At 45.9% G+C, this 214,446-nt stretch overlaps 4 protein-coding genes, 1 long non-coding RNA gene and 1 pseudogene across 15 annotated transcripts; 3 read left to right on the forward strand and 3 right to left on the reverse strand.

The window, feature by feature from the left end:
* The first annotated feature begins 233 nt into the window (after nt 1–233).
* ZMYM2 (zinc finger MYM-type containing 2) lies at nt 234–64,625 on the forward strand. 8 transcript variants are annotated; one of them, XM_025262799.2, is made up of 26 exons: nt 1,205–1,332; nt 2,387–2,455; nt 20,764–21,265; nt 21,527–21,620; nt 25,350–25,635; nt 26,959–27,124; nt 27,874–28,086; nt 30,373–30,444; nt 35,776–35,926; nt 36,384–36,499; nt 39,463–39,579; nt 41,567–41,717; nt 43,899–44,071; nt 50,009–50,174; nt 51,252–51,286; nt 53,784–53,913; nt 54,624–54,739; nt 55,530–55,716; nt 56,771–56,896; nt 57,694–57,788; nt 58,955–59,123; nt 59,290–59,441; nt 61,685–61,799; nt 62,421–62,672; nt 62,960–63,080; nt 63,960–64,625. In XM_025262799.2, the coding sequence occupies exons 3-26, from the start codon at nt 20,774–20,776 to the stop codon at nt 64,150–64,152; spliced, it is 3,888 nt and encodes a 1,295-aa protein (XP_025118584.1). In that variant the 5' UTR covers nt 1,205–1,332; nt 2,387–2,455; nt 20,764–20,773; the 3' UTR covers nt 64,153–64,625. The 8 variants fall into 8 exon arrangements, with proteins under 8 accessions (XP_025118580.1, XP_025118586.1, XP_025118584.1 ...); XM_025262800.2 differs by having other exon boundaries at nt 1,207–1,332; nt 55,530–55,695; XM_025262795.3 differs by lacking the exon at nt 1,205–1,332 and adding an exon at nt 234–507 and having other exon boundaries at nt 20,764–21,620.
* Nucleotides 64,626–81,531: 16,906 nt separating this feature from the next.
* On the reverse strand, nt 81,532–83,173 carry GJA3 (gap junction protein alpha 3). The gene has a single exon (XM_006073245.4). It carries the CDS (start codon nt 82,928–82,930, stop codon nt 81,707–81,709), a length of 1,224 nt encoding a protein of 407 aa, XP_006073307.1. The 5' UTR covers nt 82,931–83,173; the 3' UTR covers nt 81,532–81,706.
* A 34,055-nt stretch (nt 83,174–117,228) lies between these two features.
* On the reverse strand, nt 117,229–121,984 carry GJB2 (gap junction protein beta 2). The gene is made up of 2 exons (XM_006073244.4): nt 121,821–121,984; nt 117,229–119,032 (listed from the first exon to the last, which is right to left on the reverse strand). The coding sequence occupies exon 2, from the start codon at nt 119,008–119,010 to the stop codon at nt 118,330–118,332; it is 681 nt and encodes a 226-aa protein (XP_006073306.1). The 5' UTR covers nt 119,011–119,032; nt 121,821–121,984; the 3' UTR covers nt 117,229–118,329.
* Nucleotides 119,064–134,060, forward strand: LOC123328982. The gene is made up of 3 exons (XR_006544050.2): nt 119,064–121,560; nt 130,505–130,901; nt 131,951–134,060. It is a non-coding gene; the product is annotated as an uncharacterized LOC123328982 (long non-coding RNA).
* A 5,084-nt stretch (nt 134,061–139,144) lies between these two features.
* On the reverse strand, nt 139,145–147,157 carry GJB6 (gap junction protein beta 6). Of its 4 annotated transcripts, XM_006073241.4 has the most exons (3): nt 146,306–146,832; nt 145,440–145,484; nt 139,145–140,201 (listed from the first exon to the last, which is right to left on the reverse strand). In XM_006073241.4, the coding sequence occupies exon 3, from the start codon at nt 140,185–140,187 to the stop codon at nt 139,402–139,404; it is 786 nt and encodes a 261-aa protein (XP_006073303.1). In that variant the 5' UTR covers nt 140,188–140,201; nt 145,440–145,484; nt 146,306–146,832; the 3' UTR covers nt 139,145–139,401. The 4 variants fall into 4 exon arrangements, with proteins under 4 accessions (XP_006073303.1, XP_006073304.1, XP_006073305.1 ...); XM_006073242.4 differs by lacking the exons at nt 145,440–145,484; nt 146,306–146,832 and adding an exon at nt 146,878–147,157; XM_006073243.4 differs by lacking the exons at nt 145,440–145,484; nt 146,306–146,832 and adding an exon at nt 146,945–147,077.
* Nucleotides 147,158–179,808: 32,651 nt separating this feature from the next.
* LOC102407621 lies at nt 179,809–181,912 on the forward strand (annotated as a pseudogene).
* The last annotated feature ends 32,534 nt before the right edge of the window (nt 181,913–214,446 follow it).

Raw genomic sequence — 214,446 nt, forward strand, 5'->3', positions numbered from 1 at the left:
TCATTAGAAAGTTCATGTTGTCCACCATCGTGTTGAATTTTAAAGTTGAACATCACGCGTCTGTTTACACTAGCAGGCGGCGTGTGAAATTAGGTCCACTGTATCCATCCATTTACGCCCCAACGGCGCCGGCTGCAGTCCCACCGACAGCCGCCAGGGCGGCCTCCCCGCCCGCCTCCTACGTGGAACCTCCGGACCCGCACAGCCCGTGACGCGCGCCCGGGACGTAGGTGTAGACGGCGAACAAAAGCCGAGCCCTGCGGCCCAGGTGGCTCCTCAGTAGGAGCTCGCCCGGTCCCGCCCGGCAGGCCTCGCACCTGCGCACCCTCCTGCCCCGCGGCCTTCTTCGCCGCGAAGCCGACGAACGCGGAGGCCGGGGCACGGCGGGCCCGGCCCAGCCCTTCCGACAGGCGGGCGCCGGGATCGGGGACCCGCAGTCGCCTCCATCTTGACCGGCGGAGCGGGAGTGGCGTCCGGGCCGGACCCCGTCGCGTCGGCTGGGCCCAGGTTCGCAGCCGGCAGCGGGCGCCGTCTCCACCGCGGGGTCCAGCCCCGGCTTCCTGGGACTAGTCGGAGTTGCCCCCAGTTCCCCCCCACGGCCCCGACAAGATGGAGGACGTCGTCTCCTCCCTCAGCCATGACGGGAGCGAGGGACGCCTCCCCACGGGGCTGAGGAGAGGGGAAGCGCCTCCAACCCTAGGAGCGCGTGGGGCCCCCCGCCGGCCTTCCAGATCCCGGCTCCCGCCCCCTTCGCCGAAGCCCCTGCTCTTCCAGCCCTCACGGGGCTCCCAGACACTGGACAGGGAGGGCTTGGGGGACATCGAGGCCGCGGCGCTCCTGAGGAGGCGGCGCTCGTAGCCGTTGCGAGGGCAGGTGGCCCGGATCAGGTCTTCGGGCCGCCGGGGCTCGACAGCGCCCAGCCCCAGGGGCCGAGCCGCGGCCGGTGCTGCGGGAACCGGAGTCGGCGGCCCGACCCTGACGGGCCGGGCCACGGTGGGGGCGGGGCAGGGGGGGGGGGAATGGAATGGAGGCGCGGGGGTGTGGCCTGCGGCTGACGGACAGAACATCGGACCACCCCCTCAACGGGGGGTCCTGAAGGAAGGCGGACGCAGCCAATGGGCGTCCCCGAGGCGCCCAGCCCGCCCTCCCCGGCCGCCAGTGAGGGCGCAGGGGGCGGGGCCTGCCGGGTCGGGCCGCGCCGCCGCGGCCACCGCCTCCGCCTCCTCACCAGCGCTAAAGCCGGGACTGGACCGAGCGGAGTTGCGCGTGTTGCCGAAGGGGGGTGGGCCGGGGGCGGGGAGGTTCGTTCCGCGGAGCCGCAGCCAGAACCGGGTGAGGCTTGTCCCCGCCGTGTCTCCAGTCCAGGGCCGCCGACAGTGGGGGTGGCCGGGAGCGGCGCAGCCTCCGGAGGCGGAGGCGCCGGGAGGCGGAGATGGGTGAGGGCGGCCTCCGAAGCCTCCCACCGACCCGGGACGAGCGCCCCGCGGCGCGGCCGCCGTCGCCGCTGCCGCTTCGGGGCCTCTGGCTGCCGGCGGCTCCGCTGATGTCCCAGGCGCGTTGGCGGGCGGCCCGCGGGCTGCGGGAGTGCGGGCGCGGCTGCGAGGGCGGAGTGAGGCAGCCGCCGGTGGCGGGGGTCGCCCGGGGCCGCCCGGGGCGGGGGCCGGCTGTGGGGGTCGCGCGGTGTGGGGGTGGGGTGGGTGGGGGAGGGGCGCCTCCGTGGGGGCTCGGGGTCCCGATAGCGCTCTCCCAGCGACGGCGCGAGGTCCCCGAGTTTGGGGGCGAGGGAGCGGGCCCCCCGCGCCGGTCCCCTCCTCGGCCGCCCCGGCCCCGGCGCGCGCGCGGCTCGGCTCCGCACGTATTGTTTGGCTGGGTCTCTAATGGCGGACGGGGAGGCAGCGCTGCCGGTCGCCGACTGCGGGGGGGCAAGTCTCGAGCCCCGGGCAAGAGCCGGGGGCACAGGCGGGGGGTTTCCGCCCCGCGGAGACGCGGGCTCTCCCCAGCCCGGCGTGGGTGCGGGCGCGGCGGAGACGGCGCTGGGCGGGCCGATCCGGGGGATCGGAGTCGCTGCTGGCGTCGAGGCTGCGCTCGCCCTTCCCTTACCCCTCCCCCCTCCCCCCCCCCACCGGAGCAGGCCTGAAGCCCTCCGCCTCCTCCCCCCAGGGTTTGCCTTTCACGTGGGTTTTGGTCCCAAATAAAAATTTTATGCCGTTTTGCTCTACTTTACGTTGGAGGGGATTGTTGGTGCCTGGCTAGGGAGCAATAATCGAAGGTCCGAACCTCCTTGACCTCTTATTCCGTTCTCTGCCTCCTTCTGGTGGAAAAGGTTTGGTTCTCCCACCTGGTTAGATGTTGTTGATCCATTTTTTCATTTTTTCTCTTATCCCAGGACCAGGAGTTGAATTCATCCTTACCTGGTGCATCTTTGGCTGAGCGTGAGGAGGACAACACCCCGATTGTGAGTCTTTTGCCCCTAATTTGATGCTCCTAGAAGACGTTGGCAGGTTAATGTAGGGCCTCGGCCTGGGGACCGGTGCGTCCCCGTTGTTTTGAGGGGGAGGAGCTTCCCCCTGGGTGGCACTGCCCCCGGGGCGCAGCCTGGATAATGGCTGGTGAGGCAGCTGGGAGTGGGCGCTGCTGTTTGCACCGCTGCAGAGAGCGCTCCTGCTGCAATACCAACCTCAGCAACCAGACGACGGGCTCCTGCAGCTGCTCACGTTACCCGGGAGGAGGGGTGGAGGAAGGAGGGCATATTGCTGGCGCCCTCTAGAGTTCCAGGGTGGGAATTGAAGTCGTTTCGTTTGACGCCTGGTCTGCAACCATCTTTTAACACTTTCTCTTCCTTTTCAATGGAGAATTGATTGAAGGGGTTGGAGAAGCAAAAAGACGGATTTAGCTGTGAGTGTGTGATGTAAAACACAAATTTTGACTCTTAGGGTTCATGAGTTGGTGGATGTCTTTGAAGTGTTTGCTTAGGAAAGGCATGAGGCCCCCTCCTCCTGTTGTCGTACTTTATCACCTAGTTCCCTGCTCTGGTTACTCTTAGCCCCAAATCTTTTGTGATGCTTAGTGTTCCCTTGAGTTATTCCTGACGTGTTACCTGAGAGTTATCGTTTAATGCTTGCCATTTATCGGTTTTAAAGTAGCCTCGTAATGTGCTAGACAGTAAGATAAACATAACGGGTCATTTTCCATCCGTTGTAATGAGTTACAAAATATCAGTGAAGTTACTGTTAAGGACACATTATATCTCTGGAGCCCACCGATAGTTAACTTGCAGATCTCTGTCAAAGGTGAGTCATGAGTATGGTCGCTTATGCTTAAATATTAAGTCTCAAATGGGTCAAAAAATAATAGACAATGAACACAAACTGAATACTGATTGTGAAGGATGATGTGAGGATGGCAACTTGTATTAAGCAAATACCACTTTAGGCAGGTCCCCGGTGCTTTCATGTATTATTTCCTTTAAGGAAATCTTGGCAAATGGCCTGCAGGGTCATAAAAATAGCATGTATTGAGCCTGTATTGTATGCTAGCATAAGTTTTTTTTCTTTAAAGTTACTATGACAACTATCAACTTTATGAGGGAGAATAGTATATTGAACCTCTGTGTACCTATCATTTACATTCTACAATTATCAACACATGTCCAGACTAATTTTTAACATATTAAATAGTTTAATCTTTATAAAAACTTAGTGTTTTTATTCCTAATTCTTAGAGGAGGAAACAGGCATAAGCAGATAACCCAGGTAGTAGTATTTGTTTAAACAGGATTTGAACTTAACCAGTTTTGGTTACAGGCCTGAGTTCAGCAGCTGTGGTGTCCTGTTTTATTTGTAAATTTTCATTTTTTAAATTTATTTATTTTTAAATCTTTGGGCCACACTAAGGCCTGTAGGATCTTAGTTCTGTGATCAGGGATCAAACCTGTGCCCTCTGCATTGGCAGTGTGGAGTTCTAGCCACTGGATTTCTAGGGAAGTCCTTTGTGTTGTCCTGTTTTAAAGTATATAATATGCTTGTTTCACAGATTTAGAAATTGAAATTGAAAAAACTGGAAGTTACAGTCTTTTCAGCCTGTATTCTTTTCCTGAAGAGTGGGTAAACAAATATGGAATGTTAAATCTTACTGAGTATCTTTAAGAAAAAATAGTAGTACCACAGTTATCAATTAGATAACTATTAGATAATTATTTGACTGGTTTTAAACTAATAGGGTCTATTTGAATCAGAAATAATATATTCTTCTTTCAGTGTGTATGTGTGCAATTTAGTATCTACTTCTTAAATACTGTAACTTAAAATGAATATAACTTCTTTAATAAGTTTAAAGGTCTTTTCAGGCATTAAATCATTCAGATATAGTGGATCAGGGATTAAATCTTTCAACTATCAATAGATGGGTAAAGCTTATATTATCACCACATATTTTCCCAGAAGATTTACCATTCTAAAATTTTTCTTTGTATTTATTTGTGATGTCGGTGGAGGAAGGTTAATTGGTTATGTTAAGTACACATTTGAAGATGAGGGCATACAAAATGTATAATCTGGCCTTTCCTGTAATGTCAACATATGTATACTAATGAAAGCTAAGATTCTTTCAAATACAGTTGACCCTTGAACTACATGGATTTGAATTGTGGGTCCACTTATGCCTGGATTTTTTTTTTAATAGTGCTGCAGGCAGTTGGATCTGCTGATATGAAGAAACTCAGTAAAAGGGAGGCCCAACTATAATTTGTACACGGATGTACTTTTTTCTGACTGCACTGTGCAGCATGTGTGATCTTAGTTCCCAAACCAGGTATTGAACTTGTGACCCTTGTAGTGGAAGCTCGGAGTCCTAACCACTCACATCAGGGAAGTCTCAGTTTTTGAAGGGATGTGGTTCTTGTTTTCCTTAACGATTTAGCTCAGAATTAAAAATTCTTTTACTTAAAAGCATCAACTAATGGTGCTTTAATGCACCAGGCAAAAAGATAACCTGACAATTTTAAATTCACTTTGATTAAATCAGAGTTCTTTATTAATGTAAATTTATCGTACACTTAATGTGAGTTAGGTACCTTTAGTTGTACTTATGAAGTATTTTGATATTTAAAAATACTTCACATGTTTATGGTACCTTCTTTAGTGCATCCTTAATAGTATGTGTTCCTCCTTCTGTCCTTTGTCACACAGTTGAGGGAAAGGGAGAGTGGCCCTGCTTTTCTGAATTCTCCTCTAGGTTCTCTTGCGCTGGACTCTTGTACCCCATGTGGGGGGACAACTCTGAGTACTCAGATGTCACACCGATGCTGACAGTGAACATTTTAGAGCTTTCTGTGGGTATGGAGCTTGATATACCATCTTCGTACAACACTGTTCCTATTTTTAGAAGTTTTATTGTATGTTGCCCTTGTTTGAGGTGCATAGTGCCTTACTAATGCATTTGAGGCAAAGTGAATCCTTACCTTTAGTCAGATGCTGTGTTGTAACTGTTATGTAAAGAATATGTATGCATGCTAGAACTCTATTGTTGTCAAAAGGTGTGGTATAATTAGAAATTTTGTATCTTTTTCTAGGCATTCATATCTGTCTACTGGTAATATTCATACATATATTATGTTGAATAACACTTACTATAAGGGGACGTTGACATATTCACCTTGCATGTTTTATTTAAGCAATGCAAGATGAGCCTAAACCCAAGTGCTTTTTCCCGTTGGATTAACAGTATTTTATGTAGGGCATTTTAAGTTAGGAAGCAAGTATGCTGAGACAGTGTGTTGATTCCATGTATTTTCCGTTTTTGATTTCAGTTGGTTAATTTTTTTCTATTCCTGTCAGAGCACAAATTGGGATTTTAGAATTGAACAGAACTTTTAAGATATTCTCTGGTGGCTGAGATGGTAAATAATCTGCCTGAAATTCTGGGGACCTGGGTTTGATCCCTGGCTTGGGAATATGCCCTGGAGAAGAGAACGGCTACCCACTCCAGTAGTCTATCCCAGAGAATTCCATGGACAGAGGAGCCTGGCAGGCTACATACAGTCCATGGGGTCACAAAGAGTCAGACGGGACCAAGCCACTTTGACTTTCACTTTAAGATATTCAAATCTCAAAGTTCTTATGGACAGCTCCAATATGTGAAAACTATAAATTTTCATTGAGAAAGTTACTGTTGCTGATAAGTCACTTCAGTCGTGTCCGACTCTGCACGACCCCATAGACGGCAGCCCACTAGGCTCCCCCGTCCCTGGGATTCTCCAGGCAAGAACACTGGAGTGGGTTGCCATTTCCTTCTCCAATGCATGCAAGTGAAAAGTGAAAGTGAAGTCGCTCAGTCGTGTCCGACTCTTAGCGACCCTGTGGACTGCAGCCCACCAGGCTCCTCCATCCATGGGATTTTCCAGGCACGAGTACTGGAGTGGGGTGCCATTGCCTTCTCCGAAGTTACTGTCGTGTAAATAATTTTCAACTATGAGGCTCTGGGTAACAATTGTAATTTTTAATTTTTTATTTTGATTGTTTACCTGCAAAAAAAATTGTTTTACATAATCAGAATTGCAAATTTTCATATGTTCAGCTTATTTTTTAAACAAGTCCGTTTATAATCTTAGGTTTCTGTTACTAAAATAGTATTGAGAAGAGAATTTTGAAGGCCAGCACCAAACACTTAACTTGGGGTAACAAGATAAGTTGGTGATCTTAAAAAGTGTGTTAAAAGTTGGATTACAACACATTTGAGCATATCTCTTGTTTTATTGCATATTTTAAGATGTATTTTTTGGATCAAGTTTTATACAACACTTGAAGGACTTTGTAACTGCAAAATAAATTTTTGTGTACTATTGAAGTCTAGGGGCTTCCCTAGTGGCTCAGAGGGTAAAGTGTCTGCCTGCAATGCAGGAGACCTGGGTTTGATTCCTGGCTTGGGAAGATCCCCTGGAGAAGGAAATGGCAACCCACTTCAGTACTGCTGCTGCTGCTGCTGCTTAGTCGCTTCAGTAGTGTCCGACTCTGTGTGAACCCATAGACAGCAGCCCACCAGGCTCCCCTGTCCTTGGGATTCTCCAGGCAAGAACACTGGAGTGGGTTGCCATTTCATTCTCCAGTGCATGAAAGGGAAAAGTGAAAGTGAAGTTGCTCAGTCATGTCCGACTCTTAGCGACCCCATGGACTGCAGCCTACCAGGCTCCTCTGTCTATGGATTTTCCAGGCAAGAATACTGGAGTGGGTTGCCATTGGCTTCTCCGCACTCTAGTACCCTTGCCTGGAAAATCCCATGGACGGAGAAGCTGGTAGGTTACAGTCCATGGGGTCACAAAGAGTCAGACACGACCGAGCGACTTCACTTTCTTTATTGAAGTCTAGAGTTGTAATGTGTAGCAGTTGTTGTTCAGTCTCTTAAGTCATGTCCGACTCTTTGCAAGCCTGTGGATGGCAGCACACTAGGCTCCTCTGTCCTCCAGCATCACCCAGATTTTGCTCAAATTCATATGCATTGAGTGGGTAACACTATCTAACCATCTCGTCCTCTGCCACCCCCTTCTCCTTTTGGCTTCAGTCTTTCACAGTGTTAGTGTCTTTTTCAGTAAGTCAGGTCTTCACATCAGGTATCCAAAGTATTGGAGGTTCAGCATCAGTCCTTCCAATGAATACTCAGGGTTGATTTTATTTAGGGTTGACTGGTTTGACTCTCAGGAGTCTTCTCCAGCACCATAGTTCGAAAGCATTAGTTCTTTGGCATTCAGCTTTCTTTGTGGTTCAGCTCTCACATCCATACATGACTATTAGAAAAACCATAGCTTTGACTGTATGGACCTTTGTTGGCAAAGCGAAGCCTCCACTTTTAAATATGCTGTCTAGGTTTGTCATAGCTTTTCTTCCAAGGAGCAAGCATCTTAATTTCATGGCTGTAGTCACTGTCCACGGTGATTTTGGAGCCCAAGAAAGTAAAATCTGTCTCTGCTTCCACTTTTTCCTTCTATTTTGCCATGAAGTGATGGGACCAGATGCCATGCATGACCTTAGTTTTTTGAATGTTGAATTTTTAGGCAGCTTTTTCACTCTCCTCTTTCACTTTCATCAAGCGGCTCTCTAGTTCCTCTTCACTTTCTGCTATTAGAATGGTATCATCTGAATATCTGAGGTTGTTGATATTTCTCCCAGCAGTCTTGATTCCAGCATGTGATTCATCCAGCCTAGCATTTCACACGATATACTCTGCATGTAAGTTAAATAAACAAGGCAACAGAATACAGCCTTGTCATACTCCTTTCCCAATTTGGAACTGATCAATTGTTTCATGTCCGGTTCTAATTGTTGCTTCTTGACCTGCATACAGGTTTCTTAGGAGACAGGTAGGGTGGTCTGATACTCCCATCTCTTTAAGAACTTTTTCACACTGTGATCCACACAGTCAAAGCTTTGGCATAGTCAGTGAAGCAGGTGTTGAGGTTTTTAAGTTAAGTATTTTAAGTAAGATTGTGATGCACAGCTAGAGGTTTCAGACAGAAAAAAGTTTATGAGGTCCCTCAAGATTTGGATTTTTAAAATAACATTATGATTTTTTTCATTCTCAGCATACTAGTCATTTTGCATATATACTATTATCAACAGCTGACATTTTGGGAACTTCTTTTGTGGTCCAATGGCTAAGACTCCAAGCTCCTAATGCAGGGGCTCAGTTTGATCCCTGGTCAGGGAACTAGATTCCACATGCTGCAACTAAGACCCAATGCAGCCAAATAAATACATAAATAAGCAATTGACATTTTTGATAATCCCTTTCCTTATGTTGCCAAGGTCTTCAGCAGATTAATGTGTGAATTGTACTGACCAGTGTGTTAGGCTGGTCCACAAGCCTCAGTTCTGTGTGGTGGTGGTAGCGCAAGTTCAGCAGAAGTATGAGGAGCCTGTTGTCAGCAGGGTGAGGTCAGGAGGAGCCTTAGAGTGTCAGGTCCAGGGCACATACGCAGACAACCATGTGTGCTCCGTCCTCAGTCCTGTCTGACTCTCTGCCACCTTCGTGGACTGTACCCGCCAGTCTCCTCTGTCCATGGATAGGGATTCTCCAGGCAAGATACTAGAGTGGGTTGCCACGCCCTTCTCCAAGAGATCTTCCCAGCCCAGGGACTGAACCCAAGTCTCCTGCTTGACAGTCGGGTTCTTTTCCACTGAGCCACCTGGGAAGCTAGATACATTAACTTCCCCCAAATGGCAAAGATTGGAGGAGGGGTAGATAAACGGTGAAAGGAAATTCAGATGACTTGGAGTTGGGAGTAGGTGATTTGGGGCTTTGAGACACCTCGACTGAGACGAGTTAATCAGTCTGGGCATTGAGGTTTTATTTAAAATCGGGAGTGGATGAGATCCCCAGAGAAAGTTAAAATTATTTGAAATTATCTTGCAGTTAAAGTTTGACCCTATGGAAAAGAAGAGATTATTCTTTAACTTGGAAATTCTACACTCTAGAGGTAACTTGAATCAATTAATTGATTTATTCATTTATTTACTAAATCAAAAGAGATTAGTTTTTAGATGCTGGCATAGCCCTTGAATGGATTTTTAGTATGTTAATTAAATAATTCCTATCAGCTTCTAAAACCAGAGTAGCATTGTCCCATATCTGATAAAGATATTAAAAGAGATTTTCTTAAAAGGGATTTTGTGGCTAGATGGTAAGCAACATGAAGTCATAATCTGTGTTCATCTATCATCGATCTCCTGGCTCCTTTCCTCACTTGCCCAGAGATTAGTAGTAGTACCAATTTAGTGTGTATTACTCTAAATCCTTCCTGGGCATATATTAACATGTACCTGTAATAATAAATTAAACTTATATGTGCATGTTGAAAACATGTGTGCTATATGCCATATTTTGGCCACCTGATGCAAAGAGCCAACTCATGGGGAAAGACCCTGATGCTGGGAAAGATTGAGGGCAAAAGGAGAAAGGAACAGCAGAGGATGAGATGGTTAGATAGCATCACCAACTTCAATGGACATGAATCTGAGCAAAGTCTGGAGATACTGGAGGACAGAGGAGCCCGGTATACCACAGGTACTGTCAATGGTGCCTCAAAGGTTCAGACACAGACATGACTTAGTGAGTGAACAACAATAAACAACTATATACATCTTCCTGCATCTTGGTTTTTTCACTTTGTAGTATGTCTTAAACATTTTTCTGAGTTAGTATGTAAGGATTTCTTTTTAAAATGCTGTGTGGCACTTCATGACATGCAATTTTTTAGCAGTTCAGATATTCTATTGGTGGACATTTAATCTATTTGGGTTTTTTTGTTATTTACAGTGCTGCATGAAATATATGTGAAGTAGTTTCTTTGGGTTCATGTGTGTTTTCTCTGGGGGAGATTCTGGAGAACCAGTCAGCATGTGGCTCCATGGTAAAGAACCTGCCTGCTAATACAGGAGACAGGGGTTCTATCCCTGGGTCAGCAAGATCTCCCGGAGGAGGAAATAGCAACCCACTCCAGTACTCTTGCCTGGAAAATCCCAGGACAGTTGAGCCTGATTGGCGATAGTCCATGTGGTCCCAAAGACTTGGACATAACCTAGCGACTGAGCATGCACATGTGTATATTACCTGTTTTTATAGACACTGCCAGATTGCTTTCCACTGGACCACAAAACTCACTGCCCTTTCTACTAGTTTTTCCATGTTCTTGCCAACACTGAATGTTATCAAATAGTTAAAGTTTTGTCAGTTTAATTTGTCTTCTTTCTAAAGTATGGAAATCAGTTCTTGTTATTTCAATTACAAGTATATATACATTATATAGCATGTATCTTTTTCATATTTTTGCACCTTATTTATAGTGTTTCTTTGCTATGTAAACATTTTATGATGTAATGGGAAAAATCCATTTCACTATTGCAAGCAATGGGAACAACTATAACAAATATACAAGAATTTTATGAAGGGAATTGTAAAATAATACAGTAAGACATGCAAGAAAACCAGAATGGACAGATTTACATATATCTGAATGGGAAGACTTGAATAATGTAAAAGATTAATTTTTTTGTCTTCAAATATGTCTAAATTCAATGAAATGCTGACTAAATCCCTTAATATTTATAGATACATATGGTACATACAACGATGATTAACTATAGAGAAAATATTTGGATATAGTATACCTAGAGTGGGACTGCTGAATTTTATGGTAATTCCATTTTTCAATTTTTTGAATAACCTCCATTCTGTTGTGAATAGTGGTGGCACCTTTTTACATTCCCAATAGCAGTGCACAAGGAATCACCCTTTCTTCAATCAGCTAACCAATTTCCCTTCACTAATATTGTTACTTTTTGTTTATTTTGATAGTAGCCATCCTGATGGATGTGATAGCTTTCCTGGTTTGATTTGCATATCCCTAATGACTGATTATGTTGAACATCATTAGAAAGAATTTGAGAAAGAACAGTGTTAATTCTTCTTTAAATGTCTGGTAGACTTCACCTGGTGAATTTCTTTATTGGGAGTTTTTTGATTACTTATTCAGTCTCTTTGCATGTTATAATTCAGATTTTGTGTTTCTTCTTGAGTCAGTTTTTGTAGTTTGTGTTAAAAATTTACCCGTTTTTAAAATTTTTTTATTTTGGGTTGTCCAGTTTTTTGGCATATAATTGCGAAATTATATTCAGTCATTTCTATAAAGTCAGTAGTGATACCTTATTAATATTTCTGATTTTTTTTAAAAAAAATTATATTTGTTATGCTAGTCACATGTCAATTTCTTTCTCTTTTGGTTGCACTGCTTGGTTTGTGCGATCTTAGTTCTTGGACCAGGGATCTAACGTGGGCCCTGGCAGTGAAAGGGTCAAGTCCTAACCACCGGACCACCAGAGAATTCTCTTTGTTTCTGATTTTAATAACTTTAGAGAATTTTTTCCTTGTCAGTCTAGCTAAAGGTTTGTTAATTTTTTCAAGGAGCCACATGTTTGTAATTTTGTGTTTCCTCTATTTTTTCTTTTATTAAAACATTTTTTTTCACTCTTTTTTTCCCCCCTTTTTATTTTGTACTGGATTGTGTGTGTGTGTGTGTGTGTGTGAAGTTGCCTCAGTCGTGTCCAACTCTTTGTGACCCTATGGACTGTACAGGCTCTGTCCATGGGATTCTCCAGGCAAGAATATTGGTGTGGGTTGCCATGCCCTCCTTCAGGGCATCTACCGGACCCAGCAATCAAACCCATGTCTCTTATGTCTCCTGCATTGGCAGGCAGATTCTTTGCTTCTAGCGCCACCTGGGAAGCCCTTCCTTTATTTTTCTGTTCTTTGTTTTGTGTATCTGTGCACTGATCTTTATTACTGCATTCTTTCTGCTAGTTTTAGTTTATTTAGCTCTTTTTCTGATTTCTTAAGGTGTAAAGTTTATTGGTTTGAGATTTTTAATGTAGGTGTTAATAGCAGTAAGTTTTCTGCTGAATAAAACTTTCACTGCATCCCTTAAGTTTCAATTTGTTGTGTTTTTGTCTTCTTTTGTCTCATGAGTATTTTCTCATTTCCCAAGTTTCTCTTTTTAATCAGGGCTTTAAAAATTATTTATTTATTTTTGCCTGTGCTGGCTCTTTGTTGCTCTGTGGGCTACTCTCTAGATGTGGTGCTCGGGCCTTCTCTTGTTGTGAAGCACAGGCTTTAGGGTGTGCGGGCCTCGGTAGTTGCAGTTCCCAGGCTCTAGAGCTAGGCTCAGTAGTTGTAGCTCAAGTGCTTAGTTGCTTTGTGTCATGTGGGATCTTCTTGGATCAGGGATTGAACCTGTGTCCCCTGTATTTACAGATGGATTCTTTACCATTGGGCCACTGGGGAAGCCCTCTTGTTAGCTTTTTTGACTTAAAGTTTATTTTGTCCAATATCTACACATCCACTAACTGCATTTCTGTTTTGGGTATTATATGCATGGGGTATCTTTTCTATCCTACTTTCAATCTCCTTGTATTTTTTTTTATCTAAGATGAGTCTCTTCTAGATAGAATATAGATGGATCATGTGTGTCTTTTTATCCAGCCTAAACTCTTTCAGTAATTTAGTCTATTTACATTTAAAGTAATTGTTCGAAAGGAGTAAGGAGAAGTTTACCTCCACCATTTTGTGACTTGTTTTCTGTTTGTCTTAAATCCGCAACCCCCCCATTTCTTTTATTATCACCTTCTCTTGTGTTTAATTTTTTCTAGTGTACCATTTTGATTCCTTTCTTTCCTGATTAGTTTATAATTATTTTTATAATGGTTACTTTGAGGATTAAAACAAGAATCTTAGTATTACAACAGCTTACTAGGAATGATACTCTTCATTTGAACAATCTGTGAATGCTCTGCCTGTTACACATCTCTGTCCTTCCCTTTAAATTAGGTTTGTTGCCAATAACATCTTTATATGTGTGTGTTCATTAACGTTGATAATTATTGTTGTATGCTTTTGCCTTTTAAATCATAGGGCGATAAGTAGTTATAAACCAAAGGTACATTAATACTGGCTTCCTGTTGCTTTTTTTAAATGTATTCATTTGTGTTCTGTATTTCTTAGAGCTTCAACTTACTCTGTAGTTTGTATTTTTGCTTGAAGAATTCCCTTTAGCATTTCATATTGGGTAGGTCTGCAGGTAATAAATTCACCTTTGTTTTTCTGGGGAATGTCTTAATTTCTCATGTTTGTTGGAGGAATATTTTGTTGGATATAGAATTTTTGGTTGACAGATTTTTTCCCCACCATTTTAAATATCATGCCATAGCTTTTCACATCCATGATTTTGGATGAGAAATCTGGTGATGAGGATCCATTGCATATGATGAGTCACTTCTCTCTTACTTCAAAATTCTCTTTTACTGTTGGGTCCACAGTTTGATTATTACTGGTCTTGGTATGGCCATCTTGGAATTGAGCTTCTTGGGTGTATGTGTTTATCCTCGTTATATTCATCATATTTGGGTAGTTTATAGCCATTATTTCTTCAAATATGTTTTTTGTTCTTTTCTGTCTCTTTTTGTTACATATATTGGTGCACATAGTGGTGTTTCACAGATTCTTAGGCTCTATTCATTTTTCTTCATTCTTGTTTTCTTGCTCTTCAGACTGGATAATTTTAATTATTCTGCCTTTCATTTTACTGATTCTTCTGCTTGCTTAGATCTGCTGTTAATCCCCTCTAGTGACTTTTTTCATTTCTGCTATTAAAGTTTTCATCTCCAGGATTTTTTTTTTTTTTTTTTTTTTAATTGAAGTAAAATTGATTTACAGTGTTGTATTAGTTTCAGGTATACAGTGAAGTGATTTTAGTTTTATATATATATTCTTATTTGTATTCTTTTCTATTATAAGTTATTGTAAGATATTGACTGTAGTTCCCTGTGCTTTACAGTGGGTCCTTGTTTATTTTATATATAGTGTGTATCTATGTGGTTTTTTTTTTAAAGACTTTTTTTTCCCCCCTGTGTACCATTTTTAAAGTCTTTACTAGATTTGTTACAGTGTTGCTTCTGTTTTAATATTTTGGTTTTTTGGCCAGGAGACGGTATGAGATCTTAGCTGCTTAGATTCCTTATCAGGATTGAACCCACTGCATTGGAAGTTGAAGTCTTAAACCACTGGACTGCCAGAGAAGTCCCAATACTGTGTATTTGTTAATTCCAAACTAACTTATCCACCTCCATCCCCCTTTCCCTTTTGGTAACCATAAGTTTATCTTGTGTCTATGAGTCTAAATTTGTATCATTTTTTAGATTCTACAAGTGATGTCATATGACATTTGTCTTTATCTGACTTCCCTCATTTAGTATGATAATCTCTAGGTCCGTCTGTGTTGATGTGAATTCTTTCTTCTGACTGAGTAATATTTTACTGTGTATATATCCACCATATCTGTATTCATTTCCCTGTCAGTAGACACTTAGATTGCTTCCATATCTTGGCTCTTGTGAATAGTGCTACTATGAGCATTGAGGTGCATACATGTCTTCTCTAGTTTGAGTTTTCATCTTTTCCAGATGTGTGCTCAGAAGTAGGATTGCTGGATCATATGATAGCTCTATTTTTAGTTTTTTTTTAAGGAACCTCTATACTGTTTTCTATAGTGGCAGCACTAGTCTGTATTCCCACCAACAGTGTAGGCGGGTTCCCTTTTGTCCACACCCTCTCCAGTTGTTTGTTTACTTTTTTGGGGGTTGCACCACAGGGCCTGCAGGATCTCAGTTCCCTAACCAGAGATTAAACTCATGCCCCCTGCATTGGAAGCACAGGGTTAGATAGTGGCAGTGGTTAGGTGTAAAGTCCTAACCACTGGACCACCAGGGAATTCCCAGGGATTTTTATTTTAAAAAAGTTTAATTTGTCATACTGCCTCAGAACTATTATAGGTGCCATAAACACATGTTGAATAATAGCCTTTACTGTAGAGACAAATTTGCCTTAGCTTTCTTTGCACCTCCTTTGGTACCTAGAAAGCTTGGGCTCATCAGTGAGAAAATGATGAATGAATATTTTTCTTGAATCATTTGAAATGCTTTCTTTGTGATTTTCATTGAAAGTTAACCAGATTTTCTTAGCTACTACTAATACTTTATTGTAATGAGTGTCAACATTTTATTTATTGGCCATGCCATGTGGCATGTGGGATCTTAGTTCCCTGACCAGGGATAGAACTAATGCCCCCTGAATTGGAAACACAGAATCTTAACCAACTGGACCATCAGGGAAATCCCAAACATTTTATTTTTTAACTACCTTTTCTTTTTTTCACGAGAACATCAAGTATTGGGGTTAATTGATTCTCATGGAATCAAAGACCAAGTAAAGCTGTGAAAGCATTTATAATTTATGACGATTGTCTCAGTCTACTTGGGCTGGTATAACAGAAGTACCAGAGACAATAGACCTTCATGTCTCAAAGTTCTGGAGGCTGGAAAGTCCATGGTTGGGGCTTCTGCAGACCAGGTGCTGGTGAGGGCTTGCTTCCTGTTCACAGACAGGCTTCCCTCTTTGTGCTGTGTCCTCATGTGGTGGGAGAGGGAGCTTTCTGGTGTCTTTTATAAAACAGTCACTCATCTCACTCAGGAGGGCCCCCCCACCTTCCTGACTTAATCTCCTTGTAGAGGCCTCGCCTCCTTATACCATCTCATGAATTTGAAGGGGGAACACAAGCATGTGGTCCATAACAGTGAAGCAGTATCACAAGGAAGCCTAAAAATGAATTAGAAACTTAACCAAAATCTTGAGGTACAGACAAAACTGCCTGGTGATTGTTAGGAGTTAACAATGTGTTAATTGATTTTCACATTCAGTTATCTTTTTAAATTCTAAGAAAAACCGTAAAATAAATGCCATTTATTTTAGGGAAAATTGAAGCCCAGAAAACTGAAGTTATTTACTTGGTGTTAAATAGATAATTAGAATTGATTTAGTATAGAAAAGTGGCTGAAGGGAATAGATTTTATTTGGAGAAGGTAGAAGTGACCAACTTGAATTAGATTGTCTTTTCTTTATAGGGCTCAGTGAGTGGTAGTTGAAGCATATTCTCTGTGGCGTATAGAAGTGACCACATTTATAGTCTAGGATTTGGAAAGAACTGTTATGTGTGAGTAATTACTCTGTTTTGAAGCGTGGATTACTGCAGAGAACTGTGCAGCAAGGGAAGTCTCCTCTCCCCACGGTTACACTGGGAGGAGACATGAGGGGATACCTCACGGCCACCAGAGGGCACTGTCTTAAGCCCCAGAAATTGTCATCTTGTTTTAGGTATGCTGAAATATAGAAAAGATCCAAAAAACTCATACTTTAAAAGCCTTTGCATTTCTTAAGTTCAGTGGATTTACACCACATTCTTCTGAAAATTGTTATGTTGATGAAGATCCTTCCTTCCTTCTGACAGATAGATGTTAACTACAAGTCCGTTCCATTTGTGTTACATCTCATCTTGCCCTGGCACTTTGGGCTTGATATTTCTTCCTTTTGATACTTGTATTTTTCACATACTGATTTGGTTACTTTTTTATTGAATGGTGTGGTCTTTTTTTTTTTAATTAATAAGAGTTGTGCTATATTATTTTATTGTTTAATACTTAATAACGTATTATATAGTAATTACGAATATTCAGATCCTGACCTCTCCCATTTTCTCACCGTGGTCTTGGCAGCTTACTTTAAGTTGTTTTTGTCTGTGGTATGTGGGATCTTAGTTCCCTGACCAGGGTCAAACCCTTGCCTCCTTCAGTGGTGTCTCTTAACCACTTGACCACCAGGGAAGTCCTGGGCAGTTTACTTTAGATGATTGCATTTTAAAAAAAATCTGTATAAGGGAGATAATGATTTTACTTTTCATTGGGTTGCTTAAATGTTTAATCGTCATGAATATTTGGCACATAATAAGTATTAAATACATGTTAACTATTACTGGATGAATGTACTTGTATTTTAAGAGAACCTAATTGAATCAGTTATTAAATTTTTGAATCAAATGTTATTCAACTTATTTCAGCATTTAAGACTTCCTGTAGCGAGGTTAAAATTTTTTATGTTTACTTAAAGTTAAGTGAAGGCCTTGTATGAAGGTTTCTCCCAGCACATGCTGTTGTTTTACCATAAACAAGTCTTCCTTATTAGGTTAATATAGTATATATTTTAATATTTGAAAGTGTATTTAAAGTGTCTTAGGGAAATTCCCTGGTAGTCCAGTGGTTAGGATTCTGCACTCTCACTGCCAAGGGCCTGGGTTCAGTCACTGGTTAGGGAACTAAGATCCTGAATGCTGCATGGTGCAGCTAAAAAAAAAAATAATAACACTTAAAGTGTCTTAGAGCTTAGAATGATAATTTTTAGGTCTTTGAGTAAGGCAAAATAGTCACCCCTTAAATTTTTAAATGAAATTATCTATTTTCCTTAAAGCAGATATAAATGTGTCTTTTCTCATTTTCCAATATTATATCTTCCATCCTGAAACAAACAGCTTAACAAGAAGAATGAAGAGAGTTGTAGGATCAAGCTTTTTTAAAAAAATAAAAGATTTATTTATTTTTGGCTGTGCTGGGTCTTCATTGCTGTGTGGGCTTTCTCTGTTTGTGGTGTGTGGGCTTCTCATGGTGGTGGCTTCTCTTATAGTGGAGCACATGCTCTATAGTGTGGACTTCAGTCGTTGTGGCTTGTGGGCTCTGTGGTGCTGGCTCAGTAGTTGCGGAGCATGGGTGCAGAATCTCCACTGAACATGGGATCTTCCCGGACCAGGGGCCGAACCTGTGTCCCCTGCATTGGCCGGTGGATCCTAGCCACTAGAGCACCAGGGAAGCCTTGGAGCCAAGCTTTGTGCAGTGTGTGAAGTCCTGACGTTGTCTTGGAACCTTGGGCACTTTTGATTTATATATCTGAGCTACTGCTTTTTCTTAATTGAAGTATTGATTTATGATATTCTGAAAGTTTGAAGTGTACAACATAGTGATTCACAGGTTTTTGTTTTTTTTTTTCTGGCCTGTGGAATTTTAGAATAGTTCCGAGTGGTTGTTTGAGTCCAGGCCTCGGCAGTGAAAGCCTGGGGTCCTAACCACTAGACCATCAAGTGACTCCCAGGTTCATGATTTCTCATGGAAGGGGTGTTGACCTGTTTGGTTTATTGATTTTTCTCAATGCCTCAGACTGTGTCTTGTATATACTGGGTGCTCCATAAATCTTTGTTGAATGCAACTGTTAACCTGACTTGCTGACTTTGGTGAGTTCTTTGCTTGTTTTGTATCTCCTCTCATCCTGTTGCCTTCCATGGACCTGGACCTTGTTCCAGCCATGTTTGGCCTTCACCCTAGTGCTGGAAGTGTCAGCCTTGTTCCCGTTGGGCTTCTTTGGGAGCTGCCCTCACTCCAGTTTCCCAGTTAGCTCTTGCTCATCATTCCAGGTCTCAGTGAAGTGTCACCTGCTCACAGAGGTCTTTGGTCTTTTTTCTTCATCCTGTTACCCATTGTTTTTTCTAAAATTTAAATTTTAACTTAATAAGTGAGAAGTCATGCTCACAAATTCAGAAAATGCACCAAAACACACACTGAATAGTTTCTTCATGCCTGTCAGCCGTCTGTCAGTATGATAATTATTTATTTTAGGGTGATCGTCTTCCGTCCAGAGGCTTTTGTCGCAGTGTAAGCAAATGGCTGTATAGATGAAGCAGTGTTTGTTTGTAAGCTTCTGTGTTATCAGACTGGGTTGAGTGGCCTTATGAGAGAAGAAGGGTTACCAGGCAGTTCACAGTTGGCACTGGGCCCTTAGACCAGGTTTCCACACCTGCACAGCTGCAGTCTTGTCTCCTGTAAAGGTGTAGGGTACAAACCACTTCACGGTCCTGTCTTTCTGCAAATTGACCTGCAGTCTGTACTCACCCTGCATTTTCCCTTCTTGTTTTTTTCCAGTTTAGCCTCTGAGATGAAGGTGATCCATGTTCAGGACTGGGTCTGCTACTATCCGTGCCCATCACCTCATCGTCTATCTGCTCAGTAATTTATTTTTCTCCTTTCTGACTGTTTTACTGTTAACTTGCTGCTATCTCTTTGGCTTCGGCACAGCTCTGCCTGTGTAGTAAGTGCTCAGGAATACGAGTCGACTGTGGCAGAGTCATGAGGAGTTTGGACTGTTGCGGTGAAAACCTGGGGATGCATTCTAGCTGTGTGACTTAGTTAGTTAGCGTCTCTAAGCCACAATTTCTAAGTCATGAACATGGACAAATATTACAGCTGTATCAGGGTTATTTTAAAGATGTAAACAAGGGGCAGATAATATTTTCCTAGGACTATTGTAACAAATTACCACAAACTTAGCAGTTTAAAACTGGAAGTCACAAGTCAGAAATTGGTGGCCTGGGGCTCAAGCCAAGGTGTCACCAGAGCTAAGCTTGCCCGGAGGCTCTGGGGAGGGCTCGCTCCTCACCTACTGTAGGTTTTGGTGCTGTGACATGCTGGGCTGTGTCGTTCCCTCTCCGCAGCCGCCTCTGGTCTCAGTGCCTGTCGTCTCTTCCACCTCTTGATGGGGTACAAGAGGTGTGTGCAGGGCCCACCCAGCCAAGCCCATTTTGAAGTCTTTTCTCATCATCATCTCTGCACAGACCCCCTTTCCTTGTGAGGTAACAGTTACAGGTTCCAGGGCTTAGTATCTGATGTCGTCAGGACTGTTATGCAGCCCGATAGATGGACATGAAGGGCAGGGCAGTGGGCATTTATGCTTTGTGGATGTGATTGGCAAAGATTTCAGATTCTCAGAAGGATTTAATCACGCAGCTACATGGGAGCCAGGGAATGTGAGAACAGTGGATTTAAAAAAAAAAAAGGTAAGCAAAGTTGGAGATTAAATTATGTCATTTTATTCAATACAGTGAATAAGTAGGATAAATATCAAGAGATTGTCGTGATCAGATTTTAGTTATTTTTTTGTTCACATGTGTGTGGAACGATTTATGTATGTTTTCAGTGTTAGAATTTATAGGGTAGGCAGTGGTAGAGAAGAGAAGGTTGCAAATATACTGCATATTCTTATTGAAAATTGTATAATTACCTGTATTTTTATATCGCATGTTATTTTTATATCACATAAACTATATGAAATGATTAGTGAATGAGGGAAGATCACAAAATGGATATCAAGTTTTTCCTGGATCATCGATAAGAATCGTTGTCACTTAGAGTAAGAAAGAAAATAAAAGTACCTTCAAAAAATTCTTTGAATTTGAGTCGCATCAAAAGCCATATACTGACAATTGTAACGTGTGTCTTTTTTCTGTCTCCTTAACAGGGTCTTTGGCATGGACACAGGTTCAGCAGGAGGATTGGAAGTGACTGATCAGACTCCTGTTCTGTTGGGGAGGACGGCCATGGCAGCTAGTCTCACGGATGTAGGAAATTCGTTTAGTGGGCCACCTAATCCTTTAGTGAATAGATCTAATAAATTTCAGAGCTCATCAGTGGAAGACGATGATGATGTTGTGTTTATTGAACCAGTACAACCACCTCCTCCTTGTGCACCAGTGGTGGCTGATCAAAGAACCATAACATTTACATCATCAAAAAATGAAGAGCTGCCAGGAAATGATTCCAAAATTCTTCCTTCCTCAAAAGAATTGGCTTCTCAGAAGGGGAGTGTAAGTGAGACGATTGTCATTGATGATGAGGAGGATATGGAAACAAATCAAGGGCAAGAGAAAAATTCCTCCAATTTTATTGAACGGAGACCATCTGAGTCTAAAAACAGAACCAATGATGTGGATTTCTCCCCTTCCAGTTTTTCAAGAAGTAAGGTAAATGCAGGAATGGGTAATAGTGGTATCACCACAGAACCAGACTCTGAGATTCAGATCGCTAACGTTACGACCTTAGAAACAGGCGTCGGCTCTGTGAGTGATGGCCAGTTAGAACACACTGACGGGAGAGACATGAACCTGATGATCACACACGTAACATCCCTGCAGAATGCCAGCTTGGGAGATGTCTCTAATGGACTGCAGTCAAGTAATTTTGGTGTTAATATGCAAACATACACCCCGTCTTTAACTTCACAGACCAAGACTGCAGTAGGACCTTTCAATCCTGGTAGAATGAATGTGGCAGGAGACGCATTTCAGAACGGAGAGTCTGCAGCTCATCACAACCCTGGTAAGCAGTGAGGGTCCTCTCCCGCTCCCCCTTTAGGGGTTGTTCACAGGCAGATTCTTCTTTCATTGTCCTAATTGGTGCTACTTTGGTTAGTTTACTCATGTAAGATATGTTAATTCTATTGACTTTCAAGTTTCAAATTTTAACTAATAAGAGATGTAAACTATGTATGTAATATTTCTCTGTAGAGTATTGGAAAATTAATCAGAACAAAATACTCTTTATAGTCACCATACTCTAATAATTTGGCATCCTGTTTGTCATGTACTCATTTTATGCTCGTGTGTTTTTAATGGTATGGTTTTAATGTGCAAATAGAGAACGAAAAGATATTTAGTACATGTGAGGAGCAATATAATGTTGTGTAATTGCATTTAGATTTGTGTTTTAATTTTGATTGCCTGTCTGATTTTAATTTGTACTTATTAGCAGTAATTTTTTTTTAATATGTAAAGATTGGTAAATTTCTTGACTATTTGAAAATGCTTTCTGCAGGCAGCTTTATTCTGTGGAAACTGTGAGAAGAGTTCTGTGGCTTTTCCCGACCACGTGCGGCCTGCCTGTCTCTCGTGTACCTTCTCTTCTTAGGCTTCATCATTTTAAGCTTGTTAGCAACTTTATCAGCCTAGGATTGTGGGGAATAATAAGAAATGACTGAAACCGAAGCTGTGTAGAATGTTTTGTGAAATGCTAGTTGTTTTTCTTACTTATTCTTTTCGGTTATGATAGTGATGTCTAATTACTGAAGAATATTTGGAAAATCCATAATTAAAAAATGGGGGGGAGAAACCCTTATAGGTGATTAACTGAAGGTTACCTACCACTGTTGATAATGGTTTGAGTGGCTGGTTGTCATTCTTTCTCCTTTGTATTTCTTAACTTGCTTGAGTGAAGTTCTTCATAATGTTCCTTCTTGTTTTCCCTCCACTTAATGTGGCTCTGTATTTTTTCATACCACTAAAATTGTTTATACATGGAAGTTGTAATGACTGCACAGTGGGTTTCATTATACCAGTTGCCATATTTGGCTTTTACACCATTTTCCTTTTTTGCTGTTGTTGGTATATGATGAACTTTTTTCCCCTCAAATTTCTGATGATTTCTTAGCATTTACTCCTAGAAATAAAGTTACTGGGTCAGAGTGTGTCACTGCTTCTATCTGTCCAAAGATCATTGGTTATAAAAATGTTCTGGTTTATAATGATTTTGAAAAAAGTATGTTTCTTAATACTCAGTTTTGAAAAATTCTAATGTCACCCAAGACCATTTCCCCTTGTATGTATTTACATATATTTGTTGGTAGGTCATTGATGTGCATATGTGTATGTGAATTTGTGAGAGCATTTTTAAGTTGTGGAAATAGTTTATCATGCTGCCTTCTGGAAAGGTTTTACAATTTAAACTGCTATCAGCTGTATATTAGAATATCTTTCCTTCTGGCTCACTTTTTATAAAAGTTTAAGACATGATAATAGTCAAATTAGTTTCAAAACAGCTGTTTTGTCTCATAATTTTAAATATATTAAAAATGTATGAAAAAGAACATAGTGTGCAGTCTTTACTATTGAGGATGGTACATTTAATTGTAACCTGAGATTGCAGGATAGGTCTAGCTTTGCACACTTTCCCTTCCTCCTGCCCCTTTAAATAAACAGTAGATCTTTAACTTTTGACCATATCAAGAGTATATGTTTGAATTTGATAATTCTCTATTTAGTTCAATTCCAGTTTTTAGTATTTAAATAACTCTTAAGAATATTCTTATCCATGTGTCTTGGGACCCCTAGTACTTGAGGATTGTTGCTGAGTCAGGGAATGTCAAGTGTGCATCAGAAAGCCAGACAGATACACCTCTTGCTCCTGAGTTTACGGATTAGCTCTTGTGTGTACCTGCGGTCTTTGTTTGTAATGGAGAATTACAACATCCTAGCTGTTTATGCTGGCTCTTAGACTAATGATGACTTTGGCAAATTAACCTGTATTCCTTGATGTCCCTTGTGTAAAACAGAGGTCTCAGACAGAATGCTTAAGTTCCTTCCATTCCTAAAAGTGTGTTGATGTTGAAGGAGGTGAAAATTTAAAAGTAGGGGAAATGTAAGAGGTAAAGTATAGATAAAAGGAGCTACTGTGTATTTAGTTTACAGGGCCTAAAACTAAACTGAAAAAAAAATTGCCATTTTTCCAAGTCAAGTTAATAGATGATTTTAGGTTTAAATAGGTTCCTTTAAGTATATATTCAAATGAGAAGCCTACAGAGTTGAAAATTCTAAGGATCCACTTTATGTTGTAAAAGCTATTCCAACATATATTCAAATAAAATTTTTGTTGGACGGCCCTTCATGAGATGGAACTGCCATTTCAGTGATTTGCATTTTTCGTGTTCTTTAGTATTTTTACCTCTTCATTAAAACCGGCCCTCATGGTATCAGGATGACAGGATTCCAGAATGCACTTTGTTTACTCTCTGTATAAAGTATGGGTTTATTTGGAAGGGTTTGTGGATTAGGTAAAATTTGACTAGCAGTATATGTAGCACCTGGAAACCATTAGGTCAATGAATGGACTGGTCAGAACCAGGAACTTGCCCTCTTTAAGGTTTTGATAGTAAAGAAATGTCCTCATACTCTAGATATTTTTGTACTTTGTTTTTCTTATAAAAGGACATCTTTTTTGTATGGAAGTTCAAATTTCACAAGGAGCTTGAAAGGAAAAATATTACAAGAGGACAAAGTAGTAGAAGTTAGAAGCAATAGCATGAAAAGTTTCAAAATGTAAAACATTAGCAGTATTGGTATTGCTACAGTCTATGGGGTTGCAAAAGAGCTGGACACAACTGAGCAATGGAGCACGCGCGCACACATTGGTGTTGCATCGGGAGGCTGTGGAGCGGTGACCAGTGGTGGGCTGGAAACTCACTGCTCATCCCACTGAAGCGGTCTGTGAAGGAGAGAGGGGTGGACCTCTGCTCCCCAGCATTGGGCTCCCAGCTGTCAGTGCCATGCCTGGTAGGCTGTGCTGCTGGCAGGGGCAGCACCCCTGGGTGATGGTGCGTTGGTCCCCACGTCTGTTTAACACTCTGGTTTCTTTGATAGTATGTGATGTACTTGGAGGCCATGGAATGAAACATATATATGGAAAAGCTGTTCTCAGAAAGATTTATTTTAAACTTTTTATTATTTAAAAAATTTTTTGGCTGTGCCATGTGGCATCTTAGTTCTCTGACCAAGGATCAAACCCATGCCCCCTTGCACTGGAAGCATGGAGTCTTAGCACTGGACTGCAAGAGAAGTTCCTAGAAAGATGTTTTGAGTATAATCATTTGTAAACTTTATCCAACCTATGTTATATTTGTCAAAGGTTCTGGTTGGTCGAGATTTTATTATACTTTTATGTTGATATATGTGTTCCTTGCTTAAAGTCATATTCTGTAAGTTCTTCCTGTTTAATAACTAATGGCTAATACTTTTTAGTGCTTCCTATATGTCAGTCACTGGTTTTTAAACCATGTATTATCTCGTTTAAAGTTTCTGTTTGCAGTTGAGAGACGAGTTAGGCGCCACATGAGTAACTTCCCGGGCTGGTAGGTAATGAAGCCTGCATGTCAGCCATGCTGACTCCAAAGTCTGTGCCTTTGACCGTCCACTGTACTGTGCCTTCCTGATGTCTGAAACGTGTACAGAATGTTTCTCTGATACAAATTTCAATGTATGTGTGTGTGTTTTTTTTTAGATTCTTGGATCTCCCAGTCAGCATCCTTTCCCCGTAATCAGAAACAGCCAGGGGTGGATTCTTTATCACCAGTGGCCTCGCTTCCTAAACAGATTTTCCAGCCTTCTGCCCAACAGCAACCCACTAAACCAGTTAAAGTCACTTGTGCAAACTGCAAAAAACCTCTGCAGAAGGGACAGACAGCTTATCAGCGAAAAGGATCAGCTCACCTCTTCTGTTCTACCACCTGCCTTTCTTCCTTCTCTCACAAGCCTGCTCCAAAGAAACTTTGTGTTATGTGTAAAAAGTAAGGTTTACCTTTCAGCATATTTCCATGTGGTTGAATATTCGTGATATAAAATTTGAGAAAAATTGTTTTAGAGGTGAATCACCGTGTTTTGAAAATGCATAAGCTAAGCCAGACTAAAATTTGTAGAGCATTAGAGTGTTCTCTGTCAAGCTGAGGTGGTTTAGGAATAAGAGCCTCCTACTTGGATGGGCTTTGGGGTTGATTTACATCCTCGATCCCTGTAATTAATTTTATCTGTGATCTCCATTGGACTTCTTGAGTTTGTAAAAAATACATACATGCTTATTTACATTACTAATTATAAGAATTTAGTTCTAGCCCGAAAAAATTCTTAAGCAATTTATGTGTGACTAGTTTTGTATTAAAATAGGTCAAAATTTAGAGTACTTTCATGTTAAGATCGTTTAAAATTGGCAGAACTTTGGTTATTGTATGCATTTATTTATGTTTGTCTTAAATGTTAGGTCATTTTTTAATACTTACCTTTTGATGACTCAGGTACCAATTTTTTGACAGCCTTGTAGTGAATCCTCTCCTGCTGTTTCTACGTCTGGCCTCACTAGTTAAAAATGAGATGAATATGGCATATTCTGTACAAGGTCAAGCAGGTGGATTTTCTGTACCATCTCTTGAGCAGCCCATGTTTGTGAAGATGTTTTAGATCTTAGAAATTTGAAAAGGGCTGAGTGCTCTGTGTAAGTTTAGTAAATTCAAATATTGGTGCAATTGTTATACATTTTTTGGTTGCTTTACAGTAATAGGCTTGCATGCAGTAGTGTAAGACCTGAAAATTCAGAATTAAAGGAAAATTTCGAAAGTCATCAATGTGGTTGTTTCTTAACATTTTTAGTTGTAGTTGAGAGCTGTACAGAATGAATGGTCAGTTGGGTTGTTCTGGGTTATGGGATGTATTTAAATTCACTTTTGCTCTCTAAAAGGATGTTGTATTCCTGTGACCTAGATATCTCATGCTTTCTGCTTACCTGGAGAGGAAAATTGCATAGGTATCATAATTTATACCTCAGTAAATTAGGCCTTGACATTAAACTCCACATTTATAAAAAAACTTTTTTTTTAAAGTGTTTCCAGTGTCTGAAAGCCTTGTTAAGGAGCTTGAAGATGAATTGAGTGGTGGCTGGGGTTTAATAGTACTACTTCTCAAGCTTCTGTGTTCATATTTTTATGAACCAAGAGTTTTTACATAGTAAAGGTGATGTAATGAATCTAAAAATGGTTCCAATTTATGGAAGTTAAAAATGTCACTTACTTTTTTTGTATTTGATTTATTTTTAAGTGGAGCTTGACTTTGCTGCTTTTCAGAGATATAACTACAATGAAAGGAACCATTGTTGCTCAAGTGGACTCAAGTGAATCCTTCCAGGAGTTCTGTAGCACATCTTGTCTGTCTCTCTATGAAGACAAACAGAATCCTACTAAAGGAGCTCTGAATAAATCAAGATGTACAATTTGTGGTAAACTAACAGAGGTTTGTATTTCTGTGCTTTATCACTTAGTTCTGATTAATAGGAATATTTATGACTTTAACTGTTAATGATACATCATCAGTGTGTGTTTCCTTAAAAGTGAGGGTATATGAAATCTGTCTTATAACTATCCCTTTATGCAGTTATAAAAAAATTGAAATATAGCATCAGTTGACTTTTTCCTTGATGTTGGGAGCACTCACAGACAAAACCATAGTGTTTAAATGGTGCTAAGCTTCAAACAAGAGGCAACAATCTTGTCTAAGCAGTGAAATAAGTGGTGGGGATATTTTGGAGGATTTCATTAAAAATATATTATGGTTTTGGCATTTTATGAAATAAAAAGAAATCTGTGTATCCATCCTTATTTGGATTATTTATAATAGTTCTCCCTATTTTGTATAGCAATGTACTTTATTTATATTTCCGTTTGGATTTAGCTAAAGATTTCCAATCTGTTTTAGAAGTTTTATATTACCTAGACTGGGTTGCTTCCTATCACTTATAGAGACCTCTAGAGAAGCTTGTATTATGATCCTGGTGGTCCTCCCTGCTTCCTGCCATATGTGTATTCCGTGTGTTTATTAAAAAAAAGTTTAAAAATGAAATGCACTTTGTTTTGCCCTTTTCTTAAACAAGCCTTACATAGAAAAATAGAGGCATTTTCTTTTTGTTGGAGCACCTTGTGACTTAAGCTACATGTTGTGTATTAATTTGTGTTTTAAAATTTTGCTTGTTGTTTTTCTTTTAGATTCGCCATGAAGTTAGCTTTAAAAACATGACTCATAAGCTGTGCAGTGACCATTGCTTTAACAGATACAGGATGGCTAATGGCCTTATAATGAACTGCTGTGAGCAGTGCGGCGAGTACCTGCCCAGCAAAGGAGCTGGGAACAATGTCCTGGTCGTTGATGGTCAGCAGAAGAGGTTTTGCTGTCAGAGTTGTGTCAGTGAATACAAGCAGGTAACACCACTGGTTTGAGTGTGTTTTTAAATTGCTGTAATAGTTTTACTCTTAACAGCATTTAGTAGCCAGATTTATCTTGGGATCTCATTTAGTTCCATTATTGTCTTAACATCTTAGAGATAACCTTATCTCAGATAAATGTGGAAATATATGTAGATGGTTGGAAATAAGGTTGTGATTTTACCATAGGTAAATGCTTACCACAGTGATTCTTGTTTTGAATTTTTTTTTGGGTGGAGAGGGGTCACAAATACGATTTTTCAGATTGTTAATGCTTAGGAATGATTATCTTATTTGTAATATTAATTTGAAATTTAAGATGTTTTTGATCTAGTTTATTTTTTAATGATTTCAAAAGTCAGAAGTTGGCCCCATTTCTTTCTTCTGTTGGTTCCTACTTACTCTTTATACATATAAATTTTTAATAGTATTTTCTTTTCTGTTCTTTCTGAAAAATTAAGGAAATAATTTGTTCTTAGTTTCTCTTTTTTCCCTGTACAAAAGGGAGCATACGGTTATGTGCTTTTACTAGTACATTTGTATCTTGGACGCATCCCCTGTCAATATATTCCTTATTCTTCTTTTTTTCATGGCTTAGTTTTTAGGTATTTTGTGAGCTGGTTGTTAACCCATTGTTAAAAATTAAGTTTGAGAAACTTATAAATTCCATTTGTATTAATCTGCTAGGACTGCCATAACAAAATACTGAGGGGTTCAGACAGCCAAGAATTTTCTTTCTCACAGTTCTGGAGGCTTAAAGATCAAGGTGCCCTTCCAGGGTGACTTTGGTGAGGCCACTCTGCCAGACTTGTAGGGAGCCTTCTCTCTGTGTCCTCATGTGGTCTTTCCTCTGTGCTCAGGAGAAAGAGTGTCCTGTAGGACTTGGTTTAGTCTTGACTGCCTCCCTAAAGCCCCTGCTCCAGATACAGTCTCATTGGGAGTAAGGGCTTAAAGATAATGTATTTGGGGTGGAGGGAGACACAGAGTATTGAAAACAAAGAAAATAAATACTTAAAACTTAGAAATTCCTAATTATTTTATTATATTTTAATGTTATCTGTGCTCTTGAAGTTATTTCCATGACTGTATTTGTGTGGTGGCAATATCTTACTTAATGGAGTGCATCCATGTCTCCCTTGCTGACTTCATGTTCATTTTATGCTGGTGCTGTGTGGATTATGGTGTTTCCTCTCACCTCCCAAGAGCCAGTGGTCACTAGTATACAAGACAATTACTTTGCTGTGGATGGTATTGCGTTATCTCCATTGTTTTGCTGCTACAGATAACCAATGGTGAATAACCTGGCACAGGCACAGCTCAGAGATGTTTGGGTTCAGTTCCAGACCACTGCAGTAGATTGATTGACTGACTGAAAGTTGCTCAGTAGTGTCCGATTCTTTGTGAACCCAGGGACTGTATAGTTCATAGAATTCTTCAGGCCACAATACTGGAGTGGGTAGCTTCTCCCTTCTCCAGGGGTTTTCCCAACCCAGGGATCGAACCCAGATCTCCCATGTGGCAGGCAGCAGAACGAATATTAAAGTGAGGCTTAGACTACTAAGTGTGCAAATAGCATCAATGTCTAAAATAATATACATACCTTAGTTAAAAATACTGACCATCATCTGAGCCTTATTTTTCTATAGGATCATTAAAGTTATGTAATAATTATTCTGTAAGCTGGGCGTTGGCACTAGGACAGAGCAGACAGGCATTTGTAAAGTTGGATGAGGTTGTTTTAAGTCACGAAATAGGTAATTAAGAATCAGCTTTTTCAGGTTGCTTGTTGACCTTTCAGTCTGGGAGCCTTTCTTTATATCTTTTTATATGGACCTAGAATCTATTAGACAGAGTGAAGTGAGTCAGAAAGAAAGATAAATATTGTATTCTAATGCACATATATGGAATCTAGAAAAATGGTTCTGAAGAATTTATTTGCAGGGCAGCCTTGGAGAAACAGACATAGAGAATAGACTTACGGACATGGGGAGAAGGAAGGAGATGGTGAGATGTGTGGAAAGAGTAACATGGAAGCTTACATTACCATATGGAAAATAGATGGCCAATGGGAATTTGCTGTATGGCTCAGGAAACTCAAACAGGGGCTCTGTATCAACCTAGAGGGGTGGGATGGGGAGGGAAATGGGAGGGAGGTTCAAAAGGGAGGGGATGTATATATACCTATGGTTGATTCATGTTGAGGTTTGACAGAAAACAACAAAATTCTGTAAAGCAATTATCCTTCAAAAAAAAAAAATAAAGCCTTTTAAAATCTTCTTTTAGGTAGGTAGCCATCCAGGCTTCCTGAAGGAGGTTCGAGATCACACACCAGACTCTTTCCTCACGCAGCCTGAGGTAAGTGGGAGTGTGGCCTGGCCATGGCCTCCACATGACACATGCTGCTACTGCCTTATTGTGTGTCTGAGAATCATGTCCATTTGGAAGCATATTAACATTTCTGAACTTAAAATCTGTTATGATGATGATCATTTTATCTCTTCAGACAAACAAACTTTGATTTCACTAAATATTATGTGTGTTTTCTTGTGATGTATTCTATTGATTTTAGGTATTTATGTTATTAAAAATTAGTTTAAGATACAGATTTTTAACTCATAGTCCTTGACCACAGTGAGCATTTAAATGTAGAATATAAAAGTCCTTCTCTTGGACCTACCTGAAAGAGGGGGAAAAACCCCTTTCTTTCAAAAACTGTTTCCAAATCTATATTTGTTAAACTGCATGAGTAAATTAGTATTTGAATAATAAATGTATACAATTAACAGTAATTAAGATTGTAGTACAGCGATCAAAATAAGACATTTTTAATACTGCTGTTTGGTTCATCTATAGACTTTATTCAAAATTTGTTCATTAATGTCTGTTATAACAAATTGGAAAAAAGATTTATATAACATCTAATCCAGAGTCATAAGCCATTATTTAAAGAAACCTTTTTTTCAGTTTCTCCCTCTCTCCTCCTGAGACCCTAGTTCCAGGTGTGCTAGACTTCCTGCTCCTGCCCCTGGTCGCAGTGGCTCATTCATTATTTATTGAGGTTTTTTAAGTCTTGTTTTCCTTCTTGCTTCCTACTAGAGACTTTCTATTGTATCTTTGGTTTTACTGGTTTTACTCAGTTGTTTCTAACCAACTGTTAGTTCCGTGTGGTGTAGATTTTGGCTTGGCCTTTGTGTCATCTCTAGAGGTTCTGTCTGGGTCTTTTTTATGTCCTCTATTTCTGACCTCATTATGTTCATGTTCCTCCATGGGTTTCTTGAGTATATCAGCATATTTATCATAGTGGCTCTTGTAATAGCTTTGGCTACTTATTTCATATGTCCTTTTTATATAAAATTTCTATGTTTTACAGAGTTATACAGTTGGCCCTTTATATCCACAGGTTCTGCATCTAATGGATTCAATTGACTGAAAATGTGTTGGGGGTAGGGGTGTGGCAAAAAATTCCAGGAACTTCCGAAAATCACAAGTTAAATTTGCTGCACACTGTAAGCTGTTTACATAGCATTTACATTGTTTTAGTTATTATACGTAATTGAGGGAGATGTGCATACTATACCATTTTATATAAGGGACTTCTGAACTGGTCCCTGGTCTGTCTGGTCCCAAGGTCTTTTGTGACCTTGATATTTCTGAGTGCTGCACGACAGGTGGTGAAGTGCCCTTGAGTTAGGTTTGTCTGCTGTTTTCTCAGGATCACACTGAGGTGGTGCATGGTGGGCACGAATACCTAGGCAGCAGTACACATCCTTGTGCAGCGTCAAACCAGCAGGCACGTGATGTCTGCTGTCCGCTGTTGTGCATTGGCTTGGCTCACTCGGTCAAGGGGGTGCTGTCCCATTTCTCCAGGGCAGTTGCTGTTTTTCCCTCCATATATAAGTTATTTTGAGGGGATGTATTTTATACTATGGAAATACCATGTTGCTCAGCAAACTTCTCACTATTTTTAGCATCTGTTGTCAATTAGAAAAATTCTAAAAATTGCAAAACTAGTATATATGTATTGAAAGAAAAATTGTAAGCTATACAATAGTGAAGAAAAGTCAAGCATGATGGTGTGTAAATTTTTTAGATCTTTATTTTTCTGCACAAACATCTTTCAACATGAAGGAAGAATTTCAGGGTTTTTTTTGAATGAATGAAGTACAAGGTTTGTTTGAATTTATCTCTTAATCTTCACTTAATATAGAAATTAGTATAATATCATGTCATTGTTGACAGTTTACCACTGCCTCTCCTCCACAGATTTAGTTCTTCACTATTCTTATGCTTTGGACTCCTTTGGTAACACGGTTAGATGGATTCTCAGAATGCTGTTAGATGCATAAAATATCTATGATTACAAATAGGACCAGTTATTCAAAATATAGTTTTAAAAGTATTAAATGAAATGTGATTTATGCACGTGGTATTAATGCATTAAGTAGTAAGGTGTAGTGTTTAATAACTATAATGTTTTTTGAGGTTGACATCTGTGATACATTGATACACCTGCCAATATAGATAAAAAGTTGGGAATTTTTATTTTTGACAAAGTCACATGTTCTGCTAACTAGTGTGGTTTATTGCCTCTAATGGAAATAAAAAACAGAGCTGCATGTCGGTCAGTTGGATGTTAATGAATTTGAAGGGGTATGTTTTTCCATGTGGTGTTGTGGACAGAAGTTAGCTTTCAGTTGTTTCTGGACGTGGCCAGGAGTTGGTTTTGTGCAGCCACACACATGCCCATTTCCTGGGTTAGATTCGCAGTTACAAGTCCATCCAACCTTTATTGCTTGAGCACCTACCACTGCTGTCCACTCGCTTGGTTAAAAAAGTAATAAATGAGATATTTTGCTTACATAGTAAAGGAAAAAATAGGGGAAAGTTTTGGAATCATGTGATGGATTTTTATATTCATGTGGAGTTGGTTAATAAGGCACTTTTTTTCAGTGAGTAGACTGGAAATGAGTCCATTTGCCACAAATAGCCCATTGTTTTTATCTTTTACACCAGTGCTGTTTCAATCAGATCTTCTTCATACTTTTTTTTTTTTATTTTTACTGAATTTATAAGTAGGTTTCCCCCATGCCTGAATGGGGAGTGTAATAATTGTGAATTTGTTTCACTTAATTTTGTTCCTTAAACCACTCAGTGCATATTTATAGAAGCATGAAGTTTAAATATGATTATGTTGCTTGTTTACATAGGAAGCAGAGAAAACGCGGCATGGCAGTGTATGTCTTTTTTGATAATACTCTCCCGTTGCTGCTGCTGCTAAGTTGCTTCAGTCATGTCCTACTGTGTGCGACCCCATAGACGGCAGCCCACCAGGCTCCCCCGTCCCTGGGACTCTCCAGGCAAGAACACTGGAGTGGGTTGCCATTTCCTTCTCCAATGCATGCAAGTGAAAAGTGAAAGTGAAGTCGCTCAGTCGTGTCCGACTCTTTGCGACCCCATGGACTGCAGCCTACCAGGCTCCTCCATCCATGGAATTTTCCAGGCAAGAGTACTGGAGTGGGGTGCCATTACCTTCTCCACTCTCCCATTAGGTGGGCCCTTTCAGGGTTGAAATAGTGGCAAATGTAAAGGTGGCTGTTACAGTGTTCTCAGTATTGATGATTCTGTCTTTCTCAGTGTCTTCACATAAAACTGTTTCTTAGTGGGGACCAGTTGCTTAGCTTCTTGTTTACTTGACCCAAGTTAATTGATCTACTTTTTTTTGGTATGTCTTAAAAGTTACTAATGATTGATATTTAGCCATTCTGACAGTGAACTCATTGTCAACTTGAAGGATATTTCTGATAAGTTAAAACATGTAATGTAGGTTAGAGTGGATGATTGAGCCTTGGTTATGTTGGTAAGACAGTTCTTCCTAGGAGCTGCCTTGTGGAGGTCTCATGTCCACTGCTGAGAGCCACTTTGCTTTTCTCTGTGTAGATCTGTGACACAATGGCAGGTGTCTGATATTTTTAGTATTCCCTATATGTGCTGTGGTGCCACATTTTAAACATTCTTTTCTTTTTTCTTTGTCTTACTGATTTTTTTTTCTTCCTATATAAAATATAAATTATTAGGCTCCAGGAAAACATATTTCGTTCCAAACAAAAAACCAGCCTTTTCCTTTGTTGTCCTGTAACCTTGGGAGAATCATAATTAGACTTAACAGTTATTAAGCAGTTATTAACAGACTTAGCAGTTATTCTTACTTTTTTTCCATGTTAGCATTCTTTTGCTGTTGATAAGTTTTTCGGTTTTTTGTTTTTTTGTTTGTTTTTTTTTTGAGCCTTTCAGAGATTGAATAAGGAGATGAGTTGGTTTCCACTTTGAGAAGTAATGTTTATGGCTTCCTTTAGGTGTTGTTTGAGTAAATAAGGAACCAATATGAATATGACATGCATTCCTGGAATGTAAATAGCTGTTTTCTCATAACTTTTCCATTTGTTGTATGCTGAGGAAGTTTTTCTTTTTTTATCAGTGTGGTTGTTTTTGCCTAATGTTTTTACCTTCAGTTTATTATTTTGTTTTCTCAAATCCTGTGGCATTTGTGAAATTTATCCATGCAGTTTGCTCATTTTTTGTTACTTTTGGCCTGATTGTCGTTTTCCCCTGACATCTCTTATTCATTTGTCCATGCAATGTCCTGAGGCCTTCTTACATCATCATATTGTACTGTGTGGTGTTGGGTGCGAAGATAAGGGAAACAATCTAAACATCATGTGGAAGGACGGATGCTCAAGTCCCTTCCATGCGATGAGCTTGTGTCTGCAAATGCAGAGGACTGAAAAGATGATTACTTTGCGTTGTGAAATGTGACGTTTGATGGAACTGATTATGATAATTCTGTTACCACTCAGAAAAAAAACATCAAATAAAAGTTGCACTTAAAGGTTTGCCTTTAGTTTTGTTTGACTTCAGGGTGATTCTTGTATACAGACACACCAGCCTCTGGGTGTGTTGTTGGAGACTGTGCAGTGATGCTGCTTTTGTCCAGTAGATTCCAGAGTGGGCCTCCTGTGCCTTCCCTTGAACTTCACTGTCTCCTTGTTCTCTCAGCTATACAGGGTTGGCAGTATTTATGTTTGGCACAATTGACTTTATTATTACCTATCGACTTAATTATTAACTTTAATAACCAAAAATAATTTTGAATGAAGTTTTTAATTAAAAAATGTAAATGTTTCTGTGTTTTATGTTGGTTGAATGAGGTTTTAAATGTAGTAGAAGCGTGGTAAATCAGTTTTAAGGGAAGTATCAGAGTGCTTGAAATAGCAGCAGCTCAATGGAAAAAGTATTTAACATCTTCAAATTATTCCTTTGAAGGACTGTAGTTGTTTGATTATTAGGATTCATTAATTTCTTCTACCATAAGACGAGGAAGTATGTCGTCATGGTGAACAGATAAACCTTAGATTTTTTGCCTTAGATTTTCAGTTTCTGTTTACTTACGTGTAATGATTTGGTTTAACTTAATAGGGAAAACCACTATTTTTGAAGGAGACTTAGCTTAGATCATACTTTTGTTTGACCCTAATATAGCTGCATTGCAGTAAACTCAGCCTCAGATGAAGACTTTTGACCCACTAAGCCTGATTAGAGATGAACAAAATTGTTTTACAGAGAGAAAAAGTATAATGAAAAATACTTTTCTAGTTAAATTCTTAATTTTCTTTTTGTTTCAAATTTTAGAAATATGGAAAACTGACCACTTGTACTGGTTGCCGAACACAGTGCAGGTTTTTTGATATGACTCAGTGTATAGGTCCTAATGGGTATATGGAGCCATATTGTTCAACTGCTTGCATGAACAGTCACAAGACAAAATATGCAAAATCACAAAGTAAGTTTCAGGTATTTGGAAAGTTTAAGAACTTTAATAACATTAATAATTTCTTAACTATTTCTTCTCTTTTTATGCTCATTTTAAACCACATAAATGGTTTATTTTTATCATCACACTAAACTTTGTTAATGTAAAAAATTTTTAATGGTTTTGATAATTTAGTTTTTAAATTATTGGTGGAGTTTGTCCATGCCTGTGTTCTTAGTTAAAATTGTTTTTCCATTTAAACATTATCTAAAACTGAGATTGTTTCATGTATCTGTGTTTGTTTTGGAGACATGGTATCAGACTCTTTTATGACAGTATTTTTTTAAGGTTCAATTAATCTCTAATTAATAAAATAATAATATATAGAAAGTTTCATTAGTAGACTAGTCTGAGAGGTCAGTTAAGATTTTTAGGAAAAACCTTGGCTATTTCATAAAAAATCTGATATATACTTTTTCTCTCTTAGGTTTGGGAATTATTTGCCATTTTTGTAAGCGGAACTCTTTACCTCAGTATCAAGCCACAATGCCTGATGGAAAGTTGTATAACTTTTGCAATTCCAGTTGTGTGGCTAAATTCCAGGTTTGTTTTTTATTTTGCTTAATGCTTCTGATAAAATATAGGTAGAAAATGAACACTGTGACATGACTTCATCTGTATTTAACATGCTAAGTTTTACATGATATTGTTGACGGTCAGATTGGAGGGTGGAGATTCTGGGCTAGAGCAGGTGTGACTTTACCAGTGATCTACTTAGTGTGGGTACTCAAATTGGCTTCTTAACTGTTATTTGTCATACTGATCTTGAAGGAAAATATATTTTAGTTATCAACCTTTAAAACAAAAGGGTAGGTGGTCTAGCCAGCAAAATCGAGTTCATTTGGGAATAGCCAATCAGGAGGCACCACAGACAAGTCTGGAGAACAAAGGAGGGTTAGGGTTGCCTTGGGGGTGGTTTTGAGCCCAAGTTACCTAGAGGCTGGAGAAGGCAATGGCACCCCACTCCAGTACTCTTGCTTGGAAAATCCCATGGGCGGAAGAGCCTGGTAGGCTGTAGTCCATGGGGTCGCTAAGAGTCAGACACGACTGAGCGACTTCACTTTCACTTTTCACTTTCATGCATTGGAGAAGGAAATGGCAACCCACTCCAGTGTTCTTGCCTGGAGAATCCCAGGGACGGGGGAGCCTGGTGGGCTGCCGTCTGTGGGGTCACACAGAGTCGGACACGACTGAAGTGACTTAGCCATACCTGGAGGCTGGTGAGAATCTGAGTTGTTGCTGGCCATGGAGACAGTCTCCCTCCTGTTGGGGTCTGTGGGGTGAGCTGACCAGGCTTCTTGGCTCTGTTTTTCAGTGAGATTTTTCTTGATTCACTTTCACACAGTTTCATTGTGCTCAGTGCCTGCTGTGCAGTGTGTTCTTAATAGGATGGTTTGAGTAACATCTGACTCTTAAGGGGAAGGTTCTATTTTGTTCTAAGTGGATGGAAAAGTAGGATGTGAAGAGGTACCTGGAATAACACTCAAGTTTGGCCTTGGAGTACAAAACAAAGACTAATAGAGTTTTATCTAGAGAATATGCTGATCATAGCAAACACCCCTTTTCCAAAAACCCAAGAGTTGCCTGTACACATGGACATCACCAGATGGTCAGTACTGAAATTAGATTGATTATATTCATTGCAGCTTAAGATAGAGAAGCTCTATACAGTCAGCAAAAACAAGATCTGGAGCTGACTGGAGCTCAGATCATGAGCTCCTTATTGCAAAATTCAGGCTCAGATTGAAGAAAGTAGGGAAAACCACTAGACCATTCAGGCATGGCCTAAATTAAATCCCTTATGATTATACAGTTTAAGTGACAAATAGACTGAAGGGATTAGATCTGATGGAGTGCCTGAAGAACTATGGATGGAGGTTTGTAACATTGTACAGTCAGGCACTGTACATTCAAAAGAAAAATAAATGTAAGAAGGTAAAGTTGTCTGAGGAAGCCTTATACAAATAGCTGATGAAAGAAGAGAAGAGAAAGGTATATCTTTCTGAACTCGAGTTCCAAAGAATAGCGAGGAGAAATTAGAAGGCCTTCTTAAGTGAACATGCAAAGAAATAGAGGAAAACAATAGAATGGGAAAGACTAAAATCTCTCCAAGAAAATTGGTGACATCAAGGGAATGTTCCATGCAAAGATGGGCATGATAAATGACAGGAAGAGTAAAGACCTAACAGAAGCAAAAGAGATTAAGAAGAGTTGGCAAGGATACACAGAACTATACAAAAAAGGTCTTAATGACCTGGATAACCATGATGTGTAACTCACCTTGAGTCAGACATCCTGGAGTTTGAAGTCAAGTGGGCCTTAGGAAGCGTCACTGCGAACAAAGCTAGTGGAGGTGATGGAATTCCAGGTGAGCTATTTCAAATCCTAAAATATGATGCTGTTCAAGTGCTGCACTCAGTATGCCAGCAAATCTGGAAAACTCAGCAGTGACCACAGGACTGGAAGGGGTAAATTTTCATGTCAGTCTCAAAGAAAGGCAATGCCAAAGGATATTCAAACTACCATACAGTTGTGCTCATCTCACATGCTACCAAAGTAATGCTCAAAATTCTCTAAGCCAGGTTTCAACAGTACGTGAACCGTGAACTTCCAGATGTTCAAGCTGGATTTAGAAAAGGCAGAGGAACCAGGGATCAAATTGCCAACATCCACTAGATCATAGAAAAAGAAGGGAGTTAAAAGAAAAACTTACTTCTGCTTCATTGACTATGTTAAAGCCTTTGACTGTGTGGATCACAACAAACTGTAGAAAATTCTTAAAGACATGGGACACTCATATTTGCTTATCTCACTTCAACCTGTAAATCCTTTTAACTTTTTAAAGTGTAATGAAACTGAAATTCCTGGTTATCCATTCATTGTTGTTCAGTCACTCAGTCATGTCCGACTCTTTGTGACCCCATGGACTGCAGCACGCTAGGCTTCCCTGTCCTTCACCATCTCACAGTTTGCTGAAACTCATGTCCATTGAGTCAGTGATGCCAGCGAACCATCCTGTCCTCTGTTGTCCCCTTCTACAAATCTTTTCCTCCCCAACATTGCATGTAAAAAACATCGAGAAAAATTATGAAAAGACTATTTTCACGGATGCACTTGGAATGAAAATGATTGCAGTATCAGCTGTTACAGGCAGAGTTGGGAATTACGTTCTTCTGTATTTTGTTACTGGTTCAGGACTTGGAGCGACCTCACTATTTATTATTTGTTTATATTTTCTTAAAGAAAAAATCACAGTTGAACTTTATATTTTTTTCTTTTTTCATCTTTAATAGAAATTGTGTGGTAAAAAATGAAATTCAGTTTCATCAAACTAAACTTAGTATACTAGTATTTTTAAAGACAAAATTCAAAAATGTCATTTTATATGTTGAGATAAGAACTTAAAGATGTGCATTATTTTCTGGATGTAGTTGGTACTCGATGGTTGTCATAAATAAAACTTGTAAAACCACCTCAGACTTGGTGTCTCTTGTGCTCTGTTTTAGGCTCTCAGCATGCAGTCGTCTCCCAACGGCCAGTTTGTAGCACCAAGTGATATTCAATTGAAGTGCAACTATTGCAAAAACTCTTTCTGTTCAAAGCCAGAAATCTTGGAATGGGAGGCAAGTCATGTTTTATTATGCATGCTGTCTTCTGCTACAGTAAAAGTCTAGTATAGTAATCATGGCATTTTCATTTGAGCAACTATTTCCTAGTGAATAAAGATTCATTTTCAGATTTAGCGAAGATTGGATTATTTGCCTTTTTTTTTTTTTTAATGTGGAAATAGCACCAGGAAAGGACCTGTTTCTTTTTAAGTCAAAGAGCACACTGAAGTCATACTCCACATTGTGTTCATGGTAGTGTAAGGAGTCTTTGCTTGGCCACATACCTACAGCGTCTTCTGTGTGGAGTGTTCCTTTTCCCACCTTTCTCCCCACCCTGTGTTTATAAGCATTGTCTGTGAACTGTAGGATCTTATACTGCCTTAGGTTTATGTTGTCATGTAACATTTTATAGTTGTGTTTTATCAAAGAATCCAAATATGAATTTTTTTTCCCTTTCTTAACCACCCTTGTCTTCACCGGTGTATTAATTTACTTTGCCATATCTTTTCGCCAAAGCAGAAACTCTGAGCATTAATGTTTGTTTTGGAAAGGGGCAGTAAGGAGTGGATGGAGGGAGGCAGAGTGGGAGGGACAGGGTGGCCCGGGCTAGACGCAGCTTCTTGAGCTGTGTTCACCTGCGGTCATTCTTTCATGTTTTCGAGGGCATGGAGTGTGTGATAAGATGGTCACAAGATGTAGTGCTAAGAGCCACTGACCTTGAGCCAGACCTTACTAGTGGCTCTTGGCTTGTCCCCGGTGTCTTAGTCTCAGGCAGAAGGTGGTCCCCAGAATGGGACCACGTGATTTCTGAAGTACTTTGGAAATCCGAGGTTGCATTATTTAGCCCCTAAAATTTTTTTTGTTTTGCTATTTTGTTTGATGCTGTCTTAAGGGCATTTAAATTGGTCATTCTTTGAGACTGTTATTGGCACCAGTGATGGTTTTCAGTGACTGTTCCCCTCTTTAAATCACAGCAGGAAGGATATTAGGCCTGTAGGAGGGAGTGAAGGGGTGCTGAAGAAGGAGGGGAGGGTGCATAGCATAGCACACACAGGAGCCAAGGGCCCTGCACACACGGGGCCTGGCGACCTGGGTGAGCAGGGTCCCCACAGCAGCCCCAGGCTAGTGCTGCCCACTCTGTGTTCCCAGCTGTGGGTCTTTATACAAGGCTGAGTGAGCCTGTCCTACAGGCCTCTTGCTTCTTGTCCCACGGTTGACAGTGAGGCTTCTGGGAGGGCTTATCCCCTGTGGGGCAGCTCGTCTCACTCCTGGGGTGTTTCTAAAACCTTGGCCTTTGTCCCCTTGGTCTTCATATAGTGCTGTGAGTGTCAGGCAGATGGTTTGGACCTCGTCTCTGTGCTCTGTAGTAAGAGAGGGAAGGCTGCCGCCCTGGACATGTTACCTTACCCCTGCTCAGCTGGCTACTTGTGAAGTCACTCTGGCTCTGGTGGGTTTGGGGACAGGAGACACAACTCTGTGATTATTAACCTGCTCCACTCAAGGGAACCAGCTTAGACTGGGCACATACCGTGCAGTGGCCCCTACTAGGGCTGTTACTGTTAATGCTGTGGCAGGAATGTGACTGAGCCTACTTGACTGTACTCCACAAAGAGTACTTCTTTTTGAGTGAAAATCATATTATTGTCCTAGTTCTTATGTTTTTGTAGCTTACCCATGTTGTACCTTCCTTTGTTTTCCCATTTCTCCAGCTCTGTTAGCAACACTGGACTGCCACCTTTTCTTAGTGATACTTGCACTTTTATTCTTTGAGTAATTTTAGGGTAGTTAATGGTATTGAATTTTGTGGAGCTATGTCTAAATACAGCAGTGAATTAGTTAAAGTAGGTGTCTGTGGCCTATTACAGGAAATGTATCACTAAGGATTGTAACATTAAGTAGGTAATGATTTAACTTTGTTTCTGTAAAAGTGGCTTGTTTATTTCTTAAACTTGTTCTTGAGGTGGTTGTCATATACTTACCAAGGTTCCCATTGTGCATTTAGAACAAAGTTCATCAATTCTGCAGCAAAACTTGTTCAGATGACTATAAGAAGCTGCATTGCATAGTTACATATTGCGAATACTGTCAAGAGGAGAAGACTCTTCATGAAACAGTAAATTTCTCTGGCGTTAAGAGACCTTTCTGTAGTGAAGGCAAGTGTATATACAGTGTTGTTCATAACTTTCATTAATATTTAATGTTAATTTTTTGCCAAAATATTTTTGAACTTTATCACTAAATATGTTCAGAGTAGTGGTATAATTTTAGTATAGCTGAACAAAAAAATTGTTTGCTTTTCTACTGTTACTAATACTATAGATAGATAGATTGCTCGATCTCTGGGCCTCACAGTATTTGATCTCTAAGAATTTGATAACATGTTTTTCCATTACAAGGAAGCTTTGAGGGTGAAAGAAAAGAAAAGCATTGCCACACCAGGTCATTTCTAAACAGGCAAATAGTGATCTGAAAGTTGATTTTCCAGGTGGATTAGTTACTGTCCACTGGCTCCATTCCCTGCCCAGTTGACTGCTGGTTTGCAGAGGTACTCCCTGTATCAGTGCGGGCATCACCATAGCTGGAAAAGACCTCCAGGTTTTCAGTCTGGGAGGCCAGGGAGATGCTGGCCCTGGTTACAGTACATCCGGAAATCCTCTTTCAATGTATAGTTTTTGCTGCTCTGGTGCCAGGCGGCAGGTTATAGAGATGAACTCCGTTTCTCATTCTGATTCTCCAGAGATAGGAATCAGGATTGTAGCTATGGGCTTTGGACTCTTTATTTATTATATGTGGCTCTCCCTTCAATTCTTTGGCCCCAGGCACTGGACTCTGCTTTTCTACCTGCTGTCCTCATCTGTTATTTCCCAGTTTTTTTTTTCCCCTTCTTCCTGGATCCTCTTTTTCTATCGATATCTTCTGCTGGTTAGAGGCGAGAGCAAGGTTGGGAGATCCTAAATGCAGTAGAGTGACAGCAGTATCAGAAGACTCTTAGTCCATCATCAGGCATCTTCAACACAGGAGGCCATGACTCCAGGCGGCGCTGCCTACAGCAGGCATTCCTGCACATTTGGGTCCAGCCCCCTGGAGAAGAGCAGTCACGATTACTGTGAAGATTGTAGCTTAATGAAAAGTAACATATGCTTCATTGAAAAGAATGACTAAATTAATTTAGCTCTTCTACCTGAATTTTTGTGCAGTGGCAGTCTCAGTGATTCACAAGTCGGAACATGTCCTTGTCAAGGGCTTGCACACACATTAATGGTCTTGTACCATTTGGATTATGTAGATTTTATGGAAATGACGGACAATTAGCAACAAATAGATAACTGACATTGAAGAACATAATTTTCAGTTAGAGGAACTTATAGCTTTGGGCAATAAAAGGTTAAAGGGGATGTGTATTTTTTTCTGTTTAATAATATATTTTGTGCTTTCTCTTAACTACACCTAGTTCTCTGCTGGAACCTGTCAGAAATAACAAAACATGTAATACCTGGTACTACCATCAAAAGCTAGTTAGAAAGATAAAGCTAATAAAGGTAAAATATTAAACATGTTTTAAAATATTGTTCACAGTAATAGAAAAGAAGTCTTAAGGATGGTTCATAAGTAATGGCCTAGTAAATTACATAGTAAACAGCTGCCATTCTTATTAAAGAGTGGGTAGGATTTCATAAATACAACAGCAGAAGTTTTCATTCTTAGGTGCACATCATGAGTAGAAGTGTGAAGGTTATTTAATCCTTATAAAGATACAGGGAGTAAATAAGATTTAAATATAAGTTAAAATAATGCATTTATATAGTAGGTAAAGGAAGTGTTTTAATAAAAGAATACAGTAACACTGCTCTTTTGGGCAAGTCATTAAACCAGTTTTACTTCCCTGAAGGTCCTTTAGGGTGACAGACACTTCTAAGGTTAGAGACTTGAGCTAAAATGCCTATTGAGTTGAATGTCTGCTCAGTGCCTCTCAACAGTCTCCATGTTTCAGTTCTCTAAATGCCCATTTGTGCTGTGTTGATAACACTCAAGCAGGATTATATTTGCACAGAGCAGGTATAACAGTTCTGAGTCATTACCAGATTTGAAAGCCTTACTACATTAATTATTTGAACCTGCATGATATTCTAAATCTAATATTCCATGCTCTGTTCCACTGTTCACAGGCTGGTGTTGATCACACTAGATTTCGCAGTTCTGATCAGGAGAAAAAGAGGACTTTATGTGTGAATTTATAAACACTTTTCTAAAGCCAGTGATCTATTTGACATGTCAACTCTTTCTTACCTTAAAAATCAGTTTTTGTTTTAATACTAAAACCTTATATTTTTCAGGCTGCAAACTGTTGTACAAACAGGACTTTGCAAGGCGTTTAGGACTGAGGTGCGTGACTTGCAATTACTGCTCTCAGCTGTGTAAGAAGGGGGCGACAAGGGAGCTGGATGGTGTGGTGAGGGACTTCTGCAGCGAGGAGTGCTGCCGCCGCTTCCAGGACTGGTACTACAAGGCAAGTACCCCTGCCGGCCTCACTCCAGGCCTTGAGGCATCACTCCCTCAGCAGGGTGTCTTTGCAGTAGGGTCGTTTAACAACATTGTTTTAGATACTCAGGATGTGTTTTAAAATATTACTCTCCCCCTCCTCCCTTCCCCTTTAATTATGAATCTTTGAAGAATTTCAAGTGGAAAGGACGCTATGGATGAATAGAGACTAGAAACATTTATCTTGAAATTGTGAATACATATGTAAATGTCTTAGAAATATCTACTTTTAAAAAAGTAGAAGAGAAGCCCCTTTTGGTCCATTGCTTTGATTTCTTTTTCAGTAAGAAAATGAGTATAAATTTGGGCTTTATTTAGTCAAATAAAAACTTTTATTACCTAATGAAAACCATGTTAGTGCTAAAGCTTTGCTTTGAATACAGTTCTAAAGCACTTAAGGCCAGATGTCATTGTAACCTCAGATTTGTGAAATACTGCTAAAGAAACCAACAATAAAATTGTTGAAACATGTACAGTAATTTAGTCTCTTAATGAAAGCTACTAGTGGTAAAGTGACAGTACTTAAGAGAATTGTAGGAATTCTCCATGTAGGTCTTGAATATATAGCTTGACATAGTAACAAGCATCTGTTAAATAGAAAGAGAAAAGTTATACTTTACAAGTTGTCATAGGCGAAGATTTTGTTGCAGTTTTAAAGTTAGTCACTATTTTACTGTTGTTTCTATTTTTTAAGCCTTAGAATTAAGGTTCAGATTTTAGAAACACACAGGATAAGTACTAACTCACTTGAACACACATGCCTTTCCGTCTGAAGCAGCACCTTGTTACGGATGAGACGTCACTCAGAAGATGTTACTTCAGTGACTTTAAATGCTCAGTTTCAGTTTAGCACACACAAGTACACCTTTTCTTACATCATGTAGAGGTTTTAAAAATCAGTTTTTGATCATTTGAAAACAGTGAAGGTGTTTAATGGCACAAATGTGGAAACTCCATTTTATTCTTACTGTCACCTTTTTCATCATCTGTTTTATTGTTTGAGACAGAAGTTCCCATGTGGTACTAAGTATTTCCCTGTCATTATTTTATTATACAGATTTCTGCTGAATTGTGTAATTGTGAATTCAAAACTTCGATTTTAAAAAATATGTTAGAGGATATTGCTTTCTCTTCAGAGCACATGAACTGTATTTCTCTGTGGCTTCTTTCTTTGATTTGATTCTTTCTGTTCTCTTTTATATTATCTATAATTAAAATATAGAAATCCTTTGGTTTCCTTTTTTCTTTTTTGGGAAGCAAAGAAGTATTCTTTGACAGAAGACCAAGTTATTCTAGATGTCGTCTATTTAAAGGATAATTGTAGCTCATGTTTTTATGTGCTTAATAATGAAATTTCAGTGAGGCAGTACATTTCAGAAAGTTGAATAATTAATTAGTGACAATTATGTTTAATGTCAGTATTCTATACATTAAACATTTTAATTATTTCTTGCTTTTTTCCAGCATATCTTTGTATTTCTTGCTTTTTTCCAGCATATCTTTGTATAATGTATGACATAGCATTATTATAAACTGTGCTAATTGGAGGAGTAAAAGTACTTGATAAAAGTTTGTGAGGCATGCAGCAGTGATGATTTTAATGTAATCAGTAGGATTACAACCTACCAGATGAGGAGACTGTTGCCCCTCCTGATGAATCATTGTGCCCCTGTGGAGGCAGCCGGTACTGATTCAGAGTCGCTGCCTGTGAGTTTTCCCTCAGCCATCTATGTTTTCTGCACTTACCATGAGTCCGTTTTATTCACTGTTACTGTCATGTGGTCTTGGAAAATGTGTTAAATTGAGTCCCAACCAAATTACATTTTCTTGAACCTCTCTCCCTTTCCACTTTTTAAATTTAAGAACTCAAAATTTTAGATTTTAGTTCATTAAACAATGTGACCAATAATCCATAAAAAGTGCCTCATTAGGGAGTGTTTACTAACGAGAGCAGGTAGCCCGGCAGAGCGCACACACCTAGTTTCCACCTTTTCTCATCTTCCTTCTTTGGTTTGGGAGATGACCTAGAATGTAAATGGCTTTACATTTTTGTCTAAGTATTTGATACTATATTTAAAATTTTTCTGCCTATGTTTGTTTAGCTAGACAAGACATTTTGAATAATCTGTGCAGGTCTAAGTACTGTCTCATCTAAATTAGAATACAAAGACCATTGAAATCATGCAGCCAGGAAATGGTAAGAGTAAAATTAATGTTTCTTCTTCTCCCAGATAACTCTTTAGAAGGAAGTAGGTTTTACTTTTCCTCAAAGTTATTGTTTCCAGGCATAATGTGAAACCAGGTGAGAGGATAGTTCTTTTCATTCCTGTAAGTTTTACATTTTTTTGGAGAAAAAGGATTTAGTATTGTAATAAAATGATAGCTAGGTAGGTGTTTGATATACAGCGAAGATAACTCAAAAGGCCCATGGTTTCCCAAGAATGCTTTCCTAGTACTCTCTTTAATAGAACTAAGGAGCTTTTCTGAAACTTTCTTCAAATTACAGGTTTTTAGTACAGGTTTTGATTTGTTTTAAAAACCAGTAGGGAAGGGTGACAGTGTTAAATTCTTTAGCAAATGCCCTAATGGTTGAGTAGTGGAACTTTGAGCTGTAGTCAGATTAATACTTAGATTTTAATAAGCCTTAGTTACGAAAGGATGACTGAATGAAGAATATTTCGGGTTTCTGTGTTTTTCTTTTTTATCTATAAACTGCTAAAAATATTGATTTTAAAAATTACTCATTTTTTGACATTAGATTTAGAAAGGAAGTGCCTAATATTCTTGCTTTTAATGTGCCTTTGGGTATAACTGACGAATTCTTAACACTTTAATGCTTTGCATAGTACCCGGTGCCCAGTCTTTTATTTCTGCATTCTTTTTTAAAATAAATGACTATAAAATCCTCTATTTCCGTTCCATTCATGGTTCCCCCTTAGAAAATCAGGTGTGGTTGGTGAAGTAGGGAACAAGAGGGTGGAAGGTTTCAAGGATGTGGGTGCATCAGTCCAAACTGTCCACGACAGGTCACGGGCTTTGTGAGTGTAGTATCTGTCCAGTGGCCTTCCCTGGCTTACTGAAGAGGGGCTCTTAGATTAGTTTCGAGGGTGGATTAACATTTTTGAATTAATAATTTAGTTTCTGCCTATTATTTAGATGGCTTGAAACAGTAACTTTTTTTTCCCCTAAAAGTAATACACAATCCTTGATTTTCTACAGTGACGGGCAAGCCATGAAGTGAATGATGATGCAATATTTGTTAAAGCAGAAACATGTCATACTTCAGTTCTTATGCTGTAGACATGTTAAGCTTTCCTAAGAGTTCCATCTCATGAGTGGGAGGCAGTGGTGTTGGTGTTGGTAAGGAATGATGGTCTTTCACAAGGTTTTCTATTGATGCGGATTCCACACAGTTCGGAGAAGGCAATGGCACCCGACTCCAGTACTCTTGCCTGGAAAATCCCATGGACAGAGGAGCCTGGTAGGCAGCAGTCCATGGGGTCACGAAGAGTCAGACACGACTGAGCGACTTCACTTTCACTTTTCACCTTCATGCATTGGAGAAGGAAATGGCAACCCACTCCGATATTCTTGCCTGGAGAATCCCAGGGACAGGGGAGCCTGGTGGGCTGCCGTCTAATGGGGTCGCACAGAGTCAGACACGACTGAAGTGACTTAGCAGTAGTAGCCACACAGTTTACCAGGAGTTTGTTTGAGTGACTGAGTAAGGGAGAAACAGCCCAAAGCAAGAGGCTCATAACCTCTAAAATTGTGATGTTGATATTAACTTCATATTAGTATTGACTTCTGTTATTACCCTTTATCCCGAAAAAAATACATAAATATTTTGTTTCCTTTTCAGAATTAGCATTAATCTTACTCCTTTTTGGGGGGAAGTGGGGTAGAAATGTTCTAAATTTGTTTTTAATTTTCTGGGAAGAAGGAGCTTAAGGTGATGTTAGGACAAAATTCCAAATGTCTGTAATTATAAAATAATGAAGTGAGTTTATTGTTCAGATTCTTTGGGTGGAATGTGCTTGGTTGTTGGCACTGGGCCTACAGAATTACTGTATAACTGGAAATATTACCATGTACAAGAAGTCAGTACTATGTGTGCAAGTACAAATTAATGTGGGTTTTAGGTGTTACTGAGAACTGTCAAGCATTTCACATCTGTTAGGATTTGTGTTTCTGGTTGACCATAGTAACTCACTTGGATTTTTCATTGTCTTTGTAATGGGATGCCCTACAGAGAGCCTTCATTCGGACTTGTGTCTGCTTGGACCCTGCATTTACTTCAACATTGGGCCCTAGAAAGTCACTCACTGTGCTGTGAGTGGAGGGGGCAGTCAGGCCCTTGTTTCAGGTCCTTATCTTCACTTTTGCTGTGTTCTTGACATATAGCTGGTGCTTTGGCTTTTCTTTGAGTATGAAGCATAAAAGGGAAAAACCCCGGAAACCTGGAGCATGTCAGTGGTTAAAGAACAATCTCTGCTGGTGAGAGTTTTATGTAGGGACTTTATTATCAAGTAAACCAAGACCTGGTTGATAGTGCTAATGTTACTGAGGTTACCATGTAATATTACCAGGAGTATAGCATTTAAGCTCACAAGTTTGTGGACGAGAGATGTGATATTGGCATCACTTAGTAGTCATAACTTATACTGTACATCTTCATTCATTTAACATGTATTCAGTAGGAGAAAGACCTGGAGAAATAAAGAACCCATGTTCTAACTTGGGGTATGTTTGTTATATAAGACCTGTTTACCCACACAGTGCTTTGTTCATGTGCCAGCTAGAATTTGTCGTGTTTATGTGTGGGACTCCCGTGGAGGCAGGGAAAGGCTGACTCAGAGTAGTGAGGGAAGCTTCCTTGGGCCCGTTACCCACCACCAAGTACTTGGCATTTATTGCTTTGTCAAAACTTATAAGTTGATGGCTAAACTAAAGGGTGATTTCTTAAATTACAGTAACTTATTTCTCCTGTAATTAGATAAGAACTAAATTATGAAAACTATTATCTTTAAAATTAATTATTTATACCTTTTGGTCTACTCATTGATTAGGGTATTAAGAAACAGTGAAAATGGGCAAAATCTAGGCAGAATGGACTCTCCAAAAATTCTGTCCCTAGGTTAATTGATTGACCATCAAAAAGGACAACTTGTTTATGTATGAATTCTAGTTTTATTTTACATATTAAGTTATAGACTAGTTAGGACTGATTGTTTTCCTGGATGTAGTTCAAATTTGTGGTCTGAAAATTTAATTGGTTTTTAATTAATTAAACGAGTGTTTTAAAACAAAAAGTTGAAGTTCTAGCTGTTAAAACAGTATATTTATGAAAGCCCTTCAAATTTATTAAACTATTGAAACAAAACACTTCAAAATAACATCTATTATTTTTCTTAGCATAAGTGCTGGCTTCAAAATTATTCTGGCCTGTACAGTTGTATAAATTGGTCTATTATAAGTTAGTTGATCCTGGGGAGTCTATTCAGCAATCAGAGATTTCTAGTGTAGTGTGACTGGGAGACTTGGACCTGTGTGTATCAGTGTGGCTCTCAGTTATCTCGTAATGTTAAATCTCAGTGAACCAGCCTGGTCTACCATTTTGCACTTGTTTTGGTTATCCTATCTTTGTAATGCTGGTCTTTGACTTCAGGTAAGTATAGAAAGGGATTTTGACAATTAGCTAAACTACTACTTTTAAAATTTTTGTGGATTTTACTCTTGCAATTTATAGTACAGTTTTATTTTTTCTTTGTCAGACATTGTTTTATCACATTTGGCATTAATCACTGAAGTGCTAGAACTCTTATAAAACTCATGTCTTGTAAAACATGTCTGGCTTTGTAAACCTTCTCCTGGGAGATGCTGACCCCTTCCTTGCTTCATTAAGGCTGCCAGGTGTGACTGCTGTAAGTCTCAAGGAGCCCTTCGGGAGAGGGTGCAGTGGCGTGGCGAGATGAAGCACTTCTGTGACCAGCACTGCCTGTTACGCTTCTACTGCCAGCAGAGCGAGCCCAACATGACGACCCAGAGGGGACCTGAGAACTTACACTACGGTAAGGGTCCCTTCAGGTAGTGACCTGAAAAGCCCACTGAGCAGACCTGGATTCAGGGTGGTGGTAATGAACAGTTGATTTCAGGGTTAGTTTAACATCAGCTTCTGTGGTTTCTCCAGGTGGAAGTGCCTGCAGTGACGTTTTGCAATTTGTTTTTTTACTCTCTTAAAAATTTAATGGTAGTTGATAAAAATAGAGTCTAGTTGGGGTAGAGAGAATCTAAACAGAATTATAACGAAAATTGTTTTAAAAAATTTTCATCTGCCTTGAATAGATAAAGAAGTTTTGGTACATATGTGCAATAGAATATTACTCATCCATAAAAAGGAATGCATTTGAGTCAGTTCTAGAGAAGTGGATGAACCTAGAGCCTGTTATACAGAGTCAAGTAAGTCAGAAAGAGAAAAACAAATATCGTATAATAATACATATATATGGGATCAAAAAATAAGGTACTGGTGAACCTGTTTGCAGGGCAGGAATAGAGATGTAGACACAGAGAACAGACTCTGCACACAGCGTAGGAGGGAGAGGGTGCGACAAATCGCAAGAATAGCATCGAAAACGTGACCATGTGTAAGATAGACAGCTAGTAGAAGTTGCTGTCTAGCACAAGGAGTTCACCCAGCTTCTCTGTAACAACCTAGAGGTTCAGGAGAGAGGGCATGTATTGCTGATGTATGGTAGAAACCAACACAACATTGTAAAGCAGTTATCCTCCAATTAAAAAAAATTTGCCTATTCACTTGCAATTTAAATGAAAACATTTTTCAGCAAATTGTATGTGCTCCAGGGTCGATAGGACAAACAGCAAAACCCTTTAGATGATGTGATTTATTTAAGAGTTAAATCTAAGAAAATAGTATTGCTCCCAAAGCAGTATATACTTTCTAATGGAACAAAAGGGGGAAAGAGTTAATTCCACAACTTAGCTCTGTATTTCAGCTCTCAGAAGAATATGAAATATTTCCATCAGTGACTATTTCAAAAAAATCCATAAAAATTAATGAGAAATATGGATTTAGAAAATCCTGAAGAAAGTGATATTTGTCTTATTTTAAATTTGTTTGTTTTTAGATCAGGGTTGTCAGACGTCCCGAACCAAAATGACAGTAAGTATTGCTTAAGTAAAGTGCTAAATACTGACTTTTATAGTGTGGGCATAAAAAGTAATTAGTCCATTTTAATCTGATTATAATAATAAAAGATTTTTTTTTTTTACTTACCTGTTGAGATGGTTGAAGTATTCATATTCTGTTGAATTACCCAAAATAAAAACAGGTCTTTTTCTGCCTGCTGAGGGACACAAAGGTGGATTAGTTGTGGCCCTCACCCACGTCGGGCGAGATGACACATGAATACTCGTGTCCCTGGGCAAGAGTAGTGGAGCGTTTGCAGTGGGCGAGCGTGTGTGGTCCGACGGCTGTGACAGAGCTTCTGAACAGCCAAGCAGAAGGTTGCCAGTGGACGACGATGAGCCGGAGGAATGTGGTGTGCAGAGGTGTGCACGTTTGTCCAGACCGCTCCCTGAGGCTGAGCTCGGAGGGGCCTGAGGTGGAGTTCTGGGGAGCCGGGGCAGGGTGGGCCAGCCAGCGCCCCTCAGACAGGATGGGGTCTGTGCTGGGGGCCAGGACAGCATAGTCAGTGAAATCGTCCCATGCTCACCAGCCACTTGGTCCACGCTGAGGAGTGTAAAGATGGTTGCTTCCTGTTGGTCCTCTTCGTGCAGCCATAAGGCAACTCCCAAACTTGTTTCCAAGCTTTTGACCAAGGTTTCAAGACACCCCTTCACCTGCACCGAGGCGAATGAATACTTGTCTCTTCCAACAGCCCCGAGACCTTCTCACGGGAAGATGGGAGGACAGAGGGGGTGTGACCTGGGGGGAGCTGAGCCTTGCAGCGTCACGCTCTGCCGTCCGGAGTCCTCCCCACTTAGTCCTGTGAGTTCTGGGAGCCTTAGTTCCCTGCTGAGGAGTGTCAGAGGATGAGAGTCAGCTGTATAGTTGGGGGCAAGTCACTTCTTGGTTCTCTGTGTGACTTTACCCTCGTTTGTAAGTGGGGCTTTGTTCCTTGTGGTGGAACCTCCTCAGGATCATTACAAAGAGCGCTGAGACAGAGGCCTGCATCAGGGAACTGCTGGGGCCCTGACTTCAGAACTCTTCACTCTGTCACCTCTCCCAGCCGTGCATCGTCTGAGCCTCAGTTCCCTCATCTGTAAAACGGGAGGAGAAAACACCTGCTGCCCATGTGGTGCTGAGAGGGTTAGAGGGCTCATGTCATAAGGTGCTGCAAGGGTGCTGTGCATGGAGTCCCGCCCATGGGAGCTGTTGTATATAACAGAAGCTGCAGCCAGAAGCTGTGCCTGCCAACAACAGCACGTGTTTTCTCAGAGTTCTGGGGCTTCCAGCAGACCCAGGGCCTAGCGAGGGCCTCTTCCTGCTTCCTCTTCCCGTCTTGCCATGTGTCCTTATGGGAGGGGAGGGGCTGTGGGGGCCCTTCTGTGAGGGCCCCAAGCCCATTCATGACCTTATCGCCTTCCAAAGGCCATGCCTTCAGGTGCCATCCATTTGGGGTTCCATCTCAGTGTGAAGTTTAGGGGACACAGACACCCAGCCCTGTAGCAGACACTCAGGAGGTGTGGTGGCTGTCGTCATTGTAGTCTTCATTATTGGGGGTCCTTCAGCATTCGTTTTCAATAGGTATAGACCTTGCCTGTTGACTAGCAGGAAAGGAAGGAACTTTTACCAGGTGACCAAGTTTAGTTGACATGGTGCCCTGTTTGTAGAGTGACAGGAGTGGAGCACGGGTGACCAGGACGTCTTGACTTGGACCCTTGGTTCATAAGGGGCTTTGAGAGCATTTCTCTGTTCAGACCCAACTTGCCTGGGTTTGGTGCCCACATTTTTTCTGTCGCTCTCCCCATAGCACCTTTGTTTCTGCCTTTAGGGACAGGGCTTCAGCTTCCTTTACAGAGTGTGTGCGTGTGTGCGCATGTGTGTGCATGTGTGTGTGATGTGAACAGGCTGAAGCATCTGATAGACTATTGATATATGTTTCTAAAATTACCCTGAAACACAAAGCTTAAGGTTTAATAGCATTTATGGTAATTCTTTTCATCAATTTTCTTTTCAGAGTTAGTACCACATTAACCGTTTATGCAGTAGAAAAAGCCAGAGTATCAGAAAGCCATAATAATTTCAATAATTTTTTTCTTTCTCAAAAAGAGCCTAATTATTTTAAAATACTGGGTTAACAACCTTGCTTTTTCACTCAGGAGTGAGACTTGTCTCTTATATTTTTAAAAATTTTGCTGTGGGGACTTACTGGCAGTCCACTGGTTAAGACCCCACACTTCCCAATGGGGTGGGTGCAGGTTCACACCCTGGTGGAGAGCTAAGACCCCACATGCTGCAGGACCAGACAGTGTGCTGTGGTGTCTTGACGAGCAGATCTGTAGAGGGGTAATTACCGCTCTTTGCCGATAGTTGGGGTAGGTTCACATTGGTTCCATGTGTGTTCCCTCCACTGGAACACATTAGATATTTTTTAATAGCAAAAGCAGTAAAAATTCGAGGCAGAAATAAAATGTCTCTCTTTGTTTCTCTGTAGGGTTCAGCACCACCCCCTTCTCCAACCCCCAACAAGGAGATGAAGAACAAGGCAGTTCTGTGCAAACCTTTGACTATGACCAAGGCGACCTACTGCAAACCCCACATGCAGAGCAAGTCCTGTCAGACAGGTGACCCAGGCCCTGCCCTTGAGTGACATCCATAATCTTTTCAGCAGTGGCTTCAGAGTAGACGTGTTGGGTTGTTTTGTCACTTTCTGTTGATTTTGCTTCTCTGGTTCTAGACATGCCTTCAGAATACAGCATATCATTTACAGTCATTAATAAAGATCAGTCTCTACAAAGGCGTGCAAGTTATGTCACCAGTGATCTGGTTTCCTTGGGGGCCAGGGCTCACTGAAGTTAAGTGAGCTCCTCTGAGAATACCATCTCTTTGAGTGTGATCTGTAACCATAACTATTCTGTTTCCTTGTCAGAGTGAGTTGAAATCATTCAAACCTGTATTTTCACCAAATTTAAATGTTAGCTGTATTCTGTTGTTTAAGTAAACCTTTTTGAGGGGAGTGTGAGGGGAGTGTGCCGGGGTGTCTGGAACCATATTATATTTCAAAAAATGTTTTCTTTCTTGTTAAAAAACAAGTCTAGGGACTTCCCTGTGGTCCAGGGGTTAGGACTCCCCACTTCCACTGCAGAAGCTAAGATTCCCACATGCAGTGCTTTCTATAAGTTAGAATGGCTACTGCATTCAGTTTTGTTGTTTTTAACTTAACTAATTTTGTGAAAACTGAGCATTTTTTTAAATGGGTACTCAGGGCACCCTGAGCAGCTGGGTGGGTGGCGGTTGAGGCTGGTTGCTCCCTGACTGCCTTCTGTGTCCCCAGATGGCGACTGGAGGACGGAGTACGTGCCTGTGCCCATCCCTGTGCCCGTGTACGTCCCAGTGCCCATGCACATGTACAGCCAGAGCATCCCTGTGCCCACCACCGTGCCTGTGCCCGTAAGTCACACTGCATGGGCTCCCCCCCACCAAACGTGTGGGCTCAGTGGGCAAGCATGAGGCGTGGCTGCTTCTGACCTTCACTTGGATCTGGTGGAGGCTCTGCCAAGGGTTGCTGCTGCTGCTAAGTCACTTCAGTCATATCCGACTCTGTGCAACCCCATAGACGGCAGCCCAACCGGCTCCCCCATCCCTGGGATTCTCCAGGCAAGAACACTGGAGTGGGTTGCCATTTCCTTCTCCAATGCATGAAAGTGAAAAGTGAAACTGAAGTCGCTCAGTCATGTCCGACTCTTCGTGACCCCATGGACTGCAGCCTACAGGCTCCACCATCCATGGGATTTTCCAGGCAAGAGTACTGGAGTGGGGTGCCATCGCCTTCTCCTTGCCAAGGGTTACTCTGTGTTTAATTAGGTATTAGGTAAATAGTTCCAACTGATGTCTGCTTTGCATATACTATGTTTTGTATTCGTGTTTGTTTTAGAAGAAAGTAAGATTTGTGAGCCAGAAGGTTCACACATGGTATGGAGCCACATAAAGATGTTGTCACGTGCACTGCTGGGTCCCTGTGCAGGGTGTGGCTGCTGGAGGCCTCTGGTGATGGCAGTAACCTCAGAAATTAATTTTTACTTCAAAAAGTAGCTGCCTGTATTTGGGGCTTTCCTTGTGACTTTCCAAAGCTTCTAAGAAATCCAGTATTATGAAGTAGATCACATGTCAGAGTAATTTTTAATTTAGAAAAATACCTTATAAGTGAGTGAGCCTGATAGTAGGTCCTCTGTTCCCTTAGGTGCCAGTCCCTGTGTTTCTCCCTGCCCCCCTGGACAGTGGTGAGAAGACTGCTGTGCCCGAAGAGCTGAAAAGCACAGGTTCTTCAGATGCCCTGGGCACAGAGCTGCTGACCATGACGGACATGACTGAGGACGAGGGGAAGGCGGAAGGCGCCGACCTCCACAGTGAGCTCCCCACTGCCCAGGGTGTGCAGAGCGGGTGGGGGTCTGGGCTGGCCCCTCACTGAACTTCAGCCTGGGGGGGTGTGGGGGATGCACTGCTGCAGAGGTGATTGCAGGTTGAGACCCACGTCAGATCTGCAGTTGCTCTGTGATGCCAAGCCCACGTTCAAGCCCAGCAATTTATAACCTATTTCAAACAGTCTCTTTTAATGGTTGACAAGATTTGGTTTTTAAAATCAAATCTAAATTAATGCTTGTTTCAGTGGGTGAGCTCAGACACAAAACTGACTTTATAGTAGGTTTTATAAATATCCAAACTGTTATTTTATGATGGTTATCCCCAGTTTTGTTTTATTCATTTATACTAAGAAAGTAAGTTGGATTATTTAAACCAGGGCTTGTGTTAGGGCAGTGCTGGCCAGATGGGGTAGCTGGATACGTGTGTGCTGGATGCTTCTGTGTCTGAGCACGTTTCTCCATGTTCGTCCTCCCGTTCCCCTCACCCAGAGTGCCGCGCTGTGTCAGCATGAATCCCTCCTAGAAAGGCTGTTATTTTGTACAACTTTTGTTTCCAGTGTGCGCCATGTCTGTTTCCCACCGCACCCTGAATTCAGTAAGATGCCGTTCTCAGTGGGTTTCAGTACAAAAGTGTTTAAAACAACTATTCAAAACATTAGAAGGCAATTGTAAATAAGCATGTATTGAATGATGTAGAAAACCTAGGTCACAATTCAGAAAGAATGTTGAAAATTCCAGTTGTCTGTGCTCATAAGTTTATTTTTGACCAGAGATTGCTCTTAGAAATACTCTATAGAGTTGTTTACTCTTAAAACATGCTTTTTCTCTTTGTAGAGGCACAGTGAAAACTTACAGGATTGAAAGTTTTTGTGTATTCATGATTATCTAATTTAAAGCTTATAGTAGCTTACATTTGAAGGTAGATGCATGCTCTTTCCTTTTGTGATAAATTAAAGATTCTTATTTTGCATTTATAATTAAGTAGCTTTTCCCAGATTAAATATCAGTATTGTTGCAGTTTTCTGTTTTGTTTTCTGATGATACTATGGCTTGATTACAGATGTCATTATTGAAACGGACATAATTGGTTCTGACCTCTTGAAGAGTGCTGAGCCGGAGACCCAGTCCAGCATGCCCGATGTGCCATATGAGCCAGACTTGGATATTGAAATAGACTTTCCCAGAGGTACTGAGCATGCAGTTTTGCTCTTGGAGTATGAAGTGTGTTTCTAGACTTTAGCTATGGTGTCATCATTGTGGTTATGAAACAATCTCGTGTTCGTGTCATTGCCTGTACTGTTATTTGTCTTTTTCATGCAAATAAAACTCAACAGTTTTCTTCCAAAAGGAAGCACATGTTGAATTGTAGGAGCGTAATTAACAGGATTTCCCAGAGCCTTAAAAACCTTAAAACTATTTCATTATAGGAACTTTTAGAGATAAAGAATAAAGAAGTGTTTGGCGTCTTTTTAAAAATTTAAATAAAATATTGATAGTATTTTTCTTAAAACCTTTTTGAAAATTGAGTTAACCTTCACAGGGAATAAAGATGTTTTTAGGTCTTTTGTTGTAAAAGAAGTGTGTTCTGTTTTTCATTATTTTCTTAATCTACTTAAGGCCAGTGAGTGTACTGAATAGGATGTAAAGCGTTTAACTTTGGAAAAGATGTAATAGCTTGAAATAGATTTGTGCTGAGATCATGTAGATATTGTAATTGAATTTCAGGTTTTAGTAATTTTTCTATCACACATTCTGTGAAATTCCATGTTGATGTGCATTATACGTGTGTTTTAAGAGTCTAAACAGATGTTATCAGATCTCATAGATCAGGTTAGGTAGAGAAATGGTTCTTCAGCCAGCACAGGCTGCCCTGTGCGTGGTATTGTGCAGAGTCAGGGATTGGTCCTTTTGTTGGTTGAGTTTATGTGATGCAAGCCTGTGCTATTATGTTTGGAGTGAAAGTTCTTCTGATTTGATTGTCAGCTGCTGAGGAGCTTGACATGGAAAATGAGTTTTTATTACCACCCGTTTTTGGAGAAGAATATGAGGAACAGCCTAGACCTCGATCTAAAAAAAAGGTATGAATCGTGATGGTGTTCTTGTACTCACATCACATCTGTGTGAGTAGTGAGTTTCAGTTGTACACCAGAATATGGGAAGATACTTCCTTTTCCAGGATTAAAATGGCTTAAAGGTAAAATTATTATTACTTCATTTCTAAGTAAGGGATCTTCTGTTCGAGTTGTACCTTCAAAGAAGAGTGAGTATCATTGCAACTGAGCTTTTATTTTTAATTTTTATCTTGATTAAAGGCTGACATACTTTATACAAAAGTAAATTCACTACTTTTACAGCAGTTGATACTGTTTTTCCCCCCTGTGACTTTTGGTGAGGTTGAAGTTCACAGTTGGTTATGTTTGGTCTCTGTGAAGCCGTCTAGCACATAGGAAGATGTGCTGGAGAATTCAGTCATTCAGGGCTCTCAGACCTAAACAAACGAACAGGTATCATTGTTCTGAAAGTTTTATTAACAACTTGCTGTATTTCTGGTTTCCAGCATAAAGCAAGATCTAAATAAAAGAAAAAGATGACTTTCAAAAATTTATCTTTACATAAAGAAAGGAAAAATTGAAAGAGGAATGAGACTTGTGGTAGAATGAAATGGGACTTTTACTTGACACCACACACAGAAATGAACTCAGAGTGAGTCAGAGACCTGGATGTAAGAACTAGAACTCTGGGAAGAAACAGAGGCCTAAATCTTGTTTAACTGTGTCAGGCATAGTTTCTTAGATCTGACACCAAAAGCTCAGGAACAAGAGGGAAAATAGGAGAATTGGATTATATCCAAATTTCAAGTTTTTGTGTGGCAAACAGTACATCAGGGAAGCAGGAGGAACTGAGTTATTCCCTAAGGTGGAGCCTGGGAGAAGTTCTTTAGTTCTCTCTTACATAAATATTTGGAATCCTCTTACTTCAGATCTTTAGTTTATTATTTGTGTCTTTATTATCTCATCATCAGTCACTCTCACAGCAAAAGTTAATATGATTTTGTTATACAAAGTAATTTATGCAGAAATACAGCATTCTTGGAGAGAGATTTCATATTGTAGGTAGCTGTTCTCAAATCAGAAGTTCCAGTCAGCTCTCTGTAATATGCATTTGTTGAGAGATGGTTTACTTAAAGTCGTGAGATAAATAGGCTTAAGGAAGAGAAGATGTGACTATGGTGTTTCATGACCAGGGCACCAAGAGGAAGGCGGTGTCAGGGTACCAGTCTCACGATGACAGCTCTGACAATTCCGAGTGCAGCTTCCCTTTCAAGTACGCGTATGGGGTCAATGCTTGGAGACACTGGGTCCGGACGAGGCGGCTCGAGGAAGACCTTCTGGTGTTAGACGGGCTGACACCTCGTAAGTACTCTGGTTCTGTCTTCACTGGTTCCTGTTTAAGATCAAGCTTTTTGTTATCCACCACCTTTGAATAGGATGACTGGAACTTAAAATACATTTGAATTCTTATAGAATAAAGATTTCAGGAGGTTTCTTAATCTTCAGACAGTAAAATTTCTTTTCTTAGCTAAGTCAGTGAAGTTGAAAGAGGATCTGCTCTCTCACACCACGGCTGAGCTGGACTACGGCCTGGCCCACTTTGTCAATGAGATCCGAAGGCCCAATGGGGAGAGCTACGCACCCGATAGCATCTACTATCTCTGCCTTGGAATTCAGGAGGTCAGTAATTCCACAGCTCTGAAATACAATGTTGTTAAGGAAGGTTGTTATGGCAGTGCTTCTAGAGAAAAATGTTTTCTTCTAAGATATTATGTAACGTAAGGATTTATTGGCTTACCAAGCAAGGCAAAGATAATTTACTTAAAATAGGGTTTTTGTTGTTCAGTTGCTAAGTTGTGTTATACTCTTTTCAACCCTGTGGACTACAGCACACCAGGGTCCCTTGTCCTTCAGGATCTCTAGGAGTTTTCTCAAATTCATGTCCATTGAGTCAGTGTTGCTATCTAACCATCTCATCCTCTGCCATCCTCTTCTCCTTTTGCCTTCAGTGTCTGCCAACATCAGGGTCTTTTCCAGTGAGTTGGCTCTTGCATCAGGTGACCAAAGTATTGGAGCTTCAGCATCAGCCCTTCCAGTGAATATTCAGGGTTGATTTCCTTTAGGATTGACTGGTTTGATCTCCTTGCAGTCCATGGGACTCTCAAGAGTCTTCTCCAGCACAATTCCAAAGCATCAGTTCTTCAGCATTCAGCCTTCTTTATGGTCCGACTCGCATATCCGTACATGACTACTAGAAAAACCATAGCTTTTTTGGCAAAGTGATGTCTCTGCATTTTAATAGGCTGTCTAGGTTTGTTGTAGCTTTCCTTCTAAGAAGCAAGTGTCTTTTAATTTCATGGATGCAGTCACTGTCCATAGTAATTTTGGAGCCCAGGAAAATAAAATCTTGTCACTGCTTTCACTTTTTCCTTTTCTGTTTTGCCATGAGGTGATGGGACCAGATGCCATCATCTTAGTTTTTTTGTATGATGAGTTTCGAGACCGCTTTTTCACTCTCCTTTTTCACCCTCATTAAGAGGCTCTTTAGTTCCTCTTCACTTTCTGCCATTATAGTGGTATCATCTGCCTGTCTGAGGTTGTTGATATTTCTCCTGGCAATCTTTAATTCCAGCTTGTGATTTATCCAGCCTGGCATTTCGTATGATGTACTCTGCATATGATTTAAATAAGCAAGGTGACAATATATATAGCCTTGACGTACTCCTTCCCCAATTTTGAACCAGTCAATTGTTCCATGTCCAGTTCTAATTGTTGCTTCTTGACCCCCATACAGATTTCTTAGGAGACAAGTAAGGTAGTCTGGTATTCCCGTCTCTTTCAGAATTTTCCAGTTTGTTGTGATCCACATAATCAAAGGCTTTGGTGTAGTCAATGAAGCAGAAGTAGATGTTTTTCTGGAATTCCCTTGCTTTTTCTGTGATCTAATGAATGTTGGCAATTTGCTCTCTGGTTACTCTTGCCTCTTCGAAACCCACCTTGTACATCTGAAAGTTCTTGTTTCACATTCTATTGAAGCTTAGCTTGAAGGATTTTGAGCATAACCTTGCTAGCATGTGAAATGAGAGCAATTGTATGGTAGTTTGAACATTCTTTGGCATTGCCCTTCTTTGGGATTGGAATGAAAACTGACCTTTTTGAAAATACTAGGGAATTGTAAAGGATTTTCTTAGCTGCTCTGTGTATAGTTTTGTATAATTTACCTCCACCATTGGTTTATTTTTTATGCATCTTAGGTGATTACTAATGGATTTTCAACATGCATCTTCAGTGACTTATTATCGCCCTTCATATCTTCATGCCCCATTACACACATGACACTCTCATGCTGTGTATGGTCCTGGTTCCCACCTCCCAGGCTTTGTGCTCGTCCCATGTTTCCCTTATACTTTATTTTTACTCATTGGAGATGGACTTTGGTGTTTACATCATTCTTTAACAACTCTCACTGTTAAGGATTGTCATAGGAAGCGATAAGATTCATAAGTTTGCAGTGACTTGAGGAGAGTGGAGCATAGAGAGCCTCTCGGGCCGCTCAGCGAGGCCATCACAGGTGTGGGAAGCCAGCCCCCGCCCCAAGCCCCAACCTGCATCCCCTGGACCCTGTATGTAGTAGTGGAGCCACCTGCTGTGTTCTTACCTGACAGACTGACAGCTCTCATCCTTTTACATCCTGAGTTCTTAGGTGTATACCTCAGCTTGGAGTGTTTTCAGGAACAGATTAATTGGTAACTTAACGTTTCTTTCATTTTCTAAGTATATAGATAAAGATAATTTCTGATTTTATAAGTGTGCTAATAGACATATAAGGCGTTTATTTTTTTCTTAGGAAATAAAGAGTATAAGTGATATACAATTAGTTGATTCTCCTTCAAGGTGTGTTTTTTTTTTTTTTTCCTTTTCAGTACTTGTGTGGTAGTAATCGAAAAGACAACATATTTATTGATCCAGGATACCAGACATTTGAGCAAGAATTGAATAAGATACTCCGAAGTTGGCAACCAAGCATACTTCCAGACGGTAATGCTCCTTTAAATACAGTAGCAGTGACTTTCTGCTGGGATCTCCTTGTTTTTATAGAAAGTGTGGCTAAAATTAAGAAATAATTTAAATTAGAGAGTACTTATTTATGAATGTATCAGATCATCCTTTGTTGAATTAGAACTGAATGTGATTGATATCTAGTGTTTATGAAGAACTTTGTAATAAATGTGACTCAATTTCTCTAGAATAAGAAATAAACTGGATGTTTGTTTCTTAAGCCCTTTAGTAGAGATTGTGATATAAATTTCTCTTAGAAACCTGTTTTAGACGTATAAAGAAAACTTGTTTGCATGGAAATGACCTATTTTTTTTCAGGATTTCTACAGATTTAAATCCCCTTCTGACCACAGTCTGCTCGTCACCTGGAAGACCAGGAGCAGACCCCAGGCCTGGCCCCAGGGTCTAGTTGTGTAGTGTGTTATGGTTCTGGCTCTGTGTTGTTTCAGAGCCGTGTAGGGGATGCTGAAATTCATTCTAGTTGCCCTGGAGTGAATGGAGGATTGGATTAGGTTTGTTCTTGAATTAACTATCTGTTCCTAGACGGTTACAGGAAAACTGTTTATTGTAATTCTTTAAAAATATTTCTCTCTATTTAAGGGTCAATATTTTCTCGAGTTGAAGAAGATTATCTCTGGAGGATAAAACAGCTAGGATCACACTCTCCAGTAGCTCTTCTGAACACCCTGTTCTACTTTAACACTAAGTATTTTGGCCTGAAAACAGTGGAACAGCACTTACGGCTTTCCTTTGGCACTGTGTTTAGGCACTGGAAAAAAAACCCTTTAACCATGGAAAATAAAGCCTGTCTTCGGTACCAAGTGTCTTCCTTGTGCGGAACAGATAGTGAAGGTAGTGTAACCAGTCTCGTTTGGGATTGGCTGTGGCAGGGATAGCTGCTTCTTGCCTGACTAGAGGCCACATAGGTCCCTTGTTAAGAACTCAAGGACTGTCGCTTCCATAAGATAAGACAGCCCATGTCATGTTAAAATTAGGAATTACCAGAAGCCACAGCTTCTGACTCTGAGCACACCCGGTCCCATCCTTTGGTGTAAGAGCAGTGGGAATGAACACAGTGAGTCGGGTCACCTTTCTTGAAGGCTGGTCGTAGAGAGTTTATGTGATTTTTATTTCTTAAGATAAAATTACTACTGGAAAAAGAAAACATGAAGATGATGAGCCAGTATTTGAACAAATTGAAAATACAGCCAATCCTTCTAGATGTCCTGTGAAAATGTTTGAATGCTACTTGTCTAAGAGGTGAGTATTTATGATACTTGATTTTTTTAAATGGTAGCAACAGTTAGGTGCTGTGAATTTATCATTACCAAGAGGTGACTTTTTTTCATTGATCCTTTTTAAAATTTTTCTCTTTTCTTATTTCAATTATGTTTTTAGTCCTGTTATTATAAAGCACCCAGCTTGTATCTCCTAAGCATATGTTAAGAAATTGCTCTCTACTAAGGAAGTTATTGCTGTTGTAGAGGGTGAGACAGTAAACAGTGTAAAGTTTGGGGGCTGTGAGTCTCTCTTGCAGCCAGTGAAATTTTTAGAGATCACAAATTATTTTATGCTTGTTCATTATTTTATATATGTACCCTCTAATTTTTAAAAGGTAAACATGAACTCAGAATGTATTTTCTTAGGTAATCAGTTTTATAAACTGTCCCCAGGTTAGCTGTCAAGAACCATAAAAACAGTAATGTCACCTCTAGGATGATTATTTTTAATAATTAGTATTTCAGGTGGTTTTGGGTAGCCCTCTGTGGCTACACCAGTATTTGGATCTTCCAATCATATTTTATTCTGTCTCTGGAACTGGGATGAATCTTGAAGTATTATAATTGGCGGTGCTTTACTTGTTTAATGGCAGTATTAAAATAATGATTAAAAATAATGTTTCTATCGATGGTGTCTTGGTTTCAGTGAAATACAGAATTTAAATTATGGTGGGAAAATACTCTTATTATAGAAATTAACTTTCAGAATGTCTCAAGTGATAGAATATTTAATGTAGTTAATCATGCATGTGGTCTGCCCATATAATGTGGTAATGGTAGCAGAATTATTCTTAAAAAAATAAGTTGTGAGGAATTTTGTATACATACTGTGAAATTGACTTTCTTCTTTCTTCCAAAGTCCGCAGAATCTTAATCAGAGAATGGATGTTTTTTATTTGCAACCAGAATGCTCTAGCTCTGCAGACAGCTCTGTCTGGTACACATCCGCCTCACTGGACCGAAACACCTTGGAAAACATGCTTGTACGGGTTCTTTTAGTAAAAGATATTTATGATAAAGACAATTACGAACTGGATGAAGACACAGACTAAAAAAAGGAAGGATTCAGAAGCAGTCAGGATAACAGCATTAGGCAGTCATGCTGCTAGATCTTCATTATGGAAACATTTCAGGTTTACTCCTCCTGTTCTGGGTTTTGTAGCAGTGCACCCACACCGGGTACTACCATGTAAATAATCTGTGAGTGAAGTTGCCATTATTCTATGTAGTGGTTTTAGGATACTTACAAATACATTCAAATTCTTTTTTTTTTATTATTATTTATTTGATTAGGTATGTTTGTAACTTTTTACATTACAAAATATGAATGAGAATGTGCCATGTATAATTTTTTCTTGTAGTAAGAAACATCCATATTGCACCACTCTGCTGTTGCAAAGCTTCCTGGAAAGGGGGCTCTTCTGCTGGGTTTCTGACCAGATGGTTGTGTGTGGGGAGCACCTACTAAAAGTTTAGAACTTGCAGTGTCTTTCAGAATTTTTAAAATAAACTGTAAACTAATGGGCTGGGGTTTTTGTTTTGTTTTTCTGGGGGTTTTGTTTGTTTGATTTATGCTTTAGTTCCTAAAGCCTTACAAGCTTATGTAGAGAGATACCATCTTTTGTACCAAAAACAGATGAGGGAATGCTGTTGATCCTGGTGTGGATGCTGGTGAACTGTTACATGAGTCCATACTGCAGGCTGACCTCTCTGTTCCCCGTATTAAAACCTTGGTGTCCTTTCCTCACTGGTGGCTTTCTGTAGCATCCCAAGCAATAATAATTATATATACACACACACATACATATACATATACACACTTGTATATATATGTGTGTGGGTGTATGTGTGTACATTCATGTACACACACACACACACATATAAAAGATGATGTTAATATGTCCTAGAGACATTTTCTTTGTAAAAACATCTGATGAAAATATAAAATTCTGTTTTTTATGTCAACCCTAAGTACCCCTTCACTATATAGGCATTGGTTTTCCTCTGTCCTTGAGGACACAGATCACGTTTGGGTCCCTGGATAGGACTCTGTAGCTTTAAAACTTTATGAGGATTCTTGTACCTGCCCTCATGCTAGGTAAAATTATGTTCAGAAATGCCACTCCTGAGACCGTCATTATGGAAGAGAGTGAGTTGAAATAAGATAGGAGCCGTTTCACTCTGAGGATTAGCAGTACAATGACTCTGCCAGTTCAGGTGATTGGAGGGCAGAGAAGGAGACTGGATCAAGTGTATCTCGAAGGAAATCACGTTCCATGTTAGACTGTTTGGCTTTTACATCTTAATTACTTCTTATAGAAGATTGCATTAAAAAACTTTATACTGCCGCATGTTGATTTATCCATTCAGACCGTTTCTTTTAGAACAAGAAAGTTTACATAAAATCGTACTGTCTATACTGAGGAAGTGCCAACTGTGATTATCTTGAAGAAATCCTTTGGCTGACTTCATAGAGCTTGAGTATGATCAGATGGTCTTGTTTCCAGTTCCTGAGTCACTTCAGTGATGTTCATTATTAAAACTGTTTGGGGGAAATTGGGCTACTTTCCACAGTGGTTAAGCAGTGTCTACACATCCCTTAAACATTTCTCTCTTCCTTGGGATAAATGTTAGCATTCAGAAAAAAGTCTCCTCAGTCATGATTTGGGAAATTTCATGAGTGTATTCAGCTGTATATTTAAGCAATAATTAACAAATATTTTTGACATAGAAATTACTCTATAAGGTTCTAACTTGTTTTATAAGTTGGAATAACATTTCTGTCCCTTAACTGGTTTTATATTTGTGGATTTGATAGATTGACAGCAAATCTGATATTACTTAAATAGATATAGATTGCTCATTGTTTAATGAAGTAGGTAACATTTACAATAACACAAAAATTTTCTCATCCTCACCTTTTTAAGAACTACAGCTTTAAGCACTTTTCCTATAAACACATGTTGATTAAAGGTGATTAATCCTAACCATCTTTTGTTCTTTGAGCTGGTGCTGTATTCCACCCAGAGCAATAATGTTTTCCCTAAATGTCACCTCATGTGTGTTTTACCAAACGCCATACATCCTGCTGTGGCCCCACTATTCATAGTACCTTGTCTTGCTATTTTCTTTCTCTTTATTGTGAAAAAGGCTTCCCCCTTTTCTCAACAGAAATGTCTGCATAGTTCTGATGTGGATACGATTGAGGATTTAGAACTTCTGTCTTTGTCTTGACTGCAGTCCAAGGACTGGTTAACTTGACTCCCAGGAGCAAAAGAATAAAATAATCCTATTTTGTGAGGGCTGTTTGTTCTGTGAAACCACTTCATCTGGAGCACGTTTTGTTGCTTCCTGGACCTCCTTGGTTTGTGGTCCTACATGACCGTGATAAAGGGGCAATGAAATGATAGTTCATTTTGCTCCTCAGTGGTTCTGATGACAGTGCCCTATAACTACAACATGGTTGCCTTCAGATTGCTGTTGGAGATGCTCTGTTTTTCTGTTCTGAAGAAGATTTTGCCATTTAAAATGAATTAATGAAAAAAATTTTATTCATATTGAGAAAAGTGAATTTCCCATGCAAAATTGAATCTTCATTAACGCTTTTCTTTTTATTTAGACTTCTAACTGTATTGGGTAATGTAAGATATTAAAGAACTTTGCTAGGCAAGAAACTCAACTCTTCTTTTGGCCATAACAGTACATTATTTTAAATAGTACCTAATGTTTCTCTGCTGTGTGGAGCTGTTACCAGCGGATTACACACACTGAGACAGGGAGAGGAGGCTGTGAATTGTGTTGTGCGTCACACGTCTGTTAGTGCCTCCTAAATGGGGTCTCGTTCTGTCCTGGGCAACTGTGGCTTGCGGTTAGGTGGTTGTATGTGCACCATGTTAAGGGTCACAGTGATGGAGACGTGATAACATTGTACAGTTTTGGTTTGTACTACTCTTAATACCGGTCCATTTAACCTGAGATCTTAAATGTCTTGCAGTCTTAAATCACTATAAAAATTTACACTTTTATTTTTCCAGTTATTTCCAGAATGTACTATTACACACATATCACTTATGTTCCCACGTAAACACTGCCTGCACAGTCATCTTGTTTCCCTCAAGCAATATGGTCATGAAAGTGCGTGTGAAAATGTTTTTTAGAGAGTAAGTTTCTTTAATTAAATTATAATACAGTTGGATTTTCCCCCTCAGTAAGCCCCATACTCATTTTTAGAGCAGTTCTTTGGATTTCAGTTATTCCATTCTGCTATGTTCTTAGAAATAGACAGTTGTTAATAGTTTTTTCCCCCAATATTAAATACTTTTTTTTTTTTTTTTTTGCCATTCCTGAGAATAACTTATTTGAAAATGATACCACTATAACAAAATCTTACAGATTAGAATTTGATGTCCAGAACAGGTTAACTGTGTCAGTCTGAGTAGAAACACTTAAAATGGTGTCTCAGTTTGTACTTCCCCCCACCTCGTTACTTAGAAGCTAGATCTTAGAGAGGTACTGCAAGTAAATTGCTGTTACTACCTGAAAATGATACTGGACAAGAGAAAGTTCTTAATATCTGGACACATAATGTCCTAATTCATTACTGAGTTAAACAGTCCGTGAATTTAGGCCTTTTGAGAAAAAAAGAATGAAAGAGAAACCAAGATTTAATCTGTGAATAAAGTGTATATTAGGAATAGAACCAGAGGGGCCCACAGACCCTATGGGTATACCATTGGATGTCCCTGTTTTTGTTGAATGAAGCAGATGTAGATCCTGCCGGGGTCCAGGGGAAGAGCAGTCGGCTCCGGGAATAAATAAAGGACCAGGCCCTTTATTCTGTCTGGGTCTCAGTTTATTTGTAAAGTGACGGCTTTGCCTTGGGTTTCTGATTGTGGAATTTCAAATTAAGTATGGTTAATATTATACTTGAGACTTTGTATTAAATTTTTGCAGATTTATGTTTGCATCCATATGATTTATTTAGCAACATGTTTTTTTGGAGAGTGGAGCGATCTCTCCTAAAATAGCCTGAACACAAAGGGCATTAGACCTAGTTTTGTGAATCCTATTACTGTTAGATAATCCCTCACAGGTACACTTAGCACATGGAAATTCGTTATCACAAAACCTAAACCACAGATCTTCATTTCATATTTTCTCTGTGCCAGAGAGCTACTGCGAACTATGGTAGTTAGGAAGAGAAAGTAAAAGATGAAGTTAGGGTTCCAAAGGTTACAATTATGAGGGTGAACAAGATATACTTGTAAGGATATTGAATTCCTGAGGAGCACTAGGGAACGTATCCATGATAGTTTAAAGCAGAGATGGTGGATACTTGGAAATCGTCTGATAGTCTGTTAAGATCTAGTGTAGTCTTCATAGACGTCATAGACTTCAGCCACCACCTGTAGTTTATTTAGATTCCTGTAGTCTTGACATTGCTCATGACTCTGTAGCAAGTGGTCAGGAGCCATTACAGGTTAGTTTAATGGTTCCATTTTGGTGGCATCCCTGCTCACCTGTGGGTTCCAGACCAACTTGTAACAGTGCTTAGAGGGGCAGCTAGCGCTGGTGAGTCAGAGGCGATACCAGACCATGGAACCACATGCAACTAAGGTAACCGCTTCTAGGTTGTGTGATGTGCATGGAACACATAAGATCCAATATATTGCTTCAACCACTGAGCATTTATTTCATAGCAGTTGGTCACCAGTGTGCTGGTCATAGCCCTGTGTGAGAGATTCAAGTTTTCCATTTTGATTATGTCTGTGCTTCTAAGCTGCTGTCAGCAGGTGGCAGTAGTGTGCAGCCCCAGGCTTCAATTGCTCTTTTTTGTTTATACAACTGTAAATATACTGTACCTCTTTATCGGAAATTCTTGGGGATTTAGGATCCAGAATTTTCTTTAAAAAATGTGCCATGGGACTTGCCAGGAAGTCCAGTGGTTAGGACTCAACACTTCCAGTGCAGAGGGCACAGGTTTGATCGCTGCTCAGGGAACAAAGATCCTGCATGCAGGGCCGAAAGTACAAAAGACTTTTGGGGTCTCAGAGTTGCTGATGAGGGATTGCAGGTCTGTAATAAAAGTAATGGCAGATCTACTGTTTTCATTCAATGAAACATCTAGTATTTTTTTTCTCTTGTGTTGCTCAGTTGGATAGAGGTAACGGAAAGCTTTCTATAAAATTTGCCTATTGAAAATGGCAGGGAACAGGCATAAATACAGTGGGAGTTGTAGAACCATCATTGAATTCTGAAGCTTAAGAACAACTGCTTTTATTTTCCTTTTTCCTCAGAAATTGTAGCATGACTGTTCTGCTCAGAAGCCTTTTTTGAAAGGCTCATGTTATGTCCCAGAGCTGTTTATTCATCCAGCACACACACTCAAGTGACTATTATTCTCTCAGGTGCCCTAAGCAAGGTGCTGGGAACACAGTACCTCTCCTCAAAAGATGTCTACCTGGGGAGAAGGGAAAGTATGATGGAATACCAGAATAAGATGGAGCCATGGGCCTTACTGAACACAACCACCTGTATTAAACAATAAAATTTAATAGACAGGTCAAGTAATTTATACAGACTGCTCTTAGCTCAGCTTTCCGACCCTGACTGTAGGCCAGGCCAGGTCTCTACTGTGCTATTGGCTTCCCAGCTGCCTGCCACGGTCGTGGCCCCCCAGGTTCCCGAGGGAGCCGCGGGGCAGGAGCAGGTGTCTCACCAGAGATAAGGTCACAGGCAGGGGTGAGTGTGCATCCCGGCTCCACCCCCAGCACCTAGAAAAACCCTGCACAGGGAAGGTGTTCATAAACATTTGTTGAGTGAATTACTGATTGTAAGCACTTTTAAAGTCAAGCACCTAGAATGTGACCTGTGGGAAGCATGACCCACCATCCATGAAATAGCACCTGCTTTGGGTAAGTAGCACCTGCTTTGGGTTCACCTCTGAACACTGGTCTGCATCTCCAGGAGTCAGTCTGATTGGCCCTGTGTTCATTCTCTGGAGCTGCTGGTTGCCCGTGACCTTCTGTCTATGAGGGCTGAGGGAGTTGAGATGTAGGTCTTGGTGGTTCATAGTTATGTTCAAAATAGAAATACTTAGACGTCACTAGTGAAGCTTAAAAGGCAGATTTCTGATCTGTCTCCGGGAGGTTGATTTAGTAGATTCAGAGTGGGTCCCAGAGAGCTGCATTTTTTACACCTGGGTTCAAAACCCAAGACCTACAGTCAGAAGACCTCACTAACATTTCCTTTAGAAGAGATGAAAGAGAAGCCAATACAGGCATTTTTCTTATGAAAATTGTTTTGTACTTGTGTATTGGAACATATGCTTTTCAAAGTTTGAAAGCCTGCCTTTGGGAAACCAAGAGGAAGCCTATGTTTGTGGAAGGACTCGTTAACTGGAGTCTCCAGTTCACTTAGTCGAGCTCCAGAGAACTGTGAACTATTGCAGACACAGCTTTTACCTATTGCCGTAACCAAGGGGCATGTGGCTCATTTGAGATGGGCCTTTTCTCTGCATGTTTCCATAACTTTGAGGATATTGTTTCTCAAGAGTGGCCACGGGGATGAGCTGAATAGTCACTGGCCTCCTTTCTGTGGGAAAGCCCACAGAATGGTGTTCACACCAGCTCAGTAAGGGGTGCAGCTGGGCCCATTTAGGTCTTGTGGGCAGTGTGCACCTTCACCCCTGCTGGTCACTTCTGGTCTACCCCAGTCATCTGGGAGCTGCTGCTGTTGATAGAACAAGTATTTTGTGAGCAGATACCTGGGCAGGAGTAAAGACAGCTGCGGGACATTCTGGAAGGTAGGGAGACAGATGGGGCCACGAACAGCCCCACACCCCCCCAGAGCAGGTGCCTGCCCCTCCCCCCCCTGCTCTATCCACTCACTGTTTCCATTTCCAGACCTTTTCCTCTCACATCTCTAATACTTTCCCCCATTCTTAAACTCAGAGGTCAGCAAACCCATGTAAATAGGACCAGAGGGTCAATATCTCAGGCAATGTGGAGCATAGTGTGTAGGTACTTACAAGAAAATTTTCCACACATTTTTTACTGACAAAATTCAAAATATAATTGAGAACAAGGTTTCCTAACAGCTACAGTGAGGGGGATGGAAGGTTTTGGGGGAGTGCCCACCTTGCTTAGTTGGGTTTCAAAGTCAGTGGTTCACTATCATCAAAGTTGATTGCAAAATTCATCTGTTAGGTTTCATGTATTTTATTTTGGGGGTAAGTGCTCTTTAAAAAAAATCTGGCTGTGCTGGGTCATAGTTGTAGCATGTGGGATTCAGTTCCCCAACCAGGAGTTGAACCTGGGCCCCCGACATTGGAAATGTGGAGTCACAGCCACTGGACTTCCAGAAAAGTCCCCTAGGCTTTGTGAGCCTCTTAATAGTTTTGGTGCATGTTCTTTTTTTCAACCTTTTAAAAACGTAAAGCCATTCTTAGCCCACAGGGTATATAGACACAGGCTATGGACCAGATCCAGGCTGTGGGTTGCTTTATGGCCCTCTCTCTCAGCCACTGTAGGGTAGCTGTATTATTACTTCACTTTTCAGATGGAGAAGCTGATGAACAAAGGCCAAATAACTTAGCGAGCTCAGCACCCAGGAGGTGACAGAACCAGGGTTCCCATGGGCAGCTCCAGATACCACGTCACTGCACTGTGGTGTCCAGACGCTGAACCTATCCAACAGAGCTAGTGATTTACGCCCCAGCATCTCAGAGTTGGAGGAGCAAGATAGCCTGAAGATAGGGTGTAGGAGTGACCCCACAGACTTACAGCCCTCCAGGCTCCTCTGTCCATGGAATATCCCAGGCAGGGATACTGCAGTGGGTTGCCATTCCCTTCTCCAAGGGATCTTCCTGACCTGGGGATCGAACCCAGGTCACCAGCACTGTGGACAGATCCTTTACCATCTGAGCCACCAGGGATGCCCCGGTATGTGGTTTAAGAGTCTGTAAAAGAAGCCATTCCCCTGCAGTGCACTTTCCCCACACCCATGGGGTCTGGAGGTTTAGGGGAGGGTGAGACCCAAGGCCTCAGACACCATGTGTGACAGGTGGAGGCTGGAGGGAGACCTGGTCTGGTGCCCAGAAGGCTGGAGGGCAGGCTAGCCCAGGATGGGAGGCAGAGATATCCCAGTGTGCACCGTGAGCTGTCCCTGAACCTGGCAGGAGCCTCCACTTGTGTCTGCAGCCTGCTGTCAGGTGTCTTCTCATTCTAGAGCAAGGATGGAAGCTTTCAACAGGGAAGATGGACATCAGAATAAAAGGAAGGTGGAAGGAGAAACTGCAGTGGAAGATGAAGAAAACTGGAAGTGATATTCAAGGAAAGATAAACATACAGTAAACAGAGGCTATGGAAAAGGAATGTAAGACAAAAGAAAAATATTGGAAATATCAAGTAAATAACAAGTTTGAGAAGATCTTCATAAAGTCCTGTAAGAAGATGAAGAAAGGCAAAGGAAGAGAAGAAAACTCAAGGTTCAGGAGGTGCAACGTGAAACAGGCAGACTTCCAGAAAGAATAAAATGCAGGGGAGGAAGAAGGAGCAGGCCACCCCGGGTGAAAGGGCCCCCAGCCCACAGAGTGATTACTTCAGGGACTCAGACCAAGACACAATGCTGGGGAAAAAATCTGCATGTGAAGAAAAGATTCTAAAGGGTTCGCCAGAGGCAGAATTTAAAAAAAAACAAAAAACAAAAAACAAAAACACACAACCCAAACAAGCTAGGGAGTGCAAGTGTCATCAGGGTTTTTAACAGCAGTGCTGTGAGTTAGAAAACGATGCCCCAGTGCCTTTAAGATTCCAACAAAAAAATGATTATTCCAGTTTGGAATTCGTTATCTCAAACTACCAGGATGTGTTCAGATATAAAAGTTCTCAGAAAGTTTACCTCTTAGGTGCATTTGTCAAGGAGTGACTCTTCCCAAAGTGAGGTGTCCTTCAGTCACCTGTCAGTCCAGGGACAGGACGGGAGGGAGCATTGAATGGAGGTGGAGGATCAGGACCGGGTGGTCTCTGCCGGGAAAACTCGGACCCGCACCCTTCCCTTTGCGATATCGGTGTGGGGCCTGGCGGAGGGAGAGGAGGGAAGGGGCTGGCGCCTCTTAAATTTCAGGCTTCAGGCCGCCAGGGTTCTAGGAAACCTCAGTGTTGGCCCCTCACCCACCTCTGCCCCCAGCAGGCCACGGGCGCACCAGGTCCACCCGGGTGGGATGGGCAGTCTCCCTCCATCCTGGCGACAGCAGCTGGTCCCCACCACCCCCACTCCCCAGCATGGTTGCATACTTAAGAGTCATCTTTTATGGCATCCTACTCCAGTATTCCTGCCTGGAGAAGCCCATGGACAGAGGAGCCCGGCGGGCTAGTTTGTGGGGTCTCAAAAGAGTAGGACAGGAGTGAGCGACTCAGCACACATGCACTTGAGCCTCAGCTGGAGCGTGAATATTAATTCGCTGTTTTTTGTGCCAAGTCAAGGTGCGCCCCTTCCTCACCTGGGTCGTGATTTCGCCCCAGAGAGGAACCAGGTGTGTCCGGGGTTGCTCGTGGGTCCCAGCCGCCCGTCCCCCAACCAGGGCGCACCTGGGGCTGCGGGGGGCGGGGGTGGACAGCAGTCCTCGCGGAGTCCCCGCCGTCACACAGCATGGACTGCAGAGAGACGGATGGGGAAGGAGAGGGACGGGGGCGCGGGGCGAGTCTGCAGTCAGGGACTCCTGTCTCGTGCTCAGTGGGCGGGGGGAGGGGGTACGCCTTTCTCCCGCGGTTCCGCAGACCCCCGAGCCCTAGTGTGGCTAAGCGGTGGACAAAGCGCTGTGTTCGGGGCCCCTGGGGCCGAGGCTCCAACAGGCGTGATCCCGCGTAGAGTCACCATCTGGGAGGCGCTAGGCGGCCGGCGAGGGGGTGGTTTGCGCCGGGGGTGGGGCTGCTTTTGCGCCAAAGAGCCGGCGTGAGGTCCTCGGATGCTGGGGGTCCTGGATGCGCGGGGTGCCCGGATCCGCGGGTCCCTGGATGCTGGGGTCCCAGATGCGCGAGGGTCCTGGATACAACGAATGCTGGGGATCTCAAACGCTGGGGGTCCCGGATGCCCGGGGTCCTGGGTACGCGGAGCACCTTGCTCTGGTGTGGCCCGGATTGGCCACAGAGCTCACTGGTTCCTCAGAGCAGGCCGCGAGGGGCGGGCTGAGCGCGCTGCTGGCACGGTTTCCACACAATCTTTTAAAAACATCTGATTGCTCGTTTTTTAACGGGGTTGCTGACCCAGAAGTGGCAGCGACTCGAGAGGCCTGGATGGAGTACCAGCCACTCTGAGGTCCGCCGGGGAGGCCTTGGTTTGTACCCAGTCAGCAGACAGAGGATCCTCTAGAGGCCACAGGGCATCCGTGCCGTGTCGCTTCTCCCAGGGGCTTCCCACCAGATGGCTCAGGTCAGCCGCACCTGCTGCCCCTTCTGCAAAGTCCATCTTTCTCCGCCTGGTTCCGTTCTGGTCGTGTTTTGTGCCTGTAGACTGCGCCCCCGTCCCCATCACAGGCGGGCCGGCCCCCACCTCCCACCCCAGTACAGAGGAGGGGCTAGCCTTGCAGCCACGCTTGGGCACAGTGGGTGCTGAAGGGCGGCCCTTCTTACAAAATTTCAGTTGACAAGCTGCAGAAGGAAAATCATGCCCTTTCCCCAGAACTTGAAAGAAAAAAAAAAAAAATCTGTATTAAAGTACTAGCTGTTGTCTGGGGACCTGTCTGGGTACACTTAAGCTCACTCCTTTGGGTGAAAAAACTGTGTTCTGACAACCTGGTAGCTGGTGAAGCAGCTCCAGGCCCCACAGTTTGGAAGTCTTGTGTTTGTTGGTTGGGCACATTCACATACGTGCACACAAACACACGACCTGGTGTGCCAGAAGGGACCAGGTTTACCCGCTGGCAACATGGGGGACATTTCCAGTGACACGGGGGAGTATGAGTCAGGAAAGAAGCAGGTCGCCTTTGTAACTGAAGTCAGCTTTGTGGTAGATTATGTGGGTCCCTGCTAAGTTGTGTCCAACTCTTTGCGACCCCACGGACTGTAGCCCAGTAGGCTCTCTCCATGACATTTCCCAGGCAAGAATACTGGAGTGTGTTGCCATTTCCTTCTCCAGGGGTCTTCCTGACCCAGGGATAGAACCTGAGTCTTCTGCATTGGCAACTGGATTCTTTACTACTAGCATCACCAGGACAGATTATAGAAGCTCTCAAATCTAGATATTTGTGAAAAAGCAAACCTTCTGAAATAAGAGGTGTTTATTTAAATGCCCTTTTGTCTTTCTCCTTCTCCCCTAGCCTAGTGATGTGGCCCAGAACTCCACTTCGTTGAACTGAATCTCTGAAATAATCATGTGGTCAAACTTTCAGTCAGCATGCAACCGAAGGCCACAGCCACTCAGTGACCCTGTGGGGAGAGGCTGATGGATGCACACGGTAACACGCAGGAAACAGGGGAGGAGGCAAAGAAGATTCTAGAGAGCTTTTTAGAGGTGATAGAAAGTGACTACATTTTGGAATTAGGATGTGTAAGTAATGGCTTTCTGGACAATTCTCATTCTTTTTGGTTTAAATATCTTTCTGCTTTAGACTTGAAAAAATATTTTGGGCCAGATTATTTTGTGAAAAGAATAAAGAATACTAAATTTTCCCCATAAGGGGGAAACATCTTAATACAACAAATATATCTGAAAGTTCATCCTCTTGGAGTATTCACATTCTGCCCACCTGGTCCTTACCTGTATGCGCACATAACTGGTATATAAATACAATTACATTCATATTCCACTTTTGCACTGATAGAGCATAAGTATTTTTTACATAGTTCCTCTGAGTATTGTTGATTACATAAACTATTTCTGTAGTTTACTATGACTTCTTAAATTTTTTTAAGCATAAGGTCATTGGGAAAAGGCCTCCCTTGTACTTTACTCATTGCTGCTGATTATTTTAAGATTAAGACTCGCCTGTAAAATACGTGTCTGTGCCAGTCTTAAAAGAGAACAAAACAAAACCCCAGCCCCCAAACACAAAGGATCTTCTCCACAGGAATTGTAGAAACAGCACTATTCCCTCACCCACGCTTCTTCACATGGTCAGTATTGATTGGCATCAGCAGTGGACAAGACAACTCAGGGGACACATGGTCACAGAGCAGTCAGGGAGCCTGGATACCGGCAGGCGCACCTGCACCTTTGGGTGACACGTGACCCAGGGGATGAGAGGGCTGCAAACTCAGGGCTGTGGTGCAAGGAGGCTGAAGGAGCTGCCATCCACCTCGGTGGTGTGGGGAGATGTCTGGAGGGGTTGGACTTGAAATTGGGGTGGAGAATGGTTTGGGAAAGACAGAAGACATTCAACTCTCAGAGACTAAGAGGAGCAGTTCCTGAGGAAAGACCTGCACTGGGAGAACAGTGGGTACTGTGGGTGGTCTCCCTCAGTGCAGGTGCAGAGTCCACGCAGGGAATCGTGCCCCAAAAAGCCAGTAGCAGCTGGAGCTGGATCATGCAGCCTCGAAGCTTTATTTGTTTTTTTTTCGAAGCTTTATTTAAATGGGACTCACAGATGGTTTGTAAGTAGGTGTGTGACTTCAAAATGGAGCTTTAAAATATAAATCTGAGTGGTTTTGTTCCAGATGGGCTGAACAGGGCCCAGCCTGCAGGCAGAGAACACAGTCGAATGGCCAGCGAGCAGGTGGCAGAAACAAATGTGAGACTTGCCAGCAGAGAAATGGGCTGAAGAGGGGACATGATTTGGGATAGAGGGGAAGGGGTGGTGGTCGTTCTGAGGTTTTGAAGGAGGCCCATCAGGAGCAGCATCCAGCCCTGGCCAACCCTCTGTCAGCTTTGGCTGTGCTCTGTCTGGGATCCAGGTGGGGCCCTGAAGACCAGGGGCACGTCCTTGATCACAGATCAGACTAGGTGTGGACAGGCTATCAGAAAACTCTAAAGGGAGGAGAGAAAAGGACAGGGACTCTGGGAATGGCCACATGTAATGGGAAGAGAGAGAGGGACCAACAGGGCATGTCTAGGAGCTAGACCTCGGGGCTGCAGGGGTCCATCTCTGCCTATCAGCGGGATTTCCTTTGCCTCCACCCTCAAATCCCTACACCAGCTGACATGGGACAGCCTAACTCCAAATGTCGAATGCCAAGCCTAGTGACAGATTCAAAGAATCTCAGGGCTGGAGGGGACCCTGGAGGTGACAGTCAGATGAGGACCAGGGGAAGCTGCTGCCTGCCAGCCAGGTCATTCCCTGGATCTCTGGGGAACTGGGATGGTTTCTGGCGCTCAGGCCACAGGGGCTCAGAGTCTGCCTGCCTTCAAGCACTGGCGAAAGAACTGAGCAGTGCCACCAGAGACTGTCTGGCTTGAAACATCTAAAATATTAACTATCCATCCCTTCACAGGAGATTGGAGGAACCCTGGCAGATACAGCTGGCTACCTAGCTAGCTGTGCTCCTATTGTGAACAGTCAGAACTTTCTCTTTCGACCTGGGCAGATTGCGATGCTTTAAAAAAGCACCAGGAATGCTTTTTGGGAATCAGAGTTTTCCATCATGTGACTTGGCCAGATTCCAGGGAATTTATTCATCGACAGAGGAGTTGGATAGAGGACAAGCATAAACACAACCCTCAGACCTCACTTTTGTCCATGCTCATCTCTTGTGCTTTGAGCCAGCACAATGAAAGTGCTTCAATAAGCAGGGTCAAGTAGGATGGACCAGAGAGAATGTGAAAGCCAGATTATGGCTGTGATTAGAGGCTGAATGCCCTTGGTCACGCGGCGTGAACTAAGACCACCTTTATTATAAACAGCCGCCTGGCTCTTGGAGGCATAGAATAGATGACGACTGCATTTTAAACTGTTTTGTTCAAATGAATGAAGCACAGTCATTTTGGAAAACAGGGAGGCAAAATTTTGAAAGAGCTGAAAAGGTTTTCAAATGCTTGTTATTTTTAACATTCCTGAGGGACTTGGGTCACTTGCCTAGAGAATCCCATGGACAGAGGAGCCTGGTGGGCTATAGTCCACGGGGTCGCAAAGAGTCGGACACAACTGAGTGACTTCACTTTCTTTTCTTTCTTTCTGGGTCACTTTAGTCCCCACGAAGTATAGGAACTGATGCCCTTTTACTAGTTTAGAAGCATTGGGTTGTTTGGCTTTGAATCCATGTGTAAGTGAGAGTTGGTTCATTTGGGAAGTGTGTCCACCAAGCTATCTGGAATTCGCTGGAGTGACCTTGGGTGGGGAGGTGTCCTCCCGTGGGAGTGCTGGTCTCTTTGGGAAGCAGAGGGACAGATACATCACAAGTCTCAGTGCAGTTTGTGTCTTTTGATCAGTAATTCCACTTCTACAAATGTGTCCTAATGAAACAGGGATGTGGAAGAGATTTATGAACAACATACACTATTTAAAATAGTCAAAAACTGGAAATAATTTACATGTCCAACATATAGATTCTGCTTAAACAAATTATCATATATTTATATGGTAGAAAGTCAAGAAGCCTTTAAAATTATGAATTTGAAGAAAATGTATTAACCTGAAGAAATGTTCATAATATAGTAGGAAAAAATATCAGAATAAATATGATCACTTAGAAAATATCTATAAAAATAAAAATGTTAGCAAAGATTTATCTCTGGGTGGGATTTTAAATGTCCTGTACATTTTTCTTCCTGCTTTGGTCTTTGTACTTTCAGTATCACGTGTCTTGGTATAGATTTTTTTCCTTTGACTTGAGCTTTATTGGGCTTTTGAAGCTATGGGTTGGATCTTTGATTAATCCTGGCAAATTCTCAGCTGTGTCTTTTCAAATATTGTCTCTGCTCCTCTCTGTTCCCTGTCCTCCTGGTTACTGATTAGGCATACCTGGGACCCTCCGTCTCTGTCCTCATGACATGGAACCTCTTTTTCATGCTTCCCATTTCTGTGACTCTCTGAGCAGCATTCTAGTCATCCCTTCAACTGTACCTTTAGTATTTCTTCAGCTGTGTGTTAAATCTATTCATTGTCTTAAATTTCAACTATTATTTTTTAAAATTTCTAGATCTCCTATTTGGCCTTTAGTTTTATAATTTCTTGTTCTCTGCACTGACTATTAACCTTGCCTTTTAATTCTTTAGGCATAGTAGGCATAATTCAATTATTCTCTGATAAGTCTAGAATCTGAATTCCTTGTAAGTCTATTTCTGCTTTCTGTTGTTTCTGTTTAACCTCACTCATGGAGCCTCATTTCATTTCTTTTTTAAACTTTTATTTATTTATTTTTTTGCCACGCAGCTTGTGGGATCTTAGTTCCCTGACCAGGGATTGAACCTGCGTGCCCTGCTGTGGAAGTGTGGAGCCCTGGGGTGAGGACCTGAAGGAGAGGTGACCAGAGGGGCACAGGAGCCCATGGATGAGGAGTTTAGCCCCAGAGCTGGTGGCACTTTGACCCACTCAGGGGAAACTCGAAGTCTGTCTCAGTAGAGCTGGTTTTACAGAAGGAATCCCCTAGCCTGGCCAGGAGAGAGTGTCTCTGAAACCATACCATCCACTGCTCCAACCTGTGTCAGAGGAAGTTTAGACGGTTCGAGCAGAACCCAAGCTGGACCCAGCCCATTTGAAGTGCAGGGGCGGGGATGAGGGGGTGCCCCTTCCAGGTGGCCCTGCCTGTCCTGCCCATCCCTCAATCCATGGGGGACCTGGCAAGACAGAGGCTGGGCGGGACAGTCTCAGGGTGTCCATTCCTGGCCCTCGGGCCTCCTGCGGTCCCACTCCCCTCCATACAGAGGCCACGGATCACTTCTCATCAGGGATAGTGTCTCAAGGCAAAGCTTAGATGGTGAGTGGAGAAAATCTTGAGTCCTGGAACACAGGGGAACAGGGAAGGACTGTTCCAGCTTCAGCTAGGTTTGCCAAATGGGTCAACTCCAAAATGTGAGGGTTCCTGGTGGCTGTTTTGTGTCTCATCCAGACTAAATCATCTGAGTATGGAGGCGGTCTCGGAGACCTGGCTGTGCAGACATACCAGATGGAGATTCTCCTGTTGTGTTAATGGTTAAAGAGCTAGTTTCTTAACCATGCCTTCAGCGAGGCTGAGAAGGGATGTGCCTTCCAAGCAGGCACTACCAGCCAGCTCCACACAGTCATCCTTTCATCATGTCAGTGGGTCGCTGTTTATGATATAAAACACAGTCTGCCATGGAGTGTGGCCCCACATACATCATCAGGAAGGTAAAGTTATTCGTAAAAGATGAACCAGGTGGGACAAGGTACAGTTTTTGGGACAAGGACTGATGAGATGCAGGGGAGGTGCGAGGTGATGTGTGATAAGCACCAGGCTCAGCATCACCACTGTTCACTAGCTTGTAAATAAGGAGCCACTGGGACCCTGTGCTGTCGTCCAGCCACGGCTGCACAGAACCCGCCTCTGCAGTCAGTGTAGGAACAGTGTGGACATCTTAAGGCCCTGTCCCAACCAGTACCCATGTGTGCAACCACGACACTGTCACTCACACCTCCAAAAGCAAACAGGCTACCCACAAAGAATGGTTAGGAGACTTGAGGAGTTTTATTTTGTACTGTTAAAAAAATGTAGGTCATGGATTCATCTGTATAAATAAGTTTTCTGGCAACAGTAGTTAACTTTTAACCTCCCATTCAAAAACTTCACAACTTCAAGCATTTGAACTGCACTTAGAGATTTTCCAACGCTGGCTTCAGTTGTATATGGTACATTTTCACAGTAATTAACTGACTCATAAAGTCGAAGAATTTCTTTTAAAGTTCAAATCTTTACTAGTATGTAAAGGACAAATTTGCACTCTTTTGATCAGTATCCACTTTAATAGGACTATTTGCTTCATTTTTCCTGAAAGATAGTAAATGGGGAAAAATAGGCATATCTGTACAATTCATATCAAAGCACAAAATGCCATTTAAAAAATAAATACCTAAGGCATACTTGTCACACTTTTACTCAGTTTCCTTGGCCATTCAAACTTTTCTCAAGGGTCCGCCTCTTGCAGGCTCTCCTGCCTGCCTGCCACATCTCTGCCCCTGGAGGGTGGCTGCTCCTCAGTTGTCATGAAGGGTGTGGTTTGATGTCCTGGGCTTCAGAGACCTGTCAGAAACTCAGTGACTGTATGGAATCTTTTTTTAGTACTGTTTGGCAAATATCCCAAATGAAATTCAACTCTAAGTTAAAGTCTCAAACAGAGATAAGACTAAGAGCTTCTAGACTTGCTGGGCGGTCCAAAGCCTCGGGGGGCATAGGGCTGGAAAACCGTTGACCCCAACCTGAAGTGACACAGACCCTCTGCCTTCCCACAGCAGACACCACAGCCCACACCAGGCCGCAGCATCTCCGGGAAGGCCGCTGGGCTCTGGGCGCGCAGGCTGCTGGGAGAATCTTTGGAGGCCCCCGGCCCCTGTGCCCCCTCCCGTCTCGGATGCGCCCCTCACTACCTCACAGCGCTAGGAACAGCAAGCACTGACACACGGACCCGACCCTCGCTCGCCCCCTCCACCCGCTCCAGCCCCTCCCGCCTCCAGGCCGCCCCCCGCCGGTGAGCGCCCTGGGCCTGGACGCTGGGCCGCCGCTAGATGGCCAAGTCACCGGCCCTGGCCCGGCCGCCGCTGGACTTACTGGCCTTGCTGGACCGGCCAGGGTCTGCGGGGGGCTCTGGGGGCGCGTGCAGCTCCACGGCCGTCACCGCCCCCTCCCCGTCGCTGTCGCCCGAGCTCCCCGCCGCGCCCTCCGGAAGGGACTGCTGGGGGCCACCGCCGGGGCTCTCGGCTGCAGGCGGCGTCAGCGCGGGCGGAGAGGGCTTCCTAGCCGAAGTCTGCGGCTCGGCCTCACGGTTGGCCCAGTTCTGCGCCGGGGCGCGCAGGCCCTGGTTGCCGCCGCCACCGGGGGTGCCGGGGGTCCCGGGCAGGGCCGCGGGCGGGGGCGGCTCGGGGTAGCCTGGGGCAGACGCCTGCCCCAGGGAGGAGGCAGAGGGCGCGTAGTAGGGCGGGAACCCGATGGTGACGGCGGGCGGGGCGGAGTTGGGGGGCAGGAGGAGGGGGCTCCCCCCCACCGGCTTTACGGACCCCGCCCTGGAAACAGGGGTGTCCGGGCGGAAGGGGCTGGTCATCCCCTGTTTCAGCTTCTTCCAGCCCAGGTGGTAGATCTCCAGCACGTTGAGGAGCAGGGACACGCAGGCCACGGCCAGCATGAAGAGGATGAAGATGGTCTTCTCCGTGGGCCGTGAGATGAAGCAGTCCACCGTGTTGGGGCAGGGCCAGCGGTCGCAGCGGTATAGCGGCTTCAACTGGAAGCCGTACAGGAAGTACTGCCCGGCGATGAAGCCCACCTCGAACAGCGTCTTGAAGATGATGTTGAAGACGTAGGTGCGGAGCAGGGCGCCAGCGATGCGCACCTTGCCGCGGTCGTCGCGCACCGGGGCCGGGTCCTGGTGCCCCTCCGGGCCGGCGGCCTTTGGCGGCTCCTCCTCACGCTCCTTCCGCTTCTCTTCCATGCGCAACAGGTGCAGCACGTGGCCCAGGTAGATGAGCGTGGGCGTGGACACGAAAATGATCTGCAGCACCCAGAATCGCACATGCGAGATGGGGAAGGCGCGGTCGTAGCACACGTTCTCGCAGCCGGGCTGCTGCGTGTTGCAGGTGAAGTCCGACTGCTCGTCCCCCCACACCTCTTCGGCCGCGGCCCCCAGCACCAGAATCCTGAAGATGAACAGCACCGTCAGCCAGACCTTGCCGATGACAGTGGAGTGCTCCTGGGCGTTCTCTAGGAGTCTCCCCAGGAAGCTCCAGTCGCCCATCGCTTCAGACTGCTAACCTGCAGGAGAACAGGCTCGTTACTAGGCCTAGGCCGGCTAGGCGAGCCGAGGGCACGGCCCCCGGGCAGCCCTGGGCCACGATGTGCGTGGGATATGCTGTCATGGGGAGCTGTGCTCACCCTCCCCAGCCGGAACCCTCCAGGGAAGGTTGTGAGTGTCCATGCGGGTATGCAGGAGCAGGTGTGTATGTACATGCACAGGTGTGTGTACATGCCCAGCTGTGCATGTACATGAACACGTGTGTGTGCAGGCACAGGTGTGTGTATACATATACATGTGTGCATGTACAGCTGTGTGTGTGCATGCATACTTGCAAGAGCAGGTCTGTAAGTGCATGTACAGCTGTGTGTACATGCACAGGTGTGTGTGCATGTACAGCTGTGTGTGTACATGTACAGGTGTGTGTGTGTACATGTACAGGTGTGTATATGCACATGTGCAGGTACAGGTGTGTGTATGTGTGCAGCACAGGTGTGTTTGTATGTGCATGTCCAAGTGTGTGCACATGCACAGGTGTATGTTCATGCAAGGTGTTTGTACATGTACAGGTGTGCATGTGTGTATGTGTGCAGACACAGGTGTGTGTATACATGTACAGGTGTGTGTATGTACATGTGAAGTCACAGGTGTATGTATGTGCATATACATGTGTGTGCACACATGTATAGGTCTGTGTGTACATTATAGGGGTGTGTGTGCACATGTGCAGGCACAGGTGTGTGTGTACATGTATAGGTGTATGTGTATGTGTGCAGGCACAGGTGTGTTTGTATGTATATGTCCAGGTGTGTCTATGTATATGTATGGGTGCAAGTACAGGTGTGTGTGTGTGTGTGCACAGATGCAGGCACAGTTGTGAGCATGCCTGTGTCTTTTCCTGAGCAGGGTTTGGTAACTATCCCCAGCACCTGTGGCCCTGAGCAGAGGTCATGCTGCACAGGTGCCAGCAGGAGGGAGGCAACCGCAGGCCACGAGGAGGGCTGCCTGAGGGAAGCCCCCGCCCCCTCCGGTCCTCGTCGCTCTGCACACAGCTGGGCCGATTCCTAACCTGACAGCTGGTGTCGTTCAGAAAGAAGGGCCTCGTGAGGTCTCGGGTGACTGCCGAAGGCCCGAAGGCCGGCGGGTGATAGGAGGGTCGATGGGTTGGGGGGAGGACAGAAAGGAACACGTTGTGAAAATTAAACAGAGCAGGACTGGTGTGCGTGCAGACGCAGGGAGGACGGACCCTGGGCGCGGGGCCCTAGTCTGTCCTTCCCGAAGGAAGGGGCCTGTGTCCCGCGCCCGTGGGGCCGGACTGTGGGCTGCAGTGCTGGGGCAGGGCAGCCGCATGGCCCAGTGTCCTGCGGAAGGACGGGCTGGAGGGAGACCAGCTGGAGAGGTCTCCCAGCCGCTGGAGGGAGACCAGTTGGAGAGGTCTCCTAGCCGGGAGGGTAGTGGAGGGTCCAACTACGGGGGGAGGGCCAGGGCTGAGCCTGGACGAAGGCAGGGCCCTGGGTTGGGGCCGCGCGTGCTCCGGGGAGCGTATGCTCTGAAATCTTGTTTTATCTGTTATCTGTATTACTGTTTTCCCCTGAGTCTTCTGGGAAAAGTGACTTCTAGGAAATTCTAACCTTAGGGGTAGAGAGTCAAACAGCAACCCCAGCTTCCCCAGACCAGACCCCGTAGGGCAGCAGGTGCGGGGGGGCGGGCGGGGGGAGGGCGGCGCACCTGTGAGGGCCCCCCCAGAGGCCAGAGAATGGCCCGAGGGGCTGGACCCGCGGAGTTGGGGACGCCGGCGGGCTTCGGGGGAGCCGGTGACTAAGGCGTCCACTCGTCCACTCCGGGAGAAGAAGCAGAGAAGAGGCCCTTTGATCTCACGACAAGGAGGCCACGGACGCCCTTCCAGTGACCCGGCCGCGGGCCAGGCCCGGGGAGCACGTGGGGCGGGTTGGAGACCCGAGGGTGAGGGGGACCTGTCAACCTGGGCCCCGGAGGAGGATGGGCGGTGGGGGCTCCTGTCGCCCAGAGGAGGGAGGGGGCGGGGGCGATGGGGGAGGGGCGGGGCAGCTGCAGGGAGATGAGACTCCTCTCCCCAGTTAAGAGGGCGTCTTTCAGGCTAGGACAGGCCCTGAGCTGCAGAAGAAGAGTTTGGAATGTGGGAACAGAGCAGTCGAGCCGGGGTGCCCTGGAGAAGCCGGGAGCTGGGAGCTGGGGGTGGAGGAGGCGGGGCTTGAGGAGAACCCGGGCATAACAAGGCTCTCAGAAGGCAGCAAGCCTGCGGGGCTGGGCAAGTGAGGACTGAGCAGAGGAGACCCCAGTGGGGAGGGGGTGGGGGGGGTGGGAGGTAGAGGTGGGGAGGGGAGTGGGGGTCGGGAGGGGGGAGGGGGTGGAGGGTGGGGGTGAGACTGGGTGGAGCAGGTCAGAGATCTGGTTAACGGGAGGCAGGTGGACCACAATGGTCAGTGACCAGAACCTGGGCTCTGACTCCAGGTGAGTTGGGAAGATACTGGGTGGGGGGAGGGGGTTGAACAGCTGTGATACAATCCTACGTCTTTATGGGACCAGTGGTACTGGTGCTGAGAACTATCTCCAGGGCAAGGGTGAAAGCGGAGGGTCAGAGGGTGGAGGGTGCGGGGGGGGGGGGGGGGGGGGGAGGGGCGCAGAGGACGAACAGTTTTGTTTAGGAACGTTCAGCCTGAAATGTCTATTAGGCACGCATTAGAGGTCAAGTCATCATGGACCTCCTCAGTGCCCTGAGACAGCACTGAGGAGGTCTTCTAAGGACTGGGATGGGGACGGGGGCGGGGGTGGGGGTGGGGAGGGCAGCGCAGAGGGGCTGGAGATCAAGCCAGGTGCTCCAGCATCCAGAGGACCATAAGCTGCCCATCTGAAAATGCCAGTTTTAGTTGAGACTCTAGAACGAACAAGAGCAAAATGTACAATTTGCATTGCACTAGATTCCCTTTTGTAACAGACTGACACTAGAAACACTCCTATTTGGTTTATAAATTGGAGGCAATAGAATGACCAGGCATATTCATTCCGTGTTTTCTTGTGATTTCCTGGAACACCACAAGTAGGATCTGGATACTGACGTGCAGGCTAAACCAGAGAGTTCTATGTTTAACTAGTAACGTTTGCCAGGGTTTGCCAGGGTTTGGCATGGGCAGTGGTGGCCCTAATGCTATTTTTTTGCAATCCCTGACTTGGTACAAAGCTAAAAGGACTTGGTAGGCTGTGAAAAGTGGGTTTGGTATAGTGAAAAGTGGGCTTATCTGGTTATCTTTTTAGCCATTGGAAAGACTGTTTCTTTCGCTTTTTTTTTCATATTTTACATGCCTATTTCCAGCTCTCACACTTAAGACAGTAATTTCTAGATGCCAAGAGACCTAGACTATGGTATTACGTACCTACATGCATACTGACTCAATGGGCATCACCGACTCAATGGACTTGAGTTTAAGCAAACTCTGGGAGATGGTGAAGGACACGGAAGCTTGGGGGGCTGCAGTCCATGGGGTCACAAAGAGTCAGACATGACTGAGCAGCTGAACAACAATGCATGCTATGTCGCTTCAGTCGTGTCCAACTGTTTGTGACCCTATGGACCATCGCCTGCCGGGCTCCTGTGTCCATGGGATTCTCCAGGCAAGAACACTAGGGTGGGTTGCCATGCCCTCCTCCAGGGGATCTTCCCAACCCAGGACTGAGCTTGCGCCTCGTATGTCTCCTGCATTGGCAGGCGGGTTCTTTACCTCTCAGTTCAGTTCAGTTCAGTCGCTCAGTCGTGTAGGACTCTTTGCAACCCCATGAATCGCAGCACGCCAGGCCTCCCTGTGCATCACCAACTCACAGAGTTCACTCAGACTCATGTCCATCCAGTCAGTGATGCCATCCAGCCATCTCATCCTCTGTCGTCCCCTTCTCCTCCTGCCCTCAATCCCTCCCAGCATCAGAGTCTTTTCCAATGAGTCAACTCTTCGCATGAGGTGGCCAAAGTACTGGAGTTTCAGCTTCAGCATCATTTCTTCCCAAGAAATCCCAGGGCTGATCTCCTTCAGAATGGACTGGTTGGATCTCCTTGCAGTCCAAGGGACTCTCAAGAGTCTTCTCCAACACCACAGTTCAAAAGCATCAATTCTTCGGTGCTCAGCTTTCTTCACAGTCCAACTCTCACATCCATACATGACCACTGGAAAAACCATAGCCTTGACTAGACGGACCTTTGTTGGCAAAGTAATGTCTCTGCTTTTCAATATGCTATCTAGGTTGGTCATAACTTTTCTTCCAAGGAGTAAGTGTCTTTTAATTTCATGGCTGCAATCACCATCTGCAGTGATTTTGGAGCCCCCCAAAATAAAGTCTGACGCTATTTCCACTGTTTCCCCATCTATTTCCCAAGAAGTGATGGGACCAGATGCCATGATCTTAGTTTTCTGAATGTTGAACTTTAAGCCAACTTTTTTACTCTCCTCTTTCACTTCCATCAAGAGGCTTTTTAGGTCCTCCTAGCACCACCTTTATCATACTTATCACACCTTTTTATAATTCTAGTCTGACTCTTTAAAGAGGAAATAGAACTGAAAATAAGTTTCTTAAAATAACAAAAGATTCATTCTTCTTCTGCTCTTTGGAGATGACCCCAACACATAGCTTTGGAATCCCAAGAGCAAGATGGAAGCCAGGCCTGTAAGAGCCTGCATAGAAAAGATCAACCACAGAGACAAGCATGAAAGAGGAAAAAGCTGAACCTCCAAAGTTTCACACTGACTAACGGGACACTTGTTCTCCAGAAGAAAGGGACTGACCACAGCAAGAGGCAGGACACCCAGTGGCAGTGGCTGCAGACACACTTCACGCTTCAAAGGACAAGTCCTCCAGCTTCATTCTTCATATTTGTCACAACAATTTATTTTTATTTCTTGCATATGAAGTTTAGGCAGAACTTGTCAAGTTCCACAAAAATCTGAGACACAGGTTTGATTGGAATTGCCTGGAATTCACAGATGAGTCAAATTTACCTCTCTACAATCTAGTGCTCCCACTGCTGAGCACTACTGCTCCATAGATGAAGGGCATCTTTATGCCATTAGGATGCTGTCCCAAAAGGTCTTACACACCTTTTGTTAGACTTATTCCGAGATAACTTTGTAGTTGTTCTAATTCTTCATTCTAAATAGTTGTTTTCATTATAATTTCTGAGTAGTTGTTATCGGTACCTAGGAACCTTATTCCGAGAAGGCAATGGTAACCCACTCCAGTACTCTTGCTTGGAAAATCCCAGGGACGGAGGAGCCTGGAGGGCTGCCATCTATGGGGTTGCACAGAGTCAGACACGACTGAAGCGACTTAGCAGCAGCAGCAGGAACCTTATTTCTGTATATTGATCTTGTATTCAGCAACCTGGCAGAAAACCCCTCCTAGATGGACCAGTCGGGAGAGTCCTTTGGATTTTCTGTGAAAGACGCAGAATCCTATCCTCTTAAGGAGAGATGTGTCTCTTCCTCTTCTAATTTGAATCCCTGTTTTTTCTTTTTCTTGTCTTCTTGCATTGGCTTGGACTTCTGGTACAATGTTGAATGGTGACATTTTCCCTGGTTTCAATCTGAAAATGATGCTTCTGAAGTTTTATCATCGAGTGTGATGTTTCAACTTGTATCAGGTGGAGAAATTTTCGTTCAGGCTTTGATTTGTTTTCTAAATCATGAATGAATATTGGATTTGGTGGAATGCTTTTTTCTCTGCATCTATGGTGACTTTTAGATGGTGAAGCATCTTTTGGGTCATGACTTTAATATATGATCAAATTAAACTGGCTACAACTTTATTTTAGATTATGTGTTTGTTCATACTTGAGATTGATCTTATTGTTTTTTGTACTGTCTTGGATTTTGAAAAGAAAGTTATTTTAAAATTCTTTGTGTAAAAAGCTTGTATAAAAATGTCCAATAGGCTGCACTCACCCTCTGTGATGGCCCACACTCTGTCTCTGGAGTGTGCTTCTCTCTGAATCTGAATAAATCTACTTCTTATCTAAAAAAAAAAAAAAAAAAAAAAAGAATGTCCCATGAAAGCTCTTGGGCTTAAAGTCTTTTTGTTTATTTTGAGTGGTTGGGAGGACTAGATCACAAATTCAATCTCATTATCTGTTATTAACAGAAGTAGGTTTGCTAAAGTCATTTTTGATCATTTATATTTTTTAGAGAATTTTCCATTTCATCCAAGTTTCAAATTTATTGGCATAAAATTATTCATGGTATTTTCTTATGATGCAAAGACTCCATGATATCTGTAGTTAGATTCCTTTGTTTGGTTCCAAATATTGTTTGAGGCTGTTAAAGTATTAGTCTTGCTAGAAGTGTTTCTTTTAATAAAGAATCAATTTTGATATGCTTGAAAAAGAGTGAGAGTTTGTTATTTTTTCCAGTGTCTTATCATGTATACCGTATTCACAATACATAGAATACATCTACCAAAAACTCCTAAGGATCTTTTAAATAGATAATGAAGATTTTAGTGTTTACTGATGGCTTTGTAAATGACACATATGCAATTTAAGAGTATCCTTGACCTTAGTGTAAAATTATTTCTTATTATATCCAGGGGTTTCCCTTCCTAATTTTAAATGGAAATTTAACTTTTCAATAATCTGAAGCTCTGGCAGGAAATATCACTCTCATCCAGAACTGACTGATTTAGTGGAATTATAAAACACTAACTTTCCAGCTTCTTTATTAGTAATTCTAAAGCATTTCTAGGATTGTATATTTTACTGTCAAAGAAAAAATCCCAGAAACATGAAACTGTTTTAAATTCATATTTTAATTTCATTATCTTATTTATTCATTAAGAATATATGAAAACATTTATAATAGTTCCTGCCATCCATGTATTATTATTATTCTCACATCTTCTCTTTCACAGAATTTAATTACTTATGAATATGCAAAAAATCATGCTCCTAAATCTTTATTTGGTGAAGGTAAATATGGGTGACACTTTGATTTTTAGTCAAAGGGAAGGACTCACTAGTCTTTGTTTTTGACCTTCTGTAACATACAAACTTAGTGAGAGCTAATTTTAAGTCAAGAGCAATTTAAACAACTATGTTAAAGAACAAATGTCTTCAAGCTTGTATATTCAGGAATGGCAAGATTAAAAGTACACTTAAGATTTTAGCCACAGTATTTTTTCTTAAAATACTTGAATAAAATAAATATTCCCTCCAGATAGGAGTATCACATCACAGTTCCACAATTAGAATTCTAATATTAAGCTAGAAAGTTACCAGCTGGTCGTGCTTCAGTTCAGTTGACAGAAAACGTAGATAGTCTGCAGTGAAATTAGAAACATGACTGTCTTCCAAGGCTATTCATGCCACGCTGGGCACCCTCTCCAAGCCCTTCAAACAGTTCCCTGCCCACTGCCTCGTCAGCTCCTCCCGCCCTTTATTAAACCATGTTGCACATTTCTAGAATGAATTCTGCGAAAGACCTAAGAACACCATTAGTAATTTTCACTCACTCAAACATTTTATTTAGACATTATAGTGATGTGTTCGGAGGAGGCAATGGCACCCCACTCCAGTACTCTTGCCTAGAAAATCCCATGGACGGAGGAGCCTGGTAGGCTGCAGTCCATGAGGTCACTAAGAGTCGGACACGACTGAGCGACTTCATTTTCACTTTTCACTTTCATGCATTGGAGAAGGAAATGGCAACCCACTCCAGTGGGCTGCCGTCTATGGGGTCCCACAGAGTCGGACATGACTGAAGCGACTTAGCAGCAGCAGCAGCAGCAGCAGCAATGATGTGTTACTTTTAATGTACTTCAACATTAGCCCTCAAGGTTTTAATAACTGAATAGTGGGAAAAAAAAGTTGTCTCCCTCATGGCAGTGCACAACCTTCTGAAGGCTGGTTTGGGCCAAGAGTAAATAACAATCAAGGAAACTATAGGGTGTGACAGCTTCCTGTGTTCTGAGCAGCTCATCATGCCTGAAACACAAGGTCAGGATGTCTCAGTAGTACACCAGACAGTGACCTCATGAATGCAGTTAAAAGGTAATTTCCCTATGTAAATCCCAGTGACACCTTTCAGGAATCTTATTCATAATCCATGAAAGGAACATGGAATCGCAGCATCTTAGAGCTGGAAGGACCTTAGAAGTGGCCCTACTGTCATCCTCACTTTACAGATCAGAAAATGGATGCCCAGAGAGGTTCTGTGATTTCCCTGAGGTTGCACAGCACGCAGGGCTGAAGTTGGCATAAGAACTCCTGACTTTCTGCTCTGGGTCCCCGTCCACGTCACCTCATGGGATTAAGCACCACGCACATGGTCCAGATGACAACAGGTGCGTTTTGAGCTGTTTCTACCACACTTTAAAAGAAACGTGTAGAAACATGGGTTAGAGTATGTTTTAGGCTTTGCTCTTTTCTTCCAGTCCAGAATGTCTAAAATTGTCAAATATTTTTTATTGCTAACAACAGCCAGCTACCTCATCATATAAATTGGAATTGTCATTTTAAAGCAAATTCAGGTATTATCTTTATTCTTGCTTAGTGAACAAAACCGCACAGCCTTATAATTATGGCATTTTATTGTTCCATTTATATTACAGACACAAATTACATCTGTCAAAATGTTTTCTATGTTCTGCAGAAATAATAATTTATATAGTATAAATAGAATCTAAATTTTCTTATTCGAATCTATTTCTATTAGTACAAAGCAGAACTCTCTTCTCTGTTCTAGAATAAAAGATTCATTATAAAGCTAAGAGGAAATGGAGTTTCATGAACAGATGAACATTCAGGAGCTAATCATGTGATCTGAATGAAAAAAATTAAGTGATTTTTACATTAAGCATCATTTATCAATAGTCTGTTAACAGGAAACTTAAAGCAAGCCACAAACTTCAAATTAAAGAAAAGGTAAGAATGCAGAAACCTTACATGAACCATTAGTGTCACACTTTTGAAGACACAGAGATCCCAAAAAGCAAGCTGCTGCTGCTGCTGCTGCTGCTAAGTCGATTCAGTCGTGTCCGACTCTGTGCGACCCCATAGACGGCAGCCCACTGGAGTGGGTTGCCATTTCCTTCTCCAATGCGTGAAAGTGAAAAGTGAAAGTGAAGTCGCTCCATGTCGGACTCTTAGCAACCCCATGGACTGTGGCCCACCAGGCTCCTCTGTCCATGGGATTTTCCAGGCAAGAGTGCTGGAGTGGGGTGCCATTGCCTTCTTCGAAAAAGCAAGCATCATAGTACTAATCTAGTCCTCAAGATAAATTTTCCACCAGTGTAGGAATCAAAAGTAACATGAAAATCTATTGCTATTTTATTGCTTTTAAGAATTACATTGAAATTGCAAAAACATAGTGTTTTTAGAGACATGTGTATGCTATTTATGGAGAAGGAAATGGCAACCCACTCCAGTGTTCTTGCCTGGAGAATCCCAGGGACGGGGGGAGCCTGGTGGGCTGCTGTCTATGGGGTCACACAGAGTTAGACACGACTGAAGCGACTTAGTAGGTAATAGTAGGTATGCTATTTAGGGCCGCAGGTATTGGATTTTTTGCCCTCTTTAAGTTGGTAAATATTTATCAAGTGCTTATTACGTGTGTGGGACTGTGCTACACATGGAGTGACCAAAATAATCCAGACCCAGTCCACCCTCTTATCCAGCAGGAGAGGCAGGCTTGTCACACTGCTCAAAAGGTAGCACCACACGCGTTACACAGCGCTGGGCATGGCCTTGGAGGGTGGAGAGACCTGACACAGTACAGGGAGGAAGAGGGGGTACATTAAGATGGCAACTGAGTTTGGCTGAATTTTTTCCCATACAGACCCTGGGCAACCTCAAAGGCCTTCACACTGTCTAGAATGTTCTGGGAATATTTTAGTACATTACAAAGACTATGTGCTTATTGATATATTTATGTGCTGTACTGAGGTAAAATCCTAAAGCCATGTATGTCCTATTTATTCTGTGTTAGATGTGTGTTCAAGTAATGGTAACAAGTGAGGGGCAAATTAGATTTAAATTCTTGACTCGTGTGAGACTGTGTAAAATGGCTGTGACTATAAGTATTTTAAAGTTTCAAATGTGCAGGGTAAAAGTTACCTTAGTTAAGAAAATGAACACAAAATGTAAGAACGTTCAAAGAAATTATGTCAAAATTCTCTTTATCGTTGGCCAACAATGAAATCCTATTACACGCCATTATTATAAGGCAGCTTTAAGCCAGTTAGCATTTGCTGGTTGACACGAACAGCATTGTCTAATCTGTTACAGTTGTAAAGTTTCTGTGAATTACTTTTCACTACAAAACACGTGCACTGCCCTCAACAGATGCTTATCTCGGCAAGAACCAAACTGCTGAACCAGTGGAATCGGCGCCAGATTAGCTGAGGTTTACTTTGAATACACTGACCTTCGGGAAATAAGTCCGTTTTCCACTCTAATCTTTTAATGTCTGATTTGCAATACATTTCCCAGCACACGGAGGGCCTGCCAGCGAAGTGAAGCACATGTCATAAACCATCATTTTGAATTCTTGGGTGATTAAAAACCAAAGCACCATCCACTCCCCTGCTGTTGGCATATGAACATTTTTAAATGGCACATTTGGGCGAAACCTTGATTAAGCAAACCCTGGCGGACTGCCCTGGTCGCTGAAGTCCGTGTCGCAGCTGCTCTGGACCGAGAGGTCTGCCCACCGGGATGGAAGGGTCTCACCCGGCCCGACAGCGAGCACGTGCCCGCGTCCGCAGCCCCAGAGCGCGGCCCGAAGAGCGCAGACGCGGGACCAGCCCACTCTCCGCAAATTCTGCTGAAACCCGCCGCCAGGCGTACACGCGGCAATAAACGAGGCCGAGGCGCTCAGAGCCAGTCTGTCTTTTAAAAAACTTTGAGAGAGTTTCTTAAAGGAGCGCAGGCGAGCCAAGACCTTGGGGAAGAGCGGCTCGCGCCCCGCGGGAGTGCCGGCGCCACAGGGGCGCAGCCCAGGGAAAGGTCTGAAGCCATCGCCGGCCACCCCCCACACCCCGAAAAAGCCATCGCCGCGCCAAGCTCCAGAGTTCCCCAGGGAGTGCCCAAGTCGCGCCGACCGGCCCGCTGCTCCCAAACTTGCCCGGACCCTGAGGGATAGCCCGCAGCCCGCGCTTACCCGCCGCGCCGACCCGGTCGCTTCTCCCGCGGGCAGGGCTCGGGCCGCTCTGCTGGACACCAGGTCTCCGTGCGCTCGGCTCGACGCGTGCGCCCGGCCACCCGGGCTCCCCGCCCCGGCGCCATCCCCGCGCCCCGAGCTGCGCCCCGCGCCCGGGCCCCGCGCCCCGCCCCGCGCCCCTCCCCATCCCCCGCCCACACCCCACATCCCACACTCGCACCCCCCACCCTACACCCAGCGCCAGGGCCCCGCGCCCCGCCCCGCCCGGCCCCGCCCACATTACACATCACACATCCCACTCTGGCACCCCGCATCCTACACCCGCATCCCGCTTCCCGCCACTAGTTCACACGCCGAACTCCCGCATTCCACACCCGCATCCGCCCACTTCTCCCCGGCCAAGCTGTGGCTCCACGTCCCGCACCCCCCACCCCGCACCTCCCGCCCGCTCGCTTAGGGCAGTAGGGGTGCGGGTGTGGGACGTGAATGCGGGGTGCAGGTTCCACGCCGGGTGCGTGTTGCCTGGTCGCAGCGGCCCACGCTGTCACGGGGGCGGTAGTGGTGCCCTGGCCGGGGTCTATAAATAGCGCAGCGAGCCTGGCTCGCGTCAGACACACTTAATTCAGTCCAGGGCACTGGGATTCCTGTTGGTTTTTTTTTAAGAACAACCGAGTCTCTGGTTGCTTCCAGGGTTGCTTGATTAGCGCTCAGATCTGACGAGCAAGCTGCGCACCCCGCAGAGTTTACCTGTTCAGGTGGGATCTGAACTTGAGGGCAACCCAGGGGAAAGAAAGCTAAGCTGCTAAAGGCTCGTCTAAAACACCTTCCCTTGTAGAACTCGGACGTGTGTGTGTGTGTGTGTGTGTGTGTGTGTGTGTGTTTAGTAGGTGGTGGTTACCTGGACCTAGGTTTTTTTGGTTGTTAGGGTTTATTTTTTTTTGGTTTTTAAGTTTTGTTTTTAAATTGAGAAATATTACTATAGAAATCTTACCTGGTGGCTCATACAGTAAAGAATCTGCCTGCAATGCATAATACCAGAGTTCCATCTCTGGGCCAGAAAGATCCCCTGCAGGAGGGCATGGCAACCCACTCCAGTATTCTTGCCTGGAGAATCCCAAGGACAGAGGAGCCTGGCAGGCAACAATCCATGGGGTCACAAACAGTCAGACACGATTGAGTGACCAACACACACACACATAATAGGTCTTAAGGTATTTTCTTACTTTTTAATTCTCTCTGAGAAGTAACAAGAATAGTTTTATTTTTTCTTGATCATAGAAAACTAAAATTTCTTAATATTTATAGTCTCTTTGCGGGACACTTATTGGTATTCCAAGGCTAAAACGTGTACATACAACATTGCAATGATTTAAAAACTTTTCATTAAAAATGCAGATTTAAAATGATGTCGTGTCACTCAAATACTTGCACACCATGTCATAGCAACCTGATTCACAATCGCCAAAAGGTAGGGACAACTCCATGAATGGCTTAAAAAATGTGCTTCTATGTAGAATGAAATATTATCCACCCTAAAAAGGGGAGGAGATTCTGACACAAGCTGCCACACAGATGACTCTTGAGGACATGATGTTAAGTGAAGTCAACAGTCACAAAATACTGTATAATTCCACTTATGAAGTATCTAAAGTTGTCAGAAAGTAGGGTGGTGGGTGCAGTGGCAGGGCTGGATGGGAGTTAGTGTTTAGTGGGAACAGTTTCAGTTTGAGAAGATGAAGTTACGATGGTGGTTGCAGAACAGTTTGAATGTACTAACCCAGAGAACTGAACGATTAAAGTGGCTAAAATGGTAAATTTTATATTATGTAGGTCTTATTACAATGAAAAATTTCAGGGACATTGTGTAAAGACTACCAAAATCAGGAAACAGTGATTTCTTTGCACGTATACTCTCTAGGTAGACAACTAAGATGTTAATCGTATGGTTTCGGTTTTAGATGTAAAGACTGCCCATTTGGTTTCAAGAGAGATTGTGTTTAGGATAATTTCAGGAGAAAATACATATATATACAAATACATACGCATATACCAACCTGATTAGAGCTGAATCCTCAAACGATAGACCCCCATTTCCACATGCTATTAATATGTGTATCTGAAAAAAGCGTGCAGTGAAGACAGCCCGGAGACCCCCCAGCTCGTGGTCCCTCGAAGGCATCGCCCTCTCTGGTCTTTCCCGGAGACCGCGAAGATGCGCTCGCCTCTGCTGCCCTCTGGCGGTCAAAGACGGAACTAACCTTCAGGGCCTGTATTGAATCTGGGTGCATCTGCGCTTTGTATACAAAGAGAAGTTCAACAAATATTCAAATATTCGTTCAATATAGATGCCCTTCCTGAACATGATGGCCCAGAGTAAACACAGTGACCCTGCCATAATTGTGGTCAGTAGAATTTAATGGTGTGGCTCAGACGATAAAGCGTCTGCCCGCAATGCGGGAGACCTGGGTTCAATTCCTGGGTCGGGAAAATCACCTGGAGAAGGAAATGGCAATCCACTCCAGCACTCTTGCCTGGAAAATCCCATGGATGGAGGAGCCTGATAGGCTACAGTCAGTCCATGGGGTCGCAAAGAGTCGGACACGACTGAGCGACTTACTTCACTTTCACTTTTCTTTAAATAGCCAGATTTAAGGTTCATAAAAAGTTGTTACTTGGTTTTTTCCTTTTAGTTTAAAATTCATTACATACTTATACTAATAGATGATGCATGGTATTTTAGTTACTCGTGAGGTATACATATCTTCTATTGTACTTTTGAAAATTAATTCAACTACTATTTTATAAATCATCTGCTCATTCAAGGCCGTGGATGAGTGCTGGAAGAGGTGTGATGATCCCCACTTTCTCCACTCAAAGAATTTCTCGTGCTGAGCTCTGGGCCCTATCCTGCCCACTGGAGGAATTTGCAGCTTATTCTGACTTGCTGTTGTTGTTTTGTCGCTAAGTCGTGTCTGACTCTGTGACCTCATGGACTGTAGCCCTCCAGGCTCCTCTGTCCATGGGATTCTCCAGGTAAGAATACTGGAGCGGTTGGCCACGTCCTCCTCCAGGGGATCTTCCCGACGCAGGGATTGAAGCCGTGTCTCCTGCATTGGCAGGTGGATTCTTTACCACTGAAAGAACCAGGGAAGCCATGGAAAACAGTATGGAAGTTCTTAAAAAATTAAAAAAAAAATAGACTTACCATACGATTCAGCAATCCCACTTTTGGGAATTACCAAAAAAATTGAAAGCAAGGTCTCTGGTGTTCACAGCAGTATTAGTCACAGTGGCTTTAAGGCAGAGGGAACCCAGTGTCCATAGACAGATGAATGGATTAGCAAAATGCGGTCCATGCATACAGTGGAACATAATTCAGAATTCAAAATGTGGTCCATGCATACAGTGGAGCATAACTCAGAATTCAAAAGGGAGGAAGTTCTGATGCAGGCGGCACGTGGATGAATTTTGAGAACATTACCCTAAGTGAAATAAGCCAGTCACAAAAAGACAAATACTGAGTGATTCCTCATAAAGGAGGCCCCTAGATTAGTCAGATTCAAGGAGACAGAAGGTAGGATGGGTGGGGGCAGGGAGGGAGGTGGGGAGCTGGTGCTGAAATGGGGGGCAGAGCTTCAGTTTTGCATGATGGACAGAATTCTGGGGACAGATGGTGGCGGTAATTGCATAACATTTTGAACGTATTAAAACCATTTAACTGCACTCTTAGAAATGTTTACAATGGTACATTTTATGTTATGTGTATTTTACCACAATAAAAAAGTGAAAAAAGCCCTCACACTTACTGTATGACCCTAAAAGAAACGTGAACAGAGAGGTTAACAGGGAGGCGATCCCGGAGGCTGAATTCCATCTCCTCAAATTGAAGAGTGTGATTTCTAAAGCAAGTAGAACACAGCTGATAAAACAAGCGTGTGGGAGGCCCTGCTTGCTGGGTTATCACCCCAGAGCACAGGCCTCTTCCTGGCGTTTCATGCTTTTCAGAAATAAAGACTGTTTGGGTTGAAAATGGTCTTCCCTCCGACAATAACAATGCAGCTGCCCACAGCTAATCGGTGGTTTTTAACTTTTAGTTTTCAAGCTGCTTGATCAGACCTGAGCCTCACAGCACAGGTGTGAGGGCAGGGGCACTTCCCCGTGTTCTGGAGAAAGAAGCCGAGTTGCAGGGAAGCGACTTTTACCACTGCTGGTAAACAGCTCAGCAGCTAACACTTTGGACTATGAATCTATTCATAGTACTTTTTGTGTAAAACCTCAAGACTTGTGAGGCCGATGAGGAGAAGAACTTCGTCGTTTATGAATGAGGAAAGTCCTGTAACACCAGGGAAGGGTCAGGAAGCGGGTTGTGATGCTGGGCTGGTGTTTCTGGGGTCCTCACGCACTTCCTTCTCTCACTGTCTGCAGAAGCTTTATCCCCTGTCATCGCCTGGGGAGATGTTATGTTATTTTGTCTATTTGAGAACTGGGGAAACTAAGACAGTGCCGTGAAATGAAAAGATGCTTGCTCCTTGGAAGGAAAGCTATGACAAACCTAGACAGTATATTAAAAAGCAGAGACATTACTTTGCCAACAAAGGTCCATCTAGTCAAAGCTATGGTTTTTCCAGTAGTCGTGTATGGATATGAGAGTTGGACTATACAGAAAGCTGAGCACTGAAGAATTGATGCTTTTGAACTGTGGTGTTGGAGAAGACTCTTGAGAGTTACTTGGACTGCATGAAGATCACACCAGTCTATCCTAAAGGAAATCAGTCCTGAATATTCATTAGAAGAACTGATGCTGAAGCTGAAACACTCCAATACTTGGGCCACGTGATGGGAAGAGCTGACTCATTGGAAAAGACCCTGATGCTGGGAAAGATTGAGGGCAGGAGGAGAGGGGGATGACAGAGGATGAGATGGTTGGATGGCATCATGGAGTCAATGGACATGAGTTTGAGCAAACTCTGGGAGATAATGAAGGACAGGCAAGCTTGGTGTGCTACAGTACATGGGGTAGCAAAGAGTTGGACATGACTTAGTAACTGAACAACAAAGACAGTACATGTGTACTAAGTCACTTCAGTTGTGTCCAACTCTTTGAGACCCTAAGCACTGTAGCCTGCCAGGCTCCTCTGTCCATGGGGTTCTCCAGGCAAGAATATTGAGTGATTTGATTCTTCTCTATTTTTATCTTGATGAGTCTGGCTAAAGGCTTGTCAATTTTGTTTATCTTCTCAAAGAACCAGCTTTTATTGATCTTTACTATTGTTTCTTTCATTTCTCTTTCATTTATTTCTGCTCGGATCTTTATTATTTCTTTCCTTCTACTAATTTTTTTTTCTAATCAACAAAACTAGAAATGAAAAAGGAGAGGTTACAACAGACAATGCAGAAATACAAAGGACTGTAAGAGACTATTATGAACAACTAAATGGCAATAAAATGGATAACCTGGAAGAAACAGACAGATTCTTAGAAAGGTTCAATCTTCCAAGATGGAACCAGGAAGAAATAGAAATTATGAACAACCCAATTACAAGCACTGAAATCAAAGCTATGATCAAAAATCTCCCAAAAAACAAAAGCCCAGGACCAGATGGCTTCACAGGAGAATTCTATCAAACATTTAGAGAAGAGCTAATACCTATCCTTCTAAAACTCTGTCAAAAAATTGCAGAGGAAGGAACACTTCCAAACTCATTCTATGAGGCCACCATCACCCTGATATCAAAACCAGACAAAGACAACACAAAAAAGGAAAACTACAGGCCAATGAACATAGATGCAAAATCCTCAACAAAATTTTAGCAAACAGAATTCAGCAACACATCAAAAAGCTCATATACCATGATCAAGTTGGGTTTATTCCACGAATGCAAGGATTCTTCAATATATGCAAATCAATCAATGTGATATACCATATTAACAAATTGAAAGATAAAAGCCATATGATAATCTCAATAGATGCAGAAAAAGCCTTTGACTTTTTCAGCACCCATCTATGATTAAAACTTTTCTAAAAATGGGCATAGAAGGAACCTACCTCAACATAGTAAAGGCCATATATGATAAACCTATAGCAAACATTATTCTCAATGATGAGAAACTAAAAGCATTCTCTCTAGGAGCAAGACAAGGGTGTCCACTCTTACCACTATTATTCAACATAGTTCTGGAAGTCCTAGCTACAGCAATCAGAGAAGAAAAAGAAATAAAAGGAATTCAGATCAGAAAAGAAGTAAAACTTTCACTGTTTGCAGATGATATGATATTGTACATAGAAAACCCCAAAGATAGTATCAGAAAATTACTAGAGCTAACCAGTGAATTTTGCAAAGTTGCAGGATACAAAGTCAATACACAAAAATCACTTGCATTTCTATATACTAACAATGAAAAATCAGAAAGAAAAATTAAGGAATCAATCCCATTTACCATTGCAACAAAAAGAATTAAATATCTAGGAATAAACTTATCTAAGGAGACAAAAGAACTGTACACAGAAAATTATGAGACACTGATGACAGAAATCAAAGATGACATAAACAGATGGAGAGATATTCCATGTTTCTGGGTAGGAAGAATCAATATTGTGAGTTCAGTTCAGTTCAGTCACTCAGTCGTGTCCGACTTTTTGTGACCCCATGAATTGCAGCACGCCAGGCCTCCCTGTCCATCACCAACTCCCAGAGTTCACTCAGACTCACGTCCATTGAGTCAGTGATGCCATCCAGCCATCTCATCCTCTGTCGTCCCCTTCTCCTCCTGCCCCCAATCCCTCCCAGCATCAGAGTCTTTTCCAATGAGTCAACTCTTCGCATGAGGTGGCCAAAGTACTGGAGTTTCAGCTTCAGCCAGAGAAGGCAATGGCACCCCACTCCAGAACTCTTGCTTGGAAAATCCCATGGACGGAGGAGCCTACTAGGCTGCAATCCATGGGGTTGCTAAGAGTCGGACACGACTGAGCGACTTCACTTTCACTTTTCAATTTCATGCATTGGAGAAGGAAATGGCAACCCACTCCAGTGTTCTTGCCTGGAGAATCCCAGGGATGGGGGAGCCTGGTGGGCTGCTGTCTATGGGGTTGCACAGAGTCCAACACGACTGAAGTGACTTAGCATAGCATAGCATTCAGCTTCAGCATCATTCCTTCCAAAGAAATCCCAGGGCTGATCTCCTTCAGAATGGACTGGTTGGGTCTCCTTGCAGTCCAAGGGACTCTCAAGAGTCTTCTCCAACATCACAGTTCAAAAGCATCAATTCTTCGGCGCTCAGCCTTTTTCACAGTCCAACTCTCACATCCACACATGACCACTGGAAAAACCATAGCCTTGGCTAGACGGACCTTTGTTGGCAAAGTAATGTCTCTGCTTTTGAATATGCTATCTAGGTTAGTCATAACTTTTCTTCCAAGGAGTAAAATGACTATACTTCCAAATGCAATCTACAGATTCAATGTGATCCCTATCAAATTACCAATGGCATTTTTCACAGAACTACAACAAAAAATTTCACAATTCATATGAAAGCACAAAAAGCCCTGAATAGCCAAAGCAGTCTTGAGAAAGAAGAGTGGAGCTGGAGGAATCAAGCTTCCTGACTTCAGATTATACTACAACGCTACAGTCACCAAGACAGTATGGTACCGGCACAAAAACAGAAATATACACCAATGGAACAAGATAGAGAGTCCAGAGATAAACCCATGCACCTCTGGGTACCTTATTTTTGACAAAGGAGGAGAGAACATACAAAGGGGCAAAGACAGCCTCTTCAGTAAATGGTGCTGGGAAAACTGGACAGCTACATGTAAAAGAATGAAATGAGAATACCTCTAACACCATACACAAAGATAAACTCAAAATGGATTAAAGACCTAAATGTAAGACCAGAAACTATAAAACTCTTAGAGGAAAACATAGGCAGAACACTTGATGACATAAATCAAAGCAAGATCCTCCATGACCTACCTCCTAAAGTAATAGAAATAAAAACAAAAGTAAAGTGAGACCTGATTAAACTTAAAAGCTTTTGCACAGCAAAGGAAACTCTGCTGCTGCTAAGTCGCTTCAGTCGTGTCCAACTCTGTGCAACCCCAGAGACGGCGGCCCACCAGGCTCCCCCATCCCTGGGATTCTCCAGGCAAGAACACTGGAGTGGGTTGCCATTTCCTTCTCCAATGCATGAAAGTGAAAAGTGAAAGTGAAGTCGCTCAGTTGTGTCCGACTCTTAGCGACCCCATGGACTGCAGCCTACCAGGCTCCTCCGTCCATGGGATTTTCCAAGCAAGAGTTCTGGAGTGGGTTGCCATTGCCTTCTCCGAAGGAAACTCTAAGCAAGGTGAAAAGACAACCCTCGGAATGGGAGAAACTAATAGCAAATGAAACAACTGACAAAGGATTAATTTCTAAAATATACAAGCAGCTCATACAACTCAATACCAGAAAAACAAACAACCTAATCAAAAAGCGGGGAAAAAGACCTAAACAGACATCTCTCCAAAGAAGACATACAGATGGCTAACAAACACATGAAAAGATGCTCAACATCACTCATTATTGCTGCTGCTGCTGCTGCTAAGTCGCTTCAGTTGTGTCCGACTCTGTGCAACCCCACAGATGGCAGCCCACCAGGCTCCCCTGTCCCTGGGATTCTCCAGGCAAGAACACTGAATTTGGTTGCCATTTCCTTCTCCAATGCTTGAAAGTGAAAAGTGAAAGTGAAGTCACTCAGTTGTGTCCAACTCTTCGCGACCCCATGGACTGCAGCCCACCAGGCTCCTCCGTCCATGGGATTTTCCAGGCAAGAGTACTGGAGTGGGGTGCCATTGCCTTCTCTGTCGCTCAAGAAATGCAAATCAAAATCACAATGAGATATCACCTCACATCAGTCAGAATGCCCATCATCAAAAAGTATAAAAACAATAAATGCTGGAGAGGGTGTGGAGAAATGGAAATGCTCTTGCACTGTTGGTGGGAGTGTAAACTGATACAGCCACTACAGAAGATGGTATGGAGATTCCTTTAAAAACTAGGAATAAAACCACCATATGACTCAGCAATCCCACTCCTAGGCATATATCCAGAGGAAACCAGGGTTGCAAAAGACACATGTATCTCATTGTTCATTGCAGCATTATTCACAATAGCTAGAACATGGAATCAACCTAGATACCCATCGACAGATGAACAGATAAAGAAGTTGTGGTACATATACACAATGGAATATTACTCAGCCATAAAAAGAAACGTATTTGAGTCAGTTCTGATGATGTGGATGAACCTAGAACCTATTATACAGAGTGAAGTGAGTCAGAATGAGAAAGATAAATATGGTATTCTAATGCACGTATATGGAATCTAGAAAAATGGTTTTGAAGAATTTATTTATAGGGCAGCTATGGAGAAACAGGCACAGAGAATAGACTTACAGACATGGGGAGAGGGGAGGAGAGTGTGAGATGTATGGAAAGAGTAACATGGAAACTTACATTCAGTTCAGTTCAGTTCAGTAGCTCAGTCGTGTCCAACTCTTTGTGACCCCATGAACCATAGCACGCCAGGCCTCCCTGTCCATCACCAACTCCTGGAGTTCACCCAGACTCACGTCCATCGAGTCAGTAATGCCATCCAGCCATCTCATCCTCTCTTCTCCTCCTGCCCCCAATCCCTCCCAGCATCAGAGTCTTTTCCAATGAGTCAGCTCTTCGCATGAGGTGGCCAAAGTACTGGAGTTTCAGCTTCAGCATCATTCCTTCTAAAGAAATCCCAGGGCTGATCTCCTTCAGAATGGACTGGTTGGATCTCCTTGCAGTCCAAAGGACCCTCAAGAGTCTTCTCCAACACCACAGTTCAAAAGCATCAATTCTTCAGTGCTCAGCTTTCTTTATAGTCCAACTCTCACATCCATACATGACCACTGGAAAAACCATAGCCTTGACTAGACGGACCTTTGTTGACAAAGTAATGTCTCTGCTTTTTAATATGCTGTCTAGGTTAGCCATAACTTTCCTTCCAAGGAGTAAGCATCTTTTAATTTCATGGCTGCAATCACCATCTGCAGTGATTTTGGAGCCCAGAAAAATAAAGTCAGCCACTGTTTCCCATGTTTCCCCATCTATTTGCCATGAAGTGATGGGACCAGATGCCATGATCTTAGTTTTCTGAATGTTGAGCTTTAAGCTAACTTTTTCACTTTCCTTTTTCAGCTTAATCAAGAGGCTCTTTAGTTCTTCTTCACTTTCTGCCATAAGAGTGGTGTCATTGGCATATCTGAGGTTATTGATATTTCTCCCAGCAATCTTGGTTCCAGCTTGTGCTTCTTCCAGCCCAGCATTTCTCAAGATGTACTCTGCATATAAGTTGTATAAGCAGGGTGACAATATACAGCCTTGACATACTCCTTTTTCTACTTGGAACCGTAAAATAGATAGCCAACAGGAATTTGCTGTTATGACTCAGGAAACTCAAACAGGGACTCTGTATCAACCTAGAGAGGTGGGATGGGAAGGGAGATGGGGGGGTTCAAAAAGGAGCAGGTATATATATACCTATGGCTGATTCATGTTGAGGTTTGACAAAATTCTGTAAAGCAATTATTCTTCAATTTAAAAAAAAAAAAAAAAAGACTACTGGAGTGGGTTGCCATGCCATCCTCCAGGGGATCTTCCTAACCCAGGGATTGAACCTGGTCTCCTGTGTCTTCTGCATTGCAGGCAGATTCTTTACCGTCTGAGCCACCAAGGAAAGAGAATGGCTTTTGCTTCAATCCATCACAAGTGCCTGGAGTCCTCTAGAAGGGGGTGGTTCCCGCTGCTGGAAGCCCTACAGGGTCAGGTTGGGGGGCAGGAAGGACGCAGTGAAAGGTGCCGGGACTGCACCTGTGGAGAGGTGAGGAGGATAGCCTTCCACAAGGGAGGAATGAGTTCAGATCCCATCAAGGCTGGATACCAGCTCAGTGTGTCAGTGCGTTAAATAAAACCTACTAGGTGCCCTGGCTGACTTTGGACATTTGTCAGAAGGACATCTGGGCCATCTTGTGTAAGGGCAGGAGGTGGGGGGCTTCCTCATCCGCTGGGAGCCTGGGGTCCTCTGAGACCAAGCGTCCAGGGCACAGAGCGAGAGGGGCCAGAAGAGCACTGGCCGCCCTGGGCCCCCTGAGATGGCTCCTGATGCAGCCTCTGCCCTGGGGTGCATAGAGGGGACAGCCGCATCTGAGGCTCGGCTCCACCGCAGCCTGGCTTTTGATTAACCGGACTTTTTTCACTGATCACCTGTTTCAACTGCTTTCTGCTTGTTTCCTTCTTGACTTCTACTGGATACATTTTCTTCTTCATCACCTTCTCGTTTTAATTTTACTTTTGCCTAATGTGTCATTCTTGTTTTCCTCCCCTGACTCCTCGGGGTGGACGGCTCCCCCTCTGCACCCCACACCTACACCTGTGATGGGAATGAGCAGAGGTGGGTGGGCAAGCCCCCCTCCCCCCGATAACTCCTGCTGACAGAGTCCCTGCCCTCAGCAGCGATGATCAGACAAGAGCTAAGTATGTTCTTCAGATAACTGAGAGGATGTCTAAGCTCAAATCATAGACCTGACCCTCATTGTCTCCCCATTCGTTAAGGTTTGCTTGCCCAAAACAGCACGAAATAGAGAGCATCTACGTAGACTGTAGTTTTCTTTAAGAGGTCAGATTTTTTTCCCTTAATTAATTTATTTATTTGGCTGCCTTGCATCTTAGTTGCAGCATGGGCTCAGTAGTCGTGGTGCACAGGCTTGTTGTCCCATGGCATGTGGAGCCTTCCCAGACAAGGGATTGAACCCGTGTCCCCTGCACTGGTAGGCGGATTCTCTGTGTCACCAGGGAAATCCCCGTGGGATGGTTTTGAAGATGAATCCAGGTGGCCCGGGTATGAAATAGTCTAATACAGTACACAGCTGCCGCCCCCAAATGGCTCTTATTACTGGTACTTGGAAACTTTTCCAGCAATTTATCATCAATGCTGTGACATTTATATTGTAACTTAAAAGAGTATCGGTCCCCAAGAGATGAGGGGGAAAAACAATCTTTCACTGCAGACAGTCTGAGAAACACTGGTCTGCACGTCATGATTCCTGTTCTCGGAGAAAGTTCTTTAGAGTGGCCAGAGGTGCATCTATAATTAGTGAAGTCCTCAGAAAATTGCTGAAAGAAGCAACTGGGAACTAAGTGTCACAGGTTAGTTCTGAGTGAACAGGCAGACACAGGACACCGTATTACATCCTCTTTCTCCTTTCTGTTCCTCCACGGCCCCCTGGGGGCCAGCAGGGCAGAGGCAGAAGGGATGCTGGGCACCTGACCTGAGCCCCTGCCCTGTGCATGCACACCGAGGTGCCCAGACCAGGAGCCCCGTGTCCCCACACACGGGGACAGACTTACTTTTCTGCGTGTTCCAGATTCATTTCACTTGATGCATGGGAACGTGTTCATACATGGCTTGCCGCTGCTGGGAGTATACAGATGTGTCATTGTCTTCACATCGCCGACCCTCTAGAGAAGAAAAAAAAAACTGACACTGCTTTCAAGTGATTCCCGTGTAATGTCCCCGAGGCAGAGAGTGTTGCCACAAGGGTGATAGGAAAGATCATGTGTGCAGGTTTCAGGAAGCAGCACTCTCTTTCCAGAGGCTGGGCTGGCCTTTGGCCAAAGAAGAGAACACACAGGCCGTGTGCACTCTTGCCAGCACTTGTCCCTCGAGAAGAATGAGGCATGTTTAATCCTTTCCTTTGTCTCAATGAGCACAGGCCTGTCAGGGGTAGACGCTCTCCATCCAGCTTGAACGCCGTTAACTCGGCAAGTGCCTAGTGCAGGCAACGCCGTCGCAGGGAATCTGAGCTCTGCTGGAAGCGGCAAGGACTGTCTGCTCCGTGTGAAGGATCCACCACCCATCTGCCAGGGGCCCGGCAAGGCATCCACCAGGCTGGGGGTGTGGCCGCGGGCTGAGCCGGTCACTGCGTCCTGGAAACTCGCGGTCCAACGCGATGGCCACCCAACAGTCACCTCCCCAGCACACACGCTGACCTCCGTCGACTCCAAAGCACAGCCAATGGTAAATGGGCACGAAGGCAGGTCTTTGGTAAAAGCAAAGCCACGTAAAGTGAAGTTTTGAGAGGCGGGGATCCCTCTGCTTTGTTCCACTAGAATAAAGGCTCGGTCATGATGCTGAGATGTCGTCAGTGGTAGGACACAGCTCTCTGCTTCAGGGATGGTCAAATGCGAAAGAACCAAGAAACTGTTTGTCTTAGAATCTGCAAGTGAGCACCATTCCCTCCCCAGCACCGTCCTCTCTGACTGAAGGGCTCCGAGGCCTGGCCAGCCCACTGCTGCCTCTGTCCTGGGGGCACTGCTTACCTGCTCCCTCCGGCGCTGTCCCTGGCTGTGAGGAGGTGAGCAGTCCTCTCTCCTGCAAGGAGAGCCGTGTGGGGCCAGCCTGGACGAGTCTAGAACTGTTCCCTCTTCATCCCTGGGGTCAGCTGTGTTTCCTCGCCGGCCTCTGGGCTTTCCTGCGCATGAAAGTCCAAGTGCTGAACATCAGCCAGTTCAGGTCTCTTCTTCTTCCAATGGGACCACGTGTCCACCCTCTGCTCTGAGCCCCGGTGGAGCAGTGCACGCAGTCTGAACAGTGACCCGGGAGTTGGGACAGAGAAGCTGAGGACTTGAGGGTCCTGGAGGACAAACTGGGAGGATGGGTTGACGTAGGTGCAGATAGAAGAGTGGGGAGGGGAGGCAGGACCTAGGTGCCCTTTATTAGGGTCTGGGGGTAAGGCGGGGCTGGTCAATTCAAACAAAAGACTGGGATTTTGTTCAGTTCCTTAGGGTCTCATCTCAGGGCACACGGGAGGCTCAGGCGGGTCAGGACAGAAAGATCACGGGGGCTCTGCCCCTGCTGTCCAGGGTCTGGGTGCATGAGGGGCTAGGGTCCCCCTACGCCACCACCTCCCACGCCCCCAGTCTCCTGACCGCTCAGAATGGCGCTGAGGCAGCAAACACACAGCAGCTCAGCTCTGCCTCACCACCTCCTAGGCAATAAACAGAAGGACTTTCCTGTCCTGACAAAACAGAGATAAATCACTTTTCAAAAAAGGATGACAACCACAGAGGTGTCCATTTTCTGCTTCTTGTAAAGACGATGGCTCTGTTTGCTGTTCTGGGAGCTTTGTGTACGTTTTCAGAAATGCAAAGGTAGTCATGATGCTTGAGAACAAAAAGCCCATCAAAATGCTTTTTGTGAGTAAAAGCTGTGCTGACCGTCAGGAGCAAACTCTTCCCCTACAAGTTTCTGGACTTGTGTGGGTGTCACAGGCGCTGCTGCGTCTGCCTGGGGCAGAGGTGAAGCCCAGGCCGTCACGGCAGGGACGCAGCGCTGCAGTGCTCCACCTCCCGGGGCCCGGGATGTGCGTGAGCTCTCACGACCTGGCCACGGGCACTTCCTCTGCCTTTCATCTCTATCCTGAGAGTAGCTCTGTTTGCAATGTTCTCCTGACACAGGCGGCGGAGACCACGGTGAGCACTTCCGAGGTGAGGAAAAGTCCCTCCTGTGTCTGAACATGGGCTTCTTCTCTGGATGACCTGACCGCACTTGAAAAGGAGTGTTCTCTGTGGGGCAGGAAGGCTCCATGCTCAGACTTGTGTTTGCGTCATGTTTACAGTTAATCTACGGGCTTAGGGAGTTATTGGGGGCGTTATAGCACTAATAAACTGGTTTGGAGACATTCGTAGTGTTTGAGGTATGTCTGAGCCCAGAACTCTTCTTAGTGCTTATGGTCACCAGCAGTGTCTTGTGTGAAGACAATCCATTGTCTCTTGTGTTGAGAAAAGACATCTTAAAAAATTACAGTAAAATATACATGACATAAAATTCACCGTATTAGCTATTTTGTGTGTGCACTTTGAAGCACACTCACATCACTGTGAGACCATCCCCAGCACCAGCTCCAGAAGCTTCTCATCCTCCCAAGCTGAGACCATTAGTTATGCCCCGTCCCCCGGCCCGAGACCGTGGAAGCCATCCTTCTATCTCCATGAATGTGACTAATCTGGGGACCCTAAGGAAGTGGAATCTTACAGTCTTTGTCCTTTTGTGTTTGATTTATTTCACTGAGCATAATGTCAGGTTTCACCCATATGGTAGCCTGTGTCATAATTTCCTTTTTTTTTTTCAGGCTGAATAATATTTTGTTGTGTATGCGAGCCACATTAAAAAAAATCTGTTCATCTGTCGATGGACACCTGTAGTGCTTCTAGTTTTTGGCAAATGTGAATAAAGCTGCTATGAACACAGGCAAACACATATCTGTTAACACTGAGATCTGTTTCTTTTGGAAAAGGTAGGGCAAATGAGAAAAATTTATGCTTTATTGAGTTCTTGTGAGTCACAATTGCCCAAAACCATTTTTAATGTCTTATAAATATTAATTGTGTAAATATCACATTAATAAAGTGCCTGAAAATTTTGAGTGGAATGTTATTAGGTGATTTTCCCATCTATAACAGAATTAAGACCAAATAACACTGAATATTTAGAGCTGCTGTGTTAATATTAGATGATGGTTTAAAAAACATTTTAAATACGAGACTTCCCTGCCCCATAGATGAGTCCTGAATAAGAAATAATCTCAGCAGAGCATTTACGGCCCTGGATGGTAAGATTTCAAAATACTGGGCTCCCCAGAAACTGGCCAGCCAGTCGTATCACCAAGTGGTAGAAAGAGGCCTTGATAAGTCATGCAGCATCTCAAAGAAAAGGAAGAATGCCAGGCTGAACACTGTCTCCCTTCCTGGCCAAAGGCTGCATCTTCCTCGGTTTACTCTGTGCTCCTTTCGGCCCCAAAGAAACCATTTCTGGCCCAGTTCTCTCCTGTGGTGCTTGGCGTGCCCATCACCCCCAGCACGTTTCTGTTCTGTTTGGACACACCTGCCCTCCACACCATGACTGCTTCTGGAATCATCTGTGCTTATCAGTACCCCCCACCAGTGGGGACCTCGGTGAGTGTGTCCTTGGAGAGGATACCAGATTTGTAAACGTACTCAGGCTGTTCACCCAGTCTGTCATAATATCCTTACTCTTAAGAAGAAAACGTGAGAACCAGAGACAGCTAAATACATTTACCTGGAAAACTCCAAACTCAAATCCTGCTGGTAAATGAACTGTGTGGAGCACAAAGGAAGAGTCTGGAGGCATTCCACGGTCAACACTTTTACTGGCTGAAATGGCCTTAGGCGAGTTAAACTGACAGGTGACATGAAGTTGGAAGGAATTGCTTCCAACATATTCATATAAACTGAATATGTGGCCTGCTGCTGCTAAGTTGCTTCAGTTGTGTCCGACTCTGTGCGACCCCATAGACGGCAGCCCACGAGGCTCCCCCGTCCCTGGGATTCTCTAGGCAAGAACACTGGAGTGGGTTGCCATTTCTTTCTCCAATGCATGAAAGTGAAAAGTGAAAGTGAAGTGGCTCTGTCGTGCCCGACTCTTAGCAACCCCATGGACTGCAGCCTTCCAGGCTCCTCCGTCCATGGGATTTTCCAGGCAAGAGTACTGGAGTGGGGTGCCATTGCCTTCTCCATGGAGGGTCTAATGGAGCCGAGGGATAGGCCAAGGTCAGCAGGTTGGAATCCACTTGGGAAAACGCAAAGCCCTGAGTTAGGCTTGAAAATCCACACGGCCCTTGCTACAAAGGGAAGTGTAGTTTTCAAGGAGATGGAGGTGCCAGGGAGCAGGGAAAGGGGGTTGCTGTTTGTGAAAAACTGTTAACAGTGTGACAGCTAGGCACTAACAAGGCATAATTGCCACTCTGAACATTCAGTTCAGTTCAGTTCAGTCGCTCAGTCATGTCCAACTCTTTACGACCCCATGAATCGCAGCACGCCAGGCCTCCCTGTCCATCACCAACTCCCGGAGTTCACCCAGACTCACGTCCATCGAGTCAGTGATGCCAGCCAGCCATCTCATCCTCTCTTCTCCTCCTGCCCCCAATCCCTCCCAGCATCAGAGTCTTTTCCAATGAGTCAACTCTTCGCATGAGGTGGCCAAAGTACTGGAGTTTCAGCTTCAGCATCATTTCTTCCAAAGCACACCCAGGGCTGATCTCCTTTAGAATGGACTGGTTGGATCTCCTTGCAGTCCAAGGGACTCTCAAGAGTCTTCTCCAACACCACAGTTCAAAAGCATCAATTCTTCGGCGCTCAGCCTTCTTCACAGTCCAACTCTCGCATCCATACATGACCACTGGAAAAACCATAGCCTTGACTAGACGAACCTTTGTTGGCAAAGTAATGTCTCTGCTTTTCAATATGCTATCTAGGTTGGTCATAACTTTTCTTCCAAGGAGTAAGTGTCTTTTAATTTCATGGCTGCAGTCACCATCTGCAGTGATTTTGGAGCCCCCCAAAATAAAGTCTGACACTGTTTCCACTGTTTCCCCATCTATTTCCCATGAAGTGATGGGACCGGATGCCATGATGTTTGTTTTCTGAATGTTGAGCTTTAAGCCACCTTTTTCACTCTCCACTTTCACTTTCATCAAGAGGCTTTTTAGTTCCTCTTCACTTTCTGCCATAAGGGTGGTGTCATCTGCATATCTGAGGTTATTGATATTTCTCCCCGCAATCTTGATTCCAGCTTGTGTTTCTTCCAGCCCAGCGTTTCTCATGATGTACTCTGCATAAAAGTTAAATAAGCAGGGTGACAATATACAGCCTTGACGTACTCCTTTTCCTATTTGGAACCAGTCTGTTGTTCCATGTCCAGTTCTAACTGTTGCTTCCTGACCTGCATACAGATTTCTCAAGAGGCCGGTAAGGTGGTCTGGTATTCCCATATCTTGAAGAATTTTCCACAGTTTATTGTGATCCACACAGTCAAAGGCTTTGGCATAGTCAATAAAGCAGAAATAGATGTTTTTCTGGAACTCTCTTGCTTTTTCCATAATCCAGCAGATGTTGGCAATTTGATCTCTGGTTCCTCTGCCTTTTCTAAAACCAGCTTGAACATCAGGAAATTCATGGTTCACATATTGCTGAAGCCTGGCTTGGAGAATTTTGAGCATTACTTTACTAACGTGTGAGATGAGTGCAATTGTGCGGTAGTTTGAGCATTCTTTGGCATTGCCTTTCTTTGGGATTGGAATGAAAACTGACCTTTTCCAGTTCTGTGGCCACTGCTGAGTTTTCCAAATTTGCTGGCATACTGAGTGCAGCACTTTTACAGCATCATCTTCCAGGATTTGAAATAGCTCAACTGGAATTCCATCACCTCCACTAGCTTTGTTCGTAGTGATGCTTTCTATTTAACTCAGATGACCATTATATCTACTACTGCAGGCAGGAATCCCTCAGAAGAAATGGAGTAGCCATCATGGTCAACAAAAGAGTCCAAAATGCAGTACTTGGATGCAATCTTAAAAATGACAGAATGATCTCTGTTCGTTTTCAAGGCAAACCATTCAATATCATAGTCATCCAAGTCTATGCCCCAATCAGTAATGCTGAAGAAGCTGAAGTTGAATGGTTCTATGAAGACCTACAAGACCTCTTAGAACTAACACCCAAAAAAGATGTCCTTTTCATTATAGGGGACTGAAATGCAAAAGTAGGAAGTCAAGAAACACCTAGAGTAACAGGCAAATTTGGCCTTGGAATACGGAATGAAGCAGGGCAAAAACTAATAGAGTTTTGCCAAGAAAATGCACTGGTCATAGCAAACACCCTCTTCCAACAACACAAGAGAAGACTCTATACATGGACATCACCAGATGGTCAACACTGAAATCAGATTGATTATGTTCTTTGCAGCCAAAGATGGAGAAGCTCTATATAGTCAACAAAAACAAGACCAGGAGCTGACTGTGGCTCAGACCATGAACTCCTTATTGCCAAATTCAGGCTTAAATTGAAGAAAGTAGGGAAAACCACTAGACCATTCAGGTATGACCTAAATCAAATCCCTTATGATTATACAGTGGAAGTGAGAAATAGATTTAAGGGACTAGATCTGACAGATAGAGTGCCTGATGAACTATGGACGGAGGTTCGTGACATTGTACAGGAGACAGGGATCAAGACCATCCCCATGGAAAAGAAATGCAAAAAAGCAAAATGGCTGTCTGGGGAGGCCTTGCAAATAGCTGTGAAAAGAAGAGAAGCAAAAAGCAAAGGAGAAAAGGAAAGATATAAGCATCTGAATGCAGAGTTCCAAAGAATAGCAAGAAGAGATAAGAAAGCCTTCCTCAGCAATCAATGCAAAGAAATAAAGGAAAACAACAGAATGGGAAAGACTAGAGATCTCTTCAAGAAAATTAGAGACACCAAGGGAACATTTCATGCAAAGATGGGCTCGATAAAGGACAGAAATGGTATGGACCTAACAGAAGCGGAAGATATTAAGAAGAGGTGGCAAGAATACACAGAAGAACTGTACAAAAAAGATCTTCACGACCCAGATAATCACGATGGTGTGATCACTGACCTAGAGCCAGACATCCTGGAATGTGAAGTCAAGTGGGCCTTAGAAAGCATCACTATGAACAAAGCTAGTGGAGGTGATGGAAAAAGACCACGTTAGAGCTACACACAGACCTGGAGAGAGTTCCGGGGCGTATTACTGAGTGAGACACCATCATAGAAAAAATGACCTAAGAAAAGCAGACCGACATGGCCGTGTGCGTCTGTGCGGGTTTGTGTGTGAATATCTGCAGTGCAGGACCTTTGGGGCAGGTTTGCATCCACGGGTTAATACGGACATCGAGTAAGGCTGCAGAGGAGACCTGCACCTGGACTTGCTTCCGTATTTAATCTCAAAGTCAATGTACTTCTATATTAATTCCACAATCTCATACATCACATCACTGGCCTTTTTGATTGATCATGAGGAAAGATGGGGCGGCTGTTAAAAAGCAAACTCAAGATCCCACTGCTTTAGCCACAGGCTGCATCCATCTGTGGCCGGGCTATCTGTGCTCAGAGGACTGGAAGAGCCCTTGCTGCTGGATCTGGGCGGGGACTAACCGGGGCTCCACGGCAGAGGTCAGGGCGAGGCCTGTCTTGTTCCTTCTCTTCCTGGACCTGGTGGATCCGGACACGGGAGCTCCTGCATCGTGATGAATAAATGAGTCAGAGTCTGCTAACGGGAACGCAGCCCCATGTGGCTGGAGAATGAAGTTAGGGTTGAATTTGGACATGTTCTTGGTGATGGGAGGTTCCTGAGAGGCAGACAGACTCCTCTGGGTCCAGCAGAGGGCAGGATAGATGCTGGAAGCAGGTGTCCTGGAGGAGGCGTCACCCCAGCCCAGAGGCCTCCCCTTGGCCACGCTGTACCGCCTGGCCCCTGGCACCACTTCTTTCCCGCTTATTTCTCTCCACTGCACTCATCTTCAGGTATTTGTTGGTATTTTGTTTGCTCCCGGTTCTGTTGCCCAACAGTTCCTGGTGCTCAGTGGGCGCTCTGTAAATCTTGGCTGAGTAGATAAATAATTAGCGACAGGCAGGAATGGAAGGCAGTGTCACCAGAGCGGGCCCCTCAGCCCTGCCGGTGCGGGGTGAAAGGGCTGCCAGCTTCTGGAAGTAACTCCCCAGCTCCAGAATTGCGCCCCCTCCACCGCCCCCGCTGTGCTCCTGCCCTGAGCTGCGCCCCCCACACGGAGGAGGCGTGGCCACCCCAGCTCAGGAGCACTTGGTAACTCAGAAGGAGGTGTGAAGTGACCCTAACAATGTGAATCAAAGCTTTTTTCTTTCGAGATCTTTCTCCAGGTGCAGGGTAACAGAGCCTCTCCTCCCCTTCTTGGTGGTCTCAGCCACTCCACCCCCTGCCCCCCCAAATTGTACTTATTTCAGGCTTTGAGTAAATGGACGATTTCCCCAAGCTTTGGGAGGGTCATTCCTTCTAGAACCCCATCCATCCACCCCCCAGCCTGGGATCCACCTGGTGGAAAACAGAGACAAGTGTAATCACTTAGTACTTTGCTGCATGGACACTTTGATGTAATTATCTTATTGGGTTTCTGTGACCCTCAGGTACTGTTCAGCTGGTGCTTTAAGATGAGGAACCAGGTCTGACAAGTGAGTGAGCTCCCCCTCAGCACCCTGCCTCTCCTCAGGCTCTTCCCTGAGGTCAGGGACAGCATGAGGGACTGCTCAGGCCCTGGCCACCCCCAGATTCCCACCTTCATCTTCCTGATTCAACCCAGATTTACCTGCCCACAGCTGCCCATGCATGGACGGGTTGAGGTGTCCTAATAAACCCTGAACAAGAAAGCCTTAGCAGCTGGGCTGTTCCCACTGCCTCTTACGGGCTTGCTGTGGCCAACCTGACACAGGGAACTTGGGTGGACTCTTCACAAATAACACAAAAGTAGAGCTTTTTTTCACCTACAACAAATTAGAAATGAGTGGCTTGAGATATATATTAGGATGATCGTTTTTAGAGTTCAAGCTCTAATTTTCAGGCATGAGGCCAAACCTGTCTATAAATTCTTAAAAGCGGTCAGTAGTCGTCTGTAATTATTTTGACCCAGTCTTTTAATACCCAAGAGTCATAATCTTCATAGCTTGTGAGTGCATCTATTTAAAAAGTCACGTGTTCCTATAACAGGCTGTGTGGAGGGCAGCCTGGAAGGTGGCCGGGGACCATTTCTTATCCCTTCTCTATCATCTGGAGGAAAAGTGACTGCTTTCTGTCCTTCTAAACCCATCTACAAACGATATGGGCTTCCCAGGTGGCTCAGTGGTAAAGAATCTGCCTGCTAACGGGCAGGAGATGTGGGTTCAATCCCTGGGTCGGGAAGATCCCCAGGAGAAGGAAATGGCCACCTGCTCCAGTATTTTTGCCTGGAGAACCTCACGGACAGAGGAGCCTGGCAGGCTACATTCCAGGGGGTCACAAAGAGCTGGACATGACTCAGAGGCTAAACAACAACAAAGGAGCGTATGGTTCCTCATAAACACACTTGTAATCACCAATGTGTAAAGTGCTTTCAGGTCCCTGGATGAGGTCTCCGACCACCTTGGGTGTTTCTGGCATCCCAGGAATGCGCTGGGCAGCAGGCCACACACACGGAACAGAAGGCAGGTGATAAGACCAATTTGGTTGCACACAAATGGACATGAAACCCCATAGAAAACCCCATAGAAAAGACACCTGATGGAATTTTTCTCATGCCTCAGCCAACCTTGACTGTGAATAACATTTTAACATCTTTAAATGATTCTTCTAGGAGCCAGCCTGGTCACGTGACCCCAGCTCAGCGTCCTCCAAGCAGCAAAGCCTGTCCACACCCACACTGTGCGTGTTTCTCAGGAACCCGCTAGTGGTGAGCATGGGGCAGGAATAATCCTTTTTTCTCCTTCTCCAACTGTCTTTCTGGTGACACAGGCTTTTCCGTAACTGGGGAGGAAGGATCCCAGAGTCTCAGATAGACACAGTGGTAACTTACCCATTTAGTGTTATGAAATTTTTCATATACTTTTACAAAACCAGCTATAGATGAAATTAGAAGCTACTATTCTATTCTATTCAAAGGGCTTCCCAGGTGGTGCTAGTGGTAAAGAACCTGCTGGCAAATACAGGAGACATGAGATTCAAGCAGCACATCCCTGGGTTGGAAAGATCCCTGGAGGAGTGGCAACCCTCCACTGTTCTTGCCTAGAGAATCCCATGGACAGAGGATCTTGGAGGGCTACAGTCCATGGGGTTGCAAAGAGTTGGACGTGACTGAAGCTACTTAGCACACATTCTGTAATAGATTTTAAATAACCATTATATGAATCAATTATATTTTAATATTTAAATGATATATGAGATGTTACAAAATTATTTTAATTACAAGTATGTAATTTAAACTATTATGTATTATTACAAAATGTTTTTATAAACTATTCTTGGCAACAGGAAAGTATTTACTCTCATTGAAGTATACTGAGTACCATTTTTTTGAAACCATGTCAAGCATCATGAAAATATTAGGATTCTGTCTGTCTTATAGAACTGCTAAATAGTTATCTAAACCCTAGTTTCTACCTTTAAAAAAATGTCTATTAAATCTATTTTCACTTTAAAAGCCTGGATGCTGAAAAGGGAAGTGAACAAACCATTGAAGTAGATGAAACTCATTTTTAATTATCAGAATTTAGAGTCTAGTTTTTACACCTCTTTTTTAGAAACAGTTACTGCCCCTTCCCCCTCAATTTTCCATTTTTTTCTGCACCATTAAATCATACTGTGGCAATAAAATAGTCCCAAGCAATCTCTGTAATCAGCGTTCTACCCGTGGGAGTGGAAAAGCACCATCGTAAGGAAGCTCAGGGTGTCTTGAACCACCCCACCGTTGGTAGTAACTCGTGGTATATAAAGTCTTCATTCCTCATGCAAAATCACATCTAAGCTTTTGAAACGAGGCTGTTTGCTATCAGAAGCCATCGCCAACTATTAGAAGCCCTAGTCTGTTTCAATGAGGGAAGCTGAAATGCGTTCCTGTAGCACACACCACACGTCACACAATGGACAGCCTCTTGGGGGCAGTGCAAACCACTCACACCTGAAAGGCCATAGTTAAATTCAACAAGAGCATCTAATTATACCCCGTTTACATATCATAATCTGAGCCTTTGAAATAAGAGGAACCTATAATGAATGGTTCCTTGCAGATCAAAAGAACACGTCATATTTTAAATTTTCACTTAAAAAACGTGTAACAGAGTTTGAAGCATTAGGGAGAGCGTCCACTCCCTAATGGGAGGACTGAAACGTCAAAGCAAATAAAAGAACCAAGATTCTCTGTGTTCACCTTTAATGCAGGGGAAATGGCAAAGAGAGCCCTAAGTGGATCAACCAGACCCTGTGCTCTTCAGGCCCTGGCGTTTCTCTCCTTTCCTCAAAGAAACGGAGACAAACGCCATGTCCTTTGCCTAAATAGGCATGGCCACCCGGGCCAGCTTTGCCCCAAGAGGACTGGTTTTAGAGAAAAGCGGCAGAGGCTCTGAGTCTGCCTTCAATGTGACACTTTCAGGGGTGGGGTGGGGGGCACAGACTCTGGAGGCATTTGGGGTTGCATGTGCGATCTACTGGGGAGGGGGTCAAAGGTGGCCCTGAAGCCGAGCTGTACCCGGGGCGGGGTGGGGGGGGTACTGCCGGCTGACTGTGCCCCACGGCCAAGCACAGATCGCACTCCTCTTTTATCTAAACATGGTGACCACTATGGTTACACTGGTTTTTTGGACTTTCCGGAACAAAATCGAATCAGCAAGTAACACAGCTCAGTGACATTGAGCAGGATGCAAATTCCAGACACTGCAATCATGAAGACCGTGAAGACGGTCTTCTCTGTGGGCCTGGACACGAAGCAGTCCACCGTGTTGGGGCAGGGCCAGGCATTGCACTTCACCAGGCGCTGCATGGCGAAGCCATCATACATCACGTAGAAGACATACATGAAGGCAGCCTCGAAGATGACGCGGAAGAAGATGCTGCCCGTGTAGGTCCACCACAGAGAACCCTCGATCCGGACCTTTTGCTTCTTGATCTCTTCAATGTCCTTGAACTCGGTCTTTATCTCTCCCCTGATGAACTTGCGCTTCTTCTCGTGCCTGTAGTAGGCCACATGCATGGCCACCAGCAGGGCGGGCGTGGACACAAAGATGAGCTGCAGCGCCCAGAGCCGGATGTGCGAGATGGGGAAGTAGTGGTCATAGCACACGTTCTTGCACCCGGGCTGCAGGGTGTTGCACACGAAGTCGGCCTGCTCATCCCCCCACACCTCCTTGGCGGCCACCACCAAGATCATGACTCGGAAGACGAAGAGGACGGTCAGCCAGATCTTGCCGATGCTGGTGGAGTGCTTGTTCACACCCCCCAGGATCGTGTGCAGTGCGCCCCAGTCCATCGTCTCGTTTGGGCGGCTTGTGCTGGAAAAGAGAGTGACACAGAGCAACATGGGGTAAGCATGTGGGACCGGCTTGGGGAGGCTCAGGGGGGCTGGCCCATGAGCTCCAGCCATCTCAAAGGGCCAGTTCTTACATAGCCTCCCTCAACAAGGGGAAACAAGAGCAACCAGGCTTGCCATGGGGTTTGCTGTGCAGCAGGCAGTCGACCGTGGATGCATTCTCTGTTCTCTAGTAAAGAGGGGTGTACTCACCCCAGTAACGCACCCAGTCTTCAGCACAATCAACTCATGGGGTGGGGAGGGAGCACCCCAGCAAATGTGCCCACTGACCCAGGGCCCTGGGTGTGCTGACCAAACCCTCAGCAGACACCCCCTGTTCGGGTCTCCCTGACCCTCCAGCGGCATTCAGCACCCCCAAGTGTTTGCTGGCCTCCAGCTCTGGATGGTACTCTGGGCTCGTGCCTGCTGGGGCCGACGTCACCTTCAAGGCCAAGAGGCCATGTCTCCCCATAGCACCTCCTTCCTTAAGTTATTTCAGTTTTCTGGACATGGGATGCAGTGGCGAAATGACTGTCCCCAAGGGTAAAATTCATGTTTAACATTTCCCAATGGGTTTCACGTCCTTTCCCTGTACAAAAGGGAGCCAGTTAGAAACGGTCCTTCCTTAGGGAAGAGCCAGTGTGTGCCTGGGTTTCTGTGTGCGCTCTGTGTGAGGGCTGGGGTTCTCGTTGTCCTGCTGGGACTGACCAGTCAGCCAGTACTCAGGTTTGAAAACTGTTCAGATGGTGCGTTTTTATTGTGGCTATGGTTTTAATTTAGACGTGCTTCTAAAGAGATGCATCATAAGAAAATAAATGAAAGCTTAACTCAGTGAGTCCCCAGGGACTGGCCGTCGCGGGCACCCTCACGGTATTGAGGGTCAATGTGGACGCTGCCAGGTGACATGCTGCTCGCTGGAGAGGACCTGGGGAGCCCGGGCATTCGCCTCCAGGAGCTGGTGGCCTTCTCATCGCAGGGTATGAACTGTCTTCATTTACGTGCAGTCACACCCGTCTGTCTCAATCAAGCCTCTTATAACAAGGCTCCACCCTCCACAATCTGATGAGTAATCTGTGTCTACACCTTCCGAACTGGTTCTCAGTGCTTCTTCTTGCTTAAAAGCTTAGTGTTCTCCTTATTCTGAGCAAGTCGGGTCCTGTTTCCCGCTGGACTTCCCGAGTAGCCAGGGTGGGGGGGGGGGGGCAGTCTGATCACCCAGCCGCCTATGGGGCACTGCTTGGGGCACCCAGGCCTGGCTGAAACCATCCATGGTCACTCCTTCAGAGGAGGCAGCCCAGACTCGAGAAAGTCAGGACAGGAGAGCTATGAGCACTGAGACACTTGGGCAGCTTGGCTTGAAAGAGGGAAATGTCACCTGGAAAAGGCTCAGCCCTGACCCTGAACACAGATGGCCTGGAGGCCTTGGGTTCCTCTGAGCTGGCCCGTCCTGGCTGGCAGCGTGACCACTGTCCCTGTGAAATCAGACCCTCCACTTCTCGGCCTCATTTACTAAGGGCCAACAGGACACTCTCTGAAACAGCCCGTGTGACTTGTATCAGTGCATCTGGCTAAAGATTCGGTGTGGGGTGGGTGCCAGCCCAGGACCCGCATTCCTCTAACCAGTCAACCAGCGGCTGATGTTCAGAAAATAAAGTGGAAAGTAAACTCTCCATCCTTGTCCTTTTGTAAAAGCTCTTGGTTGGGCGGCAGCTTCCTGTCCAAAAATCCCTGAGGCAGAGGAGCTAATTAAAGTTTGACCCCATGGGACAGGGTGACAGGAGAGGAGGGCTGGCCTGGTGACCAGGCTGGACAAAAGCATACTCAACATTCATCCCGGCACTGACCCCTGCCCTTCCTGACCTGTCCACACCACCTGCCCGGTGGGCGGAGGGGCGACCTTGTGAGGGGGTGGGGGGCGCTGCTGGGTGAGGCACAGGTTGTAGAAAGGTCACCAGGAGTCCTTCACCCGTTAATTCCTCAACCCTCACTTTTTGGGTGGTGGCCCTTGTCTCCACAGACCCCGCCCCCGACTCAAAGAGGGGATGGGGACGCGGCTGTCACCGCATCTAGAGACGGGGGGCGTGGGGTCAGCTCTCAGGATGTGGGAGGACGGTGAGGCCTGGGCCCCGGCAGGCGGGGGAGCCCCGAAGCAGGCTCCCCGTGTGTAACCGGCGCCCCGAAAGCCGCCCCCACGACTGCGCTTGGAAGCCCAGCTCGGAACTCGAGCTCGGCGAGGGAAAGAGGCCACGCCGGCCGCTGGGCTCCCGCTCGGCCGCGGAAGGTCAGCTTCCTGCAGGTTGAGCTTCCGCTTCAAGCCCGAGACCGCGTTTTCTTTCTGAGCGAAACCTCCGGCGACCGGAGGCTCCGGGTGAAGAGCCCGGCGGCCGCGCCAGCCTTGCCGGAGGAGCAGCGAACACCCCGGGCGAGTCCGCGCACCTGTCCGCTCCCGGCCCTGCTCCCGCTCGACCGCGCGCTGCGCACCAGACTCGGCCCGAGGAGCTCCGGCCACAGGTTCGCGATCGCCTCCCGCCCGGAGCCCAGAGCCGCTGTGGCCACTGGCCCGGGCGCGGGGCCTCGGTGCGCGCCGGGTGCAGCCTGGGGACCCGAGTCCCTCCTCGCAGGGTTCCAGAGCCCCTGGCGGTCCCGGGGTCCCTCTCCGAGGGGCTCCACAGTCCCTGGTGGTCCCAGGCTCCCTCTCCGAGGTCCCTCTCCCCGAGGGGTCCCACAGCCCCCTGCCTTTGGGGGCAGCCGAGAGTGGGCGCCGGCCTTACCAGTGGGAGCGGGGCGCACGGGCGGAACGCGCGGCGGCTGCGAGGGAGTTGCGGGGATCGCGGGGGTGCCTGAGTCCTGAGAGCGCGGCGCGCGGGGCGCTCGGGCCTTCGACACCTGTTGGACCGGCGGCGCCTTTTAACCGCGCCCCGCACCCCGCCTCCTCCCGAGAGGTGTTGAGAAAGTCCGGAGGGGGCGGCTCCTCGGCGTCCGGCCGCCCCCAGCGCCGAGGGGCGGGGCGCGCCGCCGGGGGTCCGCGGCGCTTTCCCCCGCCCGAGCGCCGTGAGGCTGGGGTTCCCAGCGTCTCGGGCGCGGGGTTGGGGGTGTGTGTGTGTGAAGTGAAGTGTGTGTAAAGGTTTGGTGCCGTTGCTGTTACTGTGGTTTCTGCCTGGACGGGTCCTAGAGTGCTGTGGTGGTCAAAACTCGGATTTAATTAATTAATTACTGCAAAATAGTTGAAGAGAGAGTTCAGGCGCGGAGGGCCGTTACCTCCGAGGCTCTGCCGGCGCGCGGGTGCCCGGGCCGCTTCCCTCCTGGGAATGTGGGTTCGCGGTGGGCGAGGAGGGGCAGCGCTGCGCTTGGCCGAGTGCCTGCTTGTTTCTCCCCCAAACCTCACAGGCAGACTTAACAAACGTCTCCTTGAGTTTCCTGTGTGACTCGATCCCTCAACTATGCGCCGAAGGCCGGGGCTGGCGGTGGTGGGGAGACCCTGCGGGCGCATCCAGGCCTGCGCCCCAGCGAGGGTGCTCGGGGCCCTGCCGGTGTTCTCCGCCTCCCACGGCCGAGAAATCGCGAGGACGTTACCCAACTCGGGGTTGGGGGGCCGCCACGAATGAAGTCCCCAAACCCCTGCCCTGCACACTCGCCGGGAAGGGGAGCGCGGCTGGGGTTTCAGGAGACGATCCTGGGGAGCCGGCTCCTCTCCCGGAAGCCTGATCTCGGATTACAGGGTTCATTGTTCCCCTGTGGTTGGGTATTCTGAGGTCCACGGACAGAGCGGATGGAGAATTAAAATCGCAAGACTGGGCCGGGTCTGGGAACTTGTGTCCAGCATGAGGGATGGGAGTGGGGGCCAGGATCTGGCTCCAGGATTCCCTCAAAGAGGGCCGCCGCGAGGTGCGGGCGTGCTCTCTCCCACCTCCGCTTTACTTGAGTCGTCTTTAAGTTGAGCAGAGATGATTCACCCTGACAGGGCAGATCTGGCCTTACAAATGAGTTTCCCATGAGTGCTAACACTGGCGTAAAGATATTGACTTTTCCTTGTAAAATTTGTACCCCATCGCCACGGGCCAGCTTGGGCCTTTCTTGCCTGGGGAACCTGACTTTGTCCCGCGGTCACTACCCGACCTTGCTGCCCAAGGTCTTAGTTCGGGAGGGAGTGTTCACGAACAGAGGAAGTCCAGGAAGGCCCATCTGAGAGATGTGCTGAATCGGCAGGTTGGAAATGACGGCAAAGGCGGGTGGCTGGGGGAGAGCTCGCTGCCCACCCGCAGCCTGAGGCCACCCTTCAGGTGGTCAGGGGCAGCGCTCTATGGGGGGTCTCACATTGGAGTGAAGGAAGGATCTGGCATCTTTGTAGAAAGCCAGCTGGTAAAGGTGGCTTGCAGATTGAAAGTTGATTCGCTTTCTCCCACTGACAAATTTCTCCTGGCTTTTTGTGTCTGTAGCAAGATTGCAGGTTGCCGTTCAGCTTCCTTTCCTGTTTTCCCTGACTTATTCTCCTGATTTGCATAATGACTGCCGGGTTGTTGGCTAATTGTATATCTAGCCACTCTGCGTTTTGGGTTTTATAGTTAGAATGCCTACAGCTCTTAACTCTTAATTACAACTCAGCACTTGATTTCCTTCTGTTTGTTGTGACTTTTGTTATTTTCTGTGTGTGGGTGCTTTCTTCCCAACCAGACTTGGATTCCAGTGGAGCAGGAAATCCCCTGGAGGTATTTCTGTGTCCTCCAGAGCAGAGAAGGGGAAGAGGAAGTGATTGAACAGGGTCTCAGGTCTGGACACGTGGAGTCACCATCACATGATCTTAGATGGGTATGCACTTAGCAGATCACACCAGGGGTTAATCATTTTTCTTTATAAATCCTGTAATTATTTTGCGAACAGTACACTCATGTTGCTGCATTATTTTTGGTTAAAAGCATTACTGTGTTATACATAAACATTGAAAATAAGCCTTCATCCTGTGACCCTGGGTTCAGGTCTTCATTTTGATTATAACAGCCCCCGGAGAAGGCTGCCTACCCCCACCCTGACCTCAGCTCCGGCCTCCCCAGCCTGATGGGTGCACCTCTCCGGCCTTGTCTACTGGGCACCGAACACAATAGAGGATAGGTTTGGAGTCTGATGGAAGAGCTTGGTGTCTCCGGGGTAGGGCTCAAATGAAGCTGATATGGAGGACTGGCCCTTTCCAGGGATGGCAAGGCCCTTCCTTGCTAAGTCACTTCAGTCATGTCCGACTCTGTGCGACCCCATAGACGGCAGCCCACCAGGCTCCCCCGTCCCTAGGATTCTCCAGGCAAGAACACTGGAGTGGGTTGCCACTTCCTTCTCCAATGCATGAAAGTGAAAAGTGAAAGTGAAGTCGCTCAGTCGTGTCCGACCCTCAGCAACCCCATGGACTGCAGCCTACCAGGCTCCTCCATCCATGGGATTCTCCAGGCAAGAGTACTGGAGTGGGGTGCCATTGCCTTCTCCGAGGCCCTTCCTTACTGAGTAACTATTAATGACTAACTGGTGCGCACCTGTCACTTCACAGTATCAGCGCTGCGTTGATGAAGGATTTCACATACATGCTTTGTAGCAAGCAGTCAAATCCCAGGTGTTCACAATTGAGCTGAACCTTTGTGCAATTGTCAGGCTGTAAAGGGAAATGCTAATGAGAAAAGCTATTTGATATTTTAATTTGACAGTTGTTTTTATCAGTAAACCAAAAAAGTTGCTATTGAGCAAGAAATCAGTGTGAGACAAATATGGATTTCTTAACATATTGTAATGAATGATTGCCTGCCAGCTGCCTGATGGGGCAGCCCCCGGAACTTCCCTTGGGGAGGATGCTCTGAATGCAGGTAAAGAATGTGTCAGTGAAATTTCTGACTCACAAATCCTATGTAGGTGATATCAGAAATGCTCCAGACAAGAAGGGACTTGTGAGAGGTGGGCGCCCTGCCTTAACTCTTGGCAGCTTGGGGGTCGCTGGATGTCTCTGAGCTGTTGGTTATAAGCCATTAGCTATTGGTCTGCACTTTCTTGACTTTGCTGTTGAAATATTAATCATATTAATAATTGGCAAAAAGGGAAAATTCAACCCTCAGATGGGCAGATATTAAGAAGCCCTGGAGTCTCTGTGTAATTAGTTAATAATGACTTACATATGATAATATCATTTTAAAGCAGGAATGGCCCTGGTGTGATCCTTTCACAGTTTTGTGGATAATTATCCCAGGAGAACAGCATCACACTAAGATTTATCTCTGCACCATATTTAGCAACCCACACCCTCACTTGTACACCCTGAAAATTGTTAATGTCAAATAATTTTGGGGAAAAAGACAAACTGTTCCATTCCAAGTAAGTAGAACAGAAAAAGACTTCAGATATCACTATTTAATTGTTTTCTTCACTTTCAAATTAAAGTCATAAAAATTCCAACTTCTGAGTTGTGACTGAAACTGTTAAAGGCCTTTCCGTTTTCCTCATACTATTTGTGGGGGCAAGGGGAGCCCCCCACCACATGGCTTGTGTGATCTTAATTCCCTGACCAGGGATCAAACCCAGGCCCTTGGCAGTGAGAACGCAGAGTCCCAACCACTGGACCAGGAGGGAATTCCCCCGCACTCTATTCTTATGTTCATACATAAACTATTTGGGGGAAGTTTAAATTGTTGGATGTGTTGGTTGCAAGGAAGTGGTAAACAAGTTGATTTCCTTGGCCTTACTGGATGGGTACATGCTCCTACTGGCAAATGCATTGTGTAGTTCTTGTTTGCAAACTGTGGAGAAAATACAAAGATGTTTCCAGATGTATTTGTATCAAGAGCTTGTGTTGGTCAGAAGTGAATCAGATCAGATCAGATCAGATCAGTCGCTCAGTCGTGTCTGACTCTTTGCAACCCCATGAATCTCAGCACGCCAGGCCTCCCTGTCCATCACCAACTCCCGGAGTTCACCCAGACTCACGTCCATCAAGTCAGTGATGCCATCCAGCCATCTCATCCTCTGTCGTCCCCTTCTCCTCTTGCCCCCAATCCCTCCCAGCATCAGAGTCTTTTCCAATGAGTCAACTCTTCGCATGAGGTGGCCAAAGTACTGGAGTTTCAGCTTTAGCATCATTCCTTCCAAAGAAATCCCAGGGCTGATCTCCTTCAGAATGGACTGGTTGGATCGCCTTGCAGTCCAAGGGACTCTCAAGAGTCTTCTCTAACACCACAGTTCAAAAGCATCAATTCTTTGGCACTCAGCCTTCTTCACAGTCCAACTCTCACATCCATACATGACCACAGGAAAAACCATAGCCTTGACTAAACGAACCTTTGTTGGCAAAGTAATGTCTCTGCTTTTGAATATGCTATCTAGGTTGGTCATAACTTTCCTTCCAAGGAGTAAGCATCTTTTAATTTCATGGCTGCAGTCACCATCTGCAGTGATTTTGGAGCCCAGAAAAATAAAATCTGACACTGTTTCCACTGTCTCCCATCTATTTCCCATGAAGTGATGGGACCAGATGCCATGATCTTTGTTTTCTGAATGTTGAGTTTTAAGCCACCTTTTTCACTCTCCACTTTCACTTTCATCAAGAGGCTTTTTAGTTCCTCTTCACTTTCTGCCATAAGGGTGGTGTCATCTGCATATCTGAGGTTATTGATATTTCTCCTGGCAATCTTGATTCCAGCTTGTGTTTCTTCCAGTCCAGCGTTTCTCATGATGTACTCTGCATAAAAGTTAAATAAACAGGGTGACAACATACAGCCTTGACGTACTCCTTTTCCTATTTGGAACCAGTCTGTTGTTCCATGTCCAGTTCTAACTGTTGCTTCCTGACCTGCATACAAATTTCTCAAGAGGCAGATCAGGTGGTCTGGTATTCCCATCTCTTTCAGAATTTTCCACAGTTTATTGTGATCCACACAGTCAAAGGCTTTGGCATAGTCAATAAAGCAGAAATAGATGTTTTTCTGGAACTCTCTTGCTTTTTCCATGATCCAGCGGATGTTGGCAATTTGATCTCTGGTTCCTCTGCCTTTTCTAAAACCAGCTTGAACAGCAGGAAGTGAATACAAAGCTGTAACTCCCCAGGCAAACTGGTAGGGAGAACTGACTTCTATTAAATATAAAAATTAAATTCTGTAAGCTCTGGTGAGCTGGTCAAATGGAAACTCTGCACAACTCATAAAGGAACAAAAGAGAGTTGTACATTTTAGTTGTGTTAGGACAATATTGTGTTATATATCATCTTGAAGAGGTCCCTAACTTAGAATAAGTTAGGATCTAGTAAATACACTGGCTTTCCTGGTGGTGCTAGTAGTAAAGAACCCATCTACCAATGCAGGAGACCCAAGAGATGCAGGTTTGATCCCTGGGTCAGGAAGATCCCCTGGAGGAGGGCATGGCAACTATTCTTGTCTGGGAAATCCCATGACCAGAGGAGCCTGGCGGCTATGGTCCATAGGGTCCCAAAGAGTCAAACATGACTGAAGTGACTTAGCACACAGCACACACACAGCACCCTGGTGGCTCAGTGCAGGCCACCTGGTTCGATCCCTGGGTCAGGAAGAACTCCTAGAGAAGGGCATGGCAACGCACTGCAGTATTCTTGCCTGGGAAATTCCATGGACAGAGGAGCCTGCTGGGCTACAGTCCATGGGGTCTCAAAGAGTTGGATAAAATTGAGCAACTAACACTTTATAAGGATTGCTTTAGTAAAAAAAAAAGAGAGAGACATAGGTTTGATAAAGGGCAGCAGAGCAATGAGTCCCGGTGTGAACTGAGTTTGCTGGACCCTGGCAGATTTTTGTGCAATGCTCATGTGGACTGTTCTGGTTTAAATCTGATGCTATCTGGAGTCCACTTGTTCCAGGTCAGTCTTGCACCAGGCGGCTATCTGTTCTCTGGTTGAAAGCCGTCTTTGGGAAATGGACATGGAGTCTTTGATATTAGAATTGAGAACTGGGTTTGTCCGTTAGCCACCCACCTAAACCTCTCCTTGAACTGTTTCAGAGCCTTTCTACTTTGGGGGAAGAAGTACATAGTGGTGTATTGAGTTCTTTGATTTCATCTCATTTTTGCAAAATCACTTTCATGCATTGGAGAAGGTAATGGCAAACCCACTCCAGTGTTCTTGCCTGGAGAATCCCAGGGACCACGGAGCCTGGTGGGCTGCTGTCTCTGGGGTCGCACAGAGTTGGACAGGACTGAGGTGACTTAGCAGCCCCAGTGCTGGGAAAAAGGCACTTGTAACACCCAGAGTGCCCAGTAGATGGCACTAGTAGGACTCGACCAGGGGACACCCGGAGGATCCAGGGCCAAAGAGTATCTTTAAGTCCTAGCATTACTGTGAACAGCTCCTCAACAGACTGGGAAACAAATGTCTTTCTTTCATTCACAATGGAATGAAATAGAATAGGAAAAATCAGAACATGGTGCTCTTAATAAGAGTTAAGTCATGTTTCAGGCAGTGTTTGTTTCATGAGTGTTTTCATCTTCACGTGGGTGCTGGCTCCAGGGTAAAATGTACCTGCTGTTGTAGATTCGTCATTCCCAGGGTGACAAGATAGTCCCTGTGGCCTCAGGGGAAGCGGTGTCACAGCAGGAGAGACCCCCAGGCCCCGAGCTCGGCTGCCTGCTCTCCTGGGCCTCCTCCAAGCTTGGCTCCCAGGTACTGCAGACCCTTCTCAGGCTGGGAGCGGACCGCCTCCATCAGACTTGGTTCTCCAGGGCTCTTCTCTGGTCTGAGGACATAGGTTCCAGGGGTGGAGGAGAAGCAGCAGCACCATTTGATTGAATCTTTTACAAACTTAATAAAATTATTTGTCTAAAAAAGGAGCCACGTATAATGCTCTGGTGTCCAGCATACTCAGGAGTCATGGGTCAGCTGTTTCAGTGGATCACGTATTTAATGTCAAAAGTGTGGGTTGGACTACTGTGCTGTGGGAAATAGGAGAGATAAATATACAGCCTTTTGTTGTTTCTTTGTGGCCTTTGGTCTGTGCTGATGGCGCTTGGACCCCCTCTCCTTAGTGATGCTCCATCTGTTCAGTGGGTGGGAGGTGGAGATGCTGTGGGTCAGCCTGGAGGATCTGAGCATCATCTGGTGGGAAACATCCATCTTTCCTCACAGGCTCCATGACATTTCACACGAGGTTATTAGGTTGCTAGGCTTTGGAACAACATAGTCCCTGCCTACAGTTTACCAAAGGAAAAGATAGACTGTTGCAGAGGTAACGGATCTGAACGACTAACTAGGTTGTGTGACTGACATACAGAACGCACAGACACAAAGGAAGGACTCCCTGGGTATAATCCAGTGTGAATGGGTGAGCCACTGACACGTGGCTGGATTTCCTGAACTGTGCTCAATGCTTTAGGTTTACCTCATCACATAACTCCAAGAGGGTATTTCTAGTCCAGCCTAGCACCCGGCTTGCAGGAGAAGCTAGAGAAATTAGAGTCCTCCTGGGTTTAAAGGGATTCGATTTGATAAAGGAGGGAACAAGTGTTGGGGAAGAGACAGCTGTGGGAGACATCTGCCTCCATCCTCGAGGGAAGATGTGGTCCAGACATCCACTGTGGTTGAAACCGCAGGCCCAGGCTCACCTGCCACCAGGCCCTGGCTCTGGACCTGCCAGAGCCGCAGCCCCCTGACCCAGGGCAAACTGGGATGACGGGCTGTCGCCACGTGATGGACTTGGCTCCTGACCTCCTGCCTATGTCGGGGAAGATAAGGAGAACCCTTTGAAAGGGAGGAGAAAGCAGATAGCGGTCAGAGAACAAAGCAAAGGAGCTGGCAGGAAAGGGCGGCTGAGGTCTGGTTCCGAGGAATGAAGAAGGACGGCAGTTCCCCAAGAGCGCTTCTCAGCAGCTTTAGTGCAGTTTCATCTGTGCAGAGAGTGAGGGCCCGGTCGCCCGCAGGGTGTGTGCTGAGTGACCACACCGGACACCCTCCCAGGGCAGAGACAGGACAGCCAAGACACTCTCCACAAGTGGGACTGGCTGCTGAAGCTGCTGGGAGGACAGACTCATCTTCTGTCCATGGGGCTGCAAAGGGAAGAGTCAGGCCCTCGGGTGGGTGCAGGTTTTATCATCCTGTGTGCCAGGGTCTCAGAGGTATGGGATACAACTGTTTTTGAAATTGTTCCTGCCTGAAATTCCACGTGTCTGTGAGTCTAGCATGAGGCTCCCTGTGCAGGGGAGGTGGGAATGTAGGACCCCCCACCCTAGGCTGGCTGAACTTGACCCTGGAGTGACCCTGGGACAGGTGCTATGAATGACACTGAGGTCTGACTGCTCTGTGGGAAGGTGGAACCAGGCTGGCCGTGTAAAAACCAGCTCAAGAGCTTGTTAAACATGCAGATTCCCGGACTGTGGGGCCAGAGAGGCTGTCCCAGTAGAGGTGGGAACCGTGGTCTGTGATCCACGTTAGTTTGTCCTCATGGTTTTGTGACTGAACTTGGCACTGTCTTGACAGACGTGCTTCAGAGAAACTCGGATCCTGACCCTACGATGTCCACTCTGCCTGCGTAGTGTCTGCCTCCTGTTTGGATCGGAACCATGGCGTCCAGGGCAAAGGCGCAATGGGATAAAGCCCCAGACCCCAGCGTCTGGTGAGGAGGAGCCTGGCACGTGGCCAGGATCATCTCTGTGGTGTGAGCACTGAACACAGATGTTGGCTCCTGACGACTCCTGGGCACCCCTGCCCCCGGCCCCCAGAACAGAATCCAGGCCATTCCAGGTCCTTTCGGGGCTGAAGTTCATCCAGAGAAAACCAATTCCCTTCTTGACTTAGGTCTTCCTCTTTCTGAACGTCAACACTCTCTCCAGTTGTATTCATGTTTTGGGTAGAAGCTAATCTCTTAGCTAATGAGGTGAGTAAGGGTAACCGCATACAAAGAAACCTCACTTACAGCTGAGTGCTAACTACATTTTAAACCACCTTAACCCCAAATCCAAGTATGATAGCAGAAAAGCTAGAAATAAATTATTTTCATGTCTGTCTAATAAATCACACCCAGAAATGATTTAGGTTAGCAAGAAGCTTCACATTTCTGAGGTTGATTAATGATGGAGTCTCTGAGGTCTGCAATGTCGTCTTTACAAAGACTCTTGGCTTTGGTTTCACCGTTAACTTTAGTTCCTCACGGTGGAGAGTTTCCTGTTGTGCTCTTACATCTGAATGGCTCCAAGGCATTCTGTCACTTCTCCTATGTCCCCTCTGACAGTGACCTGAAAAGGCCTTGGGCGGCCATGTCCGCAGATAGGTGTCCTGGGTGCTGAGGCAGCTCGGCTGGGAGGTCTTCTCTGAGACCTCAGTCCCCCTCAGGAGGGTGGGGGACAAGCTTCCCACAGCCCCGCCCCCCAAGCTGGGGAGAGAGGGTTGTGAGCAAGACCCCAGCGGATTGCACACACACCCCCACCGATGCTCGTGCTCAATGCTAGTGCTCGTGCTTGGTACTCGGTGCTTGTGTTCATTGCTTGGTGCCTGGTGCTCATGCTCAGTGCTCGGTGCCCAGCGCCAGTGCTTGCGGTGTGAAGGACTGTGTCTTGGGGGTACAGGGAGCAGGGTTGGCTCTGCCCTGCACAGAGCCCCCACCCTAGTGGAGAAGCAAGGACCCTGGAGCACAAAGCCCACAGTGACCCTGCGGTGGGGGGTGTCCTGGGAAGGAGGAGGACAGATGGGAGGAGGGAGGTGGGGGGTGGAGGGGGGTGAGGGGTGGGGGGTGGAGGGTGAGGGGTGGGGGTGGAGGGGGCTGAGGGAAGGATGAGGAGTGGAGGGGGGTGGGGGCTGGGGGGCTGAGGGAGGGGTGGGGTGGCATAAATGGCCCTCAGGGATGCTCCATACGGGAGCACCGAGACACCAGTAAGAGAGACTCTGGAATAACCCCAGTGTCACGTCAACTCTTGGTTTATATTGTAGAAAACATGAGGATGGAAGACCATGTACACCACCATGAATATGCAATCTGCAAAGTCCAGCCTGTGAGAAACTCTGGGAGACAAATGACCCAGATTCTGAGGAAAAAAAACTCGCAGGAGACCAGAAGGGGAGGGTAATGAGCAGCATAAAGAGGCACAGGAACGAGTTGCTGCCTGGGCTTCAGTGATCTCGGGTTGGCTGCTGTTTCAAAAGGGAATTTTCACTTCCGGGAATGTGCTTGATGTACTTTTCCTATTCTTCTAGCCAAGTAAAACTTAAATCCTGGAAATCAGATAAAAAATAAATGTACTTTACTCCAAAAAAAAAGCAATAGCTGTAAATGCTGGATAGAAGTCCAGGCAGGCCCTGGCCTGTGGTCCTGGGGAGGGCAGGTGACAGCCTGGCTGAGGGTGGGTCAATGTGAAGTGTTCTGGTGGCTCAGCTGGGGCCTGGCCTGGGGTGATGAGGGCAGCGGGGAGGTGAGGGCAGGGGGCACTGGCCGGGCAAGTGACAGCCTGAGGGAGGAGGTTGCAGGAGTGGGAGAGGGTTTGGGGTTGGTGAGTGGCTCATGAAAAGTGCACATCACAGAAGAGTTGTCTGCTGTCTCTAGGAATTCCCCAGCCCTGGGAGGGGCCATCTCCCCAGAATTAGGGAGGCCACAGGCACCAAAACATCAGAAGGAAAAGGTGGGCTTAATACAGGGCCACTGAAAAATCTCAGAACATTAAAATAATTGAAACGGTAGTGTGTTCTCTGATTATAGTGGAATCAAAGTGTAAATCAACAATTATTAATCAATAAAAAATGGAAAGAAAGAAAAGAGAAAAATCTCTAAACACTTGGAAACTAAAACACCCTTCTAAATAAACCATGGGTTGATACAGTGTATTGAATGAAAATTAAAAATTGATTGTATCAAAATTTTGGGGATACAGTACAAGTATGTTGAGAGGAGATTAATGCAAACAGGAGTGAAGAAGGAAAGACTCAACCATCTATGATCCCATTTCAATAAATGGAAAAGTGAAAAATAAGCCCAAGGAAAATGAAAGAAAATAATAAAGGAAAGAGCAGAAATCAATTAAACTGAAACAGAAGAAGAATAGAGCAAATCGAAGAAACAAAGAGCCAGAAATATCAATAGAATTGATGAACTTCTAGCAAGACTGACAAAGGGGGAAAGAGAGAGAAGATAAATTACCAGTAACAGGCATCAAGAGGGCATGTCACTATAGGCCATAAGGACATGAAAAGGATAACAAGGAGTACTGTAAACAATTCTATACTTATAGACTTGCAAGTTAGATGAACTGGGTCATTCTCTCAAAAACCACTCACCAAATATGAAATAGATTATATGAAGATCCTTTTAACTATTAAGGATTTTGAATGTGTAATCTTAATTACATTTCTTGAGAGTTTCTTAAAACTCTCAAGAAATGTCCAGACCCAGATAGTCTCACTGGGAAATTCCACCAAACGTTTAAAGAAGGATCACACCTGTTCTGCATGACCTCTTCCCGAAGACAGAAGAGGCGAGAACATTCTCAGTTCGTTTTGTATTGCTGGTGTTACCCGGACACCAAACCAGACAATGACAGCAAAAAAAAAAAAAAAAAAAAGGGTGTGGGGAGCTACAGACCAGTATCCCCCACAAATGTTGATGTAAAAAGGCTTAATAAAATATTAGCAAATGAATTGTTCATTGACTATATAAAGAGGATCACACACCGTGACCAAAGAGGTTCATTTCAAGGATGCAAGGTTGTTTCTGTATGAAGATAAGGTAATCCATCATGTTAATGGGCTAAAGAAAAAGTCACACAATCATATCATGCAGTGCAAAAGTTTTTTCCACAAAATTCCACACCTATTCATGATACAAACTCTCAGAAAAATAGGAATAGAGGAGAATTCTCTCAACTTGATAGCAAGCATCAACAAAAACCCAACAGTTAACATCATACTTAGTGGTGAAAGAATGAACCTTACCCCTTAAGATCAGGAGCAAGAATTTCTGCTTTTACCATTCCTATTCAACACAGTGCCTGAGGTTCTAGCCAGGGCTATATGGCAAGAAAAATTAATATAAGATACACAAACCATAATGGAAGAGATAAAACTATCTTGAGGACTTCCCTGGTGGATGAGAATCCACCTGCCAATGCAAGGGACGTGGGTTCCATCCCTGGTCCAGGAAGATCCTATGTGCTGCTGCTGCTGCTGCTGCTAAGTCGCTTCAGTCGTGTCTGACTCTGTGCGACCCCATAGACGGCAGCCCACCAGGCTCCCCCGTCCCTGGGATTCTCCAGGCAAGAACACTGGAGTGGGTTGCCATTTCCTTCTCCAATGCATGAAAGTGAAAAGTGAAAGTGAAGTCGCTCAGTCGTGTCCAACTCTTCGTGACTATGTGCTATGAGGCAACAAAGCCTATTCACCAGAACTAGGGAAGCCCGTGCACCCAGAGCTTGTGCTCTGCAACAAGAGAAGCCTCTGCAGCAAGAAGCCCACCTGCCACAATGAAGAGTAACCCCTACTCTCCGCAACTAGAGAAGGCCCATGCCCAGCAGCAAAAACTCAGCACAGCCAAAATAAAAACAAAAACACAAACTACCCCTATTTGCAGATGATATGACTGTCTATACATAAATCCCGGGGAAACTGTAAAACTCCAGAACTGATACATGAATTCAGCAGGATCACAGGATACAGCAAATAAACCAAGAAGTACATTTATTTCTATATACCGGCAATGAACATGTGAACACTGAGATTATAATGCTATTCACGATCACTCAAAGAAAATGAAATACTTAAAAGTAAATCTTTTTACTTTTTACATAAAATAAAACGTTTGTGACTCCTATGCTGAAAACTATGAGATACTGATGAAAGAAATCAAAGATGATGTAAATAAACAGACATGCTGTGTTTACGGATAAGATTTGACAAAATAAAGATGTCAGTTCTCTCCACATTGATATACAAGTTTAATGTTTTTTAATAAAAAAACACAGCAATAAAAAATGCAAAAAAAATGCAGCAAAATTTTTTTGTAAATATAGACAAAATTATTATAAAGTTTATATGGAAAGACAAAGGAAATAGAATAGCTGAGAAAGTTTGAAAAAGGAGAATAGAGAGGGAGGAATCGCTCTAGCATTCATGACTTATTTATATAGCACAAGAATCTGGTCCGTGGTGCTGGTGAGAGAACAGGGGTCAGAGGAACAGAATACCGAGAAGTAGCCCCACACAAAAAGTGCCCTGTTGATTTTTAACAAAATGCAAAAGCCACTCGGTCGGGGAAGAGCGCCTTTCATCACATAATGCTGGGCACCTGGATGCCGGCAGGCTACAAATGAACCTCATTTGTTAAAAAGTCTCAGACCTTTTATAAAAATTAACAAAAAACGACCACAGACTTTAACGTAGAGCATAAAACTAGATGGCTTTTAGCAAAACCATAGGAAAAAACTTTGGACTCTAGGGCTAGGCAAAGAGTTCTTAGACTTGACACCAAAGCCACAACCCATAAAGTGAAAAGAACTTTCAACTTCATTAAAATGAAAATCTGTTGCTTTGCAGAAGACCCTATTAAAAAGACAAAAAGAAAAGTCACAGAGTGAAAAATATTTACAAACCACTATCTCTGTCCAAGGACTCATATTTACAGTATATCAGTCCAGTTCAGTTGCTCAGTCGTGTCTGACTCTTTGTGACCCCATGAATCGCAGCACGTCAGGCCTCCCTGTCCATCACCAACTCCCGGAGTTCACCCAGACTCACGTCCATCGAGTCAGTGATGCCAGCCAGCCATCTCATCCTCTGTCATCCCCTTCTCCTCCTGCCCCCAATCCCTCCCAGCATCAGAGTCTTTTCCAATGAGTCAACTCTTCGCATGAGGTGGCCAAAGTACTGGAGTTTCAGCTTTAGCATCATTCCTTCCAAAGAAATCCCAGGGCTGATCTTCAGAATGGACTGGCTGGATCTCCTTGCAGTCCAAGGGACTCTCAGGAGTCTTCTCCAACACCACAGTTCAAAAGCATCAATTCTTCAGCGCTCAGCCTTCTTCACAGTCCAGATCTCTCAAAACTTCAACAGTAGAAAAACAACCCAATTAGAGAATGAGTGAAAGACATGAAGAGGACAGAGAGATGGCAAATAAATACCAAAATGTGGTCAAGTTCAATAGCCATTTAGGAAATGCACATGAAACATGCCTATCACAATGACAAAATGACATGGAAGCTATATTCAGTGTCTTGTAATAACCTATAATGTGAAGCAATCTGATAAAGAATATATATATTCAGTTTATATATAGAAACTGAATCACTTTGCTGTTCACCTGAAGCTAACTAACACATCACTGTAAATTAACTGTTAACTATACTTCAATTAGAAAAATGGTTACAAAAAAAAAAAAAAGGCTAAATGAAATATAAATGGAACATAGTGACCACACCAAATGCTAAAGAAGCTCAAGAAAGACCTGGTGACTCAGATGTTGCTGGTGGGGATGTGTAATGATGCAGTTACTCTGGAAAACATCTTGGTAATTTTTAAAAACTGAAATGTGCAACCACCATGCAGTCCAGCCATGGGGACAAGCTCTTGGTGCCTGGCCCGTGTAAACCTCCAGAGAATAACACTGAGGAAAAAAAGTCCAGTCCCAGTCCTTGCACACTGCATGATTCCTTCCATGCAACTCTTGGAATGATGAAATCAGAGAAATGGTGAGCAGATTAGTGGTTTCTAGGAGTGGGTGGGATCGGAAGAGGGGGCTACTGGGTGTGGGTATAAAAGGGCCACGGGCTTCCCCACTGGTTCAGTGGTAAAGAATCCGCCTGCAGTACAGGAGATGCAGGTTCCATTCCTGGGTGGGGAAGATCCCCTGGAGGAGGAAATGGCAACCCACTCCAGCATTCTTGCCTGGGAAATCCCCTGGACAGAGGAGCCTGGCAGGCTACAGTCCACAGGATTGCGAAGAGTCAGACATGACTGAGCACTCAGAAAAGGAGCACACCAGTTGTGTCTGACTCTTTGAGACCCCATGGACTGTAGCCCACCAGGCTCCTCTGTCCATGGGATTTTCCAGGTAAGAATACTGGAGTGGGTTGCCTTTCCCTTCTCCAGGGGATTTTCCTGACCCAGGGATTGAACTGGGGTCTCCTGCATTGTAGGCAGATTCTTTACCACTGAGCCACCAGGGAAGCCCTATGTCTACATGTGAGTCTATAATTACCTCAAAATAATAAGTTTAATTAAAAAAAGAAAAGAGCATCAATAGGACAGTTTGGGAATTATGAACACAGACTGGCTTTTTAGTGTGAAGGTGGCATTGTGTTTTTGTTTTAAAAGTTTAGTCTATGCTCCTTAAAGATCCATACAGAAATATCTCCAGATGAAATCATCTGTCTGGGATTTGCTTTAGAGTCATCCAGGTGGTTGCTGGAGCCAGGTGGGAGGGGATGGCCTCGTGGTGTCATGGTCCCCAAGCAAGGAGCTTTGGCAGCCCGCAGTGAGGGCACCGACCCCGGACACCGTCAGCCTGCTTTGAACCTTGGCTCTGCTGCTTATTAGCTGGGTGAGCTTGGACAAGTTATTTGACCTCTCTGACCGCAGTGGCGTCATCTGTCAAGTGGGGATAACATCTCATAAGGAAGGGTGCAGGAAGGGAAGGAAAGGTCCCCCTCAGAGGAGGGGAAGGGCCAGTGCAGGGTTGGGGCAGTGCCTCAAGGAGAAGCCACTGCGCTGGTATCAGAGTGTCACAGGCCCTCCGGGCTCGGGGGAGGCGCTGGGAGGTGGGGGCGGGGGGAGGTAGGCAGTGTAACCACCGCCTCAGACCCTGATGGGCGGCTAGAGACGGCTCTGGGAGCAGGAGCATTGAGGATGGTGAAGGAGCAGAGAAGAGATGGAAAATGGAAGAGGCAGGGGCCGGCTGAGAGCCCCGAGAGGAAATGCCTCTCCCACGCAGAGGGGATGCCACCAGGGCCGTCTCGCCCCCCTCCCAATGCTCCCCCTTCCTGTCTGTGGGCTTTGCTGGAGACCTGTGCAAACAGCCGTTTATCCAGAAAAACCGTCACAGGGATTACGGATACCGGCTGGATTTTGCATGTGGAAATTGTAGTTTTGCTTTTATTGGCTGTGCCTTGTGGCCTGTGGGATCTTAGCTCCCCAATCCAGGATCTAACCCGAGTCCCCTGCAGCAGAAGTGCAGAGTCCTAACCACTGGACTGCCAGGGAAGTCCTTGTGGCTTTGTTTCTATAGGTTAGATCTTGATTTTTGTGGATCGCTACTTAAATATTTATGGATGAGAGAGTATGTCTGAAATTCAGACTCTGAAGGAAATGAGACTTACCGTTTTGTTTTTCTGGGGAGTGGGTTTGGAACCCTGGAGACCATCCCTTGCTCTCTAGGTGTCTCTACACTTAGCCCGTGTGCCAACTGCATGCCTTCGCAGGGGTGGCCCTAGTGTGCGACATCTGCGGAGTGACCGGTCCTGGGTGGTGCCCCAATGCCCTCACTAAGAGATCTGTGTCCACCCATGAACCCCGATACCACCTGTGGGCATGGAGCTAGGCGCTTGCTGGTCACCATGGACCGAAGGGGCCCCTCCCCCAACAGAAGGGTGTAACCTCCCCACCCGCCTCCGTCAAGGCTGGGCTGACCCCGAGGACACTTTACTTGTCCTGGAGCAACTGACCCTAACCCTCCCCTCCTCAAGGGATGTGAAGCGAGAGCAGGAGTCCATGGACTCCAGCCACTCCGGCCTCAAGCCCACAGCCTCCCCAGCAACTGCCCCAACCCACTGATCAGGTCGCCAGGGATGTGACGCCCCAGGTGGAACAGAAACCCTGAGCCAGGTGGCTTCAGCAACGGACTCATCTTTATTGACAGTGTATTCTTGCATCAGCTGTTCATAAGGATTGCAAATCACCCATTTGAAAAGCTTTCCCCTTCCATATAGCTCTGGCCATGCCCAGAAAGCAGTGAAAATACATTGTACAGCAAACACTTTCCACCCTAACAGCCACGACAGCTCACGACAATGCAGATATCTACGACAGGACAGAGTAAGTTCAAATATTAGACACTTATGGGATGATTCGAAAACTAACATTGTGTGTTTTTCCAGGTAAGGAAGACCAGTCATTATAAAAATACTTTATATAAATTCAGAACTAAAACATTCAATCCTATAAAAATATCTTCTCCTAATAAAAGTATCAATTTCTAAATGAATGTCCTTTATCGACATCAGTTATGTCCTTAAGTTTTCAGGAAATACCCCCATGTCAGACTGTCCATTGAAACCCACACGTAAAGTCACACCATGGCCCGGTTGTCAAGAACGGACCACATGGTCCCGTCCCGGTTATTCTACAGGAAGTTAACTCAGGTGTCTATGAATTAGGAAAGCCAGCTATGTGGTGCCTTCCACTGTTTAACTGGGAAACCCGGTGATGGCGTTCTGCCCGCCCTCGGAAATCAGCTCGTTCATCTCGTTCTGTTTACTCTCCTTGAGGGCGTGGTTGGGGGGTGCTTTCTGCATCTGCGCTCGCTTGGACCTCCTGAAACACACCTTGAGCAGGAGGTAGCACAGCTCGGCCACGTTGAGCAGCATGCAGATGACGGATGCGGAGATCATGAAGATGGTGAAGACCGTCTTCTCGGTGGGCCGGGAGATGAAGCAGTCCACCAGGTTGGGGCAGGGCTGAATGCCACACTTCAGCACCCAGGGCAGGTGGTACCCATTGTACAGGAAGTAGAAGACATACATGAAGGCAGCCTCGAAGACGATGCGGAAGAAGATGCTGCTGGTGTAGGTCCACCACAGCGAGCCCTCGATCCGGACCTTCTGCCGCTTGATGTCCTCCAGGTCCTTGAACTCACTCCTCGTCTCGCCCCGCCTGAACCGCCGGGCAGCCTCATGCCTGTAGTAGGCCACGTGCATGGCCACCAGCAGGGCAGGCGTGGACACGAAGATGAGCTGCAGCGCCCAGAGCCGGATGTGCGAGACAGGGAAGAAGTGGTCGTAGCACACGTTCCTGCACCCGGGCTGCAGGGTGTTGCACACAAAGTCCTCCTGCTCGTCCCCCCAGACCTCCTGGGCGGCCACCACCAGGATCATGACTCGGAAGACAAAGAGGACGGTGACCCACACCTTCCCGATGCTGGTGGAGTGCTTGTTCACGCCCCCGACGAACGTGTGCAGAGTGCCCCAGTCCATGCTGCCGCTTCACCCTGCTCAAGTGAGAACACAGCGTTGTGAGTAGGGTGGTCCCTCCGTGTAAAACAGCTCTAATTTCACAGACGGGAGCCTTTCTCTTGACATCACCCTCTTGCCTGCGAGTAGGCAGTTTTCTGGTGGCGGGGAATACCCACCCTAAGAATACTCTCAAGTTCTCATAAGGGTTTAGGATCATCTTTATAAAAAAAAAAAGGAATATAATTGCTTTACAATGCTGTGTTAGTTTCTGCTGTACAACAAAGTGAATCAGCTATATGTATACGTAAATCCCTTCTCTCCCACCCTCCATTCTACCTGTCTAGTCATCACAGAGCAGAGCTGAGCGCTCCGTGTTATACAGCAGCTGCCTGCTAGCTATTAATATCTATTTTACACATGGTAGTGTATAGGCGTCCGGAGAAGGCAATGGCACCCCACTCCAGTACTTTTGCCTGGAAAATCCCATGGACGGAGGAGCCTGGTAGGCTGTAGTCCATGGGGTCGCTAGAGTCAGACACAACTGAGCGACTTCACTTTCACTTTTCACTTTCATGCATTGGAGAAGGAAATGGCAACCCACTCCAGTGTTCTTGCCTGGAGAATCCCAGGGACGGGGAAGCCTGGTAGGCTGCTGTCTCACAGAGTCGGACACGACTGAAGCGACTTAGCAGCAGCAGCAGCAGCAGTGTATAGACGTCAATTCTAATCTCCAAGTTCGTCCTTCCCTCTCTTCCTACTCTGTGTCCACAAATCCTTTCTCTACATCTGTGTCTCTATTGCCGCCCTGGAAATAGGTTCATCTGTACCATTTTTCTAGATTCCACATACATGCATTAACACAGGATATTTTTGTTTTTCTCTTTCTGACTTCATCTTGATTCAGCTGAAGTCGAATTATAAGTTAGGTTGCTGCCTGACACTGACCCAGGAACACAGGCAAACACATTCGTTTCCAAGCTTCCTTTTAATTCTCGTTTCACTCTGGTCAAGGGATCACAGAGGTTTCTCAGTAGATTTTATGCATTAAATGGCTTATCCGAGGGGAAAAAAATCATTCATTTTACCCAGCAGACTAAGAAGGGACTCGAACAACATCATTTGCCATAATCACGTGCTCTCAGGAAACCTAGTACCATAGCTACTCCAAGAGCCTCTTCCAGAAGAGAAACACAGGCCTCTACAAACAGGCTGACTTTGCTCTCCCATCACTGGCAGTGCCGGTCCATGCTGATGGGCTCCAAGTTCACACCAGGAGCCATAAGTGGAGGGCCAGCCCCTCCTGCAGTGGGTTCCCCCCGACAACGCCCTGATCCAGCATCCTGAGGTAGAGCCTCCGCTGCGAACCTGCACAGTTCACATGGTGGACGCCTCCGCACCGCCAAAAGCAGACCTGAGAGCTGGTCAGCATCTACTCAGAACAGAGGAGAATGGACCCTTTGAGAATCTTCTAAAAGGGAAAGACCATCTCCTCAGAAAAAACATGCTCACCAGGTTCTCATGCCCATTTACAGGGAGATGCCCCCAAAAACCTTTTGTCCACCCCCCCAGGAGACTTTCTTGCACTTGAATGTGGGTCAGGCTCCTCCCTTTCAGGCTGACTCCCCCCAGTCTCCTTAGGGTCCCCCACTCTGTCCACCACCTGCTTCCTTGGCATCATACTGGCTAATACTAGGAGGCAACTGGGGAGGTGGAGGTGGTGCCCAGTTGCACTCAGGTGAGCCCAGGTGAGTCCAGGTGTGTCCAGGTGAGCCCAGTATACCCAGGTGTGTTCAGAAGCCAGCTCTCTCACATCCTATACTGTGAAAGGATGCCCCCATTTTGGTTGGCGGCCTGAGAAATTCATCTTTTGCCCTTGGTTTGACTTTTAGAGCCAGTGTTCTTGGGAAGACTCGAGGTCTCAGGAGGCCATGCCTCCATCCACGTCACCCTGCGTGGGGCCCTCCTCTGCTGTCTGGTGGGGGTGAGATGGGTGCTCACTGGGCAGGGGGATGGAGCACAGAGTGCTGGAAGCATCCTCTTCTGTCTTTTTCTTTGTCCAGAACAGTCAGAGCCAAGTACAGGGAAAGCCCTCCCTCCCTCCCTTCCGTCACCAGGGCCAACCAAACGACAGCCCCTAAGCGCCGGTCAGCACTCATTGAGCATCTGCTGGATGCAGACATCAGCCATCACCCTTGAATCCCCGGGACCAGCAGGGTCCCGGCCAAGGGGGCTCTCACACTGCGAGAAGCTGGCTGTGTGTCCAGGGTGCGCCAACTGTTGCGGCCAATGTTCTCGTGTCCCTCATGAGGGACACCCGCATGACAAGGTGTTGGGAAGGCTCGAGAGCTCAGGCTGGTGAGGACAGTGGAGCCCAGTTTCCCCAGGCAGCTCTTCACTCATGTTCCCGGAAAGACCTGTACGCAGAGGGGCATCGACCTGGAGGTGGGGCAGAGCCTGGAAGGAGCCCTGGGGGTGCTCGCAGCCAGAGGCTTGATTTCTATGTGAATCCAGGACAGGACCCAAAGGCAGATCTGCAGTCAAAAAACCAGGTTTTTGCTTTTTTGAAAAAAAGAGCTGAGGAAAAACAAAAAAGCACACCTCTTTAAAAGCACACTCTTTAAAGTTGCGGTTTCTGGTCCTTAAAGTTTTGATTGGAGTCTGTGTGAGTGCCCAGGGGGTGGGGACATGGGGACCTTGGTGGGGAACACTGGTCCCAGGCTCAGACCGCTGACCCCATGGGCTGATGAATTTCCAAATCCACGGTAATGAGTCTTTGATCTAAAAGCCTTGTTGGAGACGATGTGGACTGTAGGATTGACTCAGCTCCTGGTGAAAGTTGTCAGAATAAATCCTCCCAGCCATCATCCTCGCCCTCTGGAAGCACTGGGATACGCCCAGTGGGAGGAAGAAACGTGGTCGTCTGATGTCTGGACATACTTTACAGTGGCCACTCACCCGGAAAGTCCCATCTGTCTGTTCACAAGGTGGAGATGTTCTCCGGTTAACCAGAAGACCTCTCCCACAAAAGTGGGGTGGACTCAGTGCCCAACCAGCAAGCTTTTGATTGATCAAATAAAGGTCACAGTTTCTCAAACTCTTCAAAGTGTAGAGAATTTGAACTCTCCCACGGGTAAGAAGGCTCTTTCCTCCCTGAGTTCTCTCTTCACAGCTGCCTGAGAAAGGCACAGCCCCCACCCACCCCCCAACCCAAGAGCCAGAGGCCACACTGGCTAGGAGGGATTCAGAGAGGCTGATGTCAAGGTAGAGGTCAGGAGGTCACCCCCCAAGTAAGGACCCCACTTTCTAGAACAGATTCCTTCACTCCTGCCCCTGGAGCATCTCCTTAAAAAACAGGGACAATTATCCTGGCGGCAGCTTTATTTCTTTCAACTTCTCTGGGGACTTTGACTAAAATCAGCAATTTGCCTTTAAATAAAGAAAGAGTATCTTCCTAGGCTGTCCGCACGGTTCCTGGTGTCTGTCATCCTGGAGGCTTCTGTACTAGGAGCACTAGGGGACTAGCTGGGGGTGTGGACCCAGCAGCCGAGGAGTAGCTGCTGCCCCCAGGCCTCTTCCACGCCAGGACCGAGGGCAGCCTCCCATCCCCTGCAGGAGAGCCAGGGCTGAGCCTGTTGGAAACATTTTGGTTGCAGGAGACCTGCAGGCAAAATTACTTTCCATAATAACTGCCTCCTTCGGAACCATCACAATTAGTATTAAACAAAGTGCCTCTTTCCTTTCAGGCTTCAAGCAGGCTGCAGCCAACGGGAGGAGCTTTTTCAATAAAAAGTACAATATTAACTCTTTCCTTGTGGCCCAGATTGGTTTCTTTCAACTGGCACCTTCCTGACTCTCCTTTAAGGAAAGAGTAGGTTTGCTTGGCCCCAGTCTCCAGCTGTAGGAAGATGGTGACGCTCAACCTCCTGGAGGCAAAGACCACTGGGCTGTGTGGTGTCTGTATTCACTGGACACATGGCCGCAGCCCAAGTGCTTTGCTCTGAAAATAGGGAACCAGGGACCTGACTTATGAAGAGACAGTGCTAGAAAGAGAGACTGTGCTTCCCTCTTACAATTCAAATAGTTTAGGTCCATTAACATTCTGCCTCAGCAATAGTTTTTTGTTTTAAAACTTATTTATTCACAACTAGTTTGGCTAACAAAGTCGTTCCAGTGTCCCTGGTGACAGAAGCTAAACTAAAGGCCCAGGAATGACCGCATCCTTCAGCACCTGCCTCCAGGCGAAGATTTCCCAGGGCAGGACTCCCTCCAATGACTCATCCCCGAGTCTCTGATGGACCTGAGGACAGGACACTCCTCACTGCGTCTGCATCAGCTCTGGATGATGGAAAAGCCTATGCTGATAAGAGGCAATCAGGCCAATGCAAAACCAGCACCCTGGGCTCCAGTCAAGGACTCACAGCTCTTCGGCCAGAGAGAACTCCAGGTGAGGGTCCCTCTTCCAGGCCATTGTTTTCCTGCACCATCAATCACCAATCACCCATCACCCCGCCTCCAGTGGCACTCAGCATCCCCCAGGAACAGGAACCCAGTGCACCTTCCGAGGGCAATGAGGATGTGACCCAAGGAGGGATAAAGAGTAGCTGTGCACAGCCCTTCGGCTCCTCCCTGGGTGTCCACTGCACGACCCTGGTGTGCCAGTTTTCCTTCATCCCCAGAACTGTTATGGGGGTTGTCTAGCCCCTGCCAGTTTCCTGATGCTGCGTACTTCAAATACACAATAAAATAAAAATAAAATTTTTAGTGTGGATTCTTTTGCTTATCAAAATAATAATAACAAAAAAGCAAGAATGATAAGAATGCCCAACACTGAACCTCAAGCCCATTCCCTTCTTTAAGAAAAAGAAGATGGAATTTGAGGAATCAAATATACTCCCTCAGCCCCAGGTCAGCAGCCTGAAAAAAAAACAACCTTAAACTCTCTCCTTAATCAAAAAGAGTCTTTTCCTTTTGTCTCTAGAAATCTCAAGTCATCCAAGGGACAATGTGATAGCTGATTTTAAAATTTTAGTACTCAAAAATTCATCAACTGTCCATTCAAAGTAATGACCAGTAAAAATAAAATGGATTTAGGACTCATATACTTCTTCAAAATTAACTCAGTAAAAATGAAAAAAAAAATTCAGTCTATGGAGTCTAAATATAAAAGTGGACACTTCATAGAATTATATGTACTTCTTAATCCATTTAAGAATTCAAAGAGTTAAAAAAAATTTTTTTTTCCCATTTAGCCGTTTCTGTTCATTCAAGCAAACCTGTGTGCCTTCCAAACATTTAGGTCCAGCTGGAGTTAAATGATCCTGGGAATAAAAACAGAAAAAGCCCTCAGGGACCTAGTTTCATTCTCACGGATCAAGTGTGTCAAACAGAAATCTTAACATGACAATGGAGTCACCGGCAGCATCATGCCTTTGCAGACTTGGAACCCTGGGCTGGAAATTATTTTCCCACAATTTCATTCTAACATTTTAACAAAAGGATACAAACCACTCACAGCTCCTGGGACATTCAGAACTAGCTGGGGAGTGTGGTGAGTCTCCTCACACCCTGTTGAAATTGTTCAGTCAGAACCTCTGCTGGTTCTTTTCCTTCTTAAAGCTCTCATATTTCAGAAAAGTCAGAAAAGGAGAATGAAGTGCCCGTTTCCGGTATCAGACTTTGTTTTCATACAGTGGAGCAGCTGAACCGACTGGCATCTTCCGGGTTGGGTCAACGGGGTGACGGCAAGTGGGCCCCCCCCAGTTATGTTGCAGGCTCCTCTCTTCACAACCCATCTCCCCTGCCTGGCAGGGTTCCCATGTCACCCCAGAGTCTCGGGACGAGCAGCACACAAGGCTCTGTGCGTTCTGCAATTCTAAGGAGCCTGGCTGGGGCAGGAGTCTCTTCTAGAACATTGGCCAGAGCTGGGGCAAGAAAAGGCTTCTGTGGCATCAAGTCTGCCCGAGAAAGAGAGCAAGGCGCCTGGATGAATTCAACCAGGCACTCAACTCACAGTGAAATGCCACCTGGGGAGGCGATGCCAGGGTCGCTGGCCCCTGCCTGTGTGGTTGCAGGCCCCCAGGCCCTCGGGGTCCACAGATGTGTCCAGCTCACACTCACCTCACACTCCGTCCACACTCACCTCACACTCTGTCCACTCTCCAGGAAGGGCGGCCAAACCGGTCACAACCACACACCTGTGCCAGGTGATACCCGGCCGTCTCCCCCACCAGAGGGAAGAGGCCTTTGGTGCCTCTGCCTTTTAACTGAGGTGTGTCACCAGTGACACTTAATTACTGTTGTCCAGTGACTGTCTTCTTGTCACGTGTGGCCCACAAGCGCTCCGGCTGACATCACGGGCCACTCCCGCCAGTTTTCCCTGGGCTTGTCGGTTAGTCCCGCGCCCCCAAACGCGAGCCCGACCTTGCCAGTGACCCGTGAAAGCCAAGACACACCAAACCGCAGCAGAGGAAGTGGGGGAAAGGGGCCCTTGAACACACTCGGCGTGAGACTTCTATAAAACCTGCTGTGCAAGTCCGGGGGGACCCGGGGAAAAGTCAAACCAGTCCATCTTCGTTCCTGCGAGCAAGCCGGCGGCGGGCGGGAGGATGCGGGGCGCAGGCGGATCCGGAGGACTGTACGCCGGAACAGGGTCGCCGGCGGGGGCGCGGAGGGGGAGTGCTGAGGGCCAGGGGACCGCGGGCGCCGACCTACCTGCTCCGGCTTCTGGATGCAATTCCTGCGGCCGAGATGGGCGGCGCGCCCCCCTCCCGCCGCTCACCTGCTGCGCGCGCTCGGGGCGCGGGGTCCCAGGGCGGCGTCCCCGCCTCGGTCGCAGCCGGACTGGCAGGAAGGGCCGGGCGCCGCGGGCTCGGCGGTATGGGGCGTCTGCAAGGCCCTCCGCCCGCTCCTCTTGGGGATGGCCCGGCTCCCACCTGCAGCGCCTTTTAACCGCGCCCCACCCCGCCTCTGTCCTGACGCTTCTCCGGCGGGAGGCGAGAGGCCAGCGCGCGGGGATCGGAGAGCGCCCGCCCCGGGGCACACGGGGGTGCAGGGCGCGGGGCTCACGGGGATGCACGGGGGTGCGGGGCTCACGAGGGCGCATGGAGGTGCGGGGCTCACGGGGTGTGGGGCGCACGGGGGTGCCGGGCTCGGGGTGCGGGGCAAGCCTCCTCGCCTTCCTCCATTTGGGGTCGCGGGGGCGCGCGGCCTGGCTCAGTCTGGTCCCGGACTGGTGAAGCGGCTCAGGTCTCCCCCGCAACACCGGGGACTTGGGGGCCAGAGCCTGCTGGGGCAGGGCGGCTTCTTGACTGAGAACCTGGGCGCCTGACTGGGGTCCCCCAGGGACCTCCTGGGCTGGTGGGCCCGCAGCAAGGCTTCCGAGGCCGAACGGGTTGCGCTCAGCGTGAGGGAGGCGATGTCTTTGCCGGACGCACCCCCGCTTTGCCAGGTGCCTGCAGGGCCCTCTCTCCGAGAGCAGCCTGGAGGCACAGAGACTGTGGGTCTTCATTCATTACTGACGGCTTGTTAGAATTATACAGGATGCTTGGGACTGGTGCACTGGGATGACCCAGAGGGATGGTATGGAGAGGGATGTGGGAGGGGGGTTCAGGATGGGGAACATGTGTACACCCGTGGCGGATTCATGTTGATGTATGGCAAAACCAATAAAATATTGTAAAGTGATTAGCCTCCAATTAAAAAAAAAAAAAGAATTAAAGCGGTTGTTTTACTGGTCACCTCCACCCTTTGCCACCTCCTCCGGAGGAAGCAGAGAGGGCCTTCTCAGCCAGCCCCGCACCACCTCCAGCAGGTCACCTTGGAGCCCCAGGGGCGCCCCAGGTAGTGGCCACAGGGTCCAGTGCGGTGGGAATGGTGGAAGCCACTTAGAGACCAGGCTTTACAGGTTCAAACCTGTCCCACTGCAGACAGGGGACGTGTCTTGCTTATTTCAATGAACTGGTAACTGAGTCCTACCCTCTTCCCCAAACCAGGGGCTGCCATCTGCACTTCTCCAAGGCAGAGGGTTGGTGGTGAGGCCTGAGATGTCTTTCTGGGGTGGTGGAAGCTGAACCGAGACTCTGTATTAAAAACCCTTCTTCCTAAATACTGTATTTGAAGAGAAGGAAGTTCTCTGAAAATTGCTTCGGAGACAGAGAGAGAACACAGTTGGGCCCCTGGAATGTCTTGTAGGTAGGGGTGGAGAGAGTCAAAAATCTGTTCCAGGGCTTTTCCAGGAGACAGACCTGCTGCCATCATGCGTTTGTGGCCTTGAGGGTTTGGCGGGTCCTCTACCACCCTCCACCCTCCTCCAACAGGCCCTTTTCCAGTCTCCTTCCCCGCCTCCCCACCAGACAAATGTTCCAGCCAGGCACAGCATTAGCATAGTAAAATAACTCAACTTTATAAGCAGGCTGTAAACATCTTTGGGGATTATAAGCATTTCAAGACCTTTTCTGGGCTTCCCTGGTGGCTCAGCTAGTAAAGAGTCTGCCTGCAATTCAGGAGACTTTCGTTTGATCCCTGGGTCAGGAAGGTCCCCTGGAGAAGGGCATGGCAATCCACTGCAGTATTCTTGCCTGGAGAATCCCGTGGGTAGAGGAGCCTGCAGGCTACAGTTCACGGGGTCACAGAGTCAGACACGACTGAGCGACATGCAGGCAAGACCTTTTCTAATTTCCACAGCACTAGGCAGGGTGCTTCCCACTCAGCAGATGCGGCTCCATCAGGGCTTGCATCTTGATTGATTTGTCTCTCAACACAACAGCTGATCCTAGAAACGGCTTTTGCTCTTGAAGAAGGACTGCTCACATTCCCACTGCAACATGAGATCCACGCAATGCCGCCTGAGCAGTTTTGCTCCGGAGTGATGGCAGCTGTTCCAGGACCATCGAGGAAAGAACCTTCCAGAGCGGCCACAAGATTGTGTTGCGTTTGCTCAGGTGACCAAAATGGGGCCAGCTCAACGCCAGACAAAAAGCATCTCTTTCTCCTGTTCTTGTGATCTGTACTAGCCCCATGGCGCTGACTTTTTCCCTGTTATTTGTTTCTTAATGTTTCAATGCTTTTTCCTAAGATCAGGAACAAGGCCGCACCATGTCCATCAACATCCTACTGGAGGTGCCATTTAATGTAACAACACAAGAAGAGGAAATGCAAACTCTTACAGATATGGAAGGAAGTGGAAGTAACAAAACTGTCTTATTTTATACATGACAAAAAAGAATCAACAAAAATTCTCTTGGAACTAATAAACAATTATAGGAAAGTTACAGGATACAGGATTAATATGCAAAAGTCAATTGCTTCCCTATATGTCAGCAAAGAACAACTGGAATTTGAAGTTGAAAACACCGTAAGCTTCTATTAGCACCAAAAAATTAAATGTGTATAATGTGTGTGTATTACAGAGAAGGAAATTGCAACCTACTCCAGTATTCTTGCCTGGAAAATCGCATGGACAGAGGAGCCTGACAGGCTATAGTCCATGGGGCTGCAAAGAGTTGGACACGACTTAGCGACTAAACCACCACCACGTGTGTATCAGCCACTTGCAACCCCATGGACTGTATCCTGCCTCTGTCCATGGGATTCTCCTGGCAAGAATACTCAGTGGGTTGCCGTTCCCTTCTCCAGGGGATCTTTCCAACTCAGGGATTGAACCTGGGTGTCCTGCATTGCAGGCAGATTCTCTACTGTCTGAACCACCAGAAAAGCTACCTCCCCTGGCCCATCCCGGCCTTCAAAAAAAAAAAAATTAAATTCTTAGATATAAACCTAACTAATGTGCACTATATGGAAAAAAAAAAAAAAAAAAACAAACTCTGGTAAAATAGATAGCACATCTAAATAAACAGAGATAGTTCATGTTTGAACTAGATTTTTAGTGCTGCTATAAATAAGCTATCAGAAACCAAGTTGACAAAACAACAGAATTTTTTCTCTCACAGTTCTGGAGCCTAGAAGTTCTGTGCAAAGTTGGGGCCAGGCTGTGCTCCCTCTGAAGACTGCAGAAGCCGCTCCCTCATCTGTCCAGCTTCGGGTGGTGGCCTCCCTCCTGTCTCTACCTCCAGTGTCACATGGCCTCCCTGGCTGTCTGTGTCTCCCCTGCGGTCACTGTTCATTCCTCTTGAGAAGGCCGTGGTCATGTTGGGCTTCAAGGCCACCCTAATCCAGTGCAGCCTCATCCTCACTAATCACACTTGGAAATCTCTCTTTTCAAAGAAGGTCACATTCACGAGTCCTGGGGTGTAGGACTTCAGCATATCATCTGGGGACCCAATTCAACCCACAGTAGTGTTCTTGCACAGGGCCACTCAACCTTACCAAGATGTCTGCTTCTCGCAACTTGGTCTCTAGATATAGAGCTGTCTCCATCTAAATCTCAGGAAGATATTTGTGGATACATTAACAAGCAAGCTGATTATAAAACTGATACCAGGAAAAGAGCAGTGGGGCAAAAGTCCCAGAATAGACAGCAAAATACTGAAGAAGAACAAAGTTGGAGGATGTTTGCCATCCAGCTTGAAAAGTTACTCTAAAGCTACAGGAATCAGGATAGTGTGGTGCTGGTTAAAGAATGGAAAAACAGATCAATGGAGGAGAACAGAGAACTGGAGACAGACCCAGGTAAATAAAGTGAACTGAATTTTGATGAAGGAGCAAAGGGAATTCAATGGAGAAAAGATAGTCTTTTCAATAAATGGTTCTGAAACACCTGGACTTTCACATGCAAAAAAAAAAAAAAAAAAAAGTGAAAAAGGAAGAATGAAGAAAGAAGGAAGGAAAAACAAGGAATCTAGACACAGACCTTTCACAGAAATAAATTCAAAATGGATCATAGCTCTAAATGTAAAATACAAAACTGTAAAACTTTAGAAGACAGCGTAGGAGATGAGATCTAAAGGAGACCTTAGGTTTGATAATGACTTTTTAGTTACAACACCAGAAGGATGGTCCATGAAAGAAAACATGGCTAGGCTTATTGTTGTTTAGTCACTAAAGTGTGTCCAACTCCTTGTGAATCCCATGACTGTAGCCTCCCAGGCTCCTCTGTCCATGGGATTCTCCAGGCAAGAATACTGGAGTGGGTTGCCATCCCTTCTCCAGGGGCATCTTCCTGACCCAGGGATTGAAGCTGTATCTCCTGCATTGGCAGGCGGATTCTTTACTGCTAAGCAACACGCTAGTAAAGTAATGCCCAAAATTCTCCCAGCCAGGCTTCAGCAATACGTGAACCGTGAACTTCCTGATGTTCAAGCTGGTTTTAGAAAAGGCAGAGGAACCAGAGATCAAATTGCCAACATCCACTGGATCATGGAAAAAGCAAGAGAGTTCCAGAAAAACATCTATTTCTGCTTTATTGACTATGCCAAAGCCTTTGACTGTGTGGATCACAATAAACTGTGGAAAATTCTGAAAGAGCTGGGAATACCAGACCACCTGATCTGCCTCTTGAGAAATCTGTCTGCAGGTCAGGAAGCAACAGTTAGAACTGGACATGGAACAACAGACTGGTTCCAAATAGGAAAAGGAGTACATCAAGGCTGTATATTGTCACCCTGCTTATTTAACTTATATGCAGAGTACATCATGAGAAACGCTGGACTGGAAGAAACACAAGCTGGAATCAAGATTGCCAGGAGAAATATCAATAACCTCAGATATGCAGATGACACCACCCTTATGGCAGAAAGTGAAGAGGAACTAAAAAGCCTCTTGATGAAAGTGAAAGTGGAGAGTGAAAAAGGTGGCTTAAAGCTCAACATTCAGAAAACAAACATCATGGCATCCGGTCCCATCTCTTCATGGGAAATAGATGGGGAAACAGTGGAAACAGTGTCAGACTTTATTTTGGGGGGCTCCAAAATCACTGCAGATGGTGACTGCAGCCATGAAATTAAAAAGACGCTTACTCCTTGGAAGGAAAGTTATGACCAATCTAGATAGCATATTCAAAAGCAGAGACATTACTTTGCCAACAAAGGTCCATCTAGTCAAGGCTATGGTTTTTCCTCTGGTCATATATGGATGTGAGAGTTGGACTGTGAAGAAGGCTGAGCGCCAAAGAATTGATGCTTTTGAACTGTGGTGTTGGAGAAGACTCTTGAGAGTCCCTTGGACTGCAAAGAGATCCAACCAGTCCATTCTGAAGGAGATCAGTCCTGGGTGTTCATTGGAAGGAATGATGCTAAAGCTGAAACTCCAGTACTTTGGCCACCTCATGCGAAGAGCTGACTCATTGGAAAAGACTCTGATGCTGGGAGGGATTGGTGGCAGGAGGAGACGGGGACGACAGAGGATGAGATGGCTGGATGGCATCACTGACTCGATGGACGTGAGTCTGGGTGAACTCCGGGAGTTGGTGATGGACAGGGAGGCCTGGCGTGCTGTGATTCATGGGGTCGCAAAGAGTCGGACACGACTGAGCGACTGATCTGATCTGATGGATCTGAAGCAACCAGGGAAGCCCATTGCTATGTTGGGGCTACATTAAAATTAAAAATATCTGCTCTGCGAAAGAGCTGGTAAGAGAAGGAAAGGACAGGCCACAGAACTTCACTGCTGCTGCTGCTAAGTTGCTTCAGTCGTGTCCAACTCTGTGCGACCCCGTAGACAGCAGCCCACCAGGCTCCCCTGTCCCTGGGATTCTCCAGGCAAGAACACTGGAGTGGGTTGCCATTTCCTTCTCCAATGCGTGAAAGTGAAAAGTGAAAGTGAAGTCGCTCAGTCGTGTCCGACTCTTTGCGACCCCATGGACTGCAGCCTACCAGGCTCCTCCATCCATGGGATTTTCCAGGCAAAAGTACTGGAGTGGGGTGCCATCGTCTTCTCCGACAGACCTTACCAGACCTCTCACCAAAGGAGACACACAAACGGCAAGTAAGCACATGAAGAGATGTTCCACATTGTATGTCATCAGGGAAATGCAAAGAAAAACAGCAGCGAGATCCCACTACACACCTATTAAAACGTCTGAAAATCCATGGAAGTCCAAATGCTGTGCGGCAACAGGAACTCTCGCTCCCTGCTGGTGGGAATTCAAAACTTATAGCCACTTTGGAAGATGGTTTGGTAGTTTCTTACAAGTCTTACCACAGGAATCCAGCAACTGTGCTTGTGGCATTTACCCAAAGGAGCTGGAAACTTATGTCCACATGAACATAAAAACCTGCACACAAATGTACGTAGCACTTTTATTCATAATGGTCAAACCTTGGAAGCAACCAAGATGTCCTTCAGTAGGTGATGGATAAATAAACTGTGGTGCATCCAAACAATGAAATATTATTTAGATATGAGCTGTGAAGCCATGAAAAGACATGGAGGAAACTTATGTGCACACAACTAAATGAAAGAAGCCAATCTGAAAAGGCCAAACACTGTATGATTCCAACTGCATGACATTCTGGGAAAGGCAAAACTATGGAGACAGTAAAAAGATCAGTGGTTTCAGGGTTTGAGGGAGGGAGGGATGAACAGGTGGAGCACAGAGGGATTCCAGGGAGGCTTGCTTTGTATGAGATGATGATGGTGGATACACATCATTGTCCATTTATCCAAACCCGTAGCAAGTCCAATGCAAGAGTGACCCCCAGTGTAGACCACGGACTCTGGGCAACGATGACATGTCAGTGTGGGTTCGTCCACTGTATTAATAACAAGGGTACCATGTGTTTGGAGGAGGTTCAAATCGGGAGAAACTGCGTAGGGGAGAGGTGGTATATGGAAGCCCTCTACACTTTCTGCTCAGCTTTTTTGTAAGCCTAAACCTAGAAAAATAAAGTCTGTTCATTAAGAAAATAAATAAAGGAAAGCCCTGAGCTCTTTAGCTTAAGGTCTGGCATTAATTCACAGAAGAGTGTTCATTAACTAATAGCATTTGCTCACAAAAAATTTCAACAAACCATTGAAATGTTGAAACAGCTTGTTCTCCTAATAGACGTGTCTGTATCACACTGATCCCCACAGAGATTTTCTTTTCCATTTGCTCAGCAAATAGGTGAGGACTCGCCATGTTCCAGTCCTCACACAGGGCCCAGCACGTGCGGAGCGAGGGTGGGGACCCTGCTGTGGCCCTCAACCCTCTCTCCTCTGGCCCCTTGGCCTCCTCTCACCCTCCTGTCTGTCAGAGGTGCCCTGGCCTCCGCACTCAGGATCCCTCCTTTGCAGGATCTGTGTGGTGGCCGCTTGGAAGGTTTCAGTTCAGTTCAGTTCAGTCGCTCAGTCGTGTCTGACTCTGCGACCCCACGAATCGCAGCATGCCAGACCTCCCTGTCCATCACAAACTCCCAGAGTTCACTGAGACTCACGTCCATCGAGTCAGTGATGCCATCCAGCCATCTCATCCTCTGTCGTCCCCTTCTCCTCTTATCCCCAATCCCTCCCAGCATCAGAGTCTTTTCTAATGAGTCAACTCTTTGCATGAGGTGGCCAAAGTACTGGAGTTTCAGCTTCAGCATCATTCCGTCCAAAGAAATCCCAGGGCTGATCTCCTTCAGAATGGACTGGTTGGATCTCCTTGCAGTCCAAGGGACTCTCAAGAGTCTTCTCCAACACCACAGTTCAAAAGCATCAATTCTTTGGCGCTCAGCCTTCTTCACAGTCCAACTCTCACATCCATATATGACCAGAGGAAAAACCATAGCCTTGACTAGATGGACCTTTGTTGGCAAAGTAATGTCTCTGCTTTTGAATATGCTATCTAGGTTGGCCATAACTTTCCTTCCAAGGAGTAAGCATCTTTTAATTTCATGGCTGCAGTCACCATCTGCAGTGATTTTGGAGCCCCCCAAAATAAAGTCTGACACTGTTTCCCCATCTATTTCCCATGAAGAGATGGGACCGGATGCCATGATGTTTGTTTTCTGAATGTTGAGCTTTAAGCCACCTTTTTCACTCTCCACTTTCACTTTCATCAAGAGGCTTTTTAGTTCCTCTTCACTTTCTGCCATAAGGGTGGTGTCATCTGCATATCTGAGGTTATTGATATTTCTCCCGGCAATCTTGATTCCAACTTGTATTTCTCCAAGTCCAGCGTTTCCCATGATGTACTCTGCATATAAGTTAAATAAGCAGGGTGACAATATACAGCCTTGATGTACTCCTTTTCCTATTTGGAACCAGTCTGTTGTTCCATGTCCAGTTCTAACTGTTGCTTCCTGACCTGCAGACAGATTTCTCAAGAGGCAGGTCAGGTGGTCTGATATTCCCATCTCTTTCAGAATTTTCCACAGTTTATTGTGATCCACACAGTCAAAGGCTTTGGCATAGTCAATAAAGCAGAAATAGATGTTTTTCTGGAACTCTCTTGCTTTTTCCATGATCCAGTGGATGTTGGCAATTTGATCTCTGGTTCCTCTGCCTTTTCTAAAACCAGCTTGAACATCAGGAAGTTCACGGTTCACGTATTGCTGAAGCCTGGCTTGGAGAATTTTGAGCATTACTTTACTAGCATGTGAGATCAGTGCAATTGTGTGGTAGTCTGAGCATTCTTTGGCATTGCCTTTCTTTGGGATTGGAACAAAAACTGACCTTTTCCAGTTCTGTGCCACTGCTGAGTTTTCCAAATTTGCTGACATATTGAGTGCAGCACTTTCACAGCATCATCTTTCAGGATTTGAAATAGCTCAATTGGGATTCCATCACCTCCACTAGCTTTGTTCGTAGTGACGCTTTCTAAGGCCCACTTGACTTCACATTCCAGGATGTCTGGCTCTAGATGAGTGATCACACCATCGTGATTATCTGGGTCGTGAAGATCTTTTTTGCACATTTCTTCTGTGTATTCTTGCCACCTCTTCTTAATATCTTCCGCTTCTGTTAGGTCCATACCATTTCTGTCCTTTATTGAGCCCATCTTTGCATGAAATGTTCCCTTGGTGTCTCTAATTTTCTTGAAGAGATCTCTAGTCTTTCCCATTCTGTTGTTTTCCTCTATTTCTTTGCACTGATTGCTGAGGAAGGCTTTCTTATCTCTTCTTGCTATTCTTTGGAACTCTGCATTCAGATGCTTATATCTTTTCTTTTCTCCTTTGCTTTTTGCTTCTCTTCTTTTCACAGCTATTTGTAAGGCCTCCCCAGACAGCCATTTTGCTTTTTTGCATTTCTTTTCCATGGGGATGGTCTTGATCCCTGTCTCCTGTACAATGTCATGAACCTCACTCCATAGTTCATCAGGCACTCTATCTATCAGATCTAGGCCCTTAAATCTATTTCTCACTTCCACTGTATAATCATAAGGGATTTGATTTAGGTCATATCTGAATGGTCTAGTGGTTTTCACTACTTTCTTCAATTTGAGTCTGAATTTGGTAATAAGGAATTCATGATCTGAGCCACAGTCAGCTCCTGGTCTTGTTTTTGTTGACTGTATAGAGCTTCTCCATCTTTGGCTGCAAAGAATATAATCAATCTGATTTCAGTGTTGACCATCCGGTGATGTCCATGTGTAGAGTCTTCTCTTGTGTTGTTGGAAGAGGGTGTTTGTTATGACCAGTGCATTTTCTTGGAAGGTTTAGGGGCTTCTAATAACCTCAGATGTGCAGATGACACCACACTTATGGCAGAAAGTGAAGACGAACTAAAAAGCCTCTTGATGAAAGTGAAAGTGGAGAGTGAAAAAGTTGGCTTAAAGCTCAACATTCAGAAAACGAAGATCATGGCATCTGGTCCCATCACTTCATGGGAAATAGATGGGGAAACAGTGGAAACAGTGTCAGACTTTATTTTTGGGGGCTCCAAAATCACTGCAGATGGTGATTGCAGCCATGAAATTAAAAGACGCTTATTCCTTGGAAGGAAGTTATGACCAATCTAGATAGCATATTCAAAAGCAGAGACATAACTTTGCCAACAAAGGTTCGTCTAGTCAAGGCTATGGTTTTTCAAGTGGTCATGTATGGATGTGAGAGTTGGACTGTGAAGAAAGCTTGAGCGCGGAAGAATTGATGCTTTTGAACTATGGTGTTGGAGAAGACTCTTGAGAGTCCCTTGGACGGCAAGGAGATCCAATCAGTCCATTCTGAAGGAGATCAGTCCTGGGTGTTCTTTGAAAGGAATGATGCTAAAGCTGAAACTCCAGTACTTTGGCCACCTCATGCGAAGAGTTAACTCATTGGAAAAGGCCCTGATGCTGGGAGGGATTGGGGGCAGGAGGAGAAGGGGATGACAGAGGATGAGATGGCTGGATGGCATCACTGACTTGATGGACATGAGTTTGCGTAAACTCCAGGAGTTGGTGATGGACAGGGAGGTCTGGCGTGCTGCGATTCATGGGGTCGCAAAAGTCGAACATGATTGAGCAACAGAACTGAACTGAACTGAACTTTACAGCAAACCAACACAACAGGAAGGGAGCAGACCGATGTCACAGGTCTGGGTCTCAAAGCATTATTATCTGAGATGCAAAGAGGGTTCAGACAGTTACTCATCTACACCCTGGGGCTGTTTGCAGAACGTGAGGGCACTTCAGCAGCTGGGCTGTCGGGGCCCATGCAGGACTTGGACCCAGAGCTGCAGCTGTTTCACTCCAGAGGCTCCCCCATCAGTTCACAGCTCAGGCCATCCAGGCAGACAACCGTCAGTCTCGCCCGGGAACAAGGCTGTGCCCACTGCTGCTCTGTTTCGTCTTTGATGAAAACCTCTGCACGGCTCCAAGGAGAGTCAGGCATGTTGCCCAGCAGCATCTGGAGGCCTGGCATCTGACTGTCTCACAGCCGATGACTGGTCACGTCCTGGCATTGATGTCCCACTGGGCCTGGAGCCTCTGGGGCCCCAGCCTCCCCAGGCCTCAGCCTCCTCCTGGTGGCCCCAGCCTCCCCAGGACTCCTCATCCCAGGGGTCCAGCCTCCCCTCACTGGCTTCAGGGTGTCCCTGGGCCCTCCTTTCCCTGAGGGCAGCACGTTGATCTTGCCTGTGGTTTCTCTGTTCTCACCTTTCTGCTGACGGCATTCAGGTCCTTGTCACCTTTTCATTGGCTGATTCTTCTGTTCACTTTGCCTGTTTGAGGGTTCATGCATGTGGGGGGCTGGGCCCTGGGGACACTGGGGCCTGGACCCTCTGTCCAGGGCTGTACTTTCTGGTGCCAAGGGGCCTCTGGAGGTGAGCAGCTGTCGGCCCCAGGGCTGGGTGCTCACGTGGGCACCTCAGGGAGAGTTTCCAGCAGCAGAGCTGTTCCTGAGGGGGCCCCGCCATGTCCCCACTGTGCCCCCACTCCACCCCACCCATCCACCCCCCTGACCTCCCACTGGACCTACCCCACTGGCCACGGGAACACCTGTGGGGGATGGCCCTCTCTGCACTTGGCATCTCTGGGTGGGGCTGTTCCTGCGGTCTGGGTTTCGCTTTCTTCATCTGGGAAACTCACTCCTGCTCTCAGGGCTCAGTTGCTTTTCTTGGTTCTAGGAGTGATTGTCATTTCCCTCTGACTGTTCTGTGTGTTGTTCACACAGTTACTCTGCATTGAGGTCATTCGGTGATATGGGATGCCGAGAGTTTACTTACCTGTTTTTAGGGGAAAAGACCCCTGAGGACAGAAATATCATTGCTTCTTCTAGTGCCCAGTATCCAGCACTCAGTACCCAGCACCTAGCACCCAGCACCAGCACCCAGCGCCAGCCTCTGGCAGGGCAAGTGCCTTGCCCACAGCAGGTTTTCAGGGAATTTTGTTCAGTGAGTGCCCACTTCTCTAACCTGAGTACTAATTTTAGACTCTTCCTTTATTAAGAAAAGTTCTCTGCAGAGTTACCATCTATGGGTGGTATGTTGCTGCAAATTTTCATGCAAATTTTCTTGCATGTAACTAACATCTCGTGTCCTGTGATAGCTGACACCCAGGTCCATGGAGTTCAGTATGGTATAAGGAGTGACCCTGATGTGGTTTTTACCCTGAGCCGGGGGGACGCGGTTCGGCCCTGCAGAGGTGACGCTAACATAAGTAGGCAGGTGTGGTTGAAAGGTGGACCTTTGTGGGCCTCACACGCTGCATGGGCTCAGGTGACATCGAGGCAAAGCGTGGGTCACCCCTGCAGGTGTGACGGCCAACTCCGCTGGCAGCCCCGTGGCCCGCTGGCCGGGAGCCCCCCAGTGTGATTTCTCAGGGTCCTCAGCAGTGGAGGGGGGCCATGCGCGCGCACCACCCGCTGTCTTTGCCCATGGATCCTGCAGCGCCTTCACACATGGGAGCTCACTGCAAAACAATTCCCAGATGAGGTCAATGTTTGCCCTTACACAGGCGGAAGCTCGGGGTTCAGAGACGGTCATTCATTTCTTCATTTCATAAGCATTTATTGGATGGCTGAGCCAGACACACATGAAGGCACTTGCCCAGACAGGGGATGTGTCAGAACCCAGACTCTTCCTGATTCCCCACCTGAGCTCTTCCCACTACCTCATATGCCTGGAATGAAACGCCTGAAGAAATGGGGGTGGCAGGAATTTTCCCTTCTGTGAGGAGTAGAGATGAGATGCCGGGAATGGAGGTGACCAGGAGAACGCGGACATGGACCAGACGTCTGTTGCCTTTGCAGGAGCCCCTGGGAGACTCTGGTTGTATGAGCTCAGCCCTTCCAGTTTTTCACAGAATCAGGGCCTCTCTCTTCTTGGTCCATCTCATCTATGACATTGTTTCATCAGCTCCCTCACTTGAGAGGTGCCCAGAAGGACGGCCACCTGCTCACCCTTCATTTCTGTCCTTTACAACCATCCCCACAGAACTGTCTGGGCAGGGCCCTGGGGGTCCCCAACCCTGATTCCTCCAGGTACAGTGTTTGTCTCTGACTTGCTCATGTTTGTGGCAGCCTGTGTCCAGCAGTGACCTGGAAACCCGGTCTTTCAGCTGAACCAGCACTTTCTTAGGACTTGCAGACAAGTGTCACCCATGTGTTGTTCAGGCATCGCTTTCACAGGTGTTTGTGTGCAGATAATGCACTAGCAGGTGAATCTTCTCAACTGATTTTAAGCCTCTCTACAGTCCTTGAGATGCAATGTGATCCCCAGTCTGTGGTCGAGGGTTAAGTGGTGTGACCACAGCTCATAAGCAGAGCAGAACATGAGCTCCTGTCTCCCGGCCTCGGGGCAGGACCCCAGGCATCACGTGGAAGATTCTTAGTCTGGAGTCCATGCTCTGCCAGCAAAGCCACAAGGATGGACTTCTGGTCCCTAAGCTCCACGTGAACATACACAAAGCTTGTGGTCACATGTGTCTTTCTCAGAAAGACTTTGTAGCGTTAACTAAACTCTCAGAGAGACCCACGGCTGCAGGGGAATGGGTAGCGGGTCGTGACGCCAGGTCTGCATGACTGCTCTTCTTGTCTGCCCACTGAGCTCCTGGGGAAGACCAGCTCTTTCCTGCCTAAGTTTCAGGCCTTTTGAGGTCTTGGAAACGTAGCATCAGGTTTCATTTACCACGTGAGTAATTCCGCCCAAACTCCAGGAGATGGTGGAGGAGCCTGGTGTCCTTCAGTGCTTAGGGTCGCAAAGAGTTGGACATGACTTAGCGACTGAACAACTCTGCCCAAACAATCAACTTCTATGAGGTTGGTCATAAATACTTCTAGTGACAACCAGTTTTCCTCTGTCATCTGTGATGCAGTGTGGACCCAGACTCAGGTGAAGGGGATGTAGTAATGTTTGGGGGTAAATGTTGTAGCCATGAAAGATTGTCCCTCTTGGAGGCTTTTTACATCCTCTCCTTGGAAAGCTGACCCTTGATTCTGCTTCCTAAGATGAGCGGCCGCGGTCAGCGTGAAGCCCACCTCTGGTCTCCATCTCTTCCAGTCACCCCTTCCCCCCACCGCCCCATCGTCCTCTGGGTGCTGCTCACGGGACCAGCTCTAACCTGCCCTGTCAGGGCAACGAGAGGCGTGTGGCCCAGGGCCACAGCCCAGCTCTTGATCACAAAGCTGTGCTGGGCAGGCAGCATCTGGGTGCTGATCCCCTGAGGAACACCGGGGAGGTGGCCAGCTCAGGAAGAGTGACAGGTTCGTGGATGGTCCGAGGGTGACTGGGCAGGGGAAGGACCAGCCCCCTGTGCAGACCTGCTTGAAGCCTGGCTGTAACGCCGGGCCTGGTGTCTCCACCCCTCACCCCGGGCAGAGCACCTGAGCCTGGCAGCCCCCTGCTTCTCTGGGGTGACACGGCCCTGGCTCACATCTCTGGGGCTGTTTGCCCTGCTTTTCTGTAGTATGTGGAGTGACTATGTCACTGGATATTTGAATTTTAAAAGGAGAAATTAAAAAGAGTAAAAATCTGAATTTTATTTCTAACAAGCCAATGGTGTGGGCCCTGGGGGAGGGCTGGGGAGGTGGCTGAGCTGGTGGGTTTGGATGACCCTGGTGCCCGGCAGGTGCCCATGTGCCTCCCTGCCGCTCCATCTTCCCACCCTAGGACAGAGGCTCTGTTCATGGATGTGAACCCAGAGGCATTTAGTCACTCAGTAATGACTTCCTCTTCAGAGTGGTCTGTGGAAGGAATAGAGCTTTGTCAAGGATGGAAACGTCTTTAAAACTTCTATTAGCATTATTGCTCAAGTTGTACGTCCTGCATAGCAAACTCGCCAAATCTTGGTGGCTTAAAAATCCACTGGTTTTTCATTTCTTGTGATTCTGTAGGTTCTGGGCTTCCCTGGTGGCTCAGTGGTAAAGAATCTGCCTGCACTGCAGGAGACACCAGAGATGCGGGTTTGAACCCTGGGTCGGGAAGACCCCCCTGGAGAAGGGAATGGCAACTCACTCCAGTATTCTTATGGGGAAATCCCATGGACAGAGGACCCTGGTGGGCTACGGTCCATGATGTCACAAAGTTGGACACGACTGAAATGATTGAGTACACTGTGGGTTCCATCCATCTCATGTGGGGTGTTCTGTGCAGCTTGTCCAGTGGGAGCTGAGCCAGGGCCAGCCTGCCCAGGCAGCCTCCTCCCCTGTGGGGCTCTCTCCTTGTGGGGTTCATTCTGAGCCCCGTCAGGCCCCCTGGATGCCCAGGCCCGGGTGTTGATTCTGCTGGACTTGCCTGGTGTGGCCACGGCCCTGCCTTCAGCCTACCGTGGGTCTCTGTCTCTGGAGCCGTGCTGTTGCTGGTGGACGGGGCTAAGAGCCCGTCTACACAGTCATCCTGTGCGATTTACACCTGAGGACCCCTATCTGAGACCAGGGCAGGGGTGGGCCCCACGTCCCTTCAGGAGTAAGAGAGGACCCTGAACTCGCCCTCCTGACCTGGGCCCCGTAACCACGGAAGCGGCTCCTGGACGAACCTTCACCAGCAACGGACCTAATTCTTGAAAATGTCTGAAGGTGTCTCTGCATCCAGGCTGCTCACACAGAAGTGGCTGAGCTGGAGAGGCACCATCTGGTCCAGTGAGGAATTACGTCCCCGCATGGCTTAGAGCCGACGCCGAGTGGACATGGACGTGAGTGTGGCCCGAGCGGATGTGCAAGTCCCCAGTCGCGGGCCCAGGTCCCTTCATGAGAACAATGGTCTGGGGGTCCCCTCTGGGCCCTGATGCGGTCACCAGCTCCCTGAGGGTAAATTCTGCTGCCCCGTTCTGGTTTCTGGTCAAGCTCTGTTTAGAAAGATGCTGGGAAGAGGGAAGCTTTGAAATGAAAACTTTTTATCTTTAAATTTTTTCTCCCTGAACGAGTCTCCCCAGTTTTTCTTTCATTTCCCTCTCACCTTGTTCTCCCCATTAAATACTGTCACCCCCACCATAGAAGCGAGTCGTTTCCTTAAATCTGATCCATTTATTCAGTTCCCTTTTCTGCGCTTTCACAGCGGGCAGGTCACCTCTCCCTGGGTGACTCTCAGGATTTTCCTTCTTTTTCACGCACAGAGTTTGACATTCATTCTTATGAAGAGAGTGCTTTCACGGGGCTGAGCTCAGCCTCTCACTTTCACGAGATCAGGGATTTTAAAAACATTTTCTTGGAGCCTCAAAATGTTCTGTGCATTTTTCACAGCAGTGACATATCTGTAAGATTAAACATTTTGCCCTTTGTTTCTTTCCCTGGAGAGTTTGTTTTTGTTGCTTCAGTTTTTTTTTTCTGTTTTTTTTTTTTTTTTTTTTTTTGAGGTGTAGTTGACATCTAACATCATATAGGTAACAGGCATACAATATAGTGATTCTATATTTGTACATTCTGTGTAATGATCACCCCAGTTAGTCTAACGAACATTGATCAGCATCCATATTACAGAATTTTGTTTTTTTCCTCATGAGGAGCACTTTTAGGGTCTATTCTTAGCAGCTTTCACATATGCATACAGAATTATTACCTATAGCCGCCATGCTGTATGTGGCATCCTCATGATTTATTTATTATATAACTACAAGTTTGCAGCCTTTGACTCCCTTTCGCCCACACCCTGACCCCTGCCACCCCCTCTAGCCACCATCCGTCTGTATTCTATGTCTATGAGCTCGGTGCCTGTCTGCTGTTTGCAGTGAGGTTACTCAGTGTTTGTCTTTGTCTGACTTACTTCACTGAGCACAATGCCCTTGGGGTCCACCCGCGTGTTGCAAACAGCAGGATCTCATTCTTTGTGGCTGAACAAATACTGTCTCATTGTGTGGGGAGCACATCTTTATCCATTCAAACACTGATGGACCTTTACGTTGTTTCCAGATCTTGGCTGTTGTAAATAATTCTGCGGTGAATGTGAGGGTGAAGATCTTTTCAAGTTACTGCTGTGTTTTCTTCCGATAAATATCCAGAAACGGACTTGGAAAATTTTTTATAAGTGTGCTGACCATTCATTCGTTAACTCAGGAACAAGGATTTACCAGGTCATCTCTGTTGGCTCAGACGGTAAAGAATCTGCCTGCAATGCAGAGGACGCAGGTTCGATCCCTGGGTCAGGAAGATCCTGGAGAAGGGAATGGCAACCCACTCCAGTGTTCTTGCCTGGAGAATCCCATGGACAGAGGAGCCTGGCGGGCTACAGTCCTTAGCGTCACAAAGAGTTGGACACAGCTGACACTTCCTGTCTCCTGCACACAGGGTTATAGTAGTGACTAGATAGAAGAAGCCCGTGGAACTCAGTATTTTGTATTCCAAAGTGGTGAGTAACCGTTGCCTGAAATCTTATGGTTTCTCAGTTTTCTGACAATCGTGTAATGTGGCTGGCAGCTCCTGTCCATTTTGCTCTAAGTTGGTGTCGTGAGCCACAACCAGGAATGATGCAGTTTTAGACAATGAAAAACAATGGGTCCCTGGGAACCCCAGGCAGGTGTGTGAGGAAGGGTCAGCAGTTTAGTTAAACGACAGTGTTTTAAGTGAATGCTCCGTAACTGCTTCCTCACCACCTCCACTTCGAGCCGGACGTCCTCTCGTTCAGCAGATGGACAGCAGGGTGATGGTGGGTGACGGAACAGAGAGCCAGCAGTGGCAGAAAGAGTTGGGATGAGTGGCCACAGGCACTACGGCCAGTCTACTAGCCCTGCCTGCTTCCTGAGGTTTTTACCTGACGGTTCCAGCAGAAAATCACCCCAGCCCCCACCCCCTTCTCCTCAGGCACCTTCTCAAGCTGCCGGCTCTGTCGGTTCACAGCGTCCTCGGTGGGTCACAAACCCTCGGGGACGCGAATCCTTGTTCTCTCTCTGCTCTGTGCCTGTGACCACGTCCCATGCTCGTCGGGGTTCATTCGGCCCAGGATTCCACCAGCCCCTGGGAAATGTATCATCACATCGTCTGGACACCAAGAATTGCCCTTAAGTGATGGCCTTCGGGGATGCTGGTAACCACGGGCTCTTGGGTGGGGCTCAAAGTCTTAAATTTCATTCAGTTGTTCCTATGGGGACAGGATGCTGCTGTGTGAATAAGGAAGATGTGAATTGCCACCACGGAGGAATTTGGGATAATCCCAAATTCATAGGGACAAGAGCTCAGGACGAAGTCTTCCTGGTTTCCCCAAACCCCTTGTTTTAGGGCCCATAGGTGGGGAAAAGGGAGGATGAAGAAAATGGCCTGAGCAGTGTAGACAGCTGATCTGGGTGTTTCAGGTCAGAAACCATCCCTTCTTCTTAAGTTTCCCTAAATTCCTAAATGTTGGCTTAAAACTCAACATCCAGAAAACTAACATCATGCCATCCAGTCCCATTACTTCATGGCAAATAGATGGGGAAACAGTGGAAACGGTGTCAGACTTTATTTTGGGGGGCTCCAAATTCACTGCAGATGGTGACTGCAGCCATGAAATTAAAAGACGCTTGTTCCTTGAAAGAAAAGTATGACCAACCTAGATAGTATATTAAAAAGCAGAGACATTACTTTACTAACAAAAGCCCATCTAGTCAAAGCTATGGTTTTTCCAGTAGTCTTATATGGATGTGAGAGTTGGACTCTAAAGAAAGCTGAGCGCCAAAGAATTGATGCTTTTGAACTGTGGTGTTGGAAAAAACTCTTGAGAGTCCCTTGGACAGCAAGGAGATCCAACCAGTCCATCCTAAAGGAAATCAGTCCTGAATATTCATTGGACAGACTGATGCTGAAGCTGAAACTCCAATACTTTGGCCACCTGATAGGAAGAACCGACTCATTGGAAAAGATCCTGATGCTGGAAAAGATTGAAGGCAGGAGGAGAAGGAGACGACAGAGGATGAGATAGATGGATGGCATCACCGACTCGATGGACATGAATTTGAGTAAACTCCGGGAGTTGGTGATGGACAGGGAGGCCTGGTGTGCTGCAGTCTGTGGGGTCGCGAAGAGTCGGACACAACTGAGTGACTGAACTGAACTGAATTGAAATTCCTCTCCATCATGAAAACAGGTTAAAGGTGTTTGTCAGAGGTCTTGTGTTTCAAACTCGTTATTAAGTCAGAAGCCATCAGCAGTGACCCCGCTCCTTGCTCCTTGGGGGCTGTGGTGGGTGGGACTGTGTGCCTGGGAGGTCCTGCTTCCCAGGTCTTTCTCATTTGGGTCCAGACGCTTGCCAAGTGTCCTAGTAAATCTACATCCATTATTTAAATTTGTAAAATACAGGGTTTAACTGTATTTCATACTGTTTAACTAAATTCTGACCAAAGTACTATTTTGAAATTTTTATCCAAATAATAAGTGTACATAGTTTAAGGTCTCAAGTGGAACTAAAAGGCTTTCAAGGAAGTAGCTCAGTCTTCCGCCTGCCTTTCTACTCACGGCAGCACTGCGCCCCGACGGCAAGCAAAGCCCTCATTTCTGACAGTGACCCCCCACCTCACTCCCACCCCTGCTCTGATCTCTAAACAGTGTGCTTCTTCTGCTGTTTCCTGATCTGGGTCTTCCGCCTGCTTCTGTACTATTTGGAGGGCTGGCTTCTCCTTATACCAGCGGCTCCCACCTAGCACCCACCCCTTCCTCCATCCTCAAAACAAATCCACATCTCATATTTTGGTAAAATAAATGCTGGTTCCACAGGGACTTCCCTGGAAATTCAGTGGTGAAGGCTGCGTGCTTCTACTGCAGGGAGGCGAGGGTTCCATCCCTGGTCAAGGGACTAAGATCCCACAGGCCTCTCGGCAAAAACAAAAACGACAACAAAACTGGTTCTTATGTTAACTACAGAGAAAATCACTTCTGGACAGAGTTTGCTGTTTACAGTCCTTCTCCTGCCACCACCCACCCTCAAAGGCACAGGGCCCGCACTTCCTTTCGCCGGGTTCTCTGTGTGTCTATTGTTCAGTTTTCCCTGCTCTTCCACGCGCCTGTCACATGCTCGGGAATAGCCGTTGGAGCGGACGTGGTTCTGACCCCTCTGCTCCACTGGCTGCTTGCTCCCCACCCCCATCTGGACGGTCCCGCAGGCCTGCCCACTGCCCCTCCTATATTGGGCTCCTACTTCCTGGAGTCTTGTCTCGTATCTTCTTTGCTTCACCCCCTCATTTTGCTGGAGTGCATCCTCCAGCAGGTTCTTGAGAACAGGGTTGGGGGACTCCTCAGCCTGACCTATCGGCTGTCACCCCCTCCTGCTTGCTTTGTACTCTGTCACGGAACTGGCCTTGAGTGTGGCTGAGGAGCTGAGCTCTCACGTAGGCACGTGTGTGTCAGGACTCCATCCTTTGGGCCGTGACCCCGAGTGTTTGTGGAGGGCGGGGGTGAGGCCGCCTGGGAACGTGGACACTCGGCGCCTCTGGGAGGTAATGCAACCGGAGTCTGGGCTTAAGTGACTATTGATGATCAGAGCCTGGAAACCAAGTCTGAATTGGACTGTCCACTCCACCAGCCAATACCCCAGCATCTCCAAACAGACAGATTAGATCCAGGGCTGTGGGATGACTAGGACAGGCTTTAGGGGAGAGGTGAGGACAGGCAGGTGATGAAGAGAAGGGGAGTGTGGTTCCAGGTAGTGGTCACGGCTGCAGGTGACGGTGACAGAGACGTGGAGAAGCAGTGGGTGGAGCAGCGGGGGTGGGTGGGAGACAAGCTGACCGGGAGGGTGACGATCAGGGTCCTGGCAGGTGCGGGCAGCCTCTCCCCCACTCCCTCTGACCTCAGCCCATCACCCTCCTGAGAAAGGTTGCTGGGCTGAGAGAAGCATCTTCAAAGTGCTATTTGGAGGATTCAATGATTTATCACAAGTGAGCAAAGCCCTTGTGTGTGTGTGTGTGTGTGTGTGGTCAGTCTTGTCTGATTCTTTGCGACCCCATGGATTGTACCCGCCTGGCTCCTCTGTCCATGAGGATTCTCCAGGCAAGAATACTAGAGTGGGTTGCCATTTCCTCCTCCAGGGGATCTTCCTGACTCAGGGATCAGACCCACGTCTCTTGTGTCTCCTGCATTAGCAGGTGGGTTCTCTACCACAGCACCATCTGGGAAGCCCAAGCAAAGCCCTTAATAAATACAATTCTTTTCAGTCTAGAAAAATCAGCTGTGATTGCAAAAGACCTTTAATGCCGATCTGAGGAACACTGTTTACAGGCAAAATGGGAATGGAAGGTCCTTCTTCTGGGGGAGTGGCAGGTGGTCCCAGGACAGAGCCGACCTCCTAGCCTCTGTGGCCAGGCCTGCCCAGTGGCCAGCAGATCCTGCTGCATTTGCACTGGGCCCTGTCAGTTCCCAGTAAGAGAGGAGATAGATGGGCTCCAGGTTGGAAATTTACAATAAACCAGCCTTCTCTTTGCATTCCCTGAGACAAGAGGTAGATGGGCTCCAGTTGAGGAAGTAACAGCCAACAAAAACAGGTAAATAGCCAATCTTTGTCTCTTGTTAAACACCTCCAGGGGAGTAATAATGGCAAGGACAAAGAAAGGAAAAAATCCTGTCTGATAAAGGAGACACGACACATGCCCAGAAAGGCTCTTTTGAGTCAAAAGTCAGAGGATAATTCCAGGCCATAACAAGTCTTGCTCCTCCCAGAAGCCTTCACTTCAAGATCCATCGTGGTTAGGGTGTGCATGTGCATCCCAGGGAAGGGTCCTGAGACAGTGGAGACAAAGCAAGGTAATTGGCTTGAGGGAAGACACAGACCCAGAAAACTGACCCTGTATATAGGATTTATTTTTTTTTTCCCTCAGGTACTTTTATTTATTTATTTATTTTTAAATTTTATTTTATTTTTAGACTTTACATAACTGTATTAGTTTTGCCAAATATCAAAATGAATCCGCCACAGATATACATGTGTTCCCCATCCTGAACCCTCCTCCCTCCTCCCTCCCCATTCCATCCCTCTGGGTCGTATTTAAACTTCCCAAAGGCACAACTCTCTCTCTGAACTCACCCATGCATCTTTTGGCAAGTACAGTTCTTTCCAATAAACTTCTTTCTTTACTCTGTACCTTCTGCCTCATTGACTGAGTTCATTCTTGACTAGGCAGGCAAGACTAGGGACCCTAGCCCTAACTGCTGGCACCTGTCGTCCAGTGGTTAGGACTCCTGGTCTAAGAGACTAAGACCCTGCTTCTAGCTACCGCTTGCTGTTGCTAGCTGCAAGCTGCCACTTACTGCTGCGTGCGTCCAAAATCACCAGGAGGGAGCCCAGTGGAAAATTTTGAGCTGCAGTGAGAAATCATGTACGGGCTTGGAAACTGAAGATGTTCCTTTAAAAGAAAAAATCAGTGCTTTCTAAAGTCAAGTGACAGCATTGACCATTATCTGCTCTTCTCTCCTGCCAGCTCTCAAGTTTTCTTGGGATGTTATCAGGTCAAGGATCAGAACAATGCTTACTTCTGTTTTGCTTTTAACCTGAATCATGAATGACCAATCGGCAGATGTAGGCCGAGCAAGGAGGCTTCTCTGACGCTGGACTTTTGCAAAAACGTAGAGGCTGGCTGGTGTCCGCTGTATATCCTCGTCTTTCCCCAGGGAAGGTCCTTTCTGCATTTGGGTGTCGAGGGCCACTGAAGATTGTTTGGGAACTTGACCGCTGTGGCCACATCCTGGCAGAATTTCTTGCCGACTGTTATTTATTATTCTACAAAAATCAAACAAGTGAAAGCTGTCTCTCTCCAAAACAAACCCCCAAACCCAAACACACACACGTGGCCCACAAACACACACACAAAGAAACCCACAAACACATACAGAGTGACCCACAAGTCTGCTATGGTTGGTGCTGAGGAGGATGTGTCTTAAACGGCAAGCACAGCCTTCACTGGACTGTGGGACCATTGGTACATTTCTCTTCTTGAAAGAGGGACTCCAATTAAAAATGAACATTTTGGGGGTCCCCTTTTACCCTGTTTAGTTTTCAGGGGTCTGGCGGGGTCGTCCAGGGACTGGCTCCCATCTTCACTGTGTAGAGCTCACGCCCCCTTCCCCTTTGACCTTGCACCTTCTTCCTGGCAATTCATGACCCTCTGGTCCCCACTGGGGGTTTCTGGGGGCCAGGCCGCAGGGTCTTCAGCTTTCTGCTGAGGTTGAGGAGCCTGAGTCCATCAATGGGAGACCACCTGCACTATGAAGACCAGTGGAGAAGCATGAACCTGCTGCGGGGCAGAATGGGTCACAACAAGTCGATGACACCTGACATTTATCCAATGTCTGCCATGTTTGGGCTGAAGCCTTGTTCATCTTTGTCTTATTTAACCCTCAGCAATCCCCTGGTGGCTCAGACAGTAAAGCATCTGCCTACAATGTGAGAGACCTGGGTTCGATCCCTGGGCCAGGAAGATCCCTGGAGAAAAAATGGCAACCCACTCCAGTACACTTGCCTGGAAAATCCCATGGACTGAGGAGCCTGGTACTGTCACAAAGAGTTGGACACGACTGAAGCGACTTAGCACAACCTTGTAAAATATATCCTGATTCCTCACTTTACAGATAAAGTGAGGATCAGAGCCTCAACAACCTGCCCAAGATCACATGACCCAAAAGTTAGGGAGCCACTACTTTTTAAAAAAACTTTCAGGGACTACCCTGGTGGTCCAGTGGTTAAGACTTTGCCTTCCAATGCTGGGGGTACAGGTTCGGTTCCTGGTCAGGGAACTAAGGTCCCATATACTTTGTGGCTGAAAAATCAAAGCATAAAACAGAAGCAACTTCATGCTGATGTTTGGCAGAAACCAACACAATACTGTAAAGCAATTATCCTTCAGTGAAAATTAAATAAAATGAAAAAAGAAGCAACATTGTAACAGATTCAATAAAGACATAAAAAAAAGGATCCACATCAAAAGTATCTTTTAAAAAATTCCAACTAAGTCGACATTTTAAACCATAATATTGTATAGTCTTCCTGGTGAGACGCACATCTATGGAGTCTCCTGGGTTATCTTCCGTTCCATGGATAGCTGGATGAAAAAGGCTGTCATTCTCATTCTCACACATAAGAACTCTAAACTGTGCCTTTAAGAGGGTGTGTGATGGCATTTAGTTGTTGATACATTACAGTCTTGTATTTAACACAGATCTTTTCCTCTTTTGCACTTTTCTGACCTCTGATGACTGTTTTGCTTAGAGAAGCTCTGAGTCAGCAGCATTTCTGGGGACCTGCAGGACGAACTCCCGCTGGAGTGGGAAAAGGAGGACTTGCAAGCCTGCTCCTTGCCTGAGCTCGCTATTCCGCATCAGCACAGTGAGGAGACCAGCGCTTCTGCAGGAAACAGCTATCAGGGCTGCTCATCCCAATTCAGGAGCCACTGGCCACGGCGGTTGAGTTACATTTTTTTTTTTTTTTTTTTGAAGTCCCCGTCTATAGCACTTTATTTATTTATTTTTTTTTTAAATGAATCAAGGTATTCTTTATATCCTTATCATTCAGATTCATCTGATTTTAGTACATTAAACAGAAAGGCAATATCTCTCCTGTGTACTACAATTAATCCAAATTTCATGTAAGTGGAACAAATATCTAGAGATTTTGTTTTCTTTTTTTTTTTTTTTTTAATTTTATTTTATTTTTAAACTTTACATAACTGTATTAGATTTGCCAAATATCAAAATGAATCCGCCACAGGTATACATGTGTTCCCCATCCTGAACCCTCCTCCCTCCTCCCTCCCCATTCCATCCCTCTGGGTCGTCCCAGTGCACCAGCCCCAAGCATCCAGTATCGTGCATGGAACCTGGACTGGCAACTCATTTCATACATGATATTTTACATGTTTCAATGCCATTCTCCCAAATCTTCCCACCCTCTCCCTCTCCCACAGAGTCCATAAGACTGTTCTATACATCAGTGTCTCTTTTGCTGTCTCGTACACAGGGTTATTGTTACCATCTTTCTAAATTCCATATATATGCGTTAGTATACTGTATTGGTGTTTTTCTTTCTGGCTTACTTCACTCTGTATAATAGGCTCCAGTTTCATCCACCTCATTAGAACTGATTCAAATGTATTCTTTTTAATGGCTGAATAATACTCCATTGTGTATATGTACCACAGCTTTCTTATCCATTCATCTGCTGATGGACATCTAGGTTGCTTCCATGTCCTGGCTATTATAAACAGTGCTGCGATGAACATTGGGGTACTCGTGTCTCTTTCCCTTCTGGTGGAGAAAAGGGAACCCTCTTACACTGTTGGTGAGTTACATTTAAATTCGTAAAATAAAATAGAAACCCAGTTCTCAGCCCCACCAACCACACAGCAAGGCCTGATCCCCCACGTGACCGGAGGTGCTGCATGGGCAGCTCTGGTGTGGAATGTCCACCTGACAGAGTCCCCTGGATGCCCGCCCATGCCCGCTGCCCCGCACCAGGCCCCACGGCCACGGCCACGGCCACAGCCGCTTACAGAGCTGGGGCAGGCCCAGCTTCCTACACCTGGAGTTTGTATTCCTAGAGATGAGTCTACACAACTTCATATAAAGGAATGAGACATGGTCTTTTTTTTCAGGGTGGAGAATCAATTAGCAAGATAGACATGAAACTGGGACAACAACAGGTGATTTTTATTAATTGCCATAACCATTTCTTCAATTTATTTATTTCTTAGAATTTTATGTAATGCAAGTTATTTTAGATTTGTGTTTAATGAATGTGGTTAATTTATTACAGAGGATCTGTTCTTTGCTCCATTTTGTGAGCTCTGTGAATCACTGCTTACACTTTAAGTTTCAAAGGTAGACTGTTGCTTTTCTGTATCTAATGTTTTTGTTAAAGGAAAACCTTCCTTTTAGTAGGAACACGGAATGACCAGGTCCGGATGCTGAGAGACTTGGCTCATTAAACACGGGAGGGGTCTGCAGCTAGCAAGCCTGGTCTCTCCACTTTTACGAAGTCTGTGCCCAGGGCCCCCATGTGCTCTGCAGTGCCCTGAGGTGGGAACCCCAGAAGGTGCATGGGGGCTGTCTCCAGTTGCGGCGAATGGGGTACTCTTCACCGCATGCGCTCCTCCCTGGTTGAGTTTCACCGAGATGAATCCACATGCTGGCTACGCAGCTTTTTTAAACAATAAAGAGAAGAAAAGTGCGGCCCAGGTTTGTGGGTCACTGATGGGAAGTCAGTGGCAGGGCTGGGCCTGGACCTGCACAGACTCAGAAGGATAAGGAACCAGCCGGACAGGAGGACACGGTCGCCCAGGCCAGGAGGTGAGGGGGCAGGCCCCATTCTGAGCCCCAGACGCCTACCAGTCTAGGTGGCTGCTCGTAGGAGGCGGTGTAGCCATGGAGAAGGAAGTGGGCTGATCCAAGGAGGGGAGGTAGGGGGAGGGTCCTGGGAGAACAGAGGGCTCCTGGAGCATATCTGCCCACTGCAGGCAAGAGGGCATCTCTGTCACCAGCCCCTGTGGCTGTCAGGCTGGGGAGCAGGGGGCATGGGCAGCTGCTGGACAAGGGAGGCCGGGGGTCACGGGCCTGAGCAGAGTCCTGATGGCTCAGGGGGAGGGTAGAGAGGGAGCCCTCCTTAAGAAAGGGCTGCTGGGAACCCTTAGCTCGGTTTCTTAAGCTGCAGGACTGCGTGTACCTCTCCTCCTGTGACCCTCGGCAACCTGTGGTGGGCTGAGAAAAGGGAGAGGATGAATCAGACCAAGGCTGCCTGAGCTCAGGCTGGAGGTGCGGGGAGCAGGACAGGGCAGAGTGGGGCTGGTGCTGCTGAGAGAGCTGCAGAAATGGGGCTTCTTGGGATCTGGGCTGGGGAGATGAGGGAGGGCAGCAGGGCCCCTGAAGGGAGGGGCATGCAGCAGAGCAGTGGACACGCAGGGAGGAGAGGGATGTGGTCAGAGGTGGAGTATGGACAGTTACGGGAGCTGGGAAGTGTGGGTGATGCAAAGCGGCTTCACTCGCCACGACTAGAGAAAGCTGCATGCAGCAACAAAGACCCAGGGAGGGCAGCAAAAAGTAAGTGAACGGTATAGTGTTTGCACACAACCCCCGCATACACCCCTGCACACTGTGAGTCATCTCTGCATTACTTACAAGCTTAATACAATGTACAGGTTTTGTGGACAGTTGCTGGAACACAGAAAATTCAAGTTTGCTTTTTGGAACTTTCTGGAGTTTTGGGATATTTATGATTCAGTTGGTCGAATTCAATGATGGGGAACCAATAGATATGAGCACCAACTGCATATTAACACCACTGAACTATATACTTAAAAATGGTGAAGATGGTCAATTTTGTTTTGCGTGGTTTTTTTTTCCCCACACACACAGACCAAAAAAAAAGCAAAAACAAAAATTCTCAGAGGCCACTGGGATTAAGCACCTTTTGCTCTTACCTTGGGGATCAAATCTGTTATCTTTTTTTTCCTGCACATTTTCCCCAGTTGTTAGTTAATTGAACTTCAGAGCCATAGACTGTCAGGGATCACTACGTAAACTTGCTTTATGTGTGTTCTGTTTAAAGACACCTAATTCATGTATATTCAACAATATACTGTTCGTTCACTCACAGTCAACAGCACTGTAACTGCAGCCTGAGCAAATCATACCTGACACGTTTTTCTCCCTAAGATACATCATAGCTTTTATTTAGGACACCGTACATCGATTTAACCCTATACTTTGGGACCATTTTAAAAGCAAAATTACTCCTCCCCTCAAAAAGAATTAACCAGAAATGTAAAAATGTGACTCTAAGTAGACTTTAAAAGGACACTTACTATAGCACAAGAGCAGGAACAAGAAGGCAGCACCCACGCTTTTCTGACTTCAGCCGGGAATGTGTGGTAGGTGACTCAAATTTTTTGCCACAAGCATTGATTTTGGAGTTAGAAAGAAATTTTAGCAACTAGGCAAGCTTGCAAATTGCAAAATCCACAAACAAGGACAATTGACTGTTCTGCGAATGGGTCCAACAAGAGGTGTTCAAGACCCTTAAACATTTCTGAAAGGAGGTGAAAACGAGATCAAAGAAGAATATCCCACGATCTTGAGCAGAAAACACAATATGATAAAGGTTTCAGTTCTCCCCAGAGGAACACAATGCAAGCCCAACACAGTTTTTCACGGAAATTGAAAGGCTGGTTCTAAAATGTATATAGGAATGCAAAGTGTCAAGAATAACCAGGATTCTCCTGAGGAAGCCACAATTGTGTAAGACATTATAGATTGCTGTATGTATGCCCTCTCAATTAATCCTTATGGCAAAAGAGTCATCCCCTGTTTTACATATGAGAACACTGAGGTTTGCAGAGGTTAGTGACTCACCCGGGGCACACAGCAGGGGCAGGTGGCATCTGCAACACCCTGGTGAGTTTCATATGTCTCACTCACTCACATACACGCACATACACACACATACACACAACACTCACACACAACACACTCACACATACACTCACACACACACACACTCACTCACACACACGGAGATGGGGGGCACCAGCTCACACCTGTTGGGGCTTGTGTGCTGTGCTTAGTTGCTCAGTTCTGTCTGACTCTTTGCAACCCCATGGACTGTATCCCTCCAGGTTCCTCTGTCCATGGGATTCTCCAGGCAAGAATACTAGAGTGGGCTTCCTGGCCCTCCTCCAAGGGATCTCTCTGACCCAGAGATTGAACCCAGGTCTCCTGCATTATAGGCGGATTCTTTAACATCTGAGCCACCAGGGAACCCCTTGAGCCGAAGCAGGTCTGAACCAACCTTGGGGCAGATTTGAGCCTCTAGCCCGGCGTCAGTCCTGGTTCAGTGGGCCTCTGGGGGCTGTCGAGGTCTCAGAGTGATGTGGTCTGCATCCTCCTTGGTCTCTCATCACTTTTCTGATGAATTTTGTTGTGGTCAAGTTCCTTTAACTGCTTTGCCCTTCAATTTCTGTAAAATGGAAAGAATCATCCCTAACCCCATGGGTGGTTTGAAGATTAAATTAAATAACACTCAGATCACAGTCAGAGAAGGCGATGGCACCCCACTCCAGTACTCTTGCCTGGCAAATCCCATGGACGGAGGAGCCTGGTAGGCTGGAGTCCATGGGGTCTCGAAGAGTAAGACACAACTGAAGTGACTTAGCAGCAGCAGCAGCAGATCACAGTGTCTGAACCTGGAGAAGCATTCAACAAACGTCAAGGACTAGTATCATTTATTATTTAAATGTGTCATTTAGAACCACGATTGTGTAAGACATTATAGATGGCTGTACACATGCCTTTTCAGTTAATCCTTACAACAAAGGAGTCATTCCCTGTTATACATCTGAGAACACTGAGGTTTGCAGAGGTTAGTGACTCACCCGGGGCACACAGTAGCAGCAGGTGCACTTGCAACATGGTGGTGAGTTCTCCTTGGATTCTGCTTCTTTGCCATCTTCTTCTCCTCATAGGAGCCGTCAATCGAGTGCAGCCCTGTGATGTGCGCTGCCCTTGCTTCGGTCCATGGAGGCATCCTGCTGTCTTTCCTCCACTCTGTTTTCTCTGCGTGTCAGGACTTACCCTGTATAGCTCTTTATTCTTGCCTTTTTTAATTTAACATTATAATGTTAGCACATTTCAAAATATTTAAAAAACACAGGCATGCCTTATTTTATTGCATTCCACTTTGTTGCACTTTGCAGATATTGTACTTTTTACAGATAAATATTTTATAAAACTGACAAATAACTATAGGGGAAAAAAAACCCCACGGATGGAGACTTATTTCTTCCCCCAGTGCACTGAGTGGGTGACCTTGAGATAGGCAGTCGTGATTTTTGAGACAGTTATTTATTTTTGATCAAGAGAAATATATGATCTTTGGTGGCTCTGCTTGTCTTCTTGGGTGGTTCAGAGGTAAAGAACCAGCCTGTCAATACAGGAGATGTAAGAGATGTGGGTTTGATCTCTGGGTCAGCAAGATCCCCTGGAGGAGGGCATGGAAACCCACTCTAGTGTTCTTGCTTGATGAATCCCCACGGACAAAGGAGCCTGGTGGGCTACAATCCATGGGGTCACAAGGAGTTAGACACTACTGAAGTGACTTAGCACGCACGTGGGCCTATAAATGTTGGCATAGGGGCAGGTCATTGTGACCAGATGCAGAGCAGTCCTGCACCTACCTACCCCGTAACTCCTCTGCTGCCCCAGCTGACACCCCACCCTCACCTTAGCAACTGTTCCCCATGACTGGGGTTTTATCTTTGTGAGAGGAAAAGCACAAAGTTTTTCACAATCTGGACTTTGCCCATCACTTTAGCAAATCATTTGTTTTTATTTTAATCTTGTTTTGTTTTTTTGTTCAAAACTTGGTCCAATGTCGTTTCTCTGGAAAGCATCCTTTAACTTCTCTCATTGTCATCTGGTTCACATACTTTCTGGCTCAGACAGTAAAGAATCTGCCTGCAATGCAGGAGACCCGGGTTTGATCCCTGGGTCATGAAGATCCCCTGGAGAAGGAAATGGCAGCCCACTCCAGTATTCGTGCCTGGAGAATCCCATGGACTGAGGAGCCTGGTGGGCTACAGTCCATGGGATGGCAAAGAGTCGGATGTGACTGGTGACTGAGTGACTAACACACTTTTCTCTGGGCTTCCATAATTTCTGTGCGTATTTCTGATCTCTTGATTGTTTTTTGGATTTTTGGTGGCACAGCCTGTGTGATCTTAACTCCTCAACCAGGGATTGAACCCAGTCCCTTTGCAGTGAGAACTCAGAGTCCAAACCACTGGATTGTCAGGGAATTCCCTACTATTATCAGTTTTAATCTCTGTTAGATTTCAAGTTTCTTAAGGACAGAGATTATGCCGATTCCAATTTGTTTCTCAATTGCCTATTAAATATGCATATACACGAATATATAACATGTAATTACTCATTATTTGATTCACAGATAAGTAACTAAGAGAGATGCTGAAGAGGGTGACCCGGATTCTCCTAAGACTGGGTGTCTGGTTGCTGGAGTTGAGAAAAAACAAAAGGAACAACATGTAGTCACTTTGAAATATAAGAATTTGAGAAAGCTTCTTAGGAAAAAAAATCAGATTCCATATTTGTTAGCTATTGCAACCGCACACACATGCTCAGGTAATTCCAGCACAAGTGTTTTAGCAAATATCACTGTACGTGGTGACAGGAGCCAGAGGTGGGTCAGGAGAGAGGCCCATCTTTCTAGTTCTAGAGATGGGCTTGGCATCACTGCCAAAGTCAGTGGGGCTGGGTAGTGGGGCTCCAGACCGCTGACCTCAGTTTTAGTCAGAGTTCTGCTTTTGTTTCAATTTGAAGAAGGATTTCTACTGCTTAAAAAAGTAAAAGCTGGGAGCATCGCAACCTTAGACCAAATAGCAATGCAGCCCACGTCCAGGCCGATTTGCCAGCTTCCCCAAGACTCGTTTCCTCTGGGGCTTTCTTTAATTAGGCCCTTTTTTTCTGGCATTTGATGCTATTCACAGTCAGAATCCACTCTTGTCACACTTTCTTGAGTTTCTGCCATGTTCTAGAAACTCTCATTTGTTCAGACAGTTCTCTGGAGGGTCATTCTGGGAAGGTGCTTTCAGCCAAGTCCTGAAACTCCCTCATCAGGCAACAGGCACATCATCTCCCTCAGAGTCCTGCAGTGAGAACCCTGCTCCGTGGATAATTGTGTTAGCAATCAATAATCCTTTCACTGAGACTGGTCATTTTTACTTATTTATAGTGTTCATTGTGCAGCACAAAATGATAAGACTTCTAAATAACAGAAATAATACCACCTTGATTCCAAAATCAGGTTTGGAATTAGTATTATAATTTAGTAGTGTGCTAAGAAATCTCAATAACCTCAGATATGCAGATGACACCACCCTTATGGCAGAAAGTGAAGAAGAACTAAAAAGCCTCTTGATGAAAGTGAAAGAGGAGAGTGAAAAAGTTGGCTTAAAGTTCAACATTCAGAAAACTAAGATCATGGCATCTGGTCCCATCACTTCATGGGAAATAGATGGGGAAACTGTGGAGCAGGTCTGAGACAGTGGCTGACTTTTTTTTTCTGGGCTCCAAAATTACTACAAATGGTGATTACAGCCATGAAATTAAAAGACACTTACTCCTTGGAAGGAAAGTTATGACCAACCTAGATAGCATATTCAAAAGCAGAGACATTACTTTGCCAACAAAGGTCTGTCTAGTCAAGGCTATGGTTTTTCCAGTGGTCATGTATGGATGTGAGAGTTGGACTGTGAAGAAAGCTGAGCACCAAAGAATTGATGCTTTTGAATTGTGGTGTTGTAGAAGACTCTTAAGAGTCCTTGGACTGCAAGGAGATCCAACCAGTCCATTCTGAAGGAGATCAGTCCTGGGTGTTCTTTGGAAGGAATGATGCTAAAGCTGAAACTCCAGTACTTTGGCCACCTCATGCGAAGAGCTGACTCGTTGGAAAAGACCCTGATGCTGGGAGGGATTGGGGGCAGGAGGAGAAGGGGATGACAGAGGATGAGATGGCTGGATGGCATCACCGACTCGATGGATGTGAGTTTGAGTGAACTCCGGGAATTGGTGATGGACAGGGAAGTCTGGTGTGCTGTGATTCATGGGGTTGCAGAGCCCGACACGACTGAGCGACTGGACTGAACTGAACTGAAGTGATGATGAACTCATCATGTCTTTAACCACAGTGTCTTATTCCAAACGAGAGGAGTGGCAGGCAATGGCCTCCAGGGGAGGGTGATGATGGGATGGGAGGACCAAACAGGTTTGGGAGCAGGAGCTCCAGATGAGGAGGAAGAGCAGGTTCCATGGGTGCAAGCTGCCAGCAGGCCTCGGGAGAGGCACCCCAGCAGGAAGTCTCCAGATGTGGAGCAGGTCTGAGTGATGACAAGACCCAGGAGGAGACACTGCTGGGAAGCGGGTGACAGAGTGCAGTAAGGTCAGTGGAGCTGAGGTCAGCTCTCCTGCAGCTGGTCGGATGGGTGACGAGGGGGCTGTGCAGGCCAGTGGCTTTCTCCCCTACCGGGGTGAATCTCCCAGGCTGTAATCGTATCCACCAGCCCCACTTCCTTCTTCACGTTGTTCTTCCTGGAGTCCCCCTGCCTCAGTCCTCCTCTGGCCACTCACCTGTCCACTTTTCGTTCCCACATTTTGTGGATTCAGTCTCATCTACTACTGTTTCCAGCTGATCTTTATGCTTGGGGAGTTAGACCTTTAAAAATATAACTCTGTGGTCATTTGAATGGGACTTGGGGAGGAGAGGAGATAAAACATGCATTCAATCTGCCATTTCCCCCCCTTTTTTCAATATCATTAGGCTGAAGGAAAGTGATGACATTGAATAGTGAGACAAAATGGGAGACCCCCTAACTTGCGGCAGGGGTGGTGGGTTACTCCTCCTTGTTAAAGGTCACTGATTTCTTGTTTTGAAGACAGATTGTGGAGACTACTTTGGTGGCCTAGGGGTTAGGACCATGTGCTTCTGCTGCTGAGGGCCCAGGTTTGATCCCTGGTCAGGGAACTAAGATCCCAAAAGATGTGTGGCATGGCAAAAAAAAACACAAAACAAAACCAGACTCTGAAGAACTGAGATGGACAGAACAAATGTCACAAATGAGATGAGACAAGTCAATGAGGACTCTCTAGACAGGAAATGACCTTGATTATAATTCACTTTGATTATAATTCACTCCTTGTCTTGATGGAAACTCACTACTTACAAAAAAAATGATAGTGGGAAGAATCTCTCTTCCTTTTTATTATTACTTAATAGTTCATTTTCCCTACTTCCCTTCTGATTAATACAAAAGGTATTAATTACTAAATACTTAGCTTCCTCCTCGGCTTCTGCCGGCAGCTGGACTGCACGTGGCGTGCTTCTTTTGCAGACGTGGGGCTCCTGCAGGCTTGAAGAACGACTTTGAGCCATTGCTCAGCTATTTCCAGGAGATGGATAGTGTGCACTTTGAGGATTTCTCTGAGCTCTGGAGGAGTGTGAAGTTTGGAACCATCTTCTGTGGTAGAATGAGAAATTTAGAAAAAAACACGTCTGCAAAAGAAGCTTTGGCTTTGGCTTGGTGATATTTTTTACCTCCATACACCGTCCAGATCAGAACTGGTATTTTGTATCTGCTATATGGATTATATAACACCCAACTGTGTCAACTAAAACAAAAGATTAGAGTTGCCCTGAAGGATTGGGATGAAATTTTAAAATTTCAGCAAGATTTGATATATGTACAACATTTTGAGGCAGCTTATATTTTTAGGAAGCTATGACTAGACAGAGCATTTCACTTTACAGAAATGCTTAAATTCCTGTCATACAGAATGAAGAAAAAATTCAACGAGCTGAAATTACTGAAGAATTTAAGGACCCAAATGATTGATAATGAAACTTATCAGTTATGATGTATTAGAGGAAATGATGAATGTTCATGACCATTATCAGAGAATTAAACATGTAATTTCAGCTGACAAGTCCAATCCGGAAAAATCCCTCAACTTGATAAAGGATGATTTTTTTAATAATATCAAGAACATAGCTTTGGAATATCAGCAGTGGCACAAAGACAGAAAGAATCCACCTTTAAAACTGAAAGTTAAAGATGGAGAAGAAAAGAGTGAGAGAAATTCACAACAATCAGAGAGATGTGAAAGGGCAGCATCATTAGCGAAAATAAAATCAAAGGCCTTTTCAGTTGTTCAGGCATTGAGATCAAAAAGGCACCATCAGGTCAAAGTTGACTTTTCTGACTCTGGTTCTGCACCTGGTCAAGTACAAACCAAAGCAACTAGGAAAAGAAGAAACAAAGAAATGCTGAAACCAGCAGGAAGTGGAAGTGTCTTCCAGAGCCAGAGGTGACACGCATAAGGAAGATAAATCTTTAAGTCTGAGTATGCCTGTGGTTACAGAAGAGGATGAGGGGAACAAAAGTTTTAGTGAAACAAAGTTCACTGCACCTAAGAGGAGAAGAAAACAGAGAACAAAACCCTGGTGTAGAGTACTTAATATTGAGCTCTCTGACAGAAAAGATTTATATAGGTTCATCTCTACCAATATTTTTGGACACCCAATGTGAAGAGCTGACTCATTAGAAAAGACCTTGATGCTGGGAAAGATTGAAGGCAGGAGGAGAAGGGGATGACAGAGGAGATGGTTGGATGGCATCACTGACTCAATGGACATGGATTTGAGCAATTTCTGGGAGATGGTTAACGACAGGGAGGTATGGAGTGCTGCAGTCGATGGGGTTGCAAAGTTAGACACAACTGAGAGACTGAACAGCAACAACTACCATTTTTCTAGATTCTGCATGACCCAGCAATCCTACTCCTGGGCATATACATGGAGGAAACCATGATTCTAAAACATACATGCATCTCAATGTTTATTGTAGCACTATATACAGTAGCCAGAACATGGAAGCAACCTAAGTGTCCATCAACAGAGGAATGGATAAAAAAGATGTGGCACATATATACACATGGAATATTATTCAGCCATAACAAGGAATGAGATTTTGCCATTTGCAGAGACAGAGATTCTCTGGTGACTCAGATGGTAAAGAATCTGCCTGCAATGCGGGAGACTGGGGTTCAGTCCCTGGGTTGGGAAGATTCCCTGGAAGAGGGCATGGAAACCACTCCAGTATTCTTGCCTGGAGAATCCCCATGGACAGAGAAGTCTGGAGGGCTGCAGTCCATGGGGTCACAAGGAGTTGGACATGACTGAGCGACTAAGCATAGCACAGAGACGTGGATGGACCTAGGGACTGTCATACAGAGTGAAGTAAGAAAGAGAAAACCAAATATTGTACATTAGCACATATGTGTGTAATCATGACTATATTTTGAAGATAGGGTATGAAGCACTTGATAAGATTTGCTTTAGATGTGAAATGAAAGCTTATTGGGCAGAGTTCAAATAGAAAATATTTGTGTTTAACAGTGGGTGAATTAAAATATGTCCAAGTACTGGTTACCTATTATATTAAAGTAAGCTATTTGTATTGTTAACTTGATTATAATAAAATAATAGCACTAAGTTGTAAAAAAAAGAAAAAAAATACTCAGCTTCCCTGATAGCTCAGTTGGTAAAGAATCCAACTGCAGTGCAGAATACCCCAGTTCGATTCCTGGGTTGGAAAGATCTCCTGGAGAAGGGAAAGGCTACCCACTCCAGTATTCTGGCCTGGAGAATTCCATGGAGTTTTTAGTCCATGGGGTCACAAAGAGTTGGACACAACTGAGCAACTTTCACTTAGGATACCAGAACTAAAATCCTGTGATGCTCAGCCCAGTTTAAGATCAGTTTTGACTGTTCAGAAAAAGTAATCTCATACAGGCAGCCACAGGAGAATTCATTTCACTGAGAATTACAGAAACAATTAACTGTTGTTTCAGCTCCCATCACAGGTCAGCTAAAGGAATGAGCCTGTCCTGAGTGTTCAGTGTGGTGGCCAAATGAGCGTTATTCTTCACGTAGCTGAATATTGCACCAGAATGAAGCTCCGTTCTCTTCAGGAAACGCTGATTGAACTGTTGCAGGTTCTATGTCTGCACTGATGAAACAAAGATGAATGAACGGGTCCCTCAAGCCCTTGAAGTCAAGGGGAACATGGAGACGTGATGGCGAGTGGGTGATAGGCTTCCTATGGCAGCACAGGCGCCCACGATCGCCCTGGTCGAGGCCGTGCACGGGCCCTCCTGCACATCCATCCGCAGAGAGCTGCCGGTCAGGTGTTGTTTAGACATGGTGCCACTTCTCTCTGCTTCCTCGGAACACTCTCTCCCTGAGAAGCTCCTGCTGGTGGCTGCTGCTCATCTCCTGCCCCAGCACCCCCCACCATGCCCTATATCTTATCTCTGGGGAAGGGACTGGGTGCTTTCCCAGGTGGGAGATGAGCTGGGGTGGGGCCAGGGGCTGCTTTTCTCAGCTGGTCTGGACTTTTTCTTTCCCTTTGACACCAAACAGACCCGTCAGGGAGAACCAGCCTCTGCTCTGGCCTCCTCATAGTCCAGGCTCCTCTATCTCATCGCCCATCTTCCTGGAGGAGTCTAGGTTGCCTCCCTGCTCCACACACCAGCCATTGTGGTCCTCTTTCAGCCAGATCTCCTCATTCATGTACTCAGAACTCTGGAGGATGGTGGGGAGCTGCCATCTCGCTGGCGGTCAAGGCCCCCATCCTCACAGGTGGCCGTGGTGTGACCTCCAGTGCTGGCCCTTCCAGTGTATCTCCATATTGCTACAGGGCTTCCCTGGTGGCTCAGACAGTAACGAATCCGCTTGCAATGCAGGAGACCCGGGTTCGAGACCCGGGTTCGATTCCTGAGTTGGGAAGATCCCCTGGAGGAGGGCATGACACCCACTCCAGTATTCTTGCCTGGAGAATCCCCATGGACAGAGGAGCCTGGTAGACTCAGTCCATAGGTTGCCAAGAGTTGGACACAATTAAGCGACTGAGCAGCACACATCTTGCTATGTTGGATTAGACTGTGGGGTGAATCAAGAGAGAAGGCTCCCACCACATTTTTGCTGGTTGGTGGGGCAGCCCACTCACATATCCAGTGGTTTTCAGGACAGTTTCCAGTGGCAGGAGGTGGCCTGAGACCTCCTCTGGCAGAGGGAGGACCAAGGAGGGACCTGGAGTGGGGGCTCTGTGTTCCCAGTGGTTCTGAACCAGACAGGACAAAATCACACACATGTCTCTTGTTAGTGCTAGGGGGTGTTCTTGGGTAACCACAAGCATTTCTTCAAACCCTCAAAATAACCCTGCAGGGCTAGGTGGTGGATTCCCATTGTACACACGGGGAAACCAAGGCTCAGAGGTGTCACATTAACTGCCTCAGCCCCAGGCTTGGGAGGCCACTTTCTTAACAGATCTGTCAGCCCCAAAGCCCCCATTTACTCTGTGGCACCAGGCTGTCCCCTCCCAGCAGGTTGGGGGTCTCATGCAAGGACCCTCTCTTCAAAAGAGGACCTCAGGCATTTGTCAGGCTGCAGAGCTTCAAATACAGAACGTGGATGTCTCCTCTTTTGTATTCTTATCCACATTTTCTTATTTATATTCTCCTTATATTTGATCCATCAAATGGAAATATCCCTTCAGGAAGAATCCTGCTGTTGTCTGGGTGGACTAGATGCCAGTGAGAAGAAAATTTAAAGTTAAGTTCAGTTCAGTCGCTCAGTCACGTCCGACTCTCTGTGACCCCATGAACCGCAGCACGCCAGGCCTCCCTGTCTATCACCAACTCCCGGAGTCCACCCAAACCCATGTCCATTGAGTCAGTGATGCTATCCAACCATCTTATCCTCTGTTGTCCCCTTCTCCTTCTGCCCTCAATATTTCCCAGCATCAAGGTCTTTTCAAGTGAGTCAGCTCTTCCCATCAGGTGGCCAAAGTATTGGAGTTTCAGCATCAACATCAGTCCTTCCAATGAACACCCAGGACTGATCTCCTTTAGGATGGACTGGTTGGATCTCCATGCAGTCCAAAGGACCCTCAAGAGTCTTCTCCAACACCACAGTTCAAAAGCATCAATTCTCAGCTTTCTTCACAGTCCAACTCTCACATCCATACATGACCACTGGAAAAACCATAGCCTTAACTAGATGGACCTTTGTTGGCAAAGTAATGTCTCTGCTTTTAATATGCTGTCTAGGTTAGTCATAACTTTCCTTCCAAGGAGTAAGCGTCTTTTAATTTCATGGCTGCAATCACCATCTGCAGTGATTTTGGAGCCCAGAAAAATAAAGTCAGCCACTGTTTCCACTGTTTCCCCATCTATTTGCCATGAAGTGATGGGACAGGATGCCATGATCTTCGTTTTCTGAATGTTGAGCTTTAAGCCAACTTTTTCACTCTCCTCTTTCACTTTCATCAAGAGGCTTTTTAGATTCTCTTCACTTTCTGCCATACGCGTGCAAAACTGACAGCTGTACAGGAGCATGTCGAACCCAGCTGCTTCATGACGGCTGGTTGTTTCAGCCCTGGGGGTCTGTCCCACACTGGGACTTCTGACACTGACTGATTTTTCTAGCCCCGTTGATGGGCTTTATGGCAGAGAACATTCTCGTGTGAGTTTCAGCAGTTAGTACTCACAGGATCTGGCTAGAGAAGATGGTGATTGGGAAGATGCGCATATTGCACGAGGAAGGTATGTGTGTGTGACTCAGTGGTGAAACAGCTTCCAATTCCAGGCTGAACCCAGAACTCACCCGGCTAGCGGAACTGCCAGGCTCGTACAGGACCCAGCCGTATGCAAAACCCTTGATGTCGTGTACTGCACGTCCTGGGCAATTAGCACAGGCTTCAATATCACCATGGAGAGGAGGTTTCCTGTCTAATAATAGTTGCTTTTATCAGATCACCTGGGGACTCTGGGAAACAGTGATAAAAATCTGGTTAGTGCCTGACACGTAGAACAGTGTTAGAAGATGATATAAACCAGGTGGCGCTAGTGGTAAAGAACCCACTTGCCAATGCAGGAGACATAAGAGATGTGGGTTCGATCCCTGGGTGGGGAAGATCCCTTGCAGGAGGAAATGGCAACCCACTCCAGTATTGGTGCCTGGATAATCCCCATGGGCAGAGGAACCTAGAGGGCTACTGTTCGTGGAGTTGCAAAGAGTCGGATACAACTGAAGCCAGCAGCCTGGGGGCCTGAGGAGCCTTGAGAAGCCCCTTCCATTATAACATGGTGGTGATGGAACCCACGGCATGACCCTGGAACCCACGGTGTTGACCCTGGGCCATCACGGGTGAATTTTGGAAGCTGCTCTCTGTTTGAAAGACCTGACTCACATAATAGAGGGTCAATATTTTTAACAATAGGAGTATAATTATTTTCATTGTTCTTAGAGACAAACCAGAATCCTCTCAAAAACATGATTGGATGGAGCAGCTTCTTTGTCGGGGGCTGTATGTGAGACAGGGTGTCTGTGGCAGGTGGGGCAAGGGTGGCATTTTGCTCAGAGCACTGAGACCCCCAGAGATGAGTTATTTTATCATAGTGATCAGTGACATTGTTTTTCATACTTTTACCTATTATTTTGTATTGGGTAGCAGCCGATTTGGAGAAGGCAATGGCACCCCACTCCAGTACTCTTGGCTGGAAAATCCCATGGACGGAGGAGCCTGGTGGGCTGCAGTCCATGGGGTCGCTAAGAGTCGGACATGACTGAGCGACTTCACTTTTCACTTTCATGCATTGGAGAAGGAAATGGCAACCCACTCCAGTGTTCTTGCCTGGAGAATCCCAGGGACGGGAGAGCCTGGAGGGCTGCCATCTATGGGGTGGCACAGAGTCAGACACGACTGAAGCGACTTAGCAGCAGCAGCAGCAGCAGCCGATTAACAATATTGTGAGAGTTTCAGGTAAATAGTGAAAGGACTCAGCCACACACATACATGTGTCCATTCTCCCCCAAACTCCCCTCCTGTCCAGGCAGCCACTTAACTTGAGCAGAGTTCCCTGTGCTGTTCAGGGAGGTCCTTGTTGGTTCTCCATTTTAAATATAACACCGTTACATGTCCGTCGCAAACTCCCTAACTCTCTCTTCCCCTGTTCTTCCCCAGTTCCAGCCATAAGCTTGTTCTCTGTGAGTCTTTCTGTTTTGTAAGTTCATTTGTACCATCTCTTTTTAGACTTCACATTGAAGGTATGTCATATGATATTTCTCCTTCTCTGTCTGACTTACTTCAGTCAGTATGACAATCTCTAGGTCCATGCATGTTGCTCAGAGCTGAGTTTTCAAGAAAGCCCCATGGAACAGTGCAGAGGATGGAGGACGGGAGGCTGGAGGAGGCTCCTGTGAGGCTCCAGGAGGGCAGGCTCTGGGGCAGAGTGAGGCTGCGGAGGATGCCTGCTGGAAAAAGCTGGGTGACTCATTCGATGTGGAGATCAGGGCAGTGTGGTTCTGCTGCCTGGATGAGCAGTTGGTGGAGGCAACATCCCATCTCATGGGCCGCACAAGGAGATGGTGGGTCTGTCTGGGTACTGACTGTGTCGCTTGGACGGGGACAGGTTCGGGAGGACGTGACAGTGTGCCCCAGTAGGGGGGTGCTTTCTGGGTGTGGACCAGAAGCTCCAAGGGAGAGCACGTGGGATGAGGAAGCAGGTATGGGGAGAGAGGAGAGTTAGGAAGGAAGGTGGGAGACCATCCAATAGCTCTGTCCTCAGCTTAGAAACAGAAGGAAAACTCCCTGTGGGTCTCTCTGCTTCCCCAGAGAGCAGTTATCTCACATTTAAGTGACACCTGGGTTGGGAAGATCCCATGGAGGAGGGCATGGCAACCCACTCCAGGATTCTTGCCTGGAGAATCCCACGGATAGAGGAGCCTGGTGGGTATAGTCCATGGGGTCACAAAGAGTCGGACGCGACTGAAGTGGCTCGGCATGCACTTTTCCTCATGCTTTCTAATGTTTTGTTGTTGTTTAGTCACTCAGTCATGTCCAACTATTTTACAACCTCATGTCTTAAGTTACACCAAATGTATTTTACAAATACATGAGGTATAAATTATAAGTAAATAATATCAGTTTATTGATTCTGCTGGATTTTAGGCCTTCTTTCCTAAATATTGTAACTAGAAGAGCTCTTGGCACATTATACACAGAACGTACAACACCAAGAGCGAGTGGATGTGGGTGATGATGACCTGTCAGTGTAGGTTCATCAACTGTAACATATGCACCATCTGGTGGGCGACATCGATAATTGGGGGTGGGGGCTGTTGTGTGGGGGGCGGTGGGCACATGGAAAATCTCTCTACCTTCTGCCTAACTTTGCTGCTAACCTGAAACTGCTCTCAGAATAAAGTCTATTATAAACATGTAAGCCCCAAAATGAGAGGGCCACACCGGCCAAGCTTCATGCCGTGTGCAGCGCTCGCTGCCGCCCTTGATGGCTGGTCTCATTGTGAGTCTATGCGCCTGCTCCTGCCCGGTCAGTCCCCAAGGTCCTGAAAAGGCTTCGTGTCCTGAGCTTGAGGGACCAGGGCACCTCCGCAGACACATGTGAGTGGACACTACATTCCGACCCACAGCCTATCAGAGACGATGGTTCTTCATTGAGGAAGTCATGTGAGTTTCCAAAAACGCCCAAGATGGAGACTGAAGCTGGAAGCTGGGGGGTCGGTGGGGGTGGTCCTTGTACTCATTGCCGCCTGAGGGAAGCCTCCTGATTTATGAACCACTGCAGACCATCTGCGGGCTTTGAAATCAGTTTCATGGGTCACACCCAGAATTTTCTAAATAATAAGAATAAAATAGAGATAAAACATCAGAACACATGGCATTTTGCAAGGTATTATTTTGTACAGATTTTGTTTTAGATATGTGTGTGTGTGTGTGATGATATAAAACCGATTTCCTCCTGTGAGTCACGGCCAAAAAGAGTGAGGAATATTCAGCTTCAGAAGTTACTGCTGACAGAGTTTGGGTGACCAGGCTCAGAGTGTCAGGTTCTGCCTCTGGTCCAGACGCCAGTTTTATGAAGGTGAATCTTCCTTCCCGCCCTACTTTTGTCTTTCAGGGCCTCTGCCCAGATCTGCCCCGAAGTCAGGAAGAAGTGGTGCGAGCACCTCCTTATGAGAGACAGAGGAGTGGGGGGGGCCTGAAATGTCACTGGTGGTCGGTGCCTGGGGACCAGCTTGCGGGTGAGAGCATTTCACTGCCCCTCCTCTTATGTCCGGACAGCATCCACCCCCACCCCTCGGCCCCCATCGTGTTGTCTGGCTGCAGATTCGGGGATGAAGTTAGTCTTGATGTTGGCTGAGATAGGCTTCCGTGCTGGTCTATTTGTGGCCTAATTACTATAATAACCTGGGCAAGGCGTGATGACAGATGAGGCGTCTTAAATCTAGGTTTATCTCTGTTTCAGTTGACCATTTGACTCCTACCAGGAAATTATTCCAGTGATTTATTCTCTGCAGTTTCAATACAAGGATTTTGGCCTTTGACTCCTCCATGTGAAATATCTAAGATTTATTTGATGGTAAAGGATAAAGACATTTCAAAGAGTGGACACACCGTATTATTACCAGATCCTCAGTCTGAGGGAGGTTCACTGAGGTTTATCCCAGTGTGAATTAAAATGAGTAATGTGGTTTACAAACTCCTTTAAAAAAAAAAAAATCAAAAGTCAGAAGTCACCTGAAAATGATTTCGCCTCTGAGTTCTACTGTTAAGGATATATCTTTTTAAGCAGTATCACCTTTATAAGTTTTAGTGGAAATCCCAATGGGAAGGGAAAAAAAGAGAATAAAAGGAAAAGAAAAATACTAGGTTTAGTATCAAGGGTTAAACCTAAAAACAAAACCCACCAGCAAGTGGGCGGGAGAGTCTAGGTGCAAATAGCAGGAGGAAACAATGCAAGAAAAAGAATGAAAACACTTTTTTCTTTTAAATGATCATTTTTAAGTATCAAAACTGTTTTCCCTCTGTCATGGAGCCCCTATGAGCCTAGCTTGAGAACTCAGTGGAGTGAAGGCTGAAAAGTCGATCTGGGACATAAGACAGGTGCTTCATTCTGATGCCAGGCTGATAAGAAGTGTAAGCCATTCTTCCAAGACTTCTTGTGCACTGAGGAGTCTGTGAAATCCATCAGTAATTTCAGAGACGGGGCAAGTCTCAATGACCCTATATTTCCTTTCATAGTCAACTCTGCTATGGCTGGTAATGAGGAGGAATTTACTGAGCTACTGACTGACATGTGAAGGTTTAAAATAAATCAAAGGATGTTACCCCAAAAAACACCCTACTGAATAGGAGAAAATATTTAGAAATTGTATATCTAGTAAGGGATGGATTAAATGGGGCTTCCCTGATGGTTCAGGCAGTAAAGAATCTCCCTGCAACGCAGGAGATCTGGGTTTGATCCCTGGGTCAGGAAGATCCCCTGGAGAAGGGAATGGCAACCCACTCCAGTATTCCTGCCTGGGAAATCCCATGGACAGAGGAGCCTGGCAGGCTACAATCCATGGTGTTGCAAAGAGTTGGACATGACTGAGCAACTAACACTTTCTTTCAAGGGCTTAAAAATACAGAATATATAAAGAAGTTCTATGACTCAACAGCGAAAGAAAAACCAATTTGACAATGGGCATAGAACTCAAATAGATGTATCTCCAAAGATATACAGATGCTAAGTAGGTATTATGCGTGAAAAGGTCCTCAACATCACCAATTGTTAAAGAAACACAAATCAAAACCACAATGAACCTAGAGAATGTAATACTGAGTGAAGTAAGTCAACAGAGAAGGAGAAATATTAAATGACATCCCTTATATGTGAATTCTAAAAAAGAAAAGATACAGATGAACTTACTTACAAAACAGAAAGAGATTCACAGACTTAGAGGATGAATTTATGATTGCTGGTGGGGAAGATGGTAAATACGAGGAGGGACAGTTAGGGAGTTTAGGATGGACATGTACACGCTGCTATATTTAAAATGGATAAGCAACAAGGACCTACTTATAGCACAGAGAACTCTGCTCAATGTTATGTGTCAGCCTGGTTGGGAGTGGTGTTTAGGGAATAATGAATACATTCACATGTTTGGTTGAGTCCCTGCGATGTTCACTTGAAACTATCATAACATTGTTAATCGGCTATATCTCAATATAAAATAAGAAGTTTTTAAAGACCACAATGAGATATCACCTCACACCCATTAGGATGGTTATGTATTTTTTTTTTTTTGAAGATGTGGAAAAATTGGAGCCCTTGTACACCGCTGGTACGAACCAGAATGTGAAATGATGCAGTCGCTGTGGAAAACTGCTCGGTGGCTCTTCAGAAAGTTAAACAAGCTGAACATGTGCTCCAGCGACCCCATGCCCAGGGATACACCTAAAAGAACGGAAAACCGGAGCTCAGAAGATGCTTATATGTGACTGTCGGCGGCAGCAGCATCCTTCGCTATGACAGCGATGGGAACAAGTGTCCACTACAGATGCGGGTACACCCCGAGCACTTGCACTGAGAGGAGTATACCCAGGGCACATGCACAGAGTGGAGTATACACAGGGCACGTGCACCAAGCAATGGGCAGCTGACCCTGCAGAGGGAGGAGGCTGGAGGACAGGCCCAGTGAGACCACCCAGACACAAGAAGACTGTCCTGCATGAGCCCACTTACACAAACCCTGCAGCAGGCAACGTCACAGAGACTGAAAGCACAAGCTGGCTGCCAGGGGCCGGGTGCAGGGAGCTGGGAGTCGGTGTTTCAAGGTCACATAGTCTGTTTGGGGTGATGGAAATGACCTGGAAATAGATAACGGTGCTGGTTGTAAACATTGCAAATGCATTTAAAGCCACTCACTGAATTGTAAACCTAAAAATGGTTAAATAGCATCTTTTATGTTATATGTTTATTTACAATGTTAAAAGTTAATAACGTAATTTTTCCAAAACTACTGTATTGTGAACTTTGAATTGTTTTGTATGTAAGTTAATCTCAATAGAGCTGTTTAAAAAAAAAAAAAGATGTGAAAGCAAAGAGTAGGTAAAACAAAGGCTGATCTTTGTAACGTGTGGCTGGAGGGGTCCTGAGGTTGGGTGGTGGCTCACAGCCCCCACTGGGTGTGGTGTGTGTCACTGGGGATTCCCTGGTTCCAGCACTTATTTACTTTTAAAGATATTGCTGAGTCAGGCAGAATTTTCTACAGCCATTTGTGTTTTGCTTGTATTCACTTTCTTACAAAAATGGACAGTTGAGACAAAGAAAACGAAAGGTCCAATTATTTGTCTTCATTTCACTCCAAAGCAAAACAAGAAGAATTTTCAAATTTTTTTTTTAATAGAAAGCAGCACAGTTTCTATATTTCCTCCTTTTCATAAAGAAGTTCTTAAAATGCCGCAACCACAAGCATTTTCTCTGAGGGCGAGGGGCTCACCTGTGCGGTGTTGGTGTTGGTTGATGCCCTGCCTGCAGGGATGTGGGATGCACCGCCCGGGTCCAGAGCCAGCCTGGTCAGCAGACTCCCCAGCAGGACTCCCCAGGTGCTCGTGATTCTTGGGGCGACAGCAGGGATCTGCATCTCTGACCAGTGACTTCAGTCGCTGCTGAGAGCCTGGCGTGAAGGAGTTTGCTTTCCGTCTGGACTGGGCGACTGCGGTGACTTGGTGACTTGGTGGAGAGACACGCGGCGGGGGAACCTTTGGCGACATCTCCCACCTGCCTCCCACCTGCGTCCGTGTGCTGGGACCCCTGGTTCCTGGCTGGATCTGGTTAGAACACTGGCAGTGGCCCAAGTCCTGCTGCCCTGGGTGGTGGAACAGGACCACGTTGGGTGGGGACGGGGTTGCTCGTGACATCCTCAGGCAGCCGGGAGAGGTGACTGCATGAGGACTCGGGAGAGAACTGCCAGAGGAGGCGGTCTCCGGACCCTGATCTGAAAGCTGACACAGACTTTAATCCAGATGACCTCAGAGCCAACCCACCCCCTAAGCAGGAACTCATAAACAGTGCTCTTGAAGACTTTCTTTGCCTTTTCTAAATGAATCATTCACTAAAGACACAATCATTCACTAAAGACACAAACCACTAGATGGAACCTTACATATTCAAGTATTACTTACACTAATGAAAACCCCAAACTTGGGAAAGATTGAGGATGAGATGGTTGGATAATATCACTGACTCAACGGACGTGAATTTGAGCAAACTCTGGGAGATAGTGGAGGACAGGGGAGCCTGACATGTGGCAGTCCGTGGGGTTGCAAAGAGTTGGACACGACTGAGCAACTGAACAACAACAATGAAAATATTTCAACAGGTGAGGGATTCACACTCCTGGGATGCCAGAGCTTTACCTAAAAGGGAGCTACTTCCCTTCACGGTGCTGTCATTTTTCTCATCTTTAAAGGAGCAGACGACAGTTGTCTTCATAGTAATGTTTCCAAATGCTTTCCTTCGCTCTTTGTTTTTTTAAGAGAACTGGCCCTCGTAGGACGTTGGACTATTCCCCACCGGTGACATTCTCTCTGGGGAACAGCTTATCCCCTCAGGACAAGGAATCCCAGCAGGAAAGTGCGTCAGGTCACATACAAGGTCGCTTTCATGGCTGCTTGTTGTTTGTGAAGGTTATGTAAGTGGCAACATCAGAGCTGAGTCCACGATTATTAAAAAAACACACAGACGTAACAGGCCAAAGACACTCAAACCCTCTGCAGCAACGTCTCTACGGTGCGCATTTATTCCCAATGCTCAATAAAAAGAGACAGAAGAAAACCCGCCACCTTGGCGTCATCAGACACCTTTTATTACACACTGACTCATCTCCTCTGGTCATCCCTCACACCTCAGCAAACTCAGATCCTGCCTGTCCGTTAACTGTTGACTGCTCCCATGATGTTCGCTCTCTCCGGGTCCTTGTAAGAAGTGAAATCTACTGCTGCGCTTTCCAAGTAGAAAAACCAAACATAAAGCCCCCTTTTATATAAATGACCACAAAGTACTGAAAACCAGGAAAGTGATGAATCAACACCCACAGTGACACACGGGAAACAGAACTAGCACAAGCCCACTGGCAGTCAGTAACGTCAGTCAGCGGGTTCTGTTAGTGAGACGGCTGTTTTCTGTCATGTCGTGTTTGGTCGTGTCAACTTTCCTACCTTAGCTCTGGGGTGAATGAAGCTTGGAACCTTGGAAGCAGCTTTGGAGAGGCAGACGCGGTCCTCTAGCACTTCCCGGGGGGCACTAAGGGTGAGAAACAACCCCCAGCAGCAGTACCCCTACCTCGCAGGAGCCCCCCAGGACCGGTCCCAAGTAGGGGAGCCAGCTCCTCCCTCCTGACACCAACCCCACCATGTGGACACAGGACTTTAAGGCACTTGCTCACCTGGCACCACGCCGGTGCTGCTGTTGAGGGCAGCGCGCTGAAGTCCTGGCCGGCGATGACACATTCTTCTGACTTTTCTAACAAGCCTGTCAAACATGAGTGAGTGAGTGAGTGAAAGTTGCTCAGTCGTGTCTGACTCTTTGAGACCCCATGGACTGTCCATGGAATTCTCCAGGCCAGAATACTGGAGTGGGTACCCTTTCCCTTCTCCAGGGGATCTTCCTGACCCAGGGATTGAACCCAGGTCTCCCGCATTGCAGGTGGACTCTTTACCAGCTGAGCCACTACTAACTGGTTTAGCTAAGTGCAAAGAACTCTTTGTTTTTTTTTCCAAACCCCAGATACAAGCTGGCTACTTGTATTCATGATCCTTAGATCTTAGATCCTGGCGTGCATGCTTAGTTGCTCAGTTGTGTCCAACTCTGCAACCTATGGAGCCCACCTGGCTCCTCTGTCCATGGGATTCTCCAGGCAAGAATACAGGAGTGGTTGCCATGTCTTCTTCCATGGGATTTTCCTGACCCAGGGATAGAACCTAGGTCTCTTACCTTGGCAGATGTGTTCTTCACCACTAGCGCCACCTGGGAAGCCTCAGGTTTGTGATATGAAGTAGAAAAACACAGGACATAGAAGAGTAGTGGTGTTCAGAGCTCCACTCCCAGAGTGTGTTAACCCCCTGTGAACATTAGACAGGACATCTCCTCTGGCAGAGATGAAGACAGAAGGACAGAAGGAGAGAGATTCTTCCATAAAAATACAGTCATGCTGAAACGTCATTATTACTAAAACTATTAAATTTGTTTTTACTTGAATTTAATAGAAGAAAATTAAACTGAAGGATTTTTGAAATTCAGAACTTACTGCAAGAATTACTATTTCCTAAAAATCACCATTGTTTTTGTTGTTGTTGTTGTTGTTGTTGTTGTGGTTTTTAAGATATTTATTTATTTGGCTGAGCCAGGTCTTGGTTGTGGCATGTGGGTGCCCCCTGCATTGGGAGCACAGTCTCAACCGCCGGGCCACCAGGGAAGTCCCCACTCTTAGTTTAAACGGAGAAGCTGTGAGAAGAATTGGAAGGGTGGGTCAGTATTGCTGGTTGTCCAAAGTACGTGCTTCAGGTTTTGAGATTTTGTTGACTCAGTTTCAAGAGACCATGTAGGTCCTTTTGTGTCTCTCCTGTCCCATCCCCTCACCATTTTTGTCTGTCCTCTTCTTATTTGTGCAGGGGTGTGGCCTCCACAGCTTGTGGCCCCAGCACCGCTCTGTCTTAGCTCACAAGGGCTCTGGAGCCCAGTGCCTCAGCCCTTGGTCTCCTCCCCACACTGCTCAACCTCTCCTGTGGCCTTCAGGCCGGCCCAGGGCCCCCTGGGTCTCCTTGCACGCCCGCTGCTGTCCCTGCATCTGTGAGCCATGCCATGGGGAAGTCAGGGATCACACCGAACTGAGGGGGAGGCGCTTGTGAGTTTTGATGTCTGATGCTTGATGTTTGATGTTTTGATGCCCTATGTCTGAAGACTCCGTTCTTTGCCTTAAAGTTTGATAGCTTAACTACATGTTTGGTGTGTTGTATAGAGTCGGACATGACTTAGTGACTGAACCACCACCACCAGCGTGGAGATTTCCTGAAATGTGGCTCTTTTGACTCAAAGTCCTGTTCCTTTTCTTTCTCTGGACAATGCTCTCGAGTTGCAACTTTTGGATGCAGTCTCTGTTGTATTTCCTGAGTTTTCCCACCTTGGGTCCCATGTTGGTTGTCCTCGTTACTCACATCTGCTCACTTCTTTCTAGTTTAATTTTCTCATCTTTCTCATCCTTAAGGTGGTGTCAGACCTCTCCATCTTTCTTGGGCATCCACATCCATCAGCGTCCAGCTGTGTCACTTGTTTTTCTGCTCCATCTGTGAGTTAACAGGTTTTGATCCTCAGTGTGTTTCCTTATGTCAACAAGCTCTATTTTAATCTCTTTCTGTAATTTTTTTCCATTTTGACTATTTTTTTTCTTTTTTTTTTTAAATTTTATTTTATTTTTAAACTTTACATAACTGTATTAGTTTTGCCAAATATCAAAATGAATCCGCCACAGGTATACATGTGTTCCCCATCCTGAACCCTCCTCCCTCCTCCCTCCCCATTCCATCCCTCTGGGTCGTCCCAGTGCACCAGCCCCTAGCATCCAGTATCGTGCATCGAACCTGGACTGGCAACTCATTTCATACATGATATTTTACATGTTTCAATGCCATTCTCCCAAATCTTCCCGCCCTCTCCCTCTCCTACAGAGTCCATAAGACTGTTCTATACATCAGTGTCTCTTTTGCTGTCTCGTACACAGGGTTATTGTTATGTTTACTTCATATTCTTATTAAATGATTTTCTTGAGTGAAACAGTTGTGAGGGATCTACATTTACTTGTTGAGCTGAACGACCGGGATGTGAGCACAGGGGGTGTTTGTATTTGCACCTCGGAGGTTTGGGGGGCAGGCAAGCCCCTCTGCACACACCATCAAAGTGGACGACGAGGTCCTGGAAACGGAGGACCTTTGAGTTCTCCAAGGAGAACTGCAGAGCTGAGAGAGGCAGGAACCTCCAGGCCCAAACCCACTTGTGCTGACCTGGAGGGCTCATTCAGGACTTGACGTGAAGGAGAATCGACTGCAGCCTAAATTTGCGCCCAGATCCCATGCAGGGAGAAGGATAAGGGGAAGGGACCTAGGAGAGAAAAATTGAACCTTTTCTGGAAGGAGAGTCCATATTATTTTTATAGACAGAAAACTCAGGGATGTCAGTGTGCCTCCCTGCACCTGTCTGGGTCCTGGTCCTGACAGCCTCCACCAGCTTCCCCGGGGGCTTCTCGTCCTTCCATACCCCAAGTGATGGCGACCATGTCCCAGCTCAGCCTCCCCTCGGCAATGCAGGGGACCCCACCCCGGACACGGGTGGCAGGTCTTGTGCAGCCCCAGGGGTGGCTGCTCATCACTGGATGGACATTAGCCTTAGTGAGGATGCCCCTGAGCCTGCAGCCTTCTCCCTAGCCCAGGCCCACAGGCTGCTTCCCCACTGGGTCCCTGGTCCAGATTACGCAGCTGAGTGGACTGTCAGCTGTGGGAGGGGGACAGCCCTTGGATGCCGAGCCCCAGGGAGCGGGCTGTCTGACAGCCAGGGAGTGGGTGTGGGGCACTGGACGTCTCATCAATACAAGACTCCTCCTGGGCCTTTTCTTGAACAGGGACTCACCTTCCTGGTCTCCTCCTTCTCCACGACAGCAGGGACCAGACCCTAGAATCAGAGCTTTTTAACATGTTCGGCATAAATCCTGATTACCATCTCCTGAGACAGAGACTCAACAACAAGAACAAACAACCCGATTACTGAGGGGCTGATCCAGGGCCCTTCCACTGGGAGTCATGTTTGCAGTAGGTGGCATGTGCCTGTGCAAGACTGTGTGTACATATACATGTATGTGTGTGTGTGAGTACATATGTGTACATGTGCACACGTGTGTGCATGTGTATGTGTGTGTGGATTGTGCCATTCAGAGGAAAACAAGCAGGCCACAGGTGGAGACAGTCCTGAGCTGGCAGGACAGTGGACTGGCCTGGAGCACACAAAAAAGTGGAAGCAGAGATACTGCTCATGGCAAATACTTTGCCCTGATTTCCACACCTGGAAACCCTGCCAGGAGCCGGCTTGCACTTCCATGTGCCCAGGACAGAGTGTGTGTGTTCTGACCACAGCAGCCTCCCCTAGAGAAGTGAGTGGGAAGCAAATGCTCCCCCCACCCTGGCCACTTTCTCACTGGGTGACTTGGGGCAAGTCACTTCACTTCTCTGAGCCTTGGATGTCTCATCTTTAACTGGGGCTAATAATTATAACCACCCCACCCACCTCTCAGAGTTGTGAAAGAGTGTTGCTGAAGGTAAGTCACAATAGCAGTGCCGCTGTTGTTATTGTGATTAATCCTAATAACAGCCTTGCCGGTCAGGCAGGGCACTAAGTCACTCTGCAAATGGGGACAGAGGGTCAGCAGCGTAGGGCTGAGTCATGCGGCGTCACAACCTGCCTGGGGAAAATAGAACCAGAACCCGGGCTTCTGAAACTGAGTCCAGTGCTGTCCCCCCGTAATACAGGTGACCTTCAACTCACATTTTATTCACAGTGGATTATGTCAATGTAACTGAGAACTATGACGTTAGATCTTTTTTCTCTCGTAAACTATGATATGAGACTTGAAACAATGTGTTGAATTTCCTGCCCTAATATTTTTTTTCATCAAAAAAAACTGTATAGTCCTGTTCTAAATACAGATTCTTACAGCTCAGTGATCAGGAAGAGCACAGGAGAAATGCAAAACTCACAAACAAGACTGCCAGTAGTGGGGCATAATCACCAGTTATCTTATTAGTAATGCTATTAACTTTGCAAACTTCCCTTTGAGAAGTTTTAAATCTCTGGAAAAAGTAAAGCCATAACATCTGTCCCCCCTACCACCTCCCTCCCGTCTCCCCTCCCTCCCTCTCCCCCTGCCCCCACCCTCTCTCTGGTTGAATTCTGATCCAGCCCAGGCTGGGTGGACTAAGGGTGAGTGGTCTGCGAGCTGCTTCCTGGCCAGCTGAGGGCACAGTGCCTGGTACACGATGGGTTCTCAGACCTGCTCACTGGATACATGATCAGTGCAGTGGGTCTCGTTAGTCCTGCAGGTGTGAGAAGGACGACGACACAGACATGAACTTGAAGGTCAGAGGCCTAGACCCCGGTGCAGGCCCTGCCTCTGACCCACGGTGAGGTCCTGGCTGCATCCCGGCTTCACCACTTCGTCTCTCCGGGCATCCACTTCTCTAAAAGGAAAGGGTTGGACTGGATCAGGGATGGGTCACAGGTCTGCAGCTGTGCGCCAACCCCAGCTGCAGTCTACCGTGCTGATGGAGGGGCGGCTGAGAAGGCCGCGGAGGTGTGGTGGGGCACCGTCCGAGGAGGGGTGACGTCCCCTGGGAACTGGACACTGGGCTGACACCTGCTTTCCCTGGATCCCATCGCCCCTGAGATCTTGCAGTTTATGAATCTATAACCAACAAGGGTGCTCAAACTTGGTAGAAACTGAATTTTAGAAATAACTCAGCCCACGCTGGGTGATTTCTGTGTTTTATGTGGGAAACCTTCCTCCCCTGTGGCCCTACGGTGTAAGAAATAAAGACTCAGACTGTACTTGACGCCGGACCAGGGTTCCGGGTAAAGACAGCTTCTGTGAATTCTCCCGCCATCTCTAGGATGTAAAGGGAGTGCGGTACTACTTGACTCATTTTATAGGGAGAGGATTTGAGTCATAGGTAGAATTATCATCCCTGGATCATGGGTAGGTACAGGTGTATATTTGGGTCACTTAGCTCACTCATGTTTTCCCCTCCCAGAAAAACGGGTTTCAGCTAATTCCATGTATCCTCAGCACCACTGGGTGGTTCTCACTGCTCTCCCCTGGACCCTTCATCCCGGCCACAGTGATGATTTGCGGCTGCTCCAGAGAAGGGCCTGGGTTTGTCTCTGTCACCACCCGAGGCTTCACCCCATTGAAACTCGACTCCAGTCAGGAGCTTTCGGAACCAAATCCAACAACAACCTACCTCGTTTGACTTTTTTCCTTTCACACCACAGCTTGTGAGGGAACATCTACTGAGCACATCATTGATGCTAACTGGCCACTTTGTAGGCCAAAGGGATGCTTGGTCCCCGGGGAGTGACTGTCACTTGGACAAACTACCCATTAGAATGTGCTAAGGCTTTGTGGTAACATCCCTGGAAACAACAGCATTCACAGTAAAAACATATTAGAGTTAGATCTGACTTTCAACCTTGGTTTGACTCATTCATTCACTCAGTTATGTCCAACTCTTTGTGACCCCATGGACTACAGCACACCATGCTTCCCTTCTTCACCAACTCCTGGAATTTGCTCAAACTCTTGTCCATTGGCTCCTTCTCCTCCTTCCTTAATGTGGTAAAGTATACACAAAACCAAACATCTTAACTGCTTTATAGTTGAAGGGGCAGCTGAGAAGGCCGCTGAGTCATGGCCAGGTGCCATGGAGGGGTGATGTCTCTTAAGGGCTGGACATGAACCAGACACCTGCCATCACCGGACCCCATTGTCCCTGAGAACTTTCAGTTTATGAATCTGCAACCAACAAGCATGTAACCAGCTCAGGGCATTAAGTGCACTCACGCTGTTGTAAAACATCACTTGCTCGCCCTCAGCATCCCTCTCATCATCTTCTTATCAATTCCAGTCCTTTTCTGCCTCCTTTCTGGACACTCAAGTAATCTCAGTGGAATTTGTTTAAAATTATATTGTTGAATGTACCTAATAAAATTCTTTGCAATTCTTCACTTTGAAAGCTTCCCCAGAAAGCCCACCAGTGAATTTACTGTAAGTTGCTTGATGGGCTTTTCCCTCAATGGGAGAAGGACCAGACTCTCCCCAGATGTAAACCCAGATGTTGGAGGGTGGACTCGATCCACTGTACGCCACGTGTTCAAATAGGAGTCTTTCAGAGAACAAACTGCCCTGGAGGCGACACAAGTCTTCCTGGACAGGACCCCAGGCTGGAAAAGGCAGGACCCTGGGCATGTTCGGTGGCTGGACAGGTGGGGGACCTGTTGGTCCCTCCTCTGCACTGATATCCCCTGGCCACACAGGACCATGGAGCTGGCTGATGAACTCACAAACATGTTGCACCTGCTGTGTGCTGAGAACACGTGGACCATATATGCGCCAAGCCATTTGGGTGAATTATTTTCCAAATGACAAGCTAGTTATTCCAACACCACCAACAGTGTGATCCACTATAATAACTGAATTATCATGTACACCTAATTTTTTTTTCGAAATTTCCTCCTCTGGTCTGTTGATCTATTTCTACATGTGTGTGCATGAGCACCATTTATTTTATTATGACAGTTTTAATATGTGATTGAAAATATGATTATTAATTTACATTTTTGATGGAATTTAAATCTAGATTCACATTACAAAAGCTTCTCATTGGGAATACATTAAACTTCCATAGTTTAATGTGGACTGTCTCTGTTTTTGCAAAATTATGTTTTTTCATCTAGCCACTGGCTTCCCAGGTGGCTAAGCTGTAAAGAATCTGCCTGCAATGTGGGAGATGTGGTTTCAATACCTGGGTTGGGAAGATCCCCTGGAGGAGGGCATGGCAATCCACTCCAGTTTTCTTGCCTGGAGAATTCCATGTACAGAGAGGAACCTGATGGGCTACAGTTCATGGGGTCGCAAAGAGTTATACATGACTGAGCAGCTAAACAACAAAGTTTTTTCAGCTAGGGCTGTGAAATTGTTGTTGCTGTTCAGTCGCTCAGTCATGTCTGACTCTTTGCAACTTCATGAACTGTAGCACACCAGGCTTCCCTTCCCTTTTCTCACAATCTCCTAGAGCTTGCTCAAACTCAGTCCATTGAGTCGGTGATGTCATCCAACCATCTCATCCTTTGTCATCCTCTTCTCCTCCTGCCTTCAGTCTTTCCCAGCATCAAGGTCTTTTCTAATGAGTTGGGTCTTTGCATCAGGTAGCCAAAGTATTGGAGTTTCAGCATCAGTCCTTCCAATGAATACTCAGGGTTGATTTCCTTTAGAATTGACTGGTTGGACCTCCTTGCAGTCCAAGGGACTCTAAAGAGTCTTCTCCAACACCATAGTTCAAAAGCATCAATTCTTTGGTGCTCAGCCTTCTTCACGGTCCAGCTCTCATATCTATACATGACTACTGGAAAAACCATAGCTTTGACTATAAGGACCTTTATCAGCAAAGTAATACAGCTCTCCAGTTATTCAAGTCTTTTTAAAGTTGATCAAATAGAGATGACTTTTACAATCTAGTGAGAAGACTGACAATCTTAAAATAACTTATTAAATTGATGAGTGTCCATAGGGGAATATCCACAGGACTTTGCAGATTGCTGACTGATCACTTGAGTAGCCACACACACACACAGGCAGGCTCACTCATGCTCAAGCATCTCAAGACCACCCCTCACTGCCTCAGGCCCTTGCCTGTCCTGCTCCTTTGACTTTGGACGCTACTTCTCCCTCCCCAGCCTCCATGCTGTCCCAGGGTGACTTTCTGTCCTTAAAATCTGGCCATGTCACCCCTGCGGTGCTCCCCTCCCCTCCCTGTACATAGTTCATCACCGCTGGGGTCACCTCTATGCTGGCCACGCCTCCACCAGGCGAGCTTTGGGCAGGCATGCTTTCCCCACCCTGACCCTCTACTGTCTGTGGGCAGAAGGTGGCCAGAGCTCAGCCCTGGCCCGCCGCTGCTCAGATGATTGCTGCCCTGGGTGAGGCCCCAGAAGAGCCAGCTAAGAGGTGGCCAGACCAAGTGGGCTCTGTTTGCTCCCTCCGCCCTCTCTGCTGTGAAGCTCCACATGGCCCAGGTTTCTGGGCCAGTGTTGTCCTTGGCCGAGCCCGGAGGAACCAGCTGTCCTGGGTGGAGAGACAGAGGGTCTCAGAGCAGACGCCCCACACCCTGCTCTACTCTGAACCGCTCCCTTTGCAAGACTCCACCTGAAATGAGAAGAGTACGAGGAAGCCCCGCCCGCCCCTTTCCCCAGGTGCCCAGCAAGAGCCCTTTGTCTCTGCTGGGACTGGCCGAGGCCTCGGCGGGTGGGAGGCACGCCTGTGGGCCCATCCAAATATTAGCTGTGGATGCGTTCCTGCTTTGAAAACAGGAGACGCTGCGCGGGAGCCTCGCCTCCCACAGAACACAACCACTTCTGTTTTCCTTTTTCCAGTGGATCGAGGTTGACACCCACCGTGACCTTCCCTTCACTTTGCCAAAGTTTGGGAGTCACAGTTTTTCTCTACTGGGGCCCAACAGCAGGAGTGAAGCTGGAGAAACAGGAGAACGCCCAGAGGGTCTACAGGGACCCCTGGAAGACTGACAAACCTCGTCATGTCTTGGTGGAGGGGCAGGCTTGCCCTAAACTGATGTTAAATCAGTGCTTTGCCTCCTGCACACCTGGTGTGAAGATGGTTCCAAGACACAGCTGTAGCCTGTAACCAAAATCAATATTTTCTATTTCACTATCTGATCACACAACAAAGCCCAATTTATCAAATTAGAAAAATGCTGCACAACGAGGCAACATTGAGTCATGGCTTTTTTAAAAAAAAAAAAATTACTAGACCCAGTTGCAACTCTTTGCAATCTCATGGATTATAGTCCACCAGGCTCCTCTGTCCTTGGAGTTCTCCAGGCAAGAATACTGGAGTGGGCAGCCATTCCCTTCTCCAGGGGATCTTCCCGACCCAGGGATCAAACCCACGTCTCCTGCACTGCTGGCAGATTTTTGCCATCTGAGTCACCAGGGAAGCCCCTTCTCTTTCTTTAGGAGATTCAGTTGAAGCTAGATGTGGCCTGTCAGGATGCGTCTTCTCAGTGTAGACTGTAAAGGAAATCGACAAGTATGTCAGGAAAAGTGAGGCTGACTTCCGAGTGTGTGCAGTGTTCCTTGGACAGGATCCCTGCAGGCTGGCACTGACGGGACCTGAGGCCACAGGGAGGAGGGGGCATGGGGTCCAGTCAGCACCTCCCCACGAGCCCAGGCTCCAACTTTGCAAGTCTACTGTGCGGAGAAACTGTATTTTGTATGGTTTTAAAAACTGCTGTAATCAGAAAGTGAAACAATTCAAATGACCATTAGCTGATGAACAAATAAAACATGACCCTTCTGCACAGTGGAATATTAGGCCACAAAAAGGAGTGAGGCGCTGACACACATGGGTGAGCCTTGGAAACATTATTCTGAGCAGAAGTCAGGAGAGGGCCAGATATTATACAAGTCTGTGGATATGAAGTGTCTCACGTCCAGTAGTTGTGTGCTGGGGACGCACATAGCACTTGCCTGCCCTCATACTCTCCTCTCCTTCTTAGGATGGAGGCTCGGTCACTGGGCAGCACAGAGGCAGGATGAAGCCCGACTCTCCTCTTGTGTTTGGAATTCAACTGCTCCCCCGGCCAGAGTCTTGGCCAGAGTGACCCAGGCTCCGATGACAGGACAGCGAGAGAATCGTCTTCCTTTGGTGGCTGCATTCAACATGGAAGACAGGATGAGTTACCAGGTGAGGTTCATCTTCCCTCTCTCCTAGGAGCTTGCCTTCTGGGAAGCATTTAATTGTCTTGCCACCAAATCAACCGTGAGAAACCGCAAGTAGTGGGTCACTGTGCTGATTCTACAGACCCTCCAGGTCACGTGTCAAGGGCCCGGCAGGGTGGCCCTGGTTCTGGCCCAGTTTTGCCAGGTCTCAGCCCCCAGGAAGGATTCCACTAGCAGCGTCCTCATAAAGCCTCTTTCTCCTGACGCATCCTGGGTTGCTGCGAACTTCACTGCCATCCGTGCGCGAGGCCAGGATTAGGCTGAGTCAGGGCTCAGCTCCAGAGCAGCGCCTGCACCAACTGCAGTGGGAAGAGGTGGTTGCAGGACATCAGCGGCTTTCAGTGCGATTTAATCAGGGCTGGAGAGATGGGCTCAGGTACAGGGGTGAGTTCCGGAGTAATGCCAGGGCCCTGAGGAGGCTGCACGCCACCTTTGATCTGGACGCCTCCAGCCCCAAAGTCGCTCTTCTGCCTCCACCGGGCCCAGAAGCCACAGCTGCTCTCCGGGCTCTGGCCAAGTCACCTTGTAGGGACCTGCAGGAGCACATAGGTGCCCGCCTCCCCTCCCCCTCCCAGCTGCAGGCCTGTCCTGGGCTTCCCAGTAAAAGGGCACCCCCTCTACTCCAGCCAGGCTTCCCTTGAAGCTCAGTCAGTAAAGAATCTGCCTGCAGTGCAGGAGACCCGGGTTCAATCCTGGGGTTGGGAAGATCCCCTGGAGAAGGAAATGGCAACCCACTCCAGTATCCTTGCCTAGAAAGTCTCATGGACAGAGGAGCCTGGTGGGCTGCAGTCTGTGGGGTTGCAAAGAGTCAGGCACAACTGAGTGACTAACACTTAGCCCCACCAGACCTTGGCTGCTGGTCCTCAGAGGGGCTGCCCCTTGCCCAGGCCCCAGCGCCCACAAATTGGACCCAGATCCCTAACCACATTGGGGCTGGAGAAGAAGACTCATATTTGTTTTATGTGAGGATGGGTGCCAGGAACCAGGCCTCGGCCCCACACAGAGGCCCGAGATCAGGAGAGAACGCCTCCCAGATGGGGAGCCAGGGGCTCTGCCTTATGACCACGCTGCCCCGGCCTTGGTCTGGCAGGCGGGCCTCCCTCTGTCTCACTCGGGCTCAACGCCTGTCCAGCACCCAGGCTGGACCCTCTGGGCCTTCACCACAAACTGCGTCTTCAGCCCATCTGTCTCCTGAGACTCCTCCTTCCCCCGAGGCCCCTCCCCACGAGCTATGCCCCACAGGCTCCCCCAGACCACTCAGGGTGTACATCCCCCAAGCCTATGAGGACACTGGTTGATCCTGTATAATAATCGAGTCTCTGAGAGGATCACAAAGTCCCAGAGGAAGAACTGGGACCAGACCTGTGGTCGTCTCATCTCCCTGACAGTTTGCAGCTCAGGATGAAACAAAAAACCCTCGACCCCCACCCTCGGGAGGGCCCACTTCCTGTGCTGTGCACCGGGTGTGGTGACAGCCTGCCTTCCACGTGGGCGGCGGGTCAGGACCAGAGCTGAGCTGCGGGCAGAGGTACCAAGGTTGCCCCAAAACAGGGCCAGACGGAACCTCCCTCTCCCCAAGTCCACTGCCCACGAGCTCGGGATCTTGGCCCACGAGGCCTGGCCCTGGGTCTTCCTCTCGGGCCCCCAGCCCCGTGGACACAGACGGGATGGGCACCGTCCTGGGAAGTGGGAGAAAGGATATGTGGCCCTGGTGCAGCTCTGCAACAGAACTGACCACGGTCTGCGCAAACCCGCTGCCCTCCCGCCTTCCCCAGCACACATGTTAAGGAAGAAGCATCCCCGAGCTCTGTGGCCCAGCTCTCCTTCCTCCTTTCCAGGGGGTCCCACGGTTGCCCAGAGGGCCCGGCCCTGCTCTGCAGATGCAGGAGGAGGCTGAGGGTGGGTTCTGACAGGAGAGAAGAGGGCATCACCCTCTCCCCAGAGCGTACCCCTAAGAAGAGGAAAAGAAAGCAAGCTGACTGGGGATAGATCAGCATGTCTGTTTCCAACATAAACCCAAATTCACTCCAAGTCCTTTAAATCTGCTCTGCATTCTCAACATAAAGTGTTTTCTCCAGAAAAGATGATGTGGTGTTGCTCTGAAAAGTACAACGGAAACACACAGAGTCCATTGAGAGCTTGTCCAGTAAGATGCCTGGCGCCTGAGAGACACTGCGCCTGCCCCGGACTCTGAGTGTAGACCCGGGGCACAAACAAGGAGCGGACCCCAGCCTCATCCCACCCCAACCCGCACCCACCCCATCCCTTATTAATATCTAGTAGCTCGTGAATATGAGCTACAACAGCCAACTTTCCTCCCATCTGTTTTTATTACTTGTTCATTCTTGCCTTTTCTGGGAAAATTCATGCTTGCAGCAAACATCACCCGTTTTCCAGGCCGCACGTCTGGTCAGTGCAGGAGCGGGTTAGGAAAGGCCATGTAGACAGCTCTAAAGCAAAACCTGAAGGGCAGCGACCCTGATGGCCACTCCAGGAAACACCTCCATTCAGGAGGCAGCTTGTGTCCTCCATTCAGGGACGTGGTTGGGAGGCTTGTGTCCACTCAGCTCTGGGCGTGAGCGAGGGTACACAGGTTCTGGAGGTTTTAACAAATGTTCTGCAACCAGACTCAGGCCTGTTAGAACTCACACCACAAACGTCAGTGTGCACTTTGTCAACTATACGTCCATGGAGCCGATGAAAACCACAGAGGCGCCTTCTCAACTGGTCACCTGGGGAAGGCGCCACCTCACGCCTGTGGACGTGACAGACATTGGTTCTGAGCTTAGTAACTGTCAGAATAATATTTACTGGGACCCGTTTTTACCTGGGTTTGGTCTGTATTCACGCGGGGAGTCAGGAGGTTCCTCTGACTTTTCAGCAGTTTCCAGGCTTAGGCTTAGAAGCATGTTTCACCTGACTTTAAATGTTCTGTGTAGCGCTGCTCTGCTTTGGAGAAACTGGAAGAACTGCTGATTCTGTGTTAGAGTTCTCCAGAAAAGGACTTCCCTTGGGTCCAGGGGTTAAGAATCTGCCTTCCAATGCAGCGGATGTGGGTTCAATTCCTGATCTTGGAACTAAGATCCCACATGCAACACAGCAGCTAAGCCCTGTTCTAGAGCCCATGGGCCATAGCTAGAGAGCCCACACCCCGTTATAAGTAAATAATAACATTAAATTAAAAGGGGAAGGCCCAGATATGTTCCGGTGTCTCGTAGTTTATAGTCTATGGGAACTTGAATAGAATCTGTATCCTACTGTTGTGTGAAAATTGTGTAAGTCTTAATTACATTGAATTGGTTCATTGTGCTTTTCAGGTCTACTATATAGCCTTCTTCTTTTCTATATATTCTTCTATTCATTTTTGAGAGTTTAATATTAAACTCCAACTAAAAATTATAATTGATCTAGTTTAAAAAATAGTATATATTATCATATATAGTGGAACAATGTGTAACTTTGTTTTTTATTTTCCGAGTATCTTGTAAATATGTTATTGTACTTTCATAATTTAAAAAATAAAAAAGAAAGTGGAAAAAAAAGGGAAAGGCGCTTCTCTGGTGGTCCAGTGGCTAAGACTCTATACTTTCATTTCAGGGGACATGGGTTTGATCCCTGGTTGGGGAGCTAAGATCCCACATGACTTGCAGTCAAAAACAAAAAGGGGAAAAAAAAGGAAGGAACATTCAGGATACTGTGTTGCAGAGTTGTGTATGCTGAAAACTTGCCTGATTTACACTGTATTTTCTACTTGGGTCAGTGCTTTGAAAATATCTAAATGCTGTGTCATCTGCCTGTCATAAACATGTGTCAAAGGAAGAACTCAGAGCACCAACCAGTTCTCTGATCATGCCCTGGGCACCTCAGACCTGCACATGCCTGCCGTCTGTCCCCCTTCTCTTCCTGCTGCTTCCTGCTGCTTCCTGTTTTCGCCACCAAACACGGAGGCAGTCAGTCCAGAAAGGGTGGAACTTGTTTTTTTTAATCTCATCTTATTGCTTCATCAACCCTCACAAATCAGTCGAAGGATAAATATAATGAAGAATTTATGGCAAGGCGGCTGTGGCAAGGCACGGATGGCAAGGAAACGCTCAGGTGGCTTAAGGGGACGCCTGGCTGTGGGTGACTCAGCCTTGGCAGACATACCTGCCTGATCCAGGACAGGTGAGTTCAACGCCATGGACACAGACAAACCCTCACCCTCTTCTCCCCACCAGGAAGCCCACGCACCTGCCAATGGGCAGATGCGTGTGCTAAGTCACTCAGTCAGGTCCATCTCTTTGTGATACCACGGACTGTAGCCTGCCAGGCTCCTCTGTCCATGGAATTCTCCAGGCAAGAACACTGGAGAGGGTTGACATTCCCTTCTCCAGGGAATTTCCCTGACCCAAGGATCGAACCTGGGTCTCTTGCATCTCCTGCATTGGCAGGTGGCTTCTTTACCACTAGTGCCCCCTGGGCAGATGTGGAGTTTAGCAATTTAAGGTCGTTACAAGAAGATGTACTGGAAATTAACCCATTGTTTATTTCCCAGTGAAAATGTGCCTACAGCCCTGGTGTACCCAGCATTCGTGTATACTCGGGGCCCTTGGAAATGTGTACCGAGATTTATAAACCTTTCTATCTAGTGAAAACCTGATTCCACTTCCAATAATCTGTCCTGGGTAAGCAATTAGAGATGTACTTAGCTTTAGGCAGAGAATATTCTATGCAGAATAATTTATAAAGTAAAAATGTTGACCACATCCTGACTCTCCTACAACAGGGAAAACTGCAAGTAAGTTATGGCAACACGACGGAGTGCTATTCATTCAAATCTGAACTTTCAGTCTCCTGCAAGCGTGCCCTCCCCATGTACCATGATGAAGCGTGTAGTTAACGTGTGGGTCTGAGTTCAGACTGGCCACAAGTCCTGGCTCTGGAATGTCCATGTGGCCTTGGAATGCTTGATCATCTGACTTAGTTCCCTTGTATGAAAATAATGAGGCTACCATAGAATTAAGAAAAATAATTCATGAAAAGTAGAGACATACAGGGCTTCCCTTGTGGCTCAGAAGGTAAAGAATCTGCTTGCAATGTGGGAGGCCTGGGTTTGATCCCTGGGTTGGGAAGATTCCCTGGAGAAGGGAATGGCTACCTACTCCAGTACTCTTGCCTGGAGAATTCCATGGACAGAGGAGCCTGGCGGGCTACAGTCCATGGGGTTGCTGTTAGACATGAATGACTGAGTCACTAACACTTTCACACTTTCATGCTGAGACATACAAGGGCTCAAGAAACATTTCCAGTAAGTTTGGTTACGCAGAAGTCACCGGGTGCTTTGAATGATACTGATGCTTGGGTTCCACACCTGGAAACTCTGGTGGGTGGTCTGGGGTGTAGACACAGCCTCCAGACTTCTCAAAGCTGCTCAGGGGGTTCTGATCCCAGCTGTGGAGGGGCGCTCGTGTTGGACTAACCACCTTCATGACCATGACAGAGTGGTCAGGCATAAGGACCAATGGTTTGAAGGGCAGGAGCAGGCACAGCCTCTTTCCCACGGGAGGACGGGACTCCGGCCAGCTCCACACCGACCAGCCAGCCAGTCACCAAATATAAAGCAAAACAGGTGCTTGAGCAGAAAGTGGCCATCAAATTGGGCCGAGAACAAAGGTGAATGTTCCAGAAGGCAGGGCAGATGGAGGGGGAAGCGCTGACTCAGTGTGAGTTTTCCCTCTGTCCTCACCAGTCTGTGCAAGAGGTGGAGGCCCAAGCACCCTGAGCCTGTGCTCAGGGATGGGGTTTAGTGAATCCACAGGCCATTCCTGACAAATCAGATGTACCACAGCTCAGCCGCGGCTGAAGGCCATGCCCCACGACAGGGACACCTGGAGCCCACAGGCCTGAGGCCCTGCCAGAAACTGACTGCCCCCCTCACCCCACGAGCAACCCACGACAGAGGAAGATGACACAACTCAAAGTCTCCACAGCTTATTCACAATCCCCCAGTCATTTCTAGAAGAGCAATAGACAAGCCAAAAAACCTGGAATGTAGCCCATAATCAAGATGGACCCGACAGAGTTAAGCACCTTCCCACCATGCTGAGCAAGGCAGTTTACTCAGCTGTGTTGAGGGTTTGAGTGGAATGAGTATTTTTCTGGATTCATTGTTTCAGGCACAGGAACAGCAGTGGCCTTAACACCAGGAAGGGTGCCGAGTTCAGGTGGCCTGTGTTTTCCTACATTACATCAGGAAGTTTCCCCAACTCTCAGTCTTAGAGAAGAATTACTGGCCCTGTTTTCAAAGATGTGCTAATATCACTGTAAGCTTTCCTCACTCCGTCAAGAGCATTTTCTGAGCTGGCCTGCCATGGACTCTGGCTTCCAGACCCAGTATGGTGTGGTGCTCCTCCATTGTTTCTTTCTGGGATCACGCTGCCCGCGTGGCAGGTGTCTGAGCCTTGGAAGTGTTGAATGTTGAACCAGGTCCAGCTGCCTAGGCTTTCACAGGGAATCTAACACGATGTGCCTGCCACCAAGTCTCAAGGGCTTAGTTTACTTGCGGCCCACATGCTTGGGGGATCCCCTTTTTCTTCCTGATGGAAAGTACCATTTTCTTGAAACACAACTGCCTTTCCAGTTGTATAAGGAGAATCCCATGATCAAATCAGAGGAGACCCCTGGGGTCTGTTGTACCAGGGGTTCTGGAAAGAGCGGGTCAAAAGTCAGCAGGCCAGGAAGCTGGCTCACGACTGACTGGGAGCCAAGGGTTAGAGGGATTGACTAACCAAGGGTTAGTCGAATCCAGGAGGTGGATTCGACTCAGTGTAAAAAAGACCCTCCAAGTCAGGGTCCCCAGGGTCAGACGGGCCCCCAGGGGCTTTGCAGAGATTTCAAGATGGTATCAAGGGTTGGGGGAGCATGGCTGCGGCTGCTCACCTGTGTTACCTGGAATTCCTGCAAAAACACAAATCCCTGGGCCCTGCTGGGGAGGCCCCAAGTCAGCAGGACTCTGAAAGACCCGGAATCTATCTCTTCACAAGAGCCAGGCAGAGCTGAGTCCCTGTGTGGTGGTTTCGGGACACCTGGTTCGTCCCTTCCAAACAGGACTCGGCAGGTTGATGCCAGCCTGTGCCAAGCTGGAGAGTGTTTAACCTTCTCTCACACGCATGCACGTGCAAGTGCACACATGCACACACACGAACAGGCACACATCAAACACAGGACTTGATTCTGAGCCTTGGCAAGTTCTTGTATCCACATGCATACACACACAGTGGTGAACCTGGGGGTGGATTTCAGGCTATGGATCTGACATCAGGGACTTAGAGCTGGGAACTGACCCCCACGATGGGCCTGTAGAGCTGCCTGGCAGTCAGTGGGGCACCTGGGGCCAGTGGGTCACCCAGGAAAGGGAACCAAGGACAGAGGAACCAGCCCCATATCCAGAAGCCCAGGTCCCCAGTGGGCACCACGTGTGTGAGTGAGGCTCCAAGCACGAATGACAAGGTTTTTTAATTTCTTAGTTGCGTTAGGAGCTCACAGACTTTGACACATTGGTTGTGCTTTAGCTCGTGGTGGCTGTTTTTCTTACTGACACAGAGAGAGCCCGGCTGGCGGCCGTGGTGGTTCAAGAGGTATCCTTGTGTGCACGTCCTTCCTGGGTTTTCAGACTGTGGCTCGTATTCCTCACATCTTGTGTTAGCTCTTCTGTTTGAGAAGATGTTTGTGTACTTGTCACTTTTTAATTTTTTTGGTTGCACTGGGACCTTGTTGAGGTGCACAGGCTTAGTTGCTTTGTTAACACATGGGATCTTAGCTCCTTGACTGGGGATGGAACTCACGTCCCCGTCCCCTGCATTGGAGGGCAGATTCTTAACCACTGGACCTCCAGGGAAGCCCCTGTGGGCACATTTCTCGTTTGTCCTCGGTGGAGAGTTGCTCCAAGTCACCCAGCCAGTTAGAAGAGGCCTGAAGTGGACCATCAAGTCCATTTGTTTGTGGGGCCAGTTTTGTTGAGAACCTGCTCTGTGTGAGATGCCCCCAGAAACAAGACTTGAATGATCCCTTGGCCCCTGCAGCTGGCTGGGGGTCGGACGAGTGCTGCCGCTTGAGGAGGTCTCAAGGGACCGGCAGAGGGCCCAGAGGGCTTCAGGGAAGAGGTGGCCCCTGGATGCTTGTGCAGGGCAGAGCTGCTCCTGAGATGGGAGGCATTACCTTCCTTGCCTCCAGTCTCCACTGGTACAATAGCCCAGGGGAGACTGGGGGACCAGCTGGACCCGTCCTGCAGCCCTGCCCGTGAGGGGCTCTGGGCCCAGTCCACAGACCCATGTCTACTCACCCACACTGCACATGAATCTAGCCTCTACACGATGACACTTAGAGCAACAGAGGAAGTGCTTGGCATCCACAGTCTCCTCTCTGGGAGACTTGTAGGGTCATCCTCACAAGAGGCCTGAGGTTAGGAGGCAGACTTTGGTCTCCAGCCAGCTTCCGGAAGGAAAGGGGTGGTGGAAGTGAAGTTATTTTGGGAATTATTCAGGTTAAACACCCCACTCCCCCCCAAAAAGAAGAAACAAAAAAAAAGAAAAAGCATGGTGTATCTAAGGACACAAAATTAAAAGGCAGTTTTTCCAAAAAGGTGAAGGGATCATTCGAGATCCTCATGGTAAGCGAAAAGACTATGTCGGTCCAGAGGTGGGACTGGGCAGAAACCCAGCACCCGCCGGGGTGGTCGATGGGGGTGGGGGTGCAGGGAGCAGGGCGGGGGGGCCAGGACCAGAGATATTCTCTAGCCCAGGAGCTGACGGCCAGCAGGAGTGGGGCTGGAGTGGCTGGACTCCAGGGGGTGGTGTGGAATCTGGTGTGTTGGGGGAAGGGCAGTGACCTGGCTCAGAGATCTGAAAAAAAGCAGAAACCAAAAAAAAAAAGCCAGCCCAAAAGGAAGGGAACAGAGTCTTCCCTCAGCAGAATACAAATGACCACCCTGTTGAGAAGGAAACAAAAGGTCACCACCTCCAGCTGAGGGACGCCTTGGGACAACTCCCCTAAGTCCCAGGGCTGGACTGGCCGTGAAGCCCTTGAAGGACAGGAGCGTCCTTGAGAGGCTGGGAGTCCCTCCCACTTGTCCAGAGTCACCTGGGCAGGTGAATGTTTGCCAGTGGGAGATGTGTGTTCCTCTCCCACCAAGAGACCCTCCAGGGACCCCAGCCTGGGTCCAGCAAGCATGGAGCAGGCCAGAGCTGAGCCCTAGGGCCCAGCCCAGGAGCGAAAGCTGCATCTCCTCTGGAGGGCATGGTGTCCTGGGGGCTGTCCGACGGGAGCCCGGCCCTGGCCACAAGAAGGGATGCTGGCAGGGGTGAGCCGCCTGGGAAGGCCCCCTGGGCCAGAGGGAACCAGGGGAGCTGCCCCAGCTGGGTGGCCTTGGGCCAGCTCAGGGCAGCTGAGGGTCCCACAGGAGAGCATGGGACCTCTGTCCTATCTGCTGTCCTCTCAGGCTAGGAAGCTGGGACAGGTCCAGAGACGAGGACACAGTGGGGGTGAGAGCGGGGGTGAGGGGGCGGCCCCGGGGGAAGGTTGTGTGCTCCAGAGCCCCTCCCTGCAGGGTGCTGCTCTGCCT

Source organism: Bubalus bubalis, chromosome 13, assembly GCF_019923935.1.
Source record: "Bubalus bubalis isolate 160015118507 breed Murrah chromosome 13, NDDB_SH_1, whole genome shotgun sequence".
Taxonomy (NCBI): Eukaryota; Metazoa; Chordata; class Mammalia; order Artiodactyla; family Bovidae; genus Bubalus; species Bubalus bubalis.

Coding starts and splice junctions, on each gene's coding strand:
- ZMYM2 (XM_025262795.3), top strand. CDS start 20,774: ATGGACACAGGTTCAGCAGGAGGATTGGAAGTGACTGATCAGACTCCT. Junction 55,717..56,770: donor TGAGCTCCCCACTGCCCAGG/GTGTGCAGAGCG, acceptor GCTTGATTACAG/ATGTCATTATTGAAACGGAC. Junction 56,897..57,693: donor TGAAATAGACTTTCCCAGAG/GTACTGAGCATG, acceptor TTTGATTGTCAG/CTGCTGAGGAGCTTGACATG.
- GJA3 (XM_006073245.4), bottom strand. CDS start 82,930: ATGGGCGACTGGAGCTTCCTGGGGAGACTCCTAGAGAACGCCCAGGAG.
- GJB2 (XM_006073244.4), bottom strand. CDS start 119,010: ATGGACTGGGGCGCACTGCACACGATCCTGGGGGGTGTGAACAAGCAC.
- GJB6 (XM_006073242.4), bottom strand. CDS start 140,187: ATGGACTGGGGCACTCTGCACACGTTCGTCGGGGGCGTGAACAAGCAC.